Source organism: Pristis pectinata, chromosome 23 (assembly GCF_009764475.1).
Source record: "Pristis pectinata isolate sPriPec2 chromosome 23, sPriPec2.1.pri, whole genome shotgun sequence".
NCBI classification, from domain to species: Eukaryota; Metazoa; Chordata; class Chondrichthyes; order Rhinopristiformes; family Pristidae; genus Pristis; species Pristis pectinata.
In genome coordinates this window covers 19225845-19514202 of record NC_067427.1, presented here as the reverse complement: position 1 = coordinate 19514202, position 288358 = coordinate 19225845, and the positions used below count along the sequence as shown (strand labels likewise).

General features: G+C 45.8%; 1 protein-coding gene and 1 long non-coding RNA gene across 4 annotated transcripts; one reads left to right on the top strand and one right to left on the bottom strand.

The window, feature by feature from the left end:
* The first annotated feature begins 70061 nt into the window (after positions 1–70061).
* On the top strand, positions 70062–252201 carry col5a1 (procollagen, type V, alpha 1). Of its 3 annotated transcripts, none has more exons than XM_052037401.1 (67): positions 70062–70424; positions 99592–99759; positions 121942–122155; positions 122496–122658; positions 149918–150052; positions 152501–152638; positions 153670–153876; positions 156288–156554; positions 157047–157103; positions 161444–161485; positions 161728–161790; positions 163542–163616; positions 167021–167113; positions 170083–170139; positions 172184–172237; positions 173264–173317; positions 176195–176248; positions 176409–176462; positions 178878–178931; positions 179041–179085; positions 185026–185079; positions 189477–189521; positions 190575–190628; positions 193018–193062; positions 193151–193204; positions 194093–194137; positions 195031–195084; positions 195833–195877; positions 196913–196966; positions 198766–198873; positions 201725–201778; positions 201877–201930; positions 204343–204387; positions 204521–204574; positions 205827–205871; positions 207241–207294; positions 208091–208144; positions 210347–210400; positions 211627–211734; positions 213561–213650; positions 214834–214887; positions 215899–216006; positions 216446–216553; positions 218733–218786; positions 220891–220944; positions 221040–221147; positions 224054–224107; positions 224194–224247; positions 225409–225462; positions 225950–226003; positions 228020–228127; positions 230195–230248; positions 230408–230461; positions 231084–231137; positions 231314–231367; positions 232770–232877; positions 232986–233039; positions 233128–233181; positions 234898–235005; positions 235633–235686; positions 237425–237460; positions 239796–239849; positions 241062–241320; positions 242882–242994; positions 246093–246161; positions 250291–250524; positions 251508–252201. In XM_052037401.1, the coding sequence occupies exons 1-67, from the start codon at positions 70325–70327 to the stop codon at positions 251652–251654; spliced, it is 5580 nt and encodes a 1859-aa protein (XP_051893361.1). In that variant the 5' UTR covers positions 70062–70324; the 3' UTR covers positions 251655–252201. The 3 variants fall into 3 exon arrangements, with proteins under 3 accessions (XP_051893361.1, XP_051893360.1, XP_051893362.1); XM_052037400.1 differs by lacking the exon at positions 246093–246161 and adding an exon at positions 245972–246040; XM_052037402.1 differs by lacking the exons at positions 70062–70424; positions 246093–246161 and adding exons at positions 120397–120496; positions 245972–246040 and having other exon boundaries at positions 99675–99759.
* LOC127582252 (uncharacterized) lies at positions 224268–238337 on the bottom strand. The gene is made up of 3 exons (XR_007958091.1): positions 238188–238337; positions 231046–231143; positions 224268–224558 (listed from the first exon to the last, which is right to left on the bottom strand). It is a non-coding gene; the product is annotated as an uncharacterized LOC127582252 (long non-coding RNA).
* Positions 252202–288358: the final 36157 nt, after the last annotated feature.

Here is a 288358-nt window from a genome sequence, read left to right as displayed (position 1 = left end):
TCTCTCTCTCCCTACCTATCCGTCCCTCACCACAATCCTGCCCCATCCTGAACCTATCCCTTCCCCTCCCTATCTTGTTTGGTGCCTCTCTCTTGATCTCTTTCTTATTGGTTTTCTTTGCTCTCTCATTCTCCAACCTAACTGGAGGCACACCCAAAAATAAATAGTTTTTCCTCAAAGTTAATAATTAGTGTTGAGAATGGGGGCAGAGCAGAAAAAAGAAGTTTCTCTGAAGTGGGATGCATCAGAGTAAGTACAACATTCAAAGTATGTTATTGGCTGTAAAACTGTTTCAAGTGTTCTGAAGTTGTGCTGTGTCTCCCTCTCTTCCTAGTTTAACACTCTCCTCAACTGTTCCCTCCTGTCTGGTCTCAGTCCCTTGCTCACTCACCGTCCTTTACAATCTCCTTCAGCTCTATCTCTCTCCATTCTCGGTCAATCTCCCTCACTTGGTTTCTCTCTCTTGTAGTGGTTAGCGTAACGCTTTACAGCACCAGCGACCCGGTTCAAATCCGGCCACTGTCTGTAAGGAGTTTGTACGTTCTCCCTGTGTCTGCGTGGGTTTCCTCGGGTGCTCCGGTTTCCTCCCACATTCCAAACACGTGCGGGTTAGGAAGTTGTGGGCATGCTATTTTGCGCGGGAACGTGCGGTGACACTTGCAAGCTGCCCCCCAGATCACTACGCAAAAGATGCATTTCACTGTGTGTTTCCCCCCCTCAGGAGTATCACTCTGCTTATCTGCATAACACCTTCTTCCGTATTACAATATCAGCCCACTGTCATATGACATCTGAACTGCATCATGTGTTGTTTGCATGACTTCTCATCTACTACATACCTCACCTGTACCTGGCTTCCCCATATAGGACTCTTCATCTGTATCACTGTCTCATCACCGCTACTCCTCACTTTGTTTCTGAGTCTGGCTGTGAGTGTATGCCTGTCCATGTACGTGAATTTTGATGTGTATCTAAATGTCTGTGTACAGGTACTGTATATCAGTGTATGTGTGCTTGCATATTTGTGTGTGGGTCTCTGTGTGTGTCTGCATATACATCTCTTTCCATGTGCATCTGTGTGCATTTGGGACTGAACATTTGTGTTTTTACCCATGGGTGTGTGTGCATTCCTCTCTGAGTAGGTTGGTGTGTGTCTGTGACTGCAAGTGAGTGAGTTAGTATCTGTAGGTGTGACAGTCATGGGGTTGTGAAAATCTGAATCACGATGTGATTTTTGCCTGTTGTGTGTGTGTTTATATCCGTGTCTGTGTTTCTAAATCCATGTGCAATTGTGCCTGATTGTCTCTGTGTGTCTGCCATGAGTGTGTGTGTATTTCTCTGTTTAGTTGCCGACACACATCTGTTTGCCCAAATCCCCGATCCCGTTTGTTTCTGGAGTTCTGCCCTCTCTGATGGAGCTGTAAGTATTCTTAGTCCCACTGTAGTTCTGGCTGTTGGGAGATAAAGCATTTCCTGTGGAAGATTGTGACCATACCACATGCTACAAGGACCATGTGCTGCCTGACATGTTCGTCACACAGGTCCAGAGGGATGGTTAGGCTCACATGGAGCGTTGCTGCTTCGGCCCGTATTAACAACACCCTCCTCGCAATTGGTTCGTGATTTCCTCATTGCAACAGGCGCTGTTCCCAGAAATTCAGAATCGACAGAATGCCTTCCACACGGTCCGTCTGCTTATCACCTCCTGTTTCCTGCCTTTTGTCTTCCTCCCTCTCTATCTGTTCACTCTCTTACTTCCCTCTTTAATCGTATTTCTTTCTGCACCTCTTTGTCTTTGCTCTTTAATCTCACTCTCTCTCATTCCCATTCCCTTGATCCCGATTTCTCTTTAGCTCTCCTTCCATTTGTTTTCTGTCGTCCTCCCTGCCCTTGTTTGACCGTGCTTTATATTTCTCCTTCCTTTTCTGATTTGTTCTTTTCTCCCCCCCTCTGCGAGCCTTTCTGCTGTCACGTCGTTTTACGCTACTTCTCTCTGGCCCATTCTCTGCAACTGCCCACACCTGCAGTTGCAGCTCGGCGCACTGCAGCTCCAGCCGCTATCTCTCAGGGAGAGGATTTATCCTTCTGTTGCAGACTCCCCCCGCTCCGACTCCGACAGTGCGTGAGACACCAGATTCCACAAAACTGCAGTGCGAATGCGCCAAGGCGAGTGGGTGTGAAGCAGAATCTCACACCCAGTGGCACATCAGGAGTCTGCCAAACGGCTCCAGCGTGTTGCAGAATGCAAGTGCTTGGGTGTCGGCCTTTGCACGGATTTGCACACTCGTTATTGCCAGCTTTGAGAACGATGAGAGATATGTCACGGGGGAGGCAGCGGGGTCACACCACTCGCCCAGAAAACACGACCTCATCGACTGCACCATGTGCTTGAGAAACTCGGGACCTCGTCAATAAAAAAATATCGTGTTGGCAATCAATATAAATGTGTGTGTCCTGTGCATAGATTATATATGTGGATTGGTGCATATACACTTGCAGATATGTACTGCGGTGTGGTTTGTGTGCGCGCATATGTGTGTGTGTGCCCTACCTTTTTGAAAACTGGGGTGAAATGTGGTATTTCATGTTTGCCCAAAATTCAATATAATTAATGTCAATGGTACATGGTGTTAGGCAGCTGAGTAACAGACAGCAGGTAATTTTGCCCACTTTGCATTTTACCCATCCAATTTCACTCTCTTTCTCTGAAGATTTATGTGGGTCCCGTCCAATTCCCCAAGGAGTGATAAACGGCACCAGAAGTGAGTATATACTTGATGCCTTTATCATAGTAAGATGCTCCAATGTGCTTCACAATGTGCTTCAATATGGACAGCAAGTCATACAAGGAAATACTGGAGCAGCCAACCCTTGGTCAGCTGGCCAGAGTATTGGGTTTCCAGGTATGTCTTAAACAGGGGGAGAGAGTGTTAGGAAAGGAATCCTCTCACTGGAGCAATTACATTTGAGGATGATCAAGAGGCCAGAATTGGATGAATACAAGAACACAAGGAAATAGGAGCAGGAGTAGGTCACTGGGCTCCCAAGCCTGCCCTGCCATTCAATAGAATTGTGGCGTTCTGTGCTGGCCTCAACTCCTGTGCCAGTTCCCATTACCATCAATTCTTCAATCTTGCAAATATTTATCTATCTCCACCTTAACTATATCTCTGGGCTCCACCACTCTCAGGAGCAGCTCATTCCAGAGATGGAATTTCTATACAGCTCAGTTTTAAATGACTGCCCCCTTGTTTTGAAACTATGTCCCCTTGTTTGTGATGCTCCCACTAGTAGAAGCCTCTCAAACATCTACCCTGTGAAGCCCCCTTAGGATTTTACATGTTTGAATAAGGTCACCCCTTATTTTTTTAAACTCCAAGGAATATAAATCCAAACTGTCTAGCCTCTCTTGATTGGGCAGTACAGATATCTCAGAGGGTTTGTAGGATTAGAGGAGATTAAAGAGGTAGAAAGGAATGAGGGATTTGATAACGAGGATTGGAATTTTAAAATTTGAGGCATTAATTGACTGGGGTCAATTTAGTTTAGCAGGCAGAGGAGAGGGCAAATGGATGATAGAAGTTAGGATTGGGCAGCAGAGCATTGGATAACCTCAAGTTTTCAAAGATTAGGACATGAGAGGTTGGACAAGAATGAGCTAGAATCGTCAAATGTAGAGTTAACAGAAGCAGAGGTAACATAAGTGCAGAAGGTGAGTCAGCTTGTAGTGCTTGGGGACTTATCTCCAGGTTAGATATGACACCAAGGCTATAAACTATTGGTTCAGTTACAAGTTGGAGGCTAAGGAGTGGAACTTTGTTACTGGCCGACAATAGTAGCTTTGGTATTCCCAGGATATAGTTGCCAGGAATTTGTGATCATCCATCACTGAACGTAGGATAAGTCTGACAGTGGTGCAGGGGTCAGAGAGGGGGTTGTGTGCTGGAGCTGGGAATTTATAAACATTTGTTCAGCAGTTTGGTACCATGGCAGAGGATGAAACCTATTGGGAAGATTAGAAGATAGAGTTCCCCACAGATTGGAGAGGGGATAGGCCATTGAAGAACTTTAGATATGAAAGGGAGGTACCAAGATGGAGATGTCATGGTTTGCACTAATGAATAGAGGGTGTTTGTCAGCAGATTGGTATTGGTCTTTTATTGTCACATGCACCGAGATACAGTGAGAAGCCTTTGTTTTGCATGCCATCCAGACAGATCATGACATACATAATTACACTGAGGTTGTAAAAAGAAAACGGGATGCAGAATATAGTGTTGGAGTTACAGAGAAAGTGCAGTGCAGGTAGACAAATAAAGTGCTTTTCTCTGCCCTGCTTCCTGAAATCAATGACCAGCTCCTTCATTTTGCCAACATTTGAGGGAAAGGTTGTTGTCTCGACACCATGATTAGATGAGGGGGGCAGTACATGAGCAGAGAGAACTTGTATCAACTAATATGTGGCCAAGGATGGAAAGTTCTGTGATCAGCAGCTTAGTGGGAGCAGGAGGTGGGCCTCACCTGGCACTGGAGGCAAACATGAAGGAGTCAGGAGAGTGGTAAAGAATTCGGTTTGTTGTAAACAATGGATCCAAGAGTTATCTGCGCATTTGACAATGATGCTGGCAACAAAGACCGAGATCCGATGGTGCATTATGTGGTGCAGCAGACCTGGTGGCTTAATGGCAAAAACTATCGCATCCCATGGACAAGGGGGCAGAATAAAGGGGAGTACCAGGTGGAGAGGACAGGTGAGAGAGGATAAAGGTTTTAGTGGGGACTAGGGCACTAAAGTAGAAATGAGAGTATGATTGAGCAGGTAGATAACTTCAGAAAATGTAGGATGGAAGACTACATGGTTGGATTTTGGGAGTGTGATTGTAAGTTATTACCACCGGAATATCACAAATTGGATTTTGCTTAATGGCTCAAGGACCAGGGACAGTCCAGCAGCCCAAGGATCATCACTTCAGAGTTGGTCTCTGTGAGACCCATCCCCCAGTGAGGGTCAGTGTGTGTGGGACCTGTCCCCCAGTGAGGGTCAGTGTGTGTGTGTGTGGGGGACCCGTCCCCCAATGAGGGTCAGCGTGTGTGAGACCATCCCCCAGTGAGGGTCAGCGGGTGTATGGAACCCGTCCCCCAGCGAGGGTCGGTGTGTATGGAACCCGTCCCCCAGCGAGGGTCGGTGTGTGTGGGACCCGTCCCCCAGTGGGGGTCAGTGTGTGTGCAGCTGTGTCAGACCATAGAAAGGGCAAGCAGAACAGAAGAGGTTAATTTGCATAAAGCTAATCCTTCCCGCTGGCTGCAAAATCAAACATTCCTACATTTTTTTTACTGGAACCAGGATAAGCAAATGGACTTCATGGTTCCCACTCCTCTCCTCTGTGAATAACAGGCTGGAGAATTTATCATTAATACTGTAAATATGGATTGGATAGCTGTTGGAAATTAGAAGGTATATTTAGAATTGCTTAGAAACGTGTTTTTCCTTCAGAAATGCACTGAATGGATTAATACACTGGTGTGGACAAACTGGTATATGACAGTGGATCTCAATTGTACATATCACAAGAGTCAAGAGAATTGTTATCAGCACTGATGACACACAATTCCCGGGTCTCATTGAATTGCACAGGGGACCAATGATGTGTGTTTCTTTGGACGGTGAGGAAACAATTGATCCCAGTGGTCCAATGCATGGGATTGGTTTGAAGCAATATAGATAGAGGCAGATTCACAGAGGTGTAGAGATGGAGGGAATGATTCACTCCCCTCTGCTGTATGTCCTAAATGTGTCTTGCTATTCATTCCTATGTGTGAGCAGTATGTCATATACATAAAGGGCAATGTTTTATTCCTGTCTGGTTGAATATAGCCTGCATGTGTCTCATTGGCTCCTGTACCTGCAAATACATATGGTGTCAAAGGGAATGGTTCATTCCTGTCAGTACCTGTTTAGCTCAAGTGTGCATCAGTGTCAACTCCTGTATATATAATGCATAGATATATAATTGTCTCAAAAGGATTGATTCATTCACATCTTGTATCGTGCAAGTGTAATATGCCTTATTGCCAGCTGCTGTTCATTTTGAGTACACCATGGGTAAAAGAAATGTGCTGCACTTCCCAAGATGCAACATTCACATTGTATCTTCTTTGTCTAGACGTGATTGCTGTTCTCCAGTCTAAACGTTAATGAGCCATGTACTTTGGTTTAAACCAAACAGTCTGAGCTCAGATGGTACATCTCAGTTTGTAATATCAATGTCACTGGCACCAAAACTCAACAAATTAACTCGGTCAAAGCTCCATGCTCTGGGGTTGCTTTCCAAGCTTTACTTAGATATTTGATCCACTGGGTCTTTGATTGCACAATGCCACATTTTATACATTTTTAACTATCATCTGACAAATAATCCTTATTGACTTTATCTGATTATATCCAATTGAAATTCTCCTCAACCAGTTTTAATTTAGCTATGTTATCTTATTTAATTGAAACTTGCTAGTCTTTCTACCTCATCAGCTGATCTCAGTTCAGGTTTTGGTATGACCACTCAGCCCCAACCTCTTCATTGCCTTGGTCCAAACATGGACCACAAAACTGAATGGCAGAGGTGAAGTGACAATGACTGACCCTGATGTCAAGGCAACATTTGACTGAGTGTAGCATCAAGGAGCACTGGTGACACTGAAGTCAGTGAGCATCAAGGGTAAACATACTGTTGAGTCATACCTCACACAGAGGTTGTGATTGTTGAAGGATAATCATTCCAGCCCCAGGCCGGAGGTCCTCGGCCCAACCATCCTCAGCTGCTAATCAATGACCTTCCTTCCATTCTAAAGGTCAGAAGTGGGCTGTTGTTGACTGTTGATTGCACAATGTTCAATTCTATTTGCAACTCCTCAGCAAATGAAGAGCTCATGCCTGGCTGCAGTAAGACCTGGACAGCATTCAGGCATAGGTAGATGTGGCAAGTAACATTCATGCCTCACAAGTGCCAGTTAATAACCATTTCCAACAAAAGACCATTCATCACATACCTTTCATGCATTCCCATTACTGAGACCCCTACCAATCAACACCCTGTGGGCCACTATTGACCATAAACTCAACTGGATCAGTCACATACATTTTGTAGTTGCAAGAGTAGGTCAGAGGCTTGAGTATTCTGGGGTGAGGCGTGCGTTTCCTGATACTACTTGTGCTTTCTTTTATCTACGAGGCACAAGTCAGTGCAGGATTCATACTCTCACTTGCTTCGATGAGTTTAGGTCCAACAGTAGATAAGAAGATTGACACATCCAAGTCAAAGCATCCACCTTGCCTATTCACTCACCACTCTAAATATTTGTCTCCTCCACCACCAGTGCAGTGATTGCAGTGTGTGCCAATGACAAAATGCACTGCAGTTACTCACCCTGGGTTACACCGAAAGTAGATCCAAAAACCTGAGACAACCATGGAAATGCCACCAGCCGTTGGTTCCTCTCCAGATGCACACCATCTTGTCTTCAAAATACATTGCCATTCTTCATCGTGGTTGGTCTAATTCCTGGAACAAGAGTACCTTCAGTAGAAGAGCTGCACAATTCAAGAAGGACAGCTCACCACCACCTCCTCAAGGACAATTGGAGATGGGCTAGCCAGCTACACTCACATCGTGGGAAAAAATGAAATAAATAGAAATAGTAATGAGGATGATTCATCTAGAACCAAGACATAGTTTGATTCATATTCTACTCAGCTTTGTTATATGTTTGCATTGTGGTTGTATAGCATTGTGAGTGTGTTGGAATAACATGACTGTTGTGCATGCATGAGGCTGATTATTTGTTTGAATGAACATATGTGTGTTGGGGTCTGTGTGTGACAATATGATGAAGAGATTGAAGAGACACTGCCTTCTGTGTTAGAGCTCAGCATCAGGAGATTATCAGGGCTCTAACCAGTTGAAAGTACAAGAGACCACACCCATCTGGACAATTAACTCCCAGCCCTGACTAGACTGCAGTGGGAAGCTATGGTTGTCACAGTGAGTCAAACCCTCCAGGGAAAGCTTTTCCGTGAATGAAATGGAACCAGTACAACATTATGAAACAGTCGATAATTTGAATAAAGTAGGGCAACGAATGAATAGTAAAGAGAGCTGCTGGCGGTCACAGTTTAATTTCTCCTCATTGACATCCAGATTGGATTTAATCTGCCCTCCAGTTTTCAAAATTTTTTTAAGAAGTGATCCTTTTTCCAAATGGTCACAGTCACAGGTGGAAGCAGTGGGTTATAGGAACGCAGGCAGAGAGGGAGGCTGTGGCTCTTGAGCCTATTCCACAGAAACAGGAAGAGGATATTCAGCCCCTTGAGGGAACCACCCCACAGTATCCATTGAGTCCTTCTCCTGCAGTGCCTGCAGGATGTTCCGTGCTGGACCACTGCCTGATGGACTTGTGGTCAAAGGTGTTGGTCTGGAAGAACTTTTCCACGAAGGACAGGTAGCGCCGGCAACGTCCAGCTGACTGGGGCGTTGTGTGGCCATGGGGCCAGGCCCATCCTTCGCAACAGCAGGGACAGGTAGAACCTCGGTACGTAGTGACACTTGGTGCCCACGTACTTGGGTTCCACGCACAGCCTGATGCAGCCGACTGTCCAGACCATCTGGCAGAATGTCTCATCGCCAGAACTCACCAACAAGCACCAAGACCTCGCTTGGCTGGCGGTGAGAGGGGCCCTCCCAGTCAGATCCTTCCTGTATGGTTGGAACCTCACTCCCAGCGCGCGCTGCCCCCGGGAGGACTATGCTGGGGACGAGACGGTTGCCCACCTCTTTGTGGGCTGTAGGTTTGCGAGGAGGGTGTGGTGAAAGATACAAGGGTCCTTGTCACGGTTCATCCCTAGCAGCAGCGTAACAGAGGATTCTCCGATCTACGGGCTGTTCATGGGGACACACACAGAGACGGACATCAACCTGCTGCTGGAAGGTCATCAACTCGGTGAAAGATGCTCTTTGGTCCGCCCGAAACTTGTTGGTCTCCCAGCGCTGCGAGATGTCCGTAGGGAATGCTGCGGGCTGGCACATTCCAGGCTGCAGGAATACGTGCTGAGGGATGCACTGAAGCTGGGCGCAGCCAACGCAAAGGCTCGGTGGGGAAGGACTACAGTTTAGGGTTCTTCTGCCACTGGAGAGGGGGGGGGCGGGGACAGGCGAGGAAAGCCCCTAAATATTGTAAATATGGGACCGGGTAGCTTCCAGGTAAGCCACATGTGTGGCATTGGTGCTGGTTTTCTATATAAAAAGGTAAAACTAATGAATGATCTGTAAACGACTGTAAAGGTTTGCGCTGTTTTGTAATGTATATAGTTTGTCTTTTATTATGAATAAAGTTTAATTTGTAAAAAAAATATTCAGCCCCTTGACCCTGTTACACAGGAAGAAGAAGGGCCATTCACTCCTCAGAGAACTGAGTGAAGCCATCCAGTTTTCTCTTGTCTCTCTTCATTTCCCTGACTCCAAACTTCAGCTGCTCAGGAGTTTTTTTCACTTGTGCACCTGTTACATAGAAGCAAACAGGTTGGCTCCATAGCCCCAAAAATTCTCACCCAAAAGTGTCTGACTATCTATCCTGGTCTATGCCCCTTGTAACTGTATAAACCTCTGAAAGGTAACCTCTCACCCTCCTTTGTTTCAGTGAGAATAAATCCAACCTCTCTTTATGACTACAGTCCTCCATTCCAGACAACATCCTGGTAAATCTCTTATGCACTCTCCATATTGCTACCACATCTTTCCTGTAGTTCTGATTGCTTCATTGTACCAATATTCCAAGTGTGGTCAAACCAGTGTTTTGTACAGCTGCAACATGATATCCCAATCTTATACTTAATGCCTTGGCTTATGAAGGCAAGCATACCAAACAGCCTTTTCACTCTCATATCCACCTGTGTTGCCACTTTCAGATAGCTAGGAACTTGTACCTTGGGTCCCTCTGTACAATTAATGGCTCCTGTACATTAAGGTCTCTGCCATTTACTCTGTACTTCCAACCAGAATTTGAACTCTCAAACCCTAACCCTAACCTTACACTTGTCTGGATTAAATTCCCCCTGCCATTGCCACGTCCAACTTTCTAGCTGATCTATGTCCTGCTGTATCCTCAGATGACCTTCTTCACTATCTGTGATTCCACCAATTTTCGTGTCATCTGCAAACCTACCAATCATATCGCCTACATTCTCATCCAAGTTATCCACACACATTACAAAAAACTAAGATGCTCGCACCAATCCTTGTAATATTCACTAGTTACAGACTACCAGTCAGAAGAACACCCGACACCACTACCCTCTGCCCTCTATCACCAAACTAATTTTGTATCCAGTTTGCCAACATGCCTTGGATCCCTTGTGCCTTAACCTTCTGTGGGACCTAGTCAAGACCCTTTCTGAAGTCCATGTAAACCATGTCTACTGCTCTACCTTCATCAATTTTTTTAGTTACCTCCTCAAAAAATTTGAGAGACATGATCGCCCCTGCACAGAACCATGCTGACTACTCTTATTCAGTCCATGCCTTTTGAAATGAACATAAATCCCTCAGAGACTTCTCAAACGACTTCCCTACCATACCTCACTAGCCAGTAGTTTCCAAGGTTATCCCTACTGCCAATTTTGAAAAAGGGGACTGCATTAACTATCCTCCAGTCTTCTGGTACCTGATCTGTGGGTAATGAAAATACAAACATCTCCATTGGACCCCTGGACATCTCTTCCCGTGCTTCCGTTATCATCCTGGGATACTAAGGTAATCCTGTTCTAGAGAAAATATGCTTTGCCAATGAACTCTATCCTCAAATTTACATTCCTTGCCCTGGTATCACTCTGATACTGCATGGTACTGCCACCTGGTCCAATATATCCTTCCTGTGATGTGGTGATCAGAACTGAACACAATAATCCAGAAGGGATTTGACCACAGCTCTGTACATCTGAGGCATAACTTCCAGCCCTTTTGTTTTCTCTTGTGATAAAGGCTGGAATTCCTTTATTTATATTTCTCTCTTCCGCACTGGTTCAGACTTAATTCTGATATCTTTCTGCAGCAGAAATAATACCTTGTATACTCGGTGACACTGCCTCTCATTCTCCTCAGATGTTGTCTCTTAGACAGTGCCTATGGTGCCGATGTATGCATGTGGTGGTGGGGGTGGTGGGGGGAGGGGGTGGTGATGGTCGGGGAGGGTGTGGTGATGGGGGTGGTGGGGGTGGTAGGGGAGGGGGTGGTTGTGGGGGAGGGGTGGTGATGGGGGTGGTGGGGGTGGTTGTGGGGGAGGGGGTGGTGGGGGTGGTGGGGGGAGGGGGTGGTGGTGTGGAGGGATGGAGGTCATGATTCTCTGGCTGGAACTGAAAAAAAAAATGCAGATGTTGGAAACCTGAAACAAAAACTGAAAATGCTAGAAGCACTCAGCAGGTTTGCAGCTTCTCTTAAAACTTCAGGTTGAAGATCATTCCTCAGAACTGGTAGACCTGACCCTGACTGGGGTCGAGTCCCACACACACTGACCCTCACTGGGGAATTGGTCCCACATACAATGACCCTCGCTGGGGGACAGGTCCCACACACACTGACCCTCACTGGGGGACAGGTCCCACACACCAACCCTCACTGGGGGACAGGTCCCACACACACCGACCCTCACTGGGGAATTGGTCCCACATACAATGACCCTCACTGGGGGACGGGTCCCACACGTACCGACCCTCACTCAGGGTGGGTTCCACACACACTGACCCTCACTGGGCTATGGGTTCCAGAGATACTGACCCTCACTGAGGATTGGTTTCAATGGATCCAAGAACCATGCCAGAGGCTGGGAAGGGGCCAGGGTGGAGGCTCTGGTAAAGATACTAAATGTCCTTTTGATGAAGGGTTATAGCATGTTCCATTTGATCTGAATTGGAGTGTGGGGCCTCACCATTACAGCAACCCTGCTTTTCTCCACGGATGCTGCCTGGCCTGCTGAGTTGCTCCAGCATCATTGTGTTTTTCATCTAGATTCCAGCATCTGCAGTCCTTTGTCTCTCTAGTATTACGGCAACCCACTTGTGTTTGCAGCTTTAGGATTTGGGAATTCTCAACTTGGGAATCTTTTGCCCGTCTATTAGTTTTGGTTGGAACCTGCACCCTAACAGACAGTTACAGAATTTATTTGCCCTTCTCCTCTTGCCATGCTTTAAACCTATTAAGGATGTCTCAGCAATTTTATACGGGCTTCAAGATTTGAAACAATTTATATCAAAATTGCAGAGTTAATATTTGGCCTTCCCAGGAAGCCTATCCTGCTCTTTCTAGGTTGGTCCTCCCTACCCTCTGCCATGACCCCTGCTCCACCACCCCAGTCCATGGTTTCAGCTGATCTCAGGAATTTGCACCACTTGGCTTTGTTCCAATAATTTATCCCTTCCTTTAGTAATGAATGATGCTGAAACTCCTTGTGATTCTCTCTCTGCTGGCCTCCCTCCCAGCTGCTTGTGTGGAGGTGTCCCTGACCCTGGGTGGATGTGGAGGCCGTGGACCTCAGCCACATAATCCCAGCCTGCTTGCAGTGAGCTCCAAGCACAGAGAACACCATGACCTGAGAACAGGGAAATAACATCAAAATAAGAGGAAAACAACAGTCTCTCTCTCTGTGACTGAAGCTGATTCATGTGCAGTTTTGGACCTTTTAATCGTAGAACATAGAATATTTGAAAATTTACAACTCAGGAGGCCATTTGGGCCATCGTGCAGTGGGGAAAGACCTCCCCGCCTTCCAGCATCGGCTCCATGACCCTGCAGGTCACTTGCAGTTTCTTCGGCAAGTACTTTTAAAATGTGATGAGGTTTTCCATCTCTACCACCCTTTCATGCTGTGAGTGAGCTCTGGGTGAAAATAGTTTTCCTCCTCTCCCTGCTAAACCTTCTACTAATTACTTGTATCTGTGCCCCTTGGCTTTTAACCCCTCTGCTGAGAAAAATAGGTCCTTCCTATTTACTTTGTCCTGATCCTCAGTTTTGTACACCTGAATTCAGTATCCCCTTAGCTTCCTCTGTTCCAAAGAAAACAACCTTAGCTTATCCAATCTTCCATCACAGCTAAATTTTTCCAGTCCTGACAACGCTCTCGTAAATCTCCTCTGCACCCTCTCCAGTGCAATCGCATCTTTTCTGTAATGTGCAGAGCATTACTCAAGCGGTGTATTCAGCTCCAGCTTAACCTCCTTACTCTTTTATTCTCTGCCTCAGCTGATAAAGGGAAGAATCCCATATGTATTTTGAGCCATCTTAATGACCACTCTTGCTATCTTTGAGGATCCATGGACATACACTCCAACGTCACTCCACACCATTCAGTGTTCTCCCATTTATTTTGTATTCCCCTGCCTTGTTGCTGCTCTACCAAATGTATTGCCACTTTTGTGTCCAATACCTGCTTGTTGTCATAGAGTTACGCAGCACAACACAGGCCCTTTAGCTCACCATGTCCATGCCAATCATTGAGTACACATCTGTACTAAGCATTTAACCCGTGGCCTTCTCTGCTTTGGTGATTTAAGTGCTCGTCCAGGTACTTGATAAATGACGTGAGAGTCTTTGCCTGCATCTTCCCTTCAGGCTGTGCATTTCAAATTCCAATCACCCTCTGACTGGATATATTCTTATTCAAAAACCCTCTAAACATCCTACTCCTTACCCTAAACCTATCCCCTCTGGTTTTATGCATCTCTGCTGTGGGGAGAAGTTTCTTGCTATTCACCCTATCTACGTTCCTCATAATCTTGTATATCTCTATCAGCCTCGTCCATCCCAGGGAAAACAACTTTCTTGTTACCTTCTCAAAAAGTTCAAACAAGTTAACCTAACAGGACGTTCCCTTAACAAAACTATGCCAATTATCCCTGATTAACCTGTGCCTCTCTAAGTAACGATTTATACTGTCACTTGGAATGGATTCCAGTAAATTGCCCTCCATTTAAGTTAACTAATGGGCCTGTAATTACTCGGTTTATTGCTTACACCTCTTTTAAACAATGGTACAATGACAGCAGTTTTTCAACTCTCTGGCACCATCTATGTAGCTGAGGATATATTTCATCTACACCTGGCAAATTATTCATTTTCAACAATGCTAAATCCTTTAATGCTTCCTCTTTTGCAAGGTTTAACCCATTTAATAATTCACATTCTTTAACTGCTACATCTGTATCATCCTTCTCTTTTGTGAGGACAGATGGAAAATATTCATTAAGAACGTTTCCCATATCCCCATGTAGGCTACCTTTTGGTCCCTAACAGGCCCGACTCTTTCCTTACATTTCTTCTTGTACTTTACGTATTTATAACACATCTTTGGATTTTAATTGCTGGCATTTTTTTCCTACTCTCTCTTTGCTTTCCTAATTTCCCTCCTATATTTTCTATATTCTTCAACTGCATTCTCCTCATACCTCTTTTTAGTCAGTCCCTTGGGATTGAGGATGACTTTCTCCCACTTTTGGGGAATCTCTGGCCCACGATTACTCTAAGGGGAGAGAAGGAGCCTTTGGGATTCTGCCTGTTCCGTATATTGGGGAGGAGGTGCCTTGCAGGGGTACCCATCCCAAATGCTCCTTCTCCCCTTTGAACTGTCATGAGCCAGACATTCCTAGAAGTCAGTGAGGATGTTGCATCTTTTCAGTACATCTTTGAGTGCATCTTTTCCTCTGCTTTTGATTATCTCTTCCCATGGCTGAGCTTGGTTGTCTGTTTTGGGACTCTAGTGTTGGGCCTACCCAGTGGTGCTATCTGAGTGTGACTAGGGGTTATTGCTGGGGGTGTTGGCCTGGAAGGGGTCACTAACATTGGTTCATTTATCCATCCAGTGAATTTGGAGGATTTTGTGGAGACAGCATTTGTGGTATTCTTTCTAATTTCTTGAGGTGCCTGCTGTAGATAGTCCAAGTCACAGAACTATACAGGTGGGCAGGGATCACTGCTGCCTGGTGGACCGTGAGTTTTGAGCCAGTGCTGAGTTCATAATTCTCAAATAGCTTTATCCTTCAACCAACAAAATATTGCTCTGGTGCATTGAAAGTGATGGTGAATTTTATCTTTGATGTATGCCTTGGCTGAAAGGTGGCTCCCAGGGTATGGGGAGTGGTCCCCATTTTCCAGGGTCTCACTGTGAACCTTTACTGTCAGAGGGCAGTGTTATTAGAGGACTTCAGTCTTGTGAACATTGGAATGTTGAGTCCTCTATCCTCTCGCATGCTTCAGTAAATGATGGTTTGGAGCTCAGCCTCCGAATGCATGCAAATGTACACTGCAGCTGAGGTTTGGTTGACCTTGATTCTGGAGTGATTTAATTAAGCTCTAAGTAATCATATAAGCTTTCCTTTTATGCCTTAATTTAGCCTCTGTTCAGCTTGTCATCCAGGCTGCTCAATAGTTGGAAATCCCACCCCTTTTCTGGGAACATGTTCACCTGGAAGCCCTTGAACCTCCTCCTTAAATGCCTCCCATTACTGAGACTAATTTGTCTTCCACTTGTATCCATTCCACTTTTGCTAAATTACTTCTCAGTCCAGTAAAAGTTGGCTTTACCCCAAGTTTATTTTGTCTTTGTCCTTTTCCATAATTATAATAAATCTAACTAGGTTATGATCGCTACTGCAAAAATGTTCGCTCACTAATCCTCCTTCCACCAGCTTTAGGTGCAGGATTACATCCCATCTTGTTGGGCTTGCTGCATCCTGGCTGAAAAAGCTCTCTGAATGCTATTTAGAAATTCTGTGTTCTCAAAGGTACTCTGACACCATTTCAGGTAATTGAAATCCTCCACTATACAGCCCTAGTATTTTTGCATGTTATAAATTTACCTGCAGGTTTGTTCCATCTCCCTCAGATTACCCAGCAGTGGGATTGCCCATCTTATTGCTCTTTAGTTCAACCTATGGAGCTTCATGATTGAACCCTCTAACACAATATTCTAGCTGGCATTATTTCTTGAACTAATATCGCCCCTCAACTCTCTTTTCGCTCCCTCCCTAACTCATCCGAAAACCCTGCAGCCAGGAAAGTTGCTGCCAGTTCTGTCCCTCCATAAGTCATGTCTCAATGACAGCTTTAATTTCATACTTCTGTTCAAGCATTCAACTAATGTGTCTTTTTGACTATATTTCTCATACTTGTGTACACGCCACTAAGGACCAGCTAGACTCTTGTTGTGTCTACTTCCTAATGTTTGTTTTCTCTTACTTATTTTTCAGCATTTCATTTCTAGTTGTGCCTTCCTCCCTCTTGAATCCATGCTCAGTTTCCCATGCCCTTTGCCGAGCTGGTTTAAGCTCTCCCCAATAGGGTTAGCAGAACTACCCATGAGGATATTGGTCTCAGTATCTGAGATACAACATGACTGTACAAGAGCCACCTTCTCTGGAACTGATCCCAATGCCCCAGGAGTTTCACAGTGTGTGGAAGGAGAATTGGTGTGGATCTGAACTCTGGGCTTCTTACTGCATCCAGGATCAAGGTGTGTATTGTAATTAAAAGGCAGGTACTTGTAAGCAGGGTAAACATTGAAGGAATTGATGTAATTGGGAGTGTGGGAACGAGAGAGAGACAATGAGAGGAAACAAGGGAGAAGGTGGAAGACAAAGTGAGGGAGAATGCGAGGGGGCGGAGGGAGAGAGAGGAAGGGAAGGGAAAAGAGAACAAAGAGGAGGGAGAAAGTGAGTGAGCTGGGAAGTGAGGCAAAGGAGAGAGCAGGAAGAGTGGTAGGGAAGGGAAAAGGAGGAGAGGGAGGGAAATGAGGGAAAGAGGAAGATAAAGGGGAGGGGTAAAGTGAGAGGAGGAAGGGAGATAGGATGGAGTGAAGAGGAGGGAAAGAGGGAGCGAGAGGACTGACTGAAGAGAGAAATGGAAAAGGAAGGACTGTGAATGAAGAGAGAAAGAACGGAGGGTTTGGGAGAGAGAAACGAAAGTGAAGGTGGGGAATGGATCATCAAAGAGGGAGCGAAACCGGCTGAATGAAGGAGGAGGGAAGAGGTTGACGGGCAATTAGGAAAGAAGGGAAGGAATAAGAAGGAAGAAAGGGAGGGAGGCGAGTTTGTAGATGGGATGACATGGTTGTGAGATGTGGGTATAGATGAGGAGAACATACAGTAACAGCGTGGGAAGAGGCACAGAAACAGCGAGAAATGGGAATAATGGAGAAAGTGAAATGAAAGAGGGGGAACCATAGAACAGTGCAGCACAATACAGGCCCTTCGGCCCACCATGTTGTGCCGACCTTCAAACCATGCCTAAGACTATCTAACCCCTTCCTCCCACACATCCCTCTATTTTAAGTTCCTCCATATGCTTATCTAACAGTCTCTTGAACTTGACCAACGTATCAGCCTCCACCACCACCCCAGGCAGCGCATTCCATGCACCAACCACTCTCTGGGTGAAAAGTCTCCCTCTGATATCTCCCTTGAACTTCCCACCCATTACCTTAAAGCCATTACCTTAAGAGGGAAAGGACACAAGGAACAGCCAGAGAGACCAGCAGTGTAAGTGAGTGGGAGGGAGGGCTGCTGAGAGCTGACGCCTGTGCTGGACAGAGGGGTAGCCGAGCACAGGGAGTATCTGAGCCTTAATGACAGCAAGTGGTGAACCCTGCCAACAAACAATCAGGGACGCCACTGCCCATTAATACAGCTGTCACTGGAGGCCTTTGCATTTGTGAATCTAGATGAGACCAGAGGTCTGCCTGCTCCTTACTTCAGTTATGACTGAAATGACTAACAATGAGGCATTTCAGCCCCAAACTCCAGCTGTGACCAGAGGCCCTTCCACCCATGAATCCAGATGTGAGCAGCCCTTCCATCTAACATAAGCGTAGATTCTTTTGCTTCTTTATCCCAATGTGATTGAAGGCTTTGTAAATGCCCAACCGTCACACACCGAGCTTAATCTGCAAATATTCTGCAGTGGGGAAGGGTGGGTTCGGCAAGATCAGAAACCAACACATGGGTGAGAGCTCATCCACTCAGTTTATAAGATAGAAATAAAGTAATGTTATATTTTTCCAAGTTGTTTACACAGACCCTAGACTCAGCCTGTAAATGAGTGGAGTTGGATGGCCCCATGGAACTATGTACAATAAACAGCAACCCAGAAGCTGTTGGCTGACCCTAAATTAATTGTTTTTACATGTGGAACTAACCGAGAGAAAAGTGATGTGATTCTGGGCCAACAGACATTTTTACAAATAAAAAGGGCTGAGAAACTCCTCACAAAATGAGGAATGAAGGCACAAGAGAAGTTTCCAGATTGGTTTGATTCCAATGGCAGTAGGGCAAGGACTACGATTAGGATTGAGAGAGTCAGGTACAAAGTGAGCAAGGAGGATTGCTTTTCCCTTTCAAACCTTCTCATGGTGTTAAGTATTTTCAGTGCTCCCTGCAGTCAGAGAAGAGATCTGGGAGATTTTGCACTGTGCGCTAAGATAAGCACAAGTGGTTGTTGTCCAGTGGAATAACCCATGGAATTGGTTGGCAGTGTAGGAACCACTGGTCAATAATAACTTGTGCTTATCTTAGCGCACAGTGCACCAGTACAATCCTGAACTCCATGGGTAGGCATACCTTTGCCTACCCATGGAGTTCAGGATTGTACTGGTGGAGTTCATCCATGGAGCTCAGGACCCATTGTCCATTTGAGAAGCTTGGGGTCTTCTGCTCACTGGGGAGATAAAGGTCCAATTGCCCACCCATGGACCCTGGGACACTTTGTCAATCCTTGGAGCTTGGGACCCTTTGTCTATTTATGGAGATTGGGGCACGTTGTCCATTCCTGACGCTCGACACTCTGTCCACTCAAGGAGATCAGGAGCCTTTGTCTAACCATGAACTTGATGCTAATCATGCCTCACAGAGCCAAACCATTGGCTGTGACTGATCACTGGCAATCAGTTTCTGCCCACCACTGTTTGACACAGACTCTAGTGCGGAGCCTGGCCTCACACTGCAGGGTCCTGGGTGTGGCCTCAGTTTTTCTCTGTGCCTGGCTCCTTCACTCTGCTGATTTATTGTTGTTGTTAACTACAGCTGAACAGCTTGTGTTATTAATCATAAGCATCCTGTTCTTGCCAAATGGACCTGATTATAAACCATGGGTTTCCACTAAATTAAGCTGCTTTATTTAAACATTTAAATAGAGAGCTATTTAAATACCCTCATAATCAAGAAATCATTTATCAAGAACTGACAAAGTTTTTAAACATTTCAAGGTGTGGAGTTTCAGGCTTTCATTCTCCCACACAGAGGGGCTCCATCTACTCTTTGTTCATGATGATATGACGTCCCCCTATTCAATTGCTGTTTCATTTGGCCAGTCCCTGCCCTGGGCAAGCAGGCACATATATTGGGTCTGTTCTCCCTGGAGCAAAGGAGGCTGAGAGGTAACATGATGGAGGTATATAAAATTATGAGAGGCATTAGATTGCCAGAGTCTGTTTCCCATGGTAAGTGTATCTGAAACTAGAGGACACAGGCTTAAGATGTGGGGGCAAAGCTTTAAAGAGGATCTGAGGGACAAGTTTTTCGCACAAGGAGTAGTTGGTATCTGGAATGAGTTGCCAGAGGAGATGGTGGAGGCAGGAACAGTCACTTTTCCTTTTTTCTTCCCGGTTAGTTAGGATTGCTTCCCAACAATGATTGAACCCAAGGTGATTTCAATCATCTTCTGAAAAAGTATGAGCTGAAGAGAAGAATCAAGATGCTGTTTACTCAGGGATTACATTCCATCCAGAGCAGCTGCAGAGAATGTATCCTCTTCACAACAGCTGTTTTGAACATTGGAAATCTTGGCAGTGCCGATTTGTGTTCCAGGTTCTGTACAAGGCTCAAGCAGCACAAACTATCCAAATCTCAAATGTGACTGTAGAGATAGAGATTTTCTGGCAGCTCCTCAACCCAGAGCTTGTAAATCTGTGGTGAAGGACAGAGAGGAGCAGGTCGTTGAGTGAGCCTTGGACTGCACTGAATGCTCAGACCTATGCTCACTGGACAATCTCAATCATCTGCTCCAACTTCTGTCCTCCAGGCACAATCATTTATAATCATGGGACCCCATAAAACATTTTAGTGGGCAGTTTAATCCTCACTATAGAGCAGGATATTAAACTGGCAATATCTGAATCTGAAGGATGGTTAATGCAATTAGACCATAAAGGGTGAACCATCTGTTGTGACATTCACAACCTCAGGATGATCCAGAGCGTTCCATGGCCACCAAAGTACTTCTGAAGTGTAGTTACATAAACTGGAATGAGATAATGGCTGGCTCATCTGGTTTAGTGTTGTTGGTTAAAGGATTAAAAGATATATACAAGCCCAGACATGAAGGAGGTGGAGGGCAGTACTTGGGAAAGTTCCATGACCTTCATCTGAATCATGCTGTGGGAATTTTACATCTGTCCTTGAAGACAGATAGTGCTTCATCGGTATTGCTCCTCCCACAATGCAGTATCCCTCAGGATTGCCTCTCCAGTGGTGCTAACATCTCTGGGCACTGATCCTCTGAGAATGCGGCACCCCTTCTGCACTGACCCACTGATGTTGTAGTGCTGACCCCCCCCCCCCCCCCCGATCTTCCACGGGAACAATATCAGATATAATTATAACACCAAGCGACATATGAACTTGATAAGAAATACAACTAAGAGCTTGAATAAAACACGAGGTTTTAAAATGTCTATAAAGTTCAGTAAATAGGGATTACCAGAACTTAAACTCTAAAGACACAACAGCCATTGGTTGGACAATTAAATTTGGTGATGCTCAAAACACTATGATGAGAGGAGCACACAGACCTTGGAAAGTTGTAGAGTTGGAACAGGGAGGCCAGGGAAGGATGCAATAGAAAAGGGATTAAAATTCTCAATTTTGCTTTATGACTATATCCCAGCTCCAAAGAATAACCATATAAAATTTCTGATGTAATTTTATGGGATGTCTTTCCTCAAGACACCATCAATATTGTTTGATTATGTACAGTGCAGCCTCCCCTTCTGAAGCAACCTGTGACTTTAGCTTGCTAAATCAGTAGGTATCACTACTTTCAAAAGCCCATTGAAACCTCTTTAAATTGGTAACAGTCCTTTGTTGTTATTCAATCAGTAAACTGGAATCATAGCAAAAACAGCATTTTCTTGCTTGCCAGTGGGATGGAATGTTCCGGAGCCCTGCTCATATGGTCTAAATTTAATGACGTAATTGGAAAGGCAATGCCAGCATCACTGTATCCTTTGATCTGAAACCATCTGCTGGCCTTTGTACAGAACAAGATCACAGCATCTATCAGAAATCTGCTGGCATGTACAAGCTCTTCATCCGCCTCTGGACCAGTGCCAGGCAGTTTGGAGAACATAAGAACATAAAAAATAGGAGCAGGAGTAGGCCATCTGGACCATCAAGCCTGCTCCGCCATTCAGTAAGATCATGGCTGATCTGGCCGTGGATTCAGATCCATATACTTGCCTTTTCCCCATTACCCTTAGTTCCCCTACTATGCAAAAATCTAACTGTGTCTTAAGTATATTTAATGAGGTAGTCCCTACTGCTTTCTTGGGCAGAGAATTCCACAGATTCACTACCCTCTGCGAAAAGCAGTTTCTCCTGATCTCTGTCCTAAATCTATTCCCCCGAATCTTGAGGCTATGTCCCCTAGTTCTAGTCTCACTGACCAGTGGAAACAACCTTCCTGCCTCTATCTAATCCCTTTCATAATTTTATATGTCTCTATAAGATCCCCTCTCATTCTTCTGAATTCCAGTGAGTAGGGTCCATTATCACATTATCCATGGAACATTATCACAGTTCAACATGATTTTCATACTTAATATCAGGCAGATAATTTCAAGAGCAACCCTGCACACATGGGGCTATTACTAATAGCAGCAATATGCCCTTCAACATAGTAAGATATACCAAGAAGAGGTTTCAGAAATGTTAGGAAAATGGATGCAAATAAAAGAAGTGTTGGGAAGAAGTTTTGGCCAAAGGGGCAGTTTTAAGGACTTTGTAAAGGCTAATGGGGGTGGGGGGGGGGTGGTTTAGAGAGTCTTCTGGAACAACAGGTAAGAGAAGAATCCTGGCAAGTTCTTGCTCCAAAATTGACCTCCAACATTGGCACCAGTATTGGGGAAGGAGGGAACTGTTCCGATGGGACGGGCTCCACCTGAACCACGCTGGGACCGGGGTCCTGGTGAATAGCATAACTAGAGTGTGGATAGGGCTTTAAACTAAATAGTAGGGGGGTGGGTTCAACAGATTGGAAAAGTGTGGATAAAGTAAAAGGGAAGGAGAGTGCAGGAGAGGTTACTGAAGTCTCCAAAATAAAGAACAAGACAGAAAGTTTAAAAAGGGATAAGGATTTAACTTCAGGCAACATGGAAACAAATTTGAGAAGAAGGGTGGTGAAACCAGGATTGAAGGTGTTATATTTGAATGCACACTGTATGCAACAGAAGGTAGATGAGCTTATAGCGCAGTTAAAAATTGGCAGGTATGATGTTGTGGGCATCACAGAGTCGTGGCTCAAAGAAGATCACAGCTGGGAGCTAAACATCCAAGGATACACATCCTATTGAAAAGACAGGCAGGTGGGCGGAGGGAGCAGGGTGGCTTTGTTGGTAAAAAATGAAGTCAAATCATTAGCAAGAAATGACATTGGATCAGAAGATGTAGAATCCGTGTCGGTAGAGTTAAGAGTAAAAAGACCCTGATGGGAGTTATATACAGGCCTCCGAATGTGCGGTACAAATTACAACAGGAGAAAGAAAAGGCATGTAAAAAGGGTAATGTTACAGTGGTCATGGGGGATTTCAATATTCAAGTAGATTGGGAAAATCAGGTTGGCACTGAATTCCAAGAGAAGGAATTTGTAGAATGCCTACGAGATGGCTTTTTAGAGCAGCTTGTGGTTGAGCCCATTAGAGAAAAAGCAATTCTGGATTTGGTGTTATTCAATGAACGAGATTTGATTAGGGAGCTTAAGGTAAAGGATCCCTTAGGAGGCTGTGATCATAATATGATAGAATTCACCCTGCAGTTTGAGAGAGAGAAACTAAAATCAGATGTATTGGTATTACAGTTGAGTAAAGGTAACTACAGAGGCATGAGAGAGGAGCTGGCCAAAATTGATTGGAAGGGGACCCAGCAGGGATGATGGTAGCGCAGCGACGGCAGATGTTTCGGGGGGGTAATTCGGAAGACGCAGGATCAGTTCATCCCAAAGAAGAAGAAGCATTCTAAAGGGAGGATGAGTCAACTGTGACTGACAAGGGAAGTCAGAGACAGCATAAAAGCAAAAGAGAGGGTGTACAATATTGCAAAAATTAGTGGGAAGCTGGAGGATTGGGAATCTTTTAAAGACCAACGGAGGGCAACTAAAAAAGCAATAAGGGGAGAAAAGATGAAATATGAAGGTAAGCTAGCCAGTAATATAAAAGAGGATACCAAAAGTTTTTTTCAGATATATAAAGAGTAAAAAAGAGGCAAGTGCTGGAAAATGATGCTGGAGAGGTAGTAATGGGGAACAAAGAAATAGCAGACGAACTGAATAAGTATTTTACATCAGTCTTCACTGTGGAAGACACCAGCAATGTGCCAGAAATTTGAGAGAGTCAGGAGGCAGAAGTGAGTGTAGTCGCTGTTACTAAGGAGAAGGTGCTTGGGAAGCTGAAAGGTCTGAAGGTAGATCAATCACCTGGACCGTATGGAGTACACCCCAGGGTTCTGAAAGAGGCAGCTGAAGAGATTGTGGAGGCATTAGTCGTGATCTTTCAAGAATCACTAGATTCAGGAATGATTCCAGAGGACTGGAAAAAATGCAAATGTCACTCCACTAAGAAGGGAGAAAGGCAAAAGACAGGAAATTATAGGCCAGTTAACCTGACTTTAGTGGTTGGTAAGATGTTAGAGTCCATTATTAATGATGAGGTTTCAGGGTACTTGGAAACACATGATAAAATAGACTGAAGGCTGCATGGTTTCCTTAAGGGAAAATCTAGCCTGACAAATCTGTAGAAATTCTTTGAGGAAGTAACAGGCAGGATAGACAAAGGAGAGTCAATGGATGTTATTTACTTGGATTTTCGGAAGGCCTTTGACAAGGTTCTGCACAAGAGGCTGCTAAACAAGATAGGATCCTTCTGCCAATCAGCCAATCTTCTAACCATGCTAGTACCCTTCCTGTAATACCAAGGCAAAGAGTGGGAATGAAGAGGGCCTTTTCTGGTTGGCTGCCAGTGACTATTGGTTTTCCTCAGGGGTCAGTGTTGGGTCCGCTACTTTTCACATTATATGTTAATGATCTGGATGCCGTAATTGATGGCTTTATGGCCAAGTTTGCAGATGATACAAAGATAGGTGGAGGGGCAGGTAGTATTGAGGAAGCAGGGAGTCTGCAGAAGGGCTTGGACAGATTGGGAGAATGGGCAAAGAAGTGTCAATGGAATATAGCGTAGGGAAGTGTACGGTCATGCACTTTGGTAGAAGGAATAAAGGCGCAGACTATTTTCTAAATGGAGAGCAAATTCATAAATCAGAGGTACAAAGGGACTTTGGAGTCCTAATGCTGGATTCCCTAAAGCTTAACTTGCAGGTTGAGTAGCAAGGAAGACAAATGCAATGTCAGCACTCATTTCAAGAGGACTAGAATACAAAAGTAAGGATGTAACGCTGAGGTTTTATAAGGTATTGGTCAGACCACATTTGGAGTATTGTGAGCAGTTTTTGGCCCCATATGTAAGGAAGGATGTGCATTGGAGAGGGTCCAGAGGAGGTTTACGAGAATGATACAGGGAGTGAAAGGGTTAACATATGAGGAGCATTTGATGACTCTGGGCCTGTACTCACTGGAGTTTGGAAGGATAAGGAGGGATCTCATTGAAATCTACTGAATATTGAAAGGCCCGGATAGAGTGGACGTAGAGAGGATGTTTCCAGTAGTGGGAGAGTCTAGGACCAGAGGGCACAGCCTCAGAATAGAAGGACATTCCCTTAGAACAGAGGTGAGGAGGAATTTCATTCACTAGAGGGTGGTGAATCTGTGGAATTCATTGCCATAAACGGCTGTGGAGGCCAAGTCATTGGGTATATTTAAAGCAGAGGTTGATAGGTTCTTGATTCATAAGGGTGTCAAAGGTTACGGGGAGAAGGCAGGAGAATGGGGTTGAGAGGGAAAAATAAATCAGCCGTGCTCGAATGGCGAAGCAGACTTGATGAGCGGAATGGCCTAATTCTGCTCCTATGTCTTCTGGTCTAACTTCAGCATGCAGCTAGGAGATCATGGTGAAGCTCAGGTGACAAGATTAGGACTTCTGTACTATCACAGAACTTCTGGAGTCATCCAACACAGAAACAGGTCTTCAGGCCCAGCATCTCCATGCTGTCCACCAAAGTACCCATCTATACCAATCCCATTCACCAACACCTGGTCCGTAGCCTTCTATGCTATGGTGATTTAGTTGTTTTTAAATGTTGTGAAAGTACCTGCTTTCACCAGCACATCAGGCAGCATGTTCCAGGCTTCATACACCCTCTGGATAAAAGAAGATTTCCTTATATCCCCGGCAATTTCCTTCCTTGCATCCCATAGCAGCCTTGGTTACACCCCATCAGACTCTTGAGGATTTATCTACCTTTGTGCCTACTAAGACATCTAATACACCTGCCCTATCAATGTTTTCATGCTCTGAAATATCCCTATGCTCTGTCCCTGCAATTTGCAAGTGCGATGCCTTCCTCCTTAGTGAATACAGATGAGAGGTATTCATTTAAGACCTCGCCAACATCCTCTGGCTCTATACACACATTGCCCCTTTGGTCCACAGTGGTCACTACTTTCCCCTGGTTACCCTCTCACTCTTAATGTACTTGTAAAATGCCTTGGGATTTTCCTTAATCTTGCCAGCCAGTGATACTTTCTTATAACTTGCCCTCCTAATTTCTTTTTTAAGAACCCTCTCTACACATTCTGTACTTCTGAAGGGCCTAACCTGTTCACAGTATTCTACACCTACTATGTGTTTCCTTTATTTCCTTCATCAAGCCCTCGATATCCTTTGATATCTGGGATAACCTGGACTCGCCTTCCTTACCTTTCATCTTTCAGGAACACATTGGGCCTGAATTCTCATTGTTTCACTTTTAAAAGACTCCCGCTTGCAGGATGTAGATTTACCCACAAGTAGCTGTTCCCAGTCTACTATTGCCAGGTCCCATCTTATGATATTGAAATCAGCCTTTCCCCAATTCAGGACCTTAATTTCCAAATCACCCTTATCCCCTTCCAAAACTATCTTGAAACTTAAGAATGATGGTCACTATCCCCAAAATGCTCATCTACAGACACTTCATTCCCTATGACTAGGTACTGCCTCTTCTCCAGTAGAACCACCTGCATACCACCTTCATAAGCTCTCCTGGATGCGCTTCAAAAATGCCACCCTATGCCTCCACACTAAAAATTTAAAAACTCTGCTACTAAAGTCCTACTGCTCTTACATCACTCTGTGATTTGTCTGTATATCTGTTCCTCTACTTCCCACCGACTGTTGACAGACCTGTAATATAACCCCATCAAAGCGAGTGTTTCTAATTTATTTCTAAGTTCCACCATGTGGCCTCATTTGAGGAGCCTTCCAGGAGACCCTCTTTCATTACTGCAGTGATGGTTTCCTTCATCAATATTGCAACATCCCCTCCTCTTTTACTTTGTCCCCTATCATTCCTGAAGCTTCTATACCTTTGAACATTGAGTCCTACACCTCTTCCAATCACATCTCTGTGACTGCAGAGTACATTTCCCTGTGCTGATCAACACTCTTAAGTTCATCTGCCTTAACTGTCAGGCTCCGTGCATTAAAGTAGACAAACTTTAGCCTTCCAATCCTCCCAAGCACCTTTACGTGCCTTTGTCTGTTCTGCCTACTGGATTGACTTAGTTTTTCTTCTATATTTAATTGTATCTACCCCCACCCCCAGCAACTGTACCTTTCCCCTGTGAAACCAGTTTAAATCCTCCCCAACAGCATGATTCCTAAACCTTCCCCAACTGCACAAGTCCTGAAGCTTTTGATTCTTGAAGGGGATAAAACCCAATTGTTCAGTGCAGAATGGATCGCTTTTCCCAGCAAGTTCGCTCCGAATGAGTCTGGAACAGAGCAAGACGTGAGATGAGGAATGCTCCTCCTATGGATTGTTTGATCCTTGCTCAGTGAAACAGTGTTACTGCAGATTTGTTTTGAATTTAGCCCTCCCACCCCACCCCCCCCCCAAGTTTTCCCTGATTCTATTGTTCTAGTCAAGATGAAGCACTTGTAAAGATTGTCATTAACTTTTAAAATCCTGAAAACAGCAATAATACTAATGCTCATCCACCTTTTTTTCTGCAAGAACATGCCCGATTTTCACAGCAGAACCACAGAAGGTTTATGGTATTGAAGTAGACTATTCAGCCCTTGGTTTCCATGCCAATCAAAAAGTGCTACCCAGCCTAATCCCACCTTCCAACACACATTCCTTAGCTGTGGAGATCATGGTAGATCAAGTAAACGTCCAAATATTTTTTTAACTTTGATGAGATGAAAAAGTTGTTTTTCATCTCCTTTCTAATCCTTCTACTAAATGTTTTAAATCTGTGCCCCTGCTTTTGACTCCACTGATAAGGGAAATAAGTCCTTTCTATACACTCTATCAAGTCCTTATAATTTTATGCACCTCAAGTAAGTCGCTCCTCGACCTCCTCTGTTCCTAAGAAAACAACCCCAGCCTTCCCAATCTTTCCCTGCACTCCTTTAACTTTCCAGTCCTGGCAACATCCTCATAGGTCTCATCTGCATCCTTTCCCATGCAATTATAGTTTTTCTCAAGCTATGGTCAAACTACTGTCGAATACATTTCCAACATGATTTCTCTGTTTCAAAATTTTATGCCTTGATTAATAAAGAATCTTATGTGTCTTTTTAACCACCTTATTGACCTCTCCTGCTATCTTTAAGCATCTATGGACAAGATCCCTCCGATCCATCACACCACTCACTATCCTCCCATGTATTCCCTTGCCTCGTTGTTCCTCCACAAATGCAGTACCACTTACTTCTCTGGATTACATCCCATTTGCTACTTTTCTGTCCAATTGACCAGACCATCCTAAACTTCTGGTAGCTTAAAGCTTTCCTCCTCACTGTCACAAGGCCAATTATTGTATCATCTGCAGACTTACTTATCTTGCCCCTGCAGTAGAACATTATAAATAGCAAGGAGTGGAGAAATGAAACTTGTGGAACCTCACTTGTCATAAAAATACCCAGAATGCTTTGCTTCCTGCCTCTGAACCAATCTTGGGACAATTTGCCACTCTCCCTTGGATCCCACGGGCTGTAGCGTTTTTGACCAGCCTGCCATTTGGGACCTTGTCAGAAGCCTCTCAATCAAAAGCTTCCATTCTCATAGTTATTCACACTGCTTTCCTCTGTGTCCTTTCAATAGCTTCAATATCCTTGCTGCAATGTGGTAACCAGAACTTTATTCTAAGTGCAAACACACTTACGTTTTGTAAAGATTACTTCACTTCTTTGGTTCTTTATTGACATTTTAATGATTCCCAACATATGGTTTCCTTCAGCTTATTGTCAGTAAAGCCCCCTAGCTCTTTACTGGTTTCCATGCACTTTATTGGGTTTCCATTTCAGTAAGAGCCTTTTCCTGCATATTGTTTGTTCCTTTAGTGAAGCTTTTTGCATTTCTGTGCATTGAAGTTCATCCACCACTTGTATGCTCAGTTCCCCAGTACATTCAAACCCTCTTGTGCTGAGTTTTCTAGCTCCAAATTATTTACTTGTCCTGTGTGATCCTCTTGGTAACCAGGCCACTGGTAATCACTGAAGTCCTACCCTTTCGGTCTTGTTGGACAGCCATCTACAGACAGAGTCATTATAACTTATTTCCACTGATCCCCAATTTATTTATTTTCACTATAAACACAGCCAGTGAATGTGTAGGAAAGGACCTTCCGAAATCCAAGCACACCACACCCACAGCCTCACCCACCCTGAGCTCACTTTAGTCACATTGTTTTTTTTAAAGTGGTAAATTAGATTGACAAGCCATCCCCTGTAGAAACCCACATTGACTATTATGATTTATATATCTATCCAGATGCTCTCTTTAAAAAAAAACACAATTTTATCCACATTGGATACCAAACACCCTGAGCTATAATTTCCTGGGTCACTTTTGACACCATTCCTAAAAACATCTGCCTTTCTCTGGACTGCAGGCTCCTCTCCAGCATTCAGTGTTCCTGCAATTTCCTCTTATTTCCTCAAGGAACCTCTGATGTATCTTATCCGGTTCCTGAGATGTATTCACCTTAAGTTTGCACAGCTGTTCAGCGACCATGCTGGTAATAATGTGAATGGTGTCACAGCTCAGTTCTGCAGCACCCTTTAGTAACCACTTACACTTCAAAGAGGTTATCTGCCTCATTGGTGAAGGTCATACTCGTTGGTTCTGGAGAGGAAATTAAAACTAATTTTCCACCTTAATCTGGCCTTGCTCTAGATTGACCATGTTGTCAGTGTCTCCATTCTATCCTTGTTTCTCTTACTTACTGGATAACCAAAGCACTTTATTGGTCTTTATTTCTCCTGCTACATTCAGTTCAAAAACTTTCTTTGCCGCTGTGAGTCATTGGAACTGGAGTAGGCTACTGTGCCCCATTCAATCAGATCATGGCTGATCTATATCCTAAATCCATTCATCTGCAATAGTTCTGCAGTTCTGGTAAGTCTGCCTTTTAAAGATTTAGTAACCTCAGGTTTGAGATTTTTCTATTCAACCCCAAACTCACCAAAGAGCTCTGGATTCCCAGCACTATTCACGTGAAGAAGTGTTTCCTCTAACCTTATGGCCATACCTTAAGTTTTTGCCCTTTTGTGCTTCCACCAACATAGTAATTCCTTTAATCTTTTTAAACACCCCTATTAGTTCATCATAATTACTCAATATTTGCTTAAATGAGGAGCAACCCTTCTATTTAATGTATTCCTTTATTGCAAAATTACTGAAGTACAAAAGTAGGGAAGTCTTGCAATAACTGTGTAGGGTTCTGATGTATCCATTCCTGGAGTACAGCACACAGTTTTGGTCATTTAAGGAAGGATGTACTTGTCTTGGAGGCTCTCCAGAGAAGGCTTGCTGGATTGATTATTGGGTTGAAGAGAATGTTTGTGAGGAAAGGTTGAATAGGTAGGTGTTCTACTCTCTGGTGTTTAGAAGATTGATATACAGTATATAAGATTATTACAGGGTTTGACAAGGCAGATGTTGCTGAGGCTATTTCCCCTGGTAGGGAAATCTATATATAGTTGGCATAGCCCCAGGATAAAATTTGAGATGAGGAGATTCTTCTCTTCGAGGGTTGTAAATCTTTGGAACTCTCTCTCTCTCTCTCTCTCTCTTTTGCTCTCTCTCTCTCTCTCTCTTTCGCTCTCTCTCTCTTTCGCTCTCTCTCTCTCTCTCTCTCTCTCTCTCTCTCTCTCTCTCTCTCTCTCTCACAGAGAACAGTGGATGTTGAATATTGTGGCTGGAACAGCACAGGTGTGCAGCCAGTAGCACTGCTGCTTCACAGCTCCAGCAACCCGGATTCAACCCTGCCTCCTGGTGAGTCCGAACACTTCCCTGGTGATTGTGTGGATTTCCCGAGGGTGCTCTGATTTCCTCCCACATCCCAAAGACATGCAGGTTGGTAGGTTAATTGGCCACTGTAAATTCCCCCAGTATGTAGGTGAGTGATAGAATATGGAGGATTTAACGAGAATATGGGATTAGTGCAGAGTTAGCGCCAATGGGTGGTTGATGGTCTGCATGGGCTCGGTGGGCTGAAGGGCCTGTTTCCATGCTGTATCTCTCCTATGATTCTCTGGCTTTTGAAGATATATGCACTGATCCTGGCCACACGTGTCAGGTCATTTTCCGCCACTGCTTTCGGGTGCTTGATCTCACATTCACTGAGCAAAAGCCCCTGGGTATTCACATCTTTCAGACATTCCTAATGCTTTCCCAAGTCGGATTCACTTGTAGGATAACTCCCAGTTCCTGCTCAGGCCACAGTGCCCCTCCCAATCTGGAACTGCAGGCTTGTGTTATTCAAAGCAGGTTAGCTGAAACTGGAGCCAGACATTTAGGATATTGGGCCCCTCTGTTGCACTTATCCAATGAAGTCAGCACTGGCTTCACATGGAAATAGTTAACGTGAACATGCAACACAAATATGCATGCTGTCTCCATTGCAATCAAAGAACCAATTATCAATCTGATTCCTATGCCTGCTTTTAGTGTCAAACTCCTATGATTCCAAATTAAGGGCTGCTTCTTTGAGGTGAAACATCAGAGAGGATTCCTTTGCAAAGATGGCAAGTACCTGGGGCTCCTCCCAGAGAATGAATGAATGAATGAGGGGGGTCAACTGGATCCTTTAAGACAGATCAGTAGACTTTTGTTGTAAAGGTGACCCAATGTGGGTGGACGGCTAGAGATCAAGTAAGATGTTATTAAATGGTGGGGCAAGATGCTGGGACTGGCTCTGGTTCCCATGTTTCAATCGCAATATCCTGCAGCAGGGTATGGTGTGAAAACTTCAGCTGGTAGAGCCCATCATTGGCCTCATCCAGTAGTTATAAAGGGAGGCCAAGAAATTAAATATGAGACACCAACAGCAGTGATGGTTAATTCTTTGCGGAACTACTGTTTGATATGGCAATGGCAATGCCTGAAGATTTAGCAACCGGAGAATCAATTAAGAAACAATTGGGTGCTTGACTGTGGGGAGTGTGGGATCACTCAGGATGCTGACTCAGTGTGAGTCAAGTGTCCATATTTACCTTGTGATTAATGGGTCAGAGTTGCTCTCTGGTCTGCATTCCAGGGATTCCAAACTACATCACTGGCCAACAAGTCTGCTGCAGTCTGTGTGCGAATCTTGACCCCAAGTCAAAGAAACAGAGGATGACCAATGCATTCACAGTCTTGATTTACAACCTTCCCCTGTTTCCAATCATTACTGTCACCCTGCCTTCTGAAACATTGCGTTCCGATTGACGTGTTGTGGAAGAATGCAAACAAGTGGCTGCAGAAGCCTCAAACTAAAATGGTTTCTTATTCTACAGCTGAATTTTAAAGAAACTCTTACACCCTGGTGGTTGTAGTCCTGTCCTGCCTTTCTTTCATTCTGAACTGGCTCTGATTAAGGTCAGTCCAATCTCTCCCCACTCACTCCCTTCGCCCCACCATCTTCCCCTCACTCTCTCTGTTAGTCCAAGAGACCCCTCTTCAATCTCCCCTGTCTTTCCTACCCTTACTTTTCCTGCCATCATTGCCCCAACTGCAGGTCCATCAACCCCCTTCATCCTTCCCTGTCCTCTCCTCACTCCCACTCCCGTCTCCCCAGCCCCCTGTAACCCTATCCCCAAGAGTCCCACGTCGTCTCCACCACTTCCTCTCTTTCCTTCTAAATCTCCCATTTCCCACTTCTCACATCCTTCCCCCCTCCTTCTCCCGCTTCTCCGTCCCTGTTCATCCAATCCTCATTCCCATTTTCCACTCAGCCTATCTACTCTCACTGCTTTTCTCCCTCCCTACTACCTCTCTCCCTCTCCTCCCCAAACACTTTCTTCCTGCCTCTCTCCACAACATCTCCTCTCCCTCTCACCCCCAACCCGTCCGACTCTTTCCTGTCTCCGCCTCTCTCTTCTCCCACTCTCATAGCATTATTAGCTGAAGTATACTACATCCTCCTTGATAATAACCTTTAAATTCTTAACACTTTAATAGTTTAAATATGTTGGAAATCAGGAAAAATGAACTCCATTCTGGTCTAGTTTGTTCAAGGTTGAAAGTTCAGTGTTCTTAAATGGTACTCAGACATTGGGAGGGTGTTTTAAACCAGTCTAGACTGATCTATGTCCCCTCTCCTTTGAAGATTTTTTTGTGCTGATTTAGTTTCATTTCAATTCCTGATGCTGAGGGAATATCCCAAGCAGCTTCCTTATCCAGAACCTTTGCTAAAAGGACACTTTAGCTGTACCCATTTCTGCACCAGCCCCCTTCCAGAGGGACCCTGCATCCTCTCACCTGAGGGGCACTTGTGTGGCCGTGTGTCCCTCACCCTCATGTGGATCCCCTCAAACAGTAGCACATGCTCCAGCATGTTCTACAAGCGCTTCCACTCTGATACGTGGCCAAGTTTAATTTTTGACAAACCACAAATGGTTCCCTTTGGATTCCAAGAATTTGTCCTTGCCCGGAATGTTGCTGCACACTCTTTGCCCTAGATGTTCAATGGCTCCTAAATAGGAGCATTAATCACAGGCAGAGCAGTTAATATATGCCTGATCACATCAGCGCAGTTCTGACATGAGATTACAAATAACGTCAAAATATGCAGTCGCGTTTGGAGTGCCAATGCTCCCTTAAGTAGCAAACTGTATGGGATCTGATAAATACAATTGCAGTTTAGCATACCTATTGGCATTTTCCGCTCTTATGAATCCCGATCAAGGCTCCAGCCCCTTATCACCATCTTGTAAGCCACGGCATTGCTGGAGATGTATCATGCTGTTGGTTTCTCTGTGCAAGTGACTGATGGAGACAAGATTGAGTAGATATCTTGATTCGTGGAACATGTCGTTATCATCCCCCGGGTAGGTTGAAGCGGAGGAAGAGACCACGCATTGTGCCCTTAGCTGCAAAGCACCAGCTCAGATATCAGCACATGTAGGCCAAGGGCGGCACAGTAGTGTAGCGGTTAGTGTGACGCTATTACAGCGCCAGTGATCGGGGTTCGATTCCCGTCGCTGTCTGTAAGGAGTTTGTGCGTTCTCCTGTGTCTGCGTGGGTTTCCTCCGGGTGCTCTGGTTTCCTCCCACATTCTAAAGATGTACGGGTAGGTTAATTTGGGGGTTTAAAATGGGCGGCGCGGACTCGTTGGGCCGGAAGGGCCTGTTACCATGCTGTAAATAAAATTTTAAAAAAAGAGCTGAGGAGGTCAGTTTCGAGGCCAAACTTTATGTGGAGGGAAACCTGACAGTAGTGAGGTACAGTAGGGCCAAAGGCAAATGGAAGTTACTACACCAGCTCCCTAGGGGGAGAAGTTGCACACTCATCATGTCCCGGAAAATTCGGATGAGGACTACGATGGAAGAGCTTAAAGAAATGGCAAATGTAGATGCATACCAAATGCCTGGGATATTGTCTGGCCTGACAGAATGCAAGAGATCCCAAGAAGCATTGAGGAGTCCATTCGCACGTAGAAGTTAACGTGGAACCAGGAACTCATCATTTCCAACCTGGAAGTGGCAGACACCTTTGTGCTGTTCAGCACTGACGCTTCCACATTGAAGCAGCTAATGGAGCCAGTTCTCTTTCCATTGAGGTAAAGACTGAGGCCACCAAACACATTGTAGTTTCAAATTTCTCCAGTCAAAGCCTCGCTTGATGTCGCCTGGGAGCAGGTTGCTGTCCTACAAGAACAGAAAGATGGCGTGCAGATTGTTGCCTCCTGGAATCACTTCTTCAAGGGCTGACAACCAGGAATGTATGGTTGCTGATGTTGTCAGGGACCAGCCTGGTTTTAGCCCTGTAGTTGAAAGCCCAGCAATCTTGACGGGAAGGCATAAAGGGAAACATTAGGGTGCTTAGTTATCATGTGTACAGTAACTTTCCTGTGTATCATTATTTGGGGGTGAATATGCTGCAATTGTCTCCCGTGGGATCTTTCTGTTCACTTAATTGCTGAATATTCTTGAATGTAGATACACCATGGAATTAACCCATCATTTCAATGTGCCAGTCACTAAGGCCTGTCCATTCCTCTTCAGCAGTGGGATGGAAGTGTTGCATTCGGCACATAGGTGAAAAGTGTCAGGGAGTTGCTCCTTTGCCTGCTACTTCAATAATGTGGTACTCTGAGTCTGTGAAATTTCCTCTAGTGGCAGATTCATTCATAGCATCTGGAGGAAGCAGAGGCTGGATTGAAACCAGAATCACCAGGCTACAAAGTCCGATATTGGCTGCAGCTGAAGAAATGCAGGAAGATTCCATTAGGGCCAACAGATTCTCTTGCTGTTGGAATTGGTGCAATGTATCCTCCAGTGAAGCGAGTAAGATGAGTGATCTGTACAAGTCTCAGGAGGGCCTGCAGTCTTCCAGATGAAACTGAGATTTCAGCCCTGAGATTGCTCTTGTCTGTTCTGACCTCATTCCTGATCTTTGTGGTCGTGGAGGGAGGTTGTGAAGGAGCAAAAGGTGAGATAGGGAAGGAGTGCACAGGTCAGATAATGAAGGTATGAGGGAGTGTTGTGGTGAGGAAGGTATGGGGAAAGATGTCAGGCCAGCAGGGTTAGGGTATGCCTGAGTGTAGTGAGGCCTGGCTGAGTTTGAGGGTTTGCCGCTGGTAACTCTAACTCCCAGTGCCCAAATCCTTAGAATTCCTTCCCTAAACCTCTACCCACCTATTGGCCCTCCATTATAAAGACACTTTGATCAAGTTTTTGATCACCCCTTGTTCTGATATCTTCTGATGCACTTCAGTGTCAAATTTTGTTGATTGCATCCCATAATGCACGGATGTTCAGGTTAGGTTAAAAAGCTTTATGTAAATGCAAGGAGTTGCTGTTCTGGAAAGGGCAAGATTTTCACAAAAGGAAGATTGAATTTGTGCCCTGATCTAGCATCTGAATCTATAGCCTTCATTACAGGCCTGAGTGGCAATTAAAGTTCTCGTCAACTAACTACTCAATCAGAGCACAGGTGGGCTCTTAAATTTCCACCCTTTAGCAATAGGCACATTGACAATGAGCTCCTCGCACAACACTGATCTGAAGAAAGGCACAGGTCTGATGCAATGTGGCCTGTCACTGAACATTTGAGGAATTCAGAGGTCTCTAATGCATGGTTCTGTTCATATGTTCTGTGCAACTCATAAGTAATCTTGGTCTCCCTTGAGGTACATTTATCAAACAAGGCATTTCCTAAAGGCACAAAGCATCACTGCCCTTCATACAAACTTTGTCAGAGCTGATAAATCTTTGGCTGGGTGTGCTGGGTGATTTACGAGCAATTCATTCCCCTCACCCCATTCTTGTGATCCCAGTCCAATTAGCTTCATCTTTCTCAACACAAAACTCCTCTGTTGAAGGATTTAAGAAGATCTGAACAAAATATTCCTTTTTACTAATAATCTGTTTCTTTCTGTTTTCTTCATCATCTTCTCCTGCAGATTCTGCTTGTCTTTTTGTGAGTAAAAACTGAAGAGTCAGGGATATATTCAAATATAGGGGATATGGATGGGTATCTCACCTAGGTACAATCTTAACCTCTTCTGATCTCCTCCAGCAGGAATGGGCACCAATGAGGAGCTGGAACCAACCCAAAGACCAAGGCTAATTGAAGCACACAGGCACTGGGACCTTCTATACTGCATGACTCTCTCTATCACAGGGTGATCCAAGGGAGTTTCAGTTAGGTCAGGTGAGAGTTCAACATTAGGTCTTCTCCATGACCTCTTCCTCTGTCAGTTCCATCTGATCACTATGCCCATGCCCTGACTTGCACCTGACTTGCATCATGTGCTCTACCAGATAACACCTCCATATTAAAACTAACCATCCATGTGTTCAAATTCCTCCTTAGACTCACCCTTCCTTAAACCTATAACCTTCTTTAGTTCACCAAGCCTCTGAGCTTTCTGTGTACCTCCAATTCTGACTTCTTAATCATCCAATCTACCTATGGTGCCTTCACCTTCAGCTGCCTAAATCTTCCCATCTCCATTCCTCAGTTAGAGTGCCCTGGAACACTAGCACTATGACTCTGCTTTTCTTGCCTCCCCCTTGGGGGCTCAGAATCAAGTTTTACATCATGCTTCTGTGAAATGCTTTGAGACATTGTATTATGTTTAAGGGTGCTTTTAAAATGCAAGTTTCCGTCGTTGGTTGTTCCTCTCTGCTCTTTGGCATGATTAAGCAGAAGCTCAGTCTCCCTCCATACTGCTCGCGGCCCTTTGATAACCCCCCTGTGAAGTGGGCTTACCATAAGGGAGTGGATCATCTTTTCCCAGCTGGCAGCTAAAGTGCAATGACAGGGTTTGCCTCTCCAGCCCCAATTGCATTCCTTCGTTTAATACAGTCCTGATGTAATAAAGTTGGGATCCACATCTATTGGAAACCTAAAGCCTCTGGTTTATTGCATAGTTGCACAGTTTGTTGTTTCTGACCACAATGTACAAGGAATTCAGAACCACACCATATCTGAGAGGGTTCAATAGAAATTACTAGCGTCAGGCTAATGGGAGTGAGACTGTAAACCATTGAGCTCTTCCCCTCAAGGACACAGTGTCTCTTCCAACTTCAGTCCATCTCCCCTCTCACAGAGTATGTGTTCTATCAACCCTAGTCCCTCTCATGCAGTCTGTGCCCCATTTAATTCTCCATTCATCAATGCAGTCTGAGTTATTTTTACTTGTTCACTCTTTCACGAAGGTAGATTAAGATTTATTGGGACTCAAGGCAAACAGAACATTGGAGGCCCAAGACACTGGATTGTGGGTGGGGCTTATTGTGACCAGGGCTCGTGGGCAGCTCTGCATCAAGCCCCATTGTATAACAAGGGGTGAAAGTAACTTCAATCTTTTACTGCTATGGTCCTTTTGCTAACGTAACAAATTTTCTCTAGTTGCATAGTGCACATTCTTACTGGTACCCACATTTGCCTGAACTGGCTTCCTTTCAGTTCTGGGCACAGGCTCAGTGGACCAAACTGTCTGGTGTGAGAAATGCAGTTAAATAAGTGCAAGAGGAAAAAGGAAACCTAACGCACCTTCTGCCTGTTACTCATTCCTGAAATCTGGCCATTTTGAAAACACCGGAGCCCTCAAACTGGTAAACTCTAAAGGCAACGCTTCAGGCTATTAAGGAAGAGCATATAAAAGCTCAATTTTTTTTTCAAAAGCTTGCTTTTCATGCCTTTCTCTCAGAGGGCAAACATTTGCCACTCTATGAACTCAGGAAGCTGCACACATTTGTTCCTTGTCCATCCTGAATAACTTTGCACTCTCAGCTTTACCTGGGAATGCTTCACGTTCACAAACTCGTGCCTGTCTCCAACAAGAATAAAATCAGGGAGGGAGGTCTTGGCAGGGATAGTAATTGAAAGAATCTTAAAGACTATTCTGCCTGTACCAGCTCTTTAAAAGAGCGCATGGAAATTGTAGCCCTTCAATACTGTGCCCATGTTTTACAGGAGTTGTGCCTACAAATACAGAGCACCGGGGTTACAATGACAGACCTGCCTTTACCAGTGCAGTGTCCATATTATCCAGTGACAGTCCTGTGGCCAATGTTTTACAGGAACATTGTAGAATGTTTCTGTAGAACATTGATACAGTGATATCAATCACTGTACTTTACAGTGATAGACATGTACCACCATTCTGTAACCACTTGTACCCACCAATACCATACCCAAGTGTTATACAATGGCTAACTTGTACCCAGCAGTATTGTACCTTTGGTCTGGTGTTGGCTATGTACTTGAATCTTGAGATGAGTCCATATGGTTGAAGCAGGCCTGATATTGTCCAGAGCTATTAGTCCAGCCTGCCATAGCATGGGCAACGAGGACCTGGGCCAGCAGTGCCTTGTGTCATATCTACTCTCCAGCTTGCAGCAGCTGCCCCTTTAACATGCCCCCTCTCTGTGCATTGACATCACTGGTCACTCCCTTTCAGGATTTGGGGCTGTCCTGGAAAGTTCTGGTCTCTTTCCCTTTTCCTCTGTTGGTTTCACTGGAAGATTGGCACCCAGATCCTAGGGGGTGTGGGTATAAAGCCACATGCCTGGCAGCTCCTTCATTTTTCCAGGGGGGGCCTCACTTGTCTGCTGCCCCATGGCCCTGCTCCACAAGGCTGCTCCTTAATCCATCTCTGTCCTTCCATGTCTCTATCCCACCAGGCTTGCCAGCTGTTTGGGCAGTATCCCCTGAATTATTTTTCTGTCCTTGACACTGTTTCCTTCAGCTTCCTCCAGCTTTCAAAAAAGTAAATATTGGACGCGCATATATACCGACTTGGTTACTGTTGGGGGGGATGGCCTCTCAGACAAAAGCAGTGGCAGCTAAGTTTGTGGCACCATGATTGGCTCTGATGGGGACAAGGCCAATGCTGATTGGGTGCCACTCCACCCAGGTGACAGAGCTAAAGGAGCCCTTAGCACTCAATATTGAATTCAACAATTTCAGATAACCAGCCTTTCCAGTTTGTTTCAGAACTGGCCAGTTCTGATGAAAGGTCATCAGTCTATAACATTAACATCTTTCCCAGCTGGCACTGCCTGACCTGATAGGTTTTACAGATTTCCCACAACTGTGGTGTTTTGTTTCTTTCTGTTCCAGTATTATTCTCTCTCTCTCTCTCTCTCTCTCTCTTCTGGTCTCATTCATTTCCACATGGTTACATCTCCTCCAGACAAAAGAGGTGTAATAAATAAGCCATCATCCCCTCTCTCAGCAACACCACCTGTGCCATTCAGTCTCTCCTGGTCTCCGCCCTATCACTGACATTGCCCTTATTCCCCCCAATCCGTTGCCCTCTTTGCAACTTAAAACATATCTGTTTTTTAACTTTTCCTAGTTCTGACGGAATTATCTCTGTTTCTCTCTCCTCAGATGCTGCCTAACCTGATAGGAGTATATAAAATTATGAGGGGCATCGATAGGATAGATAGAGTATTTTTCCCAGGGTGGAAGTGTCAAATACGAGAAGGCATAGTTTTAAGGTGAGAGTGGAAAAGTTTCGAGGAGATGTGTAAGGCAAGTTTTTTTTACACAGAGAGCAGTGGGTGCCTGGAATGCACTGCCGGGGAGGTGGTTAGAAGCAGATACAATGGCAATGTTTAAGAAGATTTTGACAGACACATGAAAAGGCTGGAGGAAGAGAGAGATACAGACCATGTGCAGGCAGATGGAATGAGTCAGATTGGCATCATGGTCGGCCCAGACGTGTTGGGCCAAAGGGCCTGTTTCCTGTGCTGTACTGTTCCATGTTCTAGTATTTCCCGCATTCTGATTTATATTTCAGATTTACAGTGCTTGTAATATTTTGCTTTTCGATTATCCGATATAACTTGATTGAGCAAAGTTCAAATCACAGAATTGTACAGCACAGAAACGAGCCCTTTCAACCCACCCTGTCCATGCTGACCGTGATGCCTATCCATGCCAATCCCATTTACCTATGCCTTTCCTTCCAGATGCCTTTTAATTGTTGTAATTGTAAGTGTCTCAACTTCCTCTGGCACTTTGTTCCAGATAACCACCATTGGAGTGAAAAACCTACCCCTCAGATTTCCTTTAAATTTCTCCCCTCTGACCTTAAGCCTGGGCTCCCCCAGTTCTGGACCAACTTACCCTGGGAAAAAGACTCAGACCATCTACCCTCTCTGTGCACCTCATAATTTTATAAACCTCTGTAAGGTCATCCTTCAGCCTCCTAAATTCCAGTGAGGATAAACCCAACCTATCCAATCTCTGCTTATAACCTCAGCCCTCCATTGTAGGCAACATCCCAGAGTTAAGAGATATAAGGACAGGTCAGCAAAAGCTTCATCAATGATGTGTGAGGAGAAGAGCTTAAAGGTGCAGGGGGTGATGGGAATATTGGAGTTTTAAGGGCTCAGAGGCTGACGACAGAGGGTTCCAGAGGTAGAGCAAAGGAAGCTGGGAGCACAGTGGAGGAGGATAGTGACCAAACTGGTGAGAGCAGAGGACTCCAGTGAGAGGCTATTCTTTCCCGAGAGAAGGGGTAAAAAGAATATATTAAATTTTCATTTGTCAAGTAAGTAATGTAAACTATTACAATTTGAAATGGGTGTTGGCTAATTTCTGAGAGCCTGAACAATGTCCACAAGTTGTGGAATTACAGTGAAGGAAACGTGAAACTGTCAGTCACTGCTGTGGGCACAGTTTCAGCTACGTAGCCCTTTAAATGGGGCAGGAGGAAGCTGGTTCCCACCCCTCTACCTCCCAATTAATGGCAAGGGGGTTTCCCGATACTAATTAGACTTCCTGGACATCACGGCTGCCTAACTGGACAGACGTAGACCTACAGCATCTGCAGAGAATCACAACCAAGCAGGCATGGACTGCATCATTATCCTTGGGTTATCAGGGACTTTCTCCCTCCATTTCCTCCTGCTCTGTCCCATTCCCTCTATTCCAGGTTGTTCAGCATCTGTGGAGAGAGATACAGAGTTAATGTTTCAGATCAGTGATTTTTTTCATTGGAACGTCATCATTGATCTGAAATCCTAACACTATTTCTCTCTCTGCAGATGCTGCCCAACCTGTTCAATATTTCCAGAATTTTCTGTTTGCATTTCAGATTTCATATCTGCCATTTGGATGCCTCAGATCCTCGAAGGATTCTCTGCTTGCTGACTCAGAAGCTGACAATGCCTGAGTCACACAGGCATCAGACAAGCAAATTATTTGAAACTCTGAACAGACACAGTCTAGTCAGAAAGTGGGTTTGATCCTCAGCTCTTTGCTCTTTCCATGTTGCTGCCAGTGACTGACAGTTTCATGTTTCCTTCAATCATGCTGTTAATCCCATCTCCAGAGCAACCTTTCAGGCACAGCTCGTGACTACTATCTGAAATGTCAATGTGGTTACATTGGGCGGGTCTTACATTCCCCCTTGAATAGCCCAACACTGTTCAAAATTCTGAAAGTACTTCCTGAAGAGGTCAAATTTTGGTCACATGACAGAAATAGTCCATATGTGGTGATGTTTCCAGTGAGAAGCTGAGACTCAGTCATCCTAAAACACAAGTTAATTTATGTGGCACTTTTTAGAACTTGGAGCAGTCCCTCCCTGTAAACCACAGCTTTGGCTGAGCTTTTCAAAGAGAAAGGAACCTCTAATTATCATCTTGAGGCTGTAAATGAAGGCTTATTTTATTAAAGGATGTTGCTAGAGTGTGTTGAATGATCTGTCGATTTAAATTTGATTACGATCAGATTACAATAATTGGTTGAATAATGGGATGTCCATGGCCCACAAGATCAAAGTTGGACTCCTAGAACAGATGGGTCCTGTGAAAGGGTCCATCCAATTAGAAAAAGACCGTCCAGCTTGGGCACATCCTACAGTCCCAATGGCCTGAGTTCTTTCCCTCTGATGTTTTCATTTGCCTGATGGCCTTTAACAATACAATGCAGCCTCCTCTGACAGGGCAGGACTTCCTCAGTATTGCCTATCCAACTGTGCAACACTTCCTGAATACTGTCCTCAGGGTGCTGATCCCAGTTAAAGCTCAAGTCTCCAAGAGGATCTAACACAGGGTGCAATTGGTTAAGCCTTTGAGACTCTCAATAGGACAAACTATGTTACTGGCAAATAGAGATCCAAAATGTTTGTGTGTGGGACAACATGAGCTAGTCCAAACATCTGTCTATCTACTGCGCCTCCTCCAAGATCCCTCCCCTTAGTATGCAGCAAGGTCTTGTTAACAGATCAGTTGTACCCCAGCCACACCAACCCACAAAAATCATCATTGTTTAATTTAACACACTTGTAATGTATAATTAATGGAGGTAGATTATAACGGTTTAAGATGCAAAACATACAACAGAATTTCAGGCTGCTTGATTGGAGCATCAGAAATAACATTCCCCCATTCAATTAGACTGTGGCTGCATTATTTACCTGCATTAGTTCCATTACACTTCATATACTTATCCTACAGAGATTCCGTCAGTCTCAGAGCTAAAAGCTCCAGTTGAGCCCCAGCCTTAACAGCAGAGTTGCTGGACTACAGAGTTCCAGGCTGCTGTTGCCTTCCTTAGTCAGATCATTCTGAGGTGATGCCAGTAAACTCTTCTCCACACAGAAGTGGGCCAGAACCTGGAGCTCAGTTTCCTGTCTGACTACATAGATAAATTATTGAGACAAAAGACTTTTAAGAGCTATAAAAACAAGTTGGATGGATGAAATAAGGTATGCATCAGCCATGTTCTAATTGAATTGAGGAAGATGTACATTGCCTACTTCTGTGCCAAGGTCCTTATCCCAATATTCCGCAGGCTCTCTATTCCTATTTTCCCAGTGCCCTGTATCCACATATTCCTGACATTAGTGTGCAAATAACTTTAAAACCCTTGATCAAATCCTTCCAACTGAGGTCATGTCTATAACAGCAAGCCACTCTGAGCAAGAGGCTCAGGACGTGCACATATGTCAACGGATCAAACTGCAGACTTGACTCTCACTCCCAACCGCTGGGATTTCCTATCCTGTTTTATTTGGCCAGTGCTGAGCTTTGACTCAGGATCAAGCCAGTTCACCAAGCTTGACGAATAAAGAGGCTGATCAAATTGGTTCCTGCATTGACTGCTTTTGGTCATTCCATCGTTTGGAAATGCTTGGATTATACCAGATTTGCAGAAAGGTTTCATACAGAGTAAAACTTTCTCCGCACTGTCCCATAAGACATCTTCCAGTCACATGTACATCGAAACACACAGTGAAATGTATCTTTTGCATAGAATGTTCTGGGGGCAGCCCACAAGTGTCGCCACGTTTCCGGCGCCAACATAGCATGCCCACAACTTCCTAACCCATATGTCTTTGGAATGTGGGAGGAAACCGGAGCACCCGGTGGAAACCCACGCAGACACAGGGAGAATGTACAAACTCCTTACAGACAGTGACCAGACCAAACACTTACAGAGCAAGTACAGTCCAGAGTAAGAGTCAGGCTCCCTCTACACATTCTCTGGGCAGGTACATTATGGGTTAGATATGGAGCAGATCTCACTTTACACAGTTCCATCAAACACTCTGAGGGAAGGTGAGGTGAAGCACGGTTTAGATACAGAGGAAAGCTCCCTGTACACTGTAACATAAATACTGAAATGGATGCTTAGAGTGGGATTCCCAGGAATAAGAGGATCATATGACAACCCCAGAATTCCTACAAAGGAGTTGATTGGGGGATAGTGTTTGCATTGTCACATGGCAATGTACAGGAACAATTTCAAGTGAAAGGAGAACTTTGGAGAAGTTAAAAGTGAACATCATCTGTGCCAGACAAAGGTGGGCAGAATATGCAGTATGGATCCCAATGTCCGAGTAACAGCTGCCTGCTGAGTTAGTGTTTGCTGGTTCTGCAAGTTGCCAAGCTCGAGTTTATATTAGAACTTGGCAAACTGGAAAATGATCCAAGTGTTAAGAAAAGGTTTCTCAATTAATTTTTGGCTTGATGTTGCTGGCAATGTCTTGATTGAGACACTCGAATGTTTTGTTGCTGATTAACTGCTGCTCATAAACCACAGTATTGCTTTTCTTTATAAAAGGGATTACAGTGCAATTCGCTGCCAAGTCTGCCTGGAGCCTAACTCCAAGCGTATGTGTCCAGTCAGTTCTTGCAGGGGTGATATTACATGACTGACCAAGGAAATAGGCAGCACCTACTTGTAGTCCAATAGATAAACGTCAAATGAAATCCAAACGCAGCCTTATGCACATTGTGTGATGCGGGCTTCTACTGAAGCAATCATCTTGCTTCTGTCCTGTTCCATGACTCTGTACTAACCCACAAGTAACTTCTCATGGTTAAAATATGTTGCCAGTGACCTTTGGAGAATTTGTGTCATGTGTGGGTTCTGGCCTCAGACAACATTACTCTGTCAACAGCCACAAAAAGCAGAGAATGTCTAATAAAGCACCTTTCAAAATCCCTTGTCCCAAACTTTACAGATGATGATTTTTGAATTGTTGTTATTGTTGTAATGTGGAAAACGTGGCAACTGATTTACATGTGACACAACCCCACAAACAGCAATCAGAGAATAGATTATCTATTTCAAAGGTGTTGCTTAAGGGATAAACATTTGTCAGGACAATGAGCAGAGCTATCATACTTTTCACTGAAGAGTGTCCAAGGGAGCTTTTAAATCCACCTTGGAGGGATGGCAGTGCTTCTGTTTAATATTGTATAAAAAAGATGTCACTTTCAAAGTTGTTAAACTCCTTTACACAGTGCTGGGAGCAACAGCACTTAAGTCTTTGGAGTGGGGTTTGAACCTACCACTTTTTGACTTTAGATGTCAGTCTGCTGTTCACCAGATCACTGGTATCATGGATTAGAGGAGAACTTTCTACAAATTAAAATCCATATCCCTGACCCCATTTTTAGCCCCTGACCCTTGCTAACATCCCTGACCACTCGTTGTATTGCTGAACCCTCCTGCTACCTTAACCTGATTTCAGCCTCTCTCTTACTGCTACAGATGTACCAGTCATGCTCATATTCTGAATCTGGATTCCTTCAAATGGATTTCAAACTCAACATTCCAATTCCCTTCACGTTGTTGGCATGTCTCCTCCTAGTTTATTTCATGTGGATTCTGGTGCTGCATTTTGTCACCTGCATGGAGCCTTGAACTGTTTCTTCATTTTATAATAATGTTTATGAAGTGATACAGAGTCATAGAAGGAAGCCATTACTCCCACCATTCCTGTTCCAGCTCCTTGAAAGAGCTGGTCCAATTATTATAATCCCTTTTTTCCTCATGGCCCAATAAATTTCCCTGTCAACTGTCGATCCAAAATTCTTTTCTTAAAAGAATTATTGAATCCACTTCCACTGTCCTTTCAGGGACTGCAGCTCACAGATTACTGCACAAATAAATCATCTCATTTTGCTCTGGTTCATTTGCTCCTCACTGTAACTCTCTACCCTCTGGTTACTGACCCTATTGCGAATGGAAGTAGTTTCCTCTGATTTAATCTATCAAATCTTTTCATGACTTTGAACACCTCTGTCAAATCTCTTTATACCAGAGAAATTTACAGCACAGAAGGATGGCATTCAGCCCATTTTATCTATGCCAACTGAGAAAGCTCTATTGACCAATCCTATATTCCTGATCTTGCTCCCTAGCCCAGTAGGTTAAACTGTTGCAGATGCCTGTTTGGGTACTTTTGAATTATAATGAAAGTTTCTTCATCAATTTTCACTTCTGGTGAAAACATTTTCTTTGGCTGTCCTCAACCCTTCTACCTTAAATCTGTGGCTCTAGTTGTTGACCACCTCTTTTCCAGGGAAAATAGGTCAAAGAATCATAGAGTTGTACAGCACAGAAACTGGCCCTTTGGCCCACCACATCCATGCCCATCTACACTAATCCCACTTACCCACATTAAGTCCATACACTTCTATGCCTTGGCTATTTAGGCCCCTGTCTAAATGTTTCTTAAACATAGTAATTGTGCCTGATTTCTCTCCTCTGGCAGCGAGTTCCAGATATCAACAACCCCTCAGATCCCCTTTAAAACTCCATTCTTCTCACCTTAAACCTATGCCCTCTTGTTTTTGATACCTTTCCCATGGGAAAAAGATTCTGACTACCTACCCTTTCCATACCTCGTAGAATTTTAAATACTTCTATCACATTACCCTTCAGCCTCCTTCGCTCCAGGGAAAACAAACCCTGCCTATTCAATCACTCCCCTTAACTAATGTCCTCCAATCCAGGCAACATCCTGGTGAATCTCCTCTACACTCCCTCCAGTGCAATAACATCCTTTAACTAGTGTGGCGACCAAACCTGCATACACTACTCCAAGTGCGTTCTGACCAGTGATTTGTCCTTACTGTTCACCCCAACTAGCCCTTTCATGTTTATACACCATGTTTAGACATTTCATGTCTTTACACATTCATGGGATGTGGATGTCGCTGGCAATGCCAGCATTTATTGTCCATCCCTAACTGCTCCTGATCTGAAGAGTCGACCACTTTGGTGAGTCTGGAATCTACATATAGGCCAGACTGCATAAGGATGGCAGATTTCCTTCCCTGAAGGACATAAGTGAACAAGATAGATTTTAATGAAAACCCTGGAATTTTATGTTTGCTGTTACAGAATTTAACTTCAATTCCAGATTTATATAATTATTTGAATTTAAATTCTCCAGATGTCATGATGGGATTCTAGCTCATGTCACTCAAACAATGGTCCAAATTTATGACTGTTGGTCCAGTAACATGCTGGACATTACTACTGCTCTGGAGAAGAAGCAGTGGTAAATCTCTGCTGCACCCTCTTGCTGGACTGCTATATTACTGAACCCCAAGGATAGCAATTCTGTCTGCTTCAGCCTGTTCTGTTCGGACAGGCTTCATCTAAACAGTGCTGGGACCATTGTTCTGGCAAATCACCGAAATAGGGTTGTAGAAAGGGCGTTAAACTAATTAGAGGAAGGGAGGGTTCTAGTGATGGGAAATTTAATAAATCAGAAAGAAGTGAGAGGATTATGGTACAAGATGGTGAAGGGAAAAGTGAAAATCAAAACATGACAGGAAGGGGCAGAAAATTTAAGCAAAGATGTGCACCCAGAAAGTAATTCCAGGGTAAGTAAAAAGAAAGTCAAAGCTTAAGGCTCTTTATCTGAGTGCAGGTAGCTCTTGTAACAAAACAGATGAACATAGGATGTAAAACAGTACAGCACAGGAACAGGCCCTTCGGCCCACCATGTCTGCACCGACCATGACGCCAATCTAAACTAAATCCATCTGCCTGCACGTTGTCCATATCCCTTTGTTCCCTGCCTGTGTCTGTCTCAATGACACTTAAATATCACTACTATATCTGCTTCCAGCACTTCCCCTAGCAGCGTGTTCCAGGCATCAGTCCCCCTCTGTGTAAAAAAAAAAGTTGCCTTGCAAATCTCCTTTACATTTTCCCCCTCTCACCTTAAACTAATGCCCTCTAGTATTTGACCTCTCTGCCCTGGGAAAATGACTCTGACTATCTGCAATATCTATGCCTCTCATAATTTTATATACTTCCATCAGGTCGCCCCTTGGCCTCCGACGTTCCAGAGAAATCAAACAAAGTTTGTCCAACTTCTCCTTACAGCTCATACAGTCCAATCCCAGCAACATCCTGGTGAACCTCTTCTTCACCCTTTGCAAAGCCTCCACGTCCTTCCTACAGTGTGGTGACCAGAACTGCACACAATACTCCAAATGTGGTGAACTAAAGTTTTAAACAGATGCAATGTGACTTCCCAACTTTTATTCTCATAGCCCCACCCGATGAAGGCAAGCATGCTGTATTCCTTCTTTACCACCCCATCCACTTGTGTTGCCACTTTCATGGAGCTATTGACTTGCACCCCAAGACCCTTCTCCATATCAATCTTCCTAAGGGTCCTGCCATTTACTATATACTTTTCTTTTGCATTTGACCTCCCAAGATGCAACACCAGATTAAACTCTATCTGCCATTTCCCCACACAAATTTCCAATTGATCTGTATCCTGCTGTATCATTTGACAACCTCCTGCACTATCCATAATTCCACCAATGTTGTCTGCAAACTTACATTCAGATCATTAATGCATATTACAACCAACAGATGTCCCAGCACTGAACCCTGCAGAACACCACTGGTCACTGATCTCCAGTCAGAGAAACACCCCTCCACCACTGCCATTTGTCCTTTATGAGAAAGCAATTTTGCATTCAATTTAGCAACTCATCATGGATCCTACGTGACTTAATCTTCTGGACCGGTCTACCATGAGGGATCTTGTCAGATGCTTTACTGAGGTCCATGTAGGCAACATCTACTGCCCCACCCTCATCAATCATCTTCGCACAAATAGCAACATATGGGTATGATATAATAGCTATTACAGAGATGTGGTCGCAGGGTGTCCAGGACTGGGAACCCAATATTCCAGGTTATTTGATGTTCCAAATGAATAGCAAACAGGGGTAGGAGGTGGGGTAGCTTTGTTAATCAAGGGAGGAATCAGCACAGTTCTGAGTCGTGATGTAGCTGCAACAGAAAATGACGAGGAATTGGTTTGGTCGGAAACAATGAACAGCAGGGGAAAGAAGTTAAAGGAGTGAGTAGTCTATAGGCCCTCCAAGGTGTTGGTTCTTGATAAGACAAAGCATAAGTGGGGAAATATCAAAGGCATATAAGAAGGGAACTGCAATTATCGTTGGTGATTTTAATCTGTAAGCTGATTGGACAAATCAAACCGACAAGGGTAATGGTGGAAGGGGAATTTGTGGAGAGTGTCAGGAATTATTTCTTAGAGCAGTACATTACAGAACCTACTTGGATACAGGCTATCTTAGATTTGGACATGTGTAATGAATTACAATTAATAAAAGATGTTGCGCTAAGTATCCCCCAGGTAGAATTTCAGATACAGTTTGAGGACAAACATCTGGAGTCCATAACAATACCTTCACTTTAAATAAGGACAATTATAATGGTCTGAAGGTGGAGTTGTTTGGAATGGACTGGATAAATAGGTTGAGGGTTAGGTCAGTGAATGAACAGTGGCAGATATTTAAACAACGAGTTCAAAACAGATGGTAGAGATTTATCCCAATTAGGAAGAGGGATGCCAGGAGAAAGATGAATCATCTGAGGTTAACATATGAGATCAAGGAAAATATTAAATGAAAGGCTGAAGCAGACAAAGTGGCAGGAGCTAGTGGTAGACCAGAGGACTGAGAATTTTACAAGAACCAGCTATGAGAATCTAAAATGATAATAAGGAGGGAAAAATTATGAGAAAAAAATAGCGAGTAATTTCAAAATAAACAGCAAGGATTTCTGTGGATACATAAAAAGGAAGAGGGTATCTGGGGTAAGTGTGGGGTCCATAGAGAGCAAGACTGGCAATTAATAACAGGAAATAAGTAAGTAGCAGTTGAGTTAAACTATTACTTTCTATCAGTCTTCATAGAGAAGGACACTGCAAATATCCCAACATTTCTGATAGTCTCATTTCACACAGTATGGAAGAGCCTGTAACAATCATTATCAGAAGGAACAAGGTATTGGAAAAACGAATAGGACTAAAGGCAGACAAGTCACCAGGTCCCAATGGTCTGTACCTGTGGGGTTTAAAGGAAGTGGCTGCGGAGAAAATGGAGCCATTGGTTGAATCACTGACTGGAAGATATTAAAGGAGGTACCAGCAAACTGGACAACTGCAAAGGTTACTCCATTGTTCAGGAAGGGATAAAGGAAAAGCAGGTTAGCTTCACATCTGTCATTGGTAAGATGTTTGAATCTATCACCGAGAAAGAAATGACTGGTCATTTAGAGAAGCTTAATATAATCAAACCAAGTCAACATGGACTTATGAAAGGCTTGACAAATTTGCTGAGGATGTAACAAGCAGTCAATAGAGGGGTCCTATAAATGTAGTGTATTGGATTTTCAGAAGGCATTTGACAAGCTGCCACATAAAGAACTAGTGCACAAGGTAAGAGCTCATAGTTTTAGGGGAGCTGGAAGTTTTAGTGGGATGTCCCAAGGATCAGTTCTTGGCCCTCAATTATTTACAATTTATATTAATGACATGGAGGAGAGGGAAGAGTATAAGCTATCCAAGTTTGCCGATGACATGAAAATATTTGGGAGGGCACGTTGCAATGAGGATATTTGATCTCTGCAACAGGATATAGATAGGTTGAGTGAGTGGGGAAACTTTGGCAAATGGAGCTTAATGTGGGAAAGTGTGAAGCCTTGTGCTTTGGTAACAAGTACTTTGAAGGCAGACTGTTATCTAAATGCAGAAAGACTGCAGTTGAGTGAAGTAAAGAGAGATCTCTGTATTCTTGTGCATGAGTCACAAAAAGTTAGGATGCAATTGTAGCAAGTGGTAAGGAAGGTAAATGGCACATTGGTCTTTATTGCAACAGGACTGGAGTTTAGAAGAAGGCAAGTATTGTTACAATTGTACAGGGTACTGGTGAGGTAACACCTGGAGTACTGTGCATGGTTTTGGTCCCCTTATTAAGAAGGGATACATTGGCATTGTAGGCAGTCCAAAAGAGATTCACTAGGCTAATTTCTGGGATAAGAGGGTTGTCTTATCACAAGTGGTTCAAGAAATTAGATCTTTGGAATTTAGAAGAATGAGGTTATTCTTATTGAAACATATAAGATTCTGAGGGAGTGTGACAGGTTAGATGTTGAGCCGCTTCCACTCGTGGGAGAATATCAAATGAGGGGAAATAGATAAAGATTAGGGGGCGGAGACACAAGCGACCGCAGATGCTGAAATCTGGAGCAATAAACAAACTGCTGGAAGAACTCAGGGGGTCAGGCAGCATCTGTGGAGGGAAATAAATAGTCAAAGGGTCGCAACCAGAAATGTTAACTGTACATTTCCCTCCACAGGTGTTGCCTGACCCCCTGAGTTCTTCCAGCCGTTTGTGTTTTACTCAAGATTAGGGGTCGGGTATATAGAAACCTCTCACACAGCATGGCGAATCTCTGGAATTCTCTACCATGGAGGGTTGTGGAGGCTAAATCACTGGAGGGAAAAAGGAAGTATTTTTGAAAGATCAGGGAATTGAGGGCTATGGGGAACTGGCACAGAAGAGGAGATGAGGCATGGAGCAGATCAGCCATGATTATATTGAATGGCAGGGCAGGTTTGAGGGGCTGGGTGACCTACCCCCCACTTCTATTTTCATACAGCGTCAGAGAGATACGACATGGAAACAGCTCCTTTGGCCCACCAAGTTGAGGCAAACACACGTTTACAATAATCCTACATTATTCCCATCAGATCCTCCAGGATTCTGTTCTTAATAATTGTTTAAAATGGGGCAGTGCAGGTGGAAACTGATTGCAGTGAATGAAGATCTAGAACAAGAGTCCAATGATACCAGAATACATGTGTGAAAATTACATGTGAGGACAGAAGAAACCTGTTCACACAGAGTCGCAAACCTATGGCATTCATGCCCAGGGTTAATGATTGAGGCAGGAACAATACCATTCAAGATTAAATTGAATAGGGAGACAGAGTTGATTGGGTGGGAAGGAAAAGGGGCTGAATAGAATTGGGAGGAGGTTGTGCAATAGGGCTATTAATTTGTATAAAGGGTAAATACCACCATGGAGTAGATGGGCCAAATGGCCTGATTCCTTGTTATAGCCCACGTGTAATTATCAAACACCACACAGACTATGTTCTATCACCGTTCCCTTTTATTCCTATCCAAAAACCACCTCATGCTGCAAACAATTCCTATATTAAGAATGTTTCTGTCTTGGGCTGACAGCCTGTTCCCCAGGGTTCCCTGACACTGAAGCTTTGTACCAGTGAAAGTTTAAACATCAACTCTTGTTGAGCAGCATCTTGGAGATTTTCTGGGTCTATGTCCAGCTCTCTGCTCCCTCACCACACAGAGCAGAAACTTAGTGTGGTGGAGGTTTATTGAGTGTAAGACTCAGTCACTCCATTTATAATCTGGCAGCTGTGTTAGTTCAAAAGCCAAGAAGGACTCGCATTTGAGTAATGAGTTGCTTAGCAACAATGACAACAGAGAGCAAACATTCAACGAGGGAATGGGATTGGAAAAATACTCACCCGTCAAAGTCTTTCCCAAAGGTCTGGAGTCACCCTCACAATTCACACAGTTTAACTAAACTTGATCAGGAACACAAGGATCTGTGGAATCCTGTGACTCTCAGTCACACAGGGGACGGGATCATTGGGTTCACAGCTGGGTTAGGAAATCAGACTGCCCATGTAGTTGCAGGACATAGCACATACATGTCCATCTGTGCTTCCAATATCACTGTAACAGTAGAAATGCTTTGACCGAGTACTATATACTGAGGGTGAAGTGTATAATTATGTTGTCATTGGGAGCTTTGCCTTGTTTTTGGAGTATAGCAGGGTATTATAAATGGGAAACCAATTCTGAGGGTCTGGTTTTAAAATTCCAAAAAATTTTCTATTGAGGGTGGAGTGAGCGAGTGATATTATCATAGTGGGATACTAACTGTAAAGTGTAAGATTGTGTAATACCATGTCTATTTTGCAGATAGTGGGGAGTAACAGAGTGGTGTACCCAACAACACTATTCAAGGAATAACAGAAGCAAGGTTATAAACTGAGTATCTTATTCTGAGAATGGAGAAGGCGGCAGGAGAGTAGGTTGTAGAGATTAACATTGACAGCGGTATGTGTAATTGGGAGATTGTTATAACCAAGAGTGTTATACAGGGGATGGATAAAATAACGTACTACATTTATAACAGTTCTGTTGAAGGTATAACATAATAGAGTGACTCTATAAAATTTATATAGTATAAAGGATGTCCTGTGTCATAGAATCATAGGGGCATACAGCACAGAATGAGGCCCTTCGGCCCACCAAGTCTATGCTGATCAAGCATCCATTTACACTAATCCCATTTTTCATTCTCCCCACATTCCATCAACACCCCCAGACTCTATCACTGATCTGCATACTAGTGGCGATTTACAGTGGCCAGTTAACCTGCCAACCCACACATCTTTGGGATGTGGGGGAAAACAAAAGCAACCAGGGAAACCCAAGTGGTCGCAGGGAAACATGCAAGCTCCATGCAGACAGAACCTGAGGTCAGGAGTGAACTGAGGTCACTGGAGCTGTAAGGCAGGATCTCTACTGGCTGCACCACTGTGCCACCCAATCACACACAGTGTGATAACTAGGTTTATAATGAGGGTGAGGTATAAACAGAGTGAGTTATACTGAGGGTGGGATGTAACAGAATATAGCCAATGTAGGGTGTTACTCCTCTTTCACACTATTTATTTATTTATTGGTAACTTACAGTAATTTTTATGTCTTGTACTGTACTGCTACCACAAAACAACAAACTTCACGACATTTGTCAGTAATAATAAACCTGATTCTGATTCTAACAGAGATCGTGTTGTACTATATGGTGGAGTGTAACAGGAAGGATAGCTCACTTTGAATGTGAGCATTTTCTAATTGGTGATGAGCAAGGAAAAGTGGAGGAGAGGCAAGTACTGAAATTACAGACACAAATATAATTTAAATGGGATGAAATTATGGAATTATGCAGCACAGAAGGAGGGCATTCAGCTCATCATACCTACACTGTCCGAAAGGGCTAATGACTTCCACATCCTAGCTCCTTCCTCAGAGCAAGATGGTTATTCAAACTAGTGCCACCAGCCTTTCAGCTGGTGCACTGCAGATCAGAGCAGCTCATTGCATGATAATGTTTCTCTTGACTCTGTATTGAATCCCTTGAATCTCTTTAATCTGCATCTCCTGCTATTGGCCTTTCTGCTAACGGAAATAGTTTCTCCTCACTTTATCAAAACCCATTATAACTTTGAATATTAGACCTTCCTTTGATTTTCTTTGCTCTGGGGTTACTTCAACTCGTTAATTAATCTGCCCCAACCTGTGTGATCTCTTCACATAACTCAGGTCTTGCTTTCTTACTGTCATTCTGCTCAATCTCCTCTGCTCCCTCTCCACGGTCTTGATGTACACTCAAAAAGCAGCTCTCTGGCCACTGGGAGGAGATGGTTGAGAAGGACTTTGGCGATGATGTGGCAGGGAACTGGAAGACCCCTCTGTAGTTGCCACAGGCATTCTTGACTCCTTTCTTAAAGATGGTCAGGATTATGGCATCTCTCAGGTTCCCTGGAAGCGTAAAAGCTTGATTCTCAGGAACTTCACTGACCAGCATTCTCCAGTAATTGGAACTTCAAAGGAGACACCAGGGCCAATGCTGGGACAGAACTGATGGAGACATGTTGATAAATGGACAACAGAAAATCTCTTCATCTTCCCTTTGGAACAGGCTGACTTCCTGTGGCATAAGTGTTCCACACACACTGACCCTCACTGGGGGACAGGTTCCACACACACGCACCCCCACTGGGGGACGGGTCCCACACACGCGGACCCCCACTGGGGGACGGGTCCTACACACACTGACCCTCACTGGGGGATGGTTCCACACACACTGACCGTCACTGGGGTACAAGTTGTACATACAAATCTGATTGATATTGATTGAAACTCAACTCAGCCAGCTGAAATAAGGCCCTGATGGAGGCTCTTTATGGGGCATGTCAACCCAAACAATTGTTATTTAAATAAAATTGTCAAATCTGGCTATAGCAATTAGAAATATGTCACAATAGGGACCATCTTCAGAGGTGAGGAACACTGTAGCAGTAGCCTGTGCAAATCTCCCTCCTTCCTGTCCCATCATCGACACCATCCTTGAGGTGTTGATGATGGGACTGGAAGGAGGGAGATTTGCTCTGTATCCAACAGAATTGTACTTGCACAAAGAATTTGAAAAGGTAATACAGAGAAAGACGCACTTAGATTTCTACAATGTTTTTCATGACCTTACATGGTCCCAACACCATGTAGCCAATTGGTACTGTTGGATACATGGCAGCCAATTTGGCAGAGGAAGCTATCACAGATACTGCTGTGATAATTGACCAGTTGATTGAGTCTAGAGATATTAATGAGTAGATATTGCAGGACTTAGCTGCTCATAATTTTATTTTACATTCACTCAAGAGCAGACATGTTTTGGCGTAAAGTTTTGTGCAAAGTTGACAACTCCAACAGCATGGCATGTCGGAGAGCTTACACTGGGAGCGTCAGCCAGTCAACCTTCTGCTCAGATACAAGAATATAGAGGAAACCTTACTCCGTGTCAAACAGATACTGTTCCTGTCACGGAAGTCTTTCATGATTCAGTGTAGAAAGAACTTTATTATGAGTCTGAGCTGTGCCAGACCTGAGAATGTGTGATGGGATAGTGTTGAGGGAACTTTACCCTGTATCCAACCTATGCTGACCCTGCCATGGGAGTGTTTCAGGTTTCACTGGGGGAGCTTTACTCTGCACCCAATTTTTTTTTATTTTGTTAAAGTAACAAAAAACAAACAAATAAACAAAATTAATATTCAAATATTGTTGTAGGGTCATAGAATCATACAGCATGGAAACAGGCCATTTGGCCCACCATGTCCATGCTGACCAGTCGGCACCCATCCATATTAATCCCATCTTCTAGCATTTAGCCCGTAGTCTTCTGTGCCTGGGTGATTCAAGTGCTCATCTAGTCACTAATGCTGTCAGTGACTTTGCTTCCACCACTCTCCTGGGCAGCGTATTCCAGGTATTCACCACTTTCTGGGTGAAAAAGTTCCCCATCAGATCTCCTCTAAATCCCTTCCCCCCTTACCCTAAATCTATGCCCACTAATTTTATCCACTTCTAATATGGGGAAAAGTTTCCTGCAGTCTACCATATCTATAGTCCTTATAATTTTATATACTTCAATCATGCACTTTCTTAACCTTCTCCACTCCAGGGAGAACAGACCTAACCTTCCCAGTCTCTCCTTATAACTGAAACGTTCCATCCCAGGCAACATTCTGGTGAATCTCCTCTGCACCCTCTCCAGTGCTAATATATCCTTCTTATAGCATGATGGCCAGAACTGCACTAGTACTCCAGCTGAGGTCTGAACCCATGTTTTATAAAGTTGGAACATAACCTCCCTGCTCTTGTATTCAGTGCCCCAACTCCAAGATCTCCAAGATCCAGTCCAGTCCCTGCAGTGTCCAAAATTGTGGAAATCCTCAAGCACTGCATACTCCATCTCCAGGGATACCCCAGCTCAAATGCAACTTCAGAAGAGGATCAGGAAATCAGGATGGATGGACCTTTTGATGGCTTGTTGCCCACCCTGTGAACACTTCATAACCCCTTGCTCAAGGCCAGTCTACTTGGTTTTTAAGGTAGAAGGCAGATTTCCCATACATTTGGAGGCTGTGACAATGACCTTTGCATTTACATACACCACTACCATCATAATGGGGTGGGTGTAAATCCTGTCTCCATGTCTAGTTTTGATTCATCTAAGTAGTGACAAGGACAGAGGAGTAGCTTCTGCATAAGCATGTCCTGAGGGTGGAGAAGAAGGACTGCCATGGGGTCCAAGAGTGACACCTACTCCAGCTGCTATGATCGATAAGTTTTAGAAGAGGGAAGATGGATGGGCATAGGAAAGGAAGAGAAAGACCAAGGACTGTGGTCTTCTCCAGTCAAAACAAGTTGCTATGATGTTTCTTAGAGCATCTTAGTAGACAGTGCTTAGTCTATAGGTTTTCCATTAGGAAAGGAGACATCTTCATTCAGAGCTGCCCAGACATGCTCCCTGCCCAGACATGTTCCTTTTCTGCTATTACACAACACAAAAATTTTCTTGACCCAAACAGCTCCTGGGCCAAGCAATTGGAATGAAGAGAGAGCTTGCCTGTGTGCAAGGCTGAGAAACAATTTGCAGTCTCCCTGTAAAGTTAGGCAGCCCATCCCTACAATCATTCAGCCCAACAAGTTTTCCTTGTTTGCAGCCACCAACGTTTACAAAACATAGTCTTTTCTTGGGCTGTAAAGTCGCCACCTCGACTCTCCCCTTCAGCAAAAGTCTGTCTCCACCTTTCCTCCAGCAGACAGTCTCCAACACTGTCAGTTTTGTCCAATCCATTCTAACCTGTACTACATCTGCCTGGGCATGTGTGATGAGAACGTGTAAAAGGAACTTTACTCTGTATATAACCTTTCCTGTACCTGCCCTCGGGATGTTTGACACTGCAGAGGGAGTTTTATTCTGTATTCAACCCTCATTTTATTGGCCCTGTGAGCACGATGGGGTAAATGGCATACATTTTCTCACTTTTATGAGCTAATAGTTTACAAAATGATATGGGTGTATTAAGTAGGATTTGCTGCCGACTACAAACAAACTAAAAGCCTTCTCTGCGTTTGGGCCCTGGACAAATGTTTGTAAACAAACTGAGAAAATGCATCCTTTCATGGCTGGGCCTTGGCGCCCTTACATTGGCAGCAAGGACATGCCTGGAAACAGTCTGACACTCTTAAGTACACTGCAAATCCTTCATTAATGAGCTGGGGTTTATTTATAAATTACCAGCAATCCCTGGATAGAACAGGGAGCGCTCTCTCTGAAGGGATAACGCCTACTTTGCATCACTTGCTCAAGGAAAATTCCAGACTTGGAGTGTGCAGAAGTTGGATTAGTGGGACTGATAATAATGTGTTCAGTAGTTTACCAAGTTAAACAATTAAATGTTATAGCTGAGCTATCTATTTCCTGTAATAGGCTTCTCCCTCCCTCCCCCCCACTCTCTCTCTCCCCCCCCCCTCTCTCTCCCTCTCTCTCTCCCTCTCTCTGCCTCTGGATCTCCCCACCTTTCTCTATATCACTGTTCCTCTTTGTCTCATTCTGCCGCTCCTCTTCCTGTCTGTCTAACTCTTAATGTCTTAATATGTACCAGTTGTTTCCATCCATGTGTCTAGTGGGCTGCTGTTTAAACAGGAAGCAAGATGAACTGTTAGTCTATCATGTTTTGGTAAAATTCCAGTGATTTCCAGGCTATTAGCTTTGTAACACTCTGCAGCATCTTGCACTTTGAAACCTGGAGTTCAGCAGGCATGAAGGCTGGGAGCAATCTGAGGCTGAGGTGTGAGAGAATGGGAGAGTTCGGGAAATAATCTGGGAGTAGCTGGATCAGTGGTGAGGGTGGTATTGGGGAACGGGAAGAAACTTTCAAAATAGGATTAGAGAAAGGGAATGGAATTAGAGTCAGGAGCGAGATTAAAGGTGGGAAATGGGACAGGACCAAAGTGATAGTTGGTTTATGGGTTGCAGGAGGTCAAAGGTCAAAGTGAGGGAATGACCTTGTCAGAATAGTGAGGGTAGTGGAGGGGAGGGGACACAAATATTCAAAGGAGAGGTTGGGGTGGTGAGAGGTTGGTGGGAAATGGGGAGGGGAGGTAATTGACTCCTGGCAGGAGACTCACACCAGAAAACAAAGAACTCATTGGGCCTCCTGGCTCTGACACACTTCTGCTATCTAGTGGTTCAATGGGAGGTTCTGCTGTGACTGGTCAGCGGAAAAGTTTGCCAGTTGGACAGTGAGCACACTCACCTGGATTTAAACCCCTTTCATATCTCAATATCACCCAGTCAACTTCCCTGCGGCCAGGAAACACTCTGTCCCTTCAGACCGGAGCCACCTCTCCCTGGGGATGAGCTTGTACCAGATAGGGCAATTGCACCCTCTAGGGAGAGTGGTGCTGACTTACATCAGTATTTAGCCAACCACACCTGATCTCTAACCTGGTAACTCCTGCTCACTCACACAGCCATGTACCTTCCCTCTCTTTTTCTCTTCTCAATTCTTCTTCGGAGAGACTGATTTGTGTCACCCAGTGTAAAGGAACCAAAATCACTCATGTGAACCTTAAAATCTCTTTGGCTGGATTTGTTACAGGCTGAAAGTTTTTGTCTGAAATACTTATGACTGATTTCTTAAGTTCAATGTGTAATGTCATCAGAGGGCTGAGAATGGTCAGACTTGCAATTAATATTGTGCAGCTGTGGTTCCTGTAATGAGGGAAATACTTTTAAAATAGATCACATTAGCTAGGATTTTGCGTCCTTGCAACTATGAACATTTTAATCAATGAGTCACACTGCTTCTGAATGTAACGGTAGTTGATCTGCTTGCTTTAGGCACTGTTGCTGTACAATGAGCGGAGAATGCCTGCTTCAGAAAACTTCCATTTTTTGAGCTGCAAGGAGAAAGGAATGGGGGAGGTGCGAGGGAAGGAATAAGAAGAGTGAGGGAAGAAAGAGAGGGGGAGGGTGCGTCGAGAAGGAGGATTGGGAAGAGGGAGATGTTGTGGGGTGGAAGGTGAGATGGGAAGTGGAGGGTCAGGAAGCCCCTGGGCATATCTGGGAAAGTGGGGGATTCCTCAGTCATTGCTGTCCGGCGTCATACTCTCAGTAAGCTCTGATTATACTGCGGGCATCGCTGGAATGTCTTTGTGTAACCCCAGCTGTGGCCCTTCTCAGCTGCAGCCAGATGCTTAGAATGCCTTTGCCGCAGATGTTACAACATCTCTAATGAAATGAGTTGTGATGTGGCACCCCCTGGAAGATAAAGGAATCGCAGGGTGTGATATCAGAGAGCACGATATTACGCAGAATTGCAGAATGACACAGCCCAGGGGAGGGAATTTGGCCCATCATGTCTGGCCCTATCCAGTCACTCCCACACCACTGCTTCTTCCACGTAGTCCTGAGTTTTCTTTTCTCTTCAGCTTTTTTTTAAATCAAATTCACTTTTGAATGCAATTAGAGAGTTTGCTTCCATTGTCCATTCCAAGTCCTGCCTTAAATTCTCTCCCAACTTGCTGAAAAACAGTTGTACTTTTTCCAGTTTCTCCACAAACCTGGTGTCGTTCTTTCCCACTCCAAGGCCTCAACGTCCTAGGTGAGACACTGAATTTTTCACTATCCTCTTTCTGAGGTCGTACCAGTATCTTATAAAGTTTTAGCATAAGTTCCTTGTTTCTATGACCTTTTCCTCTTAATAAGGCCAAGGATCCCATTTTCTATTTTAACAGCCTTCTCAACTTGTCCCGCAACCTTCAAGATTTTGTTTGCATGCTTCCCCAGGTCTCCCAGGTCTTGTACAACTGAGGAAATGTTCCATTTAGTTCATTTCATCTTTCCACATTTTCTACCAATATATAATAATATTTTGCTGCATTAGCTTTCATCTACTATGTATTTGGTCATTTTACTGCTCTGTGTGCTCTTGAAATCTATTACTATTGTTTTTGTTTGCTAAATTTCCAAGATTTATATTATCTGAAAACATTGAAATTATGTTATTTATATCCAGTAAGCATGAGACTGAGAGACACCACTATGTGTTTCCTTTTAGTCTGAAAACTAACCATGCTTCTCACTGGGTTTTTGTCCCTTATACAAATTTGTATTCACAGTGCAATGTCACTTTAATCCCATTGGTTTTAATTTCTCAAACTGATCTATTATTTGGTACTTTGCCTCACAACACTGGGGACTTGGGTTTGATCCTGACTTCAGGTGCAATCTGTGAGGAATTTGCAAGCTCTCCCTGTGACTGCTTGGGTTTTCCTGAGATTCTCCAGTTTCCTCCCACATCCCTATTAGGTTACATGGCTACTTTAAATTACTCCAGTGCAGGTTAATAGCAAAAAAAAATCAATGGGGAGTTTATGTGTATTTGTGAAAAAGAATATATTGAAGGGATGCAGGGAAATAAGGAGAGGAGAAAAGGACTAATGGGAACGCTTCCTTGGGAGCTGGCATAAATCCAATGGGCTGAATGGCCTACAACTGTGTCAATGTAAGTATACATTAACGTAATTTTAAAGTCCACATACACATCAACCAAGCTATTCTTTTCAATTCTTTCTCTTACTTCTTGTCATTAGTTGATGAAATTAGTGCATAATGATTTTCCTTCAACAAATGCACACTGACTTCCATTTGTGAGCCCATACTTTTCCAAATGTTAAGTAACTTTATCACAAATTATTGTCTCTAAATGTTTCCCAACTCCAAAGGTAGACTAACAGGGCCCTAGCTGCTAGGTTTATCCATCTAGCCTTTTTTAAGCAGAATACATATTCCCAGTCTACTGGTTTTCTGATAAGAAGGGCTGGGGGATGGAGGTCGAAGCTCAACCATTCCATCAGCAAGGGGCATCTCACCTGGAGTGTGTCCTCTCTGAGCAGAGCCTACCTTTTAAGTAGTCACTCTCTACCTTCATTTCCTTATCCTATTCCATCGTGCCACTGCCTCCTAATTGGTAGCACCCTCTTCCTAATAAATAAAGCACAATGTACACATTTAGTTCTTCAGCCATGACTTCTTACCGCTCACTACAAGATTGCCTTCTTTGTCCCTGACTGGTCTCACCCTCCATTTGATTATTCTTTTAATGTATATTTAGTGAAAGTATTCCCATATTTTCTGCATATGTGCCTTTTGATAGATGTTCTCTGTATTTTATGTTTAACAGGGTTATAGTATTGTGTATTATTGTACCATTGTTATGAGTCCAGTCTTCTGGCTCATCTTAACCTCTGTCTCCTTAGTCATTCAGGAAACTTTAGTTACTTTTCTTTCTCTTCACATCAGCATGTGTCTAATCTGTACTCAAACAATTTCCTCTAGAAATGTTTCCAATCCATTGTTCACTTGCCATCAGTTAATATTCTGCCTACCAATTTTTGATTCTTGGCAGTTCTTGTCAGACCTACTTTCAATATATAGAAGTTAGTTTCCCACCAGCTACTTATATTTACTTCTGATTGAATAAACTTTATGTTAAGATCACTGCTCCCAAATGCTCCACACTTGCCTTACTTCATTCTCCTGAACTGGATCCAGCACTGCTCTTTCCTTTTGTTGATCAGGAATGCACTGATTCAGCAATTCCTCCTCTCCTTTGCCTTTGCATGGCTACTATCCCAGACTATATTAGGTGTGAATGAAGTCCCCTTTTATTACAGTCTTGTAGTTCTAGCCCTATTCCGCAATTTGTCTGCAAATTTCCTACTCTTTCTTCCTCCTGCTATGCATTTGGGGGAGTAGGGCTAAGCACAAAGTGAGGTGCAACTGGGTGATGGAACTGCAAAGTGGGGGCATTGTCCTGGGTTACTCTTGCTTCATTTCTAGGAGGGTCCAAACTACTTGCTCCTATATTGAGTCAAAATTCACTGTGGGGAAAAGAACAGCAATATAGAAACACAACATCAACCACAGGGGAGAACATCAAGCACTAAAAGGATCACAGAGTCCGCAGAGAAGGAGAAGCCATGCAGCCTGAGGAACTGGGGAAACCACACTCTAAACTTAAACATAAAAATCCATTCACTTTATATGTAATTAAGTATATAGCCAAATCATCTCATTAATTACGTGTTAATTTTAATCAAATTAAATCAAATCACTAATTGTAATTTGGACCACATATATTTCTATTAGTTCAAGAAATAAATTAATGCTAACAAGAAATTAAGGAATATAGACTAGAAATGGCAGTAGACGTATGGTTGGGACTGCAGACAGTAGGAATTTGTGGACAGTTGGGTAGTCCCAGTTGACTACTCTTGGAAACCGCTCTGCCTTGAGACATTCCACATCAGAGTCAAGGAGTTGGAGAAAAAGTTAGAAGCACAGTGATGTGAGGAGGGGAAGAATTTCTGGCTAGCTCACTGTAGTGTTGAATCACAGCACATAGTAAAAAGAGGAGAGTATGAGCATCATTCAGCAGTGTGAGGGGAAATCTTGGGAAGGTAGAGAAGGAAATGTCAGCAGGTACCGTTCACTTGCTAATTACAAGGGAAGTGATGAAGGCCTAGAGTGGTCCACCAGAGTGGTGAAATAAAGCAGGAGGTGATCCAAGGTGGAAGGTGCAGAAAGTTCACAGATTTTTTCCTCTGGTGTAGTTAGTTGAGGGAGGAATCTTATACCCTAATTTTGTAATCTTGTTGTGAGGTAACTCAAAAGAATGCACCTAGGAGAGTGCAGCACTCCCTCAGTACTGCCCCTCTGACAGTGCAGCACTCCCTCAGTACTGCCCCTCTGACAGTGCAGCACTCCCTCAGTACTGCCCCTCTGACAGTACAGCACTCCCTCAGTACTGCCTCTATGACAGTGCAGCACTCCCTCGGTACTGCCCCTCTGACAGTGCAGCACTCCCTCGGTACTGCCCCTCTGACAGTGCAGCACTCCCTCGGTACTGCCTCTATGACGGTGCAGCACTCCCTCGATATTGCCCCTCTGACAGTGCAGCACTCCCTCAGTACTGCCCCTCTGACGGTGCAGCACTCCCTCGGCACTGCCCCTCTGACAGTGCAGCACTCCCTCGGTACTGCCCCTCTGACAGTGCAGCACTCCCTCGGTACTGCCTCTATGACGGTGCAGCACTCCCTTGATACTGCCCCTCTGACGGTGCAGCACTCCCTCGGCACTGCCCCTCTGACAGTGCAGCACTCCCTCGGTACTGCCTCTATGATGGTGCAGCACTCCCTTGATACTGCCCCTCTGATGGTGCAGCACTCCCTCGGCACTGCCCCTCTGACAGTGCAGCACTCCCTCAGTACTGCCCCTCTGACAGTGCAGCACTGCCTCAGTGCTACCCGTTTTTATTTATAAATGATACAGTTGTAAATTTCAAACATAAAATTATCGGTATATTAAATCAAGAGAAACTATTAACAATGGAAAAATAGAGAACTGGAGGCAGTCATTTGCACTCAGTTGCAATGAGATGGGGATAAGTTCCAGGATTTAGACCCAGCGATGATGAAGGACTAGCGATATATTTCCATGTCAGGATGGTGTGCAACATTCATAGGGGGACTTATGGTTGTTTGTGTCCCCATGTGTCTGGTGCCCTTGTCCTTCTTGGTGGTTGAGTTTGCCAGTGTGGTAGATGCTATCGAAGTAACCTAGGCAAGGAACTGCAATGCATTTTGTGGATGGTACACACTGCAACCACTATATGCTGGTGATGGGATACCAATCAAAAGGGTTATTTGGATGTTGTTGAGCTAGTTGAGACTTGTTGGAGCTGCAGTTATCCAGGTATTCCATAGCATTCCTGACTTGTGTCTTGTGGAAGAAAGGCTTTGTGGCATCAGGGGTTAACCACAGGATACCCAGCCTGCTCTTGTAGCCAGAGTATTTATGTGGCTGATCCCATTGCGTTTCCAGTCAATGGTGATCCCCAGAATGTTGAGGCTGGAGGAGTGGGGGTTGGGGGGGGGGTGCTCAGTGATGGTAATATGTGGGATTGGACTCTTTCTTGTAGGAGATGCTCATTGCCTGGCAGTTTGTGGTGCAAATATTACTTGCCAGCTATCAGCCATGCTTGAATGCTATACAAGCATGGCTTGCTTCACTTGCTGAGAAGTTGAAGATGGAGTTGAACCTTGTATAATCAAAGGCAAACATTCCCACTTCTGGAAAAAAGTTTAATGACGAAGCTGACCTAGGACAGGGGCTCATCCTGGGGCTGGGATCATTAACCTCCAACAACCACAACTATCTTTCTTTGGTTATGGTATTACTTCAGCCATTGGAATGTCTTCCCTTGATGCCCTTCCACCTCTGTTTTTCCAGGGCTCCCCGATGCCAATTAGTTTAAATGTTGCCTTAATATCAAGTACAGGCACTCTCACCTCTGGGTTTTAGCTATTTTGTTCATGTTTGGAGCAAGGCTGTGGTGAGGTCTGGAGAAGAGTGGTCCTGGTGAAACCCAAACTGGGCATGGGTGAGCAGGCCATCCATGAGCATGTGCCATCTGGTGGCACTGTCCTTGGCATCTTCCATCACTTAGCCGATGATTGAGAATAAGCTGATTGGGTGCTAATTAGCCAGATTGGATTTGACTTGGTATTTGTGCTCAGAACATTTCAAGACAATTTTCCGTGTTGTTGCTAGGTTACAGTGCAAGAAGAGGGAAGATTGTTTAAACAGTTAATAGCACTGTGTCCCTTGCTCTGCTCTGAGGTTGCTGTTGGTACTGGAACAGTTGGCAGATTTCGGAGAAATCTTTAGTGAAGCACAGTTGCCTTACACATTGCTGCTCAGTGAAGTTGGAGAGTTGATCCTTGAACATCTTTGGTGCATTTGGTTTGACACATTCACTGACATACAACCATTAATATAGCCACCCAATTATACACTCATTCAGTTTGCCTGTTCATTATACACTGCCCATTAGAGACCTGTCATACACACTGACCTTGTTATATATTCATCTATTTTTCCTTCCATTATATATCTGCACATTATATAACTGGCTGCCTGTTATACACACATCCAGTCAAACACCCTGACCAATTTATGTTCTCCTGTTGTACATTAACTAATATGATATCTGTTGGACACATAGCCTATTAAACACCCATAGCAAACCTGTTCTAACCCACCTGTTGAACACCCATCCATTATACATCTACCCATTAAACACCCTGTCCTAAGTATATCACTTTGTGCATGTTATAAACACCCACTGGCTGTACAACTCATCCATCATACATCCTCTTGTTGCACACTACCTTTTGTGCAACCTCTCTCTTGTGCAATCCACCCTGTAGATATCAATCCATTATACATCTTATGCCTCCATTTTACATCCGTGATTATACACCCACGTTATAAACTCACTCACTATACATTCAGTTATTGTGCACTGACCATTATACACTTACCCATTCAGGATATAGAACCTGTTATACAAACCGCGTGCATTACCCCTATTGTACACCAGTCTGTTGAATATCTATTACGTTATTCTCCATGCCATTAAGCAGGGCACCAATTTTCCTTTGTAGTACAGAACATATTTATCCTACAGACTCATTCTCAACACCCCAAGCACCAGAAGCTGTCTGACTGTTTCCTGCTGAACCACCTATACAACAGCTGAAAATCAACTCCATTATATTCCATAGTAAATAGTAAAAAATGGGAAAGGTTATTAGCAAGAAAACAGGAAAGAATGAAACTTCAAGGTGAAATATCCTCACCCAAACTGCAATGCTAATCTTGAAAGGGGAACATAAACTTTACCTTGTAACTCACCGTTCTGATATCTACACCGTGTTTGAAACAGTATAGAGTGAACTTTACTCTGTATCTAATTCATATTCTTTTTACCCTGGGAATGATAGGACAGTGTATCTACTCTATACCTAATCTATGACAAACCTGCTCTGGAACTGTCTGATAAGATGGTTCACAGGGAGGTCTTCTCAGTATCTAACCAATGTGGTACCTGCAGCACCTCAGTTTTAAAAGCTCCTGTCTTTACTTTAGGATCCCTTGATGATTCTGACTTACCTATCTCTTACTGCCTCCCACTCTAGAAGCATCTGATAGATATTCATTGCTCCAATACTGACCTCTTAACGTGCACAACTATTTTCATTACTCCACCATTCACGGCCATGACTTTAGCTGTCTGGGCCCTTAACTTTGGAATTTCCTAAACATCTCTGCTTCACTATCTCTCTGTCTCTCTCTCCCCCCCTCTCTCTCTCTCTCTCTCTCTCTCTCTTATGATTCTCTCTCTCTCTCTGATTCTCCCTCCCTCTACTTGTTAAATTTTGTTTAATATTCCCTCTTTTGAAAAGCCCTGGGATATTCCACTATTTTAAAACAGCTTTGTAAAAGATATTCACCAATGAAATGCAAGCATTCTTTGTTCAAGGCATTTTTCTCCTCTGCTGACTTGCTTCTGCTCAGCTTTGTGTACATTTTTTCATGCGATTGTAAGAGAATAACTGGCAGCTAAGGATTGTGTGTGAAGTTGCAGAGGAGAGCTGGAGAATGTATGAAGGGAGGAGGATTTTCATGTTTTGGATTTAGTTGTTGAAATGTAGATACCTGATAGTGACCTCTGTCACCAATATGCACTGTGAAGGGCTAGTTGTACAAGTGTTATTTTAAGATCATGCTGATGTACAGGGAAGAATAGGAGTTATACTCAAGGTATATTTATTTGCTTGTCATAGTTGAAGTTAGTGATTTTCTTGGGCTGTTGATGACCAATGTTAAGGTTGAAGGTTGGAACAAATTATCAGCGCCACCCCCCCCCCCCCCACCCCACCCCTGCTTGCTCTTGGAGGGGCTCCTGCGAAGTATAACAAACACTTTGGTGAGATTTACAGAAAATGTATCACATTGAAGTGAGGGAGTCAGTTTGGATCATAGGATGAAATTCTGGAGTGGGAACCCTCTGCCTTGGAAGCAAGTGTGATACTGAGTTACAGCAGTACTTCAGCCAGAGCAGGTGACAACGGTGTGGGATGGATTATTTGAAGATTAGGTGAGGAAGATGAGAGAGCACCGTGTGTAGTGGAGAGACAGAAGAGTTCAGAATGAAGGAGAGGGATTGGGGTTTGGAGGTGAGAAAAGCTGAGGTCAGAATGGAATAGTTGCAGTTTGGAACTCTCAACTGTGCGCAAGGATGTGAACAGCAGTCCATTTACCCATTCTATCTCAGCATCACCCCACCCTCCACTCTCCCCTGTCCCCTCTCTGCTACATCCTCCACAGGCTCTACACTCTCCACCTTCTCCAGCCTCCTTCACCATCCTGTTCCCCTACCCTCCACTTTCCTCCCTAGTCCCACCCTTCTATGTTTACCCCCTCCACCTGTTCCCATCCATCTTCCGCACCTCTCTTTCGTCAGCATTTGAAGTCATGATTTTAACAAGGACAGTGGGGAGACCCTTGGCTCCAACTCCCAGATTTCCAACAATCCTAAAAGCAGGTAAAGTGCTGAAACAGCAGGAGTTTGCGAGAGAAGGATGGGCAGACTCAGAGATAGACGGCAGACAGAGACTGTCAGACAAACAGAAAACTGAATAACTAGAAACAGAACGAGTAAATCCATCAGACACCGACACTGAGGATAAAATAGAAACAGAAAGAGAGCATGAAATAGGAAAAAAGACGAGCAGACACAGAGGCAAGATGGATATGGACAAATAGACAAAGATGTGAGTGGGACTCCATAGCTGGACTGCTCCTGTCACCCTGCTGATGGGGTGTGTTTTGGATCCCTTTCATTGGGTTCTGATTTTGAATCTGTGGCATGGGATATGTTAGGCACCCCATGGTTGATTTTTGTTTGGGGCTTAGTTGACGGATTGTGTTGCGGGACACAGTTGTTGAATAGTGATTTGGGGCCCTGTTGTTGGATCCTTGTACATGGTATCCTGAGGTTGAGATATGTTTGGGACCTTGTGGTGAATTTGTGTTTGGAACCTTTTGTTTGGAACCCTGTGGCTGAGTTGTGTTTCGGGATACTGCATGTGGGACCTGATGATTGAGTTGTCTTTGGGATCCTGTGGTTGATTTGTGTTTGGGACAATGCAGTACAGGTTATGTTAGGGATCCAGTTGTTGGGATGCATGTGGGACCCAGTGGTTGATTTTTATTTGGGATCCTGCGATAGGATGTGTTTGAGACACGGTGGATGGATTGTGTTTGTGATCCTGTGGTTGGTTTTAATTTGGGAACCTGTGGTGTGTAGTACTCGGGAGACCCTGCAGTATGGGGTATATTAGGGACCCTGTGATTGGGTTGTGTTTAGGACCCAATAGTTGATTCCTTATTTGTAAGCCGGTGGGATGGGGTGTGCTTGGGACTTGGTTGTTGGGTTGTCTTTGGCACCCTATGGTTGGATTGTGTTTAGAGATCCTGTGGTTGGGTTGTGTTTTGGGACTCCCAAGGTTCCCAAAACACCACCCAACCTTTGCCTTTGGGACTGTGTAGCTGACTTATGTTTGGGACGCGGTATTTGGAACACTAGTGTTGGGTTGTGTTTGGAATACTGTGGCTGATTTGAGTTTGGGACCCGTTTATTTGGTTGTGCTTTGGGACCCAGGTGTTAGGTGACATTTGGCATCCCATGGTGAGGTAATGTTTCAGCACCCTCTGGTTGAGTTTGGTTTGGGACCCCTATGGTTCCCAAAACACAACGCAACTTTTGCCTTTGGGACCCTGGGGCTAGGTTGCGTTTGGAGTCCTGAGGCGGGGGGTGGGGGTGGACTTGCCCCTCCCCCACCTCCATGATTGAAGTGAATTTTGGGGCCCTGTAGTTGATCTGTGTTCGGGACTCTGTGCTTATGTTGTGTTTGGAACCCCAAGTATAGGGTGTGTGTCGGATCCCGTTGTTGGGGTTGTTTTGGGACCTCCCCATGGTTGATTTGTGTTTGGGTCCCAACTTATGCGATCCCGAGGTCGAGATGTGAGTGGGACCCTGCCGTTGAGCCATGTTTTTGAAGCTCGGTGCTTAATTAGTTTCGGGGACCCTGTGACTAGGGTGCGTTGTGGGATCCGCACCGTGAATCTGTGCTCGGAAATGCTGTGGTTTAGCTGCGTTACCTCGGCAGCTTAATGCAAAGTTTAAAGTTGCCGCTTCAAACTTGACTCCGGTTGGACAAGAGGAATGAAACAAAGTCTGAAGTTGGAGTCATCTGTTCTCTATCTCTGTTGTAAAGCCATCCCCCCGTGCCCAATAAGTGGAGGGGCTGTTTCTGGGCGGTGTCAGTCCATTGAGTGGGCAGTGAGTGAGGGAGGGGGGGGGGTTGGGGTGGTGTGGGGGGGGGAGGGAGGGGGGGAGCATTCCCTACCCGCCAGATCTCTTTTTGTTGATTTTTTTTTGCAGAATTGTTCAGCTCCAGGAAACGGTGTGAAGAGGATCAAGGTTTCTGTCAGTCCTGGGAAGGCAGATTGCTGAGGGAGGGGAGAGGCGGCGAGACCTGGGGCTGAGACACCAAAAGAATAAAAGAAACAAAACTTCTTATGGCTTCATAGATTTTCCCCATCGCTGAATTTGACGATTCCCAATTTTGCAATTTTTTGTTTCTTTTGGAAATCAGCCGTTGCCGGGAGCTGCTCAGGATGGATGATCGGAGTCGGTGGAGATGGAAGAGGCGATTTTGGGACTGTATTCTAACACTGCAGATTGCTATCCTCTCATTAACAACTTGCGCCGGTGCAGGTAAGTGTTGGTCTGTGCAGAATCTTACGGCTTTCACTCTCAACCCGAGTTTGGGGGGTGGGGGTGGGGGGGGGGTGAGTGGGGACGGTTGTACTCGGAGACTGCAAACTTTGTATTAAAGGAACACTTTTTTGCAAAACGTCGCCTTGCGTTGAGAGATTGGGACTGACACTGTTGAGTGCAACATTCTGCATCTGCAAGATTTTCTCTCTTTCCCCCTTCCCCTCCCTCCGCCGACCTCCCGAAACTGGAAAACATGATTTTGTTTAGAGCGAGTGCATTCCTTTCAGAGAAGGGCACGGGTGTCGGATTCCCTTGGGTCCTTCTTATGACAGACAGACCCACCCCGCCTACGCCCGTCACTGCTTCACATAGAACTTTTCCACCCTTTATATATATATAAAAAAGGAAAACTTTTGATTTGGGGAGGTTGTGCGTCGCACTTCCGTGGAGATAAAAAGATTTAAACAGTCCCCACACTTCTGGTGGGCAGCAGCGAGCTCTTTGAGACTTTTTGTGCAGGAGTTCGCTCCACCTAGTGTCAGCTCCCAACTTGCTCCCTCCATCTTTGAATGAATTTGTGTGCAACTTCCAAACCTGGTCCCATCCTGGATCTCGCAGGTTGGGTGGGACTTGCTGGTTTTTGTTAACCTTTTTTCAAAAACAAAATGCTGGCGGGAGAGTGAATTTACCATGTTTCAGAGAGCCAAGGTGAGACCAGCAAAGTACAAGTGGCATCCGAGGGTAGGGATACCCCGAGGAACGCTGAGCACAGTCTGATGACTGAGCGCTGATGTCCCCCGGCAGCGAATGACTGCGGCCTCCCTGGATCAGATCTGCTGCCCAGCTGAAATGACTTATTTCTGGCTGGGAGGTGCTTAGATGGTTTTGTCCCACGGGATGTGTAACAGGTGGGGGTGGGGGAAGAAAAGAATTCTTGCACAGCGGGTCGCTGGTTGTTGCGGAGGAGAGGCTGTTTTGTTGATTCAAATTTTCTTTAAGATTTGATTGTGGACTTTGAAAGGACTGAGACCCAGTCTTAAGTAAACTAGTTTGTTGGAAGTCCTGAATGTCATCAAGACAAAGTGATGCCATGGGAAAGCTCTTGCCAGTGCCTGCTTGCATGCAACAGGGTTGGGCAGTGAGGGGAGCAGGAGCTTCCTTCTGCTCCCAGTTCCACTCCCCAGTTGCCAGGTTTGCGTAAGTGCCCAGCCCCTTGTCCCACCCTGGGCTTACTGCACTGTTCTCGCTGCAGTCAGTTGACGGCTGGTAACATCAACCCATGGATGCCGCGGCTTGCTACTGATGGGACCCGTCTCTCTACAGTGCAGACACAGAGAGTTCTAGGAAATTGTACCCCAGCAGCTATCATGTGCCAGAGTGAAAGAGTTAAGCAGCGGGGGTGAAGGGTTAATCTACAACTGGCAGGTGTGGGGTGGACGTGCATGTGCAGTTGAGGTGGTTACACTGCAAATGGCAGGGGTGAAGGGGCCGGAGTGAGTGATGGCAGGAATAAGGGGGCCAGACGTGAACAGTGGGAGTGAAAGGTTTAACCTGCTTATGGAGGAGTGAAGTGATTGTGCATGAACAGTGGGAACAAAGCAGTGGGAATGAAGAGGTTAAACTTCATTGGTGGGAATGGAGGAGTTAACTGTGGGCTGTGAGAATATAGGGGTCAAAGATATGCAAAAGGAGTGGGGGTTAAACAGACAGTGGGAGTGAAGGGGTTAATTATGTGTGGTGAGAGTGAAAGTTAAACTTTGGGTGACAGGAATGAAGGAGTTAATCCCCTGGTAGTAGGATTTACAGCTGGACATTTTACAGATGTCATAGACCAGAGCCGGGATTCCAAGACTCTCTTTCCAGTAACCGGTAACCAGCAAGTAGCCAGTCATGGTTAATTAATAAGGAAGAATTTAACCAGATTGTCTGTATCCTGGAGCTACCAGTGAGCTGGACATTGTATCCCTGAATGGTAACTTAAATGTGCAAACAGAACAGACCCAGCCTAAAATCCCTGTACAAGCCTACTCCAAATCAGGGAAATGGCGGTGTAGTTTAACTCAGGGAACCTGAGCCTGATGCACAGAATCGTGAACGGAAAACCCCAAAAATGCCTTTTCACCTTGTACCACAACCTCTGGCATTCTCCACCAAGGCCCTATCCAAAGTATCTTCCTGTTTCTCATCTCTGTGCTGTTGCTCAACTAATTTGCTGTCGCCAGCTCAGAGTTAAAGAGCTGGAAATAATTCTGAGCAAAATTAGCAAACAAACAGTTCATTATCTAGCATGGTGTTCCAATGGGAACCAACACAGTAACCTTCTGGCACAAACATTCCTTCAGGATGGAGGAAACAAAAGTGTGGCTTGGATTTAATCGCCAGTCACCACCAGGACTTGCAGCATTGAGTCAGATGAAATGTTATGTTACAACAGTAAAGAGGAATCTGACTGCGTGTGAAACAAGACTGACAGCCCCTCAAGCATTGCTCATTTACAGCCACTGACGTGGTTGCTCGAGCTATCTGCTTGCAGTGCCTCACCTTCGATGTCCAACAGGGTAGGACAGTGCACATCAGGCTCTGATTCTTGTCTACATAGTGTGGCCAGGGATCCTCTTGGAATTTGGTTCTCATCCTGCCCCATAACCTCTGGAGATCCCCCTGAGGATCTATCCAGACCTCTTCCTATTTCTCATCCCTGTGCTGTCTCTTCCCAAGTTCTGGTCTTGAATGGGCAGAAAGTTCCTCCAATTAAATCTTGAGGAAAGTGTCTTCCCTGGTCACCAACTCCAAAACTCCTGTTCCTGTCTCGGTGAACCAGACTACGTGTAACCTTGGCATTCAATGCTGCATAGTCTCCATCACCAAAGCTGCCTGCTTCCTCTTCCATAGCATCACCTGCCTCCACCCTGCCCATTTCATCTGCTGTTGAAACTGTCAGCCTGATTTTGATACCTCTGAAATTGAGGATACAATGTTCTCTTCAGCATCAGCTATTCAGCTCCTCAAGGTTGTTCCCCAATTGAAATGATCATGGCTGATCCTCAAGTTCACTTCCCTCCACCCCCCACCTCCACTCCCCATATCCCTTTATTCTCTTAGTGCCTAAAATCTATTGTGCTCTTCCCCTCCGAGTCCAAAAAATTAATTCCTTTTGACCCCAAGTTCTGGACTTTCTTTCCTGAGGGGCCAGCCTCTCAGCACCTACCGTTAAGTCCTCTCCTTTCGTTCTTCAAAATTACATGGAGTTAACACCTATTCTACTTAACGCCACCTCATTAGACTGGCTTCTCAACCCAGCCATCAATTTACTGAAGCTTTGCTGCACCCAATCTAAGGGAAGTATACCCTTTCATGGTTAGGGAGATCAAATTTCCATGCATTCATTCTGACCAGGCACCCATCTTGAATTGTTTGTAAATTTATAAGGGGACTGACCACTTCCAGTCCTGCGTCATCCTATGCTACCTTTCTGCGGACTTTCACATAGAAATCCTTGACTAAATTGGTCCATTCAGGTTTCTGCCCCCACCATTGCACTGAAATGGCTCTGATCAAAGTCACTAATCATATCCTGTGTAATTGTGTCAAAGTTAATCTATTTCTCTTGACCTTTCTATGGCCTTTGACCGCACCATGCTTCTCCATTGCTCTTCATGGTTGTCCAGCAGAATGCAACAGGACTTGCCTGGCTCAGTTATTTTTCCAGTTGTAGCTAAAGCAGTGGTTCTCATCCCATGACTGCACCATTACTCCAGGTGTCTCCCACTCAACAACACCACTCAAACTCATAGAGTCATTGTTCATACGTATACTGATGACACATGGCTTTTCCTCCCCACCACCTATCTTGACCCCTCTACTGTGTCCAGTTTTGCAGGTTGTTTGCCTGATGTCCAGCACTGGAGGAACAGAAATTTCTTCAGATTAAATATTCAGAAGACCAAAGTCATCATTGTCCATCACCACCACATCCCCCATTGCACATCCACCGACTCCATCCTTCTCCCTGGCAAATGCCTGACAGTGAACATATTGTCCACAATCTGAGTGTCACACTTGATCATAGGTTAACTTTCTGATTTCATATCCATGTCATCCCTGTTTCTGCCTCTGTTGCCACTTTCACTGTCTGCTGCATTCTCACTTGTTGCAGGTCTGTTGCCCCAATCACTACAATGCAGTGCTGACCTATACTGCCTTCCTGTTAAGCAATGCCTTCATTTTAAACTTCTCTTCATGAATAACCCAAAGGTCTGCCCTTGGATCCTTCCTGTTTCTCCTTTAAGTGCTGCCCTTTTGTGACATCATCCAACATAGATCGGCTTCCGCACAGAAGCTGAAGACATTGAACTCTACCTCAGCACTATCCCACAATCCCTCTCGGCCAACTCACGTCCTTTGATCTATCACATTGCTTGTTTACTATCTTGTTTCTGTGCACCAGTTAAATTGTGGGAAGATCAAAGCCAGTGTCATCAGCCCTAGTCACAATCTCTGCTCCCCAGCCATCCCTCTCCCAGGACACTGAGGATGGTTTTGACGAAGGGTCTCAGACCTGAAGCATTAATTCTGTTTTTGTTTCCACAGATGCTGTCTGACCTGCTGAGTGTTTCCAGCATGCTCTGTTTATATTTCAGACCATTCATAATGTTGCGATCAGCTTTGATCTGAGCTTGCACCCCATTAACATCTCCAATATCCACCGTGGCCTCAGCCCCTTTGTACTGAAACCCTCAACAAATGAATGTTCAAAATGAATGTTTCCTGATTTGCCTCCCAATTAACATAAGAGATAAAATAAGATATCTTTATTCGTCACATGTACATCAAAACACAGTGAAATGCATCTTTTGTGTAGAGTGTTCTGGGCGCTGCCCACAAGTGTCGCCATGCTTCCAGCGCCAACGTAGCATGCCCACAACTTCCTTACCCGTACATCTTTGGAATGTGGGAGGAAACTGGAGCACCCGGAGGAAACCCACGCAGACGCAGGGAGAACATACAAACTCCTTAGAGACAGTGGCCGGAATTGAACCATGAATGTTGCTGCCCATGTCCTTATTTGCACTGTCCCAAATACCTAGTTAGTCAGTGTATCACAAGGCTGAGGGTAAAGCAATGGCTTTTTATATTACAATGTCATGTGTTTCAGCACTCAGTAAGTGTATAATAGGATAGAATAGCTCAGTGCATATTTGGTATATCACAAGATTGAGGATCCCGGGATTGGCTCTGTGTTCTATGTAACACAGCACAAGATGTGTGTTCTATGTAACACAGCACAAGATGTGTGTTCTATGTAACACAGCACAAGATGTGTGTTCTATGTAACACAGCACTAGATCTGTGTTCTATGTAACACAGCACTAGATCTGTGTTCTATGTAACACTGCACCAGATCTGTGTTCTATGTAACACTGCACCTGATCTGTGTTCTATGTAACACAGCACTAGATCTGTGTTCTATGTAACACTACACCAGATCTGTGTACAACAGGGCTCAAGGTCCCAGCATTGGAGCAGTAGGTCACAAAGCTGGGAGAACACCACAGTATTGGCTTCGTAGAGCAGGACAATGCCCCAGTGTCCATCAGCGCATAAAGTGAGGACAGAAGAGACTGCAAATGATGGAATCTGGAGCAACAAACAGATGCAGGGTTTTGACCCAAAACATTGACAATTTCTTTCCTTCCACAGATGCTGCTCAACCCGCTGAGTTCTTCCAGCAAATTGTTTGTTGCTAGTGCATAAAGTGACTAAGTACCTGAGCCTTGATTGATGAGTAGCCAGATTGAATGACCCAGCTAAAGATCTGTGTGTAGCAGAACAGAGTGCCACAACACAGAAAATGTGGAAATACTCAGCGGGTCAGGCAGCATCCATGGATGGAGAAACAGCAATAATATTTTGGGTTGATGATCAATGCTTGATTTTCCAGCACTGCGTCTGTAAGACAAGAGAAAACATAGCAATATGTGTACTGTGGGAACATCCGACATGTCAACTGTCCATTTCCCTCCACAGATGCTGCCTGACCTGCTGAGTTTTTCCAGTAGTTTGTTGCTCCAGATTCCAGCATCTGCAGTCTCTTGTATCTCCATGATTTGTTTTAAAGGTTTATAAGTCTTTTCCATCAATAGCACCACCAACCTCTTCACTTCACGTTGGATGAATCAGTTTCCCAAAGATTCCTTATTTCTCTGTGGTTTGCATCTACATTGTTAACTATGAAACACGTCTTTAAGGGTCTGCTGGTACTCATCTGACATCATCCTCTTCAATTTCTCATTCCACTTTATCCAACTTTCCCTTTATACCCATGTAAGTACCTTTGTTTAAGCTTACCACCCTAGTTTTGTACCTAGGTTACACAGTGTACCAAAACTGTATAGAAAGGTAGAGTGCCCCAGTGTGGGCTCAATACATAATAGGAATGGCCCAGCTCTGACATAATGTGTAAGGGCTATGGGCATTCCAGGAAAAATCTTTCTCCCTTTTCCAGTTCTGACAAAGGGTCTGTAACCGGAAACATTACCTCTGTTTCTCTTCCCACAGATGCTGCCTGACTCGCTGAGTGTTTCCAACACTTCATGCTTTTATTTCTGAATGTTCCAGTGCTGGCTCAGTGTCCCAGCACTAGCTCTGTGCTTAACAGAACTGAGTCTCTCACTACTGATTCAATGTAATACAAGGCTGAGGGCCACAGGACTAAGTCAGTGTAAAATGTGATTGAGTGTCCCAGCACTGGTTCAACATAAAACAAGACTGTGAGACTAATCACTGAGGCAATGTAGAAAACAATTTTGTAACCAAGCATTAACTCATTATATAACAGGACTAAGTGTCCCAAATCCAGCTGAATGTATAACAGGAATGTGTGCCATTGCATTGGAGTAATATATGATCAGTGTTGCAGCACTGGCTGTGTATAAGACAGGATTAAATGTCCCCATAATAATGCTCCGTGTCTCAACATTGGCACTATGTATAACATGAGCCGTGTAAATAGGTGGCACCCCAGGTTTAATCCTGACCTTGGGTGCTGTCTGTGTGAAGTTTGCATGTTCTCCGTGATGACGTGGGTTTCCTCTTGGTGCTCAGGTTTCCTCCCACACCTCAAAGGTAGGTTAATTGGCCACTGTAAATTGCCTCTAGTGTGTAGTTAACTGGTGGAATCTGGGGGAGTTGGTGAGAATGTGGAGAGAACAAAAAATGGGATTAATGTAGGATGATAGTTGGTGCCTGTTTCCGTGCTGTATCTCTCTGTTACTCTGTGAATGAGTGCCCCACTCCTGGTCTACTATTTCTTATATCTTTCACAAAATGAGGCCATTTAGCCCATTGTGTCCATGCCAGTTCTCAAATCAGTCACATTCTTCCACCTATTTCCACAGAAAGGGTAATGTTGTAGGAGCCAATTAACCTACCAGCATCTACATTTTTGGGATGTGGGAAGAAACTGGAGCCCCCAGGGGAGTCACAAGTGGACACATGGAGGAAGTGCAAACACCACACAAACAGCATCACAGTGTTAGGTCCTGGGTTGATGGAGCTGTGAGGCAGCAGTGCTTGGGGTAGCAGCATGAGATCAATGCACAACAGGACTGAGGGTTCCGCTGCTGGCTTAATGTACAACAGGACCGTGGAACCTAACTGTACTTCAGTGGAGCAGGAGTAGGCCATTCAGCCCTTCAGGCCTTCTCTGACCCTCTATCTCAATACTATTTTCTTGTTCTCTTCCCATTCCCCTTGATGTCTTTTGCACCTAGAAATCTATGTACTCCATCTGAAATGTATTCAGTGACGAGGTCTCCAAAACCTTCTGTGGTAGAGAATTCCAAAGGTTCGTTATCTTCTGAGTGTCGAAGTTTCTCATCATCTCAGTCCTAAATGTCTTGTCCTGTATCCTGGTTCTAAACCCCTACAGCCAGGGAAAACATCATCCCTCTATCCAGCCTGTCGAGCCCACAGAGTTTTGTACGTTTCAATGAGCTCTCCTTTCATTCTTCTAAGCTCTAATGAATTAATCTCTCCTCATACGACTGTCAGGAATTAGCCTCCATCTATGGCAAGTGCACCCAATACTCCAGATGTATCCTCACCAAGACCCTGTATAATTGTAGTAAGACATACTTGCTCCTTGACTCACAATCTCTTGCAATGAAGGCCAATATACCATTATCTTCTTAACTGCTTGCTTTACCTGCATTGTTGCTTTCAGTGACTAGTGTACATGGACATCCTGATCCTTTTGTGTATAAACATTTCCTAATCTATCACCATTTAAATACACTCTACCATACTGCTTTTCCTATCAAGGGGGTAACTTCACATGTATCCACATTACACTGCATCTGCCATGTATTTTCCCACTTAACTTGTCGAAGTTGCCTTGAAGCCTCTTTACATCCTCACAACTCACAATCCCAATCAGTTTCATGTGTCAGCAAATTTAAATATTACATTTGGTTCACTCATCCAGATAGAAACACAAAGCTGTGCCGAACATGTCCCTACCTTAGAGACCCATAGCCCTCTATTTTTCTCAGCTCCATGTATCTATCCAAAAGTTTCTTTAAAGACCCTATCGTATCCGCCTCCACCACCATTGCTGGTAGCCCATTCCGCGCACTCACCACTCACTGAGTAAAAAAACTTACCCCTGACATCTCCCCTATTCCTACTCCCCAGCACCTTAAACCTATGTCCTCTTGTGGCAACCATTTCAGCCCTGGGAAAAAGCCTCTGACTATCAACCCGATCAATGCCTCTCATCATCTTATATACCTCTATCAGGTCCCCCCTCATCCTCCGTCGCTCCAAGGAGAAAAGGCCAAGTTCCCTCAACCTGCTTTCATAAGGCATGCTCCGCAATCCAGGCAGCATCCTTGTAAATCTCCTCTGCACCCTTTCTATGGCTTCCACATCCCTCCTGTAGTGAGGTGACCAGAACTGTATTCCACGTGGGGTCTGACCAGGGTCCTATATAGCTGCAGCATTACCTCTCGGCTCCTAAATTCAATTCCACGGTTGATGAAGGACAATACACCATATGCCTTCTTAACCACGGAGTCAACCTGTGAAGCTGCTTTGAGCGTCCTATGGACTCGGACCCCAAGATCCCTCTGATCCTCCACACTGCCTAGAGTCCTACCATTAATACTATACTCTGCCTTCATATTTGACCCACCAAAATGAACCACTTCACACTTATCTGGGTTGAACTCCATCTGCCACTTCTCAGCCCAGCTTTGCATCCTATCTATGTCCCACTGTAACCTCTGACAGTTCTCCACACTATCAACAACACCTCCAACCTTTCTGTCATCCGCAAACTTACTAACCCATCCCTCCACTTCCTCATCCAGGTCATTTATAAAAATCACAAAGAGTAAGGGTCCCAGAACAGATCGCTGAGGTACACCACTGGTCACCGACCTCCATGCAGAATACAACCCCTTCAACAACCACTCTTTGCCTTCTGTGGGCCAGCCAGTTCTGGATCCACACTGCAATGTCCCCTTGGATCCCATGCCTCCTTACTTTCTCAATAAGCCTTGCATGGGGTACCTTATCAAATTCCTTGCTGAAATCCATATACACTACATCTACTGCTCTCCCTTCATCGATGTGTTTAGTCACATCCTCAAAAAATTCAATCAGGCTCGTAAGGCAGGACCTGATAATTGATATATATTGTGAATAGCTGACAATGTATCAAAGGGATGACAGTCTCAACACGGAAGCACTGTGTGTCAAGTTCATGTGTCACAGCAATGGCTCAATGCATAACAGGATTGTGTGTTTCAGCACTAGTTCACTGTCTAACAGGACTGAGTCTCCAAGGACTTGGTCAGTGTATAACAGGACAGTGCTTTCCAAAGTTTGCACAAAGTTAGTATTGCTGTTTTTTCCAGTACTGACTCAATGTATAACTGAATTGAGTGTTCCAACACTGGTTCTGTCTATAATAGAACTGAATATCCCAGCATTGGTACACTGTATAATGGGACTAAGTATCCCACCACTGGCACAGTGCATAACAGGGACTAGGTGTCCCAGCACTGGCTCGTTGTATAACAGGACTAGGTGTCCTAGCACTGACTTGGTGTAAAACAGGACAATATGTCCCAGCCTCGGTTTCATGTATAACAGGATGGGGTCTCTCAGAACTGGCTTATTGTACAACAGGACAAGCACTATCTTAGTGTATAACAGTACTGAGAGTCCTAATACCTCACATAGTAGGACAGTAATTCCCAGCACTGGCTCAGTGTATGATTGAGTGGTGTTTTTAGCACTGGATATCAGGTCTGAGTGCCCCTACATTGGCTCTGTGTACAACAGATCTTTGTGCCTGAACACTGGCTCCATATGTAACAGGACAGTCTGTCCCTGCACATTATATAACAGGACAGATAACTAGCACTGGCTTATTGTATAAACAGCACAGATTATTTTAGCACTGGCTCTGAATCCCCTAGTATTGGCCCCCTACTCTGAGTGTCCCAGCACAGAATTGGTGTCCCAGTAATGATTCAGCCTATTACCGAAATGAGTATACCAGATCCAGTTCTTTATACTGCTCACTGGATGACCCAGTGTGTAGCAGGACTCTGCCTGTGCACTGGCTCAATGTACATCATGATTTATTGTCTCAGCACTGGGTCAGTTGAAGAACGAGATGGGGTTTTTTTAGCACTGGCTCTGTTTATCAGGTTTGAGTGTTCTAGCATTGGCTAAGCACACAACAGGTTGTGTGTCCCAGCAGTCAACTGGTGTATAAGTGGACTGTGCCTCAGCCCTGATTTCAATTTTGACTTCCTTTTTCTAAAAGTAAGGTGTTGTGTTGTCACTGAATCGGAACTTCATGCTCGGGTACAGTGACTTTTGATGAAGAATTAGATGTGAGCATTCTGCTTAGATGTAAGAATTAGATGTCCCCATTCTGTCGAAGGTTTTCTGCTTTCAACCTGGGCTTGAGATGGAGGTTTGGGATTTAGCTTGAATAGCATAAAGCACTAAATGCCAGTTCTTGTGAAGCAATCCTACCCATTTCTTGGGGGTGGGGGGTGGGGGGGGGAGTGTGGTGGGAGGGGAAGGATGCTCCATAGACCAGCCATGGCAGAGGGTAGAAACACTCCTGGCAGAGGGTAGAAATATAAATCATCGCTCTGTCTCCACTCACCTCCAGCTTTGCTGGTTTCTCTCGATTTCAGATTTGTGTGCACGTAGTCCTATCCAACTTTCCTCCTTCTCAGCATCATATCCTCTCTGTGCTGTTACCCTTCCCTGTGTCCTGAGTGTCGATAATTGTATCCACTGCTAACTGAACTCATTTTTTCATAAGACCTCAAATGCAAGTGAGGCTCCCCAAGTCCTTGCTCGGTCTTTCTTCCATAGCTTCTTGTTCTCTGTTTGAACCTTTACAATTTAGCTCTCTTTTCCAGTTCTTGGTCCTCGACTCCCTGTTCACTGGTAGGTCTTGCCATGTTGTTATGGGCCTTGGTTGAATCTGTGCAAAGAAGGGACATTGTGGGTTAAGGTTGAATGAGCACTGGTCTTTTAGGATGCTTCATTGTGTTTGACACTGAATATGTGTGTGCTGTGATGTTAGGATGGATCTTACTATGGAGTGAGTTCAGCAAAGGTTCACCATTCTGACTCCTGGGATGTTGGGAAGAGATATTTGAATGGTTGGGCATACATTCGCTTGACTTTAGAAGTATGAGAAGAGACCTTATTGAAACTTGTAAAATCCTGACAGAAACAATGGACTGGTTTCAGGAAAGAGATTCCTGATGGTGGGGAAGTTCAGAACCAGGGGTCACAACCTAAGGATACAGGGGTGTCATTTAGGACTGAGATGAGGAGAATTTTCTTCACCCAGAGAGTGGTGAACCTGTGGAATCCTATGCCACAGAAGGTACCTGAGGCCGAATCATTCCATATATTGAAGGAGTTAGATATAATTCTCATGACTAAAAGATCAAGGGATATGGAGAACAGGGAATAAATTTGGATGATTAGCCATGATCATTTTGAATGGCAGAGCAGGCTTGAAGGGCCAAATGGCCTCCTCCTGCTTCTAATTTCTATGTTGCCATGTTTCTACCATCATGATTGACACTGAATGTGTGTGAGTTATGGTGTTAAGATGGATCACTGTGCATTGACTTGGTACCTTTGGTATGCTACCACTTCACAGGAGGTTGGGAGGCCTGGCGAAGCAGCCAGCCCTGTCAGTACTTGGCCCGGTTCAAAAACCAGCCTTGTTTTCTTTTCCAAGAGCTTTGCTAACTTGCCTTGGCAACAGTTGCTGCCCCTTACCTATCTTCCTGATGCCAGTATGTTAGCTAAACCAGGCAGTGTTTCAGCTCTCAGGAATTAAGTTTGAGTGACAGAGCTTCCAGCTCTCACGTTGTATGTTTTATTCAATGTCGAGGTTGAAGTGGTTGGAAATATGTGAAGTAAGTTTCCAACTTTGACTGCTTCAAGGTGTGAATGCTTCCTGTTATGTTGCCTGTTCTGAAGAGGTCAGTAAAGTTCTCTCAACATACGAAAAGCCACGTAGGAATTGTTGGAGAGGGAGCAGAATGGCAGTGACTCCTCTGTCCATGGGCCTGGGACATTTCTTTCCTGGACATCCTTCCTTTGTAGTCAAACATCTCAGTCTGTGATACTTCATCAGAGGGGTCAAGGAAAAGTCGTTGTTGACCCAATGCAGAGAAGAATGAGACCAGATGCTGTGAGGGAATGGAGGGCCCTAGTGGCAAAGATCATCAAAGCCTTGCATTTGTATAGCAGTTTTAATGAACTAAACGTCCTCAGGATGTTAGATGCGAGTCAAGTGAGACAAAGATTGACAAAGTGAGACAAGGGTGAAGGTGATGTCAATTTGAACATTTCACCAAAAGCTCAGTCAAAGATGTTGGTTTTAAGGAGCAGCTTAAAGGAAGGGAGAGGTGGAGCAGTGGAGAATCTTAGGGAGGGAAATCCAGAACTTAGGCCCTAAGCAGCTGAAGAATCGGCCTCCAACATCAAGCAGTTCAAAACAGGATGTTTCAGAGACCAGAATAGGAGCAGTATGGAGATCTCAGAGGAGTTGGAGGTGTTTATAGAACTGGGGAGGGACTAAATAATGGAGAAATTTGATGGAAAATTTAAAATTGAAGTGTTGGTTGGACTGGGAGTTAGTTTAGTTCAGTGAGAACAAGACTGACGGGTGTGACCAGTTGGTGTGAGTTGAGTTTTAGGAAATAGAGTTTTGGATGAATGGAAATTAATGGCTTTACTGATTGAAAAGGGCACAGACAGGGATTAATGTTGTGCCAGAATAAATAAACTGATTTGCAAATAATATTTCTTGAAGATTGCGCTTTGGTGAACACTGTATACTGATTGTCACATTAGTAGATGAAATGGGCTCAGATTTTGCTTAATGTGAAAGCCTCACTGTTCCTTCTTTGAACCTTCCAAGGGAATGAGTGTGTAATGAAAGCTAAGTAGTAATAGATGTCACCTCTGCTTGGGCATTTTTCTGGGGGTTCATCACGTCCTGCTGCCAACCATGTACTCCCACCATTGGTCCCCTAACCTGTCAATCTTTATGCACCAATCAGAAAGTGAATGCTGCTTTGGACCCTGATTGGATGATTCTAACCTGTCAGGTAAATGGCCTTTTTTCCCACCCATATGTCCAATTTTATTTTTTGATTCGCGTCATTTTTAATACTGCTGGTTAATTTTTCTCCTGGGGTGTGTTGTAGTGGCTGCATAACAGAGGGAAGAGAAGGGATAATGTCCTGCAACAAGAGTTTAGGGAGCTAGGTAGCCATTTTCAGAGCAGGACTTCAAAGGTTGTAATCTCTGGTTTGCTTCTGGTGCCACAAACTAGTGGCTATAGGAATAGAAGTATAGGTCTGGTGAATGTGTGGCTGAAGGAATGGTGCAAGGGGATGGGCTTTAGGTTCCTTAATCATTGGGATTGTTTCTGGGGATGTACAAGTGGGACAGGTTGCAACTTAACCAGAATGGGACCAACATCCTTGCAGGGTGGTTTGCCAGTGCTGTTGCTGTAGGTTTAAACTGAGTTGGCAGGGGAATGGGGCTCAGAGTAGATGTTTACATGGAGAGGTATAGAAATAGAAGCCCAGTAGACAGAAGACAGGGTGAGTGCACATGAAGGGAATTCAGTGCTAAGTTCTATTTATTTTAATGCAAGGAGTCTAACTAGTAAGATGCATGAACTCAAAGCGGTAATTTATGCGGAAATACAATATTGTTGCTATCATTGAGACTTGGTTGAAGGAGGGGCAGGACTGGCAACACAATTTCCCGGGGTATAAAATATTCAGGTGAGACAGAGGGGGAAGTAAAAGAGGAGGTGGCATTGGTCTGTTAAGTTAATGACTGCATTACTTCATTATTGAGAGAAGATATCCTAGAAGTCTTCTCAAATGATTAGAAACAAAAAGGGCTTTGTCACTTTGCTTGGGATGTATTACAAACCTCCCGATAGTTAAAAAGAGATAGAACAGATAGGTAGGCAGAGGGATGCAACAAAAATAGGGTTATAGTACTAGGGGATTCTAATTTCCTGAATGTTAACTGGCTTGCCTTTGGTCAGAGGAAGCGGAACTTTTGAGATGTGTTCAAGAGAGCTTTTTGACACAGTATGTACATAGAGCAACAAAGGAAAGAGTATTACTGGACCTTACCTTGGGGAATGAAGCTGGTCCGGTGGAGGAAGTGTCAGTGGGGAGCATTTTGGGAATAGTGACCATAACTTCATATATTTCAAAGTGGTTATTGAAAAAGATAGAGATCGACCAGAAATAAAAATCTTAAACTGGGGTAAAGCTAATTTCTTTAGAATAAGACAGGACCTGGCTAAAGTTGACTGGAAGCATCTACTTGCAGGCAAGTCCACATCTGCCCAGTAGAAAGCATTCAGAGGAGAAACAGCAAGAGTTCATGGCCAACATGAACTAGGGTAACAGCCAGGGGTAACAAGTTCAGGGAACCCTGGATGCCAAAGGTTACTGAGGGTTGGATAAAGTGATAACGGAAACATATGGCAGGTATTGTGAACTAAAGACAAGTGAGGTCTGTCAAGAGTACAAAAAGTGCAGGGAAGTGCTTGAAAAGGAAAGTTGGAAGACAAAGAGGGGTCATGAAATATCGCTGGCAGACAGGATTAAGGTTAATATGAAGGTGTTCTATAAGTATATTAAGGGAGAAAGAATAACCAAAGAAAGGATAGGGCCCATTAGGGACAAGAGAGACAATCTGTGTATGGAGTCAGAAGGTACAGCAGTGATCCTAAATGAATTCTTGACATCAGTGTTCACTGAGGAAACAGACTTTGTCATTGGAGAATTTAGCAAAGGGGAAGGTGAAAGTCTAGAGCAAATCTCAATAAATAAAGCGGAGGTACCCAATGCCTTATTGAGCTTAAAAGTGGATAAATCCCCAGGGCTGGATGCAATCTATCCCAGGCTGCTGTGGGAGGCAAGGGAAGAAATTGCTGGGGCTTTAACTGAGATGTATATAAAATTACTGTATAAGGGGAATAGATTAGGTAGACTGTAGAGAGTGGTGAGTACCTACAATGCACTGCCCAAGAGAGTGGTTGAAGAGGGGTCAGCATTTTAAGAGTCAGTAGATGAGCACTTGAATCACATGGGCATAGAAGTGCATGGGCCAAGGGATCAGTGTGGATTGGTGCCCACTGGTTTTGCACGGACATGTGGGCTGAATGGCCTGTTTCCATGTGGTAGGACTCTATGATTATACGTGTTAGTGCCTCTTCCATATCCCCGGGGTTGGCAACCATCCTACCCTCTCTCATCCTCCTTTCCCAGGTCAACAAAGCATGCCATCCCTTCCCAATATTGACATGCCCTCAGACCATCCCCTACTCACCAGTGCTGCCCCAGGGCTGGTACCCATCTCTGCAGATGACTCTGTCCTTCCCCCAGAGCCTAAATTCCCAGGCTCCATCTCACTCAGCACCATCATCCTCTTCCCACTTGCACTGCCAGTAAGGCTAAGCATTTACATTTTGAACACCTCTGTCAAACCACTCTTTAACTGACTTCTCTCTACAGAGAACAATCCCAGCTCCTCCAGTCTCTCCCTATAACCAAAGTTCCTCATCCTCAGCACCATTCTAGTAAATCTCCCCTGCACCCGGTGGCCTGAGTCTCTTCCTAAAGCCTGGCGCCCCTTCCTGAAACCTGGTACCTGGAATTGCCCACAGTTCTCCTTCTGAGGTTAATCAGTGATTTATTTTGTATAATCACTTTGATTCTGTACTCTGTCCTTTTGCTTTATTTTCCCAATAAAAAGCAGGGATTTAACAGCTTTTTTCAACTTGTTCCACACCAAACATTTGCATGTACATGCACAGCTCTTTCAGCACCCACAGTGATATATACACATACCTAGCCAGCCCACTTCATTGTGGGCATGGTACCCTGAAGTACATGCAGGGGGTGAGGCTTCCTGCTGATGGAATGATTACCCTTCCCTTGTGAAAGACATTGCCTATGGCCTCTGGGCACAAATGTACCATATCTCTGTGGAACTATAACCCAAACATGGGATTCCAACTCACCAAACCCTGTCCCATTCTTTTCCACTGTATTATGTCCATGCTCCAACAAAAACACTTGAATCTAAATTCCTGTTCCAGATGGAAAATGTTCTGCAAGTTGACTGATTTACAAGGATCAGCGAGTTAGCCGTGTAATCAGCCTCTGCTCAACCAGCAGCATACTTCCGGAGTGAGATCACTGTGTGGAAAGTGACTGCCTTTATTCCATCTGCTCTGTACTTTCTGTCTCTCTGGGTCCAGTGGCCTCTCTTGGATAAAAGTTTCTCACTTTCTCCCCCCTTCTTCCCACCTTTGCCTGGCACTGAAGTACTTGCATTTATATAATACCTCATGTTCAGGGAATTGCAAAGGCTCTTGACAACCAGTGAAGTACTTTCGGTGTGCCGTCACTGCTGAAATGTTGAAAATGCAGCAACCAATTTCATTGAGTCTAACAGCATGGAAACAGGCCCATTGGCCCACCCTGTCTGTGCCAGCCATCAAGTACCCATCTATGCCAATGCAATGGGTACTCTGAACTTCAACAATGACATGTGAAATATGTGGAGCTTTAAAAACTCGGGCAGAAAGATCCAGACAGCTACACACCCATGTCTCAGTGGGGGCCTTTTAATTCATGTCTCTCTTCTAGACATGGAGCATTGTATAACACAGGAACAGGCCCTTCGGCCCAGCATATCTGCACTGACCCATGATGCCAATCTAAGATAATCCCATCTGCCTGCACAAGATCTGTATGCCCCATTCCCGGCCTGTTCATGTGTCTGTCTAAATGCTTCGGAATCGTCACTGTTGTATCTGCTTCTATCACCTCCCCTGACAGCATGTTCCAGGCACCTATCATTATCTGTGTAAAAAAAATAAAATTGCCTCACACATCTCCTTTAAACTTTCTCCTCTCACCTTAAAACTACACCCTCTGGTATTTCACCTTGCCGTCCTGGGAAAAAGACTTTCTGTGCCTCCCATAATTTTATTTTCTTCTGTCAGGTTGCCCCTTCAACCTCTGACACTCCAGTGAAGACAATGCAAGTTTGTCCAACCACTTTTTATAGCTAACACACTCCAATCCCAATCCAAGCAACATTCTAGTAAACCTCTTCTGCACCCTCCCCAAAGCCTCTACATCCCTCATATGGTGTGACAACCAGCACCTGCGTACAATACTCTCATTGACTTGTTGTGGGGTTGCTTTGTTTTTCAGGGAGTTACAGGTGGAGTGATTGAGAAGAAGGGTAGAGGTTAAGTCATGGAAGTCTAATAGCAAAAACGGGCAGGACCAGGGGAGGTGGTAGAAGCAGTTATGATAGTGATGACCAGGCATCACTAGACAAGAAAAGACAGGGACTTGACCATGTCCATGCAGATGGGATTAGTTTAGATTGGCATCATGGTCAGTACAGATGTGGTGGGCCAAAGGGCCTATTCCTGTGTTGTCTTTTTCTATGTTCTAGGTTCTGTAAAAGGGACTACATAAATGTGAATCTTTCTTTCTTCCCTGCATGCACCTTGATCTTTAATGATTAACTTTATTCTTAGGATCTGATTGTCCCAGTGCTGGGAATGCTAGTGCACATTGCCAACCCCTGATGTCCTGAAGGTGGGCCTTCCCATTGAATCAGTGGAAGCTGGTTTGACTGCACATAATGTCCAGCTCAGAAGGTGGGTGTGAGGCAGTCATTAGTATGAGCTACATGATGAACAATGCAGGGTAAAGATGACAAATTTCCTTCTCAGTAGGACTTAAATGAACCACTGGATGGTCATTGTCAAGAACATGGAAACAGCAGTTCCACTTTAACTTGTTCGGTTATTCAGTGAGATCATGGCTGATCTGTGGTCAAACCCCATACCTGCCTTCTCTCTGTATCCCATATGCATTTTGTCAGTAAAAGTCCATCTGTCTCCAATTTAAAATTGACAATTGATGTAACATAAGTATTTGATGATGTCAGGGAGTTCTAGACCTTCTTCTCAGGCTGTCCTTCGAGGCCAAGTCAAGTTAAGTCGAGTTTATTGTCAGATGTGCAAGTACATGTATGTACAGGTGCAATGAAAAACTTACAGTACTTGCAGTAGTATCACAGGCACACAGGTCAAGGATGACTTGCTTCCACTCCACTTCAGCCTGTTCCGAGGTGCGGTGGAGGATCCATAGACTCTGTCGCAGATGAGGCAGTGGTGCCTGTGGTGGTGGGGTGGGTGGGTTGTGATGTTGTATACTTCTTCCACCGTGTACGTGGCCTCTGCATGCTCCCACTGCCAAGACCCGACGGGCTCAGTGCCTTCCCAAATGTTCCTTCTCTATTTTGTCCAGTCACGGTCCAGCGATTCCCCTGTAACATTTTTACCAGGGAGATTTTGAGCATGCCCTTGAAATGTTCCCAACCCCCCACCCCTTGTCCCGGGTGCTGTGCTGATCACAGCCTTGATGCTGGTGATGTTAACCGGGACAGGACACTGACTATGGTTCACCTATCCTGCCATTTGATTGTTGGAGCTTGAGGAGAAAGTGTTGGTGGTTCTCCAGTGCCTTGAGGTGTTTGTTGCAGGCAGTTTATGAATGGACACCAGCATCACCACTGTTCAATAAACCATGACTTTGGTGACAAATTTGAAATCCTGGTCTTCAAACAGCCTTTGCTGTTTACTGGAAGTTGCAGCATTAATGCCCTCACTGAGGGGTGCCTCCTCCAATACAGAAAGTGAAGCACACTATCCGAAGTCTTGAAGCTCTCCTTCCAGTGGGCATTGACTGCCTTTCTGTCCTTCATAACCTCTCCTTCATTCTTTACACTCAGCGGACTGAATGTTTAGATGCTTATGCTGTGGATGGTTTTGACAGCGTTAACAGATCCAGGCATGTTGTGGTTATCAGTGGGTTGCTGGATCTTCTGCATTAATGAAACAAGGTGTTGGTTCCAAGGATTTCATCTGGAGGATGACTCCACTAGAATTCACTTCCCCTTCCTTGCCAAGGACACTCTGGTGTCTTTTCCTGGCCAGAGTAGGGACTATTTAAGGCCATTATAAAATTTACCCATTAGTCCCCATCCTTTGGTTTTAGAGTTGGAGTGTGTATGCTGATGACTGTTCCACTTTACAATGAGCTGAATGACCACACTCACAGGACACAGACACATATCGTCCTATGCTTGCCCTCTTCCTTGCCCCCTCTACCTCCGCTCCCCATCCCTTAATCCCTTCCTGCCCTTGGTCCCTCCTTCCCTTAACGCCTGACTCCTCAATCCAGCACCTTACCCTCCCCCTCAGTAATCCATCCCTCCTTCAGTCCCCCTCACCCCTTCAGCCTCCTCCCCCTGATCTTCCTTCACTCACACCTTTACCACTCCCCCACCTCCATCTTTGAGTCCTTTCCTCTTCACCTTCCCTTTCTCCCTTTGGGATCTTGCTCTCCCCCTCCCACAAACCCCAATTCCCCCACTCTTGTAAGGCTGCCTTCCCCTCCCCCAAGCTGCCATCATTCAGCTTCTCCTAATGTGCTATCAAACTGTTGCATTGCAGCCCCCTTACCGACACCACTCTGCCCCGCACCAATCCTGGGAATTGCAACACCTGAGACATCTGGCACAGTGTGAATCCCTGAACCTTCTCCAAAAATTGGCTGCTGGCATTTGCAAAGTACTGATGGGGATCCAGAGGAAAACAGACAGTGTTTGTATTAAATCCTACTGACAATTTCCAGCCCTAAGCACTTGCCAACCAATGTTACCAAGTTCCTTTCCTGAAGTGTGTGCTGTCCAGGACCAGGTGATCAGCAGTGAAGAGCCACCCATACTTCAGTTGGACTTCATTTCTACTACCTCTTGCATGCAGAAGTGTTTCCTGACTTCACTCCTTAAAGCTTTGATTTAAAGCTCCATTTACCCTCTCAACTCCCTGTCTTCAAAGCTTCGGTCAAATCACTTCTTGATCTTCCAAATTCTAGGGAATACAATCCTAGTCTGTGTAATATCCCATTGTAACTGCCTTCAAATTCTCCACTGGTCAGGAGATCTGGATGTATTGTCTTGATTGGTCAATATGTGGAACAGGTTCATTAGGGAGAAGTGAAGTGACATTCACCAACTACTATTGCTGCACCATAGAAGGCATCCTACCTGGATGTATCACGGCTTGGTACGGCGACTGCTTTGCCCAGGACTGCAAGAAACCGCAGAGAGTTGTGGACGCAGCCCAGCGCATCATAGACACCAGCCTCCCCTTCTTGGACTCTGTCTTTACCTCTTGCTATCTTGGTGAAGCAGCCAGCATAATTAAAGACCCCACCCGTGCAGGTCATTCTCTCTCCTCTTCCATCAGGTAGAAGATACAGGAGCCTGAGGGCACATACCATCAGACTTAAGGACAGCTTCTACCCCACTGTGATAAGACTATTGAACGGTTCCCTTATACGATGAGATGGACTATGACCTCATGATCCACCTTGTTGTGACCTGGCACCTTACTGCACTGCACTTTCTCTGTAGCTGTGACACTTCGTACTGTTATTGATTGTTTTACCTGTACTACATCAATGCACTCTGTACTAACCCAATGTAACTGCACTGTGTAATGAATTGACCTGTACAAGACATGTCTTTCACTGTACCTCGGTACAAGTGACAATAATAAACCAATGCCAATATCAATACCAATTCAAACACAACTGTTACAGATTACAAGCAATCTCAGAGAAGATTTGTGGTTGGTGGTCAAAAATATAAATCCAACTGGCTACTGATAAATCAAGTGGGAGATTTTGGAGAATCCTTTGTCCTCACAGTATTGATGAGGATGTAAAAACCACCATCACCTGGAGTGGATGGCATAGAAGGAGAAGCTGGAAGAACACATGGGGAGAAAGGGTTAGAAGGGTGTGCTGATGGGATGGGAGGAAGCTGTTGGCCAACTGGCTGGTATTTATACTGTATACACTGTAATACAGGGCAAGGAGTAGCATGCTTGGAGGGATGAGTAACTTGGACCTGTGGATTGCAGAGATCTTCACCATGAGGGATTTTTCTTGCCTTGTGTCTAGGTTTGAAGTGGACCAATTGATCAGTCACAACCAATGTGGTATGTGAGTTAGATCGATCTTGGTATTTTCTGGTTAAACAATTCATCTGATCTCATCTGAGCTACCAGATCCGGTCTCTTGAGTTCACCTCTGTCTCTACAGAACCAGTACATTTCCATGTCCATCTTCACCCCAGAAACTCCCAATACTGTCCAGCAGGCCAGATGGAGGTCCAGCTTTCTGGATGTCTGTTTCTGCAGCTCCTGACCTGAATGGACATTGAGATTGAACTATTGGAAATAAAGTCATGACTTGATGTGAGACACCCTTGCATTTGGCTTTCACTCTGGATGGAACTGCTCTGTCAATCTAATTTTAAGCAGGTTGGAAGATGTGTGTATCAACAGGGAAATAACTAAACGTTGAAAAGGAGGGGATGGAGAGCTGATCTGAAAGCAGAGGGGAAGATAACCTATCGTCTTCTCCTCTGGTCATTATACAGTTTACAAAAGTTTCACCTCATGGAAAAAGCTATTTTAAAATATTATTTAATAGCTGTATTTCTCTCAGTCAATTTTTAGTGACTTTGTCCATTTCTTGTTTTTGCAATTTCTCGTCCAATGTTTCAGACTGGGCTTCACGACTATCATCTTCCCTCTGCCCACACACTGAGGTGCTGAGCCCCACACTGAAAGGTAGATCCCAGCTCCCACCCTCAGTCTGGGCTGTGTTTCCTCCCTCTTGTGAGATTGCTGCAAGAGGAGTTACTGTGTCATCTCCCATCTACCTCAGGGATCTGTACTGGGACCCTTACCATTTGTGATTTTTATAAGTGACCTGGATGAGGAAGTGGAGGGGTGGGTTAGTAAGTTTGCGGATGACACGAAGGTTGGGGGTGTTGTGGGTAGTTTGGAGGGCTGTCAGAGGTTACAGAGGGATATAGATAGGATGCAGAGTTGGGCTGAGAAGTAGCAGATGCAGTTCAACCCAGATAAGTGTGAAGTGGTTCATTTTGGTAGGTCAAATATGTTGGTGGAATATAGTCTTAATGGTAGGACTCTTGGCAGTGTGGAGAATCAGAGGGATCTTGGGGTCCGAGTCCATAGGATGCTCAAAGTGGTGGCGCAGGTTGACTCTGTGGTTAAGAAGGCATATGGTGCATTGTCCTTCATCAATCGGGGAATTGAATTTAGGAGCGGTGAGGTATTGTTTCAGCTATATAGGTCCCTGGTCAGACCCCACTGGGAGTATTGTGCTCAGTTCTGGTCGCCTCACCACAGGAAAGATGTGGAAGCCATAGAGAGGGTGCAGAGGAGATTTACAAGGATGCTGCCTGGAATGCGGAGCATGCCTTATGAAAGCAGGTTGAGGGAACTCGGCCTTTATTCCTTGGAGAGACGGAGGATGAGGGGGGACCTGATTGAGGTGTATAAGATGATGAGAGGTATTGATAGGGTAGATAGTCAGAGGCTTTTCCCCAGGGCTGAACTGGTGGCCACAAGAGGACATAGGTTTAAGGTGCTGGGGAGTAGATATAGAGGAGATGTCAGGGGTAAGTTTTTTACTCAGAGAGTGGTGAGTGTGTGGAATGGGCTGCCGGAAACAGTGGTGGAGGCAGACATGATAGGGTCTTTCAAGAGACTGTTAGATAGGTATATGGAGCTGAGTAAAATAGAGGGCTATGGGTAAGCCTAGTAATTTCTAGGGTAGGGACATGTTTGGCACAGCTTTGTGGGCTGAAGGGCATGAATTGTGCTGTAATTGTTCTATGTTCTATGTTCTATAAGTTTTCATTGTCCATTGATCAGGGGATTTGGATGTATGATCCAGGAGTCAGGGAGGGGACAATTGGGTCAGGATCTGGTTCATGTTGATCACTACCCATTACCCCTGCTAAAACTTGTGAGCTTTTCAAATAACAGAGATTTAAGTCATTGTATTGATACTGCAGTTATAGTACCTGATTTATGGCACACACTTGTATATCACCTCCATTGTCAGAAATGTCAGTACATGACCTCCTGATGTCTGTCTTTTCTCTTCTAAAAGTTAAACTGCTCATTATCATAACTATGCTCTCATAACTGTCAACATAATATTAGACAGTTACAAAATTTCTCTGATAGTTCAATAACTCCCAGTGAAATCTTCCAGGCACAAAATTTCTCTGGGATTTTACACTAAATGTATTATTTGGCATTTTGCACCAAATTGGTTGGTGAGTTAATAAGCCAGACAGCCTCTTAGATGCATTAATACTGTTTGCCACAACCACATCCATGGTGGGAAGTTCCACATTCTCACCATATTCTCTGGGTAAAGAGGTTTCTTTTGAATTCTCCATTTAATTTTTTGCTGACTGTTCTGTTTTGATGGTCTCAAGTTTCTTCACAAAAGGAAGTACATTGTCTAATAAAACTTCTTTAATTTTAAAGATCTTTATTAGAGTCATGTGAAGAGAGAAGACTGTTCACCCTTTTGTGAATGTTATATTCCCTGCAGTTTTGTATCAATCTTATAAATGGTTCTTGCACCCAGTGCTTCTTAATCCTTTTCACAGTCAGGCAATCTGAATAATACATGCTTCTCAGGGTGTAATCCAACCACTGTGTGGGCTGTTAGGGTAGCCAGTCCTTCCCAGGGAGCAGGGAAAGTCCCTTACTAGCCAGTCGTGTTGGGCAAACTCCAGTGTCCAATCATGTCTTACATGCAACATCAGCTTCCAATACATTCCAAAACAGTATGTCCTATTCTGAGTGTATTATTCCCCAAACATTCTGTTTGTACTGTCAAATTTGAATGAAATAATCTGCTCATTACATGTAGAGGAGTTAGGGACATTTGAAACAACTCAACCCATTATGCCCAGGATTGGAGATACATGACGTTCATTACAGGTTTTGCCTTTGACATTTCCGTTAGGTTATTTGGAATAGTTAACCACCCACAGGAACTGAGCAGAGCCTCACAGCCCTCTCTCTGTGCTCTTGTCCTTTAAAAGCAAGCGTGGGTTTATTCTGGCAAATCTCAATCATAGGACCCATTCAGCCATTATCTGGAATGCCTCTTCCCCCTTGGCCAACAGTCCTATCATTCTCCTTGCTTTGTGTCAGCTTCTCTAAGATCTACCTTGGGACTCTAACTGTTGAAGCCACTGCATAGCAATCAGATTACATGTAAACCCTTAATCTCTGGTCTTCTCCAAGCCATTTGTAACAGTTTCCACTTCAGTCTCTGAAGCCTTTCTGTTCAGTTTGTTTGCTTCCACATTCTCTTCTCAGCTTCCCCCAATTCCCTTGGTTTACACTTGTTCCCTTTGCTGTGTCACTGTTGCCCACACTCACTTCCACCATTCTGTCTGCCTCTTTAGGTCACTAGTGAAGAACGGGTCAAACCCCAGCAGCATGGCTAGAGACAGGGAAGTAAGAAAGGAAATCAGGAGAGTCTTTTTCCTCCAAAGAGGTTCAGGGTGCTGGTGTAAATTAACAAGGAATGCTGGTGAAATGGCAGCTGTAAAGAGGATTGTGTATAGGTACATATTGGTGGTGGAGTTTGGAGATGATCAGAATCAGATTTATTATCACTGATACATGACGTGAAACTTGTTGCTTTGCGGCAGCAGCACTGTGCATAAAGCTGGGAGGTGGGGAAAGTAGACAAGTGGTGAGGCTGGGAGATGCATAGGGAAGGTGAGTAGGTGGAGATGAGGGAAGAAGATGGCTGGTGAGATTGAAAGGGGTGAGTGGGCAGAAGGGAAGTGTCTGAGGGGCGGTACATTGGGAGTGTTTGAGGGGCAGTGTGTAGGGCGGTGAGACAGTGAGGGGTGGCGTGTATGTGGTAGGGCAGTGTTTGAGGAGTGGTGCTTTGGGCAATAAGGCAGTGTTTGAGTGGTGTTGTGTAGAGTAGCGGGCCAGTGTTTGAAGAGTGGTGCAGAGGGCAGCGGGGCATTGTTTGATGGGTGTCGTAGGGTAATAAGACGGTGCTTAACAGACGTTGAGTAGGGCAATAGGACAGTGTTTGAGGGATGATGTGTAGGGGTGGGCCAGTGTTTGAGGGGTGGTGTGTAGGGCAGTGGGGCAGTGTTTTTGTAGTGCAGAAGGGCAGTGTTTGAGAGGTGGTATGTAGGGTGGTGGTATTTGATGGGTGGGTAAAGCAGCAAATCTTTACAATAATATTGAATATTTTTTCAGTGCCTCTCACCACTAGGTCTCATCGTTTGATCAGAATTATCCTTTAAACTCACTGGGATTGCTTTTCACCATCATTAAATACTTTTTAATCCTAAAAACAAAATCTCTGAAAGCAAAATAAGTTTATACCTGCATTCCATGGTGACGAAAGGGAAGAGAGGGTAACACTTCATTACTGGTGAGGTGCAGAGCGGACAGGAACAGAATTGCTCAAAAATGATTGCTGATAGAAAGTTGTTAACTGGAACTGCACAACGGCCCCTGGAGATGCTGGGGAGGTGAGTGGAGGTCTGATTATGAGATATACATTGTGAAACCAGGAAGGATTAGGAATAAGGTTCCTAAGGCTTCCAGAGTGGTAATGTGCTTAAATTGTCAGATGTATCACTGAATCATGTTGATGGAAATTAATGCAATCTTCAGTATTATAGGGTAGACTCAGAACAAGAAGATTTACATTCACATCGTGCCTTTCAATAACCTTGGGGAATTGAGGAACATCTGATGTGTATTCACAATTGTAGTGAGGACAAACTCAACAAACAATTACAACAAATCATCAACTCATACCAGAAACAGGTCCCACACACACTGACCCTCACTGGGGGACGGGTTTCTCACACCCTGACCCTCACTGGGGGTTCCACACACACTGACCTTCACTGGGGGATGGGTTCCACACACACTGACCATTAGTGATTCTGAGACTGATGACATCAGTCCTCAGTCAGTTCTGTGTGTGCTGCTATGAGGTGGAGGAGGCAGAAAGATTGTTCTGAATGACAGTGGGTGTGAAAGGCATTTTGCACATGACTAGGGCATTGTGGGAAAGAACTAATTTTATGAATTCACCAAAAAAATCACTTTAATTTTCTTTTATTGCATCTTTTTAATCAAGTCACATTGAAGTCAAATCTTTAACTTAGCAAAACATCCCAGAGAGCTCCACAAGAAAGTGAATTAGGTAGCAATGGACAATGAAATAAAGTGAGGGATATTAGGACAACTCACCCGTAGCCTAAAATCCAACTCACCAAACCCTCCCCCTGCTAATCATCATTTCCTGTGAGCACAACTTTGAGTCTTTGAAATGCAGTCAGTCTTAGCAATTCTGTGATGTAATTATTTTGAAAGCGATATCAGATCCCCAGAGCTGTGAATTGGGCCAGGAACAGCATATCTAACTGGAGCAAAAGACCTGGGCAGTAATGGAGTCTCACAGACATGAGGTGGGTTAATGGCAGAGCAGTCTCAGTCAGCCGGATGTCTGCTTGCTTTGAAGCAGTAAGTTTGGGATAGTGAGCAGCCCTGTGAAACAGACACTATTATTGCTGCAAAACACCTGCTTTTTCAAACTTGTTTGTTCTGCTTTCAAAGTCACTGGTGGAGTCAAGCTTTGAATGTGGAAGCAGCTGTAGTTTGCAGACAGGTGTTGTGCAGGTTGTGAGACTCGGGGCTGTGACGCAGAGGACGTACAGGAGCTGACACTGGGGCACATATGCTCTGTACAGCACCAAATGGGAGGGGATTGGTCCATTTGAATTGCTTTGTGTTGTGCTAGTACCAGCACACAGAGCCACACCAGACTGGAATGAGTTGTTGCTTTTCATTTAATTTGTGGTTTATTTATTGTAACTTCAGTCCTGGGTAGTGAGTATTATTTGAAAGATTGCAGGCTTGTACCTTACCTCTTTGAACTCCTTGATCTCAGATTGGCTGGAAGATAAATGCAGTTTAACCAGGCACACCTGTGCATGAGAAACAGCTGGAAAGAAAACGAAGGATTGAGGCTATGAAATAAGTTAGTGGGCTTGAGAAAACTCTGCTTAATGACCTGCATCTTTCCAACCAGTGTGTGTGTTTGATTATTGTATCACAGAGTCAGCCCATCAACTAGTGGTGTCAGAGTAATCCATTGTGGACTCTCCCATCAAATCAAACTATTTACAAGGCCAATGAAATGTTAACATTGTTTTCCAGATCCCTTGAAAATACAGGGGTACTTCATTATTCCTTTTTTGGCATTATTTATTTATTTTATGATTTATAGTAACTTTATATCTTTGCACTGTACTGCTGCAACAAAACAACAAATTTCACAATATAAGTAAGTGATGATAAACCTGATTCTACATTACAGTTACCATAGAGCCCTGATCAGACCCACCAGGAGCACTGTATTTGATTTAGGAAGAAGATATACAAAGAAATAAAGACTTGCATTTCTATAGTGCATAGCCTCAAGATGTTCCAAAGGACTTTTGAAATGGAGTCACATGAATATAGGAAAAGCTGGCCTTGGAGGCATAGGCACACGATTGATAATGGGACAATTGGGGTTAAATTAGAAGGACAGGCTGAATAGTCCAGGAGATGTGAGAGACTGCAGATGCTGGAATCTGGAGCAAAAAACAAACTGTTAGAGGTCTCAGCCCAAAATATCGATTGTCCTTTTCCCTCCACAGATCCTGCCTGAGCTGCTGTTTCCCCAGAGATTGTTTTTTTGAACAGTCCAGGTTGCATTTCCTCGAGTATAAGAAGATTATGTGGTTTAAGTGTGATTGTATTTAAAAATATTTAAGAATTTGAAATTAGTGTCTCCTCCTTGGAGGGAATTACATTGGAGACCTGGAGAAACTGGGGCTTTTCTTATTGGAGGGGAATTTTTCAAGCTATACAAAATTATGATGGGTAAATAAATAAGGAGAAATGCCTCCATGGGTAGGTGGGTTGGTAACTGGAAGATACAGATTTAAGATAATTCCCAAACAAACCAGACGGGAGATAAGAAGGAACTTTATTTGTGGTATGGTCAGGAACATAGAACAGTGTGGCACAGAAACAGGCCTTCGGCCTACTGCGTCTTCATTGTACATGATGCCAAATTAAACTAAATCTCTTCTGTCTGTACATGATCCATATCCAAAGCCTCTTTAACACCACTATTGTATCTGCTTTCAATGATAAGGAGTGCACTATCTGGCAACAGTTTTCATACCTACTGGAAGGGGGAATTGAACAGGGCTATGAGAAGCGTAGGGGAGTGAGATTTGCATGACTCTTTCAATGAGCTAGCGTGATCACAGTGGGCCAATGGGCTCACTCAGCACTGGGGGCTTCACTGATTCCGGATTCTACCAAGTCAGTTGTTAAAAGATATTTCTGAGTGAAATTTTTACGTTCACATGTTCCCTTTAAACAGTAAGTCTTTTAGTGAAATAGAAACTGTGTAAATCTAATTAAAAGTGGATTTAACCAAAGGAGGGAGGAACAGGTTACCCGAGAGCTTGGGGTGAGTTGAATTCTAATCATCTTCTCTTCTTTCAACAGTGGAGCCAGTGGACATCCTGAAAATTCTAGAACTTCACACTTTACCCGATGGAATACAGAAAATAACGGGACTTTGCCCCAACAGAAAATTGACCAAAACTGCAGATGTTGCCTATAAGGTTACGAAATTGGCCCAGCTCAGTGCACCAACCAAACAGTTGTACCCAGGTAAGACCAGTTCTGTTTGTCTTTCAACTTTTCCCAGGTAAAAGCACTTCTCTTAACTTTTGTCCTGTGTCCTTGGGAAGTCCATGAAAAGCATTCAAGTCCACTTCCAGATCAATGTGTCAAGGAACCAATTAGGCAATAGCATATTGCACAACTAAAACTGTGTGATGAAACAGGGTTAATTAGTAATATGAAGGATCCTCTGGAGAAGAGTGATCTTATGGTTAATGGATGGGAAATAGAAATAAATGGTTCGGCAAACTTTAAGTCATGGAGTCCTGAAATACTTGAAGCTCATTTATTTTCAAGCTATATAATGATTTGTATGAGGAGACTAATTACAGTGTGTCCATGTTTGCTAATCGTACAAAGGCATGTGGGCAGATAGGCTGTGAGGCGGCTGTGAAGACATACACCATAATCATTGATCTGGGGACCTAAACCAGTGAGAGTGCAGTGAAGCATATGAGGAGCAGCACTAGGCATATCAAAGAATTAAGTACCAAACAGGTGAAGATGTGCAGTGGAAGCGACACGTGATAGGCAGCTGAGTGCTCCAACAGGGATAAGATCAAACCCCTGCAGTCCTGTCAGCTGATGGACAATTAAACAACTAATTGGGGGAGGAGACTCCATGAACAAACATCTTCTATGATGGCAGAACATATTGCATGAGTACAAAAAACTAGGCCGTACGATTATCTTCAGGCAGAACTGCTGAATGGATGATCTATCTCACCCTCCTGATGAGGTCTGCATCATTATAGGAGCCAGTCTTCATTTACTGTATGCAGTTGTATATGCCTGAGGCAGTTATCCTTGTGCTGATGTAGAGGTGACTAATCAAATAACAGAGCTGTTCAGAAAGGTTCAGTCTTATGATAAAGACTTCTTATCCATTAATTATAACAACAAAAACCTGGCCAGATACCTGTCATCCGCTGGCCGAGAGGTGCTAACCATTGGGAATCATGATTACAAGCCAAAAATTCCATTTGTTCTTGCTTCTCTCAAGGAACGGCAATATTTTCATGAAGATTTGTTGCACTATGTAGGGCAGAGATTGAAGGACAGAGGTATATTACTGCATTTCCAACAGTGTAAGGAATTCATCTTACTCTAAGCTCACTGCTCCAATAGTCAAAATACTATTAGGGTTTAACCTAGCCAACAAATGCAGCTGGAGCTATTTGTGACCAGCCGCTTGACTCACTAGATAGATACCAAAAAAGAAACGGGAAGAAATTCACTCACATTATTTCACTGACATATTTTCTACTTAATGAATTCTTCTAACTGATACATTGGATAAATCAAGCTGAGAATGTAAAATCATATTTCAATTGTTGCACTTGTCTCTTTTGGACAAAAGGGTTGTATTTCTTTTTCAACATCCAGAATACAGTGTTAGTCAATTTGCAGCCCTTACATGATCCTGGATAGGCTCGTTGATTATTCCCTATAATAACTGCTTGGACAACTGTGCATCCAAGTTTGCTGATGGGAATAAGTTAGGTGTCATTGTAAGTGGTGCAGAGGAGAGCAGGAAGCTTCAAAGGGAAATAAATAGATTGTATGAGGGCAACTGTGGCAGATAGAATTCAGAGCAGAGGAGTGTGAAATGGTCCACATTGGACCCTAGGAAGATATGCACAAGGATTTTCCCAAATGATGTGAAGGTAGAAGCTGTGGAGACTTGGAGGGCGAAATCATTTAAAAACAACTGGGAACGTTGGCTTTTGTCTCGATATGGCAAAAATTAAAAGCTTTGGAAGTTGTGTTGCAGTTATATCAAGCTCTTTAGACCCGATCTGGAATAATAATGTTTTGTACAGGAAGGAGAAATTTTCTTGGGAAGTGATGCAGTGTAGGTTCATCAGAGGGGTACTGGAGATAAAGTGGTTAAAATATGAGGACTGGTTGCACAGAGTTACATTACCTTGAGCAGAAGAGTAAGGAGTGATTGAATTGAGGTGTTTGATATGACTGTAGCCTTTGATGGGCAGAGAGAGAGAAACTCTTTCCTCTGATGATAGTTCAGAGCAGGGAGACAGAACAAAAGTAGAACATGGCTGCTTAGGGGTATTGTGAGGAAGCACTTCTTCGCACAAAGGGAAGTGGAAGCCTCGGACTCTCCACAAAAAGCTGTCGAGGCTGGAGGTCAGTCAACATTTCCAAAGCTGTCGTTGATATTTTCTTGTTGGACAAGCTTATGGAGGAATCTAACACGGTTGGCTAGATAGAGTTCAGGCATAGGCCAGCCATGATCTTTCTGAATAGCAGAGTACGTTTGAGAATGTGAACGGCTTACTTCTTTTCCCACGCTATTCTAGGTCTGAATTCTGTCTGCCAGCTTTTGGAGCCAGCCATGTATAAGGGACAAAGAATGTTAAAAAGCAAAAGCAGAGAGAATGGTTGAAGGCAAAGCTCACCAGCCACAATGCAGGTCACGGATGAAATAGCACCATACGAGTGTAGGCCTCAAACACTCACTCTCCAGGACTCAACAGGGGCTCTCAACAAAGGCTGAGGATTCAGTGCTATCTTTGGCCTTTAGGTTAGTGACTTAGTAGGTTGCTTTCTGCTGCCATTGAGATGTGTACAAAGATGGTGGTGGAGTAATGAACTGAGTAAATGATTTAGGACGATTGCAGGGGCTGAGAAGTGGGGTGGTGTTGACTCCTGGCCAAGACTAGGCTCCCATGACAAAGTACAAGCTCCGCAACCTGGGCAAAGCTGCTCAAGCCATTAACTGTTCACAAGACAGAAAATATGGTCTAGACTGTGGTTAACCAAGATCTGTCACAAAAGTCCGACAATGGAAAGAGTTAGAGGCCTGGCAGATTTCAGTACATAAGTATGCACCAGTGGAGCTAGAGTACAGTCTCTCCACACTCCCTTCATCAGTGAGATCCAGACTCTTAATGACACAATGGCTCCAATATTTCCTCATCATGCAGGGAGGAGCTTCTTCTCTGGAAATGAGAAATTCAGGAGGCTGGCCGACACTCATCACACTTACCATAGAACCGCTGAAGACATCCATCTGGTCCATCGTGCCTCTGCAGGCTTTCTTCCACATCAGTCCAAGTCTAATTCCCCTGCGCCGCTCTTTCCCCTTTCCTCTGCATCTTAGATAATGACATGAGAAATAGGAGCAAGAGTAAGCCATAAGGCTTCTCAAGCCTGCTCTGCCACTGAACAAAAAATTTCATGGGATAATGAGGGCAGGAGGAGGTCAGAGTTTATGGATGATTGAAAGGGGAAGGCTGGCCAGGAGTAGGTTGAATAATCAAATCTGGAAATAATAAGGCATGGATGAGGTATCCAGCAGCGGATCAGCTGGCGTAAAGATGGAAAGGGATGGTGTCATGGCAATGGAACTTTGTGGTCTTTGAGATAGTGTGATGTGTGGTCCAGAGTCCAGGGTATGAAGAATCTGGTTCACTCTCAGCCAGTGGCAGGGGACGGGATGGAGTTGGTTCACAGGGAACTGAAGGCAGGGGATGGGATGGAGTTGGTTCACAGGGAACTGAAGGCAGGGGATGGGATGGAGTTGGTTCACAGGGAACTGAAGACAGTGGTTTTAGAATTCCCAATATTAATTTGCAGGGAAATCCTGCTCATCCTGTGCAGGACAGCAGACAGGCAGGCAGACATTTCAGAGAAAGTGAGCTGGTGTTGAAGTAGAGCTCAAGGTTGGTGTAGAAATGAGCGCCATATTTTCAAGGCTTGTTGGCAAGAGATGGTAAGTAGGTGAGGGGCACCAACAGGGGAAGGGGAAAGGTTTGCAGAACTAGGGAGAAAGGCCTGACAGAGCTGTAATGGGCTAAAGGCCTCCTTTGCTGTGCTATTTCATTTTATATACTCCCAGTAGACAATTTCAGAGGCAGATGTTGCATGTCCTACTAGTTTGGTTTGGGAACAATATTGAGGGTGGGTGGGAACGTAACAGGAAAGTAGAAGGATCCGTTGTGTAGCAGCAGAGCAGCAACACTGCACTTAGCTGAGGCCCCAAATGAAACTATTAATCCAAAACAGCTGAACTGTTTTGGAAGAGACAACTCACTTGTTGATCATTTGCCAAACAAATAGACTGCTTCAAATGTTTCTGACTTTCAGAATCATTCCTCATAGTAAAGGCATCCATTTTAGATCCAAGCAGCCTTCTACTAACTGAGAAATGTGAGGGAGCAAAATGGAAAGACTTGCATTTATCCAGCACCAATCATCACTTTAGCATCTCACAGACTACTTCACAGTCAATTAGTTACTTCATGAAAGGCCGTCACTGTTGTAATGGAGGAAACTGGACAGGCAGTTTGCACACAGCTAGCTCCCATGAAGTGACAAGTAATTAGCTAATCTGCTCTCTAGAACACTGCTTTAGGAATACATGTTGGCCAAGACACTGGAGAGAATTCCCATGCAAAATAAAGTTGTGGGATCTTTTACACAGACCTGAAAACAGAAAGGCTATAAGGAGAGGTTGGACAAACTTGGATTGTTTTCTCTGGAGTGTCAGAGGCAGAGGAGCAACCTGACAGGTGTATAAGAGGCAAAGATAGGGTAGATGCAGTCTTTTTCCCAGGCTAGAAATGTCAAATACTAGAGGGCATGGATTTAAGGTGAGTGGGGGAAAGTTTAAAGGAGATTTATGAGGCAAGTTTTTTTTACACAGAGTGGTAGGTGCCTGGAAGGCATTGCCAGGGTAAGTGGTAGAAGCAGGTACGATAGGAACATTTAAGAGGCATTTGGATAGGCACATGAAGAGGAAGGGAATAGAGGGATATAGACCATGTGCAGGCAGGTGGGATTAGTTTGGATTGGCATCATGGTTGGCATACACCGAAGGGCCTGTCCCTGTGCTGTACTGTTCTATGTTCTAAGGCCTGACTTCACGTTGAAAGAGGGTACCAACAGCAGTGCAGCACTCCCTCAGCCCTACCTCTCCCTCAGCCCACACCCAAAGGAAGACCGCATGCAGATGATTATTGGCATCAGTCATGACAGAATTCCAGTCTGAGCCAAAAGTTCACGCGTTTAAGTTCTCCACCAGGGACTTGACCAAAGAGTCCCGATTAACGCTCCTTACTGAGGGAGTGCTGCGCTGTCAGAGGGGCAGTACTGAGGGAGTGCTGCACTGTCAGAGGGGCAGTACTGAGGGAGTGCTGCACTATCAGAGGGTCAGTACTGAGGAGGTGCTGCACTGTTGGAGGGTCAGTACTGAGGGAGTGCTGCACTGGGTCAGGTTAAATTATGTGAAGTCTCTGGAATGAGTGTTGAACACACAAGAAATTGTTGCTGAATGAGCCGGCACTTGTAACCAAGGGGTGGAACATAAGTTTAGGGGAGTTACCAAAAAAGAGCTGTAAGCATAATTTGAAAGGAAAACAGCATCAGTTTAGGAAAGGAAAGAAAGAGTGGGTTTCCTTGGTGCGTTAGTCAGTAGGAGGAGAATGAAAATGTAGGAGGTGGAGGCAGTTGATGTAGTCAGGACTGGATTGACACTGGAGGAATGATCTGTAGTGACCAAATTTCCAACCCCTTCCAACAGCTACACTTTCTTCCAGGATCACAAGGCAGTGCAGAGACTCAAGTTCCCACGGAGTTATCTCAGTGTCTCCCTGACGGTTGTGTTCCTGACTTGGGAGTAAGAAATTAGCTGAGGCTACATTCTGAGGCTTGGGTAAAACTACATTTAATCAGGGAGGGTGTCAATATATTTTGTGAGAGCTTGGATCCAAGGATCCTCGGGTTCAACGTTCATATTTTATCCTATTTGCTTTTGGGATAAGGGCAAGCCCTTAGGATTGTTAATCAGGATTCTTTCTGCTCATGTCTCTGGTGGAGAACTTGAACTCCTGACTTTTGGCTTCAGCTGGAATCCCACAACGAATGTCATCTTTTGGTCTCCTTTGCCCGTGGTGCATACAGGGTGTACACTGCAGCATGGGGCTTATGCATTGGTAAAGTACATCCATGTTAGCTACCCAACAGTGTCAGGCAACAGAGCAGAATTCCTAAACCTTTGGGCAGATCTTTTAGTTTGGCATTGGGTCTATGCATGGAGATGACGTGGTATACGCCTAATTGTTATCATAATCAAAGCACACAAAATTGCTCGATATGGAATTGCCGTCAGTGAGACAGTGACGAGTTGGCATGAAATTCAGATGTTCTTTTCTTTGTTACATGTTCCCTTTTCTCTCATTTCAGCCCCTTCCATAGGCTGATGTGAGGGAAGCTCTTTCTTTGCCAAAGTTGAGGCAGTTGTGGAGCAAAAAATCTTGGAAACTGTTGCTGAATTAATCTGGATTTGGCAACTCTGCATTTAAACAGAACGAGAGAGGGGGAAAAAACTGCAAGGCTCTTGTCTAGAATTGGACCCTAGTGGCTGAAATGTTTCTTGGAGTGAGCAGAGATTAATCATTGTTCCGTTCCACATGTTTTGGGAAGAAGTGGAACTCAGCCTAAACCTGGCTCTGCAAGGGAACTGAGGCTGGTTTGTGTAGCTCTGTTAGCAGCGAGCGATTGGGATAAGAGAAAGAGCGGGAGAATGAGATAATGAAGGAGGTAGAAGAGAAGAGAAGGAGAAAATATTGTAGATAATATGCTTGGCAAGTTAGTCGCACCAAAGGTATAGAAAGAAAGCAGGCGAGTGACTTACCAGAAAGGGCATTAAGAGCAGACAGGTAAAACACGAGTCTCCTGTGGTCATTCCTCTGTCAAACAGGTATACCATTTTGGATACTGTTGGGGGGTTGGCCTCTCAGAGGAAAGCAGCAGCAGCCAGGTTTGTGACACCACGTTTGGCTCTGATGCACAGCAGGGGAGAGAAATGTCTAGTTGAGCAGTAGTGGTGAGGGATTCATTAGTAAGAGGAACAGACAGGCGCTTCTATGGCTGAGAGTGAGTCTCCAGAATGATATGTTGCCTCTCTCGTGCCAGGGGTAGGGATGTCTTGGATCGGGTACAGAATATTCTGAGGGGAGAGGGAGAACAGCTGGATATTGTTATATACATTGGTGTTAATGACATGGATAGAAAGAGGGATGAGGTACTGTAGAGCGATTCAGGGAGTTAGGCAGAAGGTTAAAAAGCAGGATCTCTCGGGTTATAATCTCAGAATTACTCTCTGTGCCACGTGCTAGTGAGGGTAGATATAGGAGGACAGGATGGATGAACCTGTGGCTAAAGAGCTGGTGCAGGAGGTAGGCTTTAAGGTAGTTGGATCATTAGGATCACTTCTGGGGTAGGTGGGATCTGTTCAAGAGGGACTGGTTGCACCTAAAGTGGAGGGGGACCAATATCCTTGCAGGGAGCTTTGCTCATGCTGCTCAGGGGGGTTTAAACTAATTTGCCAGGGGGTTAGGAAACATAGTAGGAATGAGCAGTAGGGAGAAAAATGTGGAGGATAAATCAAGTCCAGTGGGCAGAGCAGATAGAGGCAGGTTAGGAAGAAGGGGAGGGTTGGCAGGCTCAACTGGATTTACTTTAATGCAAGGACCCTAGCAAGTAAATCAGATTAGAGAGTATGAATCAGTGCTTGGAATTATGATGTTATTGCAGTCATGTAAATCTGGTTGAAGGAAGGGCAGGACTGGCAGCTTAATGTTCCGGGGTATGGAAGTTTCAGACTTGACAGAATGCAAAAGAGGAGGGGGAGTCGCACTACTCATGAGGGAGAACATAACAACAGTACTTTGAGAGGATACCCTGGTGGGATCGTCCAGTGAGACCGTATGGGTGGAATTTAGGAATAGGAGAGGGACAATCACTTTGCTGGGGTTATACTATAGGTCTTCCAATATGCTGTGGGAATTGAAGTAACAGGTACCTAATCAAATCGTAGAAAGGTGTAAAAAAAAATAGCATTATATCAGTGAAGGGTTTTAACTTTCCCAATATTGACTGGGATTACAAGGGACTTGGATGGGGCGGAATTTGTTAAATGTGTCCAAGAAAGAATTTGAGACATGTGGAGAGGGGGTAGTACTCAACCTGAAGAGATGAAATTGGGTAGATGTTGGGAATGTCAGTGGGAGAAGAGCTTGGGAGCAGTGACCATAATTCTGTCAGTTGAAAGTTGTTATGGAAAGGGAGAAGGTTGCTCCTCAAATTAAGGTCCTAAATTGGAGGACCTGAGGAAAGTAGACTGGGAGCAAACGCTTGTGGGTAAAATGACAGCTGACAAGTGGGAGTCTTTTAAAAGAGAGTTAATATGATTTCAGGGCCAGTATGTTCTGGTAAGGGTGAAGGGCAAAGACAGCATGTTTAGGGAACTTTGGATGACAAATGGTATTGAAGGTTTGATCAGGAAAAATAAGAAACATATGGCAGGTGTAGGCAACTGGAATGAGGCAATCTCTTAAGAAATATAGAGGGAGCAGGAGAGAAGGAAAAAATCAAGAGGGCGAAAAGGAGCCAAGCAGTATCCTTGGCAGGTAAGATTAAGGAGAGTCCCAAGACATCTTATAAGTATATCTGGAGCAAGAGGGTAGCCAGGGAGAGTGGGTCCTCTTTGGTATCAAAGGGGTAATATATATGTGGTGTTGGGTGATGTGGGCAAGGTCGTAAATGAATACTTCTTATCTACATTCACCAAGGAGAAGGCAGTGGAAGATGGTGAGTTCAGGGAGGGCGACGTGGATAATCTGGAGCAGCTCAGTATTAAGAAGGAGCAGGTGTTACATGTCGTGGGATGCACGAAGGCTGATAAATCCCCAGAGCCAGATCAGATCTATTACACGTTGTTATGGGAAGGAAGGGAGGAGATAGCTGGGGCCCTGATGGAGATTTTTGCATCTTCATTAGATGCAGCTGAGGTGACAGAAAACTGGAGGATAGCTAATGTTCTTCCTTTATTTAAGAAGGGCAGCAGGGATAAGTCAGGTAACTACAGACCGGTGAGCCTTAGGTCAATGGTAGGGAAATTATTGGAGAAAGTCCGAAAGGATAGGAGTTACGTACATTTGGAAAGGCATGGGCAGATCTGGGATAGTCAGCATGGCATTGTGTGGAGGAAGTCCTGTCTCACTAATTTGATTGAGTTTTTGAACTAAGAAAATTGATGAAGTCAGGGCGGTCGACGTTATCCATATGACTTTACTAAGGTAATTGACAAGCTATTGCATGGTAGGCTGGTCCAGAAGGTTAAGGCATATGGGATTCAATGGGGTCCAGATGAAGGGCTTTGACCCGAAATGTCAACTGTCCATTTCCCACCACAGATGCTGTCTGATCCATTGAGTTCCTTGTTTGTTGTTGGGAGCCAAGGCTAGCTGGCTAATTGGATCCAAAATTGACTTGGTGATGGGAGGCAGAAGGTAGTGGTGGAAGGATGCTTTTTTTATTGGAAGTCTGTGACCAGTGGTTTACCCTTGTCGTTTGCGACATGTACTAACAATCTAAATGTGAATGTATGAGACATGATTACTAAGTTTGCAGATAACACGGACGTTGGTGGCATTGTGGGTAGTGAGGAAGTTGTCCAAGGGTATAGGAGGATGAGATGGAAAGTTGGGTAGAGCATTGGCAGATGGAATTTAATCGCGACAAGTGCGAGGTGTTGCATTTTGGGAATTCAAATAGGGGTAAGGCACGTGCAGTAAAGGAATGTTGATGAACGGAGGACCTTGGGCTTCAGATCCATAATTCCCTGAAAGTGGCAACACATGATAGTGAAGAAGACATATAGCATGTTTGCCTTCATAGGTCAGGGCATAAAATATAAGAGTTGGGATTTTATGTTGCAACTTTACCAAACACTGGTTAGCTTGCACATGGAGTATTGTGTGCAGTATTTTGACCAGTTCTGGTCACCACACTGAAGGATGTGCTTGTGCTGGAGAGATTGCTGAGGTGATTCACCTGGATTGGAAGACTTCAGTTATGGAGAGAGGTTGGATAGGCTGGACTTGTTTTCTCTTGCCTGAAGGAGGCTGAGGGGTGATCCAATGGAGGTATATAAAATTATAAGAGGAATATATAGGGTAGATAGTCAGAATCTATTTCCCATGGTAAGGATATCAAAAACAAGAGGGCATAGGTTTAAGGTAAGAGGAAGGAGTTTTGAAGGAGATTTTTACATGGAGATTGGTTGCTATCTGGATCTTGCTGCCAGAGAGGATTCAGATACATCACCACACTTAAGAGAATGTTGAGATGGACACAAGTAGGTAAGGCATAGAAGGATACAGACCCAATGCAGGCAAATGGCATTTGTGTAGATGGGCAAGAAGGTTGGCATGGATGTGGTGGCCAAAGGACCCGTTTCTGTGCTGTACAACTCTATGCCTCCGTGAAAGAGGGCAAAGCCGGAGCCATTTGGAAATGGGCACAGGCATCATCGGATCACAGTGTGAGGCCTAATATATAACCAGTACATGATTTTTATTAGTCAGTAGTGGAGTAAGAGCTGGACAGGAGAAGGTGGGCTGAGATCCCAGATTCACACATGGGACAGGTTCAGTTTGATGTAATCACCTCATTTCGAATTCTTATACCATCTGGTTTGAGCTTTGGCAGCGGCGCATCTCTCAGGGCCCCTTTCTTGGCCTGCTCTTCACTGAATGGACTCTTGTTTCTAAACTGCAGTGAGACAGCAAGCTGCCTCATCAACCTAAGCACAACAAATGAGTCACATGCCAAACAACAGGAGGAAAGCTGTGAGTTCATTCCCAATTCCACTGCTGTGTCAAATCCCAGAGGATAATATTTCTTCCCATGTCTGCAACGGTTTACAACCTTAATGCACCCCTTCACTTTTACTTCCATTGTATAGAATCACAATGATCCAAACCCCTTTGCAGTCATTTCCAATGTATAGAATTCATGAATTTCCAATTTATTCCCTCTATATAAAATCCCCATGGATTAATTCTGTTCTCATTCATTTTCATTATAGAAAATTTTTGTGGATCAAACCACTTCCATAGCCCCTAAGAAATAAAATCTGAATTAATCCAAATCTTTTCCACTGCCTTATTAAATTGAAATCCAATAAACAAAACCCTTCCCCATTCTCCATATCATGTAACACCCAATGGCTCAGACAGCTTCCCGTTCATATCTGTTAAATGTATGCCTCTGTATCTAAGTTGTGCTTTATCTGCCCCTGGAGTATTTGGAACAGTGGTGAGGGAAATGTATTCTGTATCTAACCTGCTCCATTTCTGCCCTGGGAATATTTGACGGAATACTGTGGAAAGTTTAAAGCAGGGTTATTTTTATCTCAAGATTCATTGTTAAATTATTTTCACAAAATCTTTCTCTTGACAGAAAATGAAGCATTAGGAAAAATCTTGGATGACTTAATGTGACAAAACGTTAAACAGAGCAGGGAATCTCAAGCTACCCTCTCTCTCTTAGCAACAGCACATTCAGTGTGTCAGAGATCATGTTGCTAACCTCTGCCTTTGTAGGGCAACACTTGATACCTGGAATGAAGACATGAGCTGGAGAGAGGGAGAGGAAACTTCACATTGATAGGAGGGACAATTCACATAAGATATTCTGCACAAATGTTTTAATGTGGCTGGTGGCTGATGGATTTTGTGAGAGAGATTTCTCTGCGTCCATGCTATCTCTCTTCCCTCCACTCTCACCTTCTTCACCATCCCTTTTGCTTAGTGAGGTAGTTCTAGGTTGAAGTTAACTGTTGTGTGAGAGTGAGCAAGTTGCCCATGAGCATTCTGTAACCCCCCAGGATAGGGTTCAGAAGGAGACTGAGTGGGAAGGAGGGAAAGATGGATGGAGAGACTGTGTGGCTGTGATATATTTGGACTATCAGAAGACATTTGAAAAGGTTCCACATAAAAGTCAGTTTATCAAACAAGAAGTACATTTGCTTGGAACTGGTTACGAGGTAGGAGTATTGGGTATGTGGTCAGATTAATGGTATGCAATCTGTAGTATCCCTTGGCATCTGCATTGGAACCTCAGCTTTGAATTATACTCATTAATGACAAAGATAAAAGAAAAGAGAGCTGCATACCCATGTTTGTGGGCATGAGGCAATGAGAGAGACAAAAGACATGGAGAGAGGGAGCTGGAAATAGGGGTTAGTTCCTCTTATTGTTGGGAGCCTCACTTTGGATATACCAGATGAAGGAACATAAATAGAACATCCTTTTAAAGTAGACATTGATATTTTTCCCCAAATATTTATCCCTGAGTCATTATTTTAAGTTTGTAAACTGATTGGTTCATGTGGGATTTTGTGTAAAGCTTGTGAATAAGCAAACAGTCCCATCACTTTGAGTAATGGCTTCTTGGAAAACCAGGCCTCATCTGAGAACCTCCACTTGTGGACAGAGTTGAACTGAGGCCAACACATGGCTGTAAAACTTGTGTGATTCTTCTCACACCACATGAAGGCCCACATTGGCATATCAAACACACTCAATGGGGAAAGGAGCAGCACCTGTCGCTCATTCACCCTCACGTACAGAATCACAAATGTACTTACCCACATATCGAACCTTCAGAATGCCAAAGATTCTGTCGGTCTTCTCTGCCAAGGTCCAGACTGAATCGAATGAGAAATAAAGGGGAGAGGTCCTCAGAAATTTCACCACCCCTTCACTTGCATGGATGTTAGCCATTTTAAAATAAAATTCTTTGCTCTCTATTTCAATTACGCTCTTTATTTTATTTAACTTTACCTTGTGCCTAATTCATGCTGCATCTGTCTTTGGAGTGTTTAATAGGGCAGGATAGAGAAAACTTCATTCTGTGCTGTATCTGTTCTGGGATAGTGTGGGCAGAGCTTTTCTTCACGTTTAATCCACACGGTACCTGCTCATAGTGCAGAGGGGATTTTAACTTGTGGTGAACCCGTGCTGTACCTGCCCTGAGAGTATTTGATAGGACATTGTAGATGGAACCTGGTGTCCTTGAACACAAGTCACAGAGGGACATCATGAACTTAGAAGGGTCTCACAAAATCTATTGGGACACAGGGACCTGGGTAAGTTAATATGCAGATTCAGCAAGAATTGGGAAGGCAATGGTATCTCACCAGCACCTCTACTTCCTCAGGAGGCTAAAGAAATATGACATGTCCCCCTTCACACTCACCAATTTTTATCGATGCACCATAGAAAGCATCCTATCTGGATGCATCACGGCTTGGTATGGCAACTGCTCTGCCTGGGACCACAAGAAACTGCAGAGTTGTGGACACAGCTCAGCACATCACAGAAACCAGCCTCCCATCCATGGACTCTGACTACACTTCCTGCTGCCTTGGTAAAGCAGCCAGCATAGTCAAAGATCCCACCCACCCCAGATATTCTCTCTTCTCCCCTCTCCCATTTAAGCAGAAGATACAAAAGCCTGATGGCATGTACCACCAGGCTCAAGGACAGCTTTTATCCCGCTGTTATAATAGTTCCCTAGTACGATAAGATGGACTCTTGACCTCACAATCTACCTCATTATGACCTTGCACCTTATTGTCTACCTGCACTGTACTTTCTCGGTAGCTGTGACACTTTATTCTGCATTCTGTATTTTACCTTGTACTACCTCAATACACTGTGTAATGAATTGATCTGTATGAATGGTATACAAGACAAGTTTTTCACTGTACCTCGGTACAAGTGACAATAGTGGAACACAGAACATAGAACGGTACAGCACAGGAACAGGCCATTCGGTCCACAATGTTGTGCCAATCCAATTTCATTAGTAATAAAATGCCCAAATAAACTAATCCCTTCTGCCTGCACAATGTCCATAACCCTCCATTCCCTGCACATTCATGTGCCTATCTAAGAGCCTCTTGAGCACCCCTATTGTATTTGCCACCACCACCACCCCAGGCAACGCATTCCAGGCACCCACCACTATCTGTGTAAAAAAAACTTGCTCCTCACATCTCCTTTGAACTTGCCCCCTATCACCTTAAATACATGCCCTCTGGTATTAGACATTTCAACCCTGGGGAAAAGATACCGGCTGTCTACTCTGTCTATGCTGCTCATAATCTTATAAACCTCTGTCAGATCTCCGCCACTCCACAGAGGACAACCCAAGTTTGTCCAACCTCTCCTTATAGCACATGCCCTCTAATCCAGGCAGCATCTTGGTAAACCTCTTCTGCACCCTCTCCAAAGCCTCCACATCCATCCTATAATGGGGCAACCAGAACTGAATGCAATACTCCAGATGTGGCCTAACTAAAGTTTTATAAAGCTGCAGCATAACTTCCTAACTCTTGAACTCAATGCCTTGACTAATGAAGGCAAGCATTCCATATGCCTTCTTTACCACCCTATCAACCTGTGTAGCCACTTTCAGGAAGCTATGAACTTGGACCCCAAGATTCCTCTGCTCATCAACACTGTTAAGGGTCTTGCCATTAACAGTGTACTGTCTCTTTACATTTGATCTCCCAAGATGCAACACTTCACATTTGGCCGGGTTAAGCTCCATCTGCCATTTTGCCGCCCATATCTACAACTGATCTATATCCTGCTGTATCCTTTGCCAGTCCTCTATACTATCCATAACACCACCAATCTTCGTATCATCTGCAAACTTACTAACCCACTCATGTACATTTTCATCCAGGTCATTCATATAGATCACAAACAGCAGAGGTCCCAGTATGGATCCACTAGTCACAGACCTCCAGCTAGAATAAGTCCCATCAACCACTACCTTCTGTCTTCTACAGGCAAGCTAGTTCTGAATCCAAACAGCCAATTCATGATGGATACCATGCATCTTATCTTCTGGGTGAGCCTCCCATGAGGGACCTCATCAAACGCCTTAATAAAATCCATGTAGACAACATCCACAGCTCTACCTTCATCAATCACCCTCGTCACCTCATCAAAAAAACTCAATCAAGTTAGTAAGGCATGACTTGCCCTGTAGAAAGCCATGCTGACCGTCCCTAACTAGGCTATTGTTTTCCAAACGCTCATAAATCCTATCCCTAAGAATCCTTTCTAGTAACTTCCCTACCACTGACATGAGACTCACTGGTCTATAGTTTCCAGGATTATCCCTGTTTCCCTTCTTGAATAATGGAATAACATTAGCTACTCGCCAGTCTTCCGGAACCTCACCTGTGGCTAGAGAGGACATGAAGATCTTGGTCACGGCCCCAGCAATCTCATCTCTTGCCTCTCTCAATAACCTGGGGTATATCCCATCAGGCCCTGGGGACTTATACACCTTAATGTTCTTTAAAAAACCCAACACTACCTCCTTTATCTCAAAAGGCCCTGGCATATTAGCACGCTCCACACTGATCTCCCTATCCTCCACGTCCTTCTCCTTGGTAAATACTGATGCAAAGTACTCATTAAGGACCTCACCCACATCATCCGCTTCCAAGCACGTGTTCCCTTCTTTATCTTTGAGTGGTCCTACCGTCTCCCTAGTTATCCTCTTGCTCTTGATGTATGTATAGAATGCCTTGGGATTCTCTTAAATCCTACTTGCCAAGGACTTTTCATGGCCCCTCCTGACTTTCCTAATTCCCTTTTTGAGTTCCTTTCTGGCTTCCTTATAATCCTCAAGTGCTCTGTTTGATCCTAGCTTCCTGAGCTTTACATAATTTTCCTTTTTCTTCTTGACTAAATTTACCATCTCTCTAAACATCCAAGGTTCTCTTAACTTGCCATCCTTGTCGTCCCTTCTTACTGGAACATACTTGTCCTGTACTCTGTGCAGTTGGTCTTTAAACACCCTCCACATGCCAGATGTGGACTAGCCCAAAAACAGCTGTTCCCAATTAATTCTCCCTAGTTCCTGCCTAATGCTCTCGCAATTTGCCCTGCTCCAATTTAATACTCTCTTATCTATATCTTATCTTAAAACTTAAGGAGTTGTGATCACTGTTCCCTAACTGTTCTCCCACTCAGAGGTCGGTCACCTGGCCAGGCTTGTTACCCAGCACCAGGTCCAGTACGGCCCTTCCTCTTGTAGGAGTATATACAAATTGATTTAAGAAACCCTCCTGGATGCACCTAACAAATTCTGCCCCATCTAAACCTCTTGCACTAAGGAGGTCCCAGTTTTGATTAGGGAAGTTAAAGTCTCCCATGACAACAACCTTTTTAGTTTTACACACTAAAGTGGTGTAATAAACCAATTCCAATTCCATGTTGATTTATACTTGCAAGAGGATTTGAGTACAAGAGATGCTTGCTTCAATTATACAGAGCTCTTGTGAGAACACATCTGGAATATTGTGTATAGGTCTTGTCTCCCTTTATAAAGAAGGGTATACTTGTGATAGAGGGAATGCAGCAAAAGTTCACCAGATTGATTCCAGGGATACCACAAACCTGTCATAACAGGAGATTAAACAGACTAGGAGTATACTCTGGTGTATTAAGAAGAATGAGAGGTGACATTATTGAACCGTACAAAATTCTGAAAGGGCTTAACAAAGTAGATGCAATGTTAATCTTTTCTGACTGGGGTGTCAAGAACCAGGGGTCACAGTCTCAATATCATGGGTCAGCCATTCAGGACTGAGATGAGAAGAAACTTATTTACATAGAGGGTAGCAAATCTTTGGAATTCTCAACCCAAGAGAGCTGGGGAGGCTATGTTGCTGATTACATTCAAGACAGAGACTGATAGATTTTTAGAAATAAAGAGAATCTAGGGATATGAGGTTAGTGGAAGAAAGTGTCGCTGAGCTAAAAGATCAGCCACAGTCTTATTGAATGGCTGAGTAGATATGAAGGCTTAATGGCCTACTCCTGTATTTTTCTTTTTCTTTCTCATTTTCTTATGTTCTGTAACTAACCTGTGTGAATACGACCTGTGTTTAATGGGATAGTGTAGGGGAAGCTTTACCCTGCATCTAAACTGTGTTCTCCCTGTCCTGGGAGTGTTTGATGGGAGAGTGTAAAGGGAGCTTTTCTCTTTGTCTAACCCATGCTACCCCTGTCCTGGGAGTGTTTGATGGGATGGAGCTTTATTGTGTGTATAATCCATGCTATTCCTGTGCTAAGACTGTTTTATAGAGTAATGTAAAGAGGCTTTGCTCTGTGTCTCACCTGCGCTGTTGCTGCTCAGGGTGTGATGGGACAATGTAGAGTGAACTTTACTCTGTATCTAACCTTGCTGAACATGTTCTGAGAGTGTTGGAACGTTACAGAAAGGAAAATATTCTTTTCCTGAGCCCTTCCTAGAACATAAAATTCAGATGAGATTCAATTTTACAAAAAATAAACAGTGAATAGCGGATGGAATTCTCAGTCAAACGGATTGGTTTTAATGTCAGTCAGGGATACCTTATGGGACCATCAAACTTGTTATTTCTTCTGTTTGGTTACATTCCTCACAGGATTTTATTTTTCTTGGATGTATTGCACTGTGCAGCATTGTTGAAGTAAAGTCGGCCAGCATTGACGGGTGTAGGGGGGAGGGGGTTTAGATTGAGCCTGTCTAGCCCGATCTATGGGATTTAATGGAGAAGCAGAGAAAACACAGGAGCAAGCTGGAGCATGTAGCCCATGCATTCTTCTCCAGTCAGTGTCTCCATGCTGTTCTTCCCAGACCAGTCACCCGGAACTGATCTCTTCCTGCAGAGTGGCTGCTAACGTTGGCGGGATGCAGTCCTGATTATACCACATGATCTTCTCCCCTCCGCCTCCATCCCCACTGACCACCCTACCACCCTGGCCTCTGGCTGCCCCATCTCTCCATTGTCACAGTGATCTTTTATCAGGCGGAGATGGGAAGCAAACTCGCTGCTACCTAATTGGAAGATTCTTGGCCAAAAAAAACCTTTCTCAATCCCAATATTTTAGAAGTAATGATCAAAAACTGCTGAAAGAAAATGATTTCTGTTGAATGTCCATATGATTTCTCTCCTCCTTATACTAGGAGGTGACCTTTCAATTCTTGAAGACCCCAGGGGAATCTTAAGGAATTGGCAACCTCCATCCCAGGCCTCCTGTGTTGGATCATTGGAAGACCTATCGGATTGGTCTCTGTCCCCTGCTCTGTCCCTTAAACCCTGCACGTTTTCCTGTTCATGAGCCGTGTTCTTTCACAGAGGGCATTCCAGATCACAACAAGTCACTGCCACTGCGTCTTTTGTCTTAGGAGGTCGTGCTGTGAGTGAAGTCGCAGCTACATGGAAGGAGGATCTCCTGGATTTGTTACCAAAGAAAGCCATTTGGCCCAATAAGTTCACACTGCTTCCTTATTGAGCAATCTATTCAATCTCACTTCCACACCCATTCTGCTAAGGCCTGCAATTTATATTCACTCAAAGTCTTCCCCTTTTGATTGATTTTGTCTGCATCAACCCATAAAGGAAGCAAGTTCCAGATCATCGCCAGTCCCTGTGTAAAATATCTTTCCTCACGTACCCACCTTTTGTCCTTCATGTTAAGCTATGTCCCTGGTTGTTGAAACATCCACTGTGGCTGCAGCCTCCGTCTGTCTGCCCTGTCCAAACCTGTCATGACCTTGTATACCTCTCAGTGACTTTCAGTGTGTTGATGGGATGATGGTGTTGTGTCTGGACTCACCATGAGCGCCACACGAGTAGTTTCACAGATACTGTTGCCCATGGAAGCGTTGGGAATGAGCAGGGCACAACTTACAGTAGGGGTTCCAGTGCCAGCATGGCTTAGTGGGTAGCACTTCTGCAATGAGTCCATTGGTCACAGGATTGTCCCATTTCAGAAATGGGGTGTTGCACTGTCAGAGGGGCAGTACCGAGGGAGTGCTGCACCGTCAGAGGGGCAGTACCGAGGGAGTGCTGCACCGTCGGAGGGGCAGTACCGAAGGAGTGCTGCACCGTCGGAGGGGCAGTACCGAGGGAGTGCTGCACCGTCGGAGGGGCAGTACCGAGGGAGTGCTGCAGCGTCGGAGGGGCAGTACCGAGGGAGTGCTGCAGCGTCGGAGGGGCAGTACCGAGGGAGTGCTGCAGCGTCGGAGGGGCAGTACCGAGGGAGTGCTGCAGCTTCGGAGGGGCAGTACCGAGGGAGTGCTGCACTGTCAGGGGGGCAGTACTGAGGGAGTGCTGCACTGTCAGAGGGGTCAAGGGTTGTAGGACTAATTGGATAACCCTTTCAGAGAGCTGGCACAGACACAGCAGGCTGAATGGCCTCCCTTACATGCAGTAAGATTTAGTGAACTGCATTCAGAACACTGGCAGAGAGACCAGGGTAACAATGGCGAGAGGTAATTCGGACCACCAATCCCAGCCATGCCATACGTCTCCCTCACCTCGTTGGGAAATCATCAGAGCCTAGTCCACGTCAGCAGAGGATCCAGCTAAAGAACAGCAGCGGGACTTGGCTCTGAGCCTTGAGCGATGAACGGAGTGAGCGATGAGCAGTTACACTGAACTAAGCATGTCAACGGCAGCAGCCAGCAGATAATGAGCAACAGGCAACATTCCAGAAAGTTCATGAAATAATTAATAAAGAAAGTGTCTCTCAGGTTGGGTAATGAGCAAGAGGCCTGAAGGCTTGTGGACAGGAAGTGACTAATCTTCTGCTAGGGTTGCTGCTTTTTATGGGGCGGTTGCCATGGTGACTGGCCTAGTCGCCTCTGAGAGTCCTGAAATGCAAGCTAAAGGGGAATCAGAAACCTGCCTTTAATTTGCTGCTGATCTACAACTAGGTGAAAGTTGGACTATTGGGAACCAGCTATTCACAGCCAGAGGATGCAGAGGCTCGAGGATCTAAAGTGAGGGGGACTTGCCAAGTATTTTAACTCCAAATCATCCTCACACTCCCCTTTAAATTCTGCCTAGCTACCACAGCGCTATCAATTTATGCCACAGTTATGAATCTTGTCACAAGTTTTGAACAATCCCTGACACCTCCTGAGGCATGACAGCGACTTGCATTTGTCCCTTCAATACTGCTCCTCTCACGTTGCATCGCACCCTCAGTACTGCCCCTCTGACAGTGCAGCACTCCCTCAGTACTGTCCCTCTGACGGTGCATCACTCCCTCAGTACTGCCTCTCTGACAGTGCAGCACTCCCTCAGTACTGCCCCTCTGACAGTGCAGCACTCCCTCAGCACTGCCTCTGTACTGACTTCAGTGTGTTATTGTGGCATTGATGTGTTCCATGTTGATCCTATGGTCAGGGTACTGGGAAGTAGGCCTTAAGATTCACAAGTGGTACCTGTCCCTAAAGGCAGTGAAAATCAAAGTGGACATGTCCAGCTGTGAGTTACAAGAGGCCAGACATGAATCAGGAACAGGGGGCGTTTGATTTGTCAGCCCTGTCTGACAAGGGCTGGTCTGGGAGATATCTGCTGAGTTCTTTGTCAGGGATGGGCATGTTCCCAACTCATGACTGAGACTAAACAGGAGCTTTCGGTGGAATGTAAAATGTGCATACTTTCCAGCAACAGAAAGGTCTGTCCAACTCCCTCTGCTGCACTTTGGCTACATATAGCTGCAAATCTGTCTCGACACCCCTCTATCAGAGCCACACCCCACCCTACCAAGTCAGATGACCAACCCACTATCAGTGGTACAGACAGCAGCTGTTGAATGTAAACCTGTCCCCTCAGTTTCCAGCACATCACTCCCTGCTACGGCTGTTATATGTAGCCTGCAGTGTGTCTTGCTTCAAGGCATGTTGCAGTTTGTCAACAGAGGTCAACGTAATTTTGTTTTACAGAGGAAACCTTCACCTTACCTGGATACCGAGGAGAGCCCAGGACTGAACCAGGGAGGCAATCCAGCCTGTGGCTGAGCTTGGGTCTGAGGGGCCAGAGCTGGTGAGAGAGAAGTCTTTGGTGATGGAGGTCTCCTGAACCTCTGTGCCTTTGAGGGAGAAAGAGGAAAAAGTGCCACTCCTTAAAGGTGAAGGAGGGCCCTGAGGTGTGGGGCCTTCAGCTGGAGAGGAGCTAACCCCTGGCATGGGTTCCCAGGCTGACTCCATCATCACCACCTCAGGAGACTCTGGGTGGGGGCCCACCATCTGATGTAGCTTCTGTCCAATGACCACCCCCTCTCCCCCAGAGGAGAGTGAGAGCATGGTGGGGAGCCTGCAGACCTTCCAAGTGCCAAGTTTCCCTTGGCTGCTGGTTTGGGCACCGTGGGTGAGGAGGAGTGCATGGCCGACAAAGGTCAGGACCTTCAACTTCAGCCCACTACCACCCTCAAACTGCTTGAACCAGTGCAGAGCACTGCAAGGGGTACTGCCAGGAGGTCTGTGGGCAGGGCAGAGCTGGGAGGATCATCCTTTCGGTGTGCTGACTGAGTGGTGCTTTGGCGTTGGAGGAGGGAGACTGGGTACAGGTGTGAGCTGGTTGATGGAAGAGTGACAAACAATCTGCTGTTGTAACTGAGGGAGTCAAGCAGCATCTGTGGGAGAACAGGAATTGTTGACGTTTTGGGTTGAAACCCTGCCTCGGGACTGGAGGAGTGAGCTGCACAGTACTAGTGCTCGTAGACCTAGTCTCCACTGCAGATATCAAAAGGGCTTGATAGCCTTGGGCCATGCTGACCAGCTGATCTCTGCTTGGTCCATGATTCTTCATGGAACTGGGTCCTGAAGCCCTCCTTGGGAGCCGACCATTCCCAAACTTTTGTGTGGAGGTGAGGGTGGGTACCTCTTTGTTGGTCTGTTCATGGGTCTGGCCAAATGTCCGTTCACATATCCAGGAAGTGGGCTGTCCGTGGGGTCCGGCCAATTGATCTCCTGACCCTCTTCCAAGGTTGTCAGTGCTCAAGTCTCCCTGGTGAGAGAGCACACGTTCTCCCCTGGTTTACTTAAGGCCTCCTACAACCAGTGACCTGATGTGCATCTTGGACACAGAGGACAATGTTTTAATGTATTATTTTGTGGTTTTAATAAAATTAAATAAAAAGTCTTAGGTGCAGAGTAAAACTTTCATTACACTGCCCTGTGAAATATTCCTAGGGCAGTGATAAGAGTGAAGTAAATAGGCTAGGTCCAAGGGCAGCAGTGTTGCCTGAGTATACCAGAAAACAAGAAGTGTAAATCTCTTTCCATACCGTCCCATTAAACTTCCCATCAATCTGTCCCGGCGAGATACAGTGCAGCTTGGATAACTGACAATGGGGAAGCTTCTTTGAATACTCCTCTCTGTAACTTTGATCTTGGTATAACACACACTGGGGGTGGGCTTGTTTGTGAGAGACATCAGCTGGTGTTCAATTTTAGCAACTCATGCTCCTCCCCCTTTCTCTAAACCAGACACACCGTTCCCCGAGGATTTCTCCATCTTGATGACGGTGCGAGCCCAGAAAGGGAGAAGTGCCTTCCTGCTGTCCATCTACAATGAGCAGGGAATCCAGCAGCTGGGCGTGGAAATCGCCCGCAGCCCCGTGTTCCTCTATGAAGACCAGACAGGGAAGCCGAGTCCTGAGGAGTATCCCATCTTCAACGGAGTCAACCTGTCCGATGGGAAGTAGGTATCCCCTTACTTCCTGCTCCCCAGTTGTATGTTACCCACTCAGTGATGGGGATATCTGGATGGAGGATGGAAAACAATCCAGGGGGAAAATCTGATCTCCCTCCTTGTATTGAAGGCCTGTCTGTACTCTGTGCTCAGTCAGGGTGACAGATGTTAACCAAGCCCCCACCTCAGAAGGTGTTGCTGGGTAACGGAGGTGAAGTAATGCTTCCACTACAAGCCCCCGGTCTGCTAACTTGGGGCCAGAGTCCTGGTGCGAGCATCTCCCTGGGCCCGGGATACGTTTCTCAGGGTGCTTCACTCCTGACTGTGGATTGTCTGTGTGTCCTGGCAGGTGGCATCGAGTCGCAATCAGTGTTCACAAGAAAACCGCCACTATGATTGTGGACTGCAAGAAGAAGTTCACCAAGACATTAAACAGGAGCAAGCGGCCGGAGATTGACACAAATGGCATCGTGGTGTTCGGCACGAGGATACTGGATGAAGATGTCTTTGAGGTAAGGCCATACAGTCTCTTTACTCCAAAAAAACATGGATCTATTTGCTGAAGCTCCCAGCCCCACAAACAGAGCCATGGAAGTTGCTGCATCTTTCAGAGTGAGGAGCATGACCAGATGATTTTAATGCAGTGTCTTTACAAAGCACCTTTCAGAAGGGTCAAGGCAGATTTATTGATGTGATACCAGGGATGCCAGTTGCATGGAGTGACTACAGAGACTACAGTTGTTTTCCTAAGAGCAAAGACAGTTAAGGGAAGTATTGGTAGAGGTGTTTAAAGTTCCAGCAGCAGGAGGGATGGTAACCAGAGGATGGTTAAGGAAGCAGTGGGGAGGTGAAGAAACAGTTTCATCACACACTGAGTTGTTCTGGGCCACAGCACGTAGCATGAGAGGCAGTGGGAGTATATTCATCAGTAACTTGCAAAAGGGACTTGGATAAATACTTGAAAAGGGTAAAGAAAATTGCTGTGGTTTCTGGGATTAATTAAAGAGTAATTTTCAGGAGCCTGGATGGATGTGAAGGATGGAGAGACCTCCTCTCCATTGGTGATGTATTCCATGATTTAATATGCTGGTACCATTGGAGATTCCAGTCCAGGAATCATGGCTGTGCTTACACTGATAAAAGTATTAAACATTTCTCCACATTGAAGTACTTTGGGGTGTATTGACTGTTCAAGACTTCAGTATCCATTTGGGCAACATGTGGGGTAAAGGATTTAAAGGCCCAGTCAGTATCTGGGCCCTATCCATCTGACTGCTCAGATTAACGATTGGTCTCAATCAGGGAAGGAGGGGAACAGAAAAGTGATGCCATACCACTTGACCTCATTGGGAAGGGTACCAGGTTTGACTCACATTCTGCCAGCAACCCAGCACTTCATACACTGGCAAGTTGGATAAAGCAAGTAAGACAATCAAGGTCAATCTCTTTATCCAGAGTTTCACCACACATTGAGGAGTGAATCTATAAATGCATTTAAGATTTGTACTAAAGGGGTAAAGGAATAGAAGATACTGCTGATATACTGGAAGGAGATCAGTGTGGGTCATCAATGGTCTGAGTACCTGCTTCTGTGCTGTAAGGTGGTGTAAGATCTCATTTATTTACCTTCTTCCTCTTTTTTTTCCATTCCCAGGATTTTGGCATTACTGGTGTGGCTGGTGTTTTATTGCCCTTTTCTTGAGAAAGTGTTGAGGGTGAAGGGTGGGAGAAGTGTTGGAGGGTCATCTTTTTGACTCTCTGCATTGGATCAGGACCCAGCAGTGGAGAAGGACTGGTAGTCCGTTGCTGAGCTGAGCTGCTGTGTGCAACAGAGTAAGAGGGAGACAGACGTGAAAAGCTGAAGGGTAGAGTTAGTGCCAGAACTTGGTTCAGTGATCTGATCCCATGTCATTAATGGGACTTTGATGTTCTAGTGAAGGATAAATGAGACCCATCCCTGCAGTAACCTGTACGTGGTGCTCAGATGTTGGAGTTGTGCTTTAATTATCGCAGAATAAAGTTACCCTTCAAACTGGAGTGTTTCTGAAAGACTTGGAAAGAAGCTGAGATCCAGACGTTAGCCAATGGCTGGCTGTCTCACATAGTTTAACAAGTCAGTTGGTGTCAGCTTCACACTGCACAGAGGTTAGTAGAGCTGGAACCTAGAACTCACTTTGGGTTTGATACAGGGTGACAAAGGAATGAAGTCATTGTGCTTCTGTAGAATCTCTGCACCACCCCCACCCCTCTCAGCAGGTTTAAAACACTTTGCAGACAATGACATTGTTTTGATGAGTGGTCCTTATTGTAATGTAGGAAATTCCGCAGCTGATTTGTGCACAGCAAGCTCACACAAAAGGTGTTGTAATAATTGACTGGGGTGTCAGCTTTAGTGATAGTGGTTGATAAATATTGCTGAGAAGGTCGGAGCAAACTGTTTTGCTCTTCAAATAGCGTGAACTTCCCTGTCTACCTGAGAGGGCACAAAAAATCCCACTTTTACTTATGATCTAAGCATGGCTCCTGCAACAACTTTCCCTCAGTACTGCCCCTCAAACAGTGCAGTACTCCCTCAGTACTGCCCCTCTGACAGTGCAGTACTCCCTCAGTACTGCCCCTCTGACAGTGCAGTACTCCCTCAGTACTGCCCCTCTGACAGTGCAGCACTCCCTCAGTACTGCCCCTCTGACAGTTCAGTGCTCTGACTTCGATAGGGGAGCGGGGGAAAGGGGAGGGACAGAGGTCAGAGAGGGTGAAGTGCAGAGAGAAAAAGGGAAGAAAGATAAAATGGGGCAGAGAGGGTGAAAGACAACAATGCAGAGAGAGACAGGGCAGAAAGAGAGAGCATTCAGTACAAATAGAGAGGGGTATATAAATGTACACACACACACACACACACACACACACACACACACAGAGCAGGATGGGGCAATGGGGCAGAGAGAGACACAGACATAGTGCAGGATAGGGAGCAAGAGTGAATGTGAGACAGAGTGATTGTCCTGCTGTCTGTAGGTGTGACTGAGTGAGTGAGAGAAAAGTAGGGCAGAGAGCAGGGTGGGCGCGCACACGCGCGCGCGCGCACACACACACACACACAGAGGGATAGGAAGAGAAATAAAAAGCAGATCAGAGAGAAGGAGAGAAACTGAGGGACTGAAGAGGAGCGGGTGACACACAGAAAGAGAAAAGAGAGAGAAGCGGAGGGAAAGAGGCATAGAGAGGGGGGAGAGACAGATGGGGTGCAGGCTAGTGAGAGAGAAATAGAGAGAGAGAGAGAGAAAGTCACTCTCAGGAGAATTTGGGGTAATACTCTAATGTGCAATCCAGCCAGCTGGCTGACAGGACCATTGGATAACATGCAATTAATTATATATAGCTGTATATATTTGTATAACTTTTAACTTTCAGAGAGTGCATTTTCTCTGTGCACAGCTTTCCCTAATCATGGAGTGTTAAAATATGAAAAATAGCAGCAGAATTCTTTTCAAAAGTCCTGCTGTTAGCTGTTATTGCATTGTTGTGGTATTAAATGATTTGGAGAATATATTTATGGTTCTTCTGAGAGTACTAGCCCTCTCAATAAGAATCTAATTACTGAGAGTTCTAACCTCTCTCAATGGGATTCTAATGCTCTACTGAGTGCTAACTCTTCCCCACCAGGGTTTAGTTCTGTGCTCCTCCAACTCATTTGGTTGTGAAGGGAAATTCTCTCTGCCCTGCCATTGCCTTGAATCTGCAGCTGGGGGAATTATGCCGGTCTTTGTTCTTTTTCCGTTTCTTTTCCCCCAAAGTTGCTAATTTGATCATCACCAGACTCTGTGCAGTTATCACCTGATGAGAAGCAGCTTTGTGGCTTGATGCCAGGGAGGCTGGACCAACTACCCGAGCTGCTTGCTGAGCTCTCAGGAGAAAAAATCCAAGTTGATCTTTGCAAATGTGCAGAATTTCTGCTGAAAACTGTGGAGATGGAGGTGGAGGTTTTCAGATGCAGTGTGGGGCTTGTCTGCTTGTGGGTTTGACCATAAATGTATTGGGTACCTTGGACTGACACACTTCGCCCTTACGTCAAGTATTTCGCTTCCATTTGTATATGTGCAGGACCAGTTAGAACAGACCACAGTGAGATCTCACAGCTTCGAGGCTGTGCTGATTCGGGCAGTGCGGTGGTGCAGCTAGTAGAGCTGCTACCTCTCAGCTCTGGCGACTTGACCTCTGGTGCTGTCTATGTGGAGTTTGCATGATCTCCCTGTGACTGCGTGGATTTCCTCTGGGAGCTCCAGTTTCCTCCCTTATCCCAAAGGCGTGTGGGTTAATGGTTTAATTGGCCATTTGGTGTGTAGGCGAATGGGAGAATGTAGGGGTTGTTGTTGAGGATGTGGGCAGAATTAAGTAGGACTAGTGTAACTGGGTGCTTGATGGTTGGCTCTTGTTTCCTTGTATGACTCTATGCCATCATGGTGGTTATAATAATTGACTAGAAAACAGAGGTGGTGTAATTCAAAATCGGCCACAGTGGGTTGCTGGTTCAATAAATTCAGAACAGAGCATTATAGGTGCCAGGTTTTGGTACAGTCCACAAAAGATAACCAACCAATTTTGTCTGCATGTAACTCCAATCCCACATTATGTGGTTGACTCCAAATGGGACAGCCAGGAATGGGCAATAAATGCTGTCCTTCCATCTGGCCTGCATGCCAAGAAAAAGTGTTTCAAAAGGCTGTACTTGGCTCGATTGTCTGGAGCTGATTATTGCTTCTGCAGTTCAGCTTGAAATAGAAATGAAGAGCTTGCATTTCTGCTGTTCCTCTCTCCATACTTCAAAACATCACAGAGTTTTTATAACCAGTCAAGTATTTTTGGAAGTGTAGCCACTGTTGTAAAGTATGAGAATATAGTAGAATATTAGACAGTGTTAAACAGCAGTGAGATGGTCTGTCTTTTAGTGATGTTGGTTATGGAATAAATGTAGACCAGAGTGCCAGGGACACCTCCTTTATTCTTTTAGTAATACCATGGGATCTTTTCCTTTCTTTTTCAATCTTTTTATTAGTTTTCAAATTAATACAGGTTAATATATCAATGTTTATACATGTAATACAAAGAGATCAGGAGAACAATCATGACATGGATAATCATAAAGAACAATAGAGACAGGATCTTTTCCATCCATCCATCCATGGGACCTGAATAACACTCAATTTGGCATCAAATCCAAAAAAGACAGTGCAGCACTCCTTCAGTACTGCATTGAAGTGCCAGCCTGGATTGTGTGCTTAAGTCTCAGGAGTCTCAGAAATTGTCATTTTCACATTGCTTTTTGTGGGAGATTACTATGCTTAGCATTCCTACAGTAGAGCATCAAATGCACTTCTTTCTCTCATGAGAAGAAGTGTGAACTGTTTCTGGAGGTATAAGGAGTGTGGCCCATGAAACTCTTCTTCCCCATCACTGGTTACTCTGAAGTGGCATTACAGATGTCCTATGCCTGAAGTGCCTGGGCCTGACCAGAAAGACTTTCCTGGACTTGGCCTGTTTGAATATTTTCAGCAGACTACTCTGACTGTGCATTGTTCCCCTTTTTCCAACAGATAGGATCACCTATCTGAAGTGTCAGCCTAAATTACATCCACAAGGCTCTGGAGAGGGGCTTGAATCCAAGACCTGTGAGTCAGATGTGAGAGCGTTACCCACTGAGCCAAGTCAACAACAAAAAAAGATTTTGGCTTGGAAGTGAGTGGAGATCCCAAAGCTGATGACGAGGCTGTGACCATCTCTAAGAGGATTTGAACATCACTGGTTGTAAGGTCAGGGGGTGCAGTGTAGAAATTCCTGCAAAGTACATTTAGTGACAGCTTGATTCTTGGAATGAGTATGTCAATGGGCTTTTTTGCACTGTGCTGCAAGGGGAGGAGCTTGTTAGTAATGCAGAGACTGAATTAAGCTATCTTAAGAGCTCTTGAATGAGTCTTGACTGACACCAAGGATGCCATTCATTCTCTCTTTGATTCAGGGCTGGTCATGACATGATTAGTGATTGAATCCCACAGCAGTGAAATGCACTCAGCTAGTATCTGATCTATTAATAATTTACACATGCAATTTATTCTAATCCTTTAATAGCATATAATCAAATGCAGTTAATTTGTAAACATTGCAAAATATGAATGTTGACAAAATTTTTGTATTCTGAATGCAATGTCAAAGATCTAGGTAGAAGCTGTTGGATTAGCTGTATTTCAGCTCACCAGAGATCCAGCTGGAATCTGTGAATACAATTTTCTTTGCTGTCATGTTCTACTGATTTCACATTATCCCTTTTGGTTTGCAAACTTTCACTGGGGTACAGATTCCACAGATACTGACACTAGACCATAGAGCTGACAGTCATAGGACTAATGTATTTATTAGATATTATATAAAATATGTTATATAATATCTAATAAACAGAGCAAATTTGTGGCTCAGTTAATAACTGAATAGATTTCACATGTAACCAAATTAATGGCAAGGTGTGCAACATTAGACTCTCCTATTCAAATTAACTCTTCCTCATAGGTGTTGTCCTTCTAGACTTCCAAAACTATGTGAGAAAAGAAAGCCTTCTGTATAGTATTTTCTTTGCAAATTCCTAAGCATTTCATAATCTTTTAGTGGATGATTTTTGAATGTTGATCACTGCTGTTATGTAGACTGAAGTACACAGCAAGACCTCTGTAAGTAGTATTGAGAAGGCATTGCTAGTGGGAGTTGAGAGAGGATTCCCTGTTGACCAAAGCCATTGGAGGAATTTGCAGCTCCTTTATGAAAAGTGCCATCAGATTGGTCCACATCTACAGGAGCAATGAATGTGCGCTGGGTTAAGTTGGTGATGCATTCTAGGCTGAGCCATTTAGAATGTGATTTGGATTGAACTAATGAGATTGAGTCATTAGTAAAATGTTCTAGATTGAATTAAATGGAATCCATGATGTGAACATTTCTCACAATCCCAGAAGGTGGTGTAATCTGAACTAGTTCTTTATATATTTAATGTGTTTCGAGGGGCGCCAGGGCAATGATGCTGGAAGTTCGGCAGGAAATGTTTGGATTGTAGCATAACCTGAACCCTGAGTTCAATGAAACAATCACTTTTACCAGCTCAGTTATGACTGGTGATACAGAACAGTGATACCTGCTGCATCACAATTGGTGTTCAGGCCTGGCCAGACTTTGTGCAAACTCTTGGAATTCTTTTCAAAAACCTCAATCCATTCAGTTCTTCCCATTGAGTTCTTCCCTTCATTGTACCTGAGGTTGCCTCCCATTGTATTTTGTGGGTTGCTTTCAAGTTCTGTGCAATCATTGTGTACTTGCCCTCCCACATCATTAAGACCCTGGTTCGATGGGCTGAGTTGATTAACAACAATGGTGGGGCTGCTTGCTGTGGCTTTTGGAGCTAACGTATTGTGGCATGGTTTTCTCATCCCCTTTTAGATATGGAAAAGGTTAGAAGTGGCATTTTGACAGGCAAAGCTTTGGTTCACTTGATCAACACACTGAGATATTCAGTGATATTGTTGGGCTGTTTGTAGCTATTGTTTGATGAAAGCAAATTGTCAAAACCCGAGGCTCCCGCCTTGACTCCTGAAACACAAAATAAAAGCTCTTAGTGTTTTTCCGATCAGCTCTCCAATTTAGCAAATTTTGGTTAGTAAGTAATTCAAAGATGCTGAAGATCCGCTGTTGGATTCTTGATGATTTGGGAGGTTTGAGGTAAGGGGTTAATCACTGCCTTAGTTGACAGTTTGCATGAAGAAATTTGGCAGCGTGCATTAGCAGCTTCAAACTTGCTGTATGAAAAACAATATCTATCAAAGCAGCATCTGGAACAGCCCAAATAGAGTTACAACAAAACATCATTCTGTAACAGAGAGTTTGTAATTCTGCAAACTCATTCTTTTCTCTTGTTTCCCCCTTTCAAGTCCATGTATTTACTGGCAATGGAATATATTTTGTGAATTCATAAAATGTTGGAAATCTGAAATGAAAACAGAAATGCTGGAATCAGTGAGCAGGTCAGGCAACATCTGGAAAGGGAAACAGAGTTAACATTTCAGGTATGAGACCCTTCAAATGAATTTATAAAACTTGCAAACTCTATTCAACATAAAATAAAAAAATTGCCCAAATAATTTGATACAATTAAAGTGAATGATATGATTTCCTGATCTTTCCTGTAAATTCAGCCTAAATAGGTGCAGGCTCCTCTTTGTTTTAACACCGGAGTTTTCCCAACTTTAAACATCGTTAATTTAAGCGACAGAACCCTGTGTGTATCATATAATGCAGTAAACGGAATGGGTCCAGTAATTCTAGTAATTTGTATTCTTAGCAACTGAACATCTTACAGGACAGGCAAGAACCTGTTAATTGATTGAATTACACCAATGCCACTCTTCAAGCTGTAACACAATGCTGTTTTGTCGCTGAGAAATGTTCAATAACTCTTTAGTGCTGACATCAATGAACAAGATCAAAAATCCTTTTGATCTACAGTTTAGTCAGTATCTTCCACTCCAAATATGGCTCCAATTGTTGCCGTAACGGCAGCAGAAAATCTTCCAAGGATTCGCTTATTTCTGCAAATAAATCTAAAATAAAAAGAAAAAAAAATGTGGGAAATGTTCAGCAGGTTAGGCAGTGTCTATAACAAGAGAAGCAGAGTTAATGTTTCAGTTCGACCTGAAACATTCACTCTTTCTCTTATCACAGATCCTGCCTGACTTGCTGAGTGTTTCCAGCAATTTCTGCGCCCCCTAGCATGTTTGCATTACAAAAACAAGATTTTAAATTGAGCCTTAAAGTATCTAAATTAACTGATGCAGTTTCTTTAATGGACCAAAATAAATGGGGCAAACCAGGGCTGCCTTAACTGAGCGGGACTTCATTGATGCACTCTATTTAACTAATCTTTCTCAAATTCTGTTATTTAACTCACCTTAGTCACTCCCTTGTAATCAATAATGAATTCAGAAATAGCTGTCATTAACATCACAGTCCCATGCTGTGGACCAAACACTATTGACATCACTTCTTTAACTGGCAGACTCTGGTGTCCAGTCAGTGATCATTTAAAAATCAGATCAGACTCTTGTCTGTACACTTGGCTTTATGAAACTCAATTGTCCCATTGAGTTCAGCACCTGAGACACAGGAACTCGGTGTCTAAAGTGTTTAACATGTAATAAGTTAGGGAGGAATTGTTTCTGAATACCCAGCAGACTACAAGTTGTTTCCATCTTTCTTTCACCATGCCTGTGTGGATGGAAATCTACTGCATGTAACTCAAGAAAAATTAGTTAATTTTTAATTAAAACAACATTTGCAAAACTTGCAAAGTCTAGATGTGAACTGCAGCACAGACTACTGAAAAGGGGCAATCAACAGTGGTGATTGGCCGTTATCCACAACACATGGACCTTGACAGCCACTGTACACTGAAAACAGCAGAAATAATGGAGCCTTCATTGGTTTTGCCTCAAAACAGTTCTTAATTTTTTTAATGTTTCTTCCTTCGCCTCTTTGTGCCCTGGTTTTAAAACCCAGGATTGCATTGGCCCTCCTAGTTTACAAGCTCCAGAGATATAGGTTTGTATAATCTCAACAATACTAGCAATGTCTCAGACGTTAGTTGTGTCTCAGCCTTCACTCAGGTTTGGTGTGCCAAGGATCGGCTTGTAAAATCTCTCTTTGTTCCTTGATTCCTTTGATATATTTTTATCATTGTAGTTTATTATAGCCTCGATGTACTGTGAGACACTTGATGTTCATTTCTCTTCCCCATGTCGAGTTGCCTTTTTCCCCCAGTGCTTGAACACAATTCTGGTTCATTCCAAAACATCTGAGAGGTTTTACAAGGTCATTAATTTTTTTTTCTCCCAGTTCTTTCTTGTACGTGTGGTGGTGAATGGTTGTTTGTAAGACTGAAAGGCTGTGTCCTAAAACCAGGGAATGGTATTAGGACCACCGCTCTTTTTGATATTCTCTGTGACTGAGATTGGGTATCTTTATGCCACAATGCTATATTAATGGTGACCAGATGGCCAAAAGTAATGCTGGTGCACTAAAGGTGATGGTGAATCTCATCATTTAGGTCTCCCTTGCTGAGAGATGGCTCGTAATGTATAGGAAGTGGTTCATGTTATCCAAGTCTTGGTGCTGACTTTTAGTGCTGCGGGACAATGTGGTGCAGTGGAGGCAGTGTGGTGTGGAGGACCTTGAACTTGTGAATGCTGAGCGTAAGGTCCATCTCATGTGCTTAGAGAATGTTGACAATGACTTAGAGCTCGGCCTCTGAACGCATGCATACGCAGTTGCTACCTGCACACTGCAGCTTGATTACTGAGGCTGGGGCGATTGTGGCAGATGTGGAATATCTCACATGGGGAATGGACACTGGCCAGCCAGAGATCATGCAGCCATGAGCAACTGATGTGTTTCTGTCATTTGTGTGGAAGCAGTCGTCAAATGGACAAAACCTGGAGGGAGAGTGGGGAGGGATGTTGAATGCACTGCCTGATGGGCAATATAAGCACATTCACTGATAAGAGGAGATGTCGGCTCTGAAGAAAGCTCAGGAGTGACTGCAATTAGACAGCTCTTTCAAATAGCTGGCACAGACATTATGGGCTGAAGGGTCTCTGTCTCCATAATATTCCTATCTAGCTACTAAGGTGCTTCTTGCTTTATGGAAGTAGAAAGGATTGAGAAAATTGTGTTTCACACGTGTGTCAGGCAGTGTCCTAGGTCTCAATGTGAGACACAGTTAGCACCCATGCTGTACCATCATATCCTGTAAGGATGGACTCTCCTTATGTCCTGGCTATGCCACAGTGAGAAGGGAAAACTCCTATTACACATAGACTGGAGGATCAGCAGAGGATCCTGTGCTGAAGATTCTGGTTTTATTGAACATTTAGGTTTCTGGGACACACTGGAGCCTTGGCCTTTGTACAGCCAGACAGAGCATGCCAACTACAACACTCACATCTTGCATTAATTTACCCAGGATTCTCATATTGCTTCCCCAGCAGGAGAAATGATGCTCTCTCAGGGATGTTCAACAGTTACAGAGCAATGTATTGGATAAAGCTCTTAGTAAAACTTGCTTCATAATGGATAGGTTGTGCCACCAGAGTGACAAGGACCTAACACCTTACCTCCAATATCCCCTCTCCCCTATCCAACGCTCTGGGGATCTGACTGACCTCCTGACCCCAGCCCTATCATCAGTCTAATTGCCCCAATCCCTGACTATGACTGGCAATTCTGTTTCCCCAGCGGAACCAAGATCTGCCTGTAAAGGGGATTTCCCATAAAACCTGCAGAACCTGGGACCATGTGCTGAACAGTTTGTGGTGTTCAACAAACCCAGTTTTCAGGTAGAAGCATAAACAAACCTGTTTATTTTGGTGTAATATTAAACTTTGCCTTCCAATCAGGCTCATTAACCTGAGGACATTCAAAACTCCTGCGCTTGCGCTCTATCTTACATTGGTTCCTACAACCAGCATCACTTAAACTGAGGACCCAGCCTTTGCTGTTTTTTGGGATCTTCCTGTGCTCAAATTGACTCATGTGTACTCTACATTATGATAGTGATCACATTTCACAAATACTTTATTTCCATGAAGCCCTTTATGACGTTCTGAGCTATGTACGTCTTCTGTGTTGCCCAGTATTCAATTTGACAGGATGCCTCAGTCTATGGAGACAAGTGACTGCAGATGCTGGAATCTGGAGCAAAAAACAAGGGTCTGGAGGAACTCAGCAGGTCAGGCAGCATCTCTGAGGCAAAGGGATAGCTGACATTTCAAGTCAAGACCCTGCACCGTACTCTGCTATTTGAAACTCTGCCTTTCTCACTCTTGTACTTTGTGTGTGTGTCTCTCTCTCTCACTCTCACTCTCACTCTCACTCTCACTCTCACTCTCACTCTCACTCTCTCTCACTGTCACATCTCCTTTTTTCTAAGCTGATGTGAAAAGAATCTGCCAGGTCTCTGGAGAACATTATGAACTCCAGGAAAAAAGGCATTAGGGCCACTGAAGAGGAAGAAGTGAGTATTTCTGTCTACTTAACCTTTGTACAACCCTTGGGATGTCCCAAAATGCTTCTTTAACTGTTAATAACGGCTTTATTTGTTGGGATTGTTGGGCTGGGTCCTCAGTTTAAGTGATGTTGGTTGTAGGAACCAAAGTAAGATAGAGCGCAAGGGCAGGAGTTTTGAATGTCCTTGGGTTGATGAGCCTGATTGGAAGGCAAAGTTTAATGCTGTAAGATTCCACCAACTAAGATATCTAATAAATGAATGAACTAATGATTTTGGGGATGTTAAAATGATGCAGTGCTTCCTTAGTATAAGCCTGCTGACTGCACAGTGCTTGCTTGGCACCACCCACCCAACAGTGCAATAGCAATAATCCCCAACAGTGTAGAGTTCTGACAGTACAGCACTCCCTGCCAGTGCACTGCAGCCTCACTACAGCCCTCAGGGAGTGCTGCACTGTCAGAGGTGCAGTACTGAGGGAGTGCTGCACCATCAGAGGGGCAGTACTGACGGAGTGCTGCACTGTCAGAGGGGCAGTGCTGAGGGAGTGCTGCACTGTCAGAGGGGCAGTGCTGAGGGAGTGCTGCACTGTTAGAGGGGCAGTACTGAGGGAGTGCTGCACCATCAGAGGGACAGTACCGAGGGAGTGCTGCACTGTCAGAGGGGCAGTACTGAGGGACTGCTGCACTGGATCAGGATAAATTACATGAAGTCTCTGAAATGGGCATTGAACACAGGAGAGAGCCCTGCTGACTGAGCCAATCTAGCACGGGGTGAAGTATAAATTAGCAACGAGATGTAAGAATAATTTGAAAGGAAAACAGCATCAGTTTAGGAATGGGAAGAAAGTTTGGGTTTCCCTGGTGCATAAGTCAGCAGGAGGATAATGGAAATGTAGGAGGTGGAGGCAGCTGTCACGTTGGTCAGGGTTGGATTGATGCTGGAGAAATGATCTGCAGTGACCATGTTTCTGTAATGCCAGCTTACCAACAGCTATATTTTCCTCCTAATCACAAGGCAGTGCAGAGAGTCAAGTTCCCACAAAGTTATCTCATTGTCTCCCTGAGGGTTGCATTCCTGACCAGGCTCATGTCTTGGGAGTAAGGAGTTGGCTGAAGCTGTGTTCTAAGGCTTGAACTACATTTAATCAGGGTGAGTGCAAATATATTTCATGAGAACTCGGATACAAGGATTCCATGTCCATCTTTTATCTTATTTGCTTTTGGAATATGGCAAGCTTTTAATGTGCATCTCTGGCTATCTTTGGGAAGATGGTGGTGAGCCACTGTAGTCCCTGTGGATTGGTGGTGCCTCAGTCTTAATAGGTAGAGAGGTCTCGAGCATAGCTACCCAACCTCATCCTGATGGAACCCAACCGTAGATGTCAGGTCAGGCCTGGGCATTCACGCCCTGCTGGCCTGCCTGAGTACTTCCAGGGCACTTTGCTGAGTGTCAGTGTGTGGCTACTGTTTTATCCCGACACTCGACCAGGGAGTGAACAACGGACGTGACCCAATGCGTGGGGTGGAGTAGGGGATTGACCTTCATTTTGACAGTCTCAGCAGCTGAGTGTGATACTCCCCAAAAGGGTGTACAGGGAACTGACCCATGATTGGGAAGTACTTGCCAGGCATCAGCTTCAAGTTTGCCTCAGTACCTCAATCATGTAGTGAAGTCCACATGTGGAGAATGGTGAGGGACTTTACCTGGGCTTGCATTCCCTTCCCCGGGAGTGGAAATCAAGTCTGATTCACTGTCAGTGCCCAACCAGTGAGACACTAAATGCCCCCGATGGGGGTGTCACTGTTAGGTTTGGCTTGGCTGCATTGGGGGTTAGGTTGTAAACCACCAGGGAGACCCAGTGGGGATGATGGAATGGCAAGTGAATGTCCTGGTTGGGAATGTGTCTGAGCTGTTGGTGCGCATGGAACCAGTGATGTCCCCACTCATGGCTGTACTGTTGTGCAAAGTTTGGGAGTTACTGCTGAAGAGGCGTGGGTGAGTTGCTGCAGTGTACCCTGTGGTAGATATACACTGGAGATCCAGTGTGCTGCTGATCGAGGGAAGAAGTGGTTTAGTGTTGGCAGACACAGTGATGACCAAGCGGCTTCCTTCAGCCTCAAGAGTGCTGAGCTTCTTGCAGGCTACTGGTTTCCAATAACCTCCAGATCTGTGCATTGTAGGTGGTGAAAAGGCTTTGAAGGGTCAAGTCCTCACTGAGTGCCCGGCCTCTGCCCCAACTTCCAGAGTAATATCTGACTTTGGGTGGAGTGGGGCTGAATAAGCAAGTGGCGTCAGTCTACCTCACCTCCTTGAAAACTCATAACTTCCCATTCAGTTCGATGCTTGCCGATCTCCATTGGTTCCCTGATAAACAACACTTCAATTTTAAAGCTCTTGTTCCTGTTTTGAAATATCCTCCCTGACCTCAACCCTCATTCTCTGTAACATCCCCACTCTGCACTCCTGTTAATTACCTGTAGCCTCCCTGTTCATTGCCCTCTTCAAACCCACCTCTTCAGCCAAGCTAAAGTGTGTATCACAATTACTCCAGTATCACAACTGCAAAGTCCTTTGGAGCGTGTTGTTACATTAAAGATGTAAATGCAAGCTGTTGTTGGTTTTGTGAAGCGTTTCAGAGGGTGAATGCAGAGAACCTGGCGTCTCTGGTGGAGAAACCTAGAACGAGGGGCGTGACCTTAAAAGTAGAGTGTCTGTTCGGGAACAATGTCAGGAAGCACTTCTTCACACAAAGTATGGTGGAAAATGGGAACTCTCCTAAATGTTGCTGAAATGGAGTCAATTGATTCAGACCTATGATTAATAGTTTATTTCCAGCTGGAGGCATTGAAGGTTTTGGACTTAAACTGGGTGGATGGAGTTTCAAAAAACAAGGAAAGGATCTATTTTAAACCGTTGAGAATATTCTTTTTGTTAATAAGAAAGGTGATTCGATTCCTCATTGGTACAATTGAGGTTGTCTCTTTGGAATGTACTGACCTCTTGGGCAGGTACTATCATCTAGAACTTTACATGGGGCACTTGGATTTACAATTCCTTTGTCTGCAAACCACATCCTCAAGTGTTGGCAGCATCTGCCTTTCACAGGAACTTCGAAGCTGCTTGACAAAGTCATTGTTTTTGGTGGGAAGTTTGTAACCGCCTGCAAACTGCAACCTCCTTGTCAATGCAATGGTAGCTTTTTGAATCCTCCAGTTCCCTGAGAAAACATTCTAAATTCTTGGGCAGATAAACCAAAGAAAGGAAGTACAAACATTTAAACAGCGCCTTTCAGTGGCTGGGGAAATCTTTTCATAGCCAGTGAAGTACTTTTGAAGGGTAGACATTGCTGTAATGTATGAAATATGGCAGTCTATTTGAACACAGCAAGATCAAACAATCAGCAACATGATAATGATCAGATTATTTATTTTGGTGATGGTGGATGGATAAACCAGCCTGTCCTTTTTTGAAAGAGTGCTGTGGGAATGTCCACACCCTCCCTCGCACCCCCTAAGAAGCAGACAGGGCTGTGGTTTAGTTATCTTGCACTTTTTCAGCCTGTTTGTTTTATAAGCCTTCACAAACTTTTAAAAACCAGACGGCCTCAGCTAACTTCTCCACATTAAACCTTTGGCTTCCCACCTTGGTTTCCGAGTATAAATGTTGTTTCAGGAACAAGTTCAACACTGAGTAAAATTGGGCTGATTGGGCAGTGTTGGAAGAAGAGCAAGTGAGTTAACCGTGACTATACTTCTGAAAGTACTTAAGTACTTATTTGGCTGTAAAGTGCTTTGGGACATCCTGAAACTGTGAAGGGTGCTGTCGAGCATCAAAGGCACTACCACAGGATCAAGGATGACTTGCTTCCACTTAAGTTTTGTGGGTTGTGAGGTGGCTGGTGAGGCCAATGTGGGAACCGCAGACTCTGCCGCAGACGGGGCAGGAGGTATCTGATGGGGCAGGTGGGTGGCTGTAAGACAATAAGAACATAAAAAAGAGGCCATTTGGCCCTTCAAGTCTCCTGCACCATTCATCAAGTTCATGGCTGACTCCTACCTCTGCCCTATTTTCCTGCACTATTCCAGTGGTGGCATAATGGGGCAGTGGTTAGGGCTGCTGCCACACAGCTCTGGCAGTTCAGATTCGATCCGGACCTCTCGTGCTGTCTGTGACCATGAAGATTTTCATCAGATGCTGCAGTTTCCTCCCACATTCCAAGGATGTGCTAGGAAGTTAACAGGCTTTTGCAAATTACCTCTAGAGTAGGTGGCAGAAGAATCAGGGTGGGGTTGGTGAGAGAGAATAGGTTACAGGGAAATAATTGGGGCAGTGGGAGTGATGGGATAGCTCTGAGAGCTGGCACGGACTTGATGGGCTGGATGGCCTCCTATGTCATAAAAATTCGACGATCTCAATGAGTGAGCCTCCACAGCCCTCCAGAGTAGAGGCTTCCAAAGATTCACCATCCTCTGAGATTTCTCCTCAAGCCTTTCCCTTATCAGGGACTGAGATCCCCGGATCGACGCTCAGCCAGGGGAAACATTCTCCCTGCATCCGGCCTGTCGAGCCCTGGAAGAGCTTTGTACATTTCATTTATCTAAACTTTAGAGAATACAGTCCCAGGTTACTCAACCTCTCCTCAAACAGCGATCTCACCATCTCTGGAACCAGTTCAGGGAATGTTTGCTGCATTTCTCCCATGGCAAATACATCCTTTTTTAGACAAGGAGACCAAAACTGTACACAATATTCTAGGTGCAGTCTCGCCTGTATAATTGCAGTCACACATCTTTACATCTGTGCTCAAATCCTCTCATAACAAATGTCAACATACCATTTGTCCTCCTAATCATCTGTGGCACCTGTTGGCTTCAGTGACTTGTGTACAAGGACACTTGGGTCCCTTTGAATGTCAGCATTACATACATTAGCATTAAAAAAATCTTCATTTTTCTGTTTTGTGCACTGAAGTGGATAACTTGACATTTTTCCACATTACATTCTTGCCCACTCTCTCGGCTTGCCTCCGTCATCTTGAAGCCCTTTTACATCCTCCTCCTGACTCTCAATACCACCTAGTTTTGAGTCATTTTGTTTCCCGGCCAAATTGTTTGTGAATTGCTACGTCCAAGCGGTGATCCCTGTGGTATGGCACTAGTCAGGCTGAGAAGGATCCATGTATTTCAGCTCTTTGCTTTCTGTCCGATAACCAATTCTCATTCCATGCAGTGTTTCACCTCCAGCTCTGTCAACCACCACCTTGTTGACCAACTTCCTGAGTGAGACCTTATCCAAATACAAGATAAGATAAGACATCTTTATTCGTCACATGTACATCGAAACACACAGTGAAATGCACCTTTTTGCGTGGAGTGTTCTGGGGGCAGCCCGCAAGTGTCGCCACGCTTCCGGCGCCAACATAGCACGCCCACAACTTCCTAACCCGTACGTCTTTGGAATGTGGGAGGAAACCGGAGCACTCAGAAGAAACCCACGCAGACACGGGGAGAACGTACAAACTCCTTACAGATGGTGGCCAGATTTGAACCCGGGTCGCTGGCGTTGTAAAGCTTTACGCTAACTGCTACATTGCTGTGTAGCCACTGATTTCCAGCCAAACCACTACATATATTCTCAAACAACTCCAGTAGGTGAATCAAACATTATTTTCCTTTTATAAATCCATGGTGACTCTGCCCAGACCTATTATTCTTTTCAAGGTGTTCTGCTATTACATTTTTCACTTTAAACTTACTCATCCTGAATGCTCCTTCACCAGTATGTGGTCATGAGTCAGGGATTCCCAGGAATTAGTGGGGATGTTGCATTTATTCAAGAAAGTTTTTGAACATATCCTTGAATCCCTTCCTTGACTGGCCTGCTAATCTCTTCCTGTGGCAAAGCTCAGAACAGGGTGTCTGTTTGGGGTGTCTGGTGTTGGGTAAGCAAATAAAATGGCCTGCCCAATGTACCTGACCAAGCCTAATTACAGCTGCAATTCTGGAGATATTGACCTGGGAGAAGACACTAATGTTGGTTTACTTATCCTTCCAGTGAATTTGGAGCCTTTTGCAGAGATAGTTTTGGCAATACATTTCCAGTACCTTGAGGTGCCTGCTGTATGTGGAGCTGGTCTCAAAAACATATAGGAAGGCAGGGATTACTGCTGCCCACGAGATTTAAGCCGGATCTGAGGATTAATTAACCTATAGAAACTGACCAGAGGGAGGGTAGAAAAGATTTCTCAGATTGATGGACTTTTATAAATTAATGGAGCAGGAAAATGAAGCTGAGGAAGATAATCTTTATCAATGGCAGAGCTGGCTCGAAGGGACTGATGATCTACCTATGGTCCTAATTATATTATGTTCTAATTAGAATGATGCAGTGATGAAAGGCATTAGTTAGATGGAGAGATGAGACAATTTGGATTGTTTCCTTTGAGGAGAGAGGTTAAGAGGAGATTTAATAGAGATGTTCAAAATTCCGTTAGATTATTGTGGAGTGAAAAGGGAGGGACAGTTTCCATTGGCAAAATATATCTGGCTTTAGCAAAAAAGGTTTGTTTTCTGCACTGAATGTTGTTATGATCTGGAATTCCTTCCTGATAGGGTGATGGAGACAGCTTCAATGGTATCATTTGGCTTAGATGTATACTTCAAGGAGAAGTAATCAGCAGGGCTGTTGGGAAAGAGTGCAACTGATTTGGTAACTGGTGCAAGTTCTTGGGGACAAATCGTGCCTCTGTTGTAATGCAGTGCTTCGTGCCAAGCCCATCAGGCCTGGGAGGAGGTGGGTCGTTGGTGAGATCGGTGAGAAGCTCATGCATACTTCTGAAGAAGCCCACACTAAGGAAACAATTTGTTGCCATCTTCCTCCCTAATTTGAGTTTTACTCAAACTGTCATCTGCAATGATTGAATTGTGCAGCTTACTAAGTGTAGCATTAAACATTAGTGTTCCCATAGAGACACTGGCTCCATGCTTATTTCCATTAACCACAAATAGAAGAACTAATTACCAAATTTCATGGGCAAACTCAAACATTCCACAGACCTGCATGAAACTCAAGTCAGCTCCATAAATTTATTCCTCATTGCAGCAAACATTGCAGCCTAAAGCTGAATAATAGCCGGCCTTCAACCTCATTATGTATTACTCCAAGTTGTAAAAAGTCAATAATGGAAACCATTGTATTGGGAGCATTTCTGCATTTAATCCATGGGCTACCTGCCTTGGTGGTATTTAACATGACACTGTAGAGGGAGTGTTACTCTGAAACTAAACATTTTATTTTATTCTCCATTTTTGCCCTGGGACTGTGTGAAAGGACAGCATAGAGAAAGCTTTAGTCTATGCCCAACCCATGCCCTGGAGGTGTTTGATGGGACAGTGCAGAGGGAACTTTACTCTGCATCTGACCCTTGCTGTACTTACCCTGGGAACTTTTGGTGCTGACTCCAACATGAGTTCCTGTATTTTTATTTCATATTTGTCCCATTCTCCTGCTGTGTGTTTCACCTTGTTCAGCATGTGAGTTTTAATGTTCCAGGCTCACTGCAGACTCCACAAAAATGGCAGATATACCTAAAAGAAGCAGGGTTCAGCAACTGGATTAATGCCCCATGACTAATTCTTTGTCGAAGAATTATATTTTGCATTTTGCTTGGAAATAGGAAACTTTTCCTACCATTTTGGAAACTTTTGACAGTCTTGCCAAGACTTTGGAGATTGTTGACAAGGCCACAAAGTCCATAATCTCAGACAAACATAAAACCATGGAGTCAAAAAGAAAATTGAAGAGACAAAAAGAAAATATCATAGTTTCATGTTTTTAAAGGAGTGTGTTTGCTGAAGCAGTTGGCTGGACTCATTGGATCCCTAATTTAGAAATGGACTTTAGGTCAACAGAGATGTTTTTAGTCAGTACTAAAAATAGATACCCTTTAAGTACTAAAAGATATCCACTCCAGTTCAGATAACTCAGTGGTCCCTGTTCCCTGTCCCTCTCTCTAACCTCAATGTGTTCCAGCCAAAGGTGGGATGTTGTCAGCTTGTTTTCAATGACACTTTCCTCCAGGGTTACCATGTGCACACCTGACCTAGAGAGTTATGGATGTGCCCCACTCTAGGACATGTTACCCAGGCTGGGTGTCTGCCCAGCTGCCCAATTTCCCTCTCTTTTCTGTGTGGCACAAGATAGGCAGGTGGCAGACTCTCCAGGTTCCTTATGCAGATAGCCCGGAGAGAGGCTGGGCCTCATCCCCAAGCCATGGAGATCACTCTGTGAAACAAAGACCTCTCTGTTATCTATCTATTTCCATTCTTGTACAATTTAACACTTTACACTCATGGTCTAAATTCCATCCAATCTGTTAAACTCTGATAATCTCTCAATCTGTGTTCAGACAACAGTTGCTTCTGAGGCAACACAGAAAGTGCTGGGGGAGCTCAGCAGGTCAGGCAGCATCCATGGAGGGAAGTGGACAGTCGACTGCCCACTTTCCTCCACAGATGCTGCCTGACCTGCTGAGTTCCTCCAGCGCTTCGTGTATTGCTCCAGATTCCAGTATCTGCAGCCTCCTGTGTCTCCACTTGCTTCTGAGGGCTGAACTGTAAGTGAATGATCAGGACAGACTGACTGTTCGGACCGTTCCTGGTCCTGACACAGTATCAGCCAAACCTTTGTGTACCTGGTAAGAGACTGTTGCAGAGAATGGCACCACTTTGTCCCTTGTGGGCTGGAGAGGGCCCTTGGCTGGATCAGCCCAAGCCAAAGTACATACTGAGATAGCTCTGGGAATCGCTTCAGCATGGTGAGTAGGAGAAATCTAAACCATTCTAATTTCAAGAGTAGCTGCATTAATAAGGTTCCAAATATAGCCGGTTTGGGGAATGAGCTCATTGTGGGTGGAAGGGAGAGAGACACTGCAATAAAAGTCTTTGACTGGTGCACAAACCAGATGAGATTCTATGTATTTTCCATTATTGTAGCATTTTAAAATAAGCTCCAGGGAGTTGTTACTATTCAGATCGGTTGGTTTGCTGTCTTTGAATTTAACCCAAGTTGCCACTGCTCCCAGCAGTCACTGACAGTATATAAGAGGGTAGCTTGCTCACAAGACCTTGCACAACACTGAGACATGAATAACCCTTCCCTTGAAACCTGTTCCTCTGTTCTTGACCCTGTGCATAATATTAAAAAGAGCATCGAGGTCCCGAGGTGCTTCCTGGAGCCTAAATGGAAAAAAACTGATGCAGGGCCCCTGAAGGAGACATTAGAGGGAGGTTATCCAAAGCTTGGACAAAGAGATGGATTTCAAGGAGAGCCCTTGAAGTTGTGAGAGAGGAAAACAGAGGGGTTTAGGGAGGGATTCCAGTGCATTCGTGCAGCTGAAAGTTCAGGAGGTACGAACTGCTGGAGTGCAGAGGCTTCAAATTTCTAGGGCTAGAGGAGGTTACAGAGATTAGGAGTTTATAGGACTGGTTACAGTGATTGGAAGACTTGTAGGACCGGATAAGATTGCAGAGGTAGGGTGGGCTGTAGAGGTGGAGGGAGCCACAGGGATAGCCAGATGATGGTGGGTCCGCTATAAATTTTCTGCTCGAAGATTGGCAGATTTTTCTCAATGATAGATGTGGGACGAGACCGTGAAGGGTGCATACAGTTAGATAACAAATGTATAGGATCTCACTGAATGGCTGATTAGACTCGAGAAATTTAGTCATCTCTTCCACTTCTAATGTTCCTATAAAAGTTGTCCTCCTTGTTGGTTTGTGTTCCACTGCCAATGACTGAGGTCATTGCTACCTTGATTCATTCTTTCAAAACCACTGAGTGAGAGTGCCTCTGCCTCTCTGTAACCTCCCATTGGGCAATGTGGGTGTCACTGGGTGACCAGCCTCTGCAAACCCCTCTCACCCTATCCCACTGAGGCAGGGAAATTGTGGGGCCTTTCCTAAATGCATCACAACAAATGATGTACTCTTGCTGCAGTAGCTGTAACCAGAAAAACAGAGCAGCTAACGTGTGCACAGCAAGACTCCACGAATAGCAATAAGATAATGACCAGAAAATAATTGGTTGAAGAGTTAATATTAGCTCTGGATGCCTGGAGTTGCTGCCTAACTGATATCACTGGGAAACTGGCTGATGGTTGAAGAGTTCAAAGCTTCCTTATTACAACGACTTGCCAAGGCTTCATTAGCTGCCTAAAACCATGATCTCTGCCATCTGGAGGGATAAAGGTCGTGAGATGTCACTTCCTCCAGGTCCCCCAGTGAGCTGCGCAACATTGTGACTTGGAAATATATCACTGCTCCTTCACCATCACTGGGGCAAAACCCAGCAACACGTCGCCTATCAGCAATGTGAGACCACCTCCCCCACACGTACAAGGAGGAGGCCCAAGAAGCAATGAGAGGGAAGCGTCCCACTAGGACAGTACTGGAGCACAGTATTCACCTCGATGCAGAAACCACGAACTCCTGATAGATTAGATCGAAGGCTGGAACATTAAGTAGCTGGGCCAAATGGTCACTGTCTCCTGACACTGAGAGGTGCTTGGAGCAGCCAGTTTAGGAATCAAAAAAACATGTAGTGATGGGACTGAACTAAGCTGAGATGGCCAGGCCTGCCAAATGATGTCAGTTGGCCAACTATCTGCTGCTCAATTTGTTTCCCTTGGAGGCACATGCTGTAAACTGAGTAAACCTCAGCCTGCTAGTGGCTGGTGGTGACTATCATCACTCCTGTCACTGAGTGGACCACATTACGTCAAGCTGTGGTAGTTGTACCGATACAGTCAGCATGGTAGTTCACAGTGACTTGTGCGGGGACTCTGTTCTCGTGATGTTAGTGGAAGGCTCTGGGTCGGGTCACTGCCGACATTCGGCTAAATGTTTTGATATTCTAGAACAATCCCTCCGGGAACTTCAACCTGAGCGCCTTCTCCTGATGTCAGTGGAATCCACCAAACATCTGAGGTGTGCTGGGGTCGAACTCTTGTTGTGTGTAGGGTACAGGCAATTTTTGCTGAACAACCATTTTACCAGGTGAATAAACACTGCAAATTGGCAGCAATATAATTGAAAGCTTAAGAGGACGGCATCCGAGCTAAAAACTGCTGCGGAATTGTTTGCCAAGTATGAACTGGAGCTTAAAGAGGAACAGCTGTGGTTCCAGGTCCTTAGACTCTGTGCCAACCTTCTGACCACTACAAGGCCTGTTTAATTGCTTCAGAATCCTGATCCCAACATCACTCCCAAGAACATCTCTCTCTCTCTCTCTCTCATGTTCTAGTAGGATAGAGATTAAAATCAGATAATGGCAGCTTTTATTATTTCCGTCTTCCTGTGAAATCCAGCAACAAATTTAACAAACAAGTGTTTCCAAAGGTATGATGTCATGGGTGGCGAACCCATGGGGACCCCCTCCCTCCCCCCTGAGGGCTAACTGTAAACAGTCACACATCTGGGAACCCCTGTAAACACTGACACACTCCTGGAAACCCCCTGTAAACACTGACGTACTTTCAGGGAGCCCCTATTAAAACTGACACACTCCTAGGAACCCCCTCTAAACACGGACACACTCCCCCCACCCTGTAAACACTGACACACTCCCAGAGACCCCCTGTAAACACTGACACACTCCTAGGAACCCCCCATAAACTCTGACATACTCCTCCCCACCTCTGTAAACACTGACACACTCCCCCCACCTCTGTAAACACTAACACACTCCTGGGAACCCCCTGTAAACACTGACACATTCTTGGGTACCTCTTGTAAACACTGATGCACTCCTAGGAACCCCCTGTAAACACTGACACACTACCCCCACACTGTAAACACTGACACACTCCCAGGGACCCCTTGTAAACACTGACACACTCCCCCCACACTGTAGACACACACTCCCGGGAATCCCCTGCAAACACTGACACATTCTTGGGTACCTCTTGTAAACACTGACACACTCCTAGGAACACCCTGTAAACACTGACCCACTCCCAGGGACCCCCTGTAAATACTGACACACTCCCCACCCCCACACTGTAAACACTGACCCATTCCCCCCACCTCTATAAACACAAGCACATATCCAGTTATCCAAGACGCTATTAACATTCGGCCAGCTTCTCCCCACATGGAGACAGCTTTCACAGTAACACAGCAAAGGATATACACACGTTAAACGGTGACGAGCTAGAAACAGAGTTGAGCTGAGGGGGCTGGCATTGTGCCAGGCTGGCTGAGGTGGTGATGAGGGTGTTCCGTTATCTCTGCTCCACGTGTGGGAGACTGAAGTGGAGTCCCTGGGAGGACGTTTACTGAAGAACGTGCCTGGCATTAGTTGCGGTTTCATCACATTCTGGCAACCCTGGATACCAAAGCATTTGTCACATTTTCCAAGACTGGCTCACCTGATTATCCAACCTACTGTGCACATGACCACCAAAGCACCAGCTACTGTTCATTCTGCAATGGTACATCAAGCTCTACACTCAGCTGATGCGCTTCTCTCTTGTGAGATTTTGTCTCACACCACAAAAAAAGAGAAAGCCAGACATTTCTCAATCTTAGACAACTTATTTCCAGCAACAGTTAAACCTGACATACAGGTCAGTAACGACTCTTTCCAAACCTGACGTCAACCCCAGGGGAGGAGGGACTGTATTCCCACTAAATATTTCAGAGCTTCAACCTGAACTTTGCAGTTCCAATACAGCAATTCAACTGTGACTGGCTGCTGGTTGCTTCAAGATTTTTGCTCTTAAAGGAACATAGTTCCATTTTAGCAGCAGAACGGTTCCTTGTATGTTATCAGGTTTAATGCTTTATAAAATATATGCATCATCTTACTCGTCATGAACAGTACCATTGAGCATTTATTAGTAATAATTATTTTCAAAGATATAAATGTTTTAAAGCAAAGTATGTTGACGTTCTTTGACCAACATGTTGATTATCTGTACCAGACCAAGTCTGGTTCTTCCAAGTGTGCACAGTTTCCGAGGGAGGAGCCTGACTGCGTTTAGATGCAAGTTTATTTTACATGGTGCATGGTTTTAATTGCATCTCCGCGGTTCTTGCACAAAGTTCCTCCCCATCTGTTTCCACACCATGGAAATGCATTTGTTACTTTGAATGCCATAGTTTACTGTGGGATTTTGAGCTACTTAGGTCAGTCATCTTTCTTCCTTTCGCCAGTCCCTCCCTTTGCCTTTGACTCTTTCTCACTCTCCCTCTATCCTCTCTCCTCTTATTGTCTGCTCTTTCTGTACCCTCTTCCCTGTTCTCGATCCCTCTTTTGATCATTTTCTGTTCTCCATTTGCTCCTGCCCCCAGCTTTACCATCTTCCCTCTCATTCTCTTTACAGCCCATCTTCTGCCACAGTGCTCTCCGGCATTTGTCCCCCCATCACCTCTCTCACCACACTCTCCACACTTTCCCATCTCACCCCCTCTTTTGCCTCTGCACTCTCTTTCTCACTTCCTGCTCTCTCTCTCTCTCTCTCCCCCCTTCACCACCACATCTGTCCATCTCCTTCTCTGCACTTGCTTTCTCCTCCTCCAGCGCTCCCCTCCACCTATCTTTCCTCCTCTCCATCCCCCCATCAGCTTTTCATTTCTTGCCCTGTGCGTGTTGTCGTTTGGCCTTTCACATGGAACCAATTGCTTTGATCATTGCATGTCCCAATATATACAGATAAAACAATGATAAATTAGCATTAAATATTCTGAAAAGAATTCTGGAGAAGAACCAGAATTTGACGATTCCAACCCCAGTTCACTAGCGAGCCACATCAGCAAGATGACGATTTGCATCAGTGTCAGGCACCCAGCCAAGTAGCCATCACTCCCACGGTGGGGAATCACACTGAGGATTCAGGGAGGGAGCTGCATAGACCAGAGGATCTTGAGCTTGCAGAGAGTTGCTCCAGAGTGTTGAGGACAGCAGGGACCAGAGTGCTTTGATAAGGCAGAGGTGCAGATCAGATGTTGGGACAGGTTTTGACTGCAGGCTGCAGCTGTTGCTGTGATCTTGCTTAGACATGCTCGGTCTGTGCTCACAGCTCCTTTCAGGTTGCCTAAATGAGATGTTTATAATCAGCAGCTGCACAGCATCAGTGTTGTCTGAAGCCCATGGACGTGTCAGCCTCTACTTGGGGGGTCTTGTTTAAAGAGAATATATAAAAAATAAATCCTTGTTATCAGACAGGAAGCTGGAGAAGGGGGAGGGTAAGGCTTGTGTAACATGGAACAAAATGTCCAGCATGGGAGGGGGACTATCAGCATAGAGAGGTGCCAACACTAGTCAGAGTGCAGCACTCCCTCAGTGCTGCCCCTCTGACGGTGCAGCACTCCCTCAGTACTGCCCCTCTGACAGTGCAGCACTCCCTCAGTACTGCCCCTCTGACAGTGCAGCACTCCCTCAGTACTGTCCCTCTGACAGTGCAGCAGTCCCTCAGTACTGCCCCTCTGACAGTGCAGCACTCCCTCAGTACCAGCCCTCCAAAAGTGTGGAGTGTCTCACAACTTTGACAGTGCAACACCCAACACTGCCTCCCCAACAATCCAGCTCTTCCTCCAGCAGTGATGCACTCCCTTAGAATCACTTGTTCCACCATGCAGACCCTCCTTCGCACAAAGATTTCCAGCACAAATTACATGCCAAAGTCTCTGGAAACAGGTTTAGAACCCACTCTGCAGGCCTTCCAACTGTGCCAAGAGAGGCATCCTTGGCCACTGCTGTCAATTGGAATTGGAGAAGCAGCTCTCCAGCACCTCCTAGGGAGCAAATTTGAAATGACAGCAGCAAGTCACTGCAGGTCTGTGTTCCGGGAGAGTGACCGCTAAGGTGACTGAAGAGGATGAACGGGGCGGGAAGAGTGTTGAACTGGCTTTTTTTAAAGGTTTCATATGAGGGAAGGATCTGGTTACTTTACGCTCTATGTCCCTATACAGCATACTTTATTCAGCATTCACCTTGAGATTAGAACTGGTTTGAACAACAATCAGTGGCTAAAATTATGAGCATTGCTGATGTTTGATCTCAGCCCTAAAGCTCCTTCTTCAAGATTACTTGGCAGGCTCTGATTCAACGACAACTACAACAACAACTTGCATGCATGCGGCTTCTTAATGTAGCGATAGGTCTTCGACTGCGTTTTCAGACAAAGTCTGACAGGAAATGAAAATAAAATAAAAGCTGCATATGCTGGAAGTCCTAAATAAAATCAGAAATTGCTGGAAACACTCAGCTGGTCAGGCAGCGTCTGTGGAGAAAGAGACAGAGCTAATGTTTCAGGTAGACACCCTTCATAAAGCAGAATGCTGAGCTTATCTTGTTCTTTCAGGAATGGAATTAGGAAACACTTCTGCATACAGAGGATGTTTGAAAGTTGGAATTCTCTTAATGATTGGCAGTTGTTCCTTACCACTCTGAGGCTGAGACATATTTTGTGACTAAAACTGTAAAGGATTCTGGAGGAGAGCTGGGTATCTGGAATTAGGCCAAAGTGCAACCATGATCTCATTGAATGGAAGACCAGGTATCTGGGGTTAAAAGACCTCAGCTTTTTCAGAAGGAAAGTCGTTGATGACTATTGATGGAAGGTTAGCCACGTTTTGGATCTGTTGTGATCAATGTCATCTGCTTTCTTCTTACAGGGCGATATCCAGCAACTCTTGATCATACCTGACCACAGAGCAGCGCATGACTACTGCGAACACTATAGCCCTGACTGTGACACCCCACTCCCCGAATCACCACAGTCTCAAGATCCCAACGTTGACGACTTTGACGTAAGTACCTCCCAGAATCCTGCAGATGTGGGAAATCCTAAATGCAAACAGAAAGTGCTGGAGGTACTCAGCAGGTCGGGCAGTGACTGTGGAGAAAGGAACAGGCTGAGTGATTCAGGCTGATTGCCTGTCAGTACCTCTGACCTAGAACTGATGTTGTTGGTCTTGCATTGGGGTCATTGGGCAATCTCCCACGACTTCAGGTGAAGAGTCCTCCAGTATCCCAGCAACCTGGAGGGACCTTCTGATGGGTTTGCTGACTCTGAGTTGGGCATATCCCAAGATCATTTGTCATATGACCTTGTACATCATCAGCACTGCCCCACACTCTCACCATTGGCAGGCCAACATATCCAATACAGCTGTAGTGAAAATTCTTCCAATACCCCATTTTACCATGGCCAACAGAAAAACAGAAAGTCTCTCTATCTAGTTCATGAATTTTTCCTTGAAGTCAGAGCTCAAAATTTTACAACTATTAAAGCCAAAGAAATGAAAAAAAAGCTACATTTTGGTTAATGCCCAATAACCTTCCTCCTGGGTTGTTTGCAGCTATTTCAGGAGATTTCAGACCAATGCTGGGATTGTAGTTGGTGCCCCTACCATACTGGGTACTCCAGTGCCAGGGGAATGGGGTGGTTCTTGTACTGAGTCATGAAGACCAGGGATTTCCCGGTCTCGGTCACACATTGTAATTACACCTCAAATTCAAGCCTGCTGGCAGTCAGTGATCCTGGAGCAGAAATTCAGCATAGTCCTGGTGGTTTTTTGGGATGTAAAATCTCAGTCACGTGCAAGCGTGCTGAGGTTGGAGGAAGTGGGAGCTGATTCCCAAGACTCTGATTGATGTTGCCTGTCCCATTTTTAAGAGTTGTAAACCCACCCTGGAGAAATGTATGCCATCTTTTCCATCCCATAGCATTTTTATACTAATAAACAAAAGTACTTGAAGGAAGTGTAAGAGACAAGCACACCCATTTTATTTTGAAGCTCTTCTGATTTTACTTTGCACTCAACAGTGTCCTGTAACTTGCTCCTTATTTTCTGGAGATTAGGGGCAATCGTGGCTCATTGACAAGCTGTGGGAAGGGGTTGGGTCGGTCAGGGAGTCCCTCCCTTTGACAGGGTCTCCTTCTAGGCACTGAGGTTCTCCAGTTTGCTTTTACTGCCCTGCTCTGGCTCCTTGAGAGAGGGAGAGAGAGTGATTGACCTCTCAGTGATCCCTCCACGTGTAATCGTCACATTCCATCAGCTTGGTTTGTCTCACAGTGTTTACAGAGAGGGGAACTTTTGAAAATGCTTTGTGTAAATATTTAGGGCCATTCCTATGAGCCTCCTGTCAGTCTCAAGTAAAGACTGAAAGTCCATAAAGAAATTATTGTTCAGAATGGAGATCAACACTAAATATCATCAACGATGATTTATTGGCCTAAAGTGGGAAAAATAGTGACTGATTTGCAAGACCCAGTCTTGAACATATGGTTGTCTGTCTAGCTGCTTGGCTACTTGGAAGTGCTTCATGTGCAGACTGACGGGTTGTTCCAGATCCTGATTCTTCTCAAAGGGACAACTGGAGTCCGACTGGAAACTTAAAGGTTCAAAGCAATGGAATAATTCTCTGCAGTTTAAAGGAGCCAAGATTGTTCTTCGTGGCTTCAACATTGCAGGCTCCTGCAGCCACCTGCAAACCCTCCCTTCACTCTGCAGATCCTTCCCCCAATTCCCTGATCTCCTTCCCTACAGACTCCCCATTCCCTTTCTTTGCCCACTTCCCTTTCCCCCTCGCTGTTTTGGTTCTGCTCCCCTCTCCCCGGTTCCCATTTTACCCTCTCATTCCCCTTCTCCCCAAGCCCACCTCCTTCCCTCCCCTTTCCCTTCCCACCCCTCAAGTGAACCTCTGTCCCTGCCTGGTTGATGCCTGAGGTTGTCTAGATTAATCTGAGCACTCTCTGGGATGAGTATGGAGGGGTGAGCATATCCCTATGTCAGGGTATCTAGGCCCTATTGAATCCCACAAACTAATTGGCAAATTTATTTATGTTACTCCTCCTGTGCATTTAACCCCCTCCTGTGCTTTCTATCTTGCCGATCATATACAGTGATGAAGCTTGGGAATTCTTAGGTCTGGGTTCAGGTCATTGTGTCTTAGCCCAGAGTAAGGTTTAAGGATAGTTTGGAGAAGTTTTTAAAGGAATGTTTGGACATGGAGACCAAGGAGGATGAACCCAAGCTGGGCTTGTGGGGCTGGATTAGCTGCTTCGCTTTCACCAGTCCAGGTTCACACACCCCACTCTTGGTCCCCTTCCCTCCACCCCTCGCAGTCTCAGTTCTCCTCCCTTCTCCCACTCACTCCCCTTCTCCCCAGGCTGGTCAGCCTCAGAGGATGTGGATGAAAAGCTGGCAGCCCGTACTCCTCAACCAACAAGTGGTGTTGTGCTTTGTTTGCAGCCTGTGGAGGACAGTTACTATTACGAATATCCTTATTATGAAGAATTCCCAGACGACTATACGGATAAGCCCACTGAAAAATTGCCAGAGTACGGAGAGCAGATCACCGGTCCTATCACCGCAGTACCAGATCAACAAGTAAGTTGTGGATTTTGGGCAATGGGGCAGTGGAATTGTAGGGATTTTGGGCACAGGGACGGTGGGATAACGGAACATTGGGACAGAAAGGCAGTGGGATAATGGGGCAGTGGGATAATGGGGCAGTGGGATAATGGGGCAGTGGGATAATGGGGCACAAGGCAGTGAGATACGGGGACTTTTGGGGAATTGAAGCATCAGAGAACAGTGGGCTAATGGGACAATAGGGATTGGGGCAACTGGACTAGTGCCCGAATGGGGCCTTGGGGAATTGTGGCATGGGGTAGTGGGTATATGGGTGCAGGGGAATGGGATAATGGATCATTGGGAGGTTAGGGCGTGTGGGAAATGGGATTGTGAGGAATTAGCGGCTTGGGAGACTGGACGTTGTTCTAAATGGGCCTTTGGTAATTAGGCAGAAGGGAATCAGGATAATGGGGCAGTGGGGACTGGGGCACAGGGGCAGCCGATAATAGGGCATTGGGGGACTGGAGCACTGGGGTGAAGCAGGGTCAGAAGGATAATGGGGTAGTGGGGACTGGGGCACCATGGTCTTCGGGCACAGTGGAGGGGGCCAGTGAGGGACTGGGGCAGGGCAGTAGGATGGGGGTAATGGGGACAGGCATAGGACACTAGAGGACGAGGACGGTGGGGAGACAATCAGTGGGAAACTGGAGCACTGGCCCAGTAGGGTCTAGGGTAGTAAGACACTAGGGCAGTAGGCACTGGGATAGTAAGATTGGTGGGGTGCTGGTGTATTGGGGGGCACGTGGGAAATGTGATGGAGTGGGCTAGGATGATGGGATATAGAGACAGTGAAGTGGTGAGTATATGAAGGTGTCACAAGAGAAAGGGGAAGTGTGGTGGTGGGACTGGGGCAGTGGGCCTCTGGGGTGGTGGGGCAGATGATCAGTCAGCAGTGAGGGCTGAAGTGGTGGGGTGCATTGCAGAGAGGCATGGAGAAAAGTGGAACAAACAGAGCAGAACGAGGCCAATGAGGCTCCAATAATGTGTCTAACATTAATTAATAGGAGAGCCAGACTGAAAGGACGGAAGACGTGTTTGAGGAAATCACGATGACCCTCCCTGAAACCACACCTGCGGAATACCCCACAGTGGAAACGGGCTACTATGATAATTATGGAGATGAATATTATTACCCAGACTTGTCAAGCACAGATAAGACATTAGACAAAGAGGATGTTCTCGTGACTTCAGGGCAAGAATTCGATAATGAGGTAGAGTATCAGTGTACGTGAGCCCATGTGTGGACATTAAGCCCTGTCTTTTGACCAGTGTCCTTCCCTGCACTCCAGAAGATATTGGTCATTCCTGGGTTCTGGATTTCATAGGTACTACATAGCCGTCTGGTAACCTTCTCCCTGAGCTACTGTTGGCTACTATTTGACTGTCAAACCTGCTCCTGTGCAGTAACAGGTATGCAGAGCCCTGGTGAGGTACTGAGCATAGAACAGAACAGCACAGTAACAGGCCCTTCAGCCCATGATGTGCTGAACTAATTAACCTGGTAATTAAATGTCTAACAACTTAATCCCTTCTGCCTACACAATGTCCATATTCCTCCATTCCCTGCACATTCACGTGCCTAGCTAAGAGCCCCTTAAACATCTCTATTGTATTTACCACCACCACCACCCTTGGCAGCTCATTCCAGACACCCACCGCTCTCTGTGTAAAAAAAAATTGCCTTTACATCTCCTTTGAACTTACCCCCTCTCACCTTAAACACATGCCCTCTGGTATTAGACATTTCAACCCTGGGAAAAAGGTACCAGCTGTCTACTCTGTCTGTGCCTCTCATAATCTTACAAACCTCTATCAGGTCTCCCCTCAGCCTCCGCTGCTCTGATTTCTAGGCAGTGTGCCTCAGGCAGGGAGTGTTGGCATCATAACCTACGGTGCAGTGGGATTCACCAGAGGAATGAAACATTGCCTGGGATGGTATGTCTCAGTTCTGAGGAGAGGCTGGATAGGCTGTGTTTGTCTTGGAGTGGAGGAGACTGGGTGGAGGTGGGGCGGGGGGGTGGGGGGAGTGTGAGGGGGAGGCATCTGGTGGAGGTATATGAAATTATGAGAGACAAAGACAGGCTAAGGAAACTTTGCCCCATGGTAGAGGTATCTAATACCAGAGGGCATAGGTATAAGGTGAGGAGTAAGAGGGGATCCAAAGAGGAACTTTCTCCCACAGAGAGTGGCTGCAATCTGGAGCACACTGCCTGAGGCAGGTACCTCACAGCATCAAGAAGCATCTGGATGAGTAGTTGAATCACCAAGGCATTGAAGGCTGCAGACCGAGTGCTGGAAAGTGGGATCAGTATGGATGGGTATTTGATGGTCAGCATGGTGGTGGTGGGCCGAGTGGACACTCTGACAATGATTCTCTGCAGGAACATGAGGGTTGAGTGATGAGAAGAATTCACAAAGGTTGAACTTGTACTCCCCGAGTGTGTATTAAGGGGTAATCCAATGCAAGTATTTAAGATGATTATAGTGGATGAAGAGGAGCTGTTTTCTCCAGTGTGACAGTCTGTTAAGAAGCTTTTCATCACACAGAGTGGGTGGAAATCTGGAATTCTCCTTCATTGCTGCTGAGAATGGGAGGCAGTAGAACATTTCAGAGCTTGGACAGATAGCATTTTGTTAGCTGAGGGTGTTAAGGGTTACAGAACCAAGGCGTACAGAGGGAGTGAGAAACAGATTGGCCTGAATGCTGGGACTGGCTTCAGGGGCTGAATGGCTTCTGCTGTCCTTGCTGTTTCCTCTGCTGATTGCAGCTGGACCTTATGGTCTGGAGTTTTGCCTGTGATCCATCGAGAGCCTCTGTCGCTTATGTGGGTGCATCTTTTGTCTTCCCTTGTGTGGATCCATTTTGGGGTGTGGCACAGGAAGGCTCTATAGTAGTGAGAATACTAGTGTACCGGTTAAATTATTGGATCATTAATCCAGAGGCAAGGACAGTTCAGAGAACAACAGTTTAATTTGCACCAAGGTATCTGGTCAGTAAAGGTCACCATGATGTGGTGTGATTGTTGGCTTATCAACAACACGAGAAGAAACCTGGTTCCCTGACTGGTGTAGTCCTCTAACATGGCCCAGCAAGCCACACATTTGTTTCCAACCACAGTGTCGGAGAGTCATAGAGTGACAACAGTGAGCTCCAGATCTCACAGCATTGTGGAAGTACCTTCACCACGACAGCTGCAGGGGTTCAAGGGGTGGCCAACCTTTGGAAGTAAAACCTTTGGTGGACAGTAAATGCAATACCCACGTTCTACTCTTGCCCTCTGGAGAAAGGCTTAGGTTTTCACCAGAAATTGCATGAGATACTCAGCTGGTCAGGCAGCATCTATGGAGAGCTTGCTGCATTTTGTTTTGGGGGTTTTAAACAACCTGACTTTCTTTGATTTTATATTTACAGGGTAAAAATTATATTTAACCCCTTTTGTGGACATCATAATTCTGGAAATCCAAAAGTTTAAACAATGCACTCAATAGGCAGGAAAGAGGTGGCATATTTAAACTTAGGGGCAAGGGCAGTCTGCATGGTCAATATCTTGTTCCATCAACTGCCAACCACTTCTTAGTCCAGGGATCTTTCACTAATGATCCATCTTCCTTCCATTCAAAGACGAGCCACACCTTGGAGAGGAGGGTATTCAGCCCTAACGATTCTGCGTATGAAGAAAATCCTGAGCATACAATTGAGATTGTCGAGGAAGCAATACCTGGTCAAGGAGCAACAACCGAGGACAAGTTCAACGTAACAACGATCAATGAAGAAGATCCCAACACATACTTTGATGAATATGAAGTTTACTATGATTATGATGATGATGTTACTGAAACAGATATTGGCCGTGGCTCACCAGCCATTACTGACTTTGACCAAGGCAGGGTGAGTTACTGCTCAAACCGAAAACCTTGCTCTTCCTGGTGAATCACTTTTAGCACTTCCTTGCCTTTCTGAGTCTTTGTAACCGCCATCCTCCCAAACCCTTCACCCTTCCACACGTCCTCACCATGCTGAGACAGATCCAGTGTAACATTGAACACCTTTCCCAGGACGTCAGAGTGGGGGCTGCCCTATCTCCCCCAGCCCTATGGCTTTTAAACTCAAGGTCAGTATCAGCTAAGCAACTGCTGGTAGTTGTACTTCTCTGAGTCATGAGCAGAACATGCAGTTATCGAAGCTGTGCTGTAATTGTCCATCAAGGACGGATACCCGCCCTTCAAATCCTATCAAGGATTGTTTGATGGGTGTGGGTAGAGGGAGCTTTGCACTATTTTACCTGATATTGATATTATTCCTTGTACTTAAGTCCAGCCCCTAATTCATTAGCATGACGTAGTGGTCAAATTAACTTGTTATTTTCTTTGTAATTTCCAGGGCGAAGGTTTGAGAGGCGAGAAGGGTCAGAAGGGGGAGCCAGCCATCATTGAACCTGTGAGTACAGACACTGTGCTGAAGCTTGCTGTGGTATGTCCTGCACTGTCTGTAGGTGGGGTTAGGTATCAAAGGAGTTTCTGCCTCACCCATGACAGGTTATGTTGGAGGTGTTGCATATCAAGAGACTCCCTCGTTCCGTCCCTCCCACCTCTGCACCTGGAGCATCCTGAGAACCTGTGGGATAGTGACCAGAGCTTCATCCCACTGTGATCGTGGTGCAAGGTGCCGTCGCTTGTGCAGTCAGGTGTCTGTCCTGGCAACTTGCAGTGGAGATTGGACCAGAGACTTGAAACCATCATTGTGCAGTAGCTGGGGTGCAAGCCAACGGGCACTGTTACCTGCCCACCCACCCTGTCGCTGGGTCCTGACTGCCCTTGTTGCAGCCTGGGCCCCCACCTCGAGCTGGGAGGGGAGATGAGACTCTTAAGGCACTGGAGAGTGAAAATCAAAAGAACTACAGATGCTGGAAATCTGAAATAAAAACAGAAATTGCTGGAAACACTCAGCAGGTCAGGCAGCATCTGTGGAAAGAGAAACAGGGTTAACATTTCAGGTTGCTCTGATGAAGCGTACAGAAGCATTTCCTAATTTTGTTGCAGAAAATGCTGGAACCATGCAGCCTTCTGTTTGACGAAGGATCTTCAGCCTGAAACATTAACTGTGTTTCTCTTCTCACAGATGCTGCCTGACCTGCTGAGTGTTTCTGGCATCTTCTGTTGTACTCTGGATTGCGTTGGCTTCTGGATGAGGTGTCGGTTCTGATGTTGTATCTGGTGGAACCTCAGTAGAACTGAAAGAGGGCCACACTTTGGTGTGGCATTCTTTCAGATAGAGCTATCAGGAGGAGGAAGGGCTTTGAGGCAGGGCAACTGCTCCCCTGACAGAGGGTGGAAAGCAGTAGGCCCTGAGCTGCAGGCACTTCAAGGGCAGTAGCAGCACACTCAATGGTTATTCTCAAAAGGGAGTTGATAAATATTTGAAAATAAAAGTCTGCAGGTCTATAAGAGCTGGTGAGAGCTGTATAAAAGAGCCAGCACAGCCACTATTAGCTGAATGACTGCCTTCTGTGTAGTAGAGTTCTGTAATTCGATATTGTGGTACAGACTCCATGCTGAGAGCTGAGGGTGAATGATGTGCAGGCAGAGGGACTTCAGGAGAAAGAGGGGTCTGCTCTCGGGAGGGAAGCAGCAATATTGTCCTGGTTGTTGGCTGTAGCCTCTACCACCATCCAGAGAATGGAGGCTGTAACTCCATTCAGAGCCTTGTGTTCAGCTTTGGGCATCACCTTCAGGAAGGAGATATTGCCCTGGGAAGAGATCTAGTTCAGCCTCACCAGAGCAGCACCAGAGGTCAAAGGATTATTCATGGGATTGGTTGCAGAGACGAGAGACTGCGGATGTTGGAGTCTAGAGTTAAAAACAAACCGCTGGAGGAACGCAGCGGGTCAGGCGGCATCTGTGGAGGGAAATGGACAGTCGACGTTTCGGGTCGAGACCCTTCATCTGGACTGGCACTTCATCTGCATCCTTCATCGTCCCAGTCCTGCAGACGGTGGAGGTTTGTTGAGTGAGGTGGTAAATGGAGATAAGACAGAAGTCAACCTCGTGTAGTTAGTGGGGTTGGGGGGCTGAATGTTTTCCACCCACTGCCCCCTTTGCCCTGACGTGCCACAGAGGACATGACACACTGTCAATGGTGAAACCAAGGCTGCTTCATCCACAGGCAAACCGGCCAATCACCCTTTGTGCCTCCACTTTGCCCCCTGCCCTTTAGAGTGCCCCCTGGCAAAAGAACTGGTAACTGGAGCTCCCTTACTCCCCCTTACTCTACCTCTGAGACCAACAGCCCCTATAACAGGCTGGGGACCTCTGAACATGCAAGGAGTGACCTGGAGGTCTTGGCAAGGTTGCTTTGTGTAAATCTGCTTGGAACTAACTCTCCCTCAGCTGGACGTTGGAACATCTGCACTGTAACCTCTGTTGATTGTGAAGTTGCATTAATGCGGGAGTGACTAACGTAGCCAGCGCTCAGTTTCCCAACACTGACCATCTGGTGAAATGCCTGATGTGTGGGTATGGGATAGTTAAAGGGTTTAGTGTTCTGTTCCTTGAGAGCTCCGATCAGGAACACGGAGGTGAAGGGCAGCATTCCCAGGTCGGGCGCTGGTGGGTTTGCCGCTCAACTCAATCATCCCAGCTGCTCCATAGAGCAAACAATCCCAGCTCCTGAATGCAAGCACCAATCTGGCACACTGGAAGTTGGAACTGTGACCTTAACCTTTCCCTGGGACCTGGAACAGAAATTTCAGTGTTCCTTGGGAAGAGTAGTTAAAGGCACCCACCACAATCCTGACTTCTCAGAACACCTCTAGAGCTGCAATATTCACCCACTGACATGCCCTTTCTTAAAATTACCACCCAACTAGATGCTGCCTGTGGCACATTCCCCAAAACAAAAGTGCTAGTCTTCTATGTTGAGCTGTGATTATTTTCCAACATTCCCTTTTCTCCCAAGTTCACTTAGCTTGTATTTTCATGTTGCTGCTGCTTTATTTAGACCAACAGCGTAAAAGATAGGGAGCATGGAGACGTGTGGTTGAAGGGTAAAAGTGTAGGGACACAGGAACATGGGAATGCATGGATAGTAACATGGCAGCATAGCAACATATGAAAGAAGAGGGAGAGAAATGGAAAATGCTCGAAGAACTCAGCCAGTCGGGCAGCATCCGTGAGCAATTTTGAGCCCTGTATCTAAGGAAGGATGTGCTGGCCCTAGAGAAGATCCAGAGGAGGTTCACAAGAATGATCCCAGGAATGAAAGGCTTAAGCAGCGTTTGATGGCTCTGGGCCTGTACTCGCTGGAGTTCAGAAGGATAAGGGGGGGATCTCACTGAAACCTAGCAGATACTGAAAGGCCTGGATAGAATGGACATGGAGAGGATGTTTCCATCAGTAGGAGAGTCTAGGATCGAGGGCACAGCCTCAGAATAAAGGAACGTCCCTTTAGAGGAGGAATTTCTTCAGCCAGAGGGTGGTGAATCTGTGGAATTTGTTGCCACAGTGGGCTGTGGAGGTCAAGTCATTGGGTGTATTTAAGGCAAAGATTGATGGGTTCTTGATTGGTGAGGGGATTAAGGGTTACAGGGAGAAGGCGGGAGAATGGGATTGAAAAAAATGTCAGTCATGATTGGTGAAGCAGACTTGATGGGCCGAATGGCCTAATTCTCCTCTTATATCTTATGGTCTGTGGAAAGACCAACTAGTCAATGTTTCACCTCAGTAGCTCTGCCTCAGGATTGGGTGTAGAGTGGAAGATTTACAGATTTCAGAGCTGGGGGAAGGAGTGAAGTGTAAAACAAAAGCCTAACTGGAGATGAGTTAAGACAGACCAGGTAACATAGAGCACAAGTACTGACCGTTAGCAGGGCATTTTATAGAAACGAGAGGGAGAAGGGAACTTAAGCAGAATAATGGGAAATGATGAGAGAGCAATTGGAAAATTCAGTGTTCATTCCAGAGGGTTGCAGAGTGCCTGGCAGGAAGATAAGATGTTGTTCTTTTAGTTTATGTTGGGCCTCCCTATGGCAGTAGAGGAGAAGAGAGAGACCTGGGGCAGGTGCACGGTAATATAGGGCCACAGCGAAATAAACCACTCTGGATGAAGGGGCTTTAATTGTCTTCTGAGCTTGAACTTCTCCTTTCCCGAAGTTTGATGGTACGAGGGAGCAGCATTAATGTTGTGAGGATGCACAGGGAGCTGTAGAGGTGAGGTACTGAGTCACGGTGTGATTAACATTGATGTTATGTCATCTCTCTTGCATACAAAAGAGCCAGTATCTCTCTCCCCTGTATACAAACTGCCCTTTAAATCCCTGCCTTCTATATTATCTGTCACATAAAATTCTTAACTGTCCATTAAATCCCTTAACTGTCCATTAAATCTCTCTCCGGGTCTAACCTGTCTTGTGTGTCTCTCCCTGGGGTTAATCTGCCCTCTGTGTCTCTCCCCCCGGGGTTGATCTGCCCTCTGTGTGTCTCCCCCCGGGGTTAATCTGCCCTCTGTGTCTCTCCCCTGGGTTGAATCTGCCCTCTCTGTCTCCCCCTGGGTTGAATCTGCACTCTGTGTCTCTCCCCCCGGGGTTAATCTGCCCTCTGTGTTTCTTTTTCCAGGTTTATTCCGATGCCCATCTCCCTCCTGCATTGAAGCTGCCCTTAGCTCCTTGCTGCAGATACCCTCCCCAAGCGTGCAGTGTAATTCCGACCCTCTAATCCTGTTACTGAGTGCACAGTCTGACTGTTGAATTTACGTTTATTAATTGTGACTTTTCCTCATTCCAGGGCATGCTGATTGAAGGCCCCCCAGGGTTTGAAGGTCCACCTGTAAGTCACATGTTCCAAAGTCCTAAGGACACATTTGGGACTTTTTTTGTATTTTTCTCACCATATTTATAACTGCACACTTGTCGAATTGCTAACACGTGTGGTGTTTGGATTTCTCTGCAGCAAGAATGTTTAAAGTGTCGTCTCTTGTTAATACTCGGGGCCCCATTGTTTCTCTGCTGCCTCCCTCTGTTGACTGTTGTCTGATGCTGGATTCAGGCCTTTCCCTTGCTGTTTTACAGGGTAGACCAGGGCAAGCTGGGCCTCCTGGGCCTCCTGGGCCTGTTGGTGATCCTGGTTTGAGGGTGAGTGAGAGTGTTTGAAGCTTTACATGCACTGCATGGAGAAGAGCGATTAATCTGCGGGACTTCTTCCAAAACTCCTGAAGCAATTAAACTGATTGCGAGTTCCAGCCTGTTCTGACTCAGAGCAACGATAAAAGCTTTGGGGAAAACTGCCAGAATCTTAAAGCAACCCAGAGATTGTAGCTGAGGTCTCAAGCCGTTAAACAACTGGACAAAGTAATCTATCTTTGCCCTCTTCTTAGCCGCGTACTTTGGCAAGGGGAACGGGGAGGGTGGGGTTAGGGGTGGTGGTGGTGGTGGAGGGGGGGGTGTTAGTGAGATAAGGGTTGGGGTGAAGAGGTAGGAAGGAAGGGGGAGGAGGGCAGGGGTGGTGAGGAGGGTGAGGGAGGGGTGGAGAGGAGGAGGGGGAGAGGTGGGCAGAGGATTGTTTGGGTCGGGGAGTGATGAGGAGTACGAAAAGGGAAGGAAGAGGTGTTGGAGGAGAGGGTGTATAAGTGGGGAGGCAGGCTGGTTGGCAAGTAATGGAAGAGAGTTGGAGGGTTGAGTTGAAGGCGGGATGCAGAAAAGAATTGATGGAGAAGGTTGGGGAGTCTATGCATGTGATCCGACTTCTAATGCGTGGTCTCTCGGGTGTTTCCTAAAGTACGTCTCCAGGCAGCTCTGGGTGGAGTTTAAACTGGGAGAAATTAATTGGCACCATTTGGCAGGGAGCTGTTTGTTCCATGTGACTCAACCTGACCAATCCAGGGCCGCCAAGTCTCATTACTCTGGGACCGTTCACTGCCCTTTGAAGATACTCAGAGGAAGAGGGGGATGAGGTTCCCTCCGCCTGCCTCATGCCGCCTTTAATTCCCATTTACAGTTGACCTCAGCCAGTCCCACAGTCTGTAATCTTCCCAGCTCTCTGTTCTAGACCCTGGCCTTAATCCTGTAAATCCCACACTTCCTGCTCTCTCCCAGGGCAGGTCCCGAGTCGAGAAGGTTGGCACTCTCTCAGTTACCCAGCTTTTGGAGCACTGTCTGCTCACTTCAAGCAATGTAGGGGACGTCCCACAGGCTTGGAGCAGAACCTCAAATACTGCTCTCACTTTTTGATCTCGCTGCTTTCCCGAGTAGGATGGACACAAAATTTCAGCCTTGTGTACTTGACAAATTCTCCAGGACCACAAAAAAGTAAAACACAAAAGCCTATTGCAATACTTTACATCTTCTAGCCTCAGCTGAGAGAACGTTGCTGGGACTTTAAACCCCTCCCTGCATTAACTCAGTGTCATTCACAGATTCTCACTGCCACCTCATGGGCAATGGCTGTCATTGCAGGCAGTCTCTGCTTTGGCTCCTGCAGACAGACTCTCAGAGAGGTCTGTCGCTCCCAGACCCTTCCCCTTCTCCTCAAACCTAAAACCTTTCTCCCTGAGTTCCTCCCTGCCCCCAAATCCTCTCTCTCAGCACCCCTCAGCCCTACCCACCTCTTCTTTCTCCTTAATCCCCTTTATTTTAAAACTTCTCCCTCACCCCCCCCTTCATCTCAACCTCCCGTGGCACCCATTGAGACAGTCTCTTACCTGGCTCTCTGAAGCCCCTTCACTCTTGAGTCCTCTCACCCCTTGAAACCCCTTTTCCACCTGGAATCCCTTCGTCCCCTGAACCCCATCACCACTCCCCCCTGAAATCCTGGGGTAGTGAGTTCAGCTGTTTCTCTGCCGCAGTGTTGTCTCTCCATTTCTAACCTCTGCTTTCTCCACTGCCAGGGCCCAGTAGGTCGATCTGGCCTTCCTGGAGCTGACGGGTTACCTGGACCCCCAGGGACCCTCCTTATGCTGCCTGTAAGTACAATCTGATTAACTTCTGGTTACCACCACTCTGATTTGAAACCCTGTACGTACAAACTCCCGGGCGTACCTGGGAACTGCAGTCGTTAGGCTGTAGGTGGGTGAAGACATTCCCAACCCTGTTCCCGAGTCACACAGCCCAACAAGTCGCTGTGGTCTCTGGGCTGCTGACTTCAGTGTCCCAGCAGGGCTTCTGTTGATCACTGAGGACCCCACAGTGCCAGTTTGTGCTCATGAGACCCAATCCCAGAACAAGGTAAGATATAAAGTTCCCTCCACATTGTCCCATCAAACACTCCCAGGGCAGGGGCAGCACGCCTGGCGCACCTTGCATTCTGAGTGAGAGTCCACTGATCTTCCTGAAGAAATGCCATCTGAATCCAAAAGGAGAAAGCTCCTCGGTCACACATCCCATTACAGAGGACCTATGATTGCCAGTCGGTCTTCTCCCCTGCAAAAATTGGTTGGGAGAAACGTTTGGAAGTCCCAGTAGGTCAGTAGTGGCTAAACTGCCTGCTCGAGGAGCTGAGCCTTGGAGCACCACTCACCTCTTCAGTCTGAAGTAAGCCGCAGCATTGCTGAAGAAGCCCAGCAAGATCCGGAGGTGAAGTTCATCACTTGTCAACCGTGCTGGACAAGGGTCCACCACTCCCTAGGGGTCCCAAGCGTTCATCCTAAACGCTCAATACTGTGGTTCTGGGTGGTATCTCACTCCTGCCCCCTGGCCTTTTCTGCCAAGATCCAGGAGAAGCTTCTTGATTTCTTCTGGGACAAGAAGCAAGTCTGGGTCTGTGGCAACACACACAAAGTGCTAGAGGGACTCCGCACGTCAGGAAATAAACACATTGACGTTTCGAGTGGAGACCCTTCATCGGGACCCATGATGCTGCCTGACCTGCTGAGTCCCTCCAGCATTTTATGTGTGTTGCTCCAGATCCCAGCATCTGCAGAATCCCCTGCGCCTGGATCTGCGGCGCAGTGCTGAGTCTGTGGATTGAGAAGGGTGCCCCATGACTGACCGTAGTAATGGCTCTGTGCTCCCTCAGACGCTGTGTGGAGAAACGTGCGTCCTCTGCAGGGGCACTGCCTGTTACGTGCCTGTCTGAGGGAGCTGCCTGTGCTTTACTGCGACCTTTTCAGAGTCTGGTTTGTTGTCACCTCCGGACAGACAGGTGGTTAAGGAAGAGTTAGTGGCTGTCAGGGCAATGGTGTACGCTGGTCTCTCTTCAGATTGTATAAATCTTTCACCTCTTACTAAAGATATGGGGACGGGCTGGTTGATGGGACAGTGAGCTGCGTCACACCAAGGCTCGTGGCTGAGGTTTCTAGGAGCACTGCCACAGGGAGGGTCCAGGGTCTTGGGCAATCCCGACCAGCTGAGTCGTTCATCAGACCCAGGCTGCAGGAGCTTCACACGCTCAGAAATGCTCTCCTTGCTGTTCCACACCATGGAAGTATTCCCTGTACAGACTGCTCCTGCACATTCCCAACTTCCTCTGTCTTATCCGCAGTCCTGACATGCCATGGAGGTTTGTTCTGCAACCCGGCTGTGGCAAGGGTCACTAGTGGAGGTCCTTCTGTTTGTGTGAGTCCTCCCCTTTACCTTGGGGACTTGGGGTGGAAGGTGTTGCACAGAGCAGTCCAGTTCAACAGACTTCTTAACAGGTTCATGGGCTGAAACGAGTCATGTTATTGTCACATGTACCGAGATACAGTGAGAAGTTTTTGTTTGTGTGCCATCCAGACAGATCATTCCCTGTATAATTATGTCAAGGTAGTAAAAAGGAAAAAAAAATAGAATGCAGTTACAGTTACAGAGAAAGTGCAGTGCAGGTAGACAAATAAGATGCAAGAGCCATTACGAGGTGATTGAGAGATCAGGCGTTCATCCTTATCATGTAAGAGGTCTGTCCAAGATTCTTATATTGTAGCCCCTGTCTGATTATTTAAGGGGCTGCGCTTCACATTCTGGCTGCACCAACCCCAAGCTCCCGATCTTTGGGCACCCGGCAGGGGAAGTGGTGCGTATCTGCTGGGGGACCTCCTCGTTGGTCTGCTCCAGGGCCTCACTGAGAGATCCAGGGAGCAGGCTGCCTGGGGACCACCCAACCTGATCACCTGCCCCTTTTCCAAGTCCTGTGGTTCCTGGAGAGAGAATGCATGGTGTTTGCTCCTTCTATGCAAAGGGAAGTGACCAGAGCTGAAGTGTGTCCCGGCACAGAGGATAACGATTCATTTTTTTGTTATTTCTTTTAACAACTGAATCGTCACGTGCGCTGAGAAACAGTCAAAGACTTTTGTCTGGATGGCACGCAAACAAAGTTTTTCACTTTTTCTCGGTACATGTGACAATAACAAACTAATCCCAAATTGGAGGCCTGGGCAGAAAGGACAATAGAAATAAACTGGTCGGTTAGAGACTAAAGCTCCCACCACATTGTCCGACCAAACACTCCCAGGGCAGGGACAACCCGTGAGACGTAACGCCATCATCAGGGCAGGGTGGGAATTACCATGACATTGAAGTACAAATGTACAATGTGGTTTCCTTGTAATCACAAAGAAGGCGCGCCAGCGTCTTTACTTTCTTAGAAGGTTAACGAGGTTCAGTATGCCACCGAACACTCTAACAAGCTTCTTCAGATGTACTGTTGAAAGTATCCTGACTGGTTGCATCATGGTCTGGTACAGCAATTTGAATATGCAGGAACATAAGAAGCTGCAGAGAGTAGTGAACTTAGCCCAATATACCACTGATACATCCCTCCCCACCATCGGTAGTATCTACATGAGGCGCTGCCTAAAGAAGGCGACTTCTATCATCAAAGATCCCCACCATCTGGGCCATCCCATCTTCTCACAGCTGCCATCGGGCAGGAGGTACAGGAGCCTGAAGTCCCATACCACCAGGTTCAAGAACAGCGACCTCCCTTCAACCATTCGGTTCTTGAACCAACCAGCACAACACTAATCAGTACCTCAGTATAGCAACACTGTGATCACTTTGCACCTCAGTGGACTTTGTTATTTTGTTCTAATTGTGTTCTTGTAAAAATTGTGTATAATTTATGTTTTTCTTGTGAATGTTGTGTATCTAGTGCTACGTGCCTGTGACGCTGCTTCAAGGAAGGTTTTCAGTGCACCTGTGCACCCATGTACTTGTGCACATGACAATAAACTAGTCTTTGATTTGGTCACTGGTCTCCATTTGGGGGGGGGGCTTGTATCACAGTCCGGTGTAAACAAAACCATGTTGTATCGCGAGTAACACTCCTGTCTTCACTGTCCCTGCCAACGAAGTGTAGCATTAGCTCAAACGTGGGGTGATCCCCATGAGGTGGATCACCAGACTTCCCGTTTCTGCTCCCAGCACTGATTCCGGCTCTTTTTCCTCTTAGTTTCGGTTCACTGGAGGTGGCAGCGCCGGAGAGAAGGGACCAATGGTGTCGGCCCAAGAAGCTCAAGCACAGGCAATATTACAACAGGCCCGGGTGAGTTCCAGCCGTCGGGAGCTCAGGATCTGGGTGGTAACCTGGGAAAGAGCCTGACAGGGTGGCACCCTGCTTCATAGAATATAGAACGCTACAGCACAGTACAGGCCCTTGGGCCCACAATGTTGTGCTGACATTTTATCCTGCTCTAAGATCTATCTAACCCTTCCTTCCCACATAGCCCCCTATTTTTCTATCATTCATGTGTCTATCTAAGAGCCTCTTAAATGTTCTTAATGTATCTGCCCCCACAACCTCTGCCAGCAGTGCGTTCCACGCACCCACCACTCGCTGTGTAAAAAAACTTACCCCTTACATCATTTACTGGATTGGTCTCCAAATAACTAAATGAATCTGGAGTTGGAAACTGTGTCATTACTAGTGACCATGAGACTACTGGATTATCATGAAAGCCATTTTGTTCATTAGCGTTCTTCAGGGAGGACCTGATGTCCTTGCCCATTGCAGCCTGTTTATGACTGTGAACACATTAGCTGCTCTCCGAAATGGCCCCACTACCTGCTCAGTTCAGGGCCAATAAACGCTGGCCTTGCCAGTGAAAGAGACAAAAGTCATCACATGCTGTCTGTCTGGGGATTTGTCCTTCTCCCCGTGAAAGTGTGGGTATCCCCCGGGTGCTTGGCTTTCCTCGCACTTCCCAGAAACGTGCTGGTGGGTTAATTGGCTACTGTGGATTATCCCAGGGGAAGGTTAATGGCAAAATGAATCCAAAGCACAGTTGGTGGGCACGTATGAATGCAAGTAAGATTCGGGGTCACAGAAAAATAAAGAGAGGGAGCATGGGACTGATGGGATTCTCCGGGGAAGCTGTTCTAAACCTGATGGGCCAACTGGCCTCCCTTTGGGTTGTAAGTACAGAGTCTAAGAAGATCACCCCATCACCTCAGGAGATCTCCCCTCCACATCCTCCAACCCGATTGTTCCCCATCCCCGCACTGCCCGATCCTACCTCCCACCCGCTGAGTTCCTCCAGCACTTCGTGTGTTGCACCAGATTCCGGCATCTGCAGCCTCCTACGTCTCCAAGGTAACCATCTCAGTCAGTTCGCTCCTTAATCCTCTACACCTGAGGCCAACCTGGTAAATATAACCAGTCGTTGTAATTTAAATCTACCAGAAGGAGGCCCAATACAGGTGGAGGTCAAGATTATCTCACCCCATTACTCTGAATGGATCAGTTGTGAAGACTTGGGATCAAGTCATGCCAGGTCTCCAACTGGGCCTTCCCGAGATGGTCCTGGGACCAGGATTTTAAGCATCGGCCAGGATGGCTCAGAATTTCAGGTTTAGTCTTTCCTGTGTCTGGGATTTGGGGACCTTTTCCCATTGCCAAAGGTAACGCCGTTGTCTGGGAGATTCACTGATGGTTTCACAGGTCAGGCGCCTGAAGATTGGAGGGAAATCACCAGGACTCAGCAGGGATTGGAGGAGGGAGGCAGTGGAGATGCGCAGCGGTTGGCCCTGCAGCCTCACAGCTCCAGGGGCCTGGGTTCACTCCTGACCTCTGCTGCTGTCTCTGTGGAGTTTGCATGTTCCCATGTGGGTTTCCCCCAGAGGCTCCAGTTTCCTCCCATGTGCAGAGAATGTGCTGTTGGTCAGTGAATTGGCCCGAGAGTTAGTGGATTGGAAGAGAATTGGGGGAGTTGATGGGAATGCAGGAGGAAAATAAAAGGGATCAGAGGCACTGGATGCTTGATGGTCAGTGCAGACATAGTGGGCCGAAGGGCCTGTTCCCCTGCTCTGACTCTATAACTATCTCTGCTCTTCACTCCCTTGGGGAGTTTCCACTCAGGGCACTTGATGCTCTTGAGGTGGGCAGATTCTGCCCCTCACCGTCAGTTGGGACCCAGGGTTTCAGCAGCAGTTAGACATTTCCTCTCATGTGGAGCTTAGTTGGGGGAATATCGATGTCCCTCCCTCCTCCTCGCAACCCATAGAGAGTCTGGAGTATGTCCAGAATGTCTCTCCAAGTGAGGGAGTGCTGAGGGCGTGCTGCACTGTCAGAGGGGCAGTACTGAGGGAGTGCTGCACTGTCAGAGGGGCAGTGCTGAGGGTGTGCTGCACTGTCAGAGGGGCAGTACTGAGGGAGTGCTGCACTGTCAGAGGGGCAGTGCTGAGGGAGTGCTGCACTGTCAGAGGGGCAGTGCTGAGGGTGTGCTGCACTGTCAGAGGGGCAGTACTGAGGGAGTGCTGCACTGTCAGAGGGGCAGTACTGAGGGAGTGCTGCACCGTCAGAGGGGCAGTGCTGAGGGAGTGCTGCACCGTCAGAGGGGCAGTACCGAGGGAGTGCTGCACCGTCAGAGGGGCAGTACCGAGGGAGTGCTGCACCGTCAGAGGGGCAGTACTGAGGGAGTGCTGCACCGTCAGAGGGGCAGTACTGAGGGAGTGCTGCACCGTCAGAGGGGCAGTACCGAGGGAGTGCTGCACCGTCAGAGGGGCAGTACTGAGGGAGTGCTGCACTGTCAGAGGGGCAGTACTGAGGGAGTGCTGCACCGTCAGAGGGGCAGTGCTGAGGGAGTGCTGCACCGTCAGAGGGGCAGTGCTGAGGGAGTGCTGCACTGTCAGAAGGGCCATCTTTCAGGTGAGGCATTACCCCAATGTCATACCTGGCCTCCAATTTGGACAAATTGCGTGACAGCAGAGACCCTTGGAGATGACTGGCTTGTAAAAATAGCACCCTGACAGAATAGAGAAAGGTTTCCATCTGCACTCTGCTCCCTGGATACCCCAAAGCACTTTACAGCCAATGAGCCGGATGAATGTTATAAGCCGGGTAGTTTCTGCCCAGCAAGCTCCCTCAGTGATGGCGTGGTGTGTTTTAGTAACGTTGGTGAGTGTTAAATTCTAGCCTAGGAAACAAGAGCACCCCTACTCTTTGTAATCTCAGTCATAAAACATTTGAAGTTTGTTTTGCATTTGTGATGGAGGATTTTTCTGTTTGTCTAACAGCTGGCGTTGCGAGGTCCATCGGGACCAATGGGATTGACTGGCAGGCCTGGTCCCATGGTAAGTATTGGGCATTGGTTATTAGTTTATTATTGTCACATGCACCAAGATACTGTGAAAAGCTTTTCTTTGCATGCTATCCAGACAGATCATTCCATACGTAAGTACAGCCAGGCAGTACAAAGGGAAAAGCAATAACAGAATGCAGAGTATAGTGTTACTTATAGAGCCAGTGCAGGTAGACAAGTAAAGTGCAAGGGCCATGAGGAAGTAGACTGAGAGATCAAGAGTTCATCTTTATCGCGCAAGAAGTCCTTTCAAGACAGTGGGATAGAAGCTGTCCTTAAGCCTGGTGGTACATGTTCTCAAGGTTTCCCTCTTCTCCCCCCCTTCCATCAGGCAGAAGATATAAATGTCCAGGGTGGTGAGGTCTTTGATTATGTTGGCTGCTTTCCTGAGGCAGCGGGAAGTGTAGACAGAGTCAATGGAGGGGAGGCTGGTTTCCGTGATAGACTGGGCTGTGTCCACAACTCTTTGCAATTTCTTGTGGTCTGGCTTTGGGAAGGCACCATTGTCACTGGGTCTCTGGTACACAGGTGGAACTGACCATGCTCTCCCTGCCCACAGATCACGATCAAACCAGAGAGTCACTCAATCCACAGGTCAGTGGGCTGGCTGGTAAATGGAGCCAGCTTCATTTGATCAGTCCCAGGGAAGTGGAGTCTACGATATCTGTTTCCTTGGCAAAGGAAGTCAGTTCAGTTATGATTCTCCTAACTCGGAAGGTTATTCTCAGTGACCCTTCACTCTGACAGCTGAGAACCTGGCTCCGAGGAGGTGGCGCTGAGAGAGTGCCTCCCAAATCAGACTCCAGGCAGCAGGGAGGGAGGGGAAAGAGTAAAGAGGAGAGGTAGGGTGAGGAGTAGGAGGTGGGAAAGGATGAGAGGGGAGAGGGATTGCAGAGAGGAATGGGAGTAAGGAGAGGAGGGGTGGGAAGCAAAGAGGAGCAGAAAGGGAAGGGAGAAGAGGGGAGGAATATAGAGGTGATTGTAAGGCAGAGGGAGTGAAGAAGAGTCTGAAGCAACAAACAGTCTTCTGGAGGAACTCAGCAGGTCGAGCAGCATCTGTGGGGGGTGGGGAGGAACTGTCAGCATTTCAGGTCGAGACCCTGCATTAATAAGAGGGTGGGGCTGAGTGGGAGAAGTGGTAAAGAAAAGGTTGGAGAGTTGTAGGTGAGAAGCAGTTATTGGAGATGAGGGTGGAGGGAGGAGAGGGAAGGGGGAGGGGGTAGCCACATTAGGGCAGGGGGCCTGGACGCCAAACTCCCTGAGACCTCACTCCGTCCATCAGAGTTTGATGGGAGTTCAGGACAAGGATCATGTAAGATCCCTTCCAGTGTAAGTGTGTACCTCAGGGGTCCCTGACGGTACAGTCTGTTATAAACACTGCCCCATGGAGTCGGACTCCAACACCTTCGCCATAGACTGGCCCACAGGCTCTGTAGATGACAACCAGCAACTGCAGCGTCAAGCCAGGCAGTTAAAGATGGGCAGGTCACTCCAGGATCCTACTTGAGAAGCCTTTAGAGAGAGATTGGCAGAGTCTGATATCACTGAGGATGGGAGGCTGTAGGGGGTCAACCCAGGGAGTGATAGAGCAGTTACCTGGGGTGGGATGAGGGATCTGTGGGACCTGAGGTTGTATGTGCTGGGATTGTGCAGAGGGCTGTGTGTGCTGGGATTGTGCAGAGGGCTGTGTGTGCTGGGATTGTGCAGAGGGCTGTGTGTGCTGGGATTGTGCAGGGGGCTGTGTGTGCTGGGATTGTGCAGGGGGCTGTGTGTGTTGGGATTGTGCAGGGGGCTGTGTGTTCTGGGATTGTGCAGGGGGCTGTGTGTGCTGGGATTGTGCAGGGGGCTGTGTGTGCTGGGATTGTGCAGGGGGCTGTGTGTGCTGGGATTGTGCAGGGGGCTGTGTGTGCTGGGATTGTGCAGGGGGCTGTGTGTGCCAGCCAGCCCAAGGATTGTGTGGGGAGGGTTTGTGTGTCAAAGGGCCTGTTTTGCTCTGGAACCTCACATCCTGTAACTGTCTTAATCTCTTTCCTCAGGGGCCACCTGGATACTCTGGAATAAAAGGTGAAATGGGAGACCTGGGTCCTCAGGTGAGTGAGAGTAACAGGAAGAAGCCTTAACCACCAATTCACGTAAAGATCTGGTCCAAGAGTTCTGTGATAACTTCCTCGGTGCTCCTGCTGCTCTGGGCAGGAATCCTCAGCAAAACCGGGGCAGGAATCCTCAGCAAAACCGGGGCAGGAATCCTCAGCAAAACCAGGACAGGAATCCTTGGTATCCAGAAGAGTTGCGTTGATATCCATTGCGTTTCCGTATCCAGTTACTGACACAAAGAACATTTGTTTTGCACCAACTACACCCGCTGCTCCCCACCTTAGCTCATCCCCTTTACTCATTCCTTCCCTTCCTCAGTCTGTACCCCCTCCTTGAGGGGGCGCTGAACCGTCAGAGGGACAGTACTGAGGGAGTACTGAACCGTCAGAGGGGCAGTACCAAGGGAGTGCTGCACCGTCAGAGGGGCAGTACCGAGGGAGTGCTGCACCGTCAGAGGGGCAGTACCGAGGGAGTGCTGCACTGTCAGAGGGGCAGTACCGAGGAAGTCTGCACTGTTGATGGTGTCATTATTCTGATTAAGTCAGTTCTTCACCTACTTTCTCAGTGGGCATTAGAGAGTGATGATACCATAAGATAGATGTGTTGGACAATATAACCAGCATCTCTGAAATAGGTTATCTGTCATGCTCACATTGCAGTTTGTGGGAGATTGCTGTGCTCAAACCAGCTGCATTTCCCAGGGTCTCCACTGCTTTGTTGGCTGTGAACTGTCCCCGGGTGGCCGGAGGTTGTGAAAGGCCCCATAGTGAGGCCCCCACAGGATTTGGTCCTGACCATTGATTCATTGATTCAGTCATAACAATGCTGAACTAGCAATGTTGTCAGAGGCTATTAACCCTTTCATTGCTGTGTGGGTCTAGAGCCACATAAGGGCTAGGTGAGGTAAGGATGACCAGTTACCATGCCTGAAGGTAATTGATGTAATGAACTGTTTGATGCGCAGACGCTGCTCATGGTCATTGATGGCTTCCATTAACCTTCTCGCCCTCCCTTTAACCTAGGGTCCAAGAGGCGCCCAAGGTCCACCTGGTCCCACAGGGAAGCCAGGTCGCAGGGTGAGTATGCCCCATCCTGAGGGAGTGCCCTTGTCTCTGGGGGCTCTAGAGAGCTGAGGCTGTGGAACGGGGAGGGGGTCCCACCATACACATGGGACAGGTAGAGGTGGGACGGGGCTGTGCACAGAGGATCTCTGAGAGTTTGGGCTCAGTGAAGTAGGGGTTCGTGAGCAGAATGAGAAGAATCGGGCAGGAGAGAGATCTGGGGGTGAGGGGGAAGGGGGAGGGCAGCGGGTGATGGGGAGGAGAGGGAGGGGGTGATGGGGAGAGGGAGGAGGTGGGGAGAAGGGGTGAGGGGGAAAGGGAGGGCAGGGGGTGAGGGGGAGGAGAGAGGGAAGGGATGAGGGGAGGAGAGAGGGAGGGGGTGAGGGGGAGGAGAGGGAGGGGTGATGGGAAGGGGGTGAGAGGAGGGGTGATGGGAAGGGGGTGAGGGGAGGAGAGAGGGAGTGGGATGGGGGGAGGAGAGATGGAGGGGGTGAGGAGGAGGAGAAGGAGGGGTGATGGAAGGGGGTGAGGGGAGGGGTGATGGGAAGGGGGTGAGGGGGAGGCAAGAGGGAGTGGGGTGAGGGGGAGGAGAGAGGGAGTGGAGTGGGGGAGGAGAGACGGAGTGGGGTGGGGGGGAGGAGAGGGGAGTGGGGTGAGGGGGAGGAGAGAGGGAAGGGGTGAGGGGGAGGAGAGAGGGAGTGGGGTGAGGGGGACGAGAGAGGGAGTGGGGTGAGGGGGAGGAGAGAGGGAAGGGGTGAGGGGGACGAGAGGGAGTGGGGTGAGGGGGAGGAGAGAGGGAAGGGGTGAGGGGGACGAGAGGGGGAGTGGGGTGAGGGGGAGGAGAGAGAGAAGGGGTGAGGGGGATGAGAGGGGGAGTGGGGTGAGGGGGAGGAGAGAGGGAAGGGGTGAGGGGGACGAGAGGGAGTGGGGTGAGGGGGAGGAGAGAGGGAAGGGGTGAGGGGGACGAGAGGGAGTGGGGTGAGGGGGACGAGAGAGGGAAGGGGTGAGGGGGACGAGAGGGAGTGGGGTGAGGGGGACGAGAGAGGGAGTGGGGTGAGGGGGAGGAGAGGGGGAGTGGGGTGAGGGGGAGGAGAGAGGGAAGGGGAGGGGGACGAGAGAGGGAGTGGGGTGAGGGGGAGGAGAGAGAGAAGGGGTGAGGGGGACGAGAGAGGGAGTGGGGTGAGGGGGACGAGAGAGGGAGTGGGGTGAGGGGGAGGAGAGGGGGAGTGGGGTGAGGGGGAGGAGAGAGAGAAGGGGTGAGGGGGATGAGAGGGGGAGTGGGGTGAGGGGGAGGAGAGGGGGAGTGGGGTGAGGGGGAGGAGAGAGGGAAGGGGGGAGGGGGAGGAGAGAGGGAAGGGGGGAGGGGGAGGAGAGAGGGAAGGGGTGAGGGGGACGAGAGGGAGTGGGGTGAGGGGGAGGAGAGAGGGAAGGGGTGAGGGGGAGGAGAGACGGAGTGGGGTGAGGGGGACGAGAGAGGGAGTGGGGTGAGGGGGAGGAGAGAGGGAAGGGGGAGGGGGACGAGAGAGGGAGTGGGGTGAGGGGGAGGAGAGAGAGAAGGGGTGAGGGGGACGAGAGAGGGAGTGGGGTGAGGGGGACGAGAGAGGGAGTGGGGTGAGGGGGAGGAGAGGGGGAGTGGGGTGAGGGGGAGGAGAGAGAGAAGGGGTGAGGGGGATGGGAGGGGGAGTGGGGTGAGGGGGAGGAGAGGGGGAGTGGGGTGAGGGGGAGGAGAGAGAGAAGGGGTGAGGGGGAGGAGAGAGGGAAGGGGGGAGGGGGACGAGAGAGGGAGTGGGGTGAGGGGGAGGGGAGATGAAGGGGTGAAGGGAAGGAGAGAGGGAGTGGAAGGAAACTTTCGGTAACGCACTGAGCTGTCGTGGTCTGGAACACATCACTGGACAGCCAGGGGGAGTTACACATTTTGCGGTAACTTTCAAAGGGAGTTGGATAGAAGTTTGTGAAGAAGGAACTTGTAGCTGCATTGGGAAAGGGCAGGAGAAACCAGCGAATTGGAGAGCTGTCACAAAGACCCAGCAAAAACTCAATGGGCTGAATGGTCTCCTGTGCTGTGGAATTCGATGGGAACAGGATAAGGCTGGTGAACAAGCCACCTGGGGAAGTACAGGGCCCCAGGTGAGCAAGGCCACAGACTTCCTCCCCTCACCTGCTCCCTGGTCTCACCTGAGGATAGAGCAGCAAAGTCAGGCCATGAGGCATTTTTGCAGTCCTGATGAAGGGCCTCGACCCGAAACATCGTTTATTTCCCTCCATAGATGCTGCCTGACCTGCTGAGTTCCCCCAGCATTTTGTGTGTGTTGCTTCAGATTTCAGCATCTGCAGAATCTTGTGTCTCAGGCCATGAGGTGGTGGTGGGGAGCAGCGTTTGAAATTAAAGGCTTTGATGGGGGGACAGCGAGACATTGGTCGGGGAGATCAGAACAAGGGAACATATTCTTTAAGTTAGAGGCAAGCTGTTCAAGTTTCAGGAAGCAACTCGTACCACAAAGGACGGAAGAAGGTTAGGTTCACCATTCCCAGCTTCCAATAGCTGGTGCACTAGGAGTCAGCTGCAAACTTCAAGACCAAGGGAGCTCAGTTTTTTGTTGGGTTAAGTTATTAACATTTACAGAACCACAACAGGATATGTAGTTAGGATACAGATTCACTGTGATCTAAGTGAGGGGCCAGATGCATCCTCCTGTCTCTAAGGTTCTGGGGCTCTGAGTGTGGAAGGGTTTTCCCTTTCCAGGACTCCGCCAAGGCTCCTGACCTTGATCATGTCCAGTAACTTGTAGCCCTGTGAAGATCGCTCCTTCAGGAGGGGAGAGACCTGAAGCTCAGGGGGAATCCTGTGCGATGATCAGAAAGTTCTTGTGACTGACTTTTGTTTCGTTTCAGGGTCGAGCGGGAGCTGACGGAGCCAGAGGGATTCCAGGCGCTCCTGGACGAAAGGTAACCACAGAGCATGCAGCGATCCCAGCATGGGCACACTCTCCCATGTGCTGGTGTGTAGTGTAATGTCCAGGAGCAGAGACTGAGCCACACACGGCCCTGCTGTAGCAGGCAGGACCCAGACTTCTCCATGAAAATGAAACTCTTTCTTGGTTCGCAGGGTGATCGAGGCTTTGATGGGCTTCCTGGACTACCAGGGGAGAAGGGGAACAGAGTGAGTATTGTGCTCGGTCGCCAGAGTTGCTGGAGGGGCTGGGGGAAGGGTTGTGGGGGCAGTCGGCCACTTTCAGCCACGAAATGCACTTGAAACAGGAGCTTGCTGACTTTGGAGGTGAACATCTGTTGACCATGCCTCGGTGCACCTGTCCCTCGGTGTGCTGAGGGGAATGGAGAGGGACGGTTTTACTCTGTATCTCACGCCTGCTGTAATCCATCTCCGGTGTTCTCTCACCTGTCTGAGGCCCAGTTTAGTCAGCTCACCGACTGATCCCTTGTTCCAGCCTGAGGAGTTCTTTAATCGCTAGACTGATGTGAAGACACCTGTCAGTTCATGTCCATCAGTCCAGCCCTGCAGTGAACCCACCTGTGCTCCAGGAAGCTTCACGCCCTGTCTAATTTCTTTCAATCCCTGACTGAACACAGATTGTTAGAGGACCGGCTCTGTCTTAGAGCTGTAACATTTCCCATTGTGTTCTTTGTTGTATTTCTACCTGTCCTATGGATGCTCTCTGATTCTCACACCCCACCCCCCACCACACCGAACCACGATCCCCCTCCCGAACCATACACCCTCCCCACTCCCGAACCACAGACCCCCCACTCCAATGACACCACACTCCCCCCACTCCCGACACCACACTCCCCCCGAACCACGCTCCTTCTCCTGAACCACACCCCGCCTCCCAAACCAACCCCCCCAAACCACACTCCCCCTCCCGAACCATACCCCCCTCCTAAACCATAGCCCCCCCTTGTATACCACAGCACTCCCCTCCCGAACCAAAGCCCCCTCCCGAACCACAGCCCCCTCTCCCGAACCACAGTCCCCCTGCCAAACCACACTCCCCCTCCCGAACCACAGCCCCCCACCAAACCACACTCCCCCTCCCGAACCACCCCCCCCTGCCAAACCACACTCCCCCTCCCAAACCACAGCCGCCCCACCCCACCCCGCCGACACCACACTCCCTCTTCCAAACTATCTGTCCCCTTGTCCAGCAAACTCTCGGCAGTCTCACTCTGGGAGGCCCGGATTACTTGTACTGACTCCTGCTCCTTTGCAGAAGATACCCTCCAGCCCCTCCCTCACCATTATCCCCTACAGGAAGCAACCCCTGCTCTCCCAAATTTGTGACCTATACCCAACCACTCCCCGCCCCCTCCCACACAATCTGTCCGTCTGACTGAGAGTCTTAGGCAACTGTTCCTGGAGCTTATTTTCTCTAAAGAATTAAGGACTAAACAAAAATCCACAAAATTCAAACCATTTCATTGTAGTTTCACCGAATCTTCCCCCAAGGCTACACATTCTTTCTGCTCAAATTAAATTTTACCATGAAATGTTACTGTAGCAGCTCAATCGGGACTTGGGAAGATTCACAGGCAACAGCACCATCTGCTGAGGTCCTCCAGTAGTGCAGAACTTGTATTTATGGGTCACAGAAGCAAGAAACAAAGAATTGACAGTAAGCAGCATAAGGGCACATTAGGACAGGTGACTGATAGCTTGATCAAAGAGGCAGTTGTTACTGGGGGAGAGATGGTTAATGATGCCAAGAAGTTTAAAGGGGGCAATCTCAGACACAGAACAGCTAACTGTGCACACCAGGGGTGGAGCGATTCAAGTCCACAAAAACACAACAGGAGCGGGAGTAGGTCACCAGACCTCTCAAGCCTTCCCCACCATCCAATATGATCACAGCTGATCAGTGCTGGCTTCATCTCCTCTTCTGTTCCCCATAATCCCTTAATTCCTCAATCTTTCAAATATTTATCTAACTCCACCATAAAAGTATCCAAGGATCTAGCCTCCCCCACCCTCAGGGGCAGAGAATTCCAGAGATTCTCTGCCCTCTGAGGGAAAAAAAATCCATGCACCTCAAGTTTAAATGACTGGCCCCTTACCTTGTAATGATGTTCCTTTGTTTGAGGCTCTCTCACTGGTAAAAACTAAATCCAGGATGATGAGAGGCCAGAATTGGAGAATGGAGATCATGGAAGATGATAAACCTGCAGAAATTTCTCGAGAGAGAGAGACAGAGACAGAGAAAGGTTTTTGCAAAATGAGGATGAGAAACTTAAAACCAAGTATGACTGGACCAGGAATCAGTTCAGGGGTTCGAGCCTGGTAGGGTAGGAGGAGAGATGATCGCAATTGGAGGTGAGTTAGGACAGAAGGATACAGGCAGATAAAACGTAAGCAAAAACATAACAGTCAGGTCTTCAGGACAGTCTGATAGTGAAGCACAGAGAAAATACAAGACGGTGTCAAACAACGGGAAAGCACAGCGTTCAGTACCAAAGCAGACCATTGAATGAGGCTGGTTGTCAGATTGATGACCATTATAAATAATAACCCACAAGATGTAAATGATTAACTCACAGAGATCCGTTTGCTGTCTCTTTCCAGGGAGATGCAGGGCCTCAAGGACAACCTGGGCCACCGGGAGAGGATGGAGAGCGGGTGAGTAGGGCTGGATGGGGCATTAATGCAGACTCTGTCGCTGGGGCCATTCCCAGCAGCCCGCCTACAGATATCGCCACTGACCACAGCCTCTCGTTGTCTGTTATAGGGGGATGATGGAGAAGTCGGCCCACGAGGGTTGCCCGGTGAACCAGTGAGTACAACAGCTTAAGAGGGTTACACTGTGCAGTGTGGGGTATATCCGAGTGTTACACTGAGGGTGTGGGGTATATCCAACTGTTACACTGAGGATGTGGGGTATATCTGAGTGTTACACTGAGGGTGTGGGGTATATCTGAGTGTTACACTGAGGGTATGGGGTACATCAGTGTTACACTGAGGGTGTGGGGTATATCAGAGTGTTACACTGAGGGTATGGGGTACATCAGTGTGTTAGAATGGGTGCTGTGGGTTAATGGACGGTTTTGCAGTGTGCTCGCCAACTTTGGGAATGCTGGAGTATCGGACTGTGTGCCTGGAATGCTGGCTCTGTGCCGGAATGCACTGCGAGGATTCAGCATCTGCAGACTGCCTCTTGAACAACCAAGTTGGCAGCTGAGTATCTGCTGAAGTTCAAAATCTGCAACTGGGTTCAAATGCAGCAAAAGAGCTGGATTGCCACGAGTGGACTGCGAGCAGAACTCAGTGCCAAAATGGCTGGGCTAGTTCAGAATATCAGCTGTGATCACAGGACCAACATAGAACTGGAATTCAGTACAAACCTGGAATTGAAGATATTACAAAGGCTGGAAATGGAATTACTGCTGAGCATTTATAATACAAGGCCTGGGACTGGCATGTACAAAGTCTGGCATAGGAATTCTATTCAAAGCTTGGAAAGGGAACTCTGTGCAAAACTTGGAATGGGAATTTTATGCAAAGTCTGGAATGAGAGCCCAGAACAAGGGCAGGATTACAAGGTGTGGAACTACAATGAAATCCAAAACTTGGAGCAAGGACAATACAGGAAAAACATATAGTAAAAATGAGCTGAATCCATAGTCAACTCAACGATAAAACTGGGATGCAATACCACGCAACTGGAAGTGAAGTTCAGTGCAAAGAGGTTGATTCTGAAATAGACAATATGTTGAGTCTAGAGTCAACGACTGTGAAGTTTCTCAAACCATCAGAAATAAAAATGGAAATACTTTGCAGCTCAAGCAGTATCTGTGGAGAAACAGCATTGAACTTTCATTAAAATGGGCAAATCTTTGAGATAAAGCAAGCATATTTTTCCACAGCTTACGTAAGCTCTTCTACACTGGGGAGATCAGACACAGATTGGCTGCCGCTTTGCAGAACACAATCTTTCATTCTGCGCGTGAACTTGAGCTTCTAGTTGCCTGATGCTTTAAATGTCCATCCCACTCTGACCTCTCTGATGTCAGCATCCTGCACTGCTGCAACAAACTTCAACCTGAGTTCGAGGGATTGCACCTCATCCTCTGTCTAAGCATGTTACAGCCCTCTGAACTCAACAACTAATTCAACAACTTCAGAAAATCAACATTTGCAGAATTTATATTTCTGATATCCAGTATTCCTACCCCTTCCTCTGGTAACTTTAGGTAATTATTCCGTGTTTGGATCTTTCCAGGCTGTTATTTTCTTCCTTTACTTGTCCTGGGGCCTCACACTTTCACTGTGGTTGTCATCTCATTTTCTCTGCCAGGCACCTTTCCTTAAATACTCTCCTCTCCTGCCCACTTTCTCTGCATCTTAGTACTTGCTTTATCTACGGCTTTTCAAGGTTGGATGAAAGATCATTGGTTTGAAGTATCAACTTCTCTCCCTTCACCTGCTGAGTATGATTTGCATTTCCTATTTTTACTTCAGATTTTACTCTTTCTACATTATTTTGTATTTATTCAATTTAAAATGTTCAGCTCAATACCAAGGGAGATCAGGCATGGATGCACATACAAGGAGTATTTCTGTGGGAGTTGGTGAGGAGATCTCGTGATAAGGTTTAGAGTCTCGATGGAACAGGATTCCCTTCCCTGGGCGAGTGGGCGATAATAGAGACAGGGGCTGCCAGTTCTTGGCTCCTTTCCAAAGGCCCTGCTGCTGTTTGGAAGTGCCAATCTGTCCAGTGATTGGATGGCTGTTTGATTTTTGGGTGGAATTGCTCGATACTTGGATGGCAGATTGGACAGTTTGATTCTGAGTGGGATTGTTCATTTCTGCTTCATATTGTTTGATGTTTGCCATGTTTGCTGTTGGGTGGGAGTGCTCAATTCCTGTTGTAATTGCTTGATGCCGAGTGGGATTGCTTTATGTTGGGCCGGTATGTTAGATGCTCTGCCTGATTGATGTTGGCTGGCATTGTGCAAATCCATGTGGGAGCACGGGATGCTGGTTGGGAATGTTTTATTGTGGGTTGGATTGTTTAATTGCGGCTTGGATTGTTTGACTTCATTCGGCATTGTTTGATTCCGGTTGGGATTGTTTGACGCCAGGCGGTTTTGTTCAATATGGGGCAGAGTTGTTTGATGTTGTGCCTGATTGATACAAATCCTTGTGGGAGTGTGCAGTGCTGGATGGGAACGTTTCATTGTGGGTTGAATTGTTTGATTCCAATTGGGATTGACATCTGTAAGGATTGCTTGTTACCTGGCAGGATTGCTTAATGATTGACCTGATTGTTTGATGCCAGTGTTTATTGAATGCCAGGTGGGATTGTTCCATGCCTGTTGCAATTGCTTGCTGCTTTGTTGGCCTGGTGGTTTGGTGCCAGGTGCAATTGTTTAAGTGCCATCGTTTGACACGTTTTAATTATTTGATGCCCGTCAGGATTGCATGATATCTGTTGGGCACCTTGGGAGCCAGTCAAGATTGTTTGATGCCAGTGGGAATACTTGCTCCCAGGAGACATTGTTTGATGTCAGGAGGGATTGTTGCCATACGTATTGCTTGTTGCTGGGCATGTTTGTTGATATTGGGTAGGATTGCTTTATGCTCCCTGTGATGGGTGGGATTGTTTGATGCCTGGTGGGATTGTTCCATGCTGGTCATCATTGCCTGATGCTTTAATAGGCTGGCAATGGTTTCAGGCACGATTGACTGATGCCAGGTGAAATTGTTTGTTAATGGATTGCACTGTTTGGTACAAGTTGGAATGATTTGATGCTGATGGGCATCTTTGATGCCAGGCATGTTTGTTCTATACCAGTTGTAATTGCCTGATGCTTTGCTGGACTTTTGGTTTAGTGCCAGGTGGGATTGTTTGATGCTAGATGGGACTGCTTGATCCCGGGCCATATTGTTTGATGCCAGGCAGGATTGATCTGGGTTGGGATTGTTTGATGCCAGCTGGGGATTTTGGATGTTGGACAGGATTGTCTGATGCCAGGTGGGATAGTTTCATGCCGGGCATTCTTGTTTGATGTTGGGTTGGAGTGTTCGATGCCACTTGTATCTGGGAAGTTTTTTGATGACAGGGAGGTTGTTTGACAGTGGATGGGATCGTTTGATTCCAGGTGGGATTGTTTGATGATAATCAGGATTGTTAGATGCATTTGGAATTGTGTGACGACAGATGGGATTGTACTGGAATGTTTGAGGCCATTTGGGATTGTTTTACATTGGGTGGAATTTGGTTCCAGTTGAGATCCTTTGATGGCTGATTTGATCCTTTGATGGCGGTCAAGGTTACTAGCCGTGGGGGAGATTGTTCCATGCTGTGCGGTGTTACGATACCAGGTGATAATGTTTCATGTTGTCATGTTTCTTTGATGCTGGATGGAATTGTTTAGTGACACTTAGAATTGTGTAATGATGGGTGGTTTTGGTTGCTGCCAGTCAGGATTGTTTGATTCCAGTCGGGGTTGTCTGATGCCGGGTGGGACTGTTTGAGGCCAAGTGTTCTACACCACGTGAGATTATTTTTGTCCATTGGAATTGTCTGATGGTGGGCGGAAGTGTTTGATGCTGGATAGGAATGCTTGATGTCGGACGGGATTGTCTGATGCCGGGTGGAATTAATGTTGGCTGGAATTGTGCAAGTCCATATGGGAATGTTTCATTCTGGATTGTTTAATTGCAGTTTGGATTGGTTCCAGTTGGATTGATTGATGGCGGATTTAAATCTTTGGTGGTTTAGTTTATGATATGCCGGGTGGGATTATTTCTTTCTGGGTGGTATTATTTGATGCCAGGCATGTTTGATTGATGTCGGGGAGGATTGTTCAATGGCGGTTTTAATCACTTGATGCTTTGTTGGTTTTGTGATTTGGCGCCAGTCGAGATTCATTGATTCCAGTTGCGATTATTTAAAGCCGACTGGGATTGTGTGATGCCGGATGGGATTGTTTGTTGCCAGGCAGGAACGTTTGATCCTGGACAGGTTTGTTTGCAGATGACTGGTGTGTTTGATACCTGGTGGGTTGGTTAATGCTGAGTGGCTTTGTCTGATGCCAGGTGGGATTGTCTGACACCAGACTGAATGTTTGATGCCATGCGTTTTACACCAGGTGGGAATGTTTTTGTCAGTTGGAATTGTTTGATCCCAGATGGGATTGTTTAATGCTGCACCTGATTAATGTTGGCTCGAATTGTCCAAATCCATGTGGAAGCACATGAAACTGCTTGGAAAGGTTTCATTCTGGGTTGGATTGTTTGAAACTGGGCGGGATTGTTCAACACTGGACGGGTTTGTTTGCTGCTGGTAGGATTGTCTGATGCCAGTTGGGGTTCTCAGAGACTGGGCAGGATTGTTTGTTGCTGGGCAGGGTTTTTTGATCCTGGGTGGCACTGTCCTGTGCTGGGCTGGAATATTTGATGCCGGGCAAGATTGGTTTTGTCGGTTAGAATTATTTGACAATAGGCGGAAGTGCTTGATGCCGGAGAGATTGTTTGATGCCACGTGCCTGATTAATGTTGACTTAAATTGCACAAATCCATGTTGGGAGCATGTGATCCTGGTTGGGAATGTTTCATTCTGGGTTGGGTTGTTTAATTTCAGCTTTTATTGTTTGATTCCAGTTGGGATTGTCTGATGATGCGCGGTATTGTTTAATGTCAGTTGGGATTGTTTGATGTCGAGCAGGGTTGCTTGTTGCTGGTTGGAATTATTTGATGTCAGGAGGATTGTGTGATGTCGGCTGGGATGGATTCAAGCCATCCAGAATTGTTTGATGTCAGAGGGATTGTTTCGTATTATTCAGGATTGTTTGATGCCAGGCAAGATTGTTTGATGGTGGGCTGGGTTGGTACCACTTGGAATCGTTTGATGGTAGTTGGGATAATTTGACGGTAGGTGGGAGTGTTTGCTGCTGGGGAATGTGTTTAAATCGGTGGAATTGTTTGATGCCGGCAGGAACAGTTTGGACAGGATTGTTTGATGCCATTTGGGATTATTGGTGTCGACAGGGATTGTTGGATCCTGAGAGGGATGTTTTTGAAGCAGGGCAGAATTTTTTGATGCTGAGCATAATTGTTTGACATCAGGCAGGAATGGTTCATCCTGGCTGGTAATTTTGATGCCACTTGGAATTGTAGGAATCCAGGCGGGTTGGTTTGAAACCAGTTGGGATCGTTTGTTGCCATATGGGATTGTTTGTTGCCGGGTGGGGTTTTTCAATTCCAGGTGGGATTGTTTGATATTGGGCAGGATCACTTAGTGCTGGTTGGGATTATTTGATGCCAGGAGGATTGTGTGATACTATTTGGGATTGTCTGATGCTATTTGGGATTGTCTGATGCCTGGGAGGGATTTGTTCAGTGCCGGACACTATTGTCCGATGCCGGGCAGAATTATCAAGTGCCATTTGGAATTTTTTGATTCCGGATGGAAATTTTTGTTGTCAGTTATACTTGTTTGACGATGGCTTGGTTAATTTGATGGTTGTTGGGATCTTTTGTTGCCGGGCAGAATTGTTTATTGCCAGACGGAATTGGTCAATGCTGGTTGGGACCCGATGGGAGTTTTTGATGCAGGGTGGAATAATTTGATTCCAGACAGGACTTTTGATGCAATTTTGAGTGGGTTTGTTTGATTCTGAATGGGATTTTTCACACAATTCCTGGTGAGAGTGTCTGATTCCTGTTGGAATTGTTTGGTGGCCCATCTCATTGTATTTTCTCCTTGCAGGGCCCCCGTGGTTTACTCGGACCAAAGGGACCAGCGGGACTTCCTGGACCCCCCGTGAGTATCTTTGAGAGTCATCGTGAAGGTGATTGCTGGTTGTCGCTGAAAGGATGGTTACCTCCATCTGAGGACCCATTGTTGAATGTAGTGAGATTCAGGTGTCAGATGCCATCAACATCTATCCCAGCAGCTGCCTCACCCCCATGTATAGTTAGCAGCAGGACAGCTAGTACATAATTTCACCTTATTGCCCATTTACTGTGTTATATAACAATCCAAACTAACCACTGTTTACTTGAATGTGAATTATAGAATTGTCACTACAAAGAAGGAAGTCACTTGACCCATTGAGTCCATGCTGCTCTGTGCAGGAATCCAACCTACGCACAGGGCAGGCATTCCCCCTTTCCCTGCTTCCCTGCTAATTATATTGTCTCAAGTACCTCTCCATTTTCCTTGGGAAATCCCTGAACCATCCACTCAGGGAGCTGCTCCTCTCTGCCCAACCCCTTGGAATCCGTACACCACTACTCAGTTCAGCCTCGGCTTTCTTCATTCCATTTACTGTCCAACAATATTTTAATTTCTCCCCATCTTGGAGCTGAGCTCTGAATTTTTTTTTTGCTCAGGACCTCAAAATGTTTGATCACTTCCTGGTGATTGCCAGGGTTCATGTGATCTTGTGGCCAGCTTTATGGCTTATAACATGCTGTCATCAACGCACATCCAAAAGGAACATGTACCAGGTATTTAGGTGAATGTACTCTATGCTAACAGGTAGAAGAACATGGGCCAGATCTCAGTCCCATTGACACTTGTGCCCAAACAAGATGATCCAGGTCATTCTCTCTTCTCCCCTCTCCCATCAGGCAGAAGATACAGGAGCTTGAGGGCACATACCACCAGGCTTCTATCCCACTGTTAGGACTATTGAACAGTTCTCTTATATGATGAGATGGACTCTTGACCTCACAATCTACCTTGTTATGACATTGCACCTTATTGTCTACCTGTAATGCACTTCCTCTGTAGCTGTGACACTTTATTCTGTATTCTGTTATTGTTTTTATCCTGTACTACCTCAGTCCACTGTGTAATGAATTGATCTGTACAAACAGTATGCACGACAAGTTTTTCACTACCTCAGTACGTGACAATAATAAATCAATACCAAACAGCAAGAAGTTGCATTTATAACAGCACCTTTGATATCAACATCCCAAGATGCTTCACAATTCAATTTATAATGAGGCTCGCAAGGAAATATGGAGCAAAAGGGAGGTTTCTGGGAGCTTCAAATGAGAGGTTGTGGGTCAGACATGTAGGGAAGGAATTCAGGAGCAGGGGCCCTGGCAGCTGCAGGCAAATTGTCCATGGTAAGCCATAGAAGTTGGCAGTAGTCAAAAGGCAGGAGCGCCTGTGCCTTGGGGGGATGAGGGCTGGAAGAGATTACAGGGAGAAGAAGAAGCGAGACTATGGGCAAATGGAAACACAAAGATGAGAGTTTAAAGTTATGGTCCTGTTTAATGGGGGGAACCCAATGTAAGTCAACAAACACTTCCAATGTAGATTCACCAATAGAACGATCAGATTGGGCCTCTTTATGGACTGAATAACCAAGGAGGTAAAGTGCAGATGCTATAAAAAGTCGCAGTTCTATTTGACCTATGATACTCTGGGACTGGGTGTGTCAGACACAGGTCTCACCATTGGCGATTGTGCTGTTCTTTCACATGATGGGACTGAGTCAGACACTGACCTGGGACCCTGAGCATGTCAGGGTCTCATTGGGTCAGTCACTGACCTTTGTCCCTTTGGGACTGGGCGTGTCAGTGCACAAGACAGTTAGTTTAATGAAGGAATTCATTGCCTGTGGGCAGCGGTGAGTTTCTTTATCAGTCATAAATGAAGAGCCAGGAGTTGAAAGTGAACGGGCCTGTCCTGTCCTGTTCAGGAGAACCAGTGTAGGAGATGATAAAATCCTTTGGTATTGGATTTGGTATTGGTTTATTGTTGTCTCTTGTACCGAGGTACAGTGAAAAACTTTTCTTGCACACCATTCATACAGATCAATTCATTACACAGTGCATTGAGGTAGTACAGGGTAAAAATAACAACAGAATACAGAGTAAAGCGTCACAGCTACAGGAAAGTGCAGTGCAGGCAAACAATAAGGTGCAAGGTCATAACAAGGTAGATTGTGAGGTCAAGAGTCCATCTCATCGTATAAGAGAACCGTTCAATAGTCTTATCACAGTGGGATAAAAGCTGTCCTTGAGCCTGGTGGTATGTGCCCTCAGGCTCCTGTATCTTCTGCCTGATCGGAGAGGGGAGAAGAGAGAATGACGCAAGTGGGTGGGGTCTTTGATTATGCTGGCTGCTTCACCAAGGCAGCGAGAGGTATAGACAGAGTCCATGGAGGGGAGGCTGGTTTTCATGATGTGCTGGGCTATGTCCACAACTGTCTGCAGTTTCTTGCAGTCCCGGGCAGAGCAGTTGCCATACCAAGCTATGATGTATCCAGATAGGATGCTTTCTATGGTGCATCAATAAAACTTGGTGAGTGTCAAAGGGGACATGCTAAATTTAGCCTCCTGGTGAGCTTGCTTGGCCATGGCGTCTACGTGGTTGGACCAGGACAGGCTATTGGTGATGTTCACTCCGAGGAACTTGAAGCTCTCAACCCTCTCAAACCTCAGCACCATTGATGTAGACAGGTGCATGTACACCGCCCCCTTTCCTGAAGTAAATGACCAGCTCTTTTGTTTTGCTGACATTGAGGGGAAGGTTGTTGTCATGACACCATGTCACTAAGCTTTATATCTCCTTCCTCTACTCCAACTTATCTTATTTGAGATACAGCCCACGACGGTGGTACATCTGCAAACTTGTAGATGGAGTTAGAGCAGAATCTGGCCACGCAGTCATGAATATATAGGGGGTAGAGTAGAGGGATGAGGACGCAACCTTGTGGGGCACGAGTGTTGAGAGTAATCGTGCTAGAGGTGTTGCTGCCTATCCTCACTGAGTGCAATCTGTTGGTCAGAAAGTCAAGGATCTGGTTGCAGAGGGAGGTGTTGAGTCCCAGGTCTCGGAATTTGGTGATGAATTTGCTTGGAATTACAGTATTGAAGGCGGAGCTGCAGTCAATAAACAATAGTCGAACGTAGGCGTCTTTACTGTCCAGATGCTCCAGAGATGAGTGTAGGGCTAGGGAGATGGCGTCCACTGTAGACCTGTTTCGGCAGTAGGCAAATTCCAGTGGGCTGAGGTTTTCCGGGAGGCTGGAGTTAACGCATGCCATGACCAGCTTCCCGAAGCACTTCATGATGGTGGATGTCAGAGCCACCGGTCAGTAGTCATTAAGGCACATTACCTTGTTTTTCTTAGGTACCAGGAAGATAGTGGTCTTCTTAAAACAGCTGGGAACCTCAGATTGAAGCAGGGAGAGGTTAAATCAGAGCAACAACTGGATAGAGGGAGCTTACCTCCCTCCATGGCTTTGATAATTGCAGGGAGGTTCAAAATGTAGAAGCATATGACAACGCAATACAGAAGGAGGCCATTTGGCCCATTGGTCTGCATACTCCCCAGCTCTTTCCCCAGTGTTTTCTCCTTCAGGTATTTTTACAATTTCCTTTTAAGGCTTACTATTGATTTTGTACTTGCCACAATATCAGGAAAAGGTTTGCGAATCATAGTCACTCTTTGCATAATATCGTTTTTCCTCATGTTTCCACAGTACTTTTGCCATTCACCTCAAATCTGTTACCCTATTTCCCACCCACCCATCCTCCAGTTTCTGTATTTACTTTCTCCTACCACAATGGATCACCTTCCACTTCCCTGCTTTGAATTGTAACTATCCTTTTACCCCCCTGGACTTCAGTTTTGCTGATTAACCGATTATATTTTATCACATCCTTTGTAAGTTCCATTTACACACTGTCCGATGCACTGCTTCACCCACCCCCTTCAAAAGCTCAGTCAAGTTGTTCAGGCCTCAGTTCTGATGAAGATGATGGTTGACTGGTTTCTCTGTCCACAGATGCTCCTTGACTGGCTGAGTCCTTCCAGCACTTCTATTTCCGATTTCTAGCACTTGCACATTTATTTGTTCAGACACACTGTGTCCTTAACACATCCGTGCTGTCTCTCTATCAGTTCAGACTTCTCCAAGGCACTGTTAATTTTCTCCCAGCTTCCTCATCCTTGGCAACAAGCCGATTGCCTGGAAAATTTCAGGTTATCCTTTCTTTTTTGTTTAGTGACTGTGTTCCACTTGCAGTCTTCCAGGCCCCTGGCACCTCTCCTCATGGAACTTTCAGGAAGCAGTTCTCCATTTTCTACCCTTACTTCCCTCAGCAACCCAGTATATATCCCAAGACTTCCTGAGCTTTGATGAGATGCCTGAGTTATTTCTTTAATTAACCTGCCTACTACTTGTTTTCCAGGGAATAACAGGAATGGATGGCCACAATGGTCCCAAGGGGAGTCAGGTAGGTCCTGACATCAGGTACTGCTGGTGGACTCTTTGATTACGGAACTGACCCTGGGGGACTGATTCTTGCCCCTCGCCCCATCCTCTCACCCATTGCCATCCCATGTAGTTCAGCAGAGGCCAGCCCAGCCTACTTGACCTGAGTTCAGCTCATTGACCTGAGCTGTTGATCACCGGGGGATGGGCTAGAAGCAGGTGAGAGAGAGGGACCAAGTTCAGGGCAGGGGAACCCAGATCCGAATTAGACGGAAGGACCGTGTTCATTCCTGGACACAGAGACGGGCTTTCTTCATTCCTGGAGTAGGGAATCCTGGATTGTGGGGAAGGATTATGAACATTCCCGCAGCAGGATTGGGCATAATGGGAGCTTCAATCTTCATTTTGACCTTCTGCCCAGATGTTTCCTCCGTGGGGTGATAGACTGGAAGTGTGGTCTTCCCACAGAGGGGAAGTTCCTCAGGAAATATTTGTCCAGGCTCCCCTACCTTGACTGTGTATTCAGACGAGGGGTTCAACAGATGTTACAGAGAATGTTTGTCCAGACAAACATTAATGAGACACCTTACATTTATCACTGTTGATGCATCAGGATATCTGCCCCACACCCCTCTCTCCCCCAGACTCCTTCTGGGTAGCTCAGCCTTTTATTGTCTGACATGCCAAAGATCTCAGCTGCTGTGTTCAGGGGGAGGTCCTGACGTCAGGTGCTGGTGGTGGGCTCTTTGCTCATGGAACCGATCCTGGGAGACTGATTCTTGACCCATCTTCTCACCCATCGCAACAAAGCTTAAACCCCATGTTTTCTGCTCCTGGTGGGGGGGGGGGGCACTAGCTGCTACGTTGTGTGTGGGGGAGATGTTTGTGCACATGAGTAATTGTGTGTGGGTGTGAGTGCCGGAGGTGAAGGTTTTCTAATCCCCACCCTTCCCCAGCAATCTTGTGTCACACTGCGCTGGGAATCAGCCTCAGCAACTCTTGCCTTTGTTCGGGACAGCCTCAGCCTGCTGTCCTCAATGGTTTGGATGTGTCACCAATCTCTTCTTTGTTTTAGGGTCCTCAAGGTGAACCTGGACCTCCTGGGCAGCAAGGAAACCCCGGTGCTCAGGTAACCTGCCCCCACCCTGACACGGTCAGCACACCAGCTTCCACAATGCCGGATTCTCCTCTTACCTGCTGCCTGCCCACACCTCTCCATTCCTTCATCCCCCTCTCCATCTCATCCCTCACCTCCCATCTTCCCTCTCCCCTCTCTCCCATCCCTCACCTCTCCCCTACCCCTTCCTCATCTCCCTCCCACTCTCATCCCCCTCCCCCAACAGCCCTCACCTCCTCTCTCATTTTCCCATCACTTTCCCTCCCTCCCACTATTCCTCATTCAGACCCTCCCCAACTTCCGTCCTCATCACTTCCCTCCCTCACCACTCCTCATTCCCTACTTCCTCCATTAAGGTCCCCATCAAGTACCCCTGCCTCACACCTCTCACCTTGCCATCTCACTCATCTCCTCTCCCTCCCCATCTCACCTCCTCGACCCGCCCTCATTTCCCTCCATCTCCTCCCCATCTCCCCTCCCTCCCCATCTCACCTCCTCGACCCGCCCTCATCTCCCTCCATCTCCTCCCCATCTCCCCTCCCTCCCCATCTCACCTCCTCGACCCACCCTCATCTCCCTCCATCTCCTCCCCATCTCACCTCCTCGACCCGCCCTCATCTCCCTCCATCTCCTCCCCATCTCCCCTCCCTCCCCATCTCACCTCCTCGACCCGCCCTCATCTCCCTCCATCTCCTCCCCATCTCCCCTCCCTCCCTCCCTCCGCTACACTTTCAACACTCCCCTCCCCCTCACTTCCCCTCCCTCACATTCCTCCTCTCCCAGCTCCCCTTTCCCCTCACTCTCTCCTGATGCCAACTCTTCACCTGTTGCACTGAGACTGGAGATTTAACAGGCTCAGTGCTGTTCAGGTCAAGGGCCCCGTTTACAACTGCGCCCCAGACTGTGTGAAAGTCGACCCACACTGTAATAAATCAGACAACAGCAGAACCAAAGAACATATGATTAATGCTTTATTAGTTTAACGCTAGCAGGAGTGAGGGATACAGAGAAAGAGTAAACAGTGTAACCTGAGCTCTGTACTGATCCCCACTCAGAGATCTACCGGTCACTGTCCCTACTTTTATACCCACTTCGTGGGAAACCTTCGTGGGAAGTTGCATTTACTAAGGCAGTTGCTTACAGAAAGCTTTTAGCACAACAAGATATGTCTAAAAAACTTCTTTCTTTCTCACCTGCACCTGGGGGACATTTTTACAGCCATAACTATAATCACCCCATGGTTGAGGCAATATGACACCATGGGAAGAATAGCTGCACACCATTAACCCTTACATTCCCAGTTGTTAACCCTTGCATTCCCAGTTATCTTTTACAACTGGAGGGTGCATTGGCTGACCTTACCGGTGCTCTCACCACAGTTCCACAGCTGTGCACACTCCTTATGCCGTACCTTGGGCTGGAGACTGGGACAATGAGTGCAAGTCCTGCTGCAACCTATTCGGGGAGCAGCAAGCTTTAATGTGAGTCACTGGGAACCATGAGCAACACACACAGAGCTGGAGGAACTCAGCAGGTCAGGCAGCATCGATGGAGGGCAATGGGCAGTCGATGTTATGGGTTGAGACCCTTCATCTGAACCGACCAACTGACAGTCAGTCCCTATGAAGGGACTCAACCCAAAACCTCAACTGTCCATTTCCCTCCATAGATGCTGCCCAACCCGCTGAGTTCCTCCAGCATTTTGTGTGTGTTGTTCCAGATTCCAGCATCTGCAGGGTCTCTTGTATTTTCACTGGGAATCATAACTGCTATCAGGCACTCAGCAGCTCCAGGAAACACAAGCACTGGCATCAGAGCCTGGACTTCTTAAAAATTTATTCGCAGGACATGGGCAGCAAAGGAAAGGGCAAAATCTATTGTCCATTGCTTCAATGTCCCAGCACCGTGAAGCCAATTAAGAGCCAAGCACATTGGCCTGAAAACACATAAAGGCCAGACCACATGAAGATGGCAGATGAACAGTAGTAAACCAGATGGGTTTATATGACAATCTGGCTTCACTGTCCCCGGTGGTGACACCAGCTTTTCATTCCAGAGTCATGTAATTCCTGGAATTTAAGTTCTCCAGGGATGATACTGATATATAAACAGTCATCCAGTCCTCAGAATTCTGCTCCAGTAACGTAATAACTTTGCTGCCATTCCCGAGTACAGTGGGGTAATAGGGTCCATAATCTACTGGAGGTAAGGTGGAGGATTCAGGTGAAACCTGTCTACCCCAGGGCAGTTGAAGCAAGTGCCAGAGGTGTCTTTGAGGGGAAGTTGGATAACATGTTTTGGGATAATGCTTTCCAGTAATAGCTTCTGTTAACTGCAGAATGCAATGAAGCCTGTCCTCTGGGTTCATCTTTAATCTGTCACTATTTCTTCTGTTTAACAGGGTCTTCCAGGGCCACAAGGTGCAATCGGACCCCCAGGAGCTAAAGTAAGTCAGGGCCATTTACACCCCCACCCTGTCTCTGTTATCAAATCAGCTTTAAACTCACTTTAAATCTTTTCTCTTCAACCCACAGGGTCCCACCGGCAAACCAGGTCTCCCCGGAGTCCCAGGAGCAGACGGACCCCCAGTGAGTCATCACTAGACCCCAGGCCCAGACATCTAGTGGCTGGGGAGTCTTGCAGGGGGCCAGGGAGTAATAAGGGGGCCGGGGGAGTGCTGCGGGGGCCAGGGGAGTGCGGTGGGGGCCGGGGGAGTGTGGCGAGGGAGTGTGGCGGGGGCGGGGGGAGTGTGGCGGGGGCTGGGGGGTGTGGCACGGGCCGGGGGAAGTGTTGTAGACCAGGTTTCAGCCACTGAAGGTCACTAGTGAGCCCATTGGGTTTTAACAGAAATCTGTCAGCTTCACAATTATTTTAACTGATCCCAACTTTTTATTTCCAGATTTTTAAAATTGTCAAATTCCCCCAGCTGGGGGTGGGCGAGGTGGTGGGGGGGCAGGGGCTGTGATAGGGATTTCATAAGATTGTAGAATAGCAGGATGACACAAGGCATTTGGGGTCTGTGTGAGGCCGGTCGGGGTACGTTGTGGACCTTTGAAAGAGGTGAAGATCCCTTCACCTGCTTCATCCCTGCAGCCCAGAATATTTTTCCAATTCAAATTCATATCCAGTTACCTTTTGAAATTTCCACCACCTTTCCGGATACAGAGGTTGCCTCATCTCTCGGACTGATATTTGCAAGACCAAGGCTTTGTTGGGAGGGATTTGAGGGATTCGGATACATTAACCATCATCTGGTTGAATCGTGGAATGGGGTTGGGGGGATGGTGGTGAGGGTGGGGGGTGCAGAATGACCCCTTCCAGCTCCAGGACAGAGAGGCTCGCCCTTCATTCCCCAAAACACCTGGCATCAGAAGTTGTCGAGTTTGCTGGTTTCAGTCTGTGTTGAGAGTGAACAAATCCATTGGCCGATGGGAGCAGCAGATCTATGTGACAGGATGATGTCTTTCCGTCCACAGGGTCACCCAGGCAAGGAGGGTCCTCCTGGAGAGAAAGGAAGCCCGGTGAGTTCCACTGCACTGATTTGCTCCTGCCCTTTAATTGATTGCGATTGTGTATCCCGGGGCTTCCAGAGTACCCCAGGCCCTCGTCTGTGTCCTGGGGCCTCTTGAATGAATTTAATTTTCCAGCGACTTGGTCCCTATTCTGTTAAACCTGGCAGTGGAGCCATTAACCCACATACCTTGACTTCCTGGCCCATTGTACATATTGTGAGCTCAAGCTGCATATTTGTGGCCTATCCTCTATACCTAGAGTCCCCCCATGTACCCTGTACCGTCCAGTGCACCAGGTCCTAGCTTCAGCACGCTCCCATGGAAACTTGGCCTGTCATGAACCTTCAGCCATCCTGCCAGCTCCCAGCTCCTGTTTGTAGCAGGCTCTTCAGCAGCTAGCCCACCTCCTGGCCCCTGCCATGGCCTGTTGTGATCCTGACACTGCCATACTTGCCAACAGGGATGTGGAGGGAGTCTGTATGACAAAACCTGTGGGAATATCTCCAACCCAGTGATGGTGAGCTCACGGATTTGTTGGTGAAGGCTTGACCCTTCTGTGCAACCTCAACTGGAGTGACCCAACCGCGTGGGACGTGCACACAGGCACTGGGGTTTCTTGTTTCCTGCTTCTACCTGCATTACCTCTGATCAGAGAATCTATTCTTAGACCCCGATTGTTAGATTCTTGCACTAGTGTTGTTAAGTTTGTTTTTATGCATGTGTTATGTATAATTTATGTTAATTTATGCTTGTCATGTTTGTAATGTACTGTGCTGCTGCTGCAAAAAGCCAATTTTCATGGCATTTAATGGCAGCAATGAACTTGAACTTGAAATGGAGAATTTGGATCATTTTAATTTCAACCACAACATCCACTGATGTTTTTTCTTCTGTCTCTTCAGGGTCCTGCAGGGCCACAGGGTCCCATTGGATATCCTGGTCCTCGGGGCATCAAGGTAAGTTCTCTGATCCACCTGGTCCCAAGTGAGGACGATCAAAACACAAATCAAGCCCAGGTTCTCCTTGGGTCACACTTTGACCCTCACTGGGGGACAGGTCCCATACACACTGACCCTCACAGGGGGGACGGGTCCCACACACACTGACTCTCACTGGGAGACGGGTCCCACACACTCCGACCCTCACTGGGGGACGGGTCCCACACACACTGATCCTCACTGGGGGACGGGTCACACACACACTGACCCTCACTGGGGGACAGGTCCCACACACACTGACCCCCACTGGGGGATGGGTCCCACACACGCTGACCCCCACTGGGGGATGGGTTCCACACACACTGACCCTCACTTGGTTGGTGTTAACTAGGCCTGGAAATAAAAGAGAGAAGGAATGAGCAAGAACATAAAGATTTGGAGATGATGTGTTTAAGAGAGCGGAGATCAATGGACACAGAGAGACATCAATGTTATAAAGTTTACATTTCGGAAGGATTGTTCAATGTTGAGTCTGTGATGAGAAGCTCACGTGACATCTCCAACAGCAGTGCTGGGAAGTGCTGCATAGAGCAGATCCGAAGTAGGATGTGGAGCTGGGAGGTTCTTTGAATGTCAGACAGATTCTCCATCCCTCCTCTATCCTCCTCCGTCCCTGATCTCTGGGCTGGAGATTCCTACACTCATTCTCAGCCCTCACCGGGAATGCTCACTCCAGACTCTGGAGTTATGATCTGTTTTGTTTCAGGGTGCCGATGGTGTTCGTGGTTTGATGGGACACAAAGGTGAGAAGGTAAGGAGCAGGTTCTCTGGTTTCAGTTGGAGGCGTTCACATTACTGAGGGAGTTCTAGTTTTAGCGAACATCTTTAGAGCAGGGAAACCAGGTAAAATCTTGTCCTGAGACCACTCGCTAAATGGTTATGGAGCAAGGTGTAAGTGCCCATCTGCCTCAGCCTTCTAAACATTTCTCAACTCCTGCCAGATGTTTGCAGCCAGTTGTCTCTCTCACACTCCTGAAACGTCTGACTGTGAGGCTTAATAGTGAAAGTCTCAAGGTATTCACCCATGAGAGGCACCACCATGCTGTCTTCGCCCAGGCCCCCAACAGGAACAACTTATCAACATTTCCTTTTTGAAACAATCTCTCTAGCATATCCTCAATAGAAATGTTTTATAAATTTGCAGAATGAGCATTAACTTGGTAAGGAAAATCAATATAGATTAAGTTGGATGTGGTAGGTAGAATTAGAACATCACAGATTCCATAGGAGATATTGCTAAATAGGGAAGAAGTGAAGAGGGATATGTGTGAGTGCCTGTGTTGGGTGAATACATCTTTTGGGAATATGTGTGGGGGGGGATTAATGTGTGTGTGGGGCAGGGGAGTGTGTGTGTGCATGACAGGAGCACGTGTATGTATGTGTGGCGGGCTATTGTGTGTGTGTGCGGCAGGAGTGTGTGTGTGAGACAGGAGAGTGTGTGTGTGAGTAAATGGGGCGGGGGGTGGGGTGGATGCAGCAGATGGTGTGTTGGGTGTGTGTGTGCACCGTGGCTTGTGTGCATCTGAAATGGGTTGGTCAGGTGAGTGTGTCTGCCAGGGAGCAAGTGTCCTGGAGAGTGTCTGTGGCAGATCTGTGTGTGTGTGTGTGTGTGTGTGTGTGTGTGTGTGTGTGTGTGTGTGTGTGTGTGTGTGTGTGTGTGTGTGTGTGTGTGTGTGTGTGTGTGTGTGTGTGTGTGTGGTAGTTCAGTAGTCAAACCTTGAGACTGGCATATCATCAGAGTCTCAGATATGAGGACCTATTAACCTCAGTCTCTCTACTTTAACAGGGTGAAGATGGATTCCCAGGTTTCAAGGGTGACATGGGAATAAAGGGCGACAGAGTGAGTAACTGAGTTCTACTCTGCACACTGGCACAGGAACGCGGGTAATTTGATCAATGGTGTCTTTGTTGCCTCCAGGTGGAATTACTCCCCTACTCCTTCCTCACAGCCCTGGGAATTATTTCTTTCACAGTATGCACCCATTTTCATTTTGAAACTTATTAAGTCTGCATCCATTGCCCTTTCAAGCAGCACGTTCCAGATCATAACTTCTCACGTGTACAACTTCTCATTCCTCGTCTGATTCATTTTACAATTTTATAAAATCAACATAATCCTGTCATGGGAGAAATATCTCCTTGTTTATTGAGTCAATACATTTATACCTTTGAAATAAAAACAGATTGGATAGCTCTGGTGGAGCAAGGTACAGAGCTCAAGTTTCAGGCCTGTGACCCATCCTGCTGCAGGCTTGGTCCAGTTGGTCTGTGAGCCCTGATGCTAGTGAAACCATCTGCTCAGAGTGGCCACTGAGTGGGAAGGTTAAGTTTGTTCCAGCGTCAAGATATAAACTTAAAGGAACACTTAAAGAAATTAGACCCAAGGGAACGTGTTGCTGTAATATTTCTCATCCTCAGGAAGAAAATAAAAAGCCATGAATTTGCACAACTCCAAGAAGTGTGCTGTTTTCCCTCTGTGTGACTGCTTTCTCTCTCTCTCACACTCTCACCCGTCTCTCTCTCTCTCTCCCCCTCTCTCTCCCCCTCTCCCCCACCTTTCCCTGTGCCCCACCCCCACCACCCCTTCCCCCCCGCTGATATATTCCACATGCTTTTGTGTGCTGTGATCTATTTTCCTCAGGAAAGTTTCACTGGACAGTGCTTTCCTTTCCTATGCTTCTTGACTCCTGGGTCTGTGGATCAGTGATTTCCAACCCCTCGTCTCATTACTTCATCATCTGTCTACCAAATGAGCTCTCTCGTGCTGTGACTTTGTTTCTAGCCTGTCAAGAATGCCATTTGATATAGAATGTATGAGCCTCTTACCTTATCTTAATATCTCTCCTTAACTTGTCCTAAACTGGCTCCAAAAGATATTATGGACCCACCACACATTGTAAGTGCAGAGCGGTCCACAAAGGACCTTATTCAAAGAGGAACTGGTTTTCTGTCAAGATCCAGTCACCAATAGGAAAGACAATCCAAAATATTTCAGAATTTGAATTCTTTGGAAAGGGATGTTGCTAAATGATAAATTGGATTCTAAAATTCCATAAGGAAAGGGACATGGTCTGAAATACATTGAACAGGCTAATTTGCAGGAATTCAGGAGACAGAGAAAGCCCTTAGACTGAAATGCAAGAACAGAAGAACCAGGGTACAAAATAAGTTTGCAGCACTAGGACTGATCTCACTGATACTCCAGAACTGACAGAACAACTCTCCTTCACTCTCTGCTCTGGGGGTACGCAGACACATTTCCCATATCATTCAGTCCCATTGACATGCTGCTTCTGTCTCCTTCAGCCCTGTATCTCTCACCCCCTGTGTCCTTCCCCCTTCCCAGGTCTCTCTCCGCACCCACCACCCCAACCCCTGCCGTGTCCATCAACCCCCCCCCCCCACCAATGTCCCTCACTGTTTGTGCCCCTTATTCCCAATGCCGCTTGCGCCTCATGTCCCTTGTGCCCAGTATCCCTCACTCTTTGTTCCTCGCACCCATGGCTCTCCCTCACAGTGTCCTGGATTCTCTGTGTGGTCTTTAATAACTCCTCACAACTAAACTCTGATGTGAAATCCATTCACCTGCTGATCAGTTTTTTTTCTGGTTGTCTAATATCTGTTTTGTTTTCCTGACAGGGTGAGCTTGGTCCTGCAGGCCCCAGGGGAGAAGATGGTCCAGAAGGTCCCAAAGGCCGTGTTGGGCCTGCTGGAGATCCTGGTCCAGCTGGGCCAGCTGGTGAAAAGGTATCAGAAGATGAAAAGGTCCCAGACCACACAGGGTTTGCACTTTCTGAAGGCTCATCAATAGCAGAATCACTCCCCAGCACAATTATTTCAAGGCATGCTGCATAATTATTTGGCCAACAGTGACCAATGGCACTTTTGCCCAGACGTATAAAGTGAAGCAATAACCCAATACCAATGGGAATCATTTCCAACATCTATAACGTTCTGAATAAGATCTTTGAAGGAAGGAATGCAAATGTGATCCAAGGATTGTGGAAGGTTAAGGGACATGGTGAGAGAGTGGGATGGTGGGGCTGAGGGTTTTTGTGACAAGTGTAATGGATGGCACTGAAGGACATAGAAGCATAAAAAAAATGATAGAGAAGAAAGCCATTCAGGACCTCGTGTCCTTGCCAGCCAAGAAAGAGCTCTTCAGACTCATCCCGCCTTCCAGTGTTCATCCCGTGGCTTTGTAGGTTTTGGCTGTTTGGGTGTTCCTTCCAGGTAGTTCTTAAATGTGTTGATGTTTTCTGTCTATTATTCGCTTACACAGTAAGCTGCAGACCCCTTTTCAGTGAAAATTCTTTTTTAACTTTCTCTAATCCCTCTGCCAATCTATGCTCCCAGTCTTGATCTCTCTACCAAGAGAAATAGTCCTTTCCAATCACCATTTGTAAGCCTCAAATAATTTTCTACAACTAAATCTCTTGGCTTCCTTTGCTACAAAAAATCAATGCCAATAATTCCTCAGATCTAAACTTCTCCCGTAAATCTTCTCCATACCTTCCCTACGGCCATCAGATCTTTCCTGGATTTGGGTGACTGACATGCAGCCTAATTAGGTTCATACAGTTCCAGCTTGACCGTCCTCATGTTGTATTGTGTTCTTCAGCCAGCGAAGGCAAGTATCCAGCATAACTTCTTCACCCTGTCTAACCGTCCTGCTGCCCCAGGGATTTGTGGAAATATACTCCAAGATGCTTTTGCTCATTTACACTTCCCAGTATCCTACTATTTATCATATGCTACACTGCCTTATTCACCCTTCCCAAATGTGATACTTCACCCTTTTTCAGAGTGAATTCCATTCCCACTTAACTCACCACTTGGCCAGTCCATTGATACTCACCTGCAGTTGGCGGTTTTCTTCTTCACATTCAAGCTTCTTATTACAGCCTCCTACATTTGAGTCTAAACCATTGATATATACCACAAAAAGCCAGGGATCCATGTTGTTAATTTGAGAATGTGAGGAGGTGGCATTGAGGTGTTTGACGAGAAGGAGCGTGTGTGGGAGTGAGGGATATGGTGAGCAGATGGATTTGAAAGGTAAGGGGAAGAGGTGGGGTAGCTGGGACTGTGGATTTCAATAACATGGGGAACAGATCCTTTGTAAGCCAAGAGTCTTGTGGTGTATTGCCTGCCTATTTCCTAAATAAAGGAGCTCTCAAACTGAACTGAATAGCTATTGGAGGCGGAGTGGGGTAAAGGCTAAAGATCAGAAATTGTGCAATGGGCACAGTAGATAAAAAGAAAATATGAGTAAAACATTAGATGAAAAGGACAGATTAGGGTTTGGAGCCTTTACAAGCACCGTTTTACCAGACACAGATACCTAAGTATTTATCTGTAGTCAATGGCACTGAAAGTGCCAAACAGTGGCAACAATGTTTTGTACGCTGCTTCCAAACTTCAGTTTCAGTGACGTCAATGGAACATATTTCAGAGACAGGGTACAACAGAATGCTGCTGCTGTGTAGATGAAAATCAAAAACTGTAGATGCTGGAAATCTGAATAAAAAGTGAAAGTTCTGGAAATAACCAGCAGGTCAACAGCACCTTGAGTGTTGGAGTGCTCCCACACTGGCAAGTGAAGAATATTCCTATACAATCGTGACTTGTACTTGTTGATAGTTGGTTGTCTCTTGGGAGTTGGGGTTAGTTACTTGGCCCAGGGTACCCAATCTCTGACTTGCTCTTGTAGCCAAACTGTCAAACTGAGTTGTTGCTAAACAGTATGCCTCAAATGCTGATGCTGGCGTTTAGAAGATGGTATTGCGATTGATTATCAAAGGATGAGGTTAAGCTCTTTCCTTTTGCCGATGGCCTTTGCTGGCATTCATGTGTTGTGAATGTTACCTGCCAACATCATCTCAACTCTGGATGTTCTTGGGATCTCGCTGCTTGTAGTTCCAGATTGATTCACTATATGAGAAAACACAGATGGATATGTGGCAGAAACTAGGATTGATGGAGATGGGGCAAAGATAGATTTGAGGATTATGGACAGAAGTTGGGTGGGTTTGGATGAGGAATGTGGCAAGAAAATGGGTATGGGGGTTTGAGAGATATAATAAGAATGTCAGTAGATAAGGTCCAGGTTGTAGTGAGCAAGGCTCTGTGGGAATGGTGGGTGGGTAGGTCATAGGGAAATGTTAAGTAGATGGGTTTAAGAGTTGGTGGGGCTGATCATTTGGTGGAGTTAAATGTTAGGGGGCTTTGAGGGATAGTGGAGTCAAGTTTCCTAGGTAAGGGTAGGCTGGTGGAGTTGGGGTAATGGGGTGATGATGGTTTTGGGATTAATGTACTTTTCTGATGTTGAAACCACTTGTGACATTATGAAGCACAAGAGTACACAATGTGAATAAAGAATCCAAACCCTTCAGGTGGCTTGGTGACCCATGGTGTACTCTTTAATCCTTGGTTTCATCCTGGATTCCATGCTAACAATTGTGCCACATCATTCCCTGGTGTCTGAAAGCATTCCCCACTGTATTTCTGTCTAACCCTCCTGCCTTCAGTAAGAGGGATTGAGGGGAATAGTCTGTGTTCCTGCTGACCAACTAACCTGTTCCTTCTGTTTCTCCAGGGAAAGCTCGGAGTTCCTGGATTGCCAGGATATCCAGGAAGACAAGGCCCAAAAGTAAGTGAACCTCCTGTGGTCAGTAGGTTTGCCTTATCCAGAACCACTTGGGTTCCCTGGTTCCTGTTCTTGACTTTCCTCTCTTTCACTGTTTCCAGGGTTCCATCGGATTCCCAGGATTTCCAGGAGCGAATGGTGAGAAAGGAGTGAGGGTAGGTCGCAGCTTAATATCTGGCAGATATTTTGGGGTGGAAAGTCATGTCCTGTGATTCTGAAAAGGCTTTTCCTTTATCAGGGTAATGGGTCCAAGGATGCTGAGGTGGGAGAGGTGGTGGGAGCAATAGCAGCATTGTTGAATTTACAGGTTTTATGAGGAAGAAGGGAGTGAGGATCTCATTATTCTCAGCTGGCGTTTGACACATTGGTTTGAGGTCCTTTTGCTTACTGATTTTAAGAGTGTTCACCCATTTGAAAGCAATGTTTTAGAGTTGTATGAACCCCAGCTTAGACTGCAGCAGGACTGTTGCCTTCATTTCTGAGTGTTGCACATCTGGATGCATTGCCCTTGCTGAGCGCGCAGCACGGATTCACAGGGACCTTGTCAAAAAACAATCCTTCACCAAAAGGGAGTGAGAATCAGTACCTATTATGCTGCGGGGAGTAATGGGGGTGTCAGTTGAAAACAAGGGTGTTATGGGATGTGGAGCAGAGCAAGCAGGTGAATGGAACAACAACTTGCATTTGTAAAGCACAAATGACGTAGTAAAGCATCCTACAGTGCTTCACAGCTGAACAAGTCAGGGAAAAAATGGCCTTGTTCCACATGAAGAAATGTTGGAACAGGTGATGGAAATCTTTTTCAAACAGCAACCTCAATCTTCACGTTCGAGGATGTGTGAAGGAGGGAGTTAGAACCAGGATTGGGGAGGTGCACAAGACACGGGAAACTGTTTATGTCATTGCGTAACCCATTCCTCTCAGTCACTGCCATTATTGAAAATGCAAAGTCCAGGATACCCAGTTGCATCTTCAATACTGCAGGCAACGGGGACTAGTGTAGATGGGCAAAAGGTATGCCTGGACATGGTGGGCCGAAGGGCCAGCTTCTGTGCTGTATGACTCTATGGTTGAGTCCATGTCTGGGGTTCCCACCACACTCTCAAAGCCGCTTCCACTCAGGTTAGAGAGGAGACACGAGGCTGTTGTTGCTGGAATTTATGGCAGCAGACGATCTGCCTGGGGAGCTCAGCAGGTTGAGCAGCATCTGTGGGGGGGAAAGGTATTGTTGATGGGGTTTCAACCCGTAACATCGACAATTCCTTTCCCCCCCACAGATGCTGCTCAACCCGCTGAGCTCCTCCAGCAGATTGTTTGTTGCTCTGCTCAGGGTAGATATAGAGTAGGACTTCTTCTGCACTATTCCCTTATGTTCTTTAAGGTAGCTATAGCACAATTTAGATATAAAGTGCAGCTTCTTTTATGCTGTCATACTAAACACTCCCAGAGTAAGTACTGCATCATTTAGACACAGAGTAATAGCTATCTCTTTACACTGTCCAATCTGTGTGTATTAACTAACTTCTATTGCCCGGGGAGTATTTCCATTTTAAATTGTCCATGTATCCAGGGTCCCTTAACTACTGGTTGGTGAACCTGTACTCTTCCTGGAATGTCAGAATGCTGCAGCATAAAATGATCCATCGTGACTATACTGGTCCTATGAAAGAGCTATCCATTTAGTTCTGCTCTTCGCTCTTTTTCCTTGCCCTGTAGATCTCTCCTTGAACTACTGTTGGAGCTGTTTTCTCTGCCCCTTCAGATGGCATATTCCAGATCAGAACAATTTGTTACATGAAAGGATACTTTCTTTTTTCCAGTTGCCTAGGTTCTCCTTATTTACTGTATCAGAGCCCCTCAAATCATATTAAACAAAATTATTTCTTAAGGAGATCAGTCCCAGTTTCTGTCAACAAACATGCCTTGCTCTCCAGGTAAATTTCTCCATTTAGGTCACAAGTTAAAATTACTGCCTGGTCTCAACAGCTCCACCAGGTTCTGACAAACAGCTACCTCATGGTTGTACTTGCCGCTATTCAGATAATCAGTTTACACTCATAGACCTTGCAATTTTGGTTGGAGGTTGGGGTGGATATTATTGTGGGGAGGTGGGAGACGAAGAAGTTTAAGTAAATCAGAACCTGAGTGACTTTAACTGGATACTTACCTGAAAATTTGGTTAAAGCCATTGTGACCTTCAGGGGATCCACTTGGATTCATCAAAGAGATGAGCTGATGATTGATTCGTTTCAATAGATTAGGAATATGAAACAGAATGAATGGGCTTCCCTTTGACTTGTACTGAATGGCCAGGTGATTTGGCCTACCTTGTAGAGTTGTTTCCTAAATTCATTACCAGTTTGTGGTCATCAATGGCAAAACTGGTGTTCATTGTCCTGAAGCTACTTGCTTTGCTACTTTAAAAGTCACGCAAAGTCACGTCAGAGAAGACTGGCGGAAATATCTCTGGGTGAAAATTAGAGGGAGAAAGAGTTTATGAACCATGTGTCTCTCTCCTTACTGCTTTCCTTTCCTCTGCTAACCTTTCTTTTAATTCCTTCCTCTAGGGCACTCCAGGAAAACCAGGCCCAAGAGGACAGAGAGGCCCAACGGTATGAACCATTTACTCATCACTATCACCCGATTCCTGCTCAGCTGCCCCTTGGCAAACTTATTTTTATTTTTCATTATAGATCTCAACTGTACAAATGTTTGTTTGTTCTAACTCCTTGTTTATTATCAAAGGGTCCCCGTGGTGAACGTGGCCCAAGAGGATCCACTGGGAAAACCGGCCCGAAGGTAACTCCAATTTAACGTCACTGTTGCGCTCCTCAATGTTAGAGTCACAAGGTCAGTTACTGAGACAAGGTAGAGGTGAAGCATCAGCAGGGCAAGTGCAGCGTGGGTTAGACAGGGTAGTGCTCACTCAACATTGTCCCATTAAACAATCCCAAGGCAGATGCAACATGGGTTAGATAGCAAAGAGTTCACTCAACACTATCCCACCAAACATTCCAGGGCAGGTACAGCATGGGTTAAACAGAGTAGAGCTCACTCAACACTGTTCCACTGCACACTCCCTGTATTGGTGCCATTTAAGTTAGACATAGTGTAAAGCTCCTTCAACATTATCCCATTAAACCCTTCCAAGCCAGCTATGGAAGACATTAGATAATAAGTTTCCTTTATACTGTGCCTATCAAATGCTTACAGGATAGGTACAAGCCATATAGATGCAGAGTAAAGCTCCCTCTACACTCTCCAATCAGTATTCATTAATGTTTCCACTGCCCAAGAAGACTTTTTGCATCAGTTACCCAGGCACTGTTCTGATCGAGGAAAGCTAATCTCAAGATCCTTATCCTCATCTCAAATGAACTGTCCTTTCCTCCAACAGAATGCACCCCTCAACCCACACTGATGCTTACTTCCTTCACTACTTTGTTCCTTGATTTCATCCCTCCACTACTCTACTCTTTCTGCCATTATGTTCCTGCCCCCCATTACTCTTTTGAGAGTCCCCCTCATGGCCATCATCTTAGCATCCCCCCTCCTCATCCCAGCATTGCTTTTCTGTCATTAGAATCTTACCCCTCACACTCTCCCTCCTACCACCTCCACCTTTACCCCCTCTGCCCATCCTTTTCCACTTCTGAAAAATCACTCTTTCCCTCATCTCCTCCCTCTTCTTGTCCTGCCAGTAACGATCAATTTTATCCTGTGAACCACTGTAACTGAGGATTAACTTGACACTGTAACTAATCAATGTCAAATACACTCCTTCCAGCCAAAAGGAGAGGAAACTAATCACCCTACCAGTGTAGTCGAAGTATTGAACCTTCTTTGAATCCCTTTCCAGTGTTGAAATGTGGAAAAATAGGGTCTGGAGTAGGATATCTGGTAGACAGCCTACAAAAAAATCCCACTGAATAGCTGCTGAAATTCCTATTGACTGAAAATATTTGCAGAGATATCCTTAGTGCTGTTATTACAAATATAACTTGACAGTCCTATCACTTTCTGGATCTAATTTCTCTGTCTCCAATTGCAGGGTAGCTCAGGCAGTGACGGCCCACCCGGTCCTTCTGGTGAGAGGGTAAGGAACTACATTGACCATGAGCCTTCCTCTTGTTTTGGACTCTTTCTGTGCACTGTCTTGATGCAGAGCAAAGCTGGTTTCCAGTCTTCAACTCTGCTCTTCCATATACTCCACTGAATTTCCCGAGACTATTGAGTGCTCTGTGTGCCCAGCATCTGTTTTGTTACGTTGTGCTGAGACTGGGGAATAAGGCAGTGATGTCCACTTGGTATTTCTTCCAAAATTCCGTGGAGAGACAGTAAAAGGAGTCTGCCAAAGTCAGCTTCAAATGGTCTTTCTTTATTGCATATGTATTGGATGCAGTTTCCACTTAAATCTGCATGTTTGAGGAATAATATAAAAAAAGTCTGATGAATAATTTGGCTCTTGGGTATCCCAAGTGTTGAGAATACACAGTGATAGTTTTGGTTGCAGGTTCTCATTTGGAAAGGAAGGTTCTCCTTGCAAATGTAGGTTCACCCTAATGTAGGTTAAAACAAAATCTGCCCTGAGTTATCCAGATTGTATGTGATCAATTTTAAACTATTCTATTTACATGGGCATAGAGAGTAGTTCTGGATTGATCTCTGTGCTGATCAATTCTAAAGTAATCCAGTCCATGTGAACTCAGGAGCAAGGTCATCTGGTGAGAAGTTTTTCTTTGAAGTGAGGTGAGCCTCACTGTGCCTCACACCATGGGTTAGAGATCGTTTCACTCCATCTACTTTTCCTGTTTTATTCTGGGACTCACTGGTACAGCTGAGCAGATTGGTGCAGCCATATTCTTGCCAGCACGTCGCTGCCCTCTATAGACACCTACCAGTGGCAGTGAGGACATGCTGGAAGCTCAATTTTACAGAACTGGCACCAATCCATGATAATGTAGGCAAAGTGTTCTGAGAGCTGCATCCTCCCATCAGCAGCATTTCTATGGTTAACAGATGGTCATCCAACTCTGATATGAATGCCACTAGTGTCAGCATCTCAGTAGTTCAGCCTATGGTATAAAATCGTATAAACTCACAGCCCAACTTGCAGTTAATAACCAGCAATGTTTCTGCACCTCCTTGGATGAGGCAATAAACTGAGGATTCAGCTGCCCTCCTGGATCAGTGTAGGAAATCCTTTGGCACCACGTCAAAGAAGGCAAGGAGTTCTCCCCAGTATCCTGGGCAAGTATCTTCCAATTAACATCCCAAAAAAACATCAGGTGTTTGTGTGGGTCAGATGTACACAGATTGGCTGCCGTGTTTTCTATCTTACAGCATGACTACATCTCCGAACAAGTATTTAGTTAACGGTAAAAGTTTTGGGTACTTCTGAAATTGTCAAACATACTATACAAAAGGTTTATTTTCTCTTCAATTTGCTTATGTTCACATTCCAGGGACCACCTGGACCTCAGGGACCAATGGGATTCGCTGGACCTAAAGGCCCCCCTGTGAGTAGATCCAGAACTTCGTTTCATTTCTATCAGATGATAAGTTGACGCTGACTGGTGTCTCCTTGATGTTTTCTACTACTGACGATTGAGAAAGTGTATCAGTCCATGGGACCCCAAAGTAGCTGGTACCAAGTTACCAAACAACAACAGACATTCAATAAACTCAAGAGTGCCTTTCAAAAGGAAAGTGTTGATATTGAAAAAGAAATTGCCCCATTAAATGTGCACAGGGCAAATATAGCACAGGTTAGGCATAGAGTAAGACTCCCTCTGCTCTGTCCTATCAAATACTCCTGGTGTAATTACAACACAAGGTTAGATGTGGAGTAAAGTTCCTCAGTATGAGCCAGTTTCATGCTCCAGCACTGGGGCTCACTCTTGCTGTGTGAATAGGGTGTTGTTCCATGTCCTTCTCCATACCTTTGAGACCAAGTTTGTTTCTTACAGTTCTCTTTGACCCTACAGACAAAATGGTCTTTCACCCCATTGGTTCAAGCTGATTTCAAGCCCTGGACTTGCAGCTGAAAATCCTGCCTAGATCCCTGTGGCAATAGTTTTGTTTTACAATTAGTTTTTCAAAGATAGAATGACAAATTCCTATTCAGATAGCCATTCCAAGGCGAGTTCCTGGACTCCTTCAGTGTCCATTACTTAGGGGTTGGTAGGGCAATCGTCCATATTGGGGTGGATTGACTGAATTCCCTTTCAGCATTCACTTTTATTTTACTATAATTAATTATTTCCATCAAATTTAATAAACTGATAACTGGTTTTATCTCCTATTGCTCTCTAGGGCCCAGCTGGAAAAGACGGATTACCTGGACACCCTGGGCAACGAGGTGAAACTGTAAGTATCAATCCTCACTGAGATGTCGTGTTATGTTCTTCTCCCTTCCCTATTTCTGAAGACACTCTATTCAAGGTGACCAGTCTCCACTCTTGCAGGTAAAAGGGTTTGTGAAGATGAGCTTTATGTTCAGCCCCACACAGATGTGTAGGACTCAACTGGACCCTGAACGTTAGAGGCTGTTAACACTCAGAAATTGGTGGCATAGCCTGGATTTCTGGCCTGTAAATTGTAGAAAATACATTTACCTTTGTACAAAACTGGTGGGCACCCAAACAGATAGTACAATGGATTTATACATGAGATGTGTGACATCTGAACCATTACCAAAGCCATCTGGATTGTTTTGAGTTGGTTTTGGAGATGCATTGAGTAGGAGGTGGGTTTGAAGACATGTTGAGTGGGAGTTGCTTTTGGGGACGTTTTGAGTAGGGGTTGGTTTTGGGGACATGTTGAGTGGGAGTTGGGTTTGGGGACATGTTGAATTGGAGTTGGCTTTGGGGACGTTTTGAGTAGGAGTTGGGTTTGGGGACGTATTGATTAGGAGTTGGATTTGATGAAATAGGGCTGCGTTTGGCATAGTGCTGCATTGTGCCAGGTTATGTTGTGTTGAGCTGTACTGAGTTGCGTTGGGTAAGTTGTACTGAGTTCAGTTGGGTTTTCAATTATGTTATCTTGAATTACTGAATTGTGTAATGAACTTTGTTGGATTATCTTTAGCAGGTTTGCTTGTGTTTTATTATATGGGCAATGTTGGGTTGTGTTGAATTGGTTTGTTCTGGGTTTGTCTAGGCTGGATTGGGCTGAGCTGTGTTGGTCTGGGCTAGGTCGAGCACATCTGGGTTGGGTTGGGTTGGATTGGTTGGGTTGTGATCCACTTTCGTCTGGCATTGCGTTATATTATGTTGGGTTGTGTTGCATTGAGTTCAGTTTATGCAGTTATGTTTTGTATACAGTTGAGATGAGTTTTGCTGTGCTGATTTTGAGTTCTGATGTGTTGAGTAGGGTTTCAGTTTGTTGATTGGATTGAGTTGTGTTGAATTGAGATGTGTTGAATGAAGTTGTCTCAACTTGTGTTATTTGGAGTTGTTTGTTCCATTTGTGTTTTCTTTAGTTCTGTTAGGTTGACTTGCATTTGGCTGTATTGCTTTCAGCTGCAGTGTCTCCTGTTGTATTTTGCTGTATGCAATTGATTAAAGATTTAAATATTCCATTCCTTTAGAATTCTGGCCGAGAAAGTGGATGTGTGGCGCAAACACTTTTGTGAGTTACTTGGTTCAGATTCAACAAAAAAAATAATTGCAAAGAAAAATCATGAACTTGCTATTAGTTCCCTGAAGTTTGTGATTTTTATTCCAGTTCCTCTTTCACAATGTTTGTGAGACCTGCCTTGCTGTCACTGAGCGGGTAACAAGCTGTGCAGCCTGGGCTGGGAACTTGCCTCAGATAGAGCTAAGCCATTGCTGCAGTGTTCCCTTGTACTTACTCCCATTCATGGTCCTTGCTCTCCACTCCCACACTGATCTCCCACCACCCCTCTCCCAACTAGTCTCCAGCCTACTACTTATATTGCCTCCACCGTCCTATGTTGATCACCACCTCCCAAGCTTGACACTATCCAGCTTCAGGATCCGGATTCTTTCTCACACCCTCAATAAATAGCTAAACTCTACCTTCCCCGTCACCCTCCTGGGTTCCAGATCAGAACCCATTTTCCTTTGCAAACGCCACCATTACAGAGTGTAAAGGCGAGGCTGTAGCTCAGGTTGCCCTGGGCTTGGTTCACTGCAGAATTTTGCACCAACATCCCCGGACAAGATGTTCTTTGCTGCCACTACACATTGCCATTTAACACACCATCACAGGTGCCATACAATTTTTTGGACACCACCTCTTTCATGACCCCATGCTAAAACATTGACAGGCCTCTGTATTCCAGTTGACTGCATTGTCTGTTTTTTTTGTCTGTGGGACAGTGAGGCAGGAGTCCCTGAAGTTTGGATACAGAAGTAGCACAGGACCAGAGGAACCTGGGTTGAGTAAAGGGTGGCCTGCAGTGTCACCTTGTGTCTTTTGCTCCCCAAGTTCCTGCGGAGGAAACACTCCTTGCCAGGTTCACTGACTTGGTTGCTCTCCTCCTTATATTTTTACTAAGTCATTATTGTCAATAACAGACTTCTCATGTTTCTGCTTTCTCTGCAGGGTTTCCAAGGCAAGACAGGCCCACCTGGTCCTCCTGGTGTTGTTGGTCCTCAGGTGAGCACAGACCCATTCAAAATTCACACTCCAAGAATAACTGTGTAATAGAAAATGAAGGTTCAGTGGGCAGTAGTGAAGATTTGAGTTGAAGTTCAGTTTCTGAATGCTGGGTGAGTTTTGCAGTGGGATACCTTTAATTACTGTTACACTGAGTCCCAGTGATTGGCAGATAGAAAGAGCAGGAAGGTCAAATTGTCCTTCTGTATGAAGACACAAGAGACTGCAGATGCTGGAATCTAGAACAAATGCAGAATGTTGGAAGAACTCAGCAGGTCAAGCAGCATCTGTGGAGGTAAAAGGTGTATGTGAACATTTCGGATCAGGCCTGATGCAGGGTTTTAATCCAAAATGTTGACCTACACCTTTTGCCTCCATGGATGCTGCTTGACGTGCTGAGTTCTTCCACCATTCTGTATTTGTTCTTCTCTTCTGTTTTGGATTATGACAGAATATGTACACTTACCCTGTCACTTTTTTGTTCGGTGTATTAACTGTTTAAACTGATGGTTTAAACATCGGGTTTAAGAAGTGTCAAGATGAAGTTAAAGAATCACCATTCCTTTCTAACCACTGAAATCAGTCTCTGTGCAAAGTTTTCAATGAAAAAGACACATTTGAATTAACAGGGCAAGGACTTTTATGGCCTGTGCAGTATGGAATCAACGGATAGTCCTTTCCTGGGGAAATGAAGTGCAAGGTGGGGAACAGAGAATTGAAATAGGTTGTGGGGGCCTCAGAAGGTTGTCACAGGATGTGGAGGTCTTGGGAGGTTGGTGCAGGGGGGTGGGATGTGGAAGTTAGTACAAATTGGAAAGTCAGCACTGGTTATGGATTTGGAAGCTAGCCACTGGGTGTGGGAGGGTTTGGAAGATTGGCACAGGGCATCGGAAAGTTTGGGAGGTTGATCATTGTGGAAACATTTGGAAGGTTGGCATCAGGTTTGGAAGATTGGCACTCGCTTTGGGAGGGTACAGAAGGCTGGCAGAAGGCAAGGGAGGTTTGGAGGGGAGACATGAGGGCAGTTTGGAAGGTTGGAACAGGGGTGTGGAAGTGTGATAACTTGGCACGGGGTGTGGGAGGGTTTGGAAATCTGATACTGGTTGAGGGAGGGTTTTAGAAATCAACATGGGTTGTGGGAGATCTGAGGAAGGTGTCACTGGTGGAAGTGGGAGCCTTAAAATGTTTCTGTTGCTTTTAACAGTGGGTGCTTTTCCTCTTGTTAGGGTCCTACAGGAGAGACTGGTCCCCTCGGGGAACGTGGTCACCCAGGTCCACCTGGACCACCTGGAGAACAGGGCTTGCCAGGGTCTGCTGGGAAAGAGGGTGCAAAGGTGAGTGTTTAGGGTCTGACCAGAGTTCTTTTTGATGGTTCATCGAGGACAGATCTATTGGTATCAGTCACCAAGCTCATAAAATAGCCAGCATAATATTAGCAAATATCTTAACTCATACCATTCCATTCCATTCAACCAGTAATGGTTGACTCTATGCTTCCCATAAATAAACAGAAAATGCTGGGAAACCTCAGCAGGCTGTATCTGTAGACAGGGAAACAGTCAATATTTCAGGTCAATGATCTCTTGTTAGAACTGTAAACAGGGTTAAAATACATTCTTGGATGCAGAGGAAGAGATGAGGGGAAAAGAACAAAGAAGGTCTTTGATGGGGCGGAAGGCTGGAAAGATTAAATGGAAAGAGACAATGGTGGAAGACAGTCGAGGAAGGTCAGAAACAAAACATCAATCTTGTGGCAATCATTATCTGATAGCATTGAATTCATGAGTGAGTGCTGAATCCGTTAATGGATTTGGTTGAAAGGTGAAATCTGTAGGGGGCTAAGGATAAGGTAGTCAGGGTGAGAGTGGGCTAGAGGGTTCAGATGATGGTTAAAATTCCACTCCTTTCATTCAGATCTCACCATGGCTTCTCCCCGTCCCACCTCCGTGACGATTGCTGTCCCCACAGGGCTCCAGCATCGCCAGGCCTTATTTTCCACCTGTTTTCATTGCTTCTACTTTGGGTTTCTGTGCTTAGTGCACAAGGGCATGCTGGGAGCAGGACTGGGAATACCAAAAGTGAGATATCAGCTTAGTGAAGGTGCAGTAGAGGATTACACATGTGTGTTGTACGGCAAGGACAGTGTGCAGTAGAGTTAAGCAATCTCGTGATCAACAGATCAGATCAAATGTCTCCAGTCCTGCCACCTCTGGTCATGATTAGTGGTGGACAATCAGCCAGCTAATGCATGGAGGAAGCTCCAAGCACATCCCCATCTTAAAAGATGGTGGTGCTCAACATCTGAGTGCTAAAGACAAGGCTGAAGCCTTTGCAACCACGTTTAGCCAGAAGTACCAAGTCACTTCAGCTTCCTCCCTCAAACCAGTCTTCAGCCAAAATGACTCATTCCATACGATAGTGAGGGACCGAACACAGCAAAAACTACGAGACCAGAGAATGGCCAGAGAAGATGGCCATTCAGACCGCCTTGTCCAATTTGGCATTTAGTTCTATTATACTTGCATCAAGCAAGTATTCCAGTTACATTTGCCAAACTGTTCCTGTAATCCTTCAGCCTCTTCCTTTCCCTCGGAGTCTAATCTGTTGCTGAATGTTGATGTCTCTGCCTCATCCCTGAACCCAGAAGTAAAATCCATAACCTTACAAATCCAAGAAAAATTTCTACCTGTTCTGTTATAAATGTTTTAAATTTAATTTCTTGTACTGTTTTAGATCTACAACCCCTGAAATGTATGCCCTTCTGACAGTTTGGCACTCCCCCAGTACTGTCCAACAGTGCACCACTCTCTCATAATAATCCCTCCAACAATGTAGCACTCCCTTTGTCCAGCCATTATGACGATGTAATGTTCCCTCAGTGCTGTCTCTCAAGTCGTGTAGACTCATTCAAAACTGTTCCACAGAGCACTCTTTCATTTCTCTGCCTCCAACTCCGGACTGGGCTGTAAACCCATAACCTTCTGACTTGTGGCAGGATGCCACTGATTGAATCAAGGGAAATGTGGAAGGAAAGATCATTCTTCACAGCAAATTATTAGATTTAGATCTTCAGTATGTAAGTTCTCCTGTTGAACATTAATTCTCTGTTGGTTTGGATGCTGACAAAAATCACAATTTCTTTGCTCTGTGTGGTGTTCAGGGTGACCCTGGTCCAGCAGGTCCTACCGGGAAGGATGGTCCACCAGGTCTCAGAGGATTCACTGGTGAGCGAGGACTTCCCGGACCCATTGTAAGTATATCAACCATTCCCTCACTTCTTGGACCTTGTTCTCAATTCCACTGTAACCACTGTGCAATGTTTTGAAGCTGAGATTCAACAGTGAAATTTCAAGATTTTGAATGATTCCGCTCCCAGAGTCAATGCCAGCAATCATTACTGCATAAATCTCCTTCTACCCTGTCCCATCCTACATTCCCCAGGCAGATACAGCACAGGTTAGATACTGAGTAAACGTTCCTCTGCATTGGCCCATCAAACAGATACAGCATTGATTTCGATAGAAATAATTTCTTAAACAGCATGATTCACAGCTAGCTATACTACACCAGAAACAGAGGGAGAAGCAAAATACAGAACAATGTTTTAAGGGGAAAATGATGGAAATTTGAAGAATCCTTTAAGGGTTTAGGGAAAAGGCAGTGGATTAGGACAAAGGAGAGAACTACCCAGAGAGATGGCCTCTCAGCAGTGGGTCAATTGGGAACGGACAGGGGAGTGGGGACTATGTGGAAAGCTCTCTCTGAAGGGGTTAGACAAAAGTGGAGAAAGGGAAACTGTGTTCACTGGTGGGTCAAGAACCAATCAACACAGGTTGAAAGTAATTGGTCAAAGGATCAGGGACATGAGGAAACATTTCTTTCACCCAGTGAGTAGACTGGATAGGTGGCAGGAGCAGATTCAATAGATTCTTTCAAAAGGAAATTGCATAGATACTCAAGGGAGAAAGAGCTGGGACTGAAAAGATTACTCTTGTATAGAGCCATTGCAGACCCAATTGGCTGAATATCCTCCTGTATACATATCCCTGCCCAGGCATCATCCTGTGTTCTATAAAATTTTGTATGTCACATCAGTAATCCCTCATAGGATTCATTGGGAGTTGATCCTAGGGATAAAGTTCCTCAGAGCTACTACATCTTCCCAGAAATTTCATCAGAAACCTTGTCTCTGTGCATAAGGAGACAATTCCCAACCAATGACTCCTTTACATGGCTCGCTAGTCATTTGGAAAGAACAAATATTACCTAATGTCAAAAGTCTGGGCAGACCTCCTGAGGTGACTGTGTGTTAGTTGGAGCAAAATGGACTAAATCAGAGCAGGTTCCTTAAACCCGCGCAGTACCCAACTCAAAAGGTAGACTATGCATTTGATGCTTTCCGACATTGATCGTTACTTCTCATCTGTCAACAGGGTCAGATCGGTTTGAAGGGCAGCGAAGGACCTCCCGGTCCCCCAGGTCCACTGGTAAGTGAGAATTAACCTGGTGAAAAGGAAGAACCAATGCCCAGAGGGATGCCAACTCTGATTTTGCCTGGCGGCAGTCTCATGACTTGTCTTCCACCTCCAACTACCACACCTAATCAAATAGCATTTTCATTCGTCCCATCTAGCCTATTTTTACATCTAAAAACACATGTTTTACCAAAAAAAACCCCACAAGAATCCAAACCTTCAGTTCCTGGAATTCCAGACCAGTCCTGAAGGATTGGTGGTTTTGCCAAGGGAGGGTCTAATTTTGAAACTGTTGTAAAATGAAACGCAATGTAAGTTCCTCAATGCTGACTAATGGCATGAAGTCTCAGATAGTAGTGCTTCAGAAAATCCTGAGCCTGTGAATCTGAATCTCCTTGGAAAGGTGATTGCGGATTGTGTGTGTAAGTCTGATGACAACCTACACCTCAACGACACTCAGTTGGAACTTTTACCCCAATGTCAAGCAGGAAGTTTGGGGATTGGTGTAAAGAGACGTATCAGGTCTCTTATAGAAGCTCACCACTTCCTGAGTTCCTGTTGAGTGACAAAAGGTGGATCCACATATGGTAAGTGATTGTTTTAGAGAGAGGCCTCCAACCTCCCACAGTGAAAAGGCAGATCGTTAGGTTGAAGAAGGTGAGTTGAGGAGCCTGTCACATACCTTCAAGTAGCTCAAGAATAGCAACAGACATAAAAGAACAGGGGTAAGGTCAAAATAAGATCATTACATCATGAAATGGATTCTGCAGTCTCCAGTTAAAGATTGGATTCAGCATTAGACAGATTGGTGGATGGATGCTTGCTCAGCACAGGGTCTCTGTACCTGCTCACACTGAATCTCCCATGGCTCTCCTCCACCTCACAATCCCTCCCAACCAGGACAATCAGTCATCAGAAGGTTTAAATCCCTTCAATATTTCCCATAATTGAACCCGTAAGATTCAGGATTATTGATAATGTTGCATGGTTTTAACCTTTAACCTTGCTTTTCTTTCATCACAGGGTTCTCCAGGTGACCGTGGACAGGCTGGACCAGCAGGGCCAATTGGTCTCCCCGGGCGACCTGGACCTCAGGGACCTCCAGGCCCTGCTGGTGAAAAGGGAGCCCCTGTAAGTACAGCTTGTCCTGACTGAAACAATGCAAACACCGTACATTGTCAATATAACTTACCGTGCTATGTGCAACACTCAGAATACCACACTATCACTGCTCTGCCTACACAGTCACTACATTAGGTACCTGACTTGGTGTACATTGTCACTACAGCCTTCACCTGGCTCTGTCTACACCATTACTACACTGAGTACCCTGCTTTGTATACACAGTCACTACACTGGGTGCCTTGCTCTTTATACACTGTAACTACACTGGGTGCCTTGCCTTGTCCAGACTGTCATCAGTGTTTCAGGACTGTGATTCCTTTACTCATCATTAGATGAAAACTGATGGAGTCTGCGAGTCCAAAACCTACAGTAGCCTGTCAGTGTTACATAAATTGTCTGGGTTGTGTCGATCGTCATTGCTCCTGTCTCCTTATTCCACTTGCAGGGTGAGAAAGGACCTCAGGGTCCAGCTGGTCGAGATGGAATCCAGGGTCCTGTAGGTCTCCCAGGTCCAGCAGGACCAGCAGGTCCACCAGGTGAAGATGGAGACAAGGTATGTACACGGCGAATAGACACTGAAAATAATGGGGGTTCATAGGAAATGCAAACCAATCTCAGGGTTCATTCCTGGACAGATCAAAATAACAAGTGAAATGGTAAACTTACACAAAACATTCCTACAACCATTCTTGGGCATTCACTGGGCATCATTCCAGGGGGTAAGGTGATTTTGAAGGATAACTCATGAACTAAGAGACTGCAACTATCAGGGAAGATTGATTGGGCTGGGTCTGCTGTCCTTCAAACAGAGAATACAGAGGTACAGGCTTTGATAGAATAAACATAGAGGAAACATTTCCAGTTTGCAGAGACTTCAGAGCTATGGCCCACGAGTGTTTTGCCATTAATTCACCAACAGGGAATTCAAGCGGAGGAACCTGATACCGGATCCCATCACCTTTCTCTCATTGTGGGGATCCGCAATGTTTCGATATGTGACATTTCTCCATCATGGTTAACACTGCACCATAAGTTTAATGGGGGTACCCCTGATCTTGTTTCATCCTTGTGCTGATCATGTGATCAGCATGCTTCAATGATGTCATTTGATGTGCGATGTTCCTTTCAGAAAGCTGGGTGAGAAATTGAATCGTGTTGTTCCAAGTGGGACCACTAATCATTGGCTGGAGGTCTCACTTGGCAAAGCCATGTTTCGTTAACGCTGAACTGGAAGAGACTCCAATATAAAATTCCCTCTTCTGCTTATCTGTGTACTCAGGCCCAACTCGGATGTAACCAACTCCTGATCACCCCCCAGTAATGAACATTCAACTCCATCCTCAAGGCCTGACCCACACTCTGTTCCCTGAAGTACTGATTCCCACCTCCTGACCCCTGATCCAACATCACCCCAACCCACAATCTCCCTGCCCTGAGGCCTGACTAATTCAGCCCAACAACTGCCCCCTCTCTCCTCAACATTTCCTCAAACCACAATCACCACAAAATCCCAAGAAGGTGCTTGTTGGTAGGTTAATTGGCCACCGTGAATTGCCCCCAGTGTGTAGGTGAGTAGTCGAATCTGGGGGAATTGATGAGAATGTGGGGAGAATAAACAAATGAGATGAATGTAGGATCAGTACAAATGGGTGGTTGACGGTTGGTGCAGACTCAGTGGGCCGAAGAGCCCGTCTCTGTGCTGTATAACTCATTATCTATCTGTTTAACTACCTGCACTGTTGTTGCCCCTTTAACATAAACAGCACGACGAGGTACTGGGCCGAGGTGCACTGCAAGTGTGAGTACTGAGTGAAGGAAGTGGTGGAGTGGGTGTCGAGAAGCTTGGTCTCACAAGTGACTGGGAAGTTTCAGAGAGACAAGGGGGTGGAGGTTACGAAGACAGGGAGGCACAGAACCATCGGGCAATTTAGACATAAGGCCAAAACTTAAATTGGTTAAAATTGGCACATGGTGCAAGGTAAACGGCGAGTGAAGTTGGGATATGGCAGCAGAGTTTTGAATTACCATGAGAATGTTAAAAGATTCAAGTAGTCATTTGGTTAATTTTGGAAGGAGTGAAGAGCACCAACCAAAGTCGTTTTATGAAGTAACACACAAATTGAGTTAACTATTCCAAGTAATATTAATCTCCAGATGAATGGGAGTGAGTCATAGAGAGTGAGAGACACTGCGAGTGCATTACAGAGAGTGAGAGGTGCTGTGAGTGGGTTACAAAGAGCAGGAAATACTGGGAGTATATTACAGGGAGTGATGAAAACTGAGTGTATTACAGAGAGCGAGGGATGTTAGAAGTGTGTTACATAAAACTCTGATAATCCACCATCTGATTTGTTGGAAGTCCTGATGGTTCAGCATCTGACTTCACCAGGCCCCTGTTCCTTGTTCCTTTTAAACCTACAGGGTTCATAGGAACATTTATTATACAAATGTGTAACATCTTATAAAAAATCTTAATTAAGATGTGGAATATTTATAGGATTAAAATCCAATAGTCTGGAAAATCAGTTTGGCACCACTAAAATTCCAAAAGGATGATGGATTATCAGAGTCTACTGTATTGGGAGTGTGTTACTGGGAGTGAATTCAGATAAAGAGGGATACTGGGAGTGTGTTAGACTGAGGGATACTGGGAGTAACTCACGTTGGTAGGTTTGAATGGTTTTCTTTTAAAGGCTGATGATCTTTGAAGGTTCCTTGTTCTTCCCAAACAGGGTGAAGCTGGTGAGCCAGGACAAAAGGGCAGCAAGGGTGACAAGGGCGAGCAGGTGAGAAATCCCATTCCAGAGCATGCACTTATTCTGAAAGTGATGATGGTTCCAAACAGGAGGGTCCTGGCCTTCTGGCTGGGTTTGCTCAGCTCAGCCAGGCCTTGCTCCCACTGCAGATTGTCCATCAGACAATGTTCTCAGGTCTACACACGTGGGTCCTTCAGTCATGGCCATGTTACAGGTAAGTAGAGCAGTCACTGTTGGAGGTTGGGAGCTCTGTCATCCCGGGAGAAACCTCTCACAAAGTAAACTCGGGAAGTGAGATGCTGCCATGTCAAGAGAAAGAAGTGGCATTTATTGGTGTGATCTGGTAATGGTCCAGAGCACCTCCTGACCAAAACCCACTGATGGAGTGTAATCAGTCATGTGATGCCAGGAGTGCCCACACATTTCCACAGATAACAATGTGTTAAATGACCAGGTAGCCTATTGTTTCTAATGATGATGGGCTATGAATAAATATAGATCAGGTTGATCAGCATGAACTCCCTTATTCATGATAATGTCATGGGATCATTTACACCTGAGGAAGCAGATAGGATCTCTGTTCACCATCTCATCCAGAACGAGCCTGATAGCACAGTGGTCCTGCAATATTCATATCAGCATTATTCACTCCAGGCTCTTGGTAGGTAGAATCCAGAGTCTTCTGACTTAGGGATGCAAGAGAAATTTCTAGTAAGTCAAAGCCAGCACTTGTGGGGCCGTGTTCACTGGGATAGTAAGATGTTTCTGATGGACCTGATCACATTGTTCTGCCTGACCCCACATGGTAAAATGGTCACCGACCCGTCACTGGTTAAAATAATAATCCGATCCAAACACCGTTCATAAAGCACTACAACTCAACGTTAAACCCCCCTTGTATGTGTATGTATTCTGAAGCATGAGCTGTGGCCCAGCTCAAGCACTGTTAGCTCTAAATCAGAAGGACGTAGGTTCAAATCCTGATCCAGACCTGTGCACTACACTCTAGGCTGACACTCCAGCATTGAGGACTTGCAGTATTCTGGGCTGTGCTCCCTTTGAAATGAGACATTAAACTAATGCCTATTCTCACAGGTAGACATCAACATCCCACAGCACCATTTCAATGAAAGGCAGGGGAATTCTAATTATCCTTCCAACAACTTTATTGAAGCAGATGATCACATTACTGTCTGTGGGAGCTTGCTGTTTGCAATGGGTAGCTATATTTCCTGCAACATTAACTACACTTCAGAAGTGGTTCATTGGCTGTAAATCACTCTCAGATGTCCCAAGGGCATGAGAAGCACTAAATAAGTGCAAATATTCCTGTTGTGGAAGGGCTGAGGGAAAAGTGTGGCCTTTAACTAATCATAATGGATGAAGTATTCGAACTCGGAGAGCAGGCTTTGGCCATTGAGATGTTGCTCTGTTGCCAAGTCTTGTGCTCAAGAAAGATGAACTTGGCTCCAGTAGAGGACTGATCCTGGCTTGATTGGAATCCTCTGTAGTGACTTTTGAACAGGATAATTCCACAGCATTGTGCTGTGCAACTTTCAAGGGAATGTTCCTCTCATTCCAGCTTGGATACATGGTGAATGGATCCATCCACATCAAGGAACTAAAGACACAAAACAAGTATTCCAGAGGCTGCATGTTAAATCCCCTGCTTTTCTTTCTTGCTTATTTCTGTATTTAAATCCATAGTTGAATTTTACTCCCCAAGTTGTCCTAAGGTCAGTGGCAGGGGATGAGGGATGAAGGTCTGTTGGAGCTCTTGTTCATCTGCATTCACATGGGCATAGGGGCCACAGACACCCCGGTCTCCCTGTGACTGTGTGGGTTTCCTCCGGGTGCTCCGGTTTCCTCCCACATTCCAAAGACATACAGGTTAGGAAGTTGTGGGCATGCTACGTTGGCGCTGGAAGTATGGTGACACTTGCGGGCTGCTCCCAGAACACTCTACGCAAAAGATGTATTTCACTGTGTGTTTTGATGTACATGTGACTACTAAAGATATCTTAATGGCACAATTGGCTGTCCAATCAGAATCAACAGGCCCCTGTTTTATAGCAGTGATCTTGTGTTGGATGCAGTAACCCTCACTGATGCCTTTCTGATCTACTATTTACAGGGTCCACCAGGTCCTTCAGGTCCTCAGGGCCCCATTGGACAACCTGGACCAGCTGTGAGTACAGTGGTTATTCCTTACAACTCAACCATTTCCTGAGTAGTGGAGTTCACAGTGAGAGTTCTGACTGTCCTGTCCTGCTTGTGTTTTAGGGTGCTGATGGTGAACCTGGTCCCAGAGGGCAGCAAGGTCTCTTTGGCCAGAAAGGTGATGAAGGCCCAAGGGGTTTCCTTGGTCCTCCTGGTCCAGTTGGTCTTCAGGTACGTTACTGGAAGTCTTTTTTTAGTCCGTCCTTATTGTACACCACCCAGAAGGTTGAAGCACCACAAGTTGCCCATTCATTTCAGAACCATAGGTTTATTGTTTTAGCTGAAAAATTCTTGAATGAGTGATCTGCGGATTTGTAATCAACTGCGGACAACGGAAATCTCTTACTACTAATTATCAGTCTGTGGAAGGAGCAAAGCTCTTTTCTATGAGAAGTGTATTAATTTTCAGAAGAGGGAGGTTAAAGGTTTCCATAGGGGGTTGAGAGGTGCAATGATGTCACCTGCCACTATCTGAAATGTCACTGAGAATAATTTGCGCATTTTCTCTTACAAAAGCATCTAGCGACATCAGAGACATGTCCAAGGAAATCATATTTACAATCTTAATAAAAGCCATTTTTTCAGTGTTATCAATGACAAGGATATATGGCAACTCGGACCATCTAACCTTACCCAGCTCAGTGTGCCCCTGGAGATAGAGGGCACCCTTGATCATGGACATTGGACAAGATGGGCCTCATGGTTGATGGCCATTATAGGCTGTAGCATTCCTTCTCTGACAGTGCAGCCCAGCACTGTAGCCACCATTCCCATGATTCAACTCATCCATATAATGTCAGAGACAAAACTTGTGTAACCTCTGTCAAAAACAGGCACTGAGTTACAGAGCAGCTCCAGGCTCTGTGACTCCTTTAGAAGTTGATTTGTTATTAATATCTCCATGTGGTGACCTGCTTCCGTGCATTGGATGCTGTGGCTGAGACAGCAGACTGTTGCAATCTTGCACGGTTCGCTCTATTAAAAATGGAAGGGCAGTATATACATGCATTTTGGAAGGGAAAATAAGGACAAGTAATATAAACATTTTTGCAATTGAAAGAGAGTGCTGGGAAAGAGGAACTTCAGGATGGCAAGGACTAGTTGATAAAATGCATATGCGATTCCTGGGTTTATTAACAGAGGAAACAGACAATAACAGTAAACATTTACAGTTACTGGTCTGGACACAGCTGGAGCATTGAGTCCATTTCTGAGCTATGCACTGTAGGAAGGATGCCAAGCTCTAAGTGCAGGTGTTTAGAGGAGGCTGTTTACCATTTTGCCCACAGGCCTAAAGACCATGCATACTTAACAGTCCTTGGTCAATAAAAGTAGAAAAGTATGGTTTCTAGATAGTGCGAAACTATAAAAGTTCTTTACATAAACACACTGAGTGAAAGGAACAATTTCAATGAGCTGCAGGCACAAATTGAACTTGTAGGGTATGACGTGGTAGCTGGTAACCTTGCTGAGACAAGGCTGCAAGATGGTCAGGACTGGAAACTAAATATACTGGGCTGAAAGATCTATGGGAAAGGTAGGGAAATGTAAAGGGAATAGTGGCCTTAGTGATTCAGAACAAAATGAGAGAAGATATAATCAATGATAATTGAGAGGGGAAATTTTAAGGACAGAATTAAGAAATAGAATTGTTAAATAGAATTAAGAAAAAGAAAACTATTTTTCCAGGACTAATTTGTTTCTGTCCCAGGGTTTTAAATGAAATTGGCATGACCATTGTAGGTGTCCATATAATCTTCCAAAGTTCAATCAAATCGAGAACCATTCCTCTAAATTGGAAAACTGCACATGTCATGTTGCGGATTAAGTTGAAAGAGGGAAGCCAGGGAATTCGAGATTTATAGCCTAACATCTGTTGTCAGGAAATAATAACTAACACATAACATTTGAAAATATGTTGTAAATCAGTCAAAGCCAGCCTAGATTTGTAATGTGTAGCTCATACGTGATGAACTTTGAAGAGAGGAGTGAACAGGGAAATGTCCATAGTTCCTCCAGAAGGTATTTAAAGATGCCTTTCACAGGAGACTGTTGTCTAGATGTGAATCTCACTGAATTGAAGGCAAATTATTGAGCTGAAAAGAAAGCAGCTCTCAACTTGGCAGTAATCCAAGGTGTCTCAAAAGAATCTATGTTGGGACCCCAACCAACCTCAATAATTATAAATGGCATAGATCATAGGATTGAAAGCTAAATATACAAGATTGTCTGTGACACAAAGAGCCAGTATTCAAAGCATCAAAATATTAAATCGCAAAGAGGTATCACAGATTATGCAAATGTGCGATTGGCTTCCAATGTAGGCAAAAAGTTAGAAGTATTGCAGTTCAAAGAGACTTGAGGATCCATGTCTATTAATCACTAATTGAGAAGAATAATGGAATGCTGACCTTTACATTCCAGAGAACAAGTGGACAAGAGGGAAGTTACACTACATCTAACCAAAATCTTGGTTGGTCCTCATCTTTGGAGGGAGTGCATCATAGATTTAGCAAAATTATATTGGTCTTCAGGAGTTAATTTACAAGGAAGGATTATAGAAACTAGGATTCTTTTCCAAGAATTCGGAAAGTATCGTGGTGTCTTGATTGAAGTTTACAAGGTGTTAAAAGGGGAACTGATGGGGTGGATGCATATTGGAGGGAGGAGGAGGGACAAGGGAGATGTCATTGATCAAACAGAGGATGACAGAACAGGCTTGAGAAGCTAAGTGTCCTGTTCCTATCTTGATGTCTGTACTCTGTTTTATGATGAGATGCTCACTATTAGCAACTTCTATGGTGGAGGAGTTGAGGAGTGTTCCGGGGAAGTGGAGGTACCATGGGAGGAGGGGCGTTGGTGATAAACCTTGTAGTTTTGGAGCCATCGAAAGACTCAGCCCATGTTCATTAACTACTCCCATCACACTTCACAAACCCGCCTACCTACTCCTCACCCTCATGTCCTGCAGAGGACAGGATGGACCCCACGTGGGAAATATTGGGCTGTGGGATTGAGCTATGTTTCCTGCGGGATGTGTTGAGATAATAACCATGGCACATTCAAATCTTTTACAGGGGTTACCTGGTCCTCAGGGTGAGAAAGGTGAAACAGGTGATGTCGGACCAATGGTAAGTGCAACCGCCTTTATGTCCTCTGAGGCAATTTTAAAATTGATAGTCCTGTGACTGACTTGTCCAACATTTTCTGTTACCAGGGTCCTCCTGGCCCACCAGGACCCAGAGGCCCATCTGGCGCCCCAGGGGCAGATGTAAGTAGTCGTCCTTTAAACTGTATATCCTCCACAGTAACCTCAAAGTCAAATTTGCCCAGTCTGCATGCCTTTCTATTCCTTCCCTCCTCATACATTCGTCCTTCAGCTTAATTAGATCTCTGCTGAAATAGAAGATTAAGTCTTGACAAAAACTAGAACTGTGGGATGATGGTTACACCAGACCAGACACCAGTGAACGTCAGTGGAAGCTTTTTACAGTGGAACATGCCAGTAAACTCATCCTCAAATCAGCCTCCTGTTAAGTCTTCCCAGATCCTTTCTTCAATAACTTGGCCAGCAGCATTTTCCTATCAAGAAAGCAGACCAAACATTGTCAGTCAGAGAGGCCGGATTGCTACTGAAGAGAAGAAAGAACCAGAGCAATAGGGGCCAATCCCAGAGAGATTTTGCTGGGACATTGCAGAGATAACTTACTCTGTATCTGATCAATATTCTACCTGTTTTGCATGTAGTTGGTAGAATAACATTGCCTTCCTCTGTATCATTTTTTTCCCATCTCTTTACCTTGTTTCCAGCACGGATTCCCCCGGGCTATCTATCTCTTGGTGCTAGAACCACGCAGTACCTCATGTAAGATTATACAATGAATGTCAGTGGAATTTTGTTAACGACCACAGCCTCACTGTTCAATCAAGTCCTCTTTCTTCTGACATCTACCAACACCTGGACGGCACTGAGACCAGTTGTAGTAGCGCTGTAGCTCCCCAGTTGGCATCAGTCAATTAAGCATAGACTAAGAAACCAAAAGGGCCCTTGCTTGGGTGATTTAGTGTCTTATTGGATGATGTATTTAGCTTGCGAGTTATTGGGGAGGTAGAGAGAGGGAGACGGTCTGTAAGTAGGATTAGAAAATACTTCCCAGAGTACTGAGATACTGCAGATTAACAACTACTGACCTGAATAAAAGCACTTAGCATTTGTGGCAGTGAAGGACATTAGTAGCAACTCTCCACTATGTTTGCTATATTGGCGTTGTACCCAGGTGAATGATGACCACACCATCCAGCTTTGAGATAGAAAATAAAAGAGTAGGACCCAGGATGTTTATTGATATAAATGCCGAGGTTTAGAATGAACCCTGCCCTTCAGCCCCTTTCCTAGTCTGCTCTAACCTCCAATGTGTTCTTCCAATTGCAGGGTCCACAAGGTCCTTCGGGAGGAATCGGTAATCCAGGAGCTGTGGGCGAGAAGGTAGCTTCCTCACTTTGTGTTTTCTTTACATCAGCATCCAAAAACTGTTTAAAGTCTGTCTCTCTCAGTGGAGCGTATTAAATTATGTTTCCCATTGATGCTCTTACTGTTAGTCATTGGGACTGCCACATTATTATTGATAACCATTCAGATTGCTCACTGTTATTGATAATTGTTGAGACTAGCACACTGTTAATGTTAACTGTTGGCATAGCACATTTTTACTGATAACCATTCCAGCTGGCATGCTATTACTATTCATTATTGGGATTGATCAGCTGTTAAACACTAGTACTGGCACATTATCACTGTTAACCATTGACAATGGCACATTTATTGTTAAACATTGGGACTAATGCAGTGTTACTGCTAACTTTGTGTCCTTCCACAGCCCTTAGACATTGGTTAATGCATTTTTATAGATTTTGTTTTGATCGAATTGACTTTCACTAATAGTTTTAACAGGTGCCTTTGATTTTCCCTGTAGGGTGATTCTGGTGAACCAGGTGCCCCAGGACCTCCAGGATACATAGGTCTGCCCGTAAGTGCTTTGCTCTCCTCTCTTTAATGAGTTGGATATTGTGTGGCCAACGTTTGAAACCAGTTTGCAATGCATTTAACTTGCAACACCACCCCCCACACACTTCCCCTATCATCGTCAATATCCCTGTCGAATAGTTTTGGTTGCACTTTTGACGTTGCCAAATGGGACCCAGGTGTGGTCAAGGTGAAGTCAGGACGTTATCAGCCCCCGGTTGCTGATGAGAGTGTGCTGTACAGGGTCTGAAGACAGCTGAATCCCTGAGCTTGTGCTGGTGGAATGCGATAATGATTCACCAAAACTGACAAATTTTTGACAAGCAGATTCAGTTAGTGACTGGAGGAAATTGTACAAATCTCTGTCTCCTCTACTCCCAACTCCCTACTCCCTCCCCAACAACCCCATGTCATAACCTCAGAACATCCCAGATGTACTTTGGAACCAGTGAATTATCTTTGGAATAATCACTGTGGTGATGTGGGAATTGCAGCAGCCAACTATGCAGAGCAAGCTCTCACTAAGAGCATAAAAAAGAAGAGATTATTAAACAGACATTGTGGACTGAGGGTTAAATAACTGCAGGAGAATGCCCCCTTCCCCCACCATGTTTTTTGAACAGTGGCTCTGGGATCCTTTGCATCCACCTGGGAAGGTGAGTGGAGTCTTGGATTTACCTCTTATCTGAAGTGCAGCACCTTCACCAACATGGTACTTGATTTGTACCGTCTCTCTGATGGTGCAATACTGTCTCTCTGCCAGTACACCCCTCAGTACTGCACTCAAGTGCCAATTCTAGATGGATTTAGAAGATATCAGTCTTGCAGTCCAACTGTCTTGTTCCCTGTAACTAAACCACTCAGTACTGTCTCTCCAGCAGTGGGGTACTCAGTCAGTACTGCCTCTCCAGCAGTGGGGTACTCAGTCAGTACTGCCTCTCCAGCAGTGGGGTACTCAGTCAGTACTGCCTCTCCAGCAGTGGGGTACTCAGTCAGTACCGTCTCTCCAGCAGTGGGGTACTCAGTCAGTACCGTCTCCAGCAGTGGGGTACTCAGTCAGTCCTGTCTCTCCAGCAGTGGGGTACTCAGTCAGTACTGCCTCTCCAGCAGTGGAGTACTCAGTCAGTACCGTCTCTCCAGCAGTGGGGTACTCACTCAGTCCTGTCTCTCCAGCAGTGGGGTACTCAGTCAGTACTGCCTCTCCAGCAGTGGAGTACTCAGTCAGTACTGCCTCTCCAGCAGTGGGGTACTCACTCAGTCCTGTCTCTCCAGCAGTGGGGTACTCAGTCAGTACTGCCTCTCCAGCAGTGGGGTACTCAGTCAGTACCGTCTCTCCAGCAGTGGGGTACTCAGTCAGTACTGCCTCTCCAGCAGTGGAGTACTCAGTCAGTACTGCCTCTCCAGCAGTGGGGTACTCAGTCAGTACCGTCTCTCCAGCAGTGGGGTACTCAGTCAGTACTGCCTCTCCAGCAGTGGAGTACTCAGTCAGTACCGTCTCTCCAGCAGTGGGGTACTCACTCAGTCCTGTCTCTCCAGCAGTGGGGTACTCAGTCAGTACTGCCTCTCCAGCAGTGGAGTACTCAGTCAGTACTGCCTCTCCAGCAGTGGGGTACTCACTCAGTCCTGTCTCTCCAGCAGTGGGGTACTCAGTCAGTACTGCCTCTCCAGCAGTGGGGTACTCAGTCAGTACCGTCTCTCCAGCAGTGGGGTACTCAGTCAGTACTGCCTCTCCAGCAGTGGGGTACTCTGTCAGTACTGCCTCTCCAGCAGTGGGGTACTCAGTCAGTACTGCCTCTCCAGCAGTGGGGTACTCTGTCAGTACTGCCTCTCCAGCAGTGGGGTACTCTGTCAGTACTGTCTCTCCAACAGTGGGGTACTCTGTCAGTACTGCTTCTTCGACAGCACGACGACACTCTGCACCACACTGAAATGTTAGTTGTAGGTAGGTTTTAAAGAAACCAGGCCCACAGTCCAACTGTCTTCTCCTGTGCAGCTGAAGAGTTTCCTTTCTCATCCGCAGGGACCAAAAGGCGAGCGTGGGGAGAAAGGTGAAGCCGGACCATCTGGTGCTGCTGGGCCTCCTGGTCCTAAAGGTCCTCCTGGTGACGATGGTCCTAAGGGCAGCCCTGTGAGTATCTGTACACCTCCATTGCTACCTCACACCATCTTCCCCTCCTGTTTCCCACCCTTCTCTTTAAACCTGCATCCACTACCCAAAGCTTTCCTGAGTAATTGTTCATCACTCACTGCCTTTCCTTCTGTTTATCAGACTCCAGTTTCACTCCCGGTCTCATGGAATCTCAGTGCACCGGAGGACATTCAGCTGTTTTTTAGAAAGAAATGTCCAATTTAGTTCTGACCTTTTCTCCGTAGCCCTGCAAATGAACTCCTTCAAACACACGTCCAGTTAAATTTGAAAGTTCCGATGGGATCAGATTCCCCTTCTGTTTCAGGGAGTGTATTCCAGATCTCAGCAGCTCTCTCAGTTCTCCTAATTTAAACTCTAGTTCTATTGCCAATTATTTCTAATCTGTCATCTCTGTCAGGTTATTGACTCACTGGCCAGAGGAAAATCTCTCCCTAGTTGCTCTATTAAAATCCTTCAAAATTTTGAATAGCATCTGTGATGTACGAAGAACAATCTCTGCTTCTCTCTTCTCACCATATAACTCAAGTCCTTCACCCTGGCTTTCTTCCCAGTAAATCTCCTCCTCCCTCTGCAAGATCTTGACATCCTTCCTAGAGTGTGGGGTCAATTGGATGCGAGACTCCTGATGAACATATTGTAAAGGTTTAACCTAGATGTTATAAATTTTCTTTTCAGAGCCTGTACTTGCACTGTCAAATATCACAAAGACTGCTTAGCTGCTCAATCAGCTTCACCTTTGTGTATTAGTGAAGATTCACACTCAGCCCTTTGTCCTTGCACCTGTCTGTATCCTGCATCTCCATGTTGTTTCTCCTATGTGCATCATTCCACACTTCCCACATTAAATTGCATCTGCTGCCTGATTACCTATTTACACTTCTCTCTTGGAAGTTCACTGGCTCTCATCAGCTTCCATCCCGAACAACTAATTGATTGGGCAGTGGAGCCAGCCGACACGTGTATGTTTGCTTACAGTGGCCCTTGTCAGGGAGCTGGAAAGGCAATGAAAGTTTTTTAAATATTTTCATTTCTGTATATTACATTGCCAAGTTTTGTATCATACACAAACTTCCTGCACCCAAGTCCAAGTCATTTATCTAAAATAAGGAATCAAATGGCCTTGTATCTTACCTCAGGCAATCCTACTGCATGCTTTCCTTCAGAAAGAATGGCATCCATTCCTTGCCTCTCAGCTTCCAACCCCCCTGCCATTTTCATTCTCAAATTACTACTGTCCTCTTAATCCTGTGTACTTCTCACTGTCTGTTTGAAAGGTTGTTTGAAGGTCAGTGTATAAAACATCCACTGCACTGTTCATCAACCCTCCCTGTCACTTCTTCATGCTCCTAATTGTGAGTTCCTAATCTCTGCCAAAAAAGCTTACAAATTTTCTCCTGGGATTTTGCCGAGAGTTTGCTCTCCCTTCCTGGAGAGTTGGCAGCCTTGAACTCAGAATTTCTCCTCATCAGAGCAATTCCACTTTCAAGGGTTTAAATCTAGCAATCGGGGCAAGTGTCCTCTGTTTGCTCCGAAATATGATGTTGGATGCCTCTGCATCGCTCCTCCCTGCACCCATCGCCCCATATCTCCTTCCCCTCGATTTCTGTGGTCCCTCCTTTGGTCTCCAATGTCAAATGACTTCAACCCAATGTCATGTCACTCATCCCCTACCCTTCTCTCAGTAGATTTGTAAGGATATAGAATTGAAACCTGGCCTAAGCTCAATCTGAGTCCGAGGACTTCTAATCTCTTTCCATACCCATCCTGACCAATGCCATAAACATAACAGCCTCACACAGGCTATTCACAAGAGGTAACACTAAGCAAACTCTCCTGACCTGGATTAAGGACTGAGCCGGTCAGCAGGGTATGGCCCAACCCAACCCAACACAAACATAAATGCTGGTTGAGAATGTACATCCAACCTAACCCATACCCAAGGCATACAGTTGGATACTGTTGGCCTCGGGCTCCCTCTGCTCATCACCTGGAACTGCTCAGGTTGACCATGTGCTAACATTCTGCTCCATCTTTCTCCCCCTTTAGGGACCAGTTGGTTTCCCTGGTGATCCTGGCCCTCCTGGTGAATCTGGACCTCCGGTAAGGTGTTCAGTTATGTTTAATTTTGGGAGAACTCCCACTTGGTAATGAACTAAAGCTGTACTTAGAACTTGGCTACATTTTCAAGAATATGAATCATGGACTACTTTTATAAGATCACCATAAATCACCTTAACACGGATTCTTATTTCACTAAAGGGTCAAGATGGACCATCAGGAGAGAAGGGAGAAGATGGTGAACCTGGACAGACTGTGAGTTAAAACAAATCAGCAGTAGGTGGTTGACAATGAAGAACTAGTTCTGTAGGAGCATTGGAACACGCTCTTGACTCAATGGTCAGGAAGCAGAGGGACAACCCTGTGGCATCTGTCAATTCAGAATGGCAACTCTCAGTCTACGCTCAGCGGAGACGCCAGTCGGGAGAGCCATACCTGGTCTCACTGCTGTCAGTTTAGGGATGGGTACTGAACTGCAGAATTCTGTGGACAGTCGTGTGTTTGCATGAACCACAATAGGTCCTGCACAGGACAGGGATGCTAACAAGTGCAGCACTGAGCCCAGGGAATGTGTCCTGGTGTAAAAATCTGGCCAAAGGAATTGGGGAAGGAAGACCTTAAAGGAGCCTACTAGTCTCCAGGAGTGGAATACAGGGGGGAGATTTCCACCTGTTTTAGACACGAGTTGTGGAAGTGTGAGATACAATAGATCGAGTGAGATGTTGGTGATGGATGTGGGGGACGATTAAATCCAGGTGTCTGTGGTGCTGAATATAATAGAGGATGTGGGCAGAAACATAGCCCTGTGAGCAGTTGTGTGATGCACCCATGGACAATACCTTGGATGAGGATTCCAATGTCTGCTTTCTTTTTCTAGGGTTCTCCTGGTCCAACCGGTGAGGCAGGGCCACCTGGTCCTCCAGGAAAGAGGGTGAGTCTGAAACGAAGAGTGCATTCGCTGTAACAAGCTGTGTAAATCTTCATCCAAACCTTTGGTGTCAGCTCGATACAGAGCCCTGCAAATGCAGCAGGAATCGTGAGTATCGGCCATGGCCCGTTCAGTCACACACCAAGCATTTCATAATGTTTATCTCTGGTATTTTTAAGGGTCCTCATGGTCCTGCAGGTCCTGAAGGAAGACAAGGAGAGAAGGGAGCCAAGGTAAGGAAGGGAACAAGCTTGGAACTCATTTTGTGGAGCATAGGGAGTTCTGTCTAATTTATCCTGGTTCCTGCCTTATTGCCACTTCCCCGAATGCCATCACTTAACAGATGACTGCTTGTCTCCCATTTCAACCTTCCCTTAGTCTCACGATCCTTTGAGTTGTACACTTGTGTTTCCTTGTTCTGCACCCCTTTCCCACGGGAAATAATCATCTTCTGTGCCCTGTCATTTTTCACTGTTATTTCAAACACATTTAACCTGCTCAGTCCCTTCATCTCAGCTCCCACACTGGTGAATTATTGTTGGATGGTCTCCCAGGCTGTTAACTCCACCCAAAACCAAATGCCCCGACCAAGCCCTGACCACAAGACCAAGAAGAGACTCAATAATGTTGCTGTGATAATGGCAAATGACCATAAAAGTAACGTTGGCAGAATGCTAGAAGAGGCCTTTCGGTCCATTGCATCCATACTGGCAAATGTTGACAGGGTTGCTGGGAAGAACCACGTGGCGGAGGTTTCTATGCATCCACCTGAGAGTAGAGAGCAATCAGCTTCATAACAGAGCAACTGCAGCCAGGAGCACTCCCCTGGAGTGGCAGCCTGGGTTTTTTTGCTCAGGTTCTGGAATGGGACTTAAACCCACAATCTCCTGACTCAGAGATGAGAGAGCTACTTACTCTCCATAGCCCAAACCCCAAGAAAGCCTTTCTTCTGTTCTGTGCAATTACTTGAAGTTTTTAAATCTGACAGCGGAATTTAGTTCCTTCCTACCACAGGACATAAAAATGGGAACAATCTTTTGTTCACCTCTGTTCATATGCTCTGGATGTACAAACATGTCTTGCAGCCACACAGAACTGGAACACAGCAGTGAAGCTAATGCAGCTACTCAGATGAGTTGGTGGAGGAACTGCAGTTGTTTACAGTGACTTACAAACACACACACAGGAAGTTTTTTCCTTTCTCCTTGGTTTTTCAGAATGACAATAAATTCATCAAAGGTTTGGATTCAGTTGTGGTCATATAGATTTTCCAACTGGCCTCACATTAATTAGATTACACTTTATCAGATAACCCGAATTTCTGAATGTTACTCACTCTGTTAGTTTACTTAAGGCAGAAACCTATTCCAGGAGATAAACATTTTTATGTAGCCAGTGTTGTGGGCTGGAATGCACTGCCTGGAAGGGCAGTGGAAGCAGGTTCCTCTGTAACTTCCAAAAGCAGAAGTAGATTGAACTGAAAAGGGAAAATGGGAATGGTTATGGAGACAGGTCAGATGGAGGGGGACTACCAAAATAGGTCTTTCTCTGAGATTGAGGTAGATTGCTCTGTTGCTGTCCAGTTCAATGACCTGTGACCAACTGAGCCTTCAAGACGTCTTTTATTCTCCTCAGGGAGATGCTGGTGCAGAAGGTCCACCTGGTAAGACAGGTCCAGTGGGTCCACAGGGATCACCAGGAAAACCCGGCTCTGAGGGTTTGCGAGGAATTCCAGGTCCTGTTGTAAGTAAAGAATCCCAGCTCCAACCTTTGTTTCAGTCACATTCTTTTACTGTTCCACAATCTTAAAAGTTTTGTTTGTTTAACATGCTTTTCTTGAATTAAATTTAGGGTGAGCAAGGTTTGCCCGGTCCTCCTGGGCCAACAGGTCCACCCGGCCCAATGGTAAGTAACCAACACTGTCACTTTTAACTTTGTTTCTCCAGCAACAAGTGGCTGGATTGTTGCACTGACATTTCCTCCTGTTTTCCAGGGACCTCCTGGATTGCCAGGCCTCAAGGGTGATCCCGGTATAAAAGGCGAGAAGGTACGTTTATCGGATAGAACCCAAGCCTTATGCTTCAACAAATAATATCACACTGTCTGCCCTCACTGATGCACAGGGTCCTACCTCACCAAACATTGTCCTTGTTTGATTTCACTCATCAGTGCCCACTGTAAACCAACATACTACAGGGAAGGTAACCATTTTTATCTCACAACTCTGTCCAACCAATATTCTCTGTATTAAAGGCCACACCTCTTCACTGCACCTTCTGTACAGTAGACCAGGCCTCTTCACCTCAGCATGTGCTGTCTACAATAAATCCTACCTATTCACCAGGAGTGTGTCCTGTTTTATAGGTCCTATCCCTTCAGCTCACTGTGTGCTTTGCACAGTAGTTCCTACCTGTTCACCAGAATGAGTCCAGTTTTATGGGTCCTACATCTTCACTGTGTCACATCCTATGGGCCCTACCTCCTCACCTCAGTGTGCCTATTCTGTTGGGCCCTTCACTTTGTGTGCCCGAGACCATAATCCATTACTTTTGCCTTAGTTTTTTTTACCCCATCTTTTCACCCTGTTTTATCAATAAATAAAGAACAATTATTCTAAAACTGTTGCAGCTTAGAGTTAGAAATGTTAATATGTTGGATAAGGAAGCTAAGCATGGGAATGAATTCAATGAACAATTAGACCACTCAGGATACTTTATGCAAAGGACCAAGGAATTAGTTTTGTTCTTGTCAGAAAATCAAACATCCAGGAAGAAGAGGATTGATGTGATTTAAATGTTAAGAAGATTGGGCCAATTCCATTCTCACTCAGAAATCAACAATCCTCTGTCCAGCTCCATAAAGAAGTGAAAATCTTCTGACTTTGGCAAATGTGAAATCTGTTCATCAGACCTGCCTAGTTAGTTCACATCATGATCTGCATCGGTTCTCTAACTTCCCAATAAAGTGTTAAAGAGCCATTAAAATAGTATCATTGCTTCAGGGAAGTTTTAGCTAATCTCCAAATAATGAGCTAAGTTTCCTCCAGTCCCTTCAATTTGTTGAAATTGAGTTTCTTGGCACTGTATCCTCCTCCTGTTCTTTGAGAAAGCTTCACATATCTGGAACTCCTCACCTCCTGGTTAAGCCCCAACCCAAGCATCCCCTAAGCATTGACAGCTGCGTTATGAATCCTGGCTTTGCTTCTCTCCATCCCCATGGCCGCCAGTTGATTTTCTTGTTATGCTGGTCTTGGCAATCACATTGTATAATTAGACGGCACCTTCAGCATGGAGATACTGTCATGAGATTTCTTAAAGCCCAAAATTTGACACCAAGAATATAAGGGACAGGTGACGAAGGCAGTTTTAAGGAGGGGGAGAGATATGGAGGTGGGGACATTTGAGAAAGGAACTGCAGGGTTTAGGGGCTTAGCAGCTGAAGACACAGCCACCAGTGGAGGCTGGATTACATTTATGAATATGGAAGGGACCAAAACTGGAGAAGCAGTTGTAGGAGTGGAGCAGGTTACAGAGATCTGGAGGCTGAGGTAATGGAGTGAATTGAAGGTCTGGATGAGAATTTTTAAATCAAAAACCTTGTGCACCAACTACCACTGAAGATGAGCAAGCACAGTATGATGAGTAACTCCTTCAAGATGAAGTGACTCTCTTGAGGTCCTTACCACTGTAACTGTGGCAGCTTCAGACCTGGAATGTTTGTCAGTCATTGCGAGTGTGTGGTGAGTATATGTCTTGTGTTACAGGGTCACCCAGGCCTGATCGGTTTGATTGGGCCTCCAGGAGAACAGGGAGAGAAAGGTGACCGGGGTCTGCCAGGTCCTCAGGGAACCGAAGGTCCAAAAGGAGATTCGGTAAGTGTTGAGTTACCTTGTGTTTCCTGACCGTTACTGGAATCCTGCGTGGCTATTCTAATCAAGAAAAACTCTCATCAGAGGCTCCAAGTGAATGGATTCTAGTGCATCCAACCAATGAACGATATCATCTCACCATGGATCCAGTTCCCTATGGCGAGAGCAGTACTTGGTTTGATTTGTTTTTGGGATGTGCGAATTACTGGCATTACTGCCCACCTCCAGTCGCTCCTTGAGTAATCAATGGAAGATCGCCTCTACCAACCACTGCAGTCCATGAGGCAGAAGTCCTCCCACGCTGCTGTTCATGTAATATTTTGATACGACTGAGCAGCCATGACAGTTGATAAACAGTGTAGGTGTTGGGATTGGAGGAAAATTTAGGCGGCAAGTGTTTTTGAAAAGCATGAGTGAACCAGTTGTGTTTTTGCAACATTCCAACAATTTTTGCCTCGGTTTTATTATATCTGTAGATTTTTTTTAACTGAATGCTAATTTTCAAATTTCCCACAGTGGCATTTGGCTCAGTTCTCTGGATTGTTAGTCAAGTCCCCTAGATTATTCAAGTAACATAACTACCACATCACTGTAGCTTAATTACAATCCATCTTTATAAATCTCTTTCAGGGTGTCCAGGGACAATCTGGTCCTATCGGTCCTCCAGGCCCTCCTGGGTTAACTGTAAGTATCAAAATAATCTAACATAACTGCCAGTAAATTCATCAGAGTGTTGATAAAATTATTTGCTAATCTTAACATATCTCTGCTAACCATTTGAGTGATTACTTTCCCTCAATGCCAAGCTTTACATCAGGTTTGGAAATGTCAGGTGTTTTAAGGGTGGAAGATAAAAAAAATTACTGAAATACTGAAAGACATTATTTGGAAAGTTTGCATTGAGAACTGCCTTACAGGCTCTAGGGTGTCCATTTTGGAGAACTAAGCTTTAGTTCCCTGATAAGAGCATCAAACTCAACTCTTTACCAACCTCCAGCGTGTTCCGTGTGCCGTGCCCAGCAGCAACTCCAATTCAAGGGGTGTCAGATTCTTAGCATCATTGTCCATTTCACCAGCAGGGTTCCCATTAGGATGTGGAGGCCAATTATAACCCATTCTTGGCCCTCAAAGAGTGCAGACCTGGAGGTAGTAGAAACTCCACTTGCAACTGATGGGATTCACCAGAGACCATCTCCACCCACTCAAGTTCTCTTCAAAATGTAGGACTACATGGCCAGAAAAAAATCACCATCAAATTGGAGACAGGGAGGGGGCAGAAACCATGCTGAGAGCCATGGGAGGTTTCAGAGAGAGGGGGGAGAGAGAGAGAGAGAGTGAGAGACAGGGTGAGAGAGAGGCAAGGCCACAAAGCCATGGGAGGTTTCAGAGAGAGAGAGAGACAGGGTGAGAGAGAGGCAAGGCCACCAAAGGATTTGAAAACAAGGATAATAATTTGAAAAGCAAAGTTTTGCATAACTGAGAGCTGAGAGATAGCAGGAACAGAGGGCATGGGTGAACAAGACTTGGTACTAGGTAAGTCAGGAGATTTTTGGATGAGCTCTGGTTGACTGGAGTGCATTGAAACAGTCAAATCTGGAGGTAGCAAAATGTGGCTGAGGGCTTGAGGAGCAGAAAGGACAAAGCAAAGGAAGAGTCAGCCAGTGTTACAGAGGTGAAGATAACAGTCTTGATGACGGGACATGGAAGTGTGTTTAAAGTTCACCGTAGAGTCAAGTGCATCACCTGTACTGGGCAATCATGTTCCATCTCAGACAGTTGCCAAGGAGATGGATGGAGTCAGGGCTGGGTAACAGGGTTTGTAGCAGGGATAAGAGGCAATTTCTGCTCTTCCAGTTCAGGTGAAGATTGTGAAGGTGAGCAGTGGGTCAGTAACCTCTGCAAGAACAGCGATTGATTGAGTTCAAGTTTCAAATTCAGTGAATTAAATTCTTATTCTGCACATTGAATTCAGCCTCTCACAAACCTTTATTCAGTGTGTCTACAACACAAGAAAGGAGAGTGAGCTGTGTCTAATGTTTTGCATACAGATTACAGTGGGGTTATTGAGGGAGGGACAAATGTCCAGTTGGAACTGCACTACACCAACAAAACTTCATTAAAGAAAGTCACCCAATGATTTCTGATTCAAGGTGCACAGTAACCAATCAAATGAAGGAAACAAACCCAATTTGTTCTATCAAAAATACAGTCTGATTGAATTATCGATGAAGCAAGTGCCTCAATCTTTACTACATTAAGTAAATGTTGAATGGAAGCAGCTTTCTACTCCAACTGATGGGCTGTGTGAAATTAGTTACTTGTCACTCTTAGAGTTGCAATTTGCTGAATTTAGTTCCCAATCTTACATTCTGTAGAAAACCATTGACCAATGAATAAACTAAGGCTTGCTTTCTTTTAACAGGGTCCTCCTGGTCCTAAAGGGTCTAAAGGCTCCACTGTAAGTACATTTCTAGTCAGTATTTGTAGACTTAATGAGTTGGTTCACAGTTCCTCTGCTGCTTGTTAACAAGAAATCCAGCTTTCATTCAGAAGAAACCTCTATCTAAAGTGTGTTGAGAAAGTGGAACTCACTGCCTCAAAAAGTGCTTGAAGCAAATGCTGTGGATGCACTTGAGGAAGCAGGACAAGCATATGAGGGAGAAAGGAATAAAAGGTTACCTTCATCGAGTTGGAAAAGAAAGTCAGGAGGCATCTTGAGCAGAGCATGAACATCAAATGACCTGTTTCTGTGCTGCATTCCTATGTTCACTAAATCCTCATTTCTCAGTATCTGCTGACTTAACATCCACTGCCCTGCATACTCATGAGGGGGACATCTGGGAAATGTAGGCCATTCCTCCAGAGCCCTCTCCTGTGGTGTCCAATGAATCCTGATTTCCATAAAATGGGTTGGGAATACTGGGTTTAGGACTACTGGGTTCGGGAACCTGGTTGGGTTTACAGCTAGAATCAGAGTCTGGGGTGTTTTTGACAAGCTGAAACTTAAGTAGGAACTGATATATCCATAGAAAGATTGACCTCTGTGTGTCATTGTAGTCTTTGTATCATTGTCAGCAGTCTTACTGGTATCCACATCCTTTCTCATCTGCAGCAAGTCCATGGTCATATCCCTCACAAATAGTCCTTCCCTCACGACTTAATGTAATCACATGAAGGCCTCTAACCTTGGTCTACTGATGAGACTCTCAGAGTCCTGCCCAATTTTTGTCTGAAATCCTGTACATTCCATCCTCATTTAAAATTATATATGGAATTAGCTTCCAGCAACTTCTCAGTTGGAGCATTCTGGATCCTGATAACTTGCTGATGGGATCTTGAACCCTGTAACACACAAAGAATGCATTCAGCCCGTCGTAGCTGTACTGGCTCACTGAAGGAGCAGTCCTGCTGAATGAGCCCTGTAAGGGAGGGCAGGGAATGGAGAAGCTTAACTGAAGAACATGATGGCAAAATGTCTCGTGTTAAGGAGCTAAAGGGTGATTTGTTGGTAGTACCAAATTTCACACTGTTATTTTATAAGAAATGGCTAGTACCTTAAATAGCACAAAGTGGAGTTTCTTCTGAGTACTGAATCTTTGCACAATAACGAGGCCAGTTCTTCCTTCAGATCCATCATCATGTGGACAGCAAATACAAGTGGATTAGACTTCCTTAGATCAGGAGAGGAATGTGGAGCGGTCCGTGGCCACGACGGGTCAGGGTGAATTATAAAGTAGAGCAGACTGAGCCAAATGTAACTTGGGAGTGAGTTCACAGGTGAAGGCTGTTGGTATTTACTGCTTATGACAGCCTCAGCCCTCAGAGTGCCTGCTGGCTAATTGTGGGACTGGGCGCAGATTTTCCACCTGAGCAGCAGTCTGCTTTATAATTCATGTTGACCCGCTGTGCTCATGAACCCCTCCACATTCCTCTGCTGCTCTAAGGTCGAATCTCCACACAGCATACGTGTTCAAAACACTGGTACCCTTCGGTCATGGATAAGGACTGCTTCCAATTGAAGTTGGAATATTCAGGAGATAGAAGATGGATTCCTGATTCTGCAGGGAATTCCAGGCTCAGTGGGAAGGCAGGAGGAAAAGAACTGGCTGCCTTAATCTGCCTTTCCCATACCCATTGTCCAAAACCGCTTTGTTGCTGAGAAGTTCTCTTTGAAGTGTGTTGCAGACACAGGCAGCAGCTACCAGTGCCCAACAGGAGAGGTGTTGCATGGATAAAGGTTGGACAGGAACGGGGAGCAATGCTCTGCTCAGTTCCACATTGTACAGTAACAGGTGGACAGGACTCAATGTAAAGGGGCACCATGCAGATTCACCAGTGTTCGAACAGCCCAAAGGTTCAATCATGAGGGCAGATTACAGACGAGGTATATTCCATGGTGTGTGAAAGGACAAGGGACAGTGAAATTGTGTGTAATTTATTTTTAATTTATGTTTTTCTTGTGACTGCTGTTTATCTGATGCTATGTGCTTGTAATGCTGCTGCAAGTAAGTTTTTCATTGCCGCTGTACAATGTTTGCACTTGTGCGTATGGCAATAAACTCGACTTTGACTTTTAAAATGAATAAGGATTTGATGCAGTTGATTGTGGAATTCTAGAACTGAACAAATTTACAACACAGAAGGAGAGACTTCAGTGCATGGTACCTGGCTCTTTGCGAGATGACTTGTTTAGTTCTACATCCATGTTTACTGCCTCATCCTGAAGTACCGTTCACTCAGAATCAGCTGCCACAATATATGAAGATAATGGTTCCTTATTTATTTCTCCATAGGGTTTAACTGGTCCCAAAGGTGAAACAGGATTGCCAGGACCACCCGGTGTTCCTGTAAGTAGGCAATTTATTCACCGGAATTTATATAATGCTAATGAGTTTATTGACTGAACTGTACAGGGCAAGGGATAGTGCCCTTGCTGTCCAATGTGAGTTAAGGAGCACTTTTCTTTTCAGGTGAGTTATAGCAGCCCCACCAATACACTGAGTTAAAATGTCTGTTCTGTATAATGTGAGTTAAAGAGCTTCCTCTGTATACATGAGTACAGCAGTATACCTATCTCTCTGTACATTGAGAGTTACGGAGATGCCTCAGTACAGTGAGTTACAGTGCCCACAGTGTGTGTGATTTACACATCTGCCAGTTCCGTGAATTAGTTTCCCCCGGCACAATACTGCTTTAAACGGTGCAACATTCTGTGCCCCCAGATCAGGCAGTTACAATGGCCCTTCTGCATTGTTTCTCATTCAGTACCTCCTCTGCAGTTTAAATCACACCATCCCCACTGCAGACTGATTTATAGAGACCCCTTGAAGTAATGCTGTCCTACTGTGCAGCTGGGCTCATTCTCTAAACTGTGATTTACAGTGCCTTCTCAGTGCAGTGTATCACAGCACACCATCTGTACACAGAGATATAGTGGGCTCTCTGCACACAGTGAGTTAAATATCTCTCTCTGTAGAGTGAGGTGCGGTGTCAGTACAGTGTGAGAGCCTGTACAGTGTAAAGTTTCTGTACAGCTGAGTTACAGCAGCCCCTCTGCATACTGTGTGGTGGAGCTTTCCTGTGATTTGTGTCCCAATGACCCCTGTGTAGAGAGATATACCTCCTCCTCTGCACAGTACAAATCACTCCCATCCCTCTGCACTGTACGGGTCATTCCTCTCCCACCATACAGTGGGACTGGAGGTTGCCCCTTGTGTATAGACCACCTTGCCCCTTCTGTACAATCTGGGTTACTCCCCTGCCACTTCACAATGTGGGTCACTCCCTCTATACAGTGTGGGTCAGTGCAAGTTAGGCCACCTCTCTGTTTATTATTTGTTATAACACCCCCTTGGCCAAGATTCTTGGTGTTTCCTCCAACGTGGATCTCAGCTTCTTGTCTGGTCTGTGTTTCTACATCTGTAAGAACAGACAATTGCCGTCAATGTTCCTCAGTTACTGAATTTAGCTTGTGAATCACACACCAGACACCACGAAAGCATTTCCAGACCAATTCCTATTCTGTTTACTAAACGTAAACGATTGTGTTTCATCTGAAGGGTCCCGCTGGAGACGTCATCCAGTCCCTCCCTTTCCAGTCTTCAAAGAGAGCCAAACGTTCCATTGATGCAAGCCAATTTTTAGAAGAGGGGAATCCAGAGAACTACTTGGATTATGCTGATGGCATGGAGGAGATCTTTGGTTCCCTGAACTCGCTGAAACTGGAGATAGAACAGATGAAGCACCCCATGGGCACTCAGAACAACCCTGCACGGACCTGCAAGGACCTATTCCTCTGCCACCCCGACTTCCCCGATGGTAGGCGAGAATGTGGGAAACCAAGCCACACCACCAAGGCATCCATTTTACACTAGAAGGACTCAGCAATGAGGATAGTTTGCCTTGACGGGTCGTCCCTTACATAGCAAAGCTTCTTTGAGAGGACCCAAATGAGGGGTTTAAAACATGGTGCCACAGGGTCAATAAAACCCATTCCTCAGAACGAGGGAGTCCATAGTTTTAACAACCTTACAATTTGAGCCAGGTCTTTCAGGGCTGATAGAGGAGGCAGTTCTTGAAAGGGTAATGGGAATCCGGAGCCCTCCTCCTCGAAAATCTATTGGAGTTGGGCATCAAATGGAAACTTTAACTGAGAATGATACATTATTACCACACAAGTGGATGGAGTTGAGATAGATATCAACCTCAATTTATTTTTATGGCTGAATGGATTTGAGGAGTGGAATGAATAACTCCCAATCCAGTGTTCTGATGATCCATAGTATCACATGCAATTTTCAGATGATTGACATTGGATTAAATCAGTTCCAGTGGGGGATGATGATTCACCCCTAGATGCCACCAATAAGTTACATGTCTACGTCATAAAATACAGGTGTTGGTGACGTCTGGAAGCCCAGCAGCAACATTGCACCCATCCAGTACTGACAGATTTTATGGTGTGAGATTGACCACTTAACCCAACCACTGGATTATCAGGTGTAACAGCAGAAGAGAAATTAACAGGAAGGGTGGAAAACATAGTTGTGTCACGGGTTCAAAGTGGTGGATCCCCTTATTCGGTTTATGTCTGAATGAGTGAGTCAGAACAGCAGGAGTGACCTAGGGAAGGATAACTCACTGTCACCACCAAGAGAAGTCAAGGTGCCTGAGGCAGGATACACTTGTGCAGGCATTCTATTAGCTAAAGAAAGCTTGTTGAGGGATCATGTACACAGCGGTAGAGAGAACATGAGAAGATGTGACAAAATATATGATCAGGTGACTCCAGGATTAGAGTTTATGTCACATAGGCCTAAGAAGAAGGGAAAATCGGGGGAGCTGAGGAGTCCTTTGGTAGGAAAATTAGAAGAGAAGAGATTTTGATGAGGAAGTCAGGAGGAGGAAGAGTGCGTAGGGTGGTGAGTGATGGAGGAGGCATCATGTGGTTGGACCTTCAGGGAGCTCTAACCAGAGTGTTGTCGACAACAGGGAGTTTGTGCTGGAAAAGATGATGAAGATGGGATGAGAGGCGACCTCAGAGTGAATTCAACCAGTCAGAAGACAGAGGTCCAACAGTTTACTGAACACTATGGAGCTTGATGGGTCATTGGACTTTTACAGCAGGTTTAATAGCCCGTTAGACAGTAGGACTCAACGGGTCATTAAATAGGATGAACATTAACAGATCACTTTACAGATTGAGGTTCAACAGAACATTAGATAGTGAGTTCAAAGACCATCAGATGGCAACAAAGATAAAAGGGTCAAGCATTGCTGAGGATAATGAGGCAGTACTTTCCTTTATCATTGCACTGATTCCACCAGCAGAGTGGTGAGTCCTTCTAACCTGCATGTTTCTTTCTTGTCTTCCTGGCAGGTGAGTACTGGATTGATCCAAACCAAGGCTGCTCCAGGGACTCGTTCAAGGTCCTCTGTAACTTCACATCTGGAGGTGAAACCTGCATCTTCCCGGACAAGAAATCAGAAGGAGTAAGTCTTTGTCAAATCTCTTGCCAATTTACAAAGAATATTACTGTGGTTGAACTGCATTTAATCCATATTGATGCAACATTAGGAGAATTAAAACAACGCGATATACAGGATAGATTTTGATTGGCTGACTGATTGTCACTACTGGGGCTGTTCTGTCATGTGTAATAGAACTGCCCACATTTTCAATCCTGTTGGAGTCAATGGAAACAAATTTCAGGCAGTTTCTTGGTGACCATATAGTCCATAAAGAAAGTTCTACATCTGGATGGTCCATTCAAAAATTGAACCTAGGAATCCTCCAATTTAGGAATTTTTCATGGAACACAACATAGACAAGTCCATCGATCATCTGCCATTCAATAAAAGCCATGGAAAAGTTCCCCATGCAGACCTCAACAATGACTGTTCAGTAACACTGTTAGTCTCAAAGCAACATCCTTAATCAAAGAACAACACTACTGACACAAAGCAACACTCCTTGGCACAGAACACCTAATATCACAGAAAAGAAATCTACACTCAGAAGAACAGCATCCCAAATCACAGAACAACACGTACTCAACGACCAATATCTCCAATTGTAGAATAATATATATGCTGAAGCCATAACACTTAAAGGGATGGGTGTATTCTGTTACTGTGGTTGGTATTCTCTGTCAGTGTTGCAGTGTTGATTATAATTGTTGTCCTGTGACTGGAGGCATTGTTCTTTAACTGTAGCTGAGCTTTTTTAACATCATATTCTTTTGTGTGTAGTTGCTGTCCTGTGATTTTGTGTGTTGTCCAATAATGGTGGGTGTTTTTTTGTGACTTAAGGTGTTGCTCAGTAAGTTTAGATTATTCTGCACATGTAGATTATTCTACATCTACAGTTACAGTAAACACCTGTAGATTAACACCTACAGTCACAAAACTATATCTGCAGTCACAGTAAACACCTGTAGATTAACACCTAAGGTCACAGAACTACATCTATAATCAAGGAACAACCCCTGCAGAAATTAAACAGCTACGTTCACCAATTGACATTTACAGACAAAATAACACCCATAGTTGCATAACAGCCATGACATTCAAAGCATCTACTGACACTGAACATTGTCAGTCACTGCACAATACTGACAGGCACAGAGTGACATTTATGATCAAAGAACAAAACCCACATGCACAGAAAACTGACGAACATCTGTGATCAGAGAGGAATATCCACAATCACTGGGCAGCAACTACAGACACAGAATAATACGTCACTCTGTCGAAAGGGACAGCTACAATCAGGAACAATGCCTGCAGTCACAGGACAACAGCTACAATCACGTGTCGCAGCATTAAAAGGACACTACCCACAGTCACGCAATGGCACCTGCAGTCAAAGAACATTCCTCTTTCATGGTGCCACAGAGCATTCTGATGCTGCCCGACCTGCTGAGTGTTTTCCAGCATTTTCTGTTTTTGAGTTCACCTGGTATCTGAGGCAATATTCATCTCTCAAATAAAATTACGAGAATATGTGTTCATTCACACATCAGACTGTGGAATCTGGCTGTGCACAAAGTGCTGTGTTTCCTGTATTTTGAATTTGACTAAGTGCAGTCCCATAAAAACCGTATCACAAGCCCATTAAAATGCAGTAACCTTCATTGTCCTCGCACAAGACCCCCATTCTTTTCCTTGTAAATGGCAGTAGAGTTGCTGCTCAGTGAGTTCTGAAGCTCCTTCAGGGCAGGGAGAGGGTAAACCTATACAGGCAAGATCACCAAGTATTGCCGTGGGAAGGGGAGTGGGAGAAGATGGCAAGAATGTTTGACACTCCGTCAGTGGGAATACTGCCATGCCGGTGTTAATGGATAATTGAGGACCTGGTGGACTGGCATTGGGGAGAACTGTAAACATTCATTTGGGGTGAAATAGGGCTTTGAGTGGCAGCTCCCAAGGGGCACTGTTGTTTTACACCCACAGTACTCTCAATGGAGATTAAAACTTACCAAATCCTTCCCCCACCCCACCACCTACTGAAGAACTGGTGCTCCGTGCTGACAGGGCCATTCTCAATCAGGCACCCTAAGTCAGGGCAAAAGTGGGAAAAGCAAACAAGAATCTGGGAATCCTGATCACTCTCCACACATCCCAACTGGAAGCACTGTGAATATTAGCTGAGCACAGGGCTCAACTGACGAGCCTCACACAGTTTGACAGCCAGCTGATTGGAGTGTGCACGTCCTCCCTGTGACTGTATGGGTCTCTCCCGGGTGCTCCGGTTTCCTCCCACATCCCAAAGATGTGTGTACTGGTAGGTTAATTGGTTCTGCTGTATGTTGCCCCGAGTGTGTAGGTGAGTGGTAGAGTGTGGGGGAGCTGATGGGAATGTGGGAAGAATAAAATGGGATTGATGTAAATGGTAATAGGTAGTTGGCAGACCTGGGGGACTGAGGGGCCTGTTTCCATGCCACTCCCTCCCTTGCTCACTCGGGCTGATGCCTGTAGCTAACCTGTACCCCAGTGAGAGGCAGGAACTCCAAATCCCAGGGACAGGCATTGAAGGAACTACAGTCTCCGGAAATCTGAAACAAACGCAGGGAACGCTGGAAACCCTCAGCAGGTCTCAGTGTCTGTGCAATGCTGCCTGACCTGCTCGTTATTTCCAGCTCTGCCTGTCTTCATCCCAGGGACTGTTGGTGTCACGAAGCCCTGTTATAACAAATGTCTGTGGAGCCTGTTCCCAGTGAGCGTCAGTACCGAAGGGAACCCGCTCCTCAATCAGAGTCAGGGCGCATGGAACCACTTTCCTCGTGAGAGGCCATGGCCATGATGTCTGTACTCTGGATAGAAGCAGAAGAGTCAGTGGCCAAGCTGTGCCACTGTTTACGATCTCTGGCGAGTTACCGTGTCCTTGTGCTCACCAAGATTCCTCAGACTGTTAGTTTCCACATTAACTTATTTTCCTTTTTTCCTTTGCCATCTCATCTCACATCAGGCAAGAGTCACTTCTTGGCCCAAGGAAATACCAGGCTCCTGGTTCAGTGAATTCAAGCGTGGTAAACTGGTAAGCGGGCATTGCTTTCTTTCTGGTCTATAACCAGTCTCGTATTTTACAGAGCAAAATGGCTCGCTGGCCGAAAGAGCAGCCTGGTGCATGGTATAGTCAGTACAAGCGAGGTGCCCTGGTAAGTGGTTAGACTGCACTGCATCTTCCTCCGTGGCTGGCTCAGGCTGGATCTTTCCTATCTGACTGTTCGGTACTGTCACACTCGCTTTACGCAAATCAGTCACGTTTACAAAGTTACTCAGACAAGCTAAGGTTGGCCGTTTCCACCTGAACACTGCACAAACAATAGAACCTGTATCCAGTGAGGGTCAGTGTTTGTGGGACCCGTCCCCCAGTGAGGGTCAGTGTGTGTGGGACCCATCCCCCACTGAGGGTCAGTGTGTGTGGAACCCATCCCTCAGTGAGGGTCAGTGTGTGTGGGACCCATCCCCCAGTGAGGGTCAGTGTGTGTGGGACCCATAGCCCAGTGAGGGTCATTGTGTGTGGGACCCATAGCCCAGTGAGGGTCATTGTGTGTGGGACCCGTCCCCCAGTGAGGGACGGCGTGTGTGGGACCCATTCCCCCATTGAGGGTCGGTGTGTGTGGGACCCGTCCCCCAGTGAGGGTCAGTGTCTGTGGGACTCGTCCCCCAGTGAGGGTCAGTGTGTGTGGGACCCCTCCCCCAGTGAGGGTCGGTGTGTGTGGGATCCATTTCCCCAGTGAGGGTCAGTGTGTGTGGGACCCCTCCCCCAGTGAGGGTCAGTGTGTGTGGGACCCATAGCCCAGTGAGGGTCGGTGTGTGTGGGACCCCTCCCCCAGTGAGGGTCGGTGTGTGTGGGACCCGTCCCCCAGTGAGGGCCGGTGTGTGTGGGACCCATACTGCAGTGAGGGTCGCTGTGTGTGGGACCCATAGCCCAGTGAGGGTCAGTGTGTGTGGGACCCCTCCCCCAGTGAGGGTCAGTGTGTGTGGGACCCATAGCCCAGTGAGGGTCAGTGTGTCTGGGACCCCTCCCCCAGTGAGGGTCGGTGTGTGTGGGACCCCTCCCCCAGTGAGGGTCGGTGTGTGTGGGACCCGTCCCCCAGTGAGGGCCGGTGTGTGTGGGACCCGTCCCCCAGTGAGGGCTGGTGTGTGTGGGACCCATACCGCAGTGAGGGTCGCTGTGTGTGGGACCCATACCACAGTGAGAGCCAGTGTTTGTAAAACCTGTAGCCCAGTGAGACTCAGCGAGTTGGAAGCTTATTCCTTTCCAACAGTTCTGCCCATTAACTCGGGTGCCCTTTATGTTTGTTTGTCGATGTCTCTGAAAAGGGGATAAAATTCAACCACCATTTGCTGGTGGTGATTGGGTGACACACAGTCTGAGCAGCTACTTGTCAGCAGTCCTGATCTTCCTCTGCTCCTCCCCCAGTCTCTTCCTATTTCTTCCCCAATCTTACTGTGCTGTGATGGAATGTCTACCTGCCTGCAGATCCCGCGCCCCCCTCACCCTCTGAGCTTTGGCAATGAGTCTCGGCGACTTCACCCACCCACCTGCTGCTTTACCCGTTGCATTGCCGACTCTGGACAGCTGTCAGTACATCGGCCGGGGGTGGTGGGGCAGGTGTGGTAGATCTCCAAGGCCAACCCCACCCATCCAAAGAGCAATGAAACCCCCTTTGAGCTGTGAAGTAGAGCAAAAGGCTCCAAGCAGTTCCCCATTGAGTTTACAAGGTACCTGTTCTATCTAAAACTGAAGTCGTTCTCCCACATTGTAGCAGGGGTCATGATTGCAAAGGGACACTGAAGCCGACAGACATCCTGCTTCTGACCATTGTCCTGAGAGGTCTGGCTGGCCTCAAACATCACAACCAAGGTGTTTTAATTAGACTCAGTACCCCTATTGATGCCCAGTGACACCCTGAGGACTAGCCATCAGCTACAGTATGGTGTCCAGTTCAGGGCATCCTGCTTTAGAGAGGATGTATAGACCTTGGAGGAGCTGCAGTGGAGATTTACTAAAATAGCAGAGGCAATGAAGGGCTTCAGTTATACGAAGAGACTAGAGAAAAAGGGGTTTTCCCTGTGCAGTAGAGCAGGCTGTGGAGATTCAACAAGAGGGGTTCATAACCAAATCGAGCTTTGATAAATTACACAGAACCTCTGGCCACAAAACAGAGGGCACAGGTTTAGTGTAACTGGCAAAGGAACCTGTGACGGTTGAGAATTTTTAGCTCAGCTGACTGTAAACATCTGGAGAATGTGTTAGCTGAAAGGCAGTGGAAGTGGATTTGGGAATAACTTTTAAAAGGGATTTGGAAATACTTGGAAAAGAGGATTGGGATTACTTCGAAAGCTCCCTCAAAGGCCAGCATAGCCACAATACTCCTCAGTGGTAACAAATGGCACCATCCAGCAAGAAGGTACAATGAAATGTTGCAGGGAGGAGTGAGGAGGTGGGTTCTCCTTGTTCAAGGTCTTTAACTTTGCCAAGAGGTTTGATGGAGTCACGGTAAAGACAAAACCAGGGACCATAAATATAAGGTCTTCCCAAGTAAATCCAGTGAGGAATTCAGGAGGAACCTCTTCAGCCAGTGAGCGATGAGAATGTGGAACTTGCTACTACACGGAGTAGTTAAGATGAATAATATAGATGCATTTGAGGAGGAGCTGAATAAAGTCATGAGGTGGGGAGGGTGAGAGGCAGGAAGGTGGAAGGAGGGTCATGTGACCACACCCACCAGCGTGGACCAGACGGAGGGGTTTCTGTGCTGTGTGATTTCTATGAAATCAGCTCCTGAAGTACCATGCCGTTTTCTTAAATTTGGCAGTTAGTCAATAGGTGCAGCAGGTGAAAATCAAAAGTACTTCTTAAAAGTTACAACTGCTAAAAAGAGAAATGTGAAGCATCGTTCCAATAGAAAGTTGGACCCAATTATCATCGCTATTTCTGCTATTGATGTAGGTCAAGAATCAAGGTCTTTGGCAGTCTAGTTGTTTCAGACACTCCAAACACAAGTCACCAGGGTAAATTCTGCTCTAAGCAATGACAAAAGAGGGTAGAGTAATGGGGTCTGGTCCTGATGCCTGCCACGTGCTCTCCTGCTTGCTGCATCAGCATCCACTCCCCTCACCCCACCTCCTGCATGTGTTTTCTTCCCCATGTTCAGTCACATCACTCTCACAAGTGTTGGAAGGAACCTGGAAACAGCCAAGGATCCTGGATTATCGGTTGGTAAACGAGTTTTGTTTTAAATTGGCCTTTTCCTGACACTCAGTCTGACAACATGAAGGACTCTGCACCTATACTTTCAACTGGACCTGTGACCCAGTGCTGAATCCCAGTTCCATACAGGCTGCTGTGTAGGGGGTAAGCACAAGGGTGACTGAGAGGGATGAATCAGGGTGGAGCTGAATACTGAATACAGAATGTGTGCAAATGGGTGGGGATGAGAGCAAGGCGGGCGAGGTTGGAGATCAGAGGGAAGGAGCGGAGCAGGGGTCTGGTAGGGTGAGAGGGGAGAGTGAAGAGGGGATGGGACTGGGGAAAGGGGGAAGGTGACAGGATTGATGGATGGCATTCAGGTTCTGGCAGAAGGTCGCTCTGAGTCAACAACAACTGAGATATTGTATCTAGAGACTAAGAAAGGCCACATCCTTGAAGATCACTGGTTTTAGCAGCCACTAAGATCCAGTGGATCTAATAATAACCAGAAGGCTCTGGTTTAAAGCTATTGGCTAAAGATCATGAGGTAGTAGTAAATGTTTTTGCAAAGCAAGTTGTTACAAATCAGAATGCATTCTCTGAAACTGTGGTGGAAGCAGACTTAGTGTTTCCAAAGAGAATCGGATAAATACATGGGCTTTGGGGACAGAGCAGTGAAGAGGACACGTTGGATTACTCTTTCGAAGGACAGGAACGGTTAAGTTGGGATATCAAATAGGGGCAAGTTTATTGAGCCTTTTGGGACATCCCATACTTAAACAACTGTTGTCTCCCTCCCCACTCTGATGCTCAAACGGAGCACAAAGGAAGGGGTTTTGCCAGCCAGAAGCAAAGCATCCACTCTGCCACTGTTGGAACTCTGGCAGGACTTGGCAAAGCGCAGAAAGCAGGGTTGGTTTGTTGGTTTTAACTATCCAGGAAATGGCCAACTGTGGCCAGTTTCCAACCAGGGGCTCACAGTGGGTCACTTCATTCTCGTCCGACTGTGTGAGTGGAAGGCCTGATGCGTGGTTTTGTACCATCTCCCAGCCCGGTTGTCTCGTTCTCTCTCTCCCCGCAATCAGCTTTCCTACGCAGACGCAGAAGGCAATCCCATCGGGGTGGTGCAGATGACATTCCTCCGGCTGTTGAGTGCGTCTGCCCATCAGAACCTCACTTACAACTGCCATCAGACAGTGGCCTGGTATGACTCGACCACGGACAGTTACGACAAGGCCATTCGCTTCCTGGGCTCAAATGACGAGGAGATGTCATATGACAACAACCCCTATATCCAAGCCATCATGGACAAATGTGCAGTGAGTGCCTCCTCTTCATCCACTTACGATAAAGCTGAAAGGTTTCTCTAACTTGACGAACCCGCTGGCTCCACATTAATCTTTTACACAGACTGAACGTGAGGCTGTGTAGCATCTGGTCTGCTGTGGGTTCCGATGGCAACAGTAAGAGCTACGCTTGTAGCTCAGGTACACGAAGGAAGCAACCAGTGGTTCCTGCTCCCATCCCATCCCTGCATCCAGACTAATCCTCCAGCTACTCTATCACTGAATCCACCCCACTATTTCCTACACCCACCCTATCCCTACACTCAGCACCTACCCAATCACAGCACTCGCCCACTCCATCCCAGCACCCACACAATTTGGTGTCCACCCCATCCTGACACCCACACTAACCCTGCACCCACTCCAACCCTGCACCCACTCCAGTCAGGGACCCTCTCTGCACTGTACTCACACTAACCTTATCATTTGCAATGTTGTGGTCTCCTTCCCACATTAACCCCAGCCTCCCATTCTCGACGCCCTAGTGTAAGCACAGGGTGGAATGCTAGAGCCAGCATGGATGGGCAGTGTCACTGAGGCCGGAGTGAGTTGAAGTAACTCCACACTAGAGTAGAACGTCGACTGTCCATTCCCCCCACAGATGCTGCCTGATCCACTGTGTTCCTCCAGCATCTTGTTTGTTGCTCCAGATTGCAGTGTCTGCAGTCTTGAGTCTCCCTAGAGCAGAAGGTAATTGGTCCCTGAGAATGGGGCAGTGTGGATCTACCACCCCTTCCCCTGGAGTGTCGGGACAATCCTGGGATAGAAACAGCTCTGCTTCCAAAACCAACATCCCTCACAGTCATCACTCCGATCGAACAGTTCGTATTGCTAAGTGTCTTTCTAACTTTGTGTTAAGGGGCAGATTTGTCCCAATCACATGTCAGGACCTGTTTGTAACTCTCCCAGGTCGCTTCCTAACCTGCTCTTTTTCTGCTTGCCCTTGCCCTCTGCAGTCGAAGAAGGGTTATCAGAAGACGATATTGGAAATCAACACCCCCAAAGTGGAGCAGTTGCCGTTCATCGACATCATGTTCAATGACTTTGGAGAGTCGGGTCAGAAATTCGGGTTTGAAATTGGACCTGTCTGTTTCGTGGGATAAAAGAAACCAAATCGAAACTTTACTGATTAAAAAAATGCTAAACACACACGAACACACACACACACAAACACAAACAGAGGAAGAATGAAAGTCTGCAAAGCGAACAACACTGTAACCTCAATGTGCAGATTTAAGACGTGCGATCTCAGAGACTGCAGGGCATGGAGCTGTTGTCCGACTCTAAAGTGCCTCCACGGAAAGGAAGACTTCATCTCGTAATGAACCTCTCGGCCATCACCCCCTCCCCTATCGCCACTGACCAGCCCGGCGAAAAATTCGATGGACCCAAACTATTGATTCGCAGCCCCGAGTTGCGCGGAGTCTCCACCTGATCGCCCTGGCGGTCAGCCTCGGAAAGGCAGAGTCGGAGCTGGTGCTTCGGGGGCATCTGACCCAGAGACGGCCCCCACTTCTTAACACCCGCCTCTGTCTTTCTGATGCTGACCAAACGCTCTCTGTACTTCCTGCAGTTTTTTTTTAATCTTACTTCAGATTCATAGTCTTTTTTAAGAAAAAAAATCTCATCAAATAAATGTCTTGAATTGAACCCTTCCTCGGAAATGGTGCTGACATTTTATTATTTCTTTTTAAAAAACAAAACAAATTTTTGTACGTTTGTAAGTAAATATTTTATTGTATAATATTTTTATTCTCCCTGCAGCTTCAGGCTTCGAAATCAATGCATGTGACTCTGTTAAACTGTACAAGGTTAACTCTTAATTTTACCTAATGTGCAAATATACATAAATATATAAATATATAAAATGTGTTACGTAGGATTAATAAACCGGCTACGCTGCAATACCAAAGCACACGGCTCCATAACACATACTTGGCGGTACATAAACACAGCCAGCTCGCTGCTTTTGTCTCCAGACAGTGAACGCACCACGCATGTTGAGCTTTCTTCGTCATTAACTCCGTTTCACAAAACTACCTGGGTGCTAAGTATGGGGAGGGGAGGTCGGGTATGGTTAAGAGCCTCTTCACAGCCTGTCCTTCGCATCACTCAGCTACGCATTGCCGCCGAGGACTAAACGGGGACTCTTCCCCCCCCCAATGAGGGGACTGAAGAATTGGTGCTATTTACACGTTTTGCGTGTGGTACTGTATTGTCCAACTAATGCCGACCATTTTCTTTACAAGGCACGGCAGATTTCCTGGAACAATGTGCCAAGGACTGAGGCTACCTAACTTTTCCACTGCATCTGCCAACCGGATTTATAGACGTTATGCATATTGTTACATAGTTATACGTTCCTAAGATATTTCAGAGAAAATCTTCAATGTGACTGGGCCCCACCCCAAGCCTCCCTTGTAAATTGTGCTTTATTTTAGTTATCTGTCTAAAGATTACGAACAGGCGTCTCACAACCTGCGGTGGGACGTCCGCAGTGGTAATTTAAGGATTGGTTGGAAACACGGTGCTAGTCTTTTGCTGTAATCTTTTAATTGCTTAGTGAAATGCAATTCGGAAATTGCTTCAGGAATCATCCAGCGCGCACTTCCTTTAAGTTGTAACATTTTTTTAAAAAGTGAAGCCTTTTGCCCTGGCCTGACCCTCGCAGGTTTCATTGGCCTTGGGATCTGTGGGTCTGTTTTATTCTGCAGATTTTACCCATTTCCACCTTCCTCATCCAGTACTGACTGGCCTGCCTCTCCCCTCACACACCTTCTGTACTACAAAGGGCTGCCAATGTTCTCAATTTACTGTTCTCCTGCACTCCTGTCCACAAAGGCCTGTGTACTTTGTTCCCCCTCCAACTCTCTCTCTCCCTCTTCTCCCCTCCCCGCAATGGTCTTCAGTGTCCTTTGACCACTCCTCTCAGTCCCCTTATTCATTCACTCTCCCTCTCTCTTTCATTAACCCCCCCCCCCCCCATTACCACCTGTTCCCTGGGCCTCCCTCACTCCGTCTCTCACGGCCTGTCTTCAGCTGCTTCCCAAGCCTGCACTGCTTTTGCATTAAATGAAACTTTTGTAATTTTATTTTTCTTAAGTAACATAAGACTTGAACATAAAATATTGTTAATGACAAGTTGTTGGAGGATTTTTTTGGTACTTTTTATTGGCCCTGAATCTTTTAATAAGAGCGTAATACTGTCATGTGACAATTTGTAAATGATTTTGAGATCCCAATAAACCTGTTCATGAAACTAAGAATCCTGTCCTATCCATTCACAGCACCAGAAGTTTCCAGAATCTGTTGTTAGGGAGAGTATGTTCATTTGGTCAAGTTTCAGCTGGTCACAGAGAACCACAACAACAACGTGGATGTCTAAAGGGTAAGTCATGTCTGATGGACACAGTTGATGTTTTGTAAAGGTAACTAACGTGGTAGATAAACGGTTATTCACATGGACCACCAAAAAGCAGTTGGCAAGGTTCCCCGTAAGAGGCTATTAAGCAAAATAAGAGGGTGTGGTATGAGAAGTAACCTGTTGGCTGGAATTGGTTTGGAGGCAAAAAACCAAGAGTAGGGACACAAGGCAAGTATTCATATTGGTAGGATGAGTCTAATGGTGTGACCTACCAACCATCCCAGGGACTGACCTCCCAGCAATGCCATGAATAGAAATAGTGCATTTTTCTGAACATACCCAGGTAGGAGACTGAGTAGTATGGACGGGAGCAGAAAGTTATTGGTTAGCAAGTGCAGCAGGGATTCACCAGAGAGAGTCATTAGGTAACAGATTACACTTTTATTCCCTTGAATATAGAAGATTAAAGGATGTTCTTAAAGTATTTAAGGTGATTAAAGTATTTGATCGGAGACCGTGATGTATTGATCATAGTCTGTGCTGTAGTGTTCTTGTCTTCAACACACTGAATTACTCAGCATACAACGGAACCACAACTTTGTATTACCTTTGGTGAAACAAGTGCACATTATGGAGCCACATCAGGGTGTGCTGAACATCCACGTGATGGATACAATATATACAGCTCGTGAAGATGTCACCTTGCATCATGAACTCTCCTAAAGTTGCAGACGCAAACAGTGGAAGATCTGCTCTTCCATTTTGAAAAGTAGCTCCTCCCCTTCACCAGTCATAAACTAGCTGAGAGGCTGAGGCTGTGTGTGATCTCCTGCCAGGCTTTTCAGCTTGTGGGGGCTTCTGTGACCTCCTGGTACTCTGACCATGCATCCCTCTAGTTTGACTCTGTGACAGCTTGTCATCTGTATAACTCCCTTCTGATCCACAGTAATTCCTGCGTTCATCAGGAACCATGCTCATGTGATCCACACACCTCTCCAAACACTGCCTCAGAAACAGACTATAAAGTTCTTTTGACTGTATACATGTATTACCCTTCCCTCCTCCCCACCACTGGGTAATCTGCTTGTCTGGCAATGGAAACACCCCCTATGACTGGGGTAAATTGCTTCATTCTGCCCTTCCTCCACAGGTTGGCTGTAGACCACATATAGGATTGAGTAAGATGTGAAACTACATTCTTGCTTATCTTCAACACATCCTCTAGTTGCTTGGTGAAGTTAATTAAATATATTGTCTGTCTCCTCTTCCCCAGTGTAGTTAGTGTCTCAGACACTGAAAGAAGCAGACTCTTCCACCTCTGCTATTTCCACGTCCCTTGTTCACTGGGCTCTGCCACCACCCCAATGTTTCTTCCACTATTTGTTCAGCAGTAGAATGCTCCATGACGGCTCTTATTTCCCACAATGGATTCAGTATTTACAGCACAGTCTCTGTGGCCGAGGCTTGGACAGATTTACACTGACCTGTAGCTGGCCAAGTTCTTCACGTTGCACTAAATCCTCTCTACCTAGTTCTGATCCTCTGTGTCAATGTGCTTTTGTTTGGACAGTTCCATCTGACAGTATGGATCTTCTGATGTGCTGCATCAACTGGAGACGGTCGAATGGTTCCTTTTTTAATTCATCAAGTAGTTGGGGAATTGTACAAGTTCCTCTGGCCTCTGTCGCTGCTTTGACTGGAGCAGTGTAGTCTTCAGGTTCAGTATCAATGCAAGCAAATACCTGTGAACTTTTCAGTTGTCGTGTGTCTCAAAGCGCTCCAGCTGCTGAAGTACTTCTGAAGTCCATTCACTGTCGTATATTAGGAAATGCCACAGCCATTTTGTGATAATCTCCACACTGAACTGATGCGCGCAATTTCAGTGGTTCTGGCTGAAAGATAACTGTTGGCCAGGGAGAAGTCCCAGGCTCCCTAAATGTTGCTCTGGGGTGTTCATGTTGAATTGAGAAGGATAGCAGGACTTCAGTTTAAGATCTCAGCTGGAAGGCACGCCTCTGAAAATGCAGCACACCCTCAGTATTGTACCAAACGCATCAACTTTGTGCTCAAGCCTCTGGATTTGTTCTTAAATCCGTGGCCTTTTGACACACAAGCATGAGTGTTATGCACTAAGCCCCAGATTAGAATGCAAATAAAATCGTGGAACTGCGAAACCTGGTAAAAGGAATAAACTTTGTATTATTGATTCCTGTACACAGTTTGCAGCACTATTGGATTTCAGCAAATTATACAATCAATAAGAGAGAGGGAAACATCTGTATAACCAATGGGGCAGAGAAAATACAATTGTTATACAGTGCGTGGATAGTAAGGGGGGAGGAAATCTTTTAAATGAAAGCAAGAGACAAAATGCTGGAGATCTGAAGTAAAGACAGGAACTGCTGGCAGTGCTCAGCAAGAAATAAAAGTTGATGTGCGGTGCAGTGACCTTTCATCGGAAGGATGGACGTTGGAGATTTAACAGTTTGTAAGCAAGCAGATAGAAGGAATGGGGCAGAATGAAGACAGGACTCAGATCCCAACCTCTCATGTTTCCTAAAGGATCCTTCCTTGTCCTCCTCTTCCCATCAAGAAGCTACCTCTCCCCCGCTCTGTAACATTACCCAAATGCATCAGGTGCCCTGGCTGCATTGACACTGAGCTCTCTGCCTCTGGTCACACTGTTTATTCAGAATCCAGAACTGGAAGTTTCCTCTGGTTAAGTATTGGGATGTCAGAAGCCGTTGCCTTTGTGCCTGATCCCTGCCTCAGGCTGAACAAATCCTCAGTTTCCTCTTTGATCTTCTGACCCTATAATTGTGCCATCACCAAGACCCCTTGCTACCACCTCCGTGTTATCTCCTGTCCCTGCCACAGTCTCAGTTTATCCATCACTGAGACCATCATCCTCATTTATGCTGCTTCTAGACTCCGATACCCTGAGACTTTGAGCTGGAATCCCTCCACACACCCTGCATGTAGCCAGCAAAACTTTGAATCAGCACATCCTGACACTCCCATTCTGCGTCACTTCACTGATTTACCCTGGCTTCCCCTCACCTCCAACACGCTTCCCTCTGAAGTGGAGCTAATCCAGAGAACGTGTGGGAAGCTGTCCATCTCCCCGCCAGAATCAAGGTCACTCCATCTGCAGCCATCAGTGTGCAGCTGACCCTTGCATATGCATGTGTTCGGACACCAAGTTCCAAGTTATTGAGAATGGGCCTTGCATGTAACGTCCGCTAATTCACATCCCCTTCCTGGTGGTGCTGCTATGTTCTCGAGCTCTTAACTCTACCTCTCCCATGATTATCACTGTAACATTTCTTTTTGCACTACTTCAGCTTGCATGACTTTTCACCATTCCATTGTTTCTGTGCTCATTGCTGTATTTATTGTTGTAATTATTATTACCGTGTACACTGCTTCCTCTGTGAGCTTCATGTGAGCAAGGAATTTCATTGCACCCTGATGTACTAATAACCCTGATTCCACTAATAGCCTGCTACCAGTATGAATCATCTACTGCCTCCCCTCCCCCAATGATCCAGGCCCGCAAGAACAGTCAGGAAAGCGTAGCGGTTAGCGCGACGCTATTACAGTGCCAGCGATCGGGGTTCGATTCCCGTCACTGTCTGTAAGGAGTTTGTACGTTCTCCCGTGTCTGCGTGGGTTTCCTCCGGGTGCTCCGGTTTCCTCCCACATTGCAAAGACGTACGGGTAGGTTAATTTGGGTTTAAAATGGGCAGTGCGGACTCGTTGGGCCGGAAGGGCCTGTTACCACGCTGTAAATAAAATTTAATTTAAATTTTAAAAAAATTTACTTCCCATATCTTAGCAGCTACCTCTCAGTGAAGGCAGACATCAGAGATGAAGCTCACTGGTGCCTTCAGTGCACCAGCGCAACCTTTAGCCACCCGACGAGAAAGGTGTTTGAAAATCAAAACTGCAAACCTGGCAGCATGGTCTACAAGGCAGCAGTGATCACTGCCTTCCAAATGCTTCTGAGACATGAACCACCTGCAGGAGACAACTCAAACCACTGTGGAGAAACCACCATAGCATCTCTGCAAAGTTTTCCAGATGCACTGGAGGTTGTGGACATTCTCTCTCAGTCCAGTGTCATCAGCACTGAGGCCGTGATTACACTCCGTTGGCTCTGATGGGCAGACCATGACGCTCGTGCAGCTGACGCCAGACCCCTGAGACAGGCACTCTACAATCACAGCCAGGGATCACCTGGGGGACACAGGAAATGCTGCAACAATGTTCGCAAATCCTCTTTGATTGGGGCAATGTCCCCACTAACTCGTGAAGATCTGTGGCCCGTGACCCAGCACAAAATGGAGGTGAGCTGCCTGGGATGTCCTTGCAAAGCTCGAATCTGTGAAGAAGCCCAGTATAAACAGCAGAAGGACTCACACCTCCCAGACTTCCCCCACTTCTCCCCCTCCCATGCCCATCCACCACGTCAAGTAAACACCTGACCCCCTTATGCCAGAATCTGCAGGTCCTCATCATACACCTCACAACCCACAGGAAAAGGAGTGGAAGCAAAACAGCCTCCAGCCTGATGTACTGCCTTTTGGGGGAGAGATTGGCTTCCAGTGCAGCAACTCCTTTTAGAGTGTATCCCCATATGACGGCAGTAAATTCACCCTGACAGAGTTCTCAAATCACCAACAAAAAAATTGAGGAGCAAAATAAAAATAAGAATTTATGTGAGAAAAAATAACTAAATACAAAATGCAAAAGAAACAGCAAATCTTGTCAATTTTTGACAATGGATCATGTCACAGAAAATCATGATACGGATGGTTTCCCTCCCTGTCTCTGTAACCTCCTTTAGCTCCATAACCCACTGACCCTCCCTGGTCTCATCACTCGGCTACCTGGACCCTTTACAGTTTCCTCCACGAACTCCCTCCTTTGGCTCAGAGCCTGTGTGATTTTCTTTTTGACAGGGGGTTCTGAGATGCCCTGGGAGACATTCCTTTACACTTCATGGGTGAAATGGGGCACAGTGAACATGCAGGTACAGCAATGTGTCACATCCCTGTCCCTGCCTTTGAAAATGCTAGCAATGTAGGAACGACATATAATTCATCATCTAGGCTGTTCTGATAACATGTCTACAAACAGCTAGCATCATTAGATGGTTATGACCTCAACCACCTTGGGCTGTGACCTTGCACCATACGCCAGTCCTTCACCCTGATCAGCAGAGCATGAGGAAACACCTTGGCCAAGTGTTAAGTCTCTTTCTTGGCTCAATGTCCACCTTTTGCTTTTTGTGAAGCACCTTGGGACATTTAACTACACTCAAAGTGCAAGGTAAATGCAAGTTGCTGTTGCTATAATCTTTCTAAACAAAGGTGAGCGATGTTCCCATGGAAACTGCATTGTACCTGACTTGCTTACAGATAAGTTGTTTGTGGCATTGCAGTAGCACATATGGCCATGGAGTAGTGCTGTGTTGATTCTGGTCCAACAAGCAATGATTGGCACATCCTTCCAGTCCAACAGAGAGGGCTAATCACCAAGTCCTGGACTGGTCAGGAACTCATTCCGAGCTTGCGGCAGTGAAACTGGTGTTTCTGGAGAAGACACAGCTCAAAGGGAGAGAGCTGGGATGTGTTTCCCAGCTCTCTCCCTTTGAGCTGTGAAGCCCAGGTATACAATTTAAATCAACAACGAAACTGGGAAGACCAGGGAGAGCAGTGGGAAGCACAGGAGTGATTAGGAAATGAGCAAGATTGTGCTGTTTAAGGTCCTGTTTACTGGAAGAGTGAGGGGTTGAGAAATTTGAGGGAAGATTGGTAGAGCAGGAAGCAAAGCCAGGAGTCCCCAGTCTAACATTTCACAGATGAAGAGATTAAGAGGAAGTATCAGGAGCCAAGCAGTTTGCCACCTACACCTTTACCCACATCTTTGCTCACATTGGCTTCTGGTTATCAGTACAGAGGAGGTGATGAATTTTAACTTGCTCCTACATTGCTAAGAGTTTGAAAGGTGGGGACAGGGATGCTGTGACATGTGTGTTGTTCACAGGTGTATCGATACCACTCATGAAATGTGGAAGAATGTCTCAGGAGGCATTACAAGACCCCCTGTCAAAACAAACTCAAACGGCCTCTGATGTTGCATTCTGCATCCTTATTTTCAAATCCCGTCATGACCTCGTCCCTTCCCATCTCCGTGATCTCCTCTGGCCCATCCATCCTCAGCAATCTCTGCGCTCTGGTCATCCAGGGAGAGCGTGTGAAGTGGTGGGGTTGGCTGGGGCAGATTACTGACTTCCTCAGCCCAAGATAATGGATGGTGCTGTAAGACAATTTGTGATTCACTGCAACCCCCATTTTGGACATCAGGTGAGGCGAAGTGTCACCTCCGCTCTGCCCCACCCCAAAACCCAGTCAGTTTAAAGCTTTGACTTCCCTGGAAAGCATTTGATGACATTTAACTACATCATCTCTGATCTCCACAGAGCTTCAAGGTTGCTTGCCTGCATGGTCCACGTGTAGCCATCTCAGATAGGATAGAGGCAATTGACCTCCATATCATCTGAAATCCTCTGGGATGAGAGGTAATCAGCCGAGTTTTCTGCCATCACCCCCTATCTAGTGTCTTCTCCTTGATGTTATCTGGCCCCTGCAGATGGCTAACAATCCACCCAATCAAAGCTCAGGCACTTGGTGATCTGTATAAAAGCCATCAGGAATGGTGAAGCACTTTGGAAAGACAGTGACCACCCACTTCCAATATCTCAATCTGCAGACACTGACACACACTGGTGTACATGTTCCATGGACACTGATTCCTACTGAAGTGTGGGGTTGCAACTACGTTAGCACAGAGGATTCCCAGTGGGGTTCATGTTCATTAAGCTCTGGCTCTCATTGGGAAAGGGCTCCCACACACACTCCCCCTCACTGGGGGACAGGTCCCACACACACTGACCCTCACTGGGGGACGGGTCCCACACACATTGACCCTCAGTGGGGGATGGGTTCTACACACTGACCCTTACTGGGGCTGGGTCCCACACACACTGACCCTCACTGGGGGATGGGTTCTACACACACTGACCCTCACTGGGGCTGGGTCCCACACACACTGACCCTCACTGGGGGACGGGTCCCACACACATTGACCCTCAGTGGGGGATGGGTTCTACACACACTGACCCTCACTGGGGCCGGGTCCCACAGACACTGACCCTCACTGGGGCCGGGTCCCACACACACTGACCCTTACTGGGGGACAGGTTCTTAGGGCACTGACACTGAGGAACGGGATCCTCTGCCCTCACGGTATGTTTAGACTGATCGCAGCAATGAGTTAATAGTAAGTCAGTCGTCTACAGGCTGATCCCTTGTGAATCTAAGCTAATTTTCCATTAAATGTTAATAATAATCTGATTTTTTTACCTCCCAGAATTTGTCCCCATCCTGAGGTGGAGGGATAAAGATGAATTAATTTGACATCAGGTTTCCCAAGAAGGGAGATGTAATTGAGGAGGGTGGTAACCATAGCAACTGTGGCGCTGTGTTAGATTTTAATCTTTCTTCTGGAGGCATGAAGTGATGAAGTGGGGGGTGGTCTGACTGCGACCAGCTGAAAACACCGGACCCTTCCTCCATCTCCAGATTAGCACACAAATCCGTGCAGGGAAAACTCCGCAGGGAATGCGGGACAGATTGCAAAAGAACAACAAGGCAGATGGAAGGATAGTGTTTGTTTCACGGCCCCGTGGTGTGTGCTGCTGAGGAAATTGAAAGGGGGCTGTTTGGGCAGGCAGGGAAGAGCGGAGAAGGAAGAGGCCACTCAGCCCATCTGAGCCATGGCACCATCCAGTCAGACAATGGATGATCTCCAGCCCCAGTCTTGGTTTCCTGTTTCCTCACCTTTAAATCTTTCACCAAACAAGAAATAACAAGAAAAAAATTAACCCCCTGCTCTCCTGGTAGGGAGACTTCCAGATTGCCCTACTTTATGACAATGAATCTGTGTGGCCCAGCTGTAATTCTGCTCTTCCCCCTTGTTCCGGACTCTCCAATGGGTCTATCTGTATGTATCCTAACAAGCCCCTCAATTGTTTTAAACACTTCAGTTCCATCACTCCTTGGGCGCCTACACTCAAAGAAACACTAACCTGGTCAATGCAGAACATCCTCATAATTTATCGGTTTTACCCGAGTATCATTCTGGTGATCCTGAGCACACATCTTCACCACCAATCTTAATGTTGAGTTAGGCCTCGGGTGGACCTTGGACCATACCCTGGAGCTCTCAGAAGGAGCTGGTCCCTTCTCCTGCCATCAGTGAGCTGGAGGGCTTTTCTGCTGAGGTGCCTTTTGTCTTTTATTCAGCAGAGGAAGACCTTCAAAGAAACTCCTCATCTCAGTCTTGATCACAGTCTCAGCTCTGAGTCATGTGGCACTCGAGAAAATCATAGAGGTGTACAGGACAGAAGCAGGCCCTTCAGCCCACTGAGTCCATGCCGACCATCAAACACCCGTTTACACATGTCCTATATTAATTCCATTATTTTATTCTCCTCACATTCTTATCATCCCACCCCCCCCCCCCTCCACAGATTCTACCACTCACCTACACACAGGGAGCACCCGAGGTCAGGATCGAACCTGGCTCTCTGGCACAGTGAGGCAGCCGCTCTACTAGTATTTGTATAAGGGACTTGTACAAGAAGCTTGTGTAAAATCCAGGCTGAAACTCCCAGGGAAAGCTGAGAGAGTGGGGCACCATTAGAAATGCCATCATTGCCATGGGACATTTAGCAAGACCCTCCCCGTCCTCGCAGGTGGATATAAAACATCACGGGGTACTACTTTGAAGAGACAGCAACTTGTCCTGGAGTCATAGAGTTATATAGCACAGAAACAGGCCCTTTGGCTCAAATCATCCATGCCCACCAAGGTGCCTACCCGATCTCATCCCATTTGTCTACATCTGGCCCACATCCCTCTCAACCCTTCCTATTCAAGTACCCGTCTAAATGTCTTTTAAACATAACTTTACCTGCCTCTACAGCTTCCGTCTTTAGCTTGTTCCATACACCACCTATTCTCTGTGTGAAAAAGTTGCCCCTCAGTACCGCTTTAAACTTTTCCCCTCTCACCTTAAACCCACGGTCTGTAGTTTTAGACTCCCCTACTCTGGGGAAAAGGCTGTGACCATTCACCTTATCTGTGCCCCTCATGATTTTATATATGTCTGGAAGATCACCTCAGCCTCCTACACTTCAGGGAAAACAGACCCAACCATCCAGTCTCTCTTTATAACTCAAGCCCTCCAGTCCCAGCAACATCCTTGTGAATCTTTTCCACATCCCATGTCTGGTGTCCCGGCGTACGTTTATCTGGCACTGGAGATGAAAGTCAAAAGCCCTGCAGGTGCTGGAAATCTGAAATAAAACCAGGAAATGCTGGAAACACTCAGCGGGTCAGACAGCACCTGTGGAAAGAGAAACAGAGTTAACATTTCAGGTCATTGTCTCACCTGCTGAGAGTTTCCAGCATTTTCTGTTTTTGTTTCACTAAAACTAGAGACCTGGACATTTATCTGATTGCTGCTTGGCTGTCTAGCTGTGAGCAAGTTACCTGCCACGTTTACTATGTTGCAACAGTGACTGCACCTCATGAACTTCCTTGTTAGTTGTAAAGCACTTTGGGGTGTTCTGAAGGAGAGTGAAGTGCTATCAAATTAACACCTTCAATCTGCATTCCATTTTTGTGCCACATTGCTTCAAATAATCATGTTTACTTTGCTTGCAATTTAACACAGAGGGTTAAATCCTATAAATGTAAAAAGCACACAAAATGTCCACCATTGTGATTTAGCCCATGAAAATCAAAGAAAGTTGCAGATGCTGGAAACCTGAATTACAGCAGCAAATGCAGGTTAACACTCAGCAGGTCAGGCAGCATCCTTGGAAGGAGAAGTAGTTAACCCTTCAGGCCTGGGACCCTCATCAGAAGTCCGTGACTATGTTGGAGACAGTGACCTGACGTTCAATGGTGGGGTCATGGTCCAGAGGGTGTTATGAGGATGGGTCTGAGAGCTGGTGCATTACTGATGAAGAATCCCAGACTTTATAAATTACCTGTTCCTCTTTCCACAGATGCTGTCTGACTGGCTGAGTTTTTCCAGCATTTTCAGTTGTGCATAATGATTAGTAAGGGGATTGATCGCACATGTCGGTCTCAGTGGTACAGTGGTCAGCGCTGGTCTCCTATATCTTCCAGGACCTGAGAAGAAGCTGGTAAAAATAATGAGCCACTGAGTCTGCAGCAGAGCAGATTCCAGTGACAGTCAGCTGATCCCAGCCCAGGAGACGCTGGTGCAGATAGAGAGCCTCTCTGAATATTGAGGTCAGGAGAATGCCTCAACTGGGACCTGTTATATAAGCAGAGAATGAGCTAAAAGCTACAAAGTACCTTGTCAGTCCTTCCAACAACCTCCCGTAATAGGTGCTGTACTCTGATTATCAGCAGTGTGGTGCCTATCAATACACAGTCAAGAGCAGCGGCCATTTTGGACACAGCAATTGAATCTAAAAAAACAATAAGACATTTTTCCTTTAAGAAGTATTTTGTTGGTCACAGATCATACACCACAGAAACGGGCACTTCAGCCCAGCGGGTCTGCAGCAACCATCACTCACCCAGTGATAGTCCCATTTTATTCTACATCTGCCCCCCAGATTCTACCAGTCACCTAAACGTTGAGAGCAATTTACAGTGGCCAATTAACCTGCCAACCAGTACATCTTTGGGATGTGAGAGGAAACCAGAGTAGCCAGACTTGCAGGGAGAACATGAAAACTCCATACAGACAGTGCCCAGGGTCAGGATTGAACCCAAGTCGCTGAAGCTGTGAGGCAGCGTCTCTGCTCACTGTGCCATTAGTACACTGTACAATGTTAGTGTTGAGTGAGTGTTGATTCCCAGCCTCAACTCCAGGCTCGGAGCACAATGTCACACTTGTTCTAAAGCTCCAGGATAAATATAACGTTCCAGCATGGATATGTTGGAAAACTGAACCACAACAATTGCGAAATGCCTCTGTGTCTTATGCAGAAGTTGCAGTTATTTCTGGGAAGTGTCACTTTCTGTTTCTGAAGCTGTTAAATTGCCTTGTTTTAAATAGAATCACATATGAGTTACAGCACAGAGCCAGGCCATTCAGCCCATCTGCTCCTATCTTCGTCCAATGCTATCAATCTACCTTTATCCCACATGTATTTCTCGGAATGTATCTCCAGTTCCGGTTCTATGTCTCACTGTAACAGCAAGTTCCACATTCCATCTCCTCCCCTGAATTTCCTCTTGGATTCACCAATGTCTGTCTTGTATTCATGGCCCTGTGTGCCCTTGTTCCCCCACAAATGGAAACATGTTTTCCATAACCGTCCTATTGAAACCCCTTCACAACTTGAAAGGTCTTCACTAGGTCACCTGTCAGCCTTCCCTTTTCCAGAGAAGGGTGTGTCATTTCAGGATGAGCTTAGAAATTAAAAGCAAAAATATATTCAAGCACAGACATTTGTACATAACAACCATTTAGCAAAACTTACACATGAAACTTCTCAAACATACAAACCTGAAAAACAGGCTCGAAGTACAATCAAAATTAGTTCAATCATGTGCACTGTCTGTTCAACATCCACAATCCCCTTCCAATTCACAATGATACTCTAAACCCCCTTCAGTTCAATAGGGAATCTCTCAAATCCCTACACAGGGACCCCTAGTCTAAGAACTGAACTTTGCTGTTAACATGAATTCCACAATTACTTAGAAAACAGCACAGAAGTAGGTCCTTTCTACTAACCAGTCCATGCCAGTGTTTATTCTCCACTCGAGCTTCCTCCTCATCTAACTCTGCCAGAGTAACTCCACTCCCCTTGCCCTAATATGCTGATCTAGCTTTCCCATAACTGTATGTGCATCATTCAGTTCCAATATTTCCTTTGGGAGCATACTCTCACCATTTTCTTGGTAAGTAAGGTTTTTTTTTCCATGAATTCCCTGTCCTCTGCCTTGCCAGTTATTTTCTGTTGATGGTCTCCTGTGGAAAGTGAAAACTCCATCAAAACCTTTCATAACAGGGATCTGTATTGAGGCACAAATCAGCCTTCAGTTTTCTAGAGGAAAGAGACCCAGATTGTTCATCCTTTCTCAGTCAGTGTAACAGCAAAGGTAATATCTTGCTTGTAATTCTTCAGTGCTATATATTCTTTGAATGATATGCAACCAGAACATTCTCCAAAATGATTTTCACAAGGTTTCCTACAAGAATTCAGCATAACTTTTAAGTGCTATACCTCTGGAAATAAATTCTATGGTTTGTATTTTGTTAAGACTTAATAATCTGCAGCAGTACTTGTAGTGATTGTAAATTTGTACTCCCAAATCCCTTTGTTTCTCCACACTCTGCTGGATTCTTATTTTTCAATAAGTCCATTATGAACTTAACTTTGTTAAGGTTCATTTTCTAATTCAATGTCCATTCTGTAGGTTAATACATTTGTTGATAACCTCCTAAGAGTTGACTATACTCTGGCAATTTTGGGTTGACCACTAACTTAGAAATTGTACTTAGAGTTCTGAAATGGAAATGTTACCTAAGTTATGAAAACTTTGGGCATAATCTGGGAGCAGGACCCTGGGAATGTTAGCAAGAGCCAAAGCCATGGAGGGCAGGACCTTCGACCAAAAGTGTGGGTGAAGAACCATTGGCCGTCCACCAAAACTGCGGAGAGTTCATGTACACACAAGGTCAATACAAGCACTCCCTTCTCTTACAATGATCTTTAACACTTCTATGGATTCGTTTATGTGAAGTTGGAATCCCTGGCAAGTAGCAATCCATTTTTGCACATCTCTAATTCTGTTTGAACTGCTTGACCATCTCAGAGGACAAGTGGGTCAACAGCATAGTCCTGAGTCTAGGGGCTCTCTTATTTTTGATAAGTAAGAATGGCCCCCTGATGGTGCAGCACGACCTCAGCACTGCCCCTCTGACAGTGCAGCACTCCCTCAGTACTGCCCCTCTGACGGTGCAGCACTCCCTCAGTACTACCCCTCTGACAGTGCAGCACTCCCTCAGCACTGCCCCTCTGACAGTACAGCACTCCCTCAGTACTGCCCCTCTGACGGTGCAGCACTCCCTCAGCACTGCCCCTCTGACAGTGCAGCACTCCCTCAGTACTGCCCCTCTGACGGTGCAGCACTCCCTCAGTACTGCCCCTCTGACAGTGCAGCACTCCCTCAGTACTGCCCCTCTGACAGTGCAGCACTCCCTCAGTACTGCCCCTCTGACGGTGCAGCACGCCCTCAGTACTGCCCCTCTGACAGTGCAGCACTCCCTCAGCACTGCCCCTCTGACAGTACAGCACTCCCTCAGTACTGCCCCTCTGACGGTGCAGCACTCCCTCAGCACTGCCCCTCTGACAGTGCAGCACTCCCTCAGTACTGCCCCTCTGACAGTACAGCACTCCCTCAGTACTGCCCCTCTGACGGTGCAGCACTCCCTCAGTACTGCCCCTCTGACGGTGCAGCACTCCCTCAGTACTGCCCCTCTGACAGTACAGCACTCCCTCAGTACTGCCCCTCTGACAGTGCAGCACTCCCTCAGTACTGCCCCTCTGACGGTACAGCACTCCCTCAGTACTGCCCCTCTGACAGTGCAGCACTCCCTCAGTACTGCCCCTCTGACAGTGCAGCACTCCCTCAGCACTGCCCCTCTGACAGTACAGCACTCCCTCAGTACTGCCCCTCTGACGGTGCAGCACTCCCTCAGTACTGCCCCTCTGACGGTGCAGCACTCCCTCAGTACTGCCCCTCTGACAGTACAGCACTCCCTCAGTACTGCCCCTCTGACAGTGCAGCACTCCCTCAGTACTGCCCCTCTGACGGTGCAGCCCTCCCTCGGTACTGCCCCTCTGACGGTGCAGCACTCCCTCAGTACTGCCTTGCTGACTTCTGTGAGCTCTGTCACATTTCAGATCATAGAACCATATGATCAGACAGCACGGCAGAAGGCCATTTGGCCTTGTGTGACTGTGACAGATTCATCCCATTTCCCTGCTTGTTCCCCGTGGCCCTGAAAACTTCCTTCTGCCTCAGATATTGGGTAAAGCTTTCACACAGAACACAAAGGCTGCCAATGCTCCTGAACAGTAACCATTTTTGTTAAGAGGATTGTCAATTTCGTGGTCATAATTGGACCTGATCACTTCACACTTCACAAAGAATTTAATTCCAGTCTGTGAATAATATACAGGAGGAATAATGGGTTATTAAGATGTGATTTGCTACAACCAGTTTTTTGTAAAATAATCACACTCACATCTATTGAACTGCCCAGTGCCTCTGTGTAATTAATATATCGATTTTGGAGGGTTGCTGAAATAGGGAACAAAGTGTCTCCTTCTTGTATCTGGTACTGGGAGTCTGACATTTACAGAACATGTTTATCTCACATCACCAGTTAATAAGAATCCCTCTCACTCCCTTGGAGGTCAGTAAATACCCCTCCCTCTGGAGCCAGAAGTTATCTCTCTCACTGTCTGTTGACAGTGATTGTGCATCTCATTCATGGGACAGTACCCATTTTTCTCTCTGGACACAGTAATTATCCCCACTAAATGCATTGACTAACCCATTCATCCTTTGGGACAGTGATTACCCAGTTCACCCTCAGGAGGCATTGATTGCCCTCTATACCTTCTCGGGGCAGTCATTACCCAGTTCAGTCTCAGAATCAGGTTTATTACCACTGACTTACATGTTATGAAGTTTGTTGTTTTGCAGCAGCAGTACACGGCAAAGACATAAGATTACATTAAATTACAAAATAAATAAATAGTGCAAAAAAAGGGGAATAATGAAGTAGTGTTCATAGGTCCATGGACCGTTCAGGAATCTGATAGCAGAGGGGAAGAAGTTGTTCCTGAATCGTTGAATGTGGGTCTTCAGGCTCCTGTACCTCCTCCCCGATGGTAGTAACATGAAGAGAGCATGTCCCTGATGGTGAGGGTCCTTAATGATGGATGCCACCTTCTTGAGGCACCAGGTCTAGAGGGCAATGTTTACCCTGTTCGCCCTTTGGAGGTGTAGTGATTAGCCCGTTCATCCTCTGATGCAGTACTCCCCGGGCACAGCCTCTCTGACTGCAGTACTCCCCAGGCACTGGCCCCTAAAGGCAGCACTACGTTGGTACTGCCTTTCTAACTGTGCAGGATCCTGCATCCGACTCTGTGGCACTCTCAGTACTGGCACTGAGAGAGTCGACTTGGGTCAAGGACCCAAGTCTCTGGAATGGAACTTGAGCCCATAACCTTTTAGTTCATTAGCTAGGTTTCCTGAAGGATGAATATCCAATAGGTTTAGTAACCCATTTAAAATAAACTCATCCGATGATCTATAAAAGCACCAATGAGAACTGGATTAACCTATCTGGTTCCTTTAATGAAGGAGAACTTCCCCAAGAATTGACAGGAACAACTGTCAGTCAAAACTTGACTGTGAGCAAAGCTGATACTGGTGCAGATGACCAAATGTTTGGTCAGTGCAGTGGGTTTTAAGGAGGAGGGAGATGTAGAGAATGAAGTATTTGGGGGCGTGTTCCAGTTTTGTGCCAACACAGTTTAAGATACATGCATCAGTGATGGACTAGTTAATATCTTGGAAGTGTCCAGAGCTGGAGGGATGTGGATATTCTGGAGGACTGGTGAAGTTACAGAGATGGGGAGGGTGAGATAGCGGGATGTGAGTTTTATATTGAAGAAGCTGGGAGGTAGATACAGTCTGCGTTCAATGGAGTGCAAAGCTGCCCTTACACTGCCCATCCAGATGGGAGTAAATCCTCCTCCTTTAACCCCTGGGTACTGCACTTACTGATAAATTGTCTGGGATAGATTGGATGGGAGTAAATCCTCCTCCTTTAACCCCTGGGTACTGCACTTACTGATAAATTGTCTGGGATAGATTGGGAAATTAGATTAAAATTAGATTCATTAGTTTGGCACAACATTGTGGGCCTGTTCCTGTGCTATACTGTTTATGTTCTACAGTGAAAGGTATGATTGTAATTAAATAATGGCAAACATTTATAAAAAATCTTTTATGACTTATAAGGATTAGACATTCTATTAAGGTATAAAAGTCCCACAAGAAGAGTTCCAACCATGGCTATAAAGAGAAGTAATAGGTGGTATTAGATTTATTTTATTTAGATTATTTTTTCTGAAAGAATAATAAGCTTTGGGAACGGGGAGGGTTGTTGAGTTTGTGAAGAGAATGATTGAGAAACTGAAAATAAGGAAATATAAGACTACGAGAACAAAAACTGCAGATTGTGAAAATCTGAAAGAAAAGCAAAATGCTCAGGAGGTCAGGCAGCGTCTGTGGAGAGAGGAGAAGATGCAGGTTGATAACTTTCCAGCAGAATTGAGAGAAGTTAAGGAGGTTTTAAAATGCAGAGAATGAGGGGGAGGGAGGACAGAGGAGAGATCTGGAGAGTGATAGCGGAGGATAAAAGAGGGTTGTATTGGGACAAATAAACAAGCAACAGGTGAGTATGGAGAAGGTTGAAATTAGAGAAGCAGAATCATTATATGAGATTATCAAATAAAAATACTGTGAATGCTGGAAATCAAAACTGAAAATGCTGAACTTTGCTCATTATTTAACAGGGTAGATGTTGAGATGTTTTCACTAGTGGGAAAGTCATGAACAATGGGACAGCTACAATGTAAGAGACTGGTCATCTGAAACTGAGGTGTGTTGAAATTTCTTCTCTCAGCGGGTAGTGAATCTCTGGAGTTCTTGCCCCTGAGGGTGGTGGAGTCCAGAACATTAGATAGATAGATAGATAGATAGATAGATAGATAGATAGATAGATAGATAGATAGATAGATAGATAGATAGATAGATAGATAGATAGATAGAGAGATAGAGAGATAGATAGATAGATAGATAGATAGATAGATAGATAGATATGGTGGAGCCAGTTAAATATTTGAAAGATTGAGGAATTGGGACCTACAGGGAACTGGCACAGAAGAGGAATTGGGACAAACATAGATCGACAATGATCATATTGAATGGTGGAGCAAGCTTGAGAGGCCATGTAGCTTACTGCTCCTATCTTCTTGTGTTCTTGAAATTGTTGAACTCAAATGTAGTCTAGAAGGCTGTAACAGATTTAGTCAGAAGATAAGGTGTTCCTCAAGCTTTTGTCGAGTTTTCTTGAAACAGAATAGGAGGTTGAATGCAGAAGGGTCAATGTGGACGTGGAATGAAGAACCAAAATGACAGACCACCTGAACTTCAGAATCTTGCTTGCAGGCTAAACACAGGTGTTCTGGAAAGTGGTTACCCAGCCTGGGTTTGGTTTCCCCAATGTAGAGAAGACCACATCGTTTGCAAAATATACAAGATAGGAAGTTGAAAGTGCAAGACTATCACTATTGTGGAGTTAATCTGGCAGGTGTTGTACTTCCTGGGACTGCATAGGAAAGTGCCACGGGAAGGACAGTGGGTATTGGTGGAGAGAACTAGTATGCCAGGTAGGAAACCAAAAGGGGAGTTGGCAGAGAATAGTGTGTGGTGGGAAGGAGAGATGTCTTTGTTGGCAGAATCGTATAGGAGGTATTGGAAAGGGTAGAAGATTATCCACTGAATGGAGAGGCTGGAGAGTTGGAAGGTACAGAGAAGGGCAGACCTAGAGGGAAGGAGAACAAGATTATGGGACACAAACATGGTTAAGGACCCTGGACATTGCTGTGAAGGGGGAATCAATTGAGGGAAAAGGAAAACAAATCAGAAGATGGTGTATGTGAGGTAGACGGAGGTGTTAGGAATGGATTCCTTACAGGAAAAGCAGGGCAGCAAGAAATACAGTCAAGGTCACTATTGGTTAATAGTTGATAGTGGTCACTAGTCCCCCTCATGAAAGGCAAGAAGCAACAGTGAGGAAGGGAATGAAAGAATCAGAGGTGGACAATGCCAAGACGGCAGAAGAGGAAATCAGCGGCAGAAGTGAACTAAGTTTCTCATTCAGGCCAAAGGGAGGGAAGCAGCATCAATACAGCCATCGATGGAAGAACAAACTAGCAAGAGACATAAAATGATGATCGAAGCTTCTGTGAGGATGTACAAAGAAGAAAATATCAATGCAGACAGGGCAATTATAACAGGGAATAAGGAAAAGGCAGTGAAGTTAAAGAAATTCTGCGTAACACAGATTGTATTTTAAAAAAAGTCGATGTAAAGATAATGGATGAAGTAAATTTGATCTTCCCTGGATCTTAGCATTGACACCATGAATTACGAGATTGCAAAGTTAGCCTTACAGCTAAAGAGATAGAGAAAACAGGGAACTGTTGGTCAAGTGGCCTGACAATATGCTGGAATCTAGTATTAGGGACAAGGGGAGATGATGTTCGGAGAGAGGCAAACGCAAGGCAAAATAGTGTTTGACAGATCTTTTTCCTGAGGTTGGAGCTGATGGAGGAGAGAAGGGGAACCAGTGGATGTCATGTATCTGGATGTTCAAAGAGCATTTGTGAAGTGTTTATTACAGAAAGTTCAGGATCATGTGATTGTGTAATGTTGAGGATTAAATAACAAACAAAATGCAGGGAGTGATGATTAATGACTCAGTATCTGGTTGGCAGGTTGTAAAGGCCAATGCTTGGACTTTGGCTGCTTACGATCTGCATTAAAGAGTTAGTTGAGGGGACTGCTTTAAGCTAACCTGGGTGCTGATAATAAAAAGCTGGATGGGATAGAGGATGCAGAAGGATGTAGGCAGAAAAGCTGAGTGTCCAAAAATATGCCCTTTGGTGGGGGGGGGGGGGGGGGTGCGGGAAATGCTGGTTTTCAGAGGTTTCTGGGTATCCTTGGACTTGAATCACAAAGACGTGCATGTAGAGAGCCAGGCAAAAAGGGAACTAACTGGTGTGTTGGCCTTTATTACAAAGTATGATTCCAATCCAGAGCCTTACTGCAGCTGTACAAGACCTTGGTGAAACAACACCTGAAATCCTGTGGCCAAATTAGATCTCTTTACCCAAGGAAGGATATCCTCGGCTTGATACATTTTAGGATCTGGAGGAAATGGGGATCAGTCATGATCTTACTGAATAGAGATGCAGGTCAAAGGGCCGAATGGCCTGCCCCAATCACTCTTCTGATTTCTTGTGATCTTGGGAGTTAACATTGAGTCATTCAGAGAGACAGTACAGGTCCAGAGGCACACCAGGAACTCGGGGACTTCTGCTGACAGACAGGATGTGAAGTTGGCAGCAATTCCTCTGTGAGGAACTTTCAGAAGTAGACCAAGTGAAATGAATTATTTGGCTGAAAGTGCAGCAGTCGCCTGAGTGTTACTCTCACCTCTTGGGCTGTGAGAGAAGGTAAGTGTCAAGTGCAGGGAAGCAAGAGCTTCATCTTTGTCATTGTTTCAGATCTCATTGAGGATGAACAGCTTCAATTACGTGAAGAGACTGGGGAAAGTGACAGAGTTTTCCTTCAAGCAGAGTAAGGTTAAGAGGACACTTGATACAAGATTCCAAAGTTATGACTGTGTGACTGGGATGAAATATTTCTGCGGTAGGGGACACAGAATGACAAAAGAAGTGAAGAGGAGAGGAGCTGAGATTTATTGCCCAGTGAGTTGCTGAAACTGGGATCAAACCAGGTTCTGTGGAAAGTTTCAGAAAGAAACTGGGTAAGTATGCAAAGGGCAAATAATTGGAGGGAAATGGGGGAAGAACACAAGCAGGATTGACAGACTAGACCGTGACTCAGGCACAGGCCCAATCAGCATCCTTCCTTGTTGTACGACACCTTTCCTTAGAAAGGGTTTACTGCACTCTCGGCTGGGCCGTCGTGAGAGGCTGGAATCAGGAGATGAGTATGTGGGGGAGGGAACAGGAATCCACATCAAAGCCTCCCTCCTGTGCGTGGATGACATCATCTGCTCAGACCCATGGTCAGTCCACAGATCGATCAGCATCTGCGACCAGCTTGAGCTGGCCCAGTGGCTCAGAGGCAACCACAGGAAGAGCGAGGCCATGCTCTTCGGCAACTGGCCCGACCTATCCACCGTCCCCTTCACTGCCAGGTCTGACTGCCCGAAGGTGTTGGGGATCCGGTTTGGAGGGGCCGAGGTGTGCAGCAAAAATTGGCTGGAGCAAATGGCGAAGGTTAAACAAAAATTGGGCCTGTGGGGGGTGGCGGTCATTCTCGATGACCGGGAATAACCTGGTCATCAGGTGCGAGGTGCTTGCGGTACTGCTGTTCTTGGCGCAGGTGTGGCGTATTCCCCGCTTCTCCACCCTGGCAGTCACTGGCGCCATCTTCCCGATCATCTGAGGATTTAAGATGGAGGGTGTCCAATAGCCACGATGCACATGTCCCTGAATAACGAGAGGAGAAGCGTACCCAACAGAGCCCTCACCCTGATGGCCACCGTTGCGTGTGGCGGCAGCAAGCTGTGAGTAGAACTAAAGTACACAAACACCAAGCGCCACTATGTCCTGAGATTCTACTGATGCTGCAAAGGATGAGCCTGGCTTTATGGCTGCACAGTGTTCCTTTCAGCTGGACATTACCTCACTACCTGTCCTACATGGAAAAGCTCTTTCAGAAAACACCTTTGACCACAAGCTCATCAAGCAGTGGTCAGCGTGGACGCCCTGCAGGGCTTGCAAGAGAAGGACATGGTGGATCCTGTGGGATGGTTTCCCAGGCAGACTGTCAAAACCATCTGGCAGAAAGCCTTCTCACCAGAGCTCACCAACAAGCACCAAGACTTTGCTTGGCTGGCAGTGGGAGTGACCTCCCCTGTCAAATCCTTCCTGCACAGTGGATGCCTCACCCACGGTGCCTGCTGCCACGAGACAGCTGTGATGAGAATGAGGCAATCTCCCACCTCTTTGTGGACTGTGGGTTTGCAAAGAAGGTCTGGAAAAGGATGCAAGGGTCCTTGTCGAGCTTTGGCCTGAGCAGCTGTGTTACAGAGGACCCTCTGATCTACGGGCTGTTCCCAGGGACACACAGAGACGAGCATCATGCTGCTGGAAGATCAACTCAGTGAAAGACGCACTTTGGTCTGCCCAGAACTTGTTGGTCTTCCAGTACAGCAAGGTGCCCTTCAGGGAATGCTGCCAAGTGGTTTGTTCCAGGTTGCGGGAGTACATGCTGAGGGACGCACTAAAGCTTGGTGCAGCCGACACAAACGTTTTGTAGGGAAGGTTGGCAGTCCAAGGTCCTGCTGCCACTAGACACTGAGGCACTGTTCCTCATGTAAAAGTCTGTATAATCCAGGGCAGCCACATGAGTGGTGATGGTGCTAACACTGCGAATATATAGAACTGATAAATCATGAACATACAGACTGAACAACACTAGTCAAAAACAAAGTCGAGTTTATTGTCATATGCACAGGTATATGTGTGCACAGGTGCAATGAAAAACTTACTTAAGATAAGATATCTTTATTAGACACATGTACATCGAAACACACAGTGAAATACATTTTTGCATAAAGTGTTCTGGGGGCAGCCCGCAAGTGTCGCCATGCTTCCAGAGCCAACATAGCATGCCCACAACTTCCTTGCAGCAGTATCACAGGCTCATAGCATCAGATAAGCAGCATTCACAAGAAAAACATAAATTATATTGAATTTTTACAAGACTCAACACAATTAACACACAAAAAAAGTGTGTTGTAGTGCAAAGTGATCAAAGTGATCGTAGTGTTGCTACACTGAGGTAGTGATTCGGGTTATGCTGGTTGGTTCAAGAACCGAACGGTTGAAGGGAGATAGCTGTGAATGCAAAGAAAGCCAAGCACTTTTTTTTGTATTTTTTATATTTCTTGTATATATCTTTTTAGGAATAAAGTTTATTTTTAAAATAAAAAGAAGTTTTCACTACAGATTGACAGCTTTCAAGGTTTGATTAACAACTGTGAGGAGAGCAGGACTCAGATTAAAATGAACCCACACTCATACATGTGGTACCACAGCCTGTTCTACAAATGTAAAGAAAGCCTCACCTCTCTCACCTGCTCAGGACAAGTGGCTATGATCCCAATTCACAGGATAAAAGTGGGTAAGGGATGTGGGCACTTTAAGCACCCAATTAGGCAAGGTTAAAATCATCTGATTATAGGCTTAATGTCAAATGTCTTCTTTCTCTGTGTCACAACAGTAACTTGAATTTACATGGAGCCTTTACTATGGTTAATGTCTCCAGATGTTTCACAGGAGCCCAATCAGACAAACTTTGACTTTGAACCACATAAGGTGAGTGTGAGAATGGAATTTCAGATGTTTTACCGAGTGTGGTGCTGAGACCTCCTACCAAGGCAGGTGAGCTGAAATAGATCAGCACTCAGTACAGCTGCCCTCTTCAACCTTGCATCAGCTCACCATGTGTGAAAGCAGGTCAGATACCTAAAGGCACCAGCACCGGGGAAATCAAATCCCAGTCAGAATCAGTGCCAGTGGATACTACACACTGGTGACAATCCACGTATTTGGATCCTGTACCCTAGAGAATGTTGGTTGCTTCGGGAACAGGTTAATTTGGGTTTAAAAAAAAATGGGCGGTGTGGACTCGTTGGGCCAGAAGGGCCTGTTACCACGCTGTAAATAAAAAAACCAAAAAAAATCAAAAAGAATGGGAATTGGAGGAGAACTGAACAGAAAGGTGTGAATTTGAGAAGTAATCCCACATTATAGAACTGCTCTGATTATTTGGAAGATATCCCACAGAGCTGCACTTCCCATCCTCGCTGCCAGACTATTTTTGAATTCTAATCACTCTTCATAAATTTAATTAGTAATCGGGGTTCATTTGATGGATCCATTGAAAAAAACAAATCCACAAAGGACATCTTCAAATCAGTTTATTACAGGGCTCCTAATTACCTCAACCTCACACTGTCGAGCTTTAATTACCATTGGACCTTCTCGTCATTTCTTGTCAGCGTTTTAAATCCAGTTGACCCACTGTACTTATTGCTGTCCTTGAGAAACAGCTGGGGACTAGTTGGACCCATGCTGGAAAATGTGTGCTGGCATCATCACAGGTGAGTGAGCTGCTGTGCATTGACCCGGGGCAGGCTGCAACTTAAATGTGTGCTAGCTCATCAAGGTGAGTGCAACCTCCGGCCAACTGTGCTGTCCTTTGCATTGGTGAAATTGTGAGGGTGGTTAGCACCAGCTGAATCCAATTAGCTAGCCCTGACAGACCCATACTGCTCCTGCTGAAGAGGTGCACAGTGTCCCCAAACAACTGACATGACCCTGTGCTTGGAGGAAGCTATGGCAGAACAGTGATGGGAGCAGGCACCCTGAGGTGGGGGAGAGGACAGAGGTGTGGCTCTGAGGTGGAGGGGAGGACAGTGCTGCTCTGAGGTGGAGGGGAGGACAGAGGTGTGGCTCTGAGGTGGAGGGGAGACAGTGGTGTGGCTCTGAGGTGGAGGGGAGACAGTGGTGTGGCTCTGAGGTGGAGGGGAGGACAGAGGTGTGACTCCCGAGATGGAGGGGACAGAGATGTGGCTCTGAGGTGGAGGGGAGGACAGTGCTGCTCTGAGGTGGAGGGGAGGACAGTGCTGCTCTGAGGTGGAGAGCACAGAAGTGAGATGGAGGGGAGGGGAGGGCAGGAGTTCCCACCTCCAGTGACCCAGGAGGTCATCTGGTTCATTGTGAAACAGCAAAGGCAGAAGGTGGCTAATTATCAAACTGCCAGGGGTTGAAACCCCGGATGCAGGAAAGGTTAATGACTGCAGAGCTGTGGCCAAGGTCAGCAAACACATGAGCAAATCTGCACCACTACACCCACGTACAGCTCCACAGCACACTGTCTAATCATTTACCCAACCACAGTCTCAGACAGTCAGGACTCTTGCACGACGATGATCTGCCCCACCACAATCTGCCTGCATCACTGCTTCAACAGTCACACCCACATCTCATTAAACACAAGTCTCGGCATTGTTGAGGTCTTGCAATTTACAAAGAAGGGCTGCCTTAAACTTTCAGCCATATTTATAGTGAAATCTTAAGTAAGTTGTACCAAGCCCTTGGAACAAATCCAGAGAGGATTTCTTCCACCTGAGATATCTGCCACTGCAAAATTCATCTCACAGCACAGTTCCAACAAACGACCTGAGCGTTTCCCAAACACCCAATGTTCAGGAATCCTTTAAGTAACGCAGGCTGTGGGGGAGGTGGTCTTCCCTGCTGGGAAGACCAGGTTTATTGCACATTGCTCACATGGTTTGTTAGTTGGCTGGGCACAGACCAGATGGCAGGGCTGTTGCAAATTGCCCTTGCCAATAGTTAGTCCCACCTACAGCCTGTTGTACACACTTGTGCATACAACACCCACAAGGCCTTTCTCTTCAACTTGCTGAGAAGCGTGAGTCACATTATAAATGCACACTCATGATTTGCAAAGGAAATTGAGAGCAATTCAACAGCCAAGGCACCCAAATAAGCATCAATCTGTGAGCCAATGTCTCAGGCAGTTTCCTGTACTGCCTGGGCAACTGCTTTCTGCCAGAGGGAGAAGATCACCTGCAAAACCCATGATCTGCTGCAAATGATCAGAGAGGGATTCCCTGCAGCCGGCCCAGACACAAGGGATCTACAACAGGTGGCACAGGGGGTGAGGCGTCTCCGACAAGCCTGTGGATCATGTGATCCATTTTCAGCAATCCAGAACTGGCCATGGAACTGAGGGATCTATTGCACTGTTCATACTGTGGGTATTCTCACGGTGCTTTTGTGTATCGGGCATTCCAGGGTTTAGACCTAGTGACAGTGAACCACTGGTGATACATTTCCAAATCAGGATGGCCTGAGGTACATTTATTTTCTGGGATGTTGGCATTGCTGGTACAGGCAGCAGTTATTGCCCATTTCTAATCACCCATGAACTACAGCAGTACATCATTTTCAGGGTGGTGGTATTCCCTAGTACCTACTGCCCTTGACCTTCTTGGTGACAGAGATCATGGTTTGGGAAATATTATCGAAGTAGCCTTGGCACATTACTTCAGTGCAATTCCAGGATGGCACTCACTGCACCCACCAGTGGTAGAGGAATCAAGTGTTTAGGGGTAGTAGCTGACCTACAAGTTGAGTGGGCTGCTTTATCCCAGATGGTGTCAAATTCTTGAGCTGCACTCATCCAGGCAAGTGGAGAGTATTCCATCAACTCCTCATTTGACTCTTGTGGATGGTGGTGAGGCATTGAGGCGTCAGGAGGTGAGTCACTCATTATGGGGAACCCTCCACTGGCCTGCTCTCATTGTGACAGTATTTAGGTTTCTCATCAATGGTGACGCTCAGCATGTTGATGTGGGGGACTCCGCAATGATACTATTGATTGAATATTTAGCGTGGGTATTTAGACTCTGTTGGAGTTCATTACCTGCCACTTTTATGGCATGAACATTACTTGCCACTTATTAACCCCCACTTGAATGTTGTCAAAGTCTTGGAGAATGTGGACAGCTTCATTTGTTGAATTGACATTGTACAATCATAATTTCTAATCTAATGATGGAAAGAAAGTCATTGATGAAGCAGCTGAAGATGATTGAGTCTTGGGCACTGCCCTGAGGAACTCCCACGGCAATGTCCTGGGTCTGATATCAACCTCCAATAAGCTTTATGCAAGTTGTGACCCTAGAATTTGCCCTTTGATCACCACATGTCAGCTGTAATGAGGCCCTTTTATGTTCCCTAGATGTCAAGAGTAGTTACTCCAAGAGAGCTACCACAAAGGGCCCAGGAGAGAGCATTCTTCATAAATGATGGAGACAATGAGCCGGCTATTCTCTCTGTCACAGTGTCCTGCCATCCATACCCTGCACGTACAGGGAGAGTGTTCCATCATACTGAATACACTTCAGGAGAGAGGTCTGCATTTCTGCAGTGCTATTCACAACCTCAGGTGTCTCAAAGGGCTTTGCAGACAATTAGTGTGCAAGAGGCAGCACACTTACCACCTTTAGTACCTCAGCTGAGGGTTTGGTTTTGGCCAGTGCACTAAGAAGGACTTACTGCTCTTCTTTGAAATGGCGATATGGGATCTTTTATACCATTTGAGAGAGCAGAGAGGGTTTTGTGTTTTACAAGCACAGAGAGACAGCTAGAATTTTAATCTGCTAAAACCAGGAAAATAATGAATTCACTGAGCCTCTCTCTCTGGCAGCAGAGGAGCAGTCACTTTGTAATCCTATGTCCGAGGCAACAGGTAGCCCATTATGCTTCAGATGTTTCAGTAATGCAATTTAATTCCAGAATAAAAACATCTTGTTGCTGGGTGACAGTTAACTTACGTTTTCATCTGGCCTACAATGACAGTTTTCCTTAAAGTAGAATGATATGGTGATGTTAAACTGTCAACAGTGGTCTTGATTAAGGATTGGGAAAACTGATGCAAAGCAAAATTGATTGGTGCATTCATTAACTGCCGAGAACATCTAGTGTTCTGCAAAATATAAAGAGCATTACTCTCAATCACTGGCACATTGTAACACCACTCTGTTTGAACAAAAGACAAAGTCCTCAGAGTCCCTTCTTGCAACTGCTTCCCAATGCCCATGTGCTCACTCTGACTTCTTGTCAAGAAGGAGGAAATGAATTTGCTGAAAGACGTTTGATGATGTCTTCAGAAAGAAGCACAGCTCCCCATTCATCTTTGTTCAGCTGTCCAAAGGCTACTCTCTAATCCAGGCTTTATCTCCCCACTGGATTTGTCACTTACATTGGAACAGCTGCCTGTACACTGTAACCAGTGAAGAGTTATGATCACCTTCATAGCACAAGGCACGATTGTTGTCTCCAGGCTCGGTCGCACTGTTGAGTTGCTGAGGGAGTGACACTAGTCCCAACTGACCTTGAGGTGAGGTGAATCATGACTTTGATTTGAAAACAGAGAAGGGACTGATGTTTTATACCTTTTACCGATTTTGTATTCAAGCTGTGCTCAACAAGTCATATGATCCAAGGTATGAAACTGAGCCTTGGCTGTGTAAAGGGCACCAGGTTCAAGTCCTATTTGAACAATGAAGCAGACTTGCGTTTCCTTTATTCATACATGGGATGTGGGAGTCACTGGCAAGGTCAGCATGCAATGGCTGTCTTTACTCGCCTTATAACGGGGGTGGCGACTCTCTTCTTATTCCATGTGCGAGTAAAGGTACTCCCCCAGTGCTGTTAGATGGGGGTTCCATGATTTAGACCCAAAGCTGATGAAAGCATGGTGTGTGACTTGGAAAGTACCTTGGAGGTGTTCATTCTCGCCTGTTGCCCTTGATGGTAGAGATTGTGTGTTTGGCAGGTGCTGGCAAAGAAACATCAACAGGCTGCTGCAGTGCATGTTGTGGGTGGCAAACACTCCCCTGGTGGTGGAGGGAGGAAGGGTGGTGGGTGAAGCAGGCTGCTTCGCCCTGGATGATGTTGATATTTCTCCATGTCGGTTGCATTGTGTGTATCCAGGTAAGTTGTGCTAGGGTTGGAACTGACACAACACTGTCTGCTTGATGGAAAAGCTTTGGGGAATCAAGAGGTGAGTCTTTCACTGCAGGATACCTGCACATGTAGCCATGGTATTTATGTGGCTGGTCCACTTACATTTCTGGACATTAGTAATGACAGTGGATTCACCAACAGCAACAGCGGTTGATGGGCCTTTGTATACTGTCTGTGGAACCCCTACATATGTGGCACCAGAAATAATTGCAGAAACTGGATATGGTCTGAAGGTGGATATCTGGGCTGCTGGTGTGATTACTTATATTCTGCTGTGTGGTTTCCCTCCATTTCGTGGGCATAGCAATGATCAGGATGTCCTGTTTGACCACGTAGGGAGGCATTATACTTCCTTTAGTTGGGGATGGTTGTTCCCTGACACTTGTGTGGCGTGTATATAATTGTCACTTACTAGTGCAGAACTGTGCTTCATGGGGAAGGCACTGCCTCATTGTTGAGCAGTTGTGAGTAGAGCTGAACACTGCCATCAATAACAAACATTGCCACTTCTAATCATTTGATGCAGGGAAGCTCACAGATAGGGCAGCTAATGATGGCTGGGCCCAGGACAGTGTTTTGTGGAACACTTGCAGCAAATCTCAGGGCTGAGATCCTTCAGCAACCACAACCATCCTCATTTGAGCTTAGGTATGGCACAGCCAGCGGAGAGTTGCCCACCAGGTTCCCTTGACTTGGATCTTACCTGGCATGCTCGATGCCGCTCTCAGCCAAATGCCATTACCTCTCCTTACTTTAGATTCCTGTTTGTTCTATAATAAGGTCTCGACTGTGTTTATGCCAGAACCTAAACTCAGCACCACTCAACAAGTTATTGATGGGTAAGTGCTGCTTTATAGTGCTGTCAATGACACTGTCCATCACTTTGTTGATAGTTGAGAGTAGACTGATAGAGTAGTGATTATATTGTATTTGCCCTCTGTATCTCAGCTGTTGTACACACTATCAGGGTGACGTCAGTGTTGTAGCTTTACTGCAACAGCTTGCCTAAAAGGTCAGGAGAACAAGTCTTCAGCATTACAACAGCGATGCTGTCAGATCTCATTTCCTTACTTGTATACAGTGCACTCAGCTGTTACTTAATATCAAGTGGACTGAATAGAATTGGCTCAATGGCTTCTGTGATGGTGGGGGCCTCAGGGGGTTGGGGGGGGGGGGGAGGGTGGTGGGAGCCAAGACGGATCATCCACTCAGCCTTCCTGGATGAAGGTGTTGAGGATGCTTCAGCCTCATCTACTGCATTAAGGATGGATATATCCAGGGATCATCCTATTCTCCTTAGCTGCTTAATTGTCCACTACCACTTACAATGGGATTTGACAGGCTGCAGGGTCCATAGTTTGCAGCTCCGACGGTTTAGTGTGATTGTAGTCCTGTGTGGCAGCTTCTTCGGGTTGGCACCACATTTTTGGATGTGCCTGGTGCTGCTCCCACCAACACCTTCTGGACTCCACAATTAAACAGCCAAGGAGAATAGGAAGATCCCTGGATATATCCATCCTTAATGCAGTAGATAAGGCTGAAGCATCCTCAACATCTTCATCCAGGTTGAGCCCGTGGATTGATGACAGAGTGCAGGAAATGCAGGCCCATGAAGATTACAATGGAATACATTTCTGTCAGTGTTGGTTCACAGTGCCTCATGGATGCCCTTCTTTCAGGTGACAGCTCTGTTCTAACGCACCACGTTCAGTACAGTGGTGGTGCCATGCAACCTGATGGAGGGCGTTCTCAGTGTGGAGACAGTACGTCTGCCCAGAATGTAGTCAGTGCCTGCAAGGAACGAGATAAGTTGGGTTCACACTGCCTGCACAGAAATTTCTGCCATTGTGGAAAAGGCTAAGGTGCCCGGGCTGTGTCTGGGGCAGTGTATCAGGGAGGGAGGGAGAGGGACTGGGCCAGGACTACAGGAGGCAGGGAGAAGGTTGGTTGCTGGCAATCAGTGGTGGGGGCAGGTCTGCAATGATTAGCTGAGGATGTGGTTACTCAACTCAGGGGCTATGATGATTGGCTGGGGATGAGAGGATGAGTCAGGAGATGTAACCACTGGCTGAAGATTGGGTTATTTGAGTTGGGGATTGAGATCATTGGTTGGGAGTGGGGATATGATTCAGGAGTTGCAAGCAGTGGTTGTGGATGGGGTTACCCAAGTCAGGAGTTGTGATCACTGACTGGGGCTGGTGATGGGGGTGGGGGTGAGGATATGTGTCAGGAACTGTGATTATTGGCTGGGGATTGGGTTACTTGAGCCAGGAGCTGTGTTCATTGGCTGGGGTTTGGGTTACTCCATTCAAAGTTGATTGGGTTACTCAAGTTTGGGGCTGTTATCATGTTAGTGGGACTGTTGGTCAGTTGAATGTTGGCAGGAGGTGAGGTTGTGTTAGGACATTAGTGTGTGTGGTGTTTGGGAATGGGGAGTGGTGGATGGGAAGAGATCAGACAAGGGTTGCAGACTTGGTGAGGTGCAGGGGTGGGAGTTGAGAGTGGGGTTCCAGAAGGGGAGCTGAGTAAGTCAGTTAGTGCAAGTAAACCTTTCTGGGTTGGGTCCCCAACACCAACCTGAGAATTGCCCAGTAGCTCCTCTTTAAGTAGCCCAGTAGAAAGCTTCCGAGGCATGTTGAAAGCCTGTGATTCACCCGAGGATGGTGGAGGCTACTCACAGACCGGAGCTCTCAGACCTGGTGTGGTTCTTGGATGCCCCTGCAGATGTCCAGGCTTGTGGCCCAGACTTGCAAATCTCCAGTTTTCTTTAATGTTTTATCTTTCATGGTGTGAAACATGCAGCTTTATGTGATCCAGTTTCTAGACGAGGACTGCCTGTTAGTCACTCCCAAAGGTGCCATCACAGTCAGGTGTATCTGTAGCAAGTAGGTTAATGAGGACTAGGTCAACCAGGTTGTGTTGGTTTACTCACTAACTCAGTGCACCACAAAGGACTTTAGAGACAAAGATATATGATTTATGAAGGATAATGTTACAGTGGAAATGTGTAGATAATATCTTCTAATTTGCATAAACAGTAAACAATATCGACCATATAATACTGTACGTAATATTGTTTGAAGGATGAATATTGATGTAAGACACCAACGGGAACTCACCCGCTTTTCTTCAAAGTAGTAGATGAAGAGGCTGTAAGAGAACGAGAATAGGTGATGGGGTGAATATTATCAGAACTGCCTTCTCTAATGGAGACTAAATGCTTGCATGGTTTGAGTGGGTTGAATAACATGCACCTATGCTGTTATTGCCGTGTGCCTGTACTGTTATTGCTGTGTGCCTGTGTTCTTATTGCTGTGTGCCTGTACTGTTATTGCTGTGTACCTGTGTTCTTATTGCTGTGTGCCTGTACTGTTATTGCTGTGTGCCTGTTGTTACTGCTGTGTGCCTGTATTGTTATTGCTGTGTGCCTGTGTTGTTATTGCCGTGTGCCTGTACTGTTATTGCTGTGTGCCTGTGTTCTTATTGCTGTGTGCCTGTACTGTTATTGCTGTGTACCTGTGTTCTTATTGCTGTGTGCCTGTACTGTTATTGCTGTGTGCCTGTTGTTACTGCTGTGTGCCTGTATTGTTATTGCTGTGTGCCTGTGTTGTTATTGCCGTGTGCCTGTACTGTTATTGCTGTGTGCCTGTGTTCTTATTGCTGTGTGCCTGTACTGTTATTGCTGTGTACCTGTGTTCTTATTGCTGTGTGCCTGTACTGTTATTGCTGTGTGCCTGTTGTTACTGCTGTGTGCCTGTATTGTTATTGCTGTGTGCCTGTGTTGTTATTGCCGTGTGCCTGTACTGTTATTGCTGTGTGCCTGTGTTCTTATTGCTGTGTGCCTGTACTGTTATTGCTGTGTACCTGTGTTCTTATTGCTGTGTGCCTGTACTGTTATTGCTGTGTGCCTGTTGTTACTGCTGTGTGCCTGTATTGTTATTGCTGTGTGCCTGTGTTGTTATTGCCGTGTGCCTGTACTGTTATTGCTGTGTGCCTGTGTTCTTATTGCTGTGTGCCTGTACTGTTATTGCTGTGTGCCTGTTGTTACTGCTGTGTGCCTGTATTGTTATTGCTGTGTGCCTGTGTTGTTATTGCCGTGTGCCTGTACTGTTATTGCTGTGTGCCTGTGTTCTTATTGCTGTGTGCCTGTACTGTTATTGCTGTGTGCCTGTGTTCTTATTGCTGTGTGCCTGTACTGTTACTGCTATGTGCCTGTGTTGTTATTGCTGTGTGCCTGTGTTGCACTGGGTTTCATAATCGAAGATTTTGCACGGTTTTAAATTTAGAATAGACCAGTTGTGATGAAATGTTGTTGTTATTGTTGCCTAATTAAATCCACTCTCTGCCAGCTAACAGCAATAACCTATTTATTTGTGAGAAGATCATAAGGTTTCTTCTCAAAACCACAGAAGTGAATTGAGTGCTGTTTCAGGAAGATAATGTGTTTCTTTTTGTGTCAGTTTAGGTCAAACTCTGGGTGATAATAAATATTCAACACATACCACAGACTTGGGCCTTTCAACCTGCCGTTAAATATTGATGATTCTGCTGTTTCACTGGAACAAAACCACCTTAAAATAATCTTGAGGCCATCCTAAAATGTGTTGCTTAAAAACTTGATGGGGGGGGGTCTCAGGAAAACTTGAAACTGGGAATTTAGTTCAAACAATGAGAGTAGTACAGTGTTTCTTAAAACAAGATGAGTTCAAGCAGTTCCAGAACATAGACTGAAGTGTTCCTGAAGAATTGCTTCAACCAGAAGTGTTTATTAATTCTTGTCCTTAATTCCATCTGCAGGTCCTGGATTTAAGCTGAGAAGAGAAGGGTAGTGTAGTCAGAGTTACCCTGTACCCCAAGCATTTCATTTCAGGATTCATAATGGGGAATTATTCCTCTCCACAGTCTTGAGGGGAGACAGGAGGGATTCAGGGAGATCCTTCCATCACAGATGGAATTGGAACTCAATGTCGAGGGGAAAGCAAGAAATGGAAGGTCTTCAAAGGAGCCTCAGACCACCCACTGCAGTTATTCTGTGGAAGGAAATACCAGAGGCAGGCACTCCCTGCTCCAGTAACTCTCTTTAAAGTCGGCAGGCATCTTCTGACGCCTATCAATCTTCCACTGACAATCCTCTGTCACAGTCCTCCCCCACCAGTTCACCGAGCAGTGCGAACAACCTGTCACTAATTACCACTCACAAAACCTTTCAGTGTAATGTTCAAAGCTTCTGTTCAGCTCCCGTCTGAAATGGTCACAGGGCAAGTATTTCTCTGAGCCTTTCTTTCCATCACTGACCATTCAGTGATGCTCATTGGATGGCCCTTGCAAAGAGCCAGCACAGACATTATGGACTGAATGGCCTCCTTCTTTGATTCTTTTTGTCAGTCCTCACAGTTCCATTTACCATGACTCTAACACACTACTAACAAGGAATTGCAGGACTCTGCCTCTCTTCCCCAGACATGGAAATTCAGCATTGCCGCAAGGATCTGGAATGCACTTCCTGCAGGTATGGAAGAGGACATTTCCACGTGGCCTTCAAGAATTGGAGTTGGAATTAGTTTATTATTGTCACTTATACCAAAGTACAGTGAAAAACTTGTCTTGCACACTGTTCATACAGATCAATTCATTACACAATGCATTGAGGTAGTACAAGGTAAAACAATAACAGAATGCAGAATAAAGTGTCACGGCTACAGACAAAGTGCAGTGCAGGTAGACAAGTAAGGTGCGTGGTCATAGCGAGGTAGATTGCAGTGGGATGGAAGCTGTCCTTGAGCCTGGCGGTATGTGCTTTCAGGCTTTTTTATCTTCTGCCCAATGGGAGGGCGAGAAGAGAGAATGTTCGAGGTGGGTGGGGTCTTTGATTATGTTGACTGCTTTAACGAGGCAGCAAGAAGTAGACAAGAGTCCATGGAGGGGAGGCTGGTTTCCATGATGTGCTAAGAATTGGATAAATATATTTCGAAGAAAAGCATTGCACGACCACGGAGAAAGGGCTGGGGATGGAACAAGTGAGCTGCTCTGGTAGGGAGCCAGTGCGGACATGATGGGCTAAAGGGCCTCCTTTAGTGCTGTAACCATTCTTTGATTCTATACTCTCCCGAAACCGTTTGATCAAGGGACTGCCTGAGAGGGAAAGCAAATGTAATATCACAAAAACTGATTCACAAAAGAGCAATATTCAAAGTGGGCCCAAATCTCAGCTAATTAGGGAGTTTGTAGCTAGTTTTATTGCTGTTGACGTGAGGTAAAGCTCAGGAGGTTGAAGGTAAATATGTTCTCTCAACCACACTCCAACCCATCTTGGACAATCCAAGCAACGGTTCAATTCAGAGCCATCCCCAAAGCCCAGAGAAGAAGGAGCCCTCTCACATGTAGCACCTCCAGTCTGTGAATGGCTCTGACAGAAGGCAACACATTCACAGAGAAAGTGAGGGAGACGGAATGAGACGGACAGAGGCACAATGTGCAAGGGGGAGTGAAAGAGATGGCCTGAGAGAGAGTGAGAGAGAGAGAGAGAGAGAGTGAGGAAGATAACAAAGAGAGAGAGGGAAGGCCGCAGGGACGGTGTGAGATCGAGAGGGAGGAGAGAACAGGACAGAAACGGGAAGCAAGAAAGGAAGACTGCAAGTATGAGAGGGAGACTGGAGAGACACCATGAGAGAAAATAGGGTGAGAGAGAGCAGGAAACTGAGGGAGACAGAGACAGGGAAACACTACAGGAGTGATTGAGGAAGACAGAGCAAGAGCATGATACAGACAGACAGCTGGGAGGAAATGTAGAGAAGGGGAGAGAGAGTGAGTGAGAGAGAGCAAGCAAGGGGGACAGAGATGAAAAGATA

Bases quoted from the DNA above. Each gene is read 5' to 3' on its own strand.
- col5a1 (XM_052037401.1), top strand. From the start codon at position 70,325: ATGGATGATCGGAGTCGGTGGAGATGGAAGAGGCGATTTTGGGACTGT. The intron at 190,629-193,017 runs GTAACCTGCCCC...TCTGTTTAACAG, and splicing joins AAGGAAACCCCGGTGCTCAG to GGTCTTCCAGGGCCACAAGG. The intron at 201,931-204,342 runs GTAGGTCGCAGC...TCCTTCCTCTAG, and splicing joins ATGGTGAGAAAGGAGTGAGG to GGCACTCCAGGAAAACCAGG.